This window comes from Schistocerca nitens, chromosome 2, assembly GCF_023898315.1.
Source record: "Schistocerca nitens isolate TAMUIC-IGC-003100 chromosome 2, iqSchNite1.1, whole genome shotgun sequence".
Taxonomy (NCBI): domain Eukaryota; kingdom Metazoa; phylum Arthropoda; class Insecta; order Orthoptera; family Acrididae; genus Schistocerca; species Schistocerca nitens.
In genome coordinates, this window is record NC_064615.1 from 39,033,240 (window position 1) to 39,294,701 (window position 261,462).

The 261,462-nt window shown below is 43.8% G+C and overlaps 1 protein-coding gene across 1 annotated transcript; it reads right to left on the bottom strand.

Moving 5' to 3' along the window:
- Nucleotides 1–78,110: 78,110 nt before the first annotated feature.
- LOC126234253 (protein yellow-like) lies at nucleotides 78,111–218,373 on the bottom strand. Its single transcript, XM_049942946.1, has 5 exons — nucleotides 218,292–218,373; nucleotides 120,870–121,153; nucleotides 94,390–94,803; nucleotides 90,330–90,691; nucleotides 78,111–80,358 (listed from the first exon to the last, which is right to left on the bottom strand). The coding sequence occupies exons 2-5, from the start codon at nucleotides 121,146–121,148 to the stop codon at nucleotides 80,142–80,144; spliced, it is 1,272 nt and encodes a 423-aa protein (XP_049798903.1). The 5' UTR covers nucleotides 121,149–121,153; nucleotides 218,292–218,373; the 3' UTR covers nucleotides 78,111–80,141.
- Between the last annotated feature and the right edge of the window lie 43,089 nt (nucleotides 218,374–261,462).

The following is a 261,462-nucleotide window of genomic DNA, read 5'->3' on the forward strand; positions in this document are numbered from 1 at the left end:
GCAGACATGAATGTCGGAAGGGCATTTGCCAAGAACGTTGTATGATTTCCTGTATAAACTAAATTTTTATTTAGTTCTTTAATTTAATTTTTATTTAATTCACCAGCAGTGATGAGAAAATGATTGTTAAATACTGTACATATATCCGATTTATCAGTAAAAGAAATGTTTTTACTGAGAACTGACTTTATATCGTCGACCTTGTGCTGCTGACCGACACTTCCTTCACAACTGGCCATATGGTTTTAATTTTATCCTGTGAATTAGCTATTCTATTTGCGTACCACATACTCTTTGCCTTCCTAATAACACTTTTAAGCACCTTACAGTACTGTTTGTAATGGGCTACTGTAGCTTGATTGTGACTACTAAAACCGCGCGGCCACTCCGCGAGGCGCACACTAACTGTTCCGTACAAACTTAATTACGTTTATAGATAGATCATCCACTCCAAGAATAGAGAATCACGATGTTTGTTTGCCTGTTACCGACACAGATACTGGCAAGATATCGGTCCCAGAGATTCCAAGACTTTCGAGAACGTCTTAATTTCAAGTTTGATGTCAGATAACAAATGAGAAAAGAATTTTGTCTGATGTAATTACAGATTAACAATTTACTAATTCTTTTCCTTTACTTGTTTTGTGAAACCTTTCTTCTTGCCAAATTTCATGGTTCTACCTCGAGAGGAAGTACGCTATAGGTTTCAATGAGTTACTTTGTGGGTATCAAAATATTTGACATAAATAGCCGTATATTTGAGTGAATTGACTTAAAAGCTGATATTTATTTTACCTCCAAGAGACCATAGACCTTAGTATGTGACGTAAATTTCAACCTGATACGTCTACCTGAACGAACAGACAGACAGTGTGGACCAAATGGCAACTTTTTTCTTCTTGTGAGATATTTATAAAGTAACAATTTTCGGACTTTTTCCTTTAGTTTTAGAATGACACCGTGCTTCTTGGCAAATTTCTTGATTCGAGCTCAGCAGGATGTATCTGGTAAGTTTTGATGAGTGAGTTTTCGAGTATCAAAATATGTGACAGAAATCGCCGTATATTTTGAATGCACTGACTTTGAAGTTTCACTTTTTTACATCGTCAAGGAACCGTAGATCTTAATATATGACATAAATTTCAACTCGATTTGTCTTCCCGTTCCTGACGATAAGGGTTTTTAACATTCGCACCGACCGATAGACAGACAGACGACAGTAAAGTTGATGCTGTAAGGGTTTCATTTTTATCGAGTAAGTAAGGAACTCTAAACAGAATATTCATAATACGAATAGGATATAGATTATGGCATTTAACAAGCAATTTTGAATTATAAACTGGAAATTGTCTGCATGAATTTAGAATTTCAAACAGCTCTATTACTTCACTGCACTGCTGTGAAACCTCCTCGTCATGGAATTTCATGAGATTAGTGGACCCAGCTATGCGTTACATCGTTACACTGTACTTCGCACTCATAAACTGAGGTTGACTGCTTCCATTTAAGTTTTTACACCCTTGAAGTTCTTAATAGGTGATTACACTGATATATTAACCAATATGTTGGGAAATTTTGTTATGTTGCAGTTTTGTCTTGCGTCTTGTCTCTTTACACATAAAGAAGGTTCGTATTAAAATTTGTTTGGTTCATGCAATCCCGCAGTTGTCATGGCTAATGCCCACAAAGATCTCAGTGCTTCTGGCCTTCAAAGATCTCTGCTGTGTATCGGTACATAATATTTGACAGCAGACTAAATCAATGTAAAGAAAAGCAATCGCTTCGCTATAGAACCATGCAGGAACCAATACACTTTTCTGAACAGCCAGAACATTATGACCACCGAGCTTCTATCGATATAAACCCATTCAGGTGATACCAGCGTCACCTTGCGAGGAATAACTGCTAGCCAGGCACACGCACATTGCGTGTAGTATCAGTGAGCGAGCTGTCCTTGGGGAAGACTATCTTAGTTTCACCGAGGGCCGGTTGTTATGGCCCGCAGGCTCAGCACGAGCATTTCGGAAACTGCACCACTTGTCGGGTATTCGAGGTGTGTCTTCAACACGTGGCGAAACCAAGGTGAAACCATGTCCAGAAGTCGTGGGTTTGGGCAGCTACTTATCATTAGAGATGTCGGACGTCGTAGGTTGAGCAGACAGGTAAAACAGGACAGACGGCGAACTGTAGAATGAAGCTCGTGCAAAGCACCACGACGGCCAAGAATAATCGTACACCGGCTGCAGACCACGTACACCCCTTCATGGCGATCATGTTTCCCGACAGCAATGGCATTTTTCAACAAGACAATCCGCCATGTCGCAAGGTCAGGAGCGTTGTTCAGTGATTCGAGGAACACAGTGGTAAGTTCCAGTAGAGGTGCTGCTCCCCCCCCCCCCTCCAGATCGCCAGATCTGAACCCGATTGAACACATCCCCAGAATTTACGGGACTTAGGTGACTTGTGTGTGCAGATGTGGTGGCAACTCCCTCCTGCGACCCACCGAGGCCTCGCTGCCTCCGAGCCACGACTTGTCACCGCTGTTATCCGTGCCAAAGGTGGACATACCGGCTCTTATGTGGCTGGTTACAGTGTTATGGCTGATCAGCGTAAGTAGACCAATGTAGGAAGAGAACAAGACAAATAAGGGATGAAGTGTAATTAAAACCCTCGTTGTGTTAGGGATCTCTAACTGAAAGATATAAATTGTGAGATGCAGGTGGAAAATTGCCGCACTGGGGAAAGAAGGAGTCAGGATACAAGTAACAAATCTGAGGTTTGTTATAAGGTTAGGTATTATTCGAGAAATTTAATGAAATGTCTTTATTGAAACAAGCAAGCTAAATTAATTTAAAGTACTTATTTATTAATGTAATGACATGCAGTATACATAAATTATCACACCATCTTGAAATATGATTACCAACATGAATTAGTAAGTGGATCAGAAGTTTTTGGGGTACAAACTGTTGATAGATAGAAATGTGAAATCTTTTCATGGCATTTTAAAATTGATAGATTCATCTAACCTTCCCATAATAATAATTGTCAACTACGTTGACTCTGGAGCAGTGTGTGAACATATTTTCGTTTACTAATATTCTGTGGCAAGACGTTTTTGGATGGTCAGTAAGGACAAGAGAGGTTCAACTGTTCATTGCACGCAAACAAATGATTTTCAATTATGTGAATTTTATTAAAGCGTGTCTTCTACCCATCTATTTAGAAAATGAGAAATTCTCTCACTGTATTTAATTTCATGTGAACTTGTTTGTTAGTGGTTAGTAGCGACATTCACAAACTCGGCACTAAAAAAAAAAAAAAAAAAAAAAAATAGGCCGGCCGGTGTGGCCGTGCGGTTAAAGGCGCTTCAGTCTGGAACCGCGTGACCGTTGCGGTCGCAGGTTCGAATCCTGCCTCGGGCATGGATGTGTGTGATGTCCTTAGGTTAGTTAGGTTTAATTAGTTCTAAGTTCTAGGCGACTGATGACCTCAGAAGTTAAGTCGCATAGTGCTCAGAGCCATTTGAACCATTTTGAAAAAAATATAGTATTTATAATACTAAGCTTTCTACTCCGTCTAACTGTGCGTGCGAGAATAAAGAAGCACACATTTTTAAAACTGTTTCTTGACCTAACCAAGAAAAAAGGGCAGAGGTTGAAAATGCCGCTTCAATTGTAAATTTATTTATTTTCACTCGACCGGTTTGGAGTGTTATAAGCCCATCTTCAGGTATCGTAGTCAGAGACTCCCTGTTCTGCGCTCGTAGGCAGCACACCACGCTTGGTACACGCGGCGCTCGGGGACCACAGCACAACTACGATACCTGAAGATGGGCTTATAACAGTCCGAAACCGGTCGTGTCAAAATAAAGAAATTTACAACTGAAGCGGTATTTTCAACCTCTCCTATAATGCTCAGTTGCGGATGTTCTTCCAACAGGATTGTTTGTAGCAAGAGAAAAGAAATTAGCACTTATTTCCTCTCGACAACGATCTCTGTATCATTGACATGTCGACTCTATAGTCAATTACAAGTATGCAAATAATCCCATACAGATTTTAAACCAGTGCCAGTAGTCTAGTACCTCCCGCCGCGGAAGTCGAACACGCGCCAGTACAAATGGACGTGGCCAGCCCATAGAGGGCTCCGCGTCCGCGGCGGCTCTTCCGCGCAGCGAGGGCGCCACCGCTACACCACGTGCAGACTGCGGCCAATAGCCGCTCCCTCCGGTTTCGTATATAGGGACCCGCTCTGCCCTAGTCCACAATCCTTGAACGCCATGCTCTCCGCCTTGCCTATCGCATCCGTCTCCCCTCCCCCACGCGGATCCTGTATGATCTTATCCCCTTCCCCCACCTCCTCCTCTTCCTCGAACGCATACGCATCCTCTACACCTCCCGTAAACTCGATCCTCCTCACCCGCTCGTCTCCCCGATCCTCTCCCACCCCCGCCCGCTGCCGCGCCTGTACTCCCATGTCCCACCCGGTCTCCATCTCTCCACCCTCCTTACCCTCTCCCAAGGTGGCTTCCGCCAGCTCCCCCTCCCTGATGATGTCCTCCTCCCCTCCATCTACCCCTCCTACCAACTTTGATCCTCCCACCCTCCTCCTGTGCATGCTCCTCAGGGCACCCTCCCTCCCTTCTCTCTCTTTTTCCCTCCCCCCTCCTTTTCTCTCCCCTCCTCCCCCGGGCCTCCCCTCCCCTGTCCCTCTCCCTCCTGCCCCCGTCTCCTCCGCCATTGGCGTCCTTTTCTCCCCTCTCCCCCACCTCCCCCCATTCCCCTCTTGGCAGGTCCCCGGACTCGCACACGCTACGTGGACTTTCACGCGCCGGAGATCGCCGCCATCAGTGTCTTCTGTGTGCCGTCGTGTTTAGTGTTCAGTGTTTCACCGTCACACTCCGTTGTTCACCAGTGCCATCGTCTTCTTCAGTGTTTGTGCGTCGTCTCAACAGTTTGCAGTGTGGTTTATCGTCGAGTGTGAACGGCTCCGTGTTTGTCTCTCTGTGTCTCCTGTTTTATCGCCCACCATTTTGTGACTTTTCTGTTTTTCTCCTGTTTTTTATGCTTATGTCTTCTTTGGCTGAAGAGCAGCGTAGTGTGCTGCTGCCAGCCTGCCTATTGTATAGGCTTTAAAATGACAATAAAGTAAAAAAAAAAACCCTAGTCCACTCGGCTGAAGAGCAGCGCATATGCTGCTGCCAGCCCGCCCCGATGGTGAATTGAAATACAATAAAGAAAAAAAAAACCTAGTCCACATTCCAGAGTTGGATTCCCTCACTTCTTCGTCGAAGACTTTCACTGCCTGGGCTACTCTCAGGGTGCATCTTCGACGTGGAAGATCCCCACCATTTCCTTGCCGTGGCGTCTGCTCGCCGTCACTACTGCTCGCCGTCCGGTCCTCCTCGCCGCCGCAGCCGCCGCCGCCTGGTCGCCGCCGCCGCCGCCGCCGCCGCCGCCGCCGCCGCCGCCTGGTCGCCGCCTGCCGGTGCTCGCCGCCGCCGCCGCCACCGCCCTTCTCGCGCGCCGCCACCATGTCCCAACCCACCACCACTATCATTTTTACCTCTCCCTTCGCTGCTCCAACCACCATCACATGGAGCTCATCCTCCACCCCACTTCCCGTCCTTCCTTCTCTCCCTGTCCACCCCACCCCTGCGCCACTTTCGGCTGTAACCACCCCCAACTCCTCCTTCCCTATCACTGTCGCCCCATCGACAGCTACTGACTTTCCGCCACTCCCTGCACCGCCTCCGACGGGCTCCAAGCCAGCACGGATTTCGGCTCGACGTTCCACAGTCTCTGTGACACCCACGCCCCCTCCGTCTGCGTCATCCGCTGCTCAGGGTGGTCCTGCCCTCCGCCATCTCCCCCTGCAACCCGTCCCCCTGCCCCCTCTACACTCGGTGGTGACCACGAAAACTTCAAAACGCCCGAATGTTGACCCTTGCCCCGAAGTCTCCTCCAAAAAAAAACCCCAATTCCTGTGACCCACCCACCCCCATGGACGTGGCCCCGACCTCCGACCCCGACCCTGCCCCCGCCACGCCTACCACCCACACCTTTGTCCTCTCCAGTCCTGACCCTCAATTCCTTTATGCCTGCTCCCTCACCCTCGCCATCCGGAAATACTACCCCAATGCCCCCATCTCCCTTCTGATTCCTCGCAAGGGCTCGGTCCTCATTAAATCCCCCAATGCTTCCTTCCACACCGATCTCCTGTCCCGCATCCCCCGTATCCAATTTGGCCAATGTGCAACCCTCACCCCCTACCACACCCCGTCCTCTCCCCTTCAGGCTCAACCTCCCCGACGTCTGCCAACCTTCACCGCTGTGATCATGAAGCTTAGCCCCATGATCACGGAGGCTGAGGTGTTGGTGGAACTCAACTCCCGGCCCGACATTGAAATCCGCTCGGCCCGTCGCATCTTCAATGATGCTGGGCCGACTTTTCTCATGCAGATATTCACCGAATCCTCCTCCTCCATTGACCGCCTCCTCACTGAAGGAGCCCTCATCTACAATCGCCGTCATAAGGTGGACCCCTCCCGTTCCCCAGTCCAGTCCTACCACTGCCAACGCTGTCTCACCTACAACGACCACGTTACCTCTGCCTGCAAGAACCCCCCTACTTGTCCCCACTGCAAAGCTTCACACTTCCTCAAGAATTGCCCCAACCTCACCTCTCCCCCCTCCTGCAACACTTGCAACGAACCACATCCTACCTACTCCTCGAAGTGTAAAGCGAAACCTCCACCAGTCACCCCTGAGCTCACCGTCCTATCCGTCCTGTTGATGACCCCATCCACTCCAACAACTCGCTCTGCCCTCCCCCTACTGCCGAGGACATCATCCGTTTCGCCACCATTGTGCTCCAAAACATCCACCCCTTCCAGCGCTCACACACTCTTTCCCAAATCACCCTCGCTGCCCATTCCATCTTCCATCTTACCACCTATGCCACACACTCCCACAACCAGGCCCACTTCACCTTCACCCCCCTCACCACCCTCGTCTAACTCTCCCCTCCCATGGTGCATGAACCCTACCGTCTCCTGTACCACAACATTCGCTCCCTGCCCACCCACAAACTCCTCTTCCTCCACACCCTCCATCAGCACCGCGTGGATGCCTTCGTCCTAAATGAAACCTTCCTTCAACCCCGTATCTTCGTCTCCACCCGGCTCCTTGCACCCTACACTGCACCAATAACCCGTACCTTCTGGCGCGCGGCAGAGTTGCTATAGGCCACCTCAAGCACCTCCCTGACCGGCCCCAACCTCTCCTTAACAATCCTGCTGAGCATCTCACCCTCAACCTCTTCTTCCCCACCCTTACCATCACCTGTGCCACCATTTACGTCCGCCCTCGCACCCCCATCCCGTTCGATTTCCTGGCCCACATTGACCGCACCTTCTCCACCTACGTGATTTCCGCCGACCTCAATACCCACAGCCGTGATCCTGCCGACCTCCAGCAGTGGCATCAGTTTCTCTCCACTCTCCAGGGAGACCTGGTTCCCCTGCCTCAGCACACCCGACCCGAATCCAACACCACTCCTGATGTGGTCCTTGCCTCTCCCAACCTCCTTGGGTGCATCACCGCAGAAGTCCTTGAACTCATTGGCAGTGACCATGCTCCTGTTCTCCTCACTATCTCTAATGGTCGCCATCCCCGCAACGCCCCTCGCCCTGACGTCCCTCCTAAACTTGTCCATGATTACTCCCATGCCAACTGGGATGCCTACCGGGACTCCATTCACACCCAGGTTGACGGCCACGCCCTTACCCTCCAATCTCCTGATGACATCTCTCGCACTGCTGCCTTCCTGCACCAGACCTTGTCTGACGCCGTCGCCACCCATATCCCCACCAAAGTCATCCACCCTCACCGCCCCGCCCTGCCTCCACAGGCCGTCCTTCTCCTTCAAGAGTCCCGCTGCCTCTACCGCTCTTTTCTCCGCACTCGTGACCGGGATACACTTACCCGCCACCGGCAATTACGACACATCCGCAACCTTACCTCCTCCGCCTCACTCATCTCCTCTCCCTCCAGCTTAACTCCTGTCGCTCCGCCATTTTTGTCTCCCTTGACCTCGAAAAGGCCTACGACTGTGTCTGGCATCCCGGTCTCCTGTTTAAACTCCAAACCTACGCCCTTCCTATCAACTACATCCGTCTGGTGGCCTCCTTCCTCTCCCACCGCCCCTCCTATGTTACCATCCATAATGCCAATTCCCACACCTTCTACCCCTCTGCAGGTGTGCCCCAGGGCTCTGTCCTCTCCCCTCTCCTCTACCTCCTGTACACGGCAGATGTGCCCCAACCCCCCCTCCAGTACACCTCTTGCAATATGCTGATGACACCGCATTCCTCGCCCTCACTCCTACCCTCCAACAGTCCCAACACCTTCTCCAGAATCACCTTGACCTTTTTGCTGCATGGTGTAACCAGTGGCTCCTGAAACTCAACCCTTCCAAGACCTAGGCAATCATCGTAGGTCATACCACTCGCTCCTTCCGGCTCCTGGATTTCTCCCTTACTGTCTGCGCCCGTCCTGTCTGCCTCACCCCCACCCTCACCTACCTTGGCCTCACCATTGACCGTCACCTCACCTGGATCCCTCATCTCCGCTCCTTCCAATCCAAAGCCCACAACCGCCTCCGACTCCTCAAACTCCTCTCTGGCCAGACATGGGGGTTGCACCCTTCTACCATCCTCCACACCTACAAATCCTTAATCCATCCCATCCTCTGTTATGCCAGTCCTGCCTGGATATCTGCCCCCCCCCTAAATTCTATAAGTCCCTCCAGATCCTTGAGCGTCATGCACTCCGCCTCGCCTTCCGTATACGCCTCCCGTCCCCCACGCGGATCCTCTATGATCTCATTCCTTTCCCCCATCTGCTCCTATTCCTCGAACATATCCGCAACCTCTACACCTCCCGCCGTCTTGAACCCCCTCACCCCCTGGTTGCTCCTCTCCTCTCCCATCCCCGCCCCCTGCCACGTCTTCACCGTTGTGTCCCCCCTACAATCCATCTCTACACCCTACATCTCCTTTCCCAAGGTGGCTTCCATCTTCTCCCCCTCCCAGATGATGCCCTCTCTCCCTCGATTTATCCCTCCTATCAACTCTGATCCTCACTCCCCCTCCTTTCCTCTGTCCTTTCCCTGGGCTCCCTCTTCCCCCCTTCCGTCCTGTTTTCTCCCCACTAAACCTCTCCCTACCTCCCTTCTCCCCCCCGAGTCCTTTTGTATTCCCCTCCTCTGCCTACCCCACTCCCTGTCGCGTCTGCCCAGCGCCCCCCACCCCTCTTATGGTTCCTCATCCTCCATCAGCTCCTTTCCCGGCTCCAACCCCCTTTTTTATTTTCCCGTCATCTGTCCAGTTTCCCCCCACCTGCTCTCGGCTGTGGTATGTCACATTTGCCAACTTTTTAGTGCAGTGTTCCAGTGACTGTTCAGTGTTGTTCGTCTTTCTCGTGTTGTGAACAGAAACCATGCTGTCGCTGGGTGTGAATTTTATGTCTTTTGCGAATAGAAACCAGACTGTCGCCGTGTTTTTTTTTTTAATTGTCTGTCTATTGTTTTACCTGTCTGCTTTGTATGTATTTTCTTAGCGTCATCGTCCCTCTGTTCTTTGTTTTAAGTTCCACGATTTCTTTTCGCCATGTTACTCTTTAAGTCTCCGATTTTATCGCCTGTTTTTATTATTTATTCTCTTCAACTTTCTAACAAAGTCTGTAGGCTGAAGAGCGGCATACTAAGCTGCTGCCAGCCCGCCCCCTTCAGGGGGAATGAAATTCAATAAAGGAAAAAAAAAAGAAACCCCTAGTCCAGTCAGTCTGATCGGCTCCTTTCTCTCCCATCGTCCTTCCCACGTCACCATCCATAACACGGATTCCTACACCTTTTTTCCCTCTGCCGGTGTGCCCCAAGCTCTGTCCTCTCACCCATTCTGTACCTTTTGTATACGGCGGACATGCCGCTGCCGTCACCCCCCAACCACCTTCTCCAGTTTGCCGATGACACCGCCTTCCTTGCCCTCGCCCCCACCCTGCAGCGTTCCCAACACCTTCTCCAATCCCATCTTGACCGGTTCACCGCTTGGTGCAACCAGTGGTTGCTCAAGGTTTAATCCCTCCAAAACCCAGGCGATTATTGTAGGCAAAACCACCCCTTCCTTCTGCCTCCTTGATTTCTGTCTCACCATCTATGGCCGTCCTATCGCCCTCACCCCAAGTACCTTGGCGTCACCCTCGACCGTCGCCTCTCCTCGACCCCCCATCTCCAGACAATCCAAGCTGAGGCACGCTTCTGACTCCGTCTCCTCAAGCTCCTTTCCGGCCGTACGTGGTTTCTGGACCCCTCCACCATACTCCACACCTATAAATCCCTCATCTGCCCTATCCTCTGTTACTCCCATCCTGCCTGGATCTCCGCCCCTCCTACCTTTTACCAATCCCTTCAGATCCTTGAACGCCATGCTCTCCGCCTCACCTATCGCATCCGTCTCCCCTCCCCCACGTGGATCCTGTACGACCTCATTCCGATCTCCCACCTCCTCCTTTTCCTTGAACGGATATGGATCCTGTACACCTCCCGAAAACTCGATCCTCCTCACCCACTTGTCTCCCCCATCCTCTCCCACCCCCGCCCGCTGCCGCACCTGTATTCCCACGTCCCACCTGGTCTCCATCTCTCCACCCTCCTTACCCTCTCCCAAGGTGGCTTCCGCCAGCTCCCTCTCCCTGATGATGCCCTCCTCCCCTCCATCTACCCCTCCTACCAACTCTGATCCTCCCTCGCCCCATCCTTTGGTCACACTCCCTCTCTTCTCTCCCTCTTCCCTCCCTCTTCCATTTCTCCTCACTCCTCCCCCGGGATTCCCCTCCCCTGTCCCTCTACTCCTCCCCCCATCTCCTTAGCCATTGGCATCTTTGTTTTCCCCTCTCCCCCCCCACCCTTCTTCCCCTCTTGGCAGGTCCCCAGACTCGCACACGCTAAGTGGACATTCGCACGCCAGAGATCATCGCCATCAGTGTCTCGTGTGTGCCGTCGTGTTTAGTGTTCAGTGTTCACCGTCGCACTCCATCGTTCACCTGTGCCATCGCCATCTTCAGTGTTTGTGCGTCGTGTCAACAGTTTGTAGTGTGGATTCTCGTCGAGTGTGAACGGCTCCCTTACTGGGCAAGCGAACATCCTCAAGTCATGGACTTACAGTATACCAAGTTGGTGTCAAACACATAGCTGCGTTTAGATGACGCAGGCTACATATTTTCATTAGACAATAGATGCGTGTGCATGTGACAGACGCTGTAGCTTAAAACAGTTATATTCGAGGCCTAGAAACCCATATTTAACTTCAAGTATGTAAATCAGTGACTTGAAGATGTTCGCTTGCCCGGAATTAGTTGTCTGTGAGTAAACATGCGTCACGATAGATTTTGGTGGTTTCACGATGCCGTTCTTTAAATACATCGAAGCTGTGGAATGCTGATTACAGAAAATAAAACATCAACGTTATTAGTTTGTGTGAACTCTCTCTTTTTGCGTATGGTGCAAAAGTAAAATGTCAAATTTTAAACAAAAAATTCAAATACCTGGGAATTTTTGTTTTTAAGTAAAATCATACAGAGATTCCTTATTACTAATTTCCTTACTTTAAAAGAATACGAGAATTGATACTATGTAAAACAATAAAAATTACACAATGATAAGATACAAAAAGGTGCTTCATTTATTATTTAAAATCATAAAACTGGGTTCTCCCATTCATATATAGAAATATCAATGCTTTGAGTCTTTCAACGTAAGTTAAACGGAAAGTAGTGTTCCGCCCTTTGTCCGGCGTATCCGACAGTCACCATGTACTCAGTACAGGAACAAGTCAGAGTAGAAATTAATCGTATTAAATCTAACCTGAAGTTTGGGGAATACAGCAAAATGTGGAGTAAATGATAGAGATCTAAACTAATGGCATCCAGGGGGACATATCGAGGATTAATTTAAGCTGTTGACGAGCCAATTCATAAATCTGTCATTAAAGCAGAGTATCGTAACTACTCGCGATCGTTTTACTGAGAAGAAACAGACACGTAGTCATAGCCTTTGAAAGTGAATCCAGCTCGTACTGTACGGATTACTGTGACATGCTCCAGCTTCTTTTGATATCTTTTAGTATTTTGTGAACTTAGGTGTGAGTACGAAATGAAGGCACAATAGAAAGCTTAGGTAAAGAAAAAAGTTTATCGATGGCCTTCACAAGAATCACGTAGAGGTTAGTAGGACATCTGCTATGGCATCCAGAAGTAGTTACTTTGGGCCGGAAGTAGTGGAATGGGGTAAAATAGTGGCAGGCAACGAAAGAGATTATAAAGAATGTTGTGTGAGAATGAAAAGATCGGCACATTACAGGAAAAGATGGAAGACGGCATCAAAACAGTCGAATGACTAAATACGTAAAAAGAAAAACTGTGAGAAAAATTATATTTTTTATTTTGTTCCGTCTGAAGTAAAATTAACATTTAGTCTATGCTTGTCGGCCAGTCATACTTACACATTTTGTTAATAAAACGGAGTTTGGGAACTGAGTACTTACAGGAGATGTCGTTCCCCAGACATGATTTTCCACCTCCAAACAATTTGAAAGATTCCTATTACCAATGGGACCTCACTGTATGAAAATCTGTATCATAGACGACATGATTTTTGATTAAGTACATGGCGCATTCGTCAGAGCATACAAGAACTTGGTAATGAACAATTAAGTCTTTGTATCCAAGACTCAAACGGGTAATTTTACATTAAAATCGAAAGGTTACACGTATGTGCACTTGTTCTCTCACAGGAAGCGTGAAACTTTGACTGCCTTACAGAGTACGCTACAAGCCTAGAAACAGCGGTTTACTCGAAACGTCGAAATTTGATAATATTATTTTATTAGCCCTATTCACAAGCGCAAGCCTGAAATGCCTAGCGTTTTGGGTTTGGAATATCAGCTGCAACATTTTCATCTGCTCTTTGGCCTCACAACCAGAGAGTTTTGAAATACACTGCCTAGTTAAAAACTTGACTGCCTTACAGAGTACGCTTCAAGCCTAGAAACAGCGGTTTACCCGAAACGTCGAAATTTGATAATATTATTTTATTAGCCCTATTCACAAGCGCAAGCCTGAAATACCTAGCGTTTTGGGTTTGGAATATCAGCGGCAACATTTTCATCTGCTCTTTGGCCTCACAACCAGAGAGTTTTGAAATACACTGCCTAGTTAAAAAAGTTAAGCACGGAGATCACATGATCAGATGTCAAAGTAACTTCGAACACGTACACACACGAGTATGTAAATGATTAAAGTTACAATTCTCTCTGTCTGGTAGGATGGCCAACTGACTGCGTTAGTGTTGTTCGTGTTTAGTGTTGTTAACAGGCCTGGTAGGATATACAAGGGGAGTAAACAGCATCAGATGTTGAGTGATCAGTGTGAAGTACACGGAGACGCCGCGTACTGGTGTGACAGAATTATCAACTCCTGACTGAGTTTGGAAGGAACCCCATTGTGAGTCTCCATTTGGCTAGTCGAATGAGGCGTATCTATATTTGTGGGACATTCGGACATGATGGCGGTGCGATGTCGGAACGTGAGGGCAGGCTCTGTATTCGTCGATGTTTTGGTCAACCACGCCAGACCACCACAAGGCAGGATCGTCGTATTTCGCACCAAACTCATCTGCATCTGCCATCCGAGACCAGTTAACAGACTCCCTACATCATTCTCTGCCATCCTACAGCACTGGTTGCAGGCTAGCAGCCGTGAACACCACAATTCAACTTCTGTAGTTTGAATGATGTCGTGACTATGAAGCGTGGGATGCTGATGAATGGTGTCGCATTGTGTTCAGCAATGATAGCATTTGATATTACTATTAGTTGTAATTGTGTATACCAAACTACGAGAAACTTTGACACACACACACACTTTGGTGCACAGCCCATGCACCTGCATTGCTAACGTAAAGAGAAAGTCTGCTGAAGCTATAATGCTTTTACTTACCAGCTGTAACTCTGGCCAAATGATATGATAAGTATTGAATTTAATTTGGCTCTATAAGTATTTACCATATTTTATCTTGAGCATCGGCTATTGAATAAACTGGTCCGTAATATTTGTTTTGCGTTCTGTTTCACAGTTTTGGAATGAAGATAATGTGTAATATCAGGAACTACGTAATGAAGTGAGTCGAGGTGTAACTTATCACTTTAGGGCAGGTAGAATACTTAATAATTAAGTTTGCCGTCTTTCACCAAGCACATAGTTAGGCGTCCACATGGAAGATACAAAGATTTCCGACAGGCACCATGGAAAACGGACATATTAATACAAATGAACTTTCTAAAGCATATCAATGAAAAATTTTAATGACTGAAAATATTACCTCAGTGACGCTGTTTCATTAAGTTGTTGATACACGAAAACATAATTTTTATGAATTCCATTTTTAGTGGCACTTCATTTAATGTATATACAGTAGCCATGTTATAGTAATGAGGAAACACACTGGCAGATCCATACGTCAAAGACAGAGGTTCACACATAAAATGCAGGTGCAGTTCTCAGGGAGCAGGAGGAGGATTTGGGGCGGGGATGGAGCGTGAAAAAATGGGGACAGGCAAAACAAATCTATCGATATTTTTTCAAACAGAATTTATGTTAACCGTATAACATTCACAATGAACAGATTTTGGTTTTCAGTACATATATATGAGTTAGAAAAACATTTGACAGTATTTAACAAGTATGTGGTTAAACTGCTAAACTATTTACCAAGTATCTAATTGCAAAATGATTCATCATTTTCAAAACATAAACTACAGAACCCAGACTTCAGGACCTTTCTAAGTAAAACCCATTAGTGCTTGATGCCAAACGCTGAAAACATTGTTGTTCGTATTTCTATAGCTGTCATTGTTATTGTAAAAAAAAATGGTTCAAATGGCTCTAAGCAATATGGGACTTAATATCTGAGGTCATCAGTCCCCTAGAACTTAGAACTACTTAAACCTAACTAACCTAAGGACATCACACACATCCATGCCCGAGGCAGGATTCGAACCTGCGACCGTAGCAGCAGCGCGGTTCCGGACTGACGCGCCTAGAACCGCTCGGCCACCGCGGCCTGCTGTTATTGTAATTAACTCTATGTAACTGCACATTGTAATGTTAATGGATTCGTAAATTTATTGTCTGGTGAAAAACTTTGAGTTACGCCGACGTTTGTTACACAACTAAACTGATAAACTAACGAATGTTTAACAGTAATTTGTCACGCAACAAGTATGTAACAATACTATAAAATACCTTAATTTTTTGTGTACATTTACACCGCAGTGTGCAGTGTGTAGCGTGGAGTAACGTGAGTTCGTTGTCTGCTGAAGCAACGTCATACCTAGTCTTGTACATAGTTGCAAAATGGGTTCAGAACATATGAGTTAATTTTTTACTTGAAAATTACCTATGTCGAACCAGATTTCAAGAGGAGATAAATATCTTGCAGCAGCATGGAGAATCTAAAGGCATCGTTACTGCAGCGAGAAGACTGATTTACACCCAAGCACACACGAGGTGAGACCCAGTCACAAAGTGGATTGTACTGATTTCGGTCGTGCTTATTCCGTGACCAGCAATACCCCAGGTCCGTCCCCAACAGAAAATGTGTGGGAGCAGTTCAGATGTCAAATACTTCCCAGGATCCGTGTCCAGGATACCAAGGACCAAATACAACAGCTGTGAACAATCTTACCTCAGGAGAGGATGCAAGGGCTTCATTACATCCTTCACAGTCGAATCAGTGCATGAATTCGTACCAGAAGGGATGCAGCGACACACTGATAAGTGGGTTCATACTGCTAAGTTCTCTTTAAGTCTGACTTAATATTGTAATCACCGAGACAGCATCACGTACCCTTTCAATGCCTGAAGTTTCGTTTTGTTTTCTCCTCCCTTTCTGGGCGTTTCAATTTTTTTATCGGGTAGTGTATATGAAAGTGGTATGAAAAAGTTACAGAGCTGACAAAAGTGCATGTGGTTTGTGATGTAAAATGCAGACTACCTTCAGTAACTGTCAAAAAGTAGGAATGGATGGGAAAGGGGCTTCATATTCTGAAACTGAAGTGAAGAGTAGATAACGTGGGTAGTAACTTTCGGCTCGTGATCATTTCAGGAATCAGTGTGTGTTGAGAACAAAGCTTCTCGCCACAACGTTATTGCACAAAGCACTCTCAGTATTTTCGACACGTCACAGTAGAAGAAACATCTGTACTGTAATTTTACCCAGCAAGAATACTGAGAGTGTTCTTTATAAGTGTATGCTGTCTGGATCTCTCCACAGTTCGTGGGCCACACTGAGGCTTCAAAGTGCATTACAGAAACAATCGATCTTGATAATAAATGATCTGGTCACTTTTTCATTGATAACAATAAACACGTAATCCACGTTTTAGTATTTGGCTGACTATAGTTCTAATTTATATTTTAGCAAACAAAGGACAATCCAAAACACAGTCAGTTTAGTCACCCAGCACTCATGTACAGTCTTGCTTTACACCTCGGGGCCCATTCCATATTATATGTATCCCGGAGCTCGTTCTGTAGTGTATAACTCAGGTGGTATGAAATCAGTATTCGAAGCCTTCAGTGTTTCATGTCTTGGTTTTCTGTATTCTCGTGTCATTGTCTCTTTAGTTTCAATTTTCTCTTTCTTTATCCTTTCCACTTCTTCTAATGTCAAAAAAGGCTTTAGAAGTGCTAAACTAATCAATATCATTCCTAATGCGATCGTTATTTTATTATTATTACTATTGTGTTACTATTATTATTATTCGCAATTGATGATGATGATGATGATGAGTCCCATACTCCTTTACAGAGCGTAGGGGAGCGACGCGGGACACCCGCGCCGCCTTACTAGGCAAGGTCCTAGTGGAGGTGGTTTGCCATTGCCTTCCTCCGACCGTAATGGGGATGAATGATGATGATGAAAACGACACAATGACACCCAGTCATCTCGTGGCAGGAGAAATCCCTGACCCCGCCGGGAATCGAACCCGGGACCCCGTGCTCGGGAAGCGAGAACGCTACTGCGAGATGACGAGTGGCGGACACACACACACACACTCACAGACATATATATATATATATATATATATATATATATATATATATATATATATATATATAAAATTGAGTTATGTGATAACTAATCAATATCATTTCTTAATTCCTCCCGTATTTTATCATCATTATTCATATTACTACTGTTATTACGTGAAATTATTATTTATTATTAATGAAGCAGTTTATTGTTACTGCGTTTTCTTAACATTCAGGGAGGTTTGGAAATGGTGGGCAAGAGTGCCCTGAAGCTAAGTGTTGTTAGGAGATGAATGAGACAAAGGGAATGCTGTAAAGGAGATGGATGTTAAATCTGGAAGGGTATGTCCTTTACTGGTTGAATTTCGTAGTTACGTATGGGGAGAAGGTAAAAGTTCGTTGGAATAGGATGGGGAGCGTGTTGATGGTGGGGAGGGGTTGGGTTGTTGTGGCATAAGCAAGCCAGAGTACCAGGAAATAACGTACGAGAAGATTGAGCGGTTGCTGTTAGGTCCGCCCGGAGTGCAGACACATCTAACGTGCTGAATGTATGTGGAAGTGCTAGAATAGCATGAAACTTCTTGTCAACAGGACAATTTTGTTGCATCAATCTACAGACTCTTCACGTGTACAAGGTGAGGTACGGATGATCGAGTGATCTCACTTCTCCGCCATCTGGCCCAGGATGACGAGGTAGGTGACGGCGGTGGCGAGCACGGAGACGAGCAGCCGCCTGTCCAGCGTGACGTAGCCGGCGGCGCTGAGGTGCGGTGCTGGGGCGGCCGCCGCCTGCCGCAGGAAGGCGCGCAGCTCCGGCGCGGCCGCGGCGGGCAGCAGCGCGGCGGCGCGGCCCAGCAGCAGGTGCGCGGCCCGGGCCTCGTCTGCCACGGCGGCGCTGGACAGCGCGAGGGCGCACAGGCGGCCCGCGTGCAGCGCCAGCCAGGCGGCCGACTGCAGCGCCGAGCCGCTGAGCAGCGCGCGCCGCCCGCCGCCCGGCGCCAGCAGCCCCAGCACCAGCAGCTCGTACGCGCTGTAGACGCCGCCGCAGAAGGCGCCGCCCACCTCCAGCAGCGCCGCGGCGCCCGCGTGCTCCTGGAGCAGCTCCGCGCCGCGCTGGAGCGCCGCGTGCGCCAGCCGCAGCCGGCGCGCCCGCGCCTCGCAGTCCCAGGCCGCGCGCCGCCACACCGTCCCCGCCTCCAGCCGCTCCAGCACCGCCTGCCGCAGCCTCGCGTTCAGCACCTGGAACCTCACCCACAACTCCAGCGCCAGGCACACCAGGTACACCGACACGAAACTTTCGAATATCGCGTAGACCGCGTGCAGAAAGCCGTTCAGCAGCTTCTCTTTCCCCGGATACCGGTGGAACATTTCCACTCCCAAGAAGTGTGCTGTCACCACGAACACTATCCCAGTCGTCGCCGCAATCACGCTTAACATTTTCTTCCCCTCTTTCTCCGTAATACACAAATAGCTATCGGCGAGATTAATTGCGGTCAGAAACTGGGCGAACCGTCTACAACCCCCGAAAGTCCCTTTTGCTTGTAAATGAACTACTTTGTACCATAAAATATTCTTCACTATTATGTCTGGAACGGCCGTTACTTTTGTTACGCCTAGACCGTTGATACGCACGTACATCCCCCGCAGTAAGGCTGTAGCTGACACGGCTAGCCATATCGGCGACATAGAAATCCTAATCTTCCTCTTCCCTATCGTAAAAAGGCTGGGAGAACCGTCCCCCACGTGTAGCGGTACGAGGCCCAACAACTGCAGTAACCTATAAACCGGCGCCACGATAACGTAGAATTTAACTTCTGGTGAATAATCTACACTTGTCGAAGATCCAAACAGAACGCTCTTCAGAGTAACTGCTTTCATCGTGCCGTTAATTGTATACTTGCGACTAGCTGCCTCACAGCTTGTAACAACAGAAACCGAGTGACGTAGCTGTCAGTGGCGTTTTAAAATATCGCACTCACTTGCGTACGATAAACTGCAGGTGAGCTGCTCGGAAATGCTTCCATAACTCTTGTTTCCCGTGGCAACCTGCTGTTTCCGTTTACTGACTTTTTTGCTCTCGAATTATTGACAGCATAGACAGATTGGCTGTAGGGTCGAATATTAAAGTTTCACGGCTTCAGAGGAAATTACGTCGTTATTTCAGTAATGAATTACCCTTCCTTAAACGAATCATATGTGTTACAGCGTCGGCGTTTTACCCTTCCAGACGACTGAACACGTACACTCTGTGATAAAAAATAACAACAAAAACCGACACACCACGAAGGAATTATCCGAACTGGACGGAAATCAATAGATGTGATGGGTATGTACAGACAAACAAAACGTTAAAATTTCAGAAAAATTGGATGGTTTATTTAAGAGAAAGAGCTTCACAAACTGACCACGTCAATAATGCGATGGCTCTTACACAAGCAGTTATTCGGCTTGATATCGACTGATAGAGTTCCTGGATGTTGTAACGCGTCCTCTTATATTATTATGTTCTCCTATTGTTATTGTTAGAAAAATCTTTATTCAGTCGGACGTCGAAATTTTGAAATAAAAGTTATTGTGGATGTCACGTAATAATTATTTCAAGCGAAGCGCTGTTGCGACACAGGCAAAGATCAATTGTGGAAACTAAGCCACTGAATATTACAAATAATATTATTAAAGAATACGGCCGACTGACTACATCAAATAAGAGGGCATGTACATTCGCGAATGAGTGGTCAAAGAAAAAAAGCGTTAATACTGTGTAGGAAATGAGTCTTAAATATAGTTCGCATGTACACACTCAAATGTATACCAACATACGAACAGGTTAGAGGCACGTACATTTTCAGTGCAATCATCCCCCGTGGCCTGGATAAAAGGAATTACAGTTAAATACATTTATTCATCTTAGAACATAAATGCGTGGACTACGAAATTAAATGAAAAGAAAGATTGCAGGTTGTGAATGTCGCGGAAATATATTGAAATTGACGGTAGGAGCCACGAAAGGAAAAAGATGAACACATCCACGTACCTCTATTGTTGAGCAGCGTCACCGTGAAGATCGTCGCCTCCATCTAAATTCTCTGCATAAAATTAGAATAATAGAAATAATTTTCCAGAATTTCAGGAGCTGGGACCCATGGTATAACAATAGACGAAATCGCTCTGCTTCAAAATCACTTTCATTATTTAACCCAATTTTATCAGTAAGAAATGGCACAACCCGTCTTAACACTAGGACAGGATAACAGCGAAAGTAACTTATTCTAAAACTAATAAACGAAGAGCGTAAAGCTTCTTTTGTTCAGCAATTGCTTTACGCGCTAATCTCTGGTAGGTGAACTAGTGTCTACATGTATATTAAAAAAAAATTATATAATTTCTTTACATTGCCCCCTTGGGCGAACTGTCCGAAGAAATGTCAAATTCCGGGAAATGAGCCCAACCACTTTACACACTGGTAGTTCTTGACTCCTCTACATACGTACTTAAATGGCAATGATCATTTCTTTACTGGAGTTCTCTTCATCACTCACTTTATATGGTTCTGGTGCTGGTACTGGTACTTAGCAAGGAAAACAAAACGTACACACTAGGGCACACAAAATACTTACATACTAGATACAAAAGTTACTACATCGTCCTTTACATTAAATAAATGGATATTATGTTACATCATCCTTTACATTACATTACATCTTCTTTTAGATCAAATACATGTATATTGCATTATATCGTCTTTTAGATCAAATTTATAGTTCAGTTCTTTACGACGATTCACAGTGTCATTGTTCCTACGTACAAAAAACATCTTCAATCGCACGTTGACAATAACATTACATTTCAGAAGTCTTTTCTATGATTCTGCAGTTACATTTTTGCTGAAAACAAGAAAGTTTTACAAGAACTTCGTATATTTTAGTGTATCTATCCAGGCTGTATGGCTGGAAGGGTATCTGGAATAGTAAGTGGGAGAAATTCTTCCTTATAGTTGCTTATGTTCTCCACTTCCTCCCTCTTTTATACCAGGATCTATTTGATAATGTCCTTTGTGGATTTCATAGTTGTCTCATCACGGCCAAGATAAACATGAAAAAATGAAATTCACAGAGATTAGTACTTATTCTAGCTTAACACTAACATATACACAAACATGGGTACTGTTCAGTAAACATGGGTGTCGTTTTCTATATTTTGTTTTGTAATGTGGGACGTAAATCATGAGCTGTAGTGGTAAGACTTAATTTAGTAGGTCAGGAAATCGAGTGTCTACGCCTTTTTGCACTATGGTGAGCCTGCATTTGAACGTAGACTTTTGCTTCCTATTCAAATTGCCCTCCAGCTTCACGCTGTGAGTCAATAATGTGTCATTTATAAGCAACCGCACGCGCAAATGAGTCTGGCAGCAAGCTACGCGCAGTTTGGACTCCAGTAGTCGTGCAAACACCACCGGATAGCGATGTCGCGCGCACCGATCAATACATTTCCGTGAAGTGTTATGTGCAGCGTTCGTAGCATTTACGAAACTACTGCATCTGCTTCCACTCGTCGTACACCTTGGCTGCGAGAAGGGGCCACAGGGCACCTCCTACGGTCACTGCACGAAGGGAAGTACTGCACTTAATTATTTAGCTTGCCAACGGCGAACTGTCCTATACTTTGCACAAACACTCGTGCCATAATAGGCTTTCTCGATTTACCAAGTCTTCTTTATTTCGAAGTAGAAAGCTTGTGGTATAATATTATTCTCACTGGTTCCTATGCGTATATCTCACATGTCACTGACACTGAATAACTCACTGTCGTTGGGTAACTATACACCGTCCTCATGAGACCACTGGCTGGTTTTTAGTAATTTATGCCCACGTTCGTTATTTGCTCCTGTATTCTCTTTCAAAAATTTATCGGGGTACATATTGCTCAAAATATTTCATTATAGAGGTTGGTAGGTGAATGTGTTCACAGAACATACGTGCGACTAGTACTAAAGTTCGCAATCGCGATACTATCTGACATAGTTGTCTCATCACGGCCAAGATAAACATGTAACAAATGAAATTCACAGAGAATAGTACTTATTCTAGCTTAACACTAACTCACAGGGCACAAGAGAACACATTTTCGTGAACAACAGCACTTCCCTAACCTAGGATCGTGCTATAGATACACTTACACATCGAAATGACACTACAGAAAATGAATGCACAAAAAGTGCTTATAGAAATTGTCTCCAAATGAGGTAAAATCTGTTCATTTACTACCCGCAAGTTACTGTGGGGGGAACAATTTCACCTTTACGTCACCCAAGATTGTAACAACGCATGGTACACATCAAGAACAAGTAGAAAGAAATAAAAATATATATAAATAAATAAATCACCATACTAAAATTCATACATAAATAGAAAAATTAAAATGTTAGGCAGTATGAACAAAAGGTTGATAATGAAGCTTGGCCGCTATACGCTATACTGCTTTCTGAGCCTGTGTGTGTGTTTGTTCATGTTTACTTGTGTGCATCATTGTATCACTGGCGCGTGTACATATGACCGAGCCAAATATCTCACGAAATAAGCGTCAAACGAAAAAACTACAAAGAACGAAACTCGTCTAGCTTGAGGGGGCAAACTAGATGGCGCTATGTTTGGCCCGCTAGATGGCGCTGCCATAGGTCAAACGGATATCATCTGCGTTTTCTTAAATAGGAACCCACATTTTAATTACATATTCGTGTAGTACATAATGAATGTTTTAGTTGGACCACTTTCTTCACTTTGTGGTAGGTGGCGCTGTAATAGTCATAAACGAATGGCTCACAATTTTAGACGAACAGTTGGTAACACGTAGGTTTTTTAAATTAAAATACAGAACTTAGGTACGTTTGAACATTTTATTTGGGTTGTTCCAATATGATACATGTACCTTTGTGAACTTATCATTTCTGAGAACGCATGCTGTTACAGCGTGATTACCTGTAAACACCACATTAATGCAATAAATGCTCAAAATGATGTCCGTCAACCCCAATACATTTGGCAATACGTGTAACGACGTTCCTCTCAACAGCGAGTAGTTCGCCTTCCCTAATGTTCGCACATGCATTGACAATGCGCTGACGCATGTTGTCAGGCGTTGTCGGTGGATCACAATAGGAAATATCCTTCAACTTTCCCCACAGACAGAAATCCGGGGACGTGAGATCGGTGAACGTGCGGGCCATGGTATGGTGCTTCGACGACCAATCCACCTGTTTTGAAATATGGTATTCAATACCGCTTCAACCGCCCGCGAGCTATGTACCGGACACCCATCATGGTGGAAGTACATCGTCATTCTGTCATGCAGAGAAACATCGTGTAGTAACATCGGTAGAACATTACGTAGGAAATCAGCGTACATTGCTCCATTTAGATTGCCATCGATAAAATGGGGGCCAATTAGTAGAACATTACGTAGGAAATCAGCATACATTGCTCCATTTAGATTGCCATCGATAAAATGGGGGCCAATTATACTTCCTGCCACAATGCCGCACCATACATTAACCCGCCAAGGTCGCTGATGTTCCGCTTGTCGCAGCCATCGTGGATTTTCCGCTGCCCAATACTGCATATTATGCCAGTTTACGTTACCGCTAAATAGAACGCGTGCACAAAATCTGTCATCATCCCGTAATTTCTCTTGTGCCCAGTGGCAGAACTGTACACGACGTTCAAAGTCGTCGCCATGCAATGCCCTGCCTGGTGCATAGAAATATGGTACGGGTGCAAACGATGGTGATGTAGCACTCTCAACACCGACGTTTTTGAGATTCCCGATTCCCGCGCAATTTGTCTGCTACTGATGTGCGGATTAGCCGCGACAGCAGCTAAAACACCTAATTGGACATCATCATTTGTTGCAGGTCGTGGTTGGCGTTTCACATGTGGCTGAACACTTCCTGTTTCCTTAAATAACGTAACAATCCGGCGAACGGTCCGGACATTTGGATGATGTCGTCCAGGATACCGAGCAGCATACATAGCATACGCCCGTTGGGCATTTTGATCACAATAGCCATACATCAACACGATATCGACGTTTTCCGCTATTGGTAAACGGTCCATTTTAACACGGGTAATGTAGCACGAAGCAAATACCGTCCGCACTGGCGGAATGTTACGTGATACCATGTACTTATACGTTTGTGACTATTACAGCGCCATCTATCACAAAGCGAAAAAAGTGGTCCAACTAAAACATTCATATTTCTTTACGTACTACACGAATATGTAATAAAAAATGGGGGTTCCTATTTTAAAAAACGCAGTTGATATCCGTTTGACCTATGGCAGCGCCATCTATCGGGCCAACCATAGCGCCATCTGGTTTCCCCCTTCAAGCTAGACGAGTTTCGTTCTTTGTAGTTTTTTCGTTTGACGCTTATTTCGTGAGATATTTGGGCCGGTCACTATCAAAGGACCACCCTGTATATATATATATATTATAGAACGTGACCTAAGTCCTTTCTTACTCTGATTCTTCACAAAACGTTTCCAACTCGGATTAGACAAAATATTGTAAACGTAAGAGAAAATCAGTGCATACGCTGCTCTGAAGTCAGCATAGATTCTTGTTACTCTCATGCCGAAGATAAGACCAATTATTAAAAGTTTCTGGTGTTACTGAGTGTCAAGTAGTGTACTTCTAAATGATCTTGTTAATATTCTGTAACGTAGATCGTAAGTCGTAGTGACGTAAGAGTAATATAGTTGCTTCCCTTCACCGATTGAAGTCTCGAAGCACCTCGATGAACGCCTCCTGTAAAGAATTAAGGTTGTTTCGGCATTGCCCAATTTCTCTGCCCGTCAGTTTCCTATAACTTACCTCGTAAATATTTCTTTTACTTTATTCTAGAAGAGACGGTACTAAGTACGCCTCATATCACGTTTACAAATCCTGCCTCAGCAGTGTACTTGCACTCAAACGTGTGTATAAAGTTGAAAAATTATTTTTATTTCAGTAAGATCACACTGGGCCCGCCCGGTTGGCCGTGCGGTCTAACGCACAGCTTTCCGGGCGGGAAGGAGCGCCTGGTCCCCTGTACGAATCCGCCCGGCGGATTTGTGTCGAGGTCCGGTGAACCGGCCAGTCTGTGGATGGTTTTTAGGCGGTTTTCCATCTGCCTCGGCGAATGCGGGCTGGTTCCCCTTATTCCGCCTCAGTTACACTATGTCGGCGATTGCTGCGCAAACAAGTTCTCCACGTACGCGTACACCACCATTACACTACCACGCAAACAAAGGGGATACACTCGTCTGGTGTGAGACGTTCCCTGGGGGGTCCACCGGGGGCCGAACCGCACAATAACCCTGGGTTCGGTGTGGGGCGGCGGAGGGGTGAAGTGGACTGCGGTAGTCGTCTTGGGGTTGTAGACCACTGCAGCTGCGGCGGGGACGGAGCCTCTCCGTCGTTTCTAGGTCCCCAGTTAACATACAATACAAGATCACACTAGTTCTTTTTTTTATTCCTAAACTCTATCTTTGGATGCACTTTACTTAGAACAGGTTGTCGTGCGTATCGTGTATAGCATGCTAAACTTTCATCAGCAGGCAGAAATCTTATCATCATTGGAGCAAAAAAAATTAATATCGTTTTGCTCGATATATTCTTAAACAAATCTCTCTGCAACATGGCATGTACTTGCGTGACCGTATACTTATGTACCTTAGGGAGTCCAATATTTTCTGCAACTTACCCTGTACCTTATAATCTTGAAACACAATGTGCAAAAAAAAAAAAAATAAATAAATAAATAAACTGACATCTACTTTGTTCCGAGGTCTGTGCTAATTGTTCGCTCCAGAATCCGTTGTACATAAACTTAAAACTAAATTACCACTGTGATCAGAAACTATTCAGTCAACCTTCCAAGTACATCCTATGTTAACATTGGTAGTCATCCATTGACGTGTATGTCCTAGCTTGCTTGTGTATTGAGTCCACAATCACTGACAAATGTAAACAGTAGTCGTGAAATGCTCTGATTCACGTAGCTGCATAGGAAGATATAACTACTTTACCCTAATCGTATTTCTTCTTTTTACCATAGTTTACTTATCTCACTCGTTTGCATAGATATATATAAAGTGTGATACTTAAACATGGTGGAATTTCCTCAAGTCCATGTGTGCCTAGAGTCCTTTGATTTTACCATTGAGAGGATACGCAAGTAAATTACATCCGTCATGCATAATTTGTACAGTAATATACGGAACAGTATATCTTATTTGCCACTTAGCGTTTTTCTTGGCTGACAGAGAAGATTTCACGTGGGTATTAAGTAATACTTTTTCTCTAACCACAAATCTGGTAACACCGTGTGGCTGTTTGTCAAAATGTTTCTTACGGCGTTGAGCTTGTTCAGTAATAGAGACCAATACGTGTCTTACCTTTTCATTTAAATCTCCAGGTTGTCTTGGAACAGATGGGATGGGGTTGACCCATTCATTGCTTTCTTTCCTATTGTATATTAATTCCGATGGTGTAACTGTTGTTTCGTAAATCGGAAGATTATTTACTACCTGTTTAAAAACGTTTAAGTATTCAATCCATTTAGACTGTTTGTTGGCTACACATGTCCTCATAAACCTGTTCAATTCACGAAAAACTTTTTCTATCGGATTTTATTGCGGGCTATATTTGAATATCAAAATTTGTTTCACCTGCTGCTCTTTTAGAAATTGTTTTCAAGCATGGCATGCAAAATTGGTTGCATTATCTGATAAGATCGCCTGCGGTTTCCAGACGGAAAGTAGTCATTTAGCATACGTCTAATAATAGGCTTAGTTGTGGTTGTTTTTGTGGCATACAGTTCCACACATTTCGAAAATACATCATGTACACCAATTATATATTTCACCCCTCCTCTTGCAGAGGGTAAAGGACCCATAGCATCTATGCATACCAACTCAAGAGGGTTTTTTGGTAAAACAGGATGTAACTCTGTCTCGCAGTTCAGATTGAGAGGCTTAGCCTTTTGACAAACAATACAAGTTTTCAAAAATTGTTGTGTGCATCGAAGCATACTGGGAAAATAGCAGTACACATTCAAATTTTTACAGCACTTGCGGGCACCTTAGTGTTCCCAAATGAAATGAGTATGCCAAATTAAACTTTTCTCACACGCTTCGGGTACACAAACGCACCACACGTCGCTGCTTAGGTTTCTCGTATAGAATAACACATCTTCATACAACTTATAATGCTGTCGTACAGGTGCAGATGGGTTACTGTGTAATTGAAATCTGACTTTCTTCCACCGCTCATCTTCTTCCTGCAATTTCACCATGTTGTTACACATATCCAAAAAATATTTTCTAACTTTAGTGTCTTTAATGATCATAACCTTAAATTCTGTGTTTTGTTTCATCAACTCTTCAAACTCGGGTAATCCTTGGGGTAACCGTGACAGTGCATCGGCGATTACGTTGTCTTTGCCCTCACATATATTATTTCAAAATCATAAGACTGCAAAGACAAAGTCCACCGCACAAGGCGATTATGTAATAACTTACATGTGAGTAAAAAGCTTAACACCTGGTGGTCACTGTAGACTCATATATGATTGCCAAATAGGTAATAATTAAATTTCTTGAATGCCCACACAATAGAAAGGGCTTCTAACTGTGTGGTGGAATATCTGTGTTCACATTCTGATAGTGTGAGGCTAGCAAAACCAATAACTTTAACATTGTCTGTGCCCCCACCTTCGTCCAGCTGAAACAGACTCCTAATCCCGAAAATGAAGCATCTGCCGCTATACAAAAATCTGTGCTCATGTCAGGATGCCCTAAAATATTGGAGTTTACCAAAGCATGTTTTATACTATCAAAATCAGCTTGGCACTGCTGCGTCCCGTTCCATTGTTTGTCCTTCTTCAATAATAGGTCTGATAATGCAGGGCTACTGAGCAATTGGTTCGGAACGAACCGGCGGAAAAATGAACACAAGCCTACGAATGCCTTTAGCTGTCGCTTTGTGCAAGGGGCTGGAAAATTTTTTATGGCTAATAGTTTATAAGGGTCAGGGTTTATCCCAGCGAGCGAAATTATGTGACCGAGAAATTTGATGTCTTTTCTTACAAATTTAGATTTCTTAACGTTCTCTGTAATACCAGCTGCTGAAAACCTCTGTAACATCCTGTCTAAAAGTTCTATATGTTCATCCCAAGTAGGTGTTGCTATTAAGATGTCGTCTATATATACTGTGAGTTTGTCTAAGAGGTCAGGTCCTAACACGGTGTCGAGTGCAGTGATGAAAACACCAGCACTCATGTTTAACCCGAAGAGCAAAACGCAGTACTGGTAGGACCTGCCTGCAAATATGAATGCTGTGTATTTCCTACTTTCATGTGATTGGAGAAATTTGCCAGTACGAACTACGGAGGTCGACTCTAGTTAAAAATTATACTCCGTGGAACCGCTGCAATTGTTCTTCTAGGTTTTCAGGTCGAGTGGTTACTGGAACAATAATCTTATTGATTTCCCTGGCATCGAGAACAAGTCTCACCGATTTATCCGCTTTCTTTATGGAAGCAATGGACTGCAATATGGCGATAAGGAGGTCTCTATAATATTCCATGCAAGCCTCCTTCGTATCTCCTGTGCCACTGGCTCTCTTTGTGACCACGGTATGGAATAGGTGTTTCTGCAGAACGTGTCGTGGGGCCGGACATCCATGCGATATTGTTACGTTTTAATAACTCAAGGTTTCTTGTCGAACACGCGTACATAACGTAACAATACACTTCTGAGGTCGTCCTTTTGTTGCTGAGACATTCCTGTGCATTCTGATATTTTATCCTCAAATTCGTGCTGCTCTACTTGCTGACACACATTTCGTTCGAGTCATGACGTCGATAGGTGTTGGCTTTAAAATTGTGATGCGTATAGCTTGACAAGGCTTGGCGGTGTTACTTTTGACTTTTATCATATCTACAGTACAGATTTTAAATTGTAAGACATTTCCAGGGGCAGATGTGGACTCTGACCACAATCTATTGGTTATGAACTGTAGATTAAAACTGAAGAAACTGCAAAAAGGTGGGAATTTAAGGAGATGGGACCTGGATAAACTAAAAGAACCAGAGATTGTACACAGTTTCAGGGAGAGCATAAGGGAACAATTGACAGGAATGGGGGAAAGAAATACAGTAGAAGAAGAATGGGTATCTTTGAGGGATGAAGTAGTGAAGGCAGCAGAGGATCAAGTAGGTAAAAAGACGAGGTCTAGTAGAAATCCTTGGGTAACAGAAGAAATATTGAATTTAATTGATGAAAGGAGAAAATATAAAAATGTAGTAAATGAAGCAGGCAAAAAGGAATACAAACGTCTCAAAAATGAGATCGACAGGAAGTGCAAAATGGCTAAGCAGGGATGGCTAGAGGACAAATGTAAGGATGTAGAGGCTTATCTCACTAGGGGTAAGATAGATACTGCCTACAGGAAAATTAAAGAGACCTTTGGAGAAAGGAGAACCACTTGCATGAATATCAAGAGCTTTGATGGAAACCCAGTTCCAAGCAAAGAAGGGAAAGCAGAAAGGTGGAAGGAGTATGTAGAGGGCCTATACAAGGGCGATATACTTGAGGACAATATTATGGAAATGGAAGAGGATGTAGATGAAGATGAAATGGGAGATATGATATTACGTGAAGAGTTTGACAGAGCACTGAAAGACCTGAGTCGAAACAAGGCCCCCGGAGTAGACAACATTCCATTAGAACTACTGACAACCTTGGGAGAGCCAGTCCTGACAAAACTCTACCATCTGGTCAGCAAGATGTATGAGACAGGCGAAATACCCTCAGACTTCAAGAAGAATATAATAATCCCAATCCAAAAGAAAGCAGGTGTTGACAGACGTGAAAATTACCGAACTATTAGTTTAATAAGTCACAGCTGCAAAATACTAACGCAAATTCTTTACAGACGAATGGAAAAACTGATAGAAGCCGACCTCGGGTAAGATCAGTTTGGATTCCGTAGAAATGTTGGAACACGTGAGGCAATACTGACCCTACGACTTATCTTAGAAGAAAGATTAAGGAAAGGCAAACCTACGTTTCTAGCATTTGTAGACTTAGAGAAAGCTTTTGACAATGTTGATTGGAATACTCTCTTTCAAATTCTAAAAGTGGCAGGGGTAAAATACAGAGAGCGAAAGGCTATTTACAATTTGTACAGAAAGCAGATGGCAGTTATAAGAGTCGAGGGGTATGAAAGGTAAGCAGTGGTTGGGAAGGGAGTGAGACAGGGTTGTAGCCTGTCCCCGATGTTATTCAATCTGCATATTGAGCAAGCAATAAAGGAAACAAAAGAAAAGTTCGGAGTAGGTATTAAAATCCATGGAGAAGAAATAAAAACTTTGAGATTCGCCTATGACATTGTAATTCTGTCAGAGACAGCAAAGGACTTGGAAGAGCAGTTGAACGGAATGGACAGTGTCTTGAAAGGAGGGTATAAGATGAACATCAACAAAAGCAAAATGAGGATAATGGAATGTAGTCGAATTAGGTCGGGTGATGCTGAGGGAGTTAGATTAGGAAATGACACACTTAAAGTAGTAAAGGAGTTTTGCTATTTGGGGAGAAAAATAACTGATGATGGTCGAAGTATAGAGGATATAAAAAGTAGACTGGCAATGGCAAGGAAAGCGTTTCTTAAGAAGATAAATTTGTTAACATCGAGTATTGATTTAAGTGTCAGGAAGTCGTTTCTGAAAGTATTTGTATGGAGTGTAGCCATGTATGGAAGTGAAACGTGGACGATAAATAGCTTAGACAAGAAGAGAATAGAAGCTTTCGAAATGTGGTGCTACAGAAGAATGCTGAAGATTAGATGGGTAGATCACATAACTAATTAGGAGGTACTGAATAGAATTGGGGAGAAGAGGAGCTTGTGGCACAACTTGACTAGAAGAAGGGATCGGTTGGTAGGACATGATCCCTCGGGATCACCAATTTAGTATTGGAGGGCAGCGTGGAGGGTAAAAATCGTAGAGGGAGACCAAGAGATGAATACACTAAACAGATTCAGAAGGATGTAGGTTGCAGTAGGTACTGGGAGATGAAGAAGCTTGCACAGGATAGAGTAGCATGGAGAGCTGCATCAAACCAGTCTCAGGACTGAAGACCACAACAACAACAACAGTACAGTTCAAATGGCTCTGAGCACTATGGGACTCAACTGCTGAGGTCATTAGTCCCCTAGAACTTAGAACTAGTTAAACCTAACTAACCTAAGGACATCACAAACATCCATGCCCGAAGCAGGATTCGAACCTGCGACCGTAGCGGTCTTGCGGTTCCAGACTGCAGCGCCTTTAACCGCACGGCCACTTCGGCCGGCCCAAAAGTACAGTTCTTCCCATTTATAAACAGATAACACTTCCCAGTTTTAGATCAATTTTTGCACATTATTCCCTTAAGAAATCCATGCCAAAAATACACCGTTCCGTCAGTGCTTCCACTACTAGAAAAAATGCCTGAAAAGTAATATCTTCAATTTGTATTTCGACCATGGTTTGTACCTTAATTAATTTAGATTTTCCACCTATGGCTCCTAACATCCTGCAGTTCTGCACTGGATAGGTCGGTAAAGCTTTATGGTTGTCAGTCTCTTTAAAAAATGCCTTCGACATAACACTAATTTTTGCGCCAGTATCCACAAGGATACGAGTGGGTATTTTTCCTTCTATAGCCTGTATGCTAGCTTGCACTATACCGTCCTCTTCATACAACTGTGGTTCTCCCTCATTGGTTAACAAATCACGCATGTCCGTTTCATCTTGATACCTTAGCAAGTTACTACCGTGATAGCATGGATCGCCCCCACGTCTATTCATGGCCAACATTGGGGAGCATAATGAGGCCACGTTTAGTTTAATACCCCATTATTACTGTTTGTAGGAGTTTCATTCGTCACTTCTATAATATTCACCACCGACGTGTTGTTACTCCATTGTACTTTGCGATCATGATTATGCTAAATTGAGGCTGAAGATCACTGTGAGCGTTACCCCACTGATTTCCGTTATCGTTCCTATTCCAGTTACGCTTCCGGTTATCGGAATAGCCAGAGTAGTTTCTGTCACAATTTTTTTCTTTTTCTTTTAAATCCTAGATTAAAATTTTGATTATAGTTGTTATTAAAATTGCCTCCCGAATTTGGGCCTGGCATGTGCGCTGCTGCGGCGGAATCGACAAAAGCCCGTCGTGACAGCCGCGCACGCTACATTGTAGACGCCGTACTGCGGCTGGTGCTGCAAAGGCTGGTTGTCACCGCTGCTACGGAAATTATTTTGATTGCTGTGGCTTTGTCTTGCTTCTTCATTAATTACAATAGAGTCCAAGACAGATAGAAAATACTCCAAATTGCTTTCGGGTACTTGTACCAGCTTTTCCCAAATATTTAGCGGTGGTTTAGCTTTCAGAATTCTAGGACGTCCGTGTGTGTCACTGGTTCATCCCAGAATCTTGTTTTATTTAAATATTTCTGAAAGTACTTTCGGAGTAGTCCAGATTTTGGATTATATTGTTCAGGGTTGAATAAGGCTTTTCTTAATCTGTCTTGCACGCCATGTGACCAATACTTTGAAAGAAACGCGTTTTCAAACTGTTCTTATGTCTGACAATTTTCTGACATTTCCATCGCCCATAACGCTCCATCGCCTTGGATATAACCCGTAAAATTTTGTATTTTTTTTCTGTTCCGTCCACGTTTTAGGCAATACATATTTGAATGGCTTTATAAAAATTACCGGATGCACGGATTTTTTTCCGGGATAAATACTTGAAATTGACGGTGTTTTATAAGACTCTTTTCTAACAAAACTGATGACAAAGTGGGTTCAGCTATCTGCTGTTCCCTTCTTTCGTCACGGTGTCGTTGGTTACCGTGCACCTCATTGTTTGGTGAATACACATGTACATTCGGAGTAGGATATTCACTGACCGCAATATCGCTCTTACCTGCGGTGGGTATGTTCTCAAGTTCTTCTGCTGCAAGTTGGTTTCGTTCTTTCATTGTACCAAGTTTCCTGTTTAGTTGTTCGACTATTTGACTCTGCCAACCTGGTAAGTCCTGTGTCAAAGTTTTCTGAATCTGGCCTATGTCAGTTTGGTGTTTAACTTAAGATGTGTTTTGTGTTACTTATTACTTTTTGTAGCTCTGTTTCTAGAGTACTGTTTATGTGTGTGTCTTTTTCTTCTAAAAAGCCCTCGAATTACTGTTTCTGCTGTTTTGTCAAGTTCTCAACTTGATTTACAGCTTCCTGCATTTTTGTATTGAGCTTGGTTTGCTGTACACCCATGGCAGTGAAAGTTTGCGTTACCTTACTTATCTGATTTGGCACATCCTTAACTGTGGTTTTCAAGTTATCCATATCCCGATTCATACAGTTTAGATCTTGACGCACCACTTCTATTACCTGATCCGCTACCTCTCTTTTTAGTTGTGTCAGTTGTGTCGTCAGGTTATTGTGCATTTCAGTAAGGGTTTTTACATCACTGTGTAGCTTGTTCATTTGGTCAGTTACATTCCCTATCTGTGCTGTGACATTTTCTATCTGTGGATTCATTTGGACTGTTACATTCCCTATCTGTGTTTTTATTATTCTGAACATCTGCATAATTCCTGGCTCTGCTGGACCTGGTACATCTGCGGAATCCGCAACAATTTCTAGGGTTGACATATTTTCGTCTGTCGCTTGCGACTGAGTACCACTAGTAGCTGTGTCTGAAATGTTTTCTATCTCTGTGCCAGGTATAGGTTGAGCAACTGATTTCTCATCTGATGAATTATCCATCTGTATGTAATCGTAAACCAGTGTGCAGCCGAACTTCACTACTATTGCGGCTCGTACTACATGCAAACAAATCACAGATGACGTCGCGCTCTTTCGCGTAATTCAATGTAGTAAAATATGTCTCTGGTAAACAGTAGACTGATAAATGACTTTTACGCACGCAATCAGTGAAAATGATCCGCCATCTTGTGACGCATTCATGTATATTTTACTAGCAGCAATCTGCAAATCATGTAAAAAAATGAAATTTTGAAAAAAACGCGTGCTACGCTGTGGGTGTGGAAAAATGCTATTCAGTCCCACATTTACGGTAAACTAAAAGCGTATTTTCTTTTTCCAGTCGTTTTATTGGTAGTCGGTTAAAAATTTGATGTTCCAGAAGTTCGTTCTCTTTTCAAAATTTTTATTTTATGGATATATGCGAATTTTATGGGCTGATTTCATTAGTAAATTTGGTGATCTTATACGCAGTTAGCGTAACATGTAACAGAAACAATTGGTTATAGTCGCAATAATGGATGGGAAAAATTACTTAAATCAGGGTGTATACGACCCGGGACAACCGGGAAATCCGGGAAAAACCTGGGAATTTTTTCATCCGGGAGAAAACCGGAAATAAACCTGGGAATTTCTCGGGATTCCGGTAATTTTTCATTCTTTTAGCTTTCAGTTAAATTTTTATAATTTTGACTGGTAAGAATTGACTCTCTAGCAAAGAATGTTACTGTATCCTGCTACTGGAGAATGATACTGCAACTATTACTGGAGAATGATACTGCAGCAATGAAATATAAACGAGAGGGGAAAAAAACTTTAGTGGCAAAGGAAATGTGCAATTTACAACAAAACACCATGCACGCGCAATTGTCTGCAAATAGCAAAAATATGTCAAAGGCCATAGGGTGAAGACTAGGTAATTCTTCGTAACAATGAACTGCTTGCTATGAGCATGATGTCACAACTGTTCACATTAGGTTCGTTTGACCATTTGCAAGCGGGCTGATGCGCATGCGCAGTTGACTCGCGTATGAGCAGTACCTTTTCCCGCTACTTGAAATGTGGCTGTTAGCTGTATCGGCAGTAGCAGCAAGCAGCCAGATGCAAACGAGAAAAATTTTGTCGCGCGCCCTAGCTGCCAAATTTGCGCATCGTAGAGTTGTCTGAGTTGTAGTGGGGAGGGGGTTAGTCTCCACGTGATCCGTGTTTAAGTTACCTGATTTGGCTGCTTCTCTTCGTTTACAGCTCCAACGTCAAATGAAAACAAAACGGATTTCTGTGGCCGGGAGCTATCGAGTGAATTAAAATGCATTCACATAATTACGGTGGGCAAAAATATATTATTAGTTTTAGTTTTCTGATTTTATTTCCACGTTAATAGCAGTCAAGCATTAATCGCCTTGCAGAACAGTGAAGCTATTTTTGCAAGTTTGCTAAAGAAATTTGGCTTTATTAATCTTTCTGCTGAGGCAATCATTTTATTTGAAACGAAGTGTTTCATTCCACGGTATTGGCTAGTTCCAACTGTTCGCTGAATTTCAAGTGCACGTCATCATCTTGTGCCATGTATGGCATTATGCCATAATAAAGAACCAAAAATGAGAGCGTAGAGTACTGGTACTCCAAGCAAATTTACGTCCCAAAAACCACACTGAAAAGCTTAATATCAGATGGGACATACTTCATTGTGAATCTGGAAAAAACAATGTGCACTTCAAGCCGAATTATGCATTTTAGTATGGTTTACGAAATTCCGATACTCTTGGGAGTTTCCTCTGATGCCCTGTTTCTTTTATGGTGTAATGTAAGCTCTCTTAGTGCTTTATAAATACGAACATGCGGGCTTCCTACACCACTGCAGTTGCGCACGTGCAATAATGCCTGTTTTCTGGCGCTCTCTGGCAACTGGTAAAGCGAACCTATTTCTAACAGTCTCCGGATAGTATTGCGAACGGTGGTTCGAAAAGCGTTTCTTTCAAAGTAAATTTGTTTTTATGCAAGATGAATTATGTTACGTGTGGGAAAGTGGGATGGATTTCTAAATCACAAAGCGTTTAAAACTGAACAGTTTGAGGACCAGCCACTTACAAGAATTTCGAGCCTAGACATTTATGTCATTATTTTAAAATTACCTGCACATTTACGTGATGCATCATAAAGTATAACACACGCAAAAAACGAGCAATACTACAGGTGAAAGCTTAGCTTCTGTTGTAGCTTGTTAATCTTAGAGACCAATATTATATGTGATAGCTTAACTTTTCTTGTAGCTATACTATGTACATTAATGTAACTTTTCCTCTTTGTTTGTTCTCGCTACGTAACCAGTGATCTAGCTATTGGCTGACTATAACACGTGTCCTATGCTCTGAATATCTGCTGTCATCGGCTCGCGAGATCACGTGGCGTACATATGATTGGCTTACAAAAGGACATCGCAACCTCGGTTTCAACGCTCCAGAAACTAACGCGCTGTGTTTGGTGCAATTCGAATTTATACTTTCGTAATACAATATTATGCAGCGTATATGTTGCTGCCAATCAAAAGTCTTCCCAAAACTTCTGTCCTGTTTTTCATTAAAAGTCTTTGCAAAGCTTATCTCCTTTTTTTCATTAAAAGTCCTTGCCAACTTCTCTCCCCCGTCTTTTCTTTATTTTTTTTATTTTTTTTTTTGGGGGGGGGGGGGGGGGAAGTTCTACGCGAGTGTATAAAACGTTAACCATTCAAAGTATTGATAAGTGTTACAGTTCCGAGGGAAAATCTACGGAAAACCTACTGTCACTTAGCACGGAAATAGTGTATTTTCGCCCGGGAAAAAGCATATTTTTTAAACGGGATAATCGGGAATTTTTTTCCTTGTCCCCGTTAACACCTTGTAAATATTTCCACTTGAAATATGTACTAAATTTTTCTGAAAATTAACAAACGTCATGGCACTCGGTCGTCATTTGTAACGCGTCCTCGTATATTATTATGTTTTGCTATTGTTATTGTTATAAAAATCTTTATTCAGTCGGTCGTCGAAATTTTGAAATAAAAGTTGCTGTGGATATCGCGTAATAAATATTTCGCGTGAAGCGCGGAAGCGCTGTTGCGACACAGGCAAAGATCAATTGTGGAAACTAAGCCACTGAATATTACAAATAATGTTATTAAAGAATACGGCCGACTGACTACATCAAATAAGAGGGCACGTACATTCGCGAATGAGTGGAAAAAATAGCGTTAATACTGTCTAGGAAATGAGTCTTAAATATAGTTAACGCTTGTACACACTCAAATGTATGCGAAGATACGAACGGGATAGAGGCACGTACATTTTGTGTGCAATCATCCCCCATGGCCTGGATAAAAGGAATCACAGTAAATGCATTTATTCATCTTAGAACCTAAATGCGTGGACTTCGAAATTAAATGAAAAGAAAGACTGCAGGTTCTGAATGGCGCTGTAAATATACTGAAATTGACGGTAGCGGCAACGAAAGGAAAAAGATGAACACATCCACGTACCTCTATTGTTGAGCAGCGTCACCGTGAAGATCGTCGCCTCCATCTAAATTCTCTGCATAAAATTAGAATAATAGAAATAATTTTCCAGAATTTCAGGAGCTGGGACCCATGGTATCACAAAAGACGAAATCGCTCTGCTTCCAATTCACTTCCATTATTTAACGCAATTTTATCAGTAAGAAATGACACAACACTTCTTAACACTAGGACAGGATAACAGCGAAAGGTAACTTATTTTAAAACTAATAAACGAAGAGAGTAAAGCTTCTTTTGTTCAGCAAATGCTTTACGCATTAATCTCTGGTAGTTGGACCAATGTCTATATATTCATAAAAAAAATTATAAGATTCATTTACAATGTCCGTTATCAGGAGAAAGAAAACTGGCATTCTACGGATCGGAGCGTGGAATGTCAGATCCCTTAATCGGGCAGGTAGGTTAGAAAATTTAAAAAGGGAAATGGATAGGTTAAAGTTAGATGTAGTGGGAATTAGTGAAGTTCGGTGGCAGGAGGAAGAAGACTTTTGTTCAGGTGATTACAGGGTTATAAATACAAAATCAAATAGGGGTAATGCAGGAGTAGGTTTAATAATGAATAAAAAAATAGGAGTGCGGGTTAGTTACTACAAACAGCATAGTGAACGCATTATTGTGGCCAAGATAGACACAAAGCCCATGCCTACTACAGTAGTACAAGTTTATATGCCAAATAGCTCTGCAGATGATGAAGAAATTGATGAAATGTATGATGAGATACAAGAAATTATTCAGGTAGTGAAGGGAGACGAAAATTTAATAGTCATGGGTGACTGGAATTCGTCAGTAGGAAAAGGGAGAGAAGGAAACATAGTAGGTGAATATGGATTGGGGGGAAGAAATGAAAGAGGAAGCCGCCTTGTAGAATTTTGCACAGAGCATAACTTAATCATAGCTAACACCTGGTTCAAGAATCATAAAAGAAGGTTGTATACCTGGAAGAATCCTGGAGATACTAAAAGGTATCAGATAGATTATATAATGGTAAGACAGAGATTTAGGAACCAGGTTTTAAATTGTAAGACATTTCCAGGGGCAGATGTGGATTCTGACCACAATCTGTTGGTTATGAACTGCAGATTGAAACTGAAGAAACTGCAAAAAGGTGGGAATTTAGGGAGATGGGACCTGGATAAACTGAAAGAACCACAGGTTGTAGAGAGTTTCAGGGAGAGCATAAGGGAACAATTGACAGGAATGGGGGAAAGAAATACAGTAGAAGAAGAATGGGTAGCTCTGAGGGATGAAGTAGTGAAGGCAGCAGAGGATCAAGTAGGTAAAAAGACGAGGGCTAATAGAAATCCTTGGGTAACAGAAGAAATATTGAATTTAATTGATGAAAGGAGAAAATATAAAAATGCAGTAAATGAAGCAGGCAAAAAGGAATACAAACGTCTCAAAAATGAGATCGACAGGAAGTGCAAAATGGCTAAGCAGGGATGGCTAGAGGAAAAATGTAAGGATGTAGAGGCTTGTCTCACTAGGGGTAAGATAGATACTGCCTACAGGAAAATTAAAGAGACCTTTGGAGAGAAGAGAACCACTTGTATGAATATCAAGAGCTCAGATGGCAACCCAGTTCTAAGCAAAGAAGGGAGGGCAGAAAGGTGGAAGGAGTATATAGAGGGTTTATACAAGGGCGATGTACTTTAGACAATATTATGGAAATGGAAGAGGATGTAGATGAAGATGAAATGGGAGATAAGATACTGCGTGAAGAGTTTGACAGAGCACTGAAACACCTGAGTCGAAACAAGGCCCCGGGGGTAGACAACATTCCATTAGAACTACTGACGGCCTTGGGAGAGCCAGTCATGACAAAACTCTACCATCTGGTGAGCAAGATGTATGAAACAGGCGAAATACCCACAGACTTCAAGAAGAATATAATAATTCCAATCCCAAAGAAAGCAGGTGTTGACAGATGTGAAAATTACCGAACTATCAGTTTAATAAGTCACAGCTGCAAAATACTAACGCGAATTCTTTACAGACGAATGGAAAAACTGGTAGAAGCGGACCTCGGGGAAGATCAGTTTGGATTCCGTAGAAATGTTGGAACACGTGAGGCAATACTAACCTTACGACTTATCTTAGAAGAAAGATTAAGAAAAGGCAAACCTACGTTTCTAGCATTTGTAGACTCAGAGAAAGCTTTTGACAACGTTAACTGGAATACTCTCTTTCAAATTCTGAAGGTAGCAGGGGTAAAATACAGGGAGCGAAAGGCTATTTACAATTTGTACAGAAACCAGATGGCAGTTATAAGAGTCGATGGGCATGAAAGGGAAGCAGTGGTTGGGAAGGGAGTGAGACAGGGTTGTAGCCTCTCCCCGATGTTATTCAATCTGTATATTGAGCAAGCAGTAAAGGAAACGAAAGAAAAGTTCGGAGTAGGTATTAAAATTCATGGAGAAGAAGTAAAAACTTTGAGGTTCGCCGATGACATTGTAATTCTGTCAGGGACAGCAAAGGACTTGGAAGAGCAGTTGAACGGAATGGACAGTGTCTTGAAAGGAAGGTATAAGATGAACATCAACAAAAGCAAAACGAGGATAATGGAATGTAGTCAAATTAAATCGGGTGATGCTGAGGGGATTAGATTAGGAAATGAGACACTTAAAGTAGTAAAGGAGTTTTGCTATTTGGGGAGCAAAATAACTGATGATGGCCGAAGTAGAGAGGATATAAAATGTAGACTGGCAATGGCAAGGAAGTCGTTTCTGAAAGTATTTGTATGGAGTGTAGCCATGTATGGAAGTGAAACATGGACGATAACCAGTTTGGACAAGAAGAGAATAGAAGCTTTTGAAATGTGGTGCTACAGAATAATGCTGAAGATAAGGTGGGTAGATCACGTAACTAATGAGGAGGTATTGAATAGGATTGGAGAGAAGAGAAGTTTGAGGCACAACTTGACTAGAAGAAGGGATCGGTTGGTAGGACATGTTCTGAGGCAGCAAGGGATCACCAATTTAGCATTGGAGGGCAGCGTGGAAGGTAAAAATCGTAGAGGGAGACCAAGAGATCAATACACCAAGCAGATTCAGAAGGATGTAGGCTGCAGTAGGTACTGGGAGATAAAGAAGCTTGCACAGGATAGAGTAGCATGGAGAGCTGCATCAAACCAGCCTCCGGACTGAAGACCACAACAACAACAACAACATGTCCACGTGAGGCATATAGCGCAAAATGCTGTCTAATTGACTCGTTAGATACTCAAAATCTCTGGAAGAGTGAGGACCCTGCTCACAATGCTCCGGATATTATCAACTGGGAAGAGATTCGACGACATTGCTGGCCAAGGTAGTGTGTACCAAGGTAGTGTCTGACAAGCACGGAGACAAGCAGTAGGAACGAGGGCAATGTGCGGGCGACCATTATCTTGCTGAAATATAAGCCCAAGGTGGCTTGCCATGAAGGGCAACAAAATGGAGTGTAGAATACCGTCGAGTACCAGTGGGCTGTAAGGGTACCGCGGATGGCAACCAAATGATTCCTGCCAAGAAGTGGAATGACACCCCAGACCACCACTCCTTGTTGTCGGACTGTATAGTGGGCGAAAGTCTAGCTGGTATCACACCGCCGTCTGGGGCGTATCCAGGCACGGCTTCGCTGGTCAGTGGGGCTCACATCGAAGCGGGAGTCACCACTGAAGATAAGGCGTGTGTGGAGACCCCCCGGACAGCTGTGGGAAACCAGCCTGACACGTACCTTACATCTACCGATTTCCCTACAACTCGGATAATTCCTTCGTGGTACGTAGGTTTTTTCCTTCTTTTGTGTATATATGTGTGTGTGTGTGTGTGTGTGTTTGTGTGTGTTCGTGCGTGTGTGTTGCAAATGGTTGTTCCACTGGCGATGAAACCTCCTACTTATTATCATTATTTACTTCTTACATAGTCTACAACCTATCGCGTCTATAACAATCTCTTCTTCACTATCTATGTTCTACATCCAGCGTCTCTATTAATGTTAGTTCAGATTTTACATTTTCTCCGAATGCAAACTAGCCACTACTCAAATTTGTTGAATTCTATAACGTCATAGACACAGTAGACGAAACAGAAGTGTCATGAACAGAGGAAGATTCACGTTTCACAAACCAAGGACTGATGTGTGGCGTCATGGTGTGCTGCATGAACTATTGCTTTTGCACCTCAGTGTGAAACCGAGTTTACGTAATGTCGCTGGTTTGTGACGCGGTATTTGTCCTGTTGGCCCACTGCTGCTGCCTGACTGTTCTGACACTGACACTTGTTGATGGCCCAGCATTGAAATCTGCAGCAGTTTGCGGAAGGGTTGCATTTCTGTCACGCTGGCCGATTCTCTTTAGTCGTCGTTGGTCCCGTTCTTGCAGGATCTTTCACCAGCCGCAGCCATGTCGGAGATTTCATGTTTTACCGGATTCCTGGTATTCGCGGTACTGTCGTGAAATGGTCGCACGGGAAAATCCCTGCTTCATCGCTATCTCGGAGATGTTATGTCCAATCCCTTGTGCGCCGACTTAAATCTTGATAACCTGCCATTGTACCAGCAGTAACCGATCAAAGAACTGAGCCAGACACTTGTTGCCTTATATAGGCGTTGCCGACCGCAGTGGCGTATTCTGCCTGTTTGCATGCCTCTGTATTAGAATAAGCATGCCTGTATCAGTTTCTCTGGCACTTCAGTATATGATCCCTTGTTCACTCGTCTTTTATTAAGACACATCCCACTTTATTCAGTACCCATCTCAGAATGACTCTCTCTATCAATTTTAGTTTGTTAATTAATTCCGCCCTTATAAGCGGAATAAATCTGCCATTGTAAAGAGATTAATAATATTTGAGTGTTAGATAATATCTTGATTTTGCACTAGTGAGGTTTCTCCTGTTGTTTTCTACCTATGAAGAATTCATCTTATTCAGATTGTGTCTTCTTATTTTTCATCTGCCCGATTTCTAACCATCCAAGAGCATCCTTCAGTTTGCTTCTTATTCTGAACAATTTGTCCTTTCTATGTAATTCGTCAAAGACCTATTTCAGTGTCTGTAATGTATTGAATTTTCTCGTATGGGATTTGCAAATTTCAGGTTCTAACGTTTTGCATGGGGAAGACAACTCTTTCCATGCCTTTCCTTTAAAATTAGCAATTTGTCTGTGCCCTCTATTCTTGAATCCCATTCGTGTCATCCTATCCGTATTTCGGGAATAACAGTTTCATCACGTTTTCGACAGCAGAGTCATAAACACCAAAGAAGTACGTTGCCCAGTTTGAGTTTCGTTTTGAAAATTTGACGTGCATATCGAGTCATTCATTAGATGTTTAATCAGCTATCTTCATGTTACATTTCTGCATTGTAACCTTTGTAACAAGTGGATAACGTAATTTGCAACATTTTTTTTTTCAAAAGTATACTGACTTTCATATATTCATTCCCACGCCAGGAAACCACACGAATTGGAGTAGTAACTTCCAAATCTCTGCTGCGAGAAAATGCGCTACAATAGCTGTTCATCGGAGGTTTCCATTACCAGGAAACAACTGTCTTACGTACCTCTCAAAGCTCAGGGCGTCTGTGGAAAAAATCACGGAAATTTAACTTAGATTTTACGTGTCAGCAATTGTAGACTTTAGAATTTAAGATATTCATTACAGCAATGTACTGTTGATAGTGGAAATGATAACACAACAAAAGAATCAAATAGATGATGTACACCTAAATTCAGTCAATGGCAAAGCACTGTACGACAAGTAATCGATTATAATTGGAAAATCTTAGCTAATTGAGTGGTACATTCTGAACGACTGTATTCATCGTCTAAGGAAATATCAGCAGACGTACTCTGGAATGTTGTCCGCCAGCGGTAAGTGTTGCATGATACGTGTCTACTCTTCCTCGAGGCGAAAGGATGTCGTATGACCAAGTTGCGGAGCTAAGTGATAAATGACCATTATTAAGTAAAGAGATATATCACAGGGTGGAACTGCTACCCTTGTGGGACGCAGTAGTATTGTAGCTGTTTACATCTGGGTGACCTGGGCCTAAGATTGTAGACAAAGTGTCAGAGGACGACAGAATGCGACATCAGGATAGGAGGACAAGATTCTTGTCTGATTAGCAGTAGTCCTACGTCGCAAGCTTTGTGAGTCAAGAAGTGATCTCGAGTATTTACAAAGAATAACAGCAATTAGTTACACGCATCTCCAACGCACGGAAAAATACGCTCTAAATCTGTGTTAGCCGAGGCACGAAGAACGTTGGCGTTAGACGCCAAAAAATCTGCTTACCAAGACTTCGGGAAATTGTTTTCGTAATTAAATGATTTTTATCCTTCCACGCAGTTCGTACTACTTGTTCCATTAGCAATGGTTAAAATAGAATAATTATAATTCTCAAAGAAATAAATAAAGTGCCCACTCATCGCATTTTGTGGATGACTTGCAGTACTGCAAGGCAACTGGACGAGACGACATGGAGTGCGGTCAGTACAAACGCTAATTGCATCTGTAGTGTCAGAGTCTAACGTTGTTTCAAGTATATTTTGATAAGACAACTGCGTGGGAAACAAATAAATGTCAACTGCAGTGTCACTTTCAAAACGTACTGTGAAATGGAAAAATAGTACAACATTGTAATTATGGGCATTGGAGCGGTGTAAAGAGGAGGTAAACATTTTAAGTGAAGTTCCCGTCACCGATTGCTCTTGTGTTAGAAAGACTCCATCATGCAATCATTTTAAACACAGAGAGATCTGTGGTGTCACCGCTAGACACCACACTTGCTAGGTGGTAACTTAAATCGGCCGCGGTCCTGTAGTACATGTCGGACCCGCGTGTCGCCACTGTGTAATCGCAAACCTAGCGCCACCACATGGCAGGTCACAAGACACGGACTAGACCTCGCCCCAGTTGTACGGACGACATAGCTTGCGACCAGACGTACGAAGCTTTCCTCTCATTTGCCGAGAGACAGATAGAATAGCCTTCAGCTTAGTCCATAGCTACGACCTAGCAAGGCGCCATTTGTATCAGTGCTTATAGCGTACTAATATTCAAGAGAGATGTATTCCAGCAAGAGAATAAAGTTAAGTATTATAAAACTACGTACTTTTCTTTAGTGCATTAATAAGTCTCCTGTTCCAGTACTTCAAGCCCGTCTGCGTTAGTTTAGCGTGCACCTAGCTACCTCATTGTGTCTATGCTGTATGAACTAGACACAACAAGATCAGTGTAACATTTATAAAGATTCATAAACTTCTTAGTAAAACATAATCATCCATGCGGCTGTTAAATGTAGTACAACTGTAGAAATTCTGTGAAAGATGATAATTGCTAAAAAACAAAAGAGATAAGATATTTTCTGCTCACTCGTGCCTTGTACCTATATTTACACCTCTGACATAAAATAGCTTCCCTCTAATGCAGCTCTCACGCTGTATTCCAGTAAAAAATGCAGTGTCAAGATTTTACTATAATTTATACCGACTTGCATAGTGCACGCCTCAGAGAATTATGCACAAGCTATGAAGACTGATTAGAACATACGAAGATTGTTATTTCGATAATAGTTTTAGGTACACACATATTGTTGTAAATACTCTTTCTTCACAATAAAGGGAATCATGTATTGGAAACCGTACAGATGTAGTGGAATGTGTGCTTTTGGAGAGACAAAAATATCTCATTTTTAAAAGTTCGGCCGCCTTCTCAGCATTGGTCAGCGTAATGGTTGTGTGTTTCCAGTGACTGTATTGCAAGAAACTCAGTTCATTTTGTGGTGAACGTGGAGGTTATTAGATGTTCGGAAAGGTTTTGATCTTTCAGCAAGTCGTCGTGGTAAGTTCCCAAGGGTCCAAACTGCTGATGTCATCGGCCCCTAGGCTTACACAATGCTTAATCCAACTTTAACTAATTTATGCTAAGGACAACACACACCCCCATGTGCGAGGGAGGACTCGAACCTTCGAAGGGGGAGCCGCGCGAACCATGGCAAGGCGTCCTACACCGCCCGGCTATCCCACGCGGCAGTAAAAATTTATTAGTGGGCATATCTGTAGTGGTATTTTTGACGTTTGCCCGATGTTTGGTAGAAACAGTACTCTTGTGGTTCAAACACTACCAGTCATCCCGACACGGAACTCCAGTAGTTACAATACCTGACTCAGAAGTCGATGCCGAAGTGTTATCTACTACTCAAATAGAGCCCTTCGTAATTAATCCCTGCTTGATGAAATACAACAGTTCCACTTTTAAGTCGTGGCTAGTGTAGCTCACCTTAAATGAATGGTTCATTCGAAATTTTAGAATGATGTGAGCTTTAATGAATGGACAAGGGTAGTTGTATTTACGTGGAAAGCTTCTGCGTAACTTAAATTGGCCAGTTATGGTGGGTACGGAGTACATTTTAAGCACAGTTCCCGCTTACTACCGTAGCATTACGAACTGGTCTTTATATAAATATCGCTCTTGAAAGGTATACTGTGCAGATTACACGAGAGTTCCTCCAAAACTACACGTTATAGGACGTGTGTGTATCAGTATATTTTCTTTATTCCTGAATAATGTTGTGAATCGTGACGCATTTCTACGCGTACTTAACGCGACAGTTGGAAAACTGTGTCATCTTACACCACAAAATTGTGGACTCCGCCATCAAAGTAATGGACACCTTTATCTAGCGTTTTGAATAAACATGCCAGTAAGTCGACTACCAGCAGCTGACATGAGCAGAACATCGGCACGTTGCATCAATTTGCTGCATATTTCTTTCTCAAAAATTTTCTGTACAGAAATATCTTTCCCCAGAGATGTAAACAACACTATGATGATCCATAAGATTTTGTGGTTGAGTTGTTGGATTTCAGAGGTCGACGAATTCTGTGGTCTTTTGATAGCGTTTTTGTGCAACAGGAAACATTCGACAGCAAGGAAACTTCCTCCCAGTGAATAATTGTGTAACAGCTTCCTGCACGTGTAACTCTGTCAAAACCAGTGGTTGCGGGAAGAGATTACAAGATATCCGAATATCACGCGCGTTGTCAGAGCAAAAGAGAGATGGATGCATCTCTCACGTTTGTTGTTTGATGTGGTTAGCTATATGCATGTCTAATGTTCTCAGAGCATTTATACACGAACTGTTTATATATTTAACTGTTAACATTCTTATATGTGAAGGGTAAATGTAGTTCATGCAGATAAAATCGTCCAATCTAGTTTTACACATTATATAACCATCATTTACAACCATAAATACTGTCTACCACAGGTAAGTGTGATCGATAAGCTATGAACATGGTGGAACTATACTACTGAAATATTACGAATTAGTGACATAGACACATATAAATTATATTTTTGCTTTAATTTATTAGTATTTTCTGATTTCTGTAGACTTTAGCACATCAAAGTGCAAAACTGAAGAACACACAGAGAAGATTATCGCCAACTGATGTTACGTCAGGAATCAGTTTACGGTGGTTCATCAGTGCAAGGTCACGTGGAAACGTTATAAAATATTAACCATAATTTAAAGCTTCATATCAATCTTGATAGTAATGGACGATCTGTAGGTACCTAAGAGTAAATTGTTAAATGTTCTTCTGAACATTCACAAACATGTAACAAACTCTTCAACATGATCACAAATATTCACTCTTGTTTCAATATCAGATTGTACGTGGACGATTTAAGTAACAGTTAATATAATACGTAGCTATAAAATTGTTGTCAAATCGATAGAGAAGCAGGCAAAACAGTCTTCCTTAGCAGACATCGACTTACTCTTCACGTCACAAAAAAATGGTTCAAATGGCTCTGAGCACTATGGGACTTAACATCTATGGTCATCAGTCCCCTAGGATTTAGAACTACTTAAACCTATCTAACCTAAGGACATCACACAACACCCAGTCATCACGAGGCAGAGAAAATCCCTGACCCCGCCGGGAATCGAACCCGGGAACCCGGGCGCGGGAAGGGAGAACGCTACCGAACGACCACGAGCTGCGGACTTTCATGTCTCAATAACCAACGATTTCACACTAGACTTTATCTAAAACTACAGTATGTAATGTACCAAAACAGAATAGTCCAGTATGTGAAAGTGACTTTAAACCTTACCATTACTTTTTCACTCAAAGTTAGTGTTGTGAGGCCGTTTCCAAAATTGGCACATTCCGGTCAACTTGTTGCGATGTATGATGTTAAGAAGAGCTCCTCCTACAGCTGGTAAAGTTGTTGTTTGTTAACACACACCTGGTTTCGCGGCTTCAGGCCGCATCATCAGATGCAGCCTAGAAGATAAAAAGCCGAGTACAGTGTCACCACATTTTGTCGATGTTAAAACTAATAAAGGAATGTCTAATATATACTCACAATGTTAACAGATCATAGGCATAACCGTTGTTCCTAGTCAAAATTTACTATTCAGAGAATGTCGGCAATACTGTGGCGAGCGAAAGGTAAAGAAGACTTGCTCCATTCCTTAAAATTTTCCTGTATCTAAAAAGAAAGAAGAAAATATTTTATAGTGAGAGGAGGCTTTAAAAAGGGGCCGGAGTGGCGATAAAAAATTGTCACTGCTAATATGATTAGTCGCGGAACTATGAAAATTACTATGTGGACAGTATCAGGTGGCAATGTCTTACCAGTGTGACAGCAGTGCAGGGCAGGGTGAAAGCGGCCCACACAAACGACGAAGAGAGACTAGCTGGCTGGCGGAAAGGATAATGTCCGTGTGGACAGTGTGACGTCATATACTCACGACAGGGAGAAGTCCTGGGTCGCTATCTTTACAAGTGAGAATAACACAGAATTTTATTTCATATTAACACATAATCATACAAACAATCTAAATTAGCCAGAATGCTATGGTGCTTTAATTCCAATTATTTATTCAACGTGAACTGTGCGTTTTCGTTTTTATGTCTAAAACTAAAAAAAAAGAAAAAGAAATTTAAAGAATGAAGCACCGAATAGTGCGTGGGAAGAATGATTGTGGGTAAACCTATGTAACTAAAAGATATCTGCGTAATTTTGTAGCTAGTTTGGATTAGCGGTGAAAACACAATAAAATGGCTCACGACAGGTCATCAGTTCATGTTTAGTAAAAATGCTATGTGCGTGTCTGGATACGAAAATATTGGTAGGGTTCACTGAAAGATCCATAATACTGATTTGCCTAGTTTCACTAAATTGATTCACTTTGTTCTCGAGAATTTATTTCAGTTGTGATACAGTCTCAAAACTGTAGTGAATAACACGGAACCGAAATACATCGGAAAAATTCTGCACACTAGAATTTTGTTAAAAAGCGCTTCAGTAAGCGAGAAAACTTTCTTAAATCACGTAGCCGATTACTCATAAGGCTGAAGCATCTCATAAAACAAGAACTTTCTCTTTCTCTGAACGCTCAATGTGTTTGAATGCTCCCCACAATCTCAGTGATCGTTTCCACACACCGCCTAAGATAATTCTTTATAGTAGAACGGGAATGGGCTGCACTCGTCCTCGTGAGGACAGCTGATGAGTTACTTGGAGGAGTAGCGGAATAGGACATTATAAGACGGTAGAGCTCTTTTATAACCAATTCCCTACCTTCCCCTTTCGTTCCTTCCTCCTCCCCCTCGTCAACTCTCTTCCTACACCCTCCCGACCACCGGCTTTACTTCCGTCCTAAGATGGATTCCCCAAGGGATAAAGCAGTCCTTGGCTGAGAGCACTGGAGCTGTTGTATTAATGCATCAATTTTTTTGCTGCAATAATATAATAAGAAATGTTTACAATTCTGCAAGAGAGCTCTTAATTCAGTAGTACTAATATGTTTATACTTACAATTATAGCAAGGTAGCAAACATTGTAATAATTTATAGTTGCATGTCTCTAGCTTTATTTTACCTCTAAGCATTATGGAATAGCTTTAGAGGGGCGTATATCTATCGTCCTTTTTAATTTTGGTGTATTCTGATCAATCTGACGTAGTTCGCTGTAGGCGTAACTTTTCGGTATAGAGCAACCTAACGCCTAGATCATCAAACACCCAGGAAACTTCCATGTATTGTCAGTTGCCTACGCATTCAGGGGCTCTCCTGTCTTGCTTCTCAATTTTCTGCAGCCGCCGACAGCTACATCGTATGATTCGAGGTTAGCACTAGTAGCTTGGAGAATAACCCCAAGAACGAAGAGAAATATATCTTCCAACGAAAACAATGCTGCCACTGCTAGTAAACGGTAGAGGGTAAGTAATAACTCCGATTTCGTGCAGCACCAAAAACTGAGTTAACGCAGAATGTCACTTTCATTGTGTGTTTCATTGCCTTAATTATAAATAAATTAAATATAATGTAGTACTTCTTAACTTCATTAATGATCAATATGTGTTTACTAAAATATTTATTTCTTGTCCCAGGAAAGAAAATATCTGCGAAAATTAGGCCTGAATTAAGAGTTTCTCTATACAAATGACGGGCTAGTTGTCTAATATCTGACTACAAATACAAACGTCTGAAGTACACTTTTCAGTTGATGCTACGATGTTTTTCTCAATCTTATCGCCGCTTATTTCACTTAAGGCACTTAACGTGAAAAATACAGATCTAGAAAAAGCGTTCGACGATTTAAAGGGGGATAAGACTACCGAAATTCTCAGAAAAATAAGTGTAAGCTATAGGAAGCCGCAGGTAATATACAGTATGTGCCTGAACCTAGAAGGTACAATAATAACGAAGTTCTCCGATTAAAAAGGATTGAGGAATGCCGGTCGGAGTGGCCGAGCGGTTCTAGACGCTTCAGTCTGGAACCGCGCGACCGTTACAGTCGCAGGTTTGAATCCTGCCTCGGACATGGATATGTGTGATGTCCTTGGGTTAGTTAAGTTTAAGTAGATGTTAAGTGCCATAGTGCTTAGAGCCATTTGAACCATTTTTTTTGATTGAGGAATACAGTCTTTCTATGTCACTCTATAATCTGTAACTGAAAGAAGTATCGCCAGAAGTAAAGGATTGAAATGAAGGATGACAGAACAGCAATAATAAGATTCGTTATTATTATTGTTATTATTTTTATTATTATTATTATTGTTATTCGAATTTTTCCAACTCAGGACCAGATGACAGCAGATTAATGACATCGTATTCTTTCCCTTTTGTTTGGCATTCCAAAATTTCTTCATCTGTACTCCCTTTTTCCTCTACCAATGACCCTTCTCTCTTCTTCTGAGCTTCATCTAGAAATCCGTGACATTTTATTCAGTTTCTTGAAATTCATGCCTGTTTTCTATGCCTTTATCTGCTACTCCCAACTGTCATATATGATTCTTACCTTCTATAAACAATGAAAGTTGGGTGTTTGTTTAGTCAAAACAGAATATTTTTTGTCAGCCTCTTCCTATCCATTGTTTTTAAGTGGCCATAAAATGTAATCCTCCCCTTTCCCATAGTATTTATTATTGTCTTAGTTTTTTCATACACCTCGTTGTTGCTTCTCAGTCCCGAAACACTACTTTCATTCTTTGGATCCAAAATTTGTCCATTTATTCTTATTTTTTTATTGTTCAAATTACTTAAGTCTTCGTGTGTGTTTATGACGGGCTATTATGAGACATAGAGACTCCAAGTTTTGATAACCACATTGTAAGATCTCAAATTTTTTATTAATGTACAGTGAGTGTCCAAAATGAATGTATGAGATGGGAGGGCTGGTACGGTAGGCCATATTAAGCAACTTTCACATAGCATCCATGTGCGCATCCCTTAGCATTTGGTGCTAAGCGGCGTTTAACAGCGTCGCACACTACCGGGAAGGAAGGCATACAATCCGCAGTCCGAGTCGAAATGGTAACAGGTACTCCGGGCGGGACAACACTATGGATTTTCTTCTGGCATTTGTTGGGACGCGAACGTCTCTGCTGAGCAGACAGCAAATGTAGTGCTTTTGTTGGTAGGAAATGACAGACATGCATATGGGGCGGCAGATGGAAATGCTCTCACTGCTCAACTGTTGTACGTCCAGTGGTTTCTGGATTTTCGAGTGCCAGGTCTACGCACGTTCACCGCAATCCTCAGATCTCTAAGAGAGAGAAAGAGAGGTACCTGAGGTGAGTTGTCCACTGGCAAGGTATCGTAAGAGCGCATTTGCCTTGAAGGCCTACGGTTGCACGCGTAAATTCAAACAGGAGGACGTAATTTCCATCAGTTTTTGTAACTGTTTGCAAATAAAGATCGTGAAATGTTAACACCACCTCACATTTACCTTGATCTCAAAACTAAATTGCATACGTTGCCGTAGAGATATGCTACCATGTCGACACGGATGACGGGCTGTATGCCTACATTCCTTCTGGCGCGCGATGCTGTTGAGTGACTCCTAGCGCCGGACGCTAGGAATGTGGACGTATGTCGATATGCGAAAGTTGCTAGTTATGACACACTCTACCAGTCCTCTCATTTTTTTACATTCATTTTACAAACAGCCTATAGAAGATTTTTTTATTGTACGATTTCTTTGTTTAGCGGAGCACAATTTCCATTTTTTCGCTCTATTTATGTTAGTTGCTTGGTCCTGAGCGCTCGAATGGTTTATTTCTCCAAAGTATTTAAATTCGGAGATTTTCTTTATTTTTATGTAGCATGATTCACACATTTTGCTGCTCCTCTAACACTGATAATGTATAAGGTTTTTTCAAACGAAATTTGTAATCCAGCTTTTTTCTGCTACCCCTTGGAGAATATTTATCTCCCGTGTTGTATCTTGTAGGTTCTCTGCTAATACTGCTAAATCATCAGGAAAAGCTAAGCACTCATTTCAACGTTCTCTCTTTCTTACAAGTTTTATTTTATTTATTATTTCTTCTTCTGTTCTTTTCCACGTCTCGTAATATTTTCTCCAAAACTTATTTGAATAAGAAGGAGTATTAATACCGAAAATATTCATAATCCTAAACGAGCCTACCCTCTCCCGACCGAGGTTCGAGCTCTCCCTCGGGCATGGGTGTCTGTGTTGTCCTTAGCATACGTTAGTTTAAGGTAGTTCAATTAATGTCTAAGTTTAGCGACCGATGATCTCAGGAGTTTGTCCCGTAGGAATTCACACACGTTTGAACAAGCCTACCCATGTTAGCGTTAATGATCTCCGTTTTCCGTCTTCTTGTTTCCTGGATTGTGCGCTGCATCCCAACTAACGGCATACAGCTGTTTACAGAAACAAATTACTCAGGCCGACGCCTACTTTTTATTCTCCCTCGCAAACGCCCGTGAGAGAGCTGGGGCATAGTTGTAGGAGTATGTCTCTTACAGAGCCATTTATGATGTATTGCAAACTTGCTCATGAGTTATAAACTTCCAAATTATAGTGTAAAGAAAGGACCCTTAGTACAGGGAACTTTTTGAGAGGAAAGCCCTATTATATTATCTAACACAGAGGTGTAATAAGTAGCAGATGATACTGAATTAACTTCATCGGCTTTAGGTTTTAATCTACATGGAAATCTTCAAGCACAGAAAGTTGATATTCATGTATGTGTGTCAGTGATATACTACATTCCCAGGCTGTTTACAATCAGGGGAGAAGAAATAAAAACTTTGAGGTTCGCCGATGACATTGTAATTCTGTCAAAGACAGCAAAGTACTTGGAAGAGCAGTTGAACGGAATGGACAGTGTCTTGAAAGAAGGGTATAAGATGAACATCAACAAAAGCAAAACTAGGATAATGGAATGTAGTCGAATTAAGTCGGGTGATGCTGAGGGAATTAGATTAGGAAATGAGACACTTAAAGTAGTAAAGGAGTTTTGCTATTTGGGTAGCAAAATAACTGATGATGGTCGAAGTAGAGAAGATATAAAATATAGACTGGCAATGGCAAGGGTCTGCAGCTCGTGGTCGTACGGTAGCGTTCTCGCTTCCCGCGCCCGGGATCCCGGGTTCGATTCCCGGCGGGGTCAGGGATTTTCTCTGTCTCGTGATGACTGGGTGTTGTGTGATGTCTTTAGGTTAGTTAGGTTTAAGTAGTTCTAAGTTCCAGGGGACTGATGACCATAGATGTTAAGTCTCATAGTGCTCAGAGCCATTTGAACCATTGCTGAAGATTAGATGGGTAGATCACATAACTAATGAGGAGGTATTGAATAGAATTGGGGAGAAGAGGAGTTTGTGGCACAACTTGACAAGTAGAAGGGATCGGTTGGTAGGACATGTTCTGAGGCATCAAGGGATCACAAATTTAGCATTGGAGGGCAGCGTGGAGGGTAAAAATCGTAGAGGGAGACCAAGAGATGAATACACTAAGCAGATTCAGAAGGATGCAGGTTGCAATAGGTACTGGGAGATGAAGAAGCTTGCACAGGATAGAGTAGCATGGAGAGCTGCATCAAACCAGTCTCAGGACTGACGACCACAACAACAATAACAACAAGCGTCCATATACGCAGCACGAATGTTACTGATTGTGCTGCACAAATCCAGTAGTACTATATATGTGGGCAGTACAGTTAGTAATATTATTGTTAAGTACGTGGAAATTATTAATGAATTTAAACCAGCAAGTAGCAATAATATACGACTGATAAATGAATATGATTTTCAGTTTTTTGCATCAAAAGATGGCCAAGTAGACGGAAACCAGCAATGAATAAAAGTGTTCAATTAAAGAGCTGCACATGTTAGAATGTGATTCTGGAGAGAAGCGGCGCCAATGCAACTAGCACACCTTTTTACGAAGTGGTGTCTGCGATGGCAGTGCTCGGAAGGAGAGCCAGCTGGGTTCTAAAATTTACTTTTTTAATTTTTTATTTATTAGTTTATTTTAACACTCTCTCTTCGGGAAACCTCTCATTTTAAGGGGCGATGAGACGTAGATCTATGCGTACGTTAAGTGCCAATATCATACAAATCAAAACCAGTCAAAATTTGGTACGTGATACTCTTTTCAAACAACGTGGACAGTTAACTATAAGAGCAGTGGTTACCTTTCTAAATTCCTAAAAATGTAGGTTATAATGACTAGAAGAGACTGAATCGCTAGGCACAAATTACCAACATTTTACTGAAAACTGGTCTTGAAGCATTGATCGACGAAAGAATCTCAGGCTCAGGCTTAGATTATGTATCAAGGAGACCGACGATTATGTAGAATACAGAAATTATGCTTAAAATGATAGCCGTCAAGAGACACAAACGCTGATGACGACCGAAACAGTAACTTGTATCATACATACTTTAAGTAGATAGGTAGTTACACGATCTACATACTTTAGATATTCCTCTATGCAAGTGTGAGCCATAGAGGAATTCCTGACACATTCCCAGACAAAAAGAGTCGCAGATGGCATTTGTTGCTGAAGATCAGTCGCATAGTTACCCTTCACTTTATGCAGATGTCTAAACCCAAAAGGTGCAGCTGATGGATTAAGGCACATTCATTCATTCATTCATTTATCCATTTATTTATTGAAGCTATCAGTTTACACAAACTGTTCTCTAGCTGCCTGCAACAGGTATTATAAATACCTGTTACAAGGTATTGTGCAGGGTGTTCGAAACTCAATGTCAGAACAGTAGCCGGCCGCTGTGGCAGAGCGGTTCTAGGCACTTCAGTCCGGAACCGCGCTGCTGCTACGGTCGCAGGTTCCAATCCTGCTTCGGGCATGGGTGTGAGTGATGTCCTTAGGTTAGTTAGGTTTAAGTAGTTCTAAGTCTAGGGGACTGATGACCTCAGATGTTAAGTCCCATAGTGCTCAGAGCCATTTGAACCATTTTTGTCAAAACAGTAAACATGAGAACTAAATTGGATGCCGCATGAGCTATGAGCACCTGTTCATATTCGATACTGCAAAACGTATCTCTTCTACTGCAAGCTCTTTGGTTTCCATATTTTGAGAGGAGATGGACCAAATCAAGAAAAAATGTCCAGTAAACATACGCTCTCAGATTCACATCTCGAAAGCCGTGGGCTCTTGTTCAACATAAGAGGTGTGTTTCACAGTTTCGATGGTCAACAAATGCTCATAGGTCTTAACGTGTCCTATTTTTACCGGATATATTTTCCTTGTTTTGATCTATGATACCCCCTCCAAAAATATGAAAAAAAGAGCTTGCAGTACAGGAGAGTTGTTTCACAGTATCGAAGATGAAGAGGTGCTCATAGTTCATAAGGTAGGCATTTTAGAGCCCATATTTATCAGACTTTCTTTCTTCTCTTTATATGACGAGTCCACTCTTGAAGTTTTGTTGAAACGATATGTAAAAGTAAATATGGTATTCTGATTACTAACTGGGATCCTTGCCGATGTCGGTAAAACTCGAGTTGCAGCACGCTTTGCACTGCTTGTTAATAGCTGCAGTTGCCCAGACAAAGCCCTATGTTTTTGTGGGGCCCGGTAGACCTCGAGTGGCTGTGTTTCACGTGGGTTGCCTGATTTTGAGTTAACTGGCCCACAGTATGAACGAAAATTATGAAATACAAGGGATAAGATCAAATTCAATCGGAAAAGAAGAATAACACTTATTCGTATGTAAAAAGGAAACCACTGAAATATCAGGTGCGGAAGAATATCTGAAAATACAAACAATTTCTTTTTATTTATTATTTTTGCAAACTAAACTACTCTTAGAAAACCAAACTGGTTATTTATTATGGAACTTTCATTGTGTGATGGCTACCTAGAAGACAAGCCACATACAGAAAAATATATTATATTACTGATAATAATAATAATAATAATAATGTCTATTCTTCTTCGAATGCCTCCGCCACCTTGTTCCATTTTAATCCATCTCGTCTTTCTGTCTCATTGTCAACAGTCCCTTAGGTTCCTTCATTAACAATTCTCAGCAAATCTGAAATTCAGAATAAAAATTTCCGCAAAGTGCTACACTTTGGTAGCAGAAAATGAATTACTTTCATTTCATCACAAGTTCCGTGAAGTGAGACGTCACAACGTTAGATCCTTTACGAAGTAATTTCTGTATGGCTGAAACATGCCGAAATATTAATGAAATAAATATATTCTGATCACTCAAAGAAGCCAAAAACTTCGAAGCTACGAGGTGAAGGCTGTGCTCTGGCGCTCTCATATTTTCTACTTTATATTTAGAACTACAGGAAAGAAGAAATTGTTTCGTCCAGTGATATAATACGGATACACGTTTTCCGCAGTCCTAGATAGGAAGTGAAAGTGTTTCATAGTATACACACGAGGATGTTGAAGGAAGCGGTGTTTGGTGTTTAACGTACGTCGATATCGAGGTCACTAGGGACGGAACACAAGATCTGATTAGGGAAGGATGGAGAAGGAAAGCGGTCATGCCCTTCCGAAGGAACCATCCTAGCATTTGCCTTAAATGATTTAGGGAAATCACGGAAAACCTATATCAAATTGGCCGGACGTGGGTTTGAACTGTCGTCCTGCCGTATGCGAGTCCAGCGTATTAATCACTGCTCTCTCCCGCTCTGTACGAGGATCTTGACGCAACAGGACGTTATTAAAAGTCCCCAGACCTTAGAGGGGTGTCTGAATAATTTAATTTTCCTGTCACGTCGTATCCGCGTTGGTTTTGTAATAAATTACTAGCTGGTGGTTTAGCAGAATCAACAGTTTCATTTAGGCGTAACACATGCCCAGTCTACCATCGTATCGTTCTCTCTTTGGTAGAATGGAGTATGACAAATCATATTCGACTGTTTACACCTCTTACCAATATATTTTGTCTTCCTTCTCACTCAGAGAAAAAAAGATTGCAGATTGTTATTCTTGTTGCCTCTGCGATGAGCAACAATGACTCATTTATTAGAACAGGAAGAAAATGAGTGCGTTGTGACAATGAAATTGTGCTTTTTCTCCGTTGGTACATAAAGTTAAAATTAAGGAGTCACATCTGGAGTCAACTTGAGGTGCAGGAGAGTTTTATTTACGCTTGCTGAAATAGTCGTCCTGTGTATGTTTAGCGTAAATGGATAAAATAGAATAGTGAACTGTCATATAATTTTCTGCGTTGGAGACATTACCGCCAATCGAAATTTCTTCAAACCTATGGTAGTTCGTAATGCAGTTTGGAAATGTGATGCTGAATACAAACGTAGCCATGTCCCTCTTGAATCTCTTGAAGAGAGTTGACGCAAGAGACATTGCAAAGCTGCAACCACAGGCGACAACTGATTAATGATTTAGAAAGTAACTAACGCTGCAGTAGTAACAAAAAAAGACAACAGTATATTTTTAATGAACAATTCCCTATGAGAAAGATTTGTGGGAGGTGCTTACACCGTCTGTTGAATACTGACTTAGATTAAATACGAAAAAAGTTACTCTTATATTTTCTATACTTCCAAATTAATTCAACTGATTATGTCCGTATATGTGGGTGAGACATCACGTTACAACCAAAACGATACACCAGTCAAAGCAGTGAGTGGAAGCAGGTAGGCTTTACGCTAAAAACAAACAGTAATCACCATTCTTTTCTGAGGTGTGAAAAGAATTCTTCTAAATCCTTACTTTGAAAAGGGTAAGACAATAACTGACAAATATTACAAAAGGATTCTGAACCAGCAAGATATAAATGGTGAGAGCACGACATGAATCTTGAACTGTATAAAGCGAAAGAAGAATGAAAAAGTAAAGGAAGAAACAAATATAAACCTTCGTCAGAACAATGTCCCTGATAACAAAGATGCTTAGGAAAGAGGAACCTAAGACTTAAATTTTGAGTATATATCATCATAAATGGCAGCCGAAGACTTCCGGCATAAAAAATCACCTTCGGTCTTCTAATTACCTTGACAAAGAGAACGAGGGAGCGGACACAGGTTCAGGGCACTTTCTTGCCCTTGGGGTGGGAAACCACTTTTAAAAGGTGGAAGATAAAGCAATGATCAACGGCATGAAGATGCAGAAGGCAGTGGAAACCACTACATTGCAGATACATAATGTGTTCCACAGGACATGTGGTCTGTAGCCGAAAAAATGTCATGATAAACTCTCCGCTGGCAAAAGATGTGGGACTACTTTGCCACCGCCATTCGGATCTGCGGAAGGGGACTGCCTAGGGAGAGGTGACTAATGAGAAAAACATTGAATAACCAACGAGAGGATAACATTCTACTAGTCGTGGCATGGTTGGTTCAACTGGCTCTAAGCACTAATGGACTTTACATCTGAGGTCATCAGTCCCCTAGACTTAGAACTACTTAAACCTAACTAACCTAAGGACATCACACACATCCATGCCCGAGGCAGGATTCGAACCTGCGACCGTAGCAGCAGCGCGGTTCCGGACTGAAGTACCTAAAACCGCTCAGCCGGCGGGGGGCATGGTATGTCGGAGGTTTAAACATAGTACGGAACCTAGATACTCTGAAAAGGAAAATGCAGAAGCTCAATATTGGTGTAATTGGAAGTCACTGAAGTGAAATGGAAAGAAGACAAGGATTTTTGGCGAGATTAGTATTGCATAACACAAACAGCAGCAGAAAATGGTATAACTGGAGTGGGTTTCGCTATGACTATGAAGGTAGAACAGAGAGTGCGTTACTGTAAACAGTTCAGTGATAGAGTTGTTCCCATCGGAATATATAGGAAACTGACACCGACAACAATGGCATACATGCCGACGTTGCTAGCAGTGGATGAAGAGATAGAAAAACTATAAGACGATGTCGAACAGGTAGTTTCAATGCAGAGAGGGAGATGAAAATCTAATACTCATGGGGAACTGTAGTGCGCTTGTAGGGTAGGGACTAGAAGAAATGGTTACGGGAGAATATGGGATCTAACGTAGGAATCATAGACGTCAAAGATTAATAGAGTTCTCTGTTCAAAAATCACAAAACGAAAAGGAATATTTGCAAAAGGCGGGAGATACGGGAAATTCCAGTTAGATTACATCATGGTCAGAGATTTCGAAATCAGATATTGGATTGTAAGGCATAACGAGCAGCAGACATAGACTCAGATCACATTTTAGTAATGATGAAGAGTAAGCTGAAGGTGAAGAGACTAGTCAGGAAGAATCAATGTGCAAAGAAAAGAGGTGCGGACGTACAAACGAAAGGAGAGATACGCTTGAAGTTCTCTGAGGCTGTAGATACTGGGATAATGAATAGATCATTAGCCACTTTAGTTGGAGAGGAATGGACATCTCTAGAAAGGTCCATCACACAAGTTGGGGAGAGAAACGTAAGTAAAAGAAAGGTAACTGCAAAGAAACCATGAGTAATAGAACAAATACTTCAGCTGATCGACGAAAGAAGGAAGTACAAAAATGTTTAGGGAAATCCAGGAATACAGAAAAATAAGTCACTTAGGAATGAAATAAACAGGAAGTGCGGGGAAGCTAAGGTGAAAAGGGAAATGTGAAGAAATAAAAAAAATGCTGTCGGAAAGACTGACTCAGCATATAGAAAAGTCAAAACAATCTTCGGTGAAATTAGAAGCAAGAGCGGGAACCTTAAGAATGCAATGGGATTTTCACTGTTGGAAAGGAGAGAGAGCGAATAGGTGAAGAGAGTGTGCGCTGAAGTCCTCTATGAGGGGGCGGACTTGGCTGATAACGTGATAGAGGAAGAAACGGAAGTCGACAGTGATGAGACAGGGGATTCAGCATTAGAATCATAATTTAAAATATATCTGGATGACTTAAGATCAAATAAGGTAGAAGCGGTTGGTAAACTTCTATCAGAATTTCTAAAATCATTGGGGAAAAAAGGCAACGAAAGGAATAATGACTTGGCTGTGTAGAGTGTATGAGTCTGGCGATACACCATCAGACTTTCCGAAAAGATATCATCCTCACAAACCCAGTATTGCAAGAGCCGTCAAGTGTGAGAATTATCCCACAATCAGTTTAATAGCTCATGCATCCGAGTTGCTGACAAGATTAATATACAGAAGAATGGAAAAGAAAATTGAGGATGTGTTAGATGACTATCAGTTTGGATTTAGGAAAGGTAAAGCAACCAAAGGGGCAGTTCTGACGTTGTGGCTGGTAAAGAAAGCAAGACTGAAGAAAAGTTAAGAGACGGTCATAGGATCTGCCGACCTGGAAAAATCCTTCGACAGCGTAAAATGGTGCAAGATTTTCGAAATTCTCAGAAAAATAGGAGTAAGTCACAGGGAAAGACGGGTAATATACAAAATGTACAAGAAGGAAGAGGGGATAATAAGATTGGAAGACGAAGAACCAAACTTTCGTATTTAAAAGGATGTCGGACTGGGACGTCGTCTTTCGCCACTATTGTTCAATTTGTACATCGAAGAAGCAATGACGGAAATGAAAGAAAGGTTGAAGGCTGGGATTAAAATTAAGAGTGAAAGGATGTCATGGATAAAATTCGCTGATGACAATGCTATTCGCAGTGAAAGCGAAGAAGAACTGTAGGCGCTGTTGAATGGAATGAACGACGTAATGAACACAGAATATGCTCTAAAAGCTAATCGGGGAAGACAAAAGTAATGAGAAGTAGCAGAAATGAGAACAACGAGAAACTTAATATCAAAATTTGGGATCACAGAGCAGACGAAGTTAAAGGATTCATCTATTTAGGCAGCAAAACAACCCATGACGGACGGAGCAGGCAGGCCATAAAACGCAGACTAGCACTGGCAAAAAAGGCATTCCTGGCCAGGAGCAGTCTACTAATATCAAACATAGCCTTAATTTGAGGAAGATATTTATAATAATATACGTTTGCACCGGAACACAAGAGAATCCAAGTATTTGAAATGTGTTGCTACAGAAGAATGTTGAAAACATGGGGGCCGATAAGGTAAAGAATGAGGAGTTTGTCCGCAGAATCGGCAAGAAAAGGAACGTATGGAAAACATTGACAAGACGAAGGTATAGGATGATAGGACATCTGTAAAGACAACGTGCTACTAGAGGGCGCTGTAGAGGGTAAAAACTGTACCGAAAGACAGCGATTCGAATAAATCCAGCAAATAATTGAGGACGTAGCCTGTAGTTGCTAGTCTGAGATGAAGAGGTTGGTGCAGGAGAGGAATTCGTGGTGGGCTGCATCAAACCAGTCATAAGACTGATGACTCAAAAGCATCGAAAATGCAATTTCGTAGATCATCTAACCAATTAATTAGATGAACTTTGGCCTATTCCTACACGAAAAGAAATTTCTGGGTGTAAAACGTTTTGAGTATAGTGAGGATGTTATTCAGCCATAGATGTGTTCTTACAGACTCGTACTTAGAGACGGAATGTACTCATTATAAAGATAAGATCTGAAAGGGTCATACGTCGAAACTTCACAAAGAAATTTTCACCGAATACACCCCACAAACCGATGCTAGAGTGACGTAACATGTAGAACATAAATTGCCTCTTCATTATTACCAGCAGTAGCAACAGTATTGATCATAATTTGTTTCTTCCTGAGGGAAACATGGCAGACAGGCAGCGGAATGTTTCCTCTCACAGCTGCGCTTTCCTACAAATGCATATGTGAGAGGGTACTTGACCAGTACCCAGTTTTCATGTAGGATGGCAGTGCCAAAAGCGTTGTCAACTACGTGCTACACGCTTCACAAAGTGTGTCTACCAGTGATGGATTCACAAGTAAACACCGATTTTGAGTTCTAATTCCTGAGCACTTGCAAATGTGGTCATGGCGCAAAATGTAGTCTGTCTGATAAAAGAAATCAAACACCCAGAAGTGGAGGAAAAAACGTAATGAAACTTCATGGATCGAGAGACAATGTGATGTTAATTCAATGACCGTAAAATCGAGTCAAATTTACCAAGAACTTGACAGTGCGAGCCCTCATATGAGTATGTCATTACACTCCATTTGATTTGGACGGATGCACTCTTCGGTTGGGAAAGGCGTCATCAAGCAGCAGGATACCCTAGGCAAGCTGGTTCACAACTGTTGGAACTCGTCCTTGATATCGCGGGTACTGACACGAGGGTGTGCTGGCCCGACATATGCTCTGTTGGAGACTGTCCTTGCCAGCTACGAAAGTACCTCAGCATCTCGCAGACAGTTCATAGGGTCACATACCATGGGGACAAGAGCATTGTCCTGCGGATACCACGATACTGTCGCATGAGAGGTAACATGTGAGAGCGCAAGATGTTCCTTACCGTACCGTTAGGTCGTCAGAGTTCCCTCAATCACTATCAGCCATGATCCTTAGTCATACATGCTGTGAGTAGTCCTAGCGCCTACAGTAGCAGCAACCACCAATACATCCGAGGTAGGCGGTCGCATAACTCGTAGGCGCCACCCTTCCTACTGATAGACGCAACTCGGGTGTGATGCGCCCAGCCATTTGAGCACAGCGTCAAGAAGGAAGCGGTCGACCTTTATTAACGACCGAACGTACTGTCCGAGCAATCGTCAGAGAAGGACTGAGAGCCATGGATTCATGATTATCATCAATCTGACGTGCATCTGATGCTCAGTGACCACAAAGATCATTAATAGGCGGCTCACGGAGAGGGATCTGAGCTCTTTGCACCGACTGCGACTGACCTCTGTACATCAACAAGCCCGTTTGCAGTGATGCCATACACATTCGGCCTGGAATCTTACTCACTGGAGTGGAATTGTCATCAGTGCTGAGTCCCACTTCGAACTGACGAGCGAAGACACTCTGGATAGCCGGGAGATACCAACCTAGCTACCGCCCGCCGTGCCGTCGGACAACTGGGTGTAATGGTCTGGACTGCCATTTCTTTTCATAGCAGGAGCCCTTTGGTTGTCATCTGCAGAACCCTAATACCACAGCGGTACATCTAGGATATTCCGCGCCCCGTTTTGTTGCCCTTCATAGCAAGCCATCCTGGGATTACATTTCAGCGACAGTTTTTATTGTTTGTCTTCGTGTGTAATATTAGTAATTTTCGCCTCACAAACATTAATATACGCACAATAGTAAACGCCTGATGGCCTAAAGTTATCGAACAATTGTAAAGTAAAAGAAATGAACCATCGCATAACAGCGACAGAATCTATTATTCTTTATCTTTGCCGTTCTTTCGCGGTGCCAGTAAATCTATGTACATGTATCGATTAATGGTATAAAAAAGAATTCTGTTGTTTCAAGACAAATGAGGCTTTTGGCGCCTCACCTTTTACTGTTTGTATTCTATGAAAGGCGGACGCGGACTTGATGCGTTCCGCAACAGTATTTTATTTTTTCTGTGAAAATATTGAGTGAATATGCTAATTGTTATTTTTTTCAATCAGAAAACATGTAGTCTTGTAACTGATAACGAACAGACAGCGTCAAGAGGACATTTTGACTGTTATGTATAAAGTATTGAACCACAATGGTCATCTATTGTAATTTAATATGAAAAGGTACGTAGCATTTAAAAAAAAAACGTGTGTTAAAGATAAGTGTGCTTATTTTCGTAAATTAACCTTGATGATTCCATCTCCTTTCTGAATGATAATTATTGTTTGTGTTACTTATTCACCAGAAATTACGATCACGCTGATGGGCCGAACGCAGCATGAGGCAGAAGGAACATTATCGTTTTCCTATTATTTCTGAACGAATTTTTTTTGTGTAGTGTTGCATTCCTTTTAAAGTCTATAAATCTTCTGGTCCCTTAGTGTTGATCCGGGTATGACTACATCGCGACTATAAAAATACACAGAAATGATAATGTTTCTTCCGAGCAATCTCAAATATACATATCAATATGCTGCTCTTATTCAGGTATTTAATGGTCAACGTATGTTATTATAATAGCGTAATAAATCCCTGATTCTGTTGCCAAGTGGCCCACCAAAAATATTTACTTTTTCGACATTAAAAAAAAAGTAACAATTCTTTTTATTTTCGTCCCCCAAGAGCAACGCTACACTTGGCGCCCGAACAGGGACTTGATCAAAAAATCATTTCATGTATGTGTTCAAAAATTTTTCAGTGCTTGTTCTAGTAATTGTTTCATTTTTTCATGTGGATGCAATTCGGCCGAGAAAGAGAAGTGGGAAAACCTTTTAATTAATTCAGAAGAACGATTGATGAAATTACCAAAAAAGAAACGCGAGTATTCATCCGTATCACCATCAAGACAGCCATAGTAAGTCAAATTTTTATACGCAGTAGCCAAGCTTTCGTAGTGACGTAGCGTCTTTCGAGTTGATCAGAACGTAAACCTGTCTTTCCTTGCCTTGAAACAGCTTTATTTCAATTTGTCCATAGTCCATTCTTATGTAGTTAAATTCAGTGAAAGTGTAACATTGTTGTCAGTGCATAAAAAATTACGATATGGTGGATAACTACGCTCAAAACGTAAAACGTGTGATATTTCATTTGTTTGTAATTAGTAGGAACCATCTTGACTTCTTGCCGTACATGAACGTCAGTTGTTACCCAGAGTTAAAATTTCATCTTAGGTCCCAGTAAGCCATAGCACTACGTCACAGACAAACGACTGACGGCAGTGACAAACAATATCTGTAGCATTTTGACGTTTGACAAATAATTAATGAACATGGCTGACAGTAAACAGCGGACACAAACAAAACCAGACGACAGCGGTGATGCGAATGGACCTCACTATCCATTACGATCACGCGCGATAGGTACACGAGCGGATGCAGAAACAGCCTCGGCCGAAGTTTTAGAAGCTGGTCCTAGAGTGCAAACTATTTCCGCTTTTGAAAAAAATGACTTGGCCGCAATGATCGAAGCAATAATGGAACGCAAGTTCGAAAGCCAAAAACAGGAAATATTAGATGAAAAGGCCCGCGAAGAAAAAGAGAAGGCCGAAAGACGGCATAATAAAAATCAGGTCCTTACAAATCTGTGCAACTCAGTAAAAGCAGACATAAATTCAGTAAAAACAGACATTAATTCAGTAAAAACAGATCTGCAAACGGAGATAAATGACCTAAATACACGGTTAAATTCGGTAAAGGCCGAACTAAAGGCAGACATAACAGCTGATTTAAATACCCTGTTGGGTAATGTCCAAAGCCAAATCAGTAGTCAGATCACGACCATGAGGCTAGAAATTGACACACAAGTAGAGTCAAAAATAGAGGATATTTCAAAACGGTTAGATGAAAAAATTGAAGCAGCCAAGGGAGAAATAAATTCAAAAGTGATGGAATATCAAAAACAAGCTGCGACCTTAAAAGAAGATTATACTGCAATCTCTGATGAGGTCAAAGGAGTTAAAACCGCAGTAGACACGATCGAGAATGTTGTTGATGATCTTTCCAAACAGATTGAGACTCTTAATGTAGAGGATCAAATAAAGAATACTGTTAAGGCACATGCTGAAGCATTGTCCGACCACTACCAAGAGTGGATTAAAAACAAAGACGGATTCATAGAAAACAAGGTCAAGAACGAACTCAGGGAAACTGTCAAAAACGTGACCTTTGAAATATTGGCAGCCCCTGGAAAAACAGGAGACACGGTCATCTCAGAATTGGGCCAGATAAGACGAACGTTAGCTCAAGATTTACCTGAATGGCGTCAACAGATAGTTGATGAAGTTCGTACACTAAAATTTCAAGTTGAAAATTCCCTACCTACCGTGTCAGGAGACTGGAATAATTCACCACGAAGTAATGAACAACAGCAGGTACATTACCGTTCACCATCTGATAACGCTCAAACTCATAGTTCTATAGAAGCACAAGTTAACCAGAGTACCAGCCCACCCACTTTTGTCAGTTTGATGCAGGAGGAAAGCGTGATCAAACATCGTATTTTTCCGACCTTTCACCCACAGAAAAGAGAAATTCATCCTATAGTGTTCCTCCGAAATTTTTCAGGAATTTTCCCGAGTAGCTGAAGTGACCGCCAGCGAATTCAATTCGTTAGTGGATTTATCGTAGGCGATGCTGCCTTATGGGGAACCGAAATGGTCGACTCTTGTAAGAGTTACAAAGAGTTTGAACAGATGTTTTTAGCTAAATTCTGGAGTTCTGGTGTGCAGCAGCGCATGAGAAAAGAGGTTTACAACGCCGAAGTGTTTAACAGTAAGCGCGGTAGTTTGAGAAGATATTTTGAAAAGTATTTAGCGAAAATCAAGTTCTGGGATTCGCCGATCACCGCCAAAGACGTTATTATGATTCTAAAAATTAAGCTACCGATTGCGATCAGAGAAAAGTTAGTAAACGTGTCTGAGGACGATACGGACACTTTCCTATCTGTGTTAGACTCGTTAGATCTGATTTACGAGGACGATAGAGTTGATGTTGGCAACGCCCACTTCAGTGCAGGCGGCCAGCACAATACAGAATACGCAGGCAACAATGGTGGCCGAGCGAAAGCGCGTCACAGCGACAGCCAGTACCAACCCCACAACGGTTTCAAAAATAAACACACTACGTATTCCAACAGCAAATACAAAAATAAGTACAATAACGGCCAGAGATACAATCCAATATATAATTCGTCACCACCTCAGTACGAAAATGCACATTATAACACACAGCCCCAGCAATATGGAAACACGCAACCGATCAACGGTAATCATCAAAACGATCAGTCTTACGATTCAAATCGTCAGTGGAAAAGAAATAAATGGCATAATCAAGGTGGAGACCAATGTACACCTTTCAGTAACGGTTACAATCAACACAAGCCACAGCAAAATACCTTTCAGCCACAAAATATACACTTCACGCAACAAGCGAACGGACCTTTGGGAAGTCTGAAGCCTAAACGCCCGCATAATACGCAAATTTATTATGCGCAAGCGAATACGCCAGGACAACAAGATCCATTTCCAACCGAGTTCGTACCACAAAACCAACACCAGTTCCAGACGGAAGAAACTTTAAGAAATATAAATCAGCAGGAAAGTAAGCGTCGAGCGGAAAATTAAAAGCAGCACCTTTGAGCCTCCTAGAGGATGCTGCAGGTTTGAATGCATAGACCCCCTTCCAAAGTTACAAGACAACGAATTGGACCTAGAAGCAAAAATCAGGCAAGCTCTTATATCATTGACAACGTATGCTAACCTCCGAAAAAAGGCATTTGATAAGAAGGTAAACAGAGTTATAGATTTCAAAGAAGGAGAAAAGGTATTAGTCAGGACTCACTTTAAACCATCCCTGTTGTTAAAGAAGAATCGTAAGTGGCAACACATTTATGAAGGTCCTTTTGTGATAATGAGGAAACCACACATTGGTTGCTATTTGTTATCTGACCCTGCCACGAATAAAATCAAAGGATTGTTCCACCATCATGATTTAAGAAAATTTTATAACGCCAGGAATTAAGTTAATTTAAGCTGTAAGAAAATTCTAAGGTATTGGAGATCAGGATTAACCAATGAGTAACAAGAACGGAAATGAACTGACTACGGACGTTAACCGGTGCTGAAAGGAAACCTTATGTATTAAAACAACGTGTCTGGAAAATAAAATACAGAATAAGTTGTAGACAAGTATTTACATGAATAATCTTTATGTAAACAGGAGGACATGTCCTAGAGGCGATTTTCAATTTTAGTTATAAGTTAGTATGTAAGAAAAATGATGTACTCGAGAGGTATTAATTAGCTCCGAGGTACTAAAATGAGGAAAGAGGAAGGAGCGAATAATGCACTTCTCTCGCTAAAAGTAATTTGAGAATGAACAGGAAGGAGCGAATAATGCACTTCTCTCACTAAATAGTAATATGAAAATGATGATTATATGTGCTTAGTATTAGTAAGTGAAATTTAATCGAGGACAAATTAATGACCTGTTTTAAAAGGAAATACTTAAACGTCCAGACAAAAGAGGAAAGTTGTGTGAAAAGATTCGATTCCATGAGGTTATTCCCTATTTTCAAATGTGACGTAAATAAGGCACCACCTGTTAGCGCAAAACTGTCGGTAGATTTAACTTGTAAGTTCCAGCACAATGCTGTGCCAGCGATGAAATAACATCTCTTTGAAGTAAACAGATATCTAGGATAAAGCATGAACAGATTGATAACGCAGTGCAATTGTTCTAAAAAGGCCTGACGTTAACCTAAAGTAAAAGCGTGATGGAATAAAAAGGAAGTTTATTATATAACGCAAAGTAAGATGAGTCCAGACTATAAACAAGCTGAGTAAAAGAACATATGAGTAACATGGTTTATTATGGCAACTTCACGGTACTATTGAGCATTAGCGATACTGCAAATTCACAAGCTAGCAGCAAATAGAATAAGGATCTCGCCCAAGCTTCACAGGTCGCGACAGCAGCAAACAACAACACTCTAGTGAGAGGCTTATATATACAAATGATAATTAATACCCAAGTGCGTAATGCATAAACTTGACTTAGTCTAAGAAATGAGCAAAGAGTAGTAAGCAAGCTGCAGCAAGATACATATTTGATATACATGCTTGAAGTGATAGATTTTATTTTAAGTGCGCACTGCAATATTTATTGTTTTCTCTGTGATTATGTGATTATTGAATCCCTTTCCTAAGTGCAAATCCTTTAAGATCCTTGATCCTATCCACTCCTCAGGGTCAACTTGTAAAGATGCACGTGTGCTTGGGAAGTGAGGCGCTACATATAAAAATGAGTAGGTTCGCGACGCGCATATTGCTTTTGTAATGCGCAATGTAAATTAAATTTTCGACCTGGTTGAGGAGTAATTAAAATTCTGTCGACGATCCGCGAGTAGGCCCGGTTTTCCCATTTTTTTTTCGACTGTTTGTATTTCTACACGAAATCCCGAAGCGGAATTGCTATTTTCAAATCTGTCCTCGAACTTTCTTTAAAGACAAGCACATAACGCGAAAAACTTTTGACATAAATGAAGCTCCCCTCACAAGTCACTAAATAAGACGAGCAAAAAAAAAATGTATTGGGCCTACAAAATGAATAAGGAAGCGTGATAAAGATTACTATGAATGAAATTAATTTGTAAAGGAGATTGGAATGGATTTGGTCAAAGAAAAATGACTTATAATAGCTTACCTGTGACCGTAGGCATAAATAAAAAAAAAAGACTAATTAAGAAACAATTATTTCGATTCAAAGTGGTCAATTAGATTATTTCTCGATTTAAATGAACTCTTGTAAATATTAGCATGTAAATCAACTTGTAAACACCGTGTGATGTTATGAAGCGAGAATTTCTTTTAATACACCGTTCACGCAGACGCTCACCACAGTGCAAGTGAAGTTTTAAAGTTCGACGATTTTCAGTGGCAGTATTCTACTGCACAGTATGTGTGAAAAATTCGTTGATGTGTGCAGTGTGTAATAATCAGTGTCATTCCACACATGCAGTTGCAGCGGTAGCTACCACTTACCTGTGAATCCGTAACTGGATAGTGGACAGGAAGTGATGTGAGGCAGTTTCGGTGGCAGAAGCTCCCTCCAGCAATCTAAAAAGCACAAAGCCACGATCCGCCGAACAAAAGCGACGCACGGCACCTCAAGCGCGAAATCAACGCTCTGCAAGAAAGCTACGGTCACGTGCGCGCGCACAGACTGAATTTCAAGATTGCTCGCAACAGCGGAGGCGGACAGCCACCACGTGACGAAATAATGTAAACGTTCAACCGCCAACAGTAGTTGCTGTGCGCTACATTCTGTAGCAAAAACATTCACACCCAGTACTGAAAACATTTTGTATGTATCATAAACCTTCCGAGAGACTCTAAGATAGAGAAGTTAACGTAATTATTATAATGACTGATTGTACACAGAGACAAGTCACAAGGTCACCTCTGAATAGTTGAAATGTAAACTTTAACGAGAGGTCACGATACGAATGAAAATAAGCACACGAAAATACGTCAAAGGATCCGATCCTTCCTATATCCCATCCCACATGTATAAAAAATTAGTTTTGTAAGCTATTCTAGTATAAGATATTTTATCTGTTTCATATGTGAAATAATTCGGAGAGCCACACTCGAGCCCTGAAAGTGAATGATATGGACTTCCTTGTCGAAGCCATCACCAGTGGCCGCTCTACAATCCAAGTCTATCATAAATAGTGTATGTGCGACGAAAATAAATGTATAATTAAGTGCGACAACGGACAAGGCAATCAATCGACAAGATGATGACAATATAATGAATACAGTCAAAACAGAAAGTTGTGTACCAGTTGTGATAGTCAAATTACTTTTGCAACGATGAAAAATGAAGTGTGACTCTATTTCCTCATAAATTTTGTAAATATGTGTACTTATAGCCTTAATTTTAAGAATCATCAAGAAAGACTGAATCCATACAAACACTGACAGAAACACAGAACAAATTCACAATGATCCACCGTCAGTAATTACAAATTGAAACGTTAATTCTTTTATTATGGAATGAATGTGAAATGAAATTTTTAATAACCTGTATGTTACACCCGAAAATTACAAATATTCCAATGGGCATGAGGATGAAAGTAATACCTTCGGTATTCCTTCCCTCCTCATGGGAGGCAGTGTAATATTAGTAATTTTCGCCTCACAAACATTAATATACGCACAATAATAAACGCCTGATGGCCTAAAGTTATCGAACAATTGTAAAGTAAAAGAAATGAACCATCGCATAACAGCGACAGAATCTATTATTCTTTATCTTTGCCGTTCTTTCGCGGTGCCAGTAAATCTATGTACATGTATCGATTAATGGTATAAAAAAGAATTCTGTTGTTTCAAGACAAATGAGGCTTTTGGCGCCTCACCTTTTACTGTTTGTATTCTATGAAAGGCGGACGCGGACTTGATGCGTTCCGCAACAGTATTTTATATTTTATGTGAAAATATTGAGTGAATATGCTAATTGTTATTTTTTTCAATCAGAAAACATGTAGTTTCTTGTAACTGATATCGAACAGACAGCGTCAAGAGGACATTTTGACTGTTATGTATAAAGTATTGAACCACAATGGTCATCTATTGTAATTTAATATGAAAAGGTACGTAGCATTAAAAAAAAAGTGTGTTAAAGATAAGTGTGCTTATTTTCGTAAATTAACCTTGATGATTCCATCTCCTTTCTGAATGATAATTATTGTTTGTGTTACTTATTCACCAGAAATTACGATCACGCTGATGGGCCGAACGCAGCATGAGGCAGAAGGAACATTATCGTTTTCCTATTATTTCTGAACAAATTTTTTTGTGTAGTGTTGCATTCCTTTTAAAGTCTATAAATCTTCTGGTCCCTTAGTGTTGATCTGGGTATGACTACATCGCGACTATAAAATTACACAGAAATGATAATGTTTCTTCCGTGCGATCTCAAATACACTCCTGGAAATGGAAAAAAGAACACATTGACACCGGTGTGTCAGACCCACCATACTTGCTCCGGACACTGCGAGAGGGCTGTACAAGCAATGATCACATGCACGGCACAGCGGACACACCAGGAACCGCGGTGTTGGCCGTCGAATGGCACTAGCTGCGCAGCATTTGTGCACCGCCGCCGTCAGTGTCAGCCAGTTTGCCGTGGCATACGGAGCTCCATCGCAGTCTTTAACACTGGTAGCATGCCGCGACAGCGTGGACGTGAACCGTATGTGCAGTTGACGGACTTTGAGCGAGGGCGTATAGTGGGCATGCGGGAGGCCGGGTGGACGTACCGCCGAATTGCTCAACACGTGGGGCGTGAGGTCTCCACAGTACATCGATGTTGTCGCCAGTGGTCGGCGGAAGGTGCACGTGCCCGTCGACCTGGGACCGGACCGCAGCGACGCACGGATGCACGCCAAGACCGTAGGATCCTACGCAGTGCCGTAGGGGACCGCACCGCCACTTCCCAGCAAATTAGGGACACTGTTGCTCCTGGGGTATCGGCGAGGACCATTCGCAACCGTCTCCATGAAGCTGGGCTACGGTCCCGCACACCGTTAGGCCGTCTTCCGCTCACGCCCCAACATCGTGCAGCCCGCCTCCAGTGGTGTCGCGACAGGCGTGAATGGAGGGACGAATGGAGACGTGTCGTCTTCAGCGATGAGAGTCGCTTCTGCCTTGGTGCCAATGATGGTCGTATGCGTGTTTGGCGCCGTGCAGGTGAGCGCCACAATCAGGACTGCATACGACCGAGGCACACAGGGCCAACACCCGGCATCATGGTGTGGGGAGCGATCTCCTACACTGGCCGTACACCACTGGTGATCGTCGAGGGGACACTGAATAGTGCACGGTACATCCAAACCGTGATCGAACCCATCGTTCTACCATTCCTAGACCGGCAAGGGAACTTGCTGTGCCAACAGGACAATGCACGTCCGCATGTATCCCGTGCCACCCAACGTGCTCTAGAAGGTGTAAGTCAACTACCCTGGCCAGCAAGATCTCCGGATCTGTCCCCCATTGAGCATGTTCGGGACTGGATGAAGCGTCGTCTCACGCGGTCTGCACGTCCAGCACGAACGCTGGTCCAACTGAGGCGCCAGGTGGAAATGGCATGGCAAGCCGTTCCACAGGACTACATCCAGCATCTCTACGATCGTCTCCATGGGAGAATAGCAGCCTGCATTGCTGCGAAAGGTGGATATACACTGTACTAGTGCCGACATTGTGCATGCTCTGTTGCCTGTGTCTATGTGCCTGTGGTTCTGTCAGTGTGATCATGTGATGTATCTGACCCCAGGAATGTGTCAATAAAGTTTCCCCTTCCTGGGACAATGAATTCACGGTGTTCTTATTTCAATTTCCAGGAGTGTATATATATCAATATGCTGCTCTTATTCAGGTATTTAATGGTCAACGTATGTTATTATAATAGCGTAATAAATCCCTGATTCTGTTGCCAAGTGGCCCACCAAAAATATTTACTTTTTCGACATTAAAAAAAAAGTAACAATTCTTTTTATTTTCGTCCCCCAAGAGCAACGCTACACGTGCTGGCGAAAATCTACCTTGGCCAGTAAGGTCGTTGGATTTCTTGCCAATTGACAACATTTGAGGCAGATCGTAAATTTCTAACACGCCAGTGGGATGGAATTGGGACTATATGCTTCACTAGGACATCCATTAACTTTATCAGTCAATGCCAATTCGAATAACTGCTTGCATAAGGGCCTGAGGTGGACCAACCAACGCGTTACTGACTTGCTCTCTTTGTAAAGTTCTTTCTCTTGAACAAATTATCCAGTTTTTTTGTGAAATTGTAATCATTTGCTTGTCTGTACATGTAGATCTACCTTTTTCCGTCCCATTCGCATCATTCCTTCATCATGCGTAGGGATCTTTTTTCCGGATATAATCTATTTAGTCAGCTCCTAGCCGGCCGAAGTGGCCGCGCGGTTCTGGCGCTGCAGTCTGGAACCGCGAGACCGCTACGGTCGCAGGTTCGAATCCTGCCTCGGGCATGGATGTATGTGATGTCCTTAGGTTAGTTAGGTTTAACTAGTTCTAAGTTCTAGGGGACTAATGACCTCAGCAGTTGAGTCCCATAGTGCTCAGAGCCATTTAGAGCCAGTCAGCTCCTGATACATTACACGCTACAAATTATAGTGGATACGACTCATTTTAGTAAAGGAAAGAGGTATTCAATCACACGCACACCCACCCATCCACCCACCCACACACACACACATGACCTGCATTCCAAGTATTTCCATACAATTCAACAAATGGATGTATATATGTTTCACATCTCCTCCAAAACAACAGAACCGAATTCGACCAGACTTGGTCCATATATCACTTAATGTCTGGGAAACATCACTGTGGATAGTAACCACCTACCTATCAAAGGGGTGGAGGAGTGAATGAAAAACCAGTGCAGCCCACAACGCTCGATGGCCATAGTCATCCAGTACTTGAGAATGAGAGCGCTTAGTGGCTTGAAATAAATTTTAAACACAATTTCAAATTCTTAGGAAACTTTTTCTTACTGACAGTCTCCAAAGAACGGTCGAGGGAAAAAAGTTTATCGCCTGCTACATTTTCGCTGTTCACGCCGTAAAACTGCCGCATGAATCAAGGCGTTTTAATTTATTACTTCATTACTACTAAATGCATTCATGACACATTTTTCAGAAGGTACTCACATATACCACTGAATGCACCAGAAAAATTATATCACTATGCGGCACACAGCTCATGAGATCCGTCGTCGCAAACATTGAGAGATGTGACAAACTGCCGCATCGTACATGATGTTTACATTTATTACTTCCTCCCTACTAACTCTAATCTCAACACGTTTGGCACACAAACTCCGCATATGTTGCTGAATGTACATACAAAAATATATTAGTGTATGCCACCTAGTCACAAGATACGACATCACAAACACTGAAATGTGTGAAAAACTGCTGCATAATGCGTTATGTTTTTATTTATTACTTTTTTACTATTATCTCTATACACTACGCATTTCGCAGACGGCAGACACATATACCACTGGATGTACTTGCAAAATTATATCATTGTTCGACATCAAGTTCAGAATATACGATGTCGTAAGCGTTGAGCTGCTTGAAAGCTAAACTGCAGGTGAAAAATGTGAACAAATATGTTTTAAACATGTTAAATATATGTGAAATATATTTGAGATGTGCATATACAGGCAATTAACATGCAAAAAATTCATCCTGAACCCGTGGAACTATTTCAGCCAAATTGGGTATACATATTAGCTACAATCTGGAAAGAAATACTGTGGGGTAAGGACCACTAGCCTCCTATTGGGGTCAGAATGATAACGTTGGTGAGGGGAGGAAGAAATGGACAGAGAGGGGGCATAGATTAGATCGACGTAGATAGGGCATATGAGGGGATGAACAGAGAGGGGGCACGGGAAGTGGACAGAGGGGGGAGAAGGAGAGAGAAAAGGAAAAGAGATAGAAAGAGACACAGGGGAGGAAGAGATGGGGAAAGAAAGGAGGGAGGAGGAGATGGACGAGAGGAGGAGGAAGAAAAGGACAAAGAAAGCATAGAGGAGGAAATTGACCAAGAGAGGGGAGAATAGGTGATGGACAGAGAAAGGAAAGAGAAGGAGATGAGCTGCGAGAGAGGGAAGGAGGGAAGCTTGGTAGTACAGGTGGACCCAGTTAGGTGCTACATGCGTACTTTGCTCCCATTCACGTGTGTGGGACACTAACAGGCGGTTGAAGGGAATCGGCACTCCGTTCCTTACGTTCCGGTCCAGAGGATGGATCTGCGGAGTTTTCTGAGAAGCAGTCAGACTGCTACAGAGCTCCAAATAGCGTATAACAACTCAACCATACAGTACTGGTACCTAAATATGAGGACACTAATTAAGATACCGGTTATCCATGACTTCGTAACTGGATGGCAGAGCGAACTCACAAATACCGCATTTTAAAAAGGGCAGAAGCGTTTCAGCTGGTTGAGATCAGGTGGTGGGACAGATTTCCACCTTTTCAATGGGAAGGAGAGATAGTGGCACCAATTTTCTGGTCACCAGACCTTGCACCAATGTTCTGGGTTAAATTCCAAACCTTGCACAGAGTACCACGTACTGGGGAAACGCGACACCCTTGAAAGTGATATGCTGGTCGCATGGGGACCTCAAACACGACGTCGCTCTTGGTGCTGTTCGATAGTAGACGTGTTGGGACCTTGGTTTAACGTCTCAATTCTCTCTCTCGTCGTCATCAACATAAACACGAATTACACTAAGGACGAACTCATCACTCAGCTAGACTAAACAGTCACGTTTCACGTAGGACAGTTGCCTAGTGGCTAGAATTAAAAAAATCATTGCATTTGATTTGGCTGAAGCCTTAGGAGAGATCACGGCCAAAAACGCCGTGCGGTATTTATGTTTGTTAATATCATGGTCGTAAAATATTGTAAGAGGATGATTCACATCAACACTACCAACACTTATTGTTGTACGTAAGACATAATACTACAATTACAGATATAGAATTTTTTAATAGTATCTTTAACTTATAATGCAACCATTTCTTCGCTTCGGAACTCCACCGGTAAATCGTGGAAGTAATTGTTTTCGTTGTAACCGTAGCCACTCGTGCGCCGTGGTTTTCAACTCTCCATCACCTCTGAAACACTTGGCTACCAACGCTTCCTTGACTCGTCCGAACAATGGATTCGGAGTTATGTGAGTAAAGTAGGAGTTCGAGACACTCGAATTCCATATCCTGTATTGTTGCTACGGTGGGACGGTTGCAGCGAAACATCTGCAGACAGAAGACCTCGTCGTTTACCCTGACGGCAGGGAGAATATGATTTAGTATCAGATTTGTATATGAGTTATTGGTCACTCATAATCCCATTTCGATGTAATCCTCCAGAATAACCCCTTTTGCATCCTGAAAGAAAGTAGATATGAGTCCCATGTCACGTCGAGTTGTTGCTCTATGCTGGGCATAAGCAGGATCAAAAGGACACGATATTAGGAGGAATCCCATGTCTTTGTCTACGTGTAAATTATTCGCACCATTCTTGAACTTACTCCAGGGACACACACGAATCACCGTTCAGTGCTTTAATCCTACGGTGAATTTTCACAGTTTTAACAGCTTCACTACTCAAAAACGTTATCACAAATTAGGACTGCAACACTGTGCAAGTCGCCTGTGCACTAAAATAGCTGCCTTTTCCCGTGATGCAACAACAACTGTTGGTAGTCTGTCAAAACTACTCCTTAAATAGATAAGTACATTTACTGTATAAAAGTGACCTTTTGCTTTGTTAGTACACGTTGCAATCATTAGTAACTGAATATCTATATTCAATTTGATGTATTTCAGACATCGCCCCTTTCCTAAAAGGATCATCGTCAGGTGACCAAATATGTAATAAAATGCAGCTCTTGGTGTTTGCAACACGTCATTTCAGAAGTATACACTGATTGCCAGGCATGATATTCAGTAAGACTTGATTTGTTGCTGCTTATATTTGTCTAAATGATGACATTTTCACCACCTTAGTCTTTCAAGCTTGAACGGGACTGACTTTTTAATGCAAAATTGCTACGAATACACTCTATTTGAAGGAGAACGTGAAATTGGCTGAAATGTGGATAATACGGTCACACTGTTCGAGGAAAAAATGTTTACTGGTTTAAGGATGGTGCACATAGATCGGTGAAAGTGAAATGTGATCAGCGCAGGTGGTCACTACAGTGAAAGCTGGGCGTGGCTAACAGTTCATCCTTGCAAACCGACGAGCACCACAGCATTAAAACGGCAGCATAGGTGAGCTCCACGTTTCTCAACACTGAGACATCTCCCCATCAGCGTGAATACTTTTTCAAAGTGTGTGCGTAGCCTTCTCAGTCGATTTTTAACCGAATGTGACTCTTTGCTGCAGATTTATTATCACGTGTATTGCGTTATTTTGATACTGAGGTTAGATAACACTGAATGACTGATGTGATAAAACGGCGAAAAATATTTAGTGCAATGTTCGATATCTTCCTCTGTTCTTTGACGTTTATGTATATTTATTTCAAGAATAATTTCATGATAGTTACTTTGTAAAAGTATAACTCGTAAAATTTTCGTTTGATTTGCGTCTAGAAAATTAACCCTTTACAGCTTAAATGACAGTGGCACTAATTTTGGTACTAGCTTTTAACAATCACAGTTTTTCACTACGTGTATAATTCGCATATTTTGTCCTCTTTGTATTTTTTCTTGTTTACTGCGATTGAGAGCTACAACAGTTTTGACTAGAGAGACCAATTTCATGACATGAATTACAATTTTGATTAAACAAAGTAAATTTATTAAAATTTTTATTTTACAGTTTATTGTTTAAAATATAATTGGATTTTGCATTAATTTATCACGATTTTTCATTAATAATAAAGCCACAAAACTGTAAAGTTATATCCTTATGGAAGACAAAGGAAAGCAAGGAACATTGCGTTTACAATTTAACAACGATACTTCCAAAATAAAATTTATTTTAAAAACAATTTCGTGTAACCGCAGAAACAAGAACATGAGAGTGCAAAAAGTTACAAAAAGATGGTAATTACAAAATTCTGTTGAGTATGTACAAAAATAAATAACAAACATATTAACAACATCATTAAATCCTTTACATGGACGGTGGTCTGTTTGGATGCAAACTCAGGAGAGATTTTCCATTTGTGTATTAGCTATTACTGTAGTACATATCTAACGTACTACTGTTCACTCCAAGTTAAATGTATTGGCGCATGGCAGCAAAACAAGTGACTGACGTAAGTTTATTTAAAATAGAATATTTTTCCACTTTCAATAATTAAACAACAATAACGCTTTACAAACGTACATTCTATTCTTTTGACGTGTGCTAAGGCCTATATGGTAAGCCTACCATAAAAATACACGGATCTCTTTGGCACAGGAAATAAGAGTGAAGTATGAAAAGATCGAACGAAATTTTTAATATGCTTTTCTGCCACTTTAGAAAGATGGTGCCAACATTATGGGTTGAAACGTCGCTAGAATCATGACAGTTAATGATGATTAATTCACAAGTTGCTCTCCGAATCGGTCAGCAGTGTTCTGAAAAAGAATAAAATGACGGTATAAAAATGCATTGGGCCACTGCAGAAATGACCAGTAAGAAGTTGTAGATATCGAGGAACAACTGCTACATTATGTTAAAGATACTTGTCCATTATTATTTTTATTTTGCGTTCTTGGATATAATTATCTCTAGATGACTAAGTGTAGGGAATTGTAACATTGTAGACACTGCAATGAAGTGTCAAGTAAGTAATATCTAAGTCTGAACTTCTGGAAGAAAGAGATACCGTGAGAGATTCGTTGGTTTAGCTTAAACAGGCAGTTGTGTGTTTCATTTAATGTGAGCACAGGGATTCGCAATTGTTTATACAAGTAAGAAGCACTTGTTGATATGTGCATATAAAGAAAATTCGAAGGAATACGGTTCGATGCCGTTAATCATTACGGCTAGTTTTCGAACTCTAATTCAAGAGATTTTGCCATCAAATTCGTAGCTACAGAATCCGATTTTGCAGTACAGAATTGTATATTGCACATAAACGTTATTTTCCTCTAGCAGACCGTACATGGTAAGGTAAAGTTATATGATAGCTATTGTCGTTTAAACTTGATATTGACATTTGTCTCTTCAGTGTCTGAGAAGGGAGGGAAGAAAAAAGTAACAAACTGTGACCATAGCTCGAATTATGTAAAAGTTTGTCTCGAAACAGAATCTAAAATACAGATTTCATTTAGTCGAAATATCTCATAATTTCACAATCATTTTGAATGTGAACCTCAGCTGCTGTTCCTATGGTGGGAGAAAACTTACTGGTCTGTGTGTATTATTCAGTAAGATTTAAGTTTAATGTGATAAAATATTGTGTACATAAGCTGTTATGACCAGTCATCAACTATCTGAAAACTGCAATGAAGTCAAGTAATGTCAGGAAGCAGGTCAGAGAGTAATACGACATCTATTTAATAGGGGACTTTCATTTTGTTGGTTGACAGACAACTGAAAAGTTCTGCATTTGCAGCTGACTGACGCTCGTAGGAACATGATTATGTGATAATATTGCTGCAGTACAGATATTACGTTACAGCTGAATTGAGTAAATAAGGACACAGGTAATTTTCCTGCTTGTTCGCGATACTTCTCAGACAAATTTTGCGGGAGGAGAGGTCAAAAGGCAAAAGTTTTGGAAAGCGGTAACGAGACGAGGCTGGAGTGGAGAACGACGCAACCGTCCGAGCAACAGGTGACCTTTGCGAGTGGTCCGGTGGCGCGCGCTCTAGAAGCCGTCGAAGACGAGGGTGTTGTTGAGCAGTCCGGGGCCGAAGTAGGGCCCGATGGTGGGCGCTAGGCGGATGCGCAGGATGCGCATGTTGATCTCGTGCGGGTTGTAGGTGCGCCGGAAGAACTTCTGGAAGCGGGAAGACAGCATCCACACGTTGTAGTCGTCGCGCGGCGCCAGGATCAGCTCCGACGAGAACTGGATCAGGTCAGGGCTGCAACAGCGAGAGCAGCGCACCCTCAGCACTCCACCCGTGCACACCACTGTATACAAAGAGTCTACACAAAGTTGCCTCCAAAAAATAAACATACCAGACACGAAACTTGTCACCGGCCAGACCGTGGAAAACAGTCCCTAGCTTTGGTAATCGCTTAGTTTCTAGAGGAAAAGACTCCATACATAGCCGAATATAGTTTTAGATAATTACACTACTGACCATTAAAACTGCTACACCAAGAAGAAATGAAGATGATACACGGGTATTCACTGGACAAAGATATGTACTAGACCTGACATGTGATTACATTTTCACTCAATTTGGGTGCATAGATCCTGAAGAAATTAGTACCCAGAACAACCACCTCTGGCCGTAATAACGGCCTCGATACGCCTGGGCATTGTGTCAAACAGAGCTTGGATGGCGTGTACAGGCACAGCTGCCCATGCAGCTTCAACACGATACCACAGTTAATCAAGAGTAGTTGCTGGCGTATTGTGACGAGCCAGTTGCTAAGCCACCATTGACCAGACGTTTTCAATTGGTGAGAGATCTGGAGAATGTGCTGGCCAGGGCAGCAGTCGAACAATTTCTGTACCCAGAAAGGCCCGTACAGGACCTGCAACATGCGGTCGTGCATTATCCTGCTGAAATGTAGGGTTTCCCAGGGATCGAATGAAGGGTAGAGCCACGGGTCGTAACACATCTGAAATTTAACGTCCACTGTTCAAAGTGTCGTCAATGCGAACAGGAGGTGACCGAGACGTGTAACCAATAACATCCCATACAATCACGCCGGATGATATGGCGGTGACGAATACACGCTTCCAATGTGCGTTCACCGCGATGTCGACAAACATGGATGCGAACATCACGATGCTGTAAACAGAACCTGGATTCATCCGAAAAATGACTTTTCGCCATTCGTGAACCCAGGTTCGTCATTGAGTACACCATCGCAGGCGCTCCTGTCTGTGATGCAGCGTCAAGGGTAACCGCAGCCATGGTCTCCGAGCTGATAGTCCATGCTGCTGCAAACGTCGTCGAACTGTTCGTACAGATGGTTGTCTTGCAAACGTCCCTATCTGTTGACTCATGTATCGAGACGTGGCTGCACGATCCGTTACAGCCATGCGGATAAGATGCCTGTCATCTTGACTGCTAGTGACACGAGGCCGTTGGGATCCAGAACGGCGTTCCGTATTACCCTCCTGAAACCACCGATTCCATATTCTGCTACCAGTCATTGGATCTCGACCAACGCGAGCAGCAATGTCGCGATACAATAAACCGCAATAGCGTTAGGCTACAATCCGAGCTTTATCAAAGTCGGAAACGTGATGGTACGCATTTCTCCTCCTTACACGAGGCATCACAACAGCGTTTCACCAGGAAACGCCGGCCAACTGATGTTTGTGTATGAGAAATCGGTTGGAAACTTTGCTCATGTCAGCACGTTGTAGGTGTCGCCACCGGCGCCAAGCTTGTGTGAATGTTTTGAAAAGCTAATCATTTGCATATCGCTGCATCTTCTTCCTGTCGGTTAAATTTCGTATCTGAACCACGTCATCTTCGTGGTGTAGCAATTTTTATGGCCAGTAGTGTATATCCTTTAGACCTAACACATTGCAAGGATGTTGATTCCTGTGTTACATCTTTGTTATTCACCTTCAGTATTACTGAGTGTATCAACAGGAGATCTCAAATTGATTCCACACTTCTAGATTTCCAGAAGGTTCTTGATACCGTTCCGCACAAGCGGCTTCGAATGAAATTGTGCGCCTATGTAGTGTTGTCATTGCTGTGCTGTCAGAAAGGCCACAGCTCGTAGTAACTGACGGCAAGTCATCGAGTAAAATAAAATTGATAGCTGGCGCTCCCCAGGAAATTATTACAGGCTCTTTGCTGTTCCTAATGTATGAAAACGATGTAGGAGACAATTTGAGCAGCCTTTTTAGATTGTTTGCAGATGATGCTGTTATTTGCCGTCTATCGAAGTCATCAGAGCACCAAAACTAATCACAAAACGATTTAGAGAAGATATCTGTAAGGTGGGAAAAGTGGCAATGGAATCTACGTAAATAATGAAAAGTGTGAGGTCATCCACAGGCGTACTTAAAGGAATCTGCTAAATTTCGGCTGCAGGGTAAATCACCACAGATTCAAAGACTTTTATTTCAACTAGGTACTTGTGGATTGCAGTTTCTATTAACTTAATTTGCAACGGTCACACGTTGTGCGGAAAGCGATCCAAAGAGTGTGTTTTATCGGGAGGACACCTACAAGATGCACTGAAGAGGCTGCCAACATTACGCTCGTTCGTCCTCTTCCGGAGTAGTGCAGTGCGATATGGGGTCCATATCTGATAGTATTAATGCAGGATATCAAAAAAGTTCAAAGAAGGGGAGCTCGTTTCGTACTAGCGTGAAATGGTGTTTAGTGCTATTGACGAGGAAATCCATATTTCTGGATTTCCGGAAGGCTTTTGACACTGTACCACACAAGCTGCTCGTAGTGAAATTGCGTGCTTACGGAATATCGTCTCAGTTATGTGACTGGATTTGTGATTTACTGTCAGAGAGGTCACAGTTCGTAGTAATTGACGGGAAGTCATGGAGTAAAACAGAAGTGATTTCTGGCGTTCCCCAAGGTAATGTTATAGGCCCTTTGTTGTTCCTTATCTATATAAACGATTTGGGAGACAATCAGAGCAGCCGTCTTACGTTGATTGCAGATGACACTGTCGTTTATCGACTTATAAAGTCATCAGAAGATCAAAACAAACTGCAAAACGATTTAGAAAAGATATCTGAATGGTGCGAAAAGTGGCAGTTGACCCTAAGTAACGAAAAGTGTGAGGTCATCCACATGAGTGCTACAAGGAATTCGTTAAACTTCGGTTACACGATATATCAGTCAATTATAAAGGCCGTAAATTCAAGTAAATACCTACTTACGAACAACTTAAATTGGAAGTAACACATAGAAAATGTTGTGGTGGAAGGCTAAACAAAGACTGTGTTTTATTGGCAGGACAGATAAAATGTAACAGAGCTACTAAGGAGACTGCCTATACTACGCTTGTCCGTCCTCTTTTAGAATACTGCTACGCGGTGTAGGATCCTTACCAGATAGGACTGACGGAGCACATCGGAAAAGTTCAAAGAAAGGCAGCACTTTTGTGTTATCGCGAAACATGGGAGAGAGTGTCACAGAAATGATACAGGATTTGGGCTGGACGTCATTAAAAGAAAGGCGTTTTTCGTTGCGACGGAATCTTATCACGTAGTTCCAATCACCAATTTTCTCCTCCGAATGCGAAAATATCTTGTTGACACCGACCTACATAGGATATAGGGAGGAACGATCACCACGATAATATAAGGAAAATCGGAGCTCGTACGGAAAGATATAGGTGTTCATTCTTTCCGCGCGCTATACGATATTGAAATAATAGAGAATTGTGAAGGTGGTTCGATGAACCCTCAGCCAGGTATTAAATGCGATTTGCAGAGTATCCATGTAGATGTAGATATGGATGCAGGGTGGAGAGTTTCACGGATATGAGACGAGAGTTGCAGCGGCAATCATTAAAACAAAAGAGTATTTGGTTGCATTTAGATCTTTCACAAAATTTCAGTCACAAACTGTCTGAATGCAAAAATATTATGTTGGCTCCTCTTCCAGGCGCTGAATTGTGAATTGCGAAGTATGGGTCTAGATGTAGGCAGTGCCAGATATTTTCAGTGGAATTAAAGTCGAGTAATTTAGCGGAACTGTCCATGTGCGATAGCGTGTCTGAATGTTCATCAAACCAGGAACGTATGAGTTCAGCCTCCTAAAAGACTCGCTCTAGTATCCTGCAACAAACACCACTGACATTCTAACTTACCATAATTTCAGTTAGTTAATGTCAACAGGCATAGACCCATTTAAATTAGTGTAAGTTTGAGCAAAAAATACCCTTTCTGAGTGTTATTATAATTTGTACATAGGCTAGCAGTACGAGCCCCTGACTACCATTTCATCCTGTGAGAACTGCACATCAATAGCACTTTCCATTTCCGCAACATCTGCGGTGCAAGTTTAAGGCGAGTGACTATATACCGTGTATTTATAATTAAATGTTTAGAGAGCTGTAGTGCGGGCTGTGTGAGTCGCAGGATGCTGTAACATCGCAGGTATGTTCTTTAAGCGGTGCCCTCGCGGAGTATGCTGACACAAATAATAGTTCCACTTTCTAAATATGGCACTGCAAGCAGTCAGAACTTAAAATGTTTCCTGTTTTGACGCTTGGCAATGTGTGTTATTTCTTTTGTTAAGTTCAAATGGCTCTGAGCACTATGGGACTTAACAGCTGAAGTCATCAGTCCCCTAGAACTTTAGAACTACTTGAACCTAACTAACCTAAGGACATCACACACATCCATGCCCGAGGCAGGATTCGAACCTGCGACCGTAGCGGTCGCGCGGTTCCAGACTGACGCGCCTAGAACCGCTCGGCCACTCCGGCCGGCTTTTGTTAAGTGAATGTTGGTGTAAAGAATTAAGAAGGTTAAAGTTTTCCGTAGAAAACACAATGGCTTCTGAGAAGAAAGACCGTACACTGCTGGTAAAGTTTTTTATCAGTACGGCAGCGATATTAGCTCTGCAGTGCAGGAATATCGATGACAGAAACAGCTGCGAAGAGCAGCCATGTCAGTAAAATGGGCTAAAGAAAGTGATCAAGAAATCTGAAGAAAGCCGACCGGGAAGCACTTGCCTCAAATCCTGCAGCCAATGCTCTGACTGTGTCGTGGAAATCAATACTGCAAAAGATTATGCGGCGCATTTTACACTGATATCTGTACAAGATTCAGAATTTGCACCAAATGAAGTCCCTAGACGGGCTTCAGAGCCGTGACTTAGCCGTTCGTTATCTGGTACGCATAGAAAAGGATGACATCTGGCCGAAGAATATTCTTTGCATGGACGAGGCACATTTTACTCTGCACACTGTCGTGAACGCAAAGAACTGCCGCATACGGGGTTCTTCTATGCAGCATGTTGTGGAGGAACAACCACTGCACTCAGCTTATTTGTCCGCGTGGTGTGGATTCACTCCTCCATTCTCGGTTCGTTTTCCTTCCAGGCGATGACACCTCAGGACCGTCTGAGTTGTGCGTTGACATCTGCGTGTTACAAGGACCGCCTAGTGTAACGTATGATTCAAGCTTTGCAGGAGCGCAACCATTATTATGATGGCAGATGGGACGAAACGACATGTCCCTTGCCAGATGAAAGATTCGTTCTGAGATACCTTTGTTAACGATTACATCATCACTATTCAATTTAAAGACGTGTGGCCATCCAGATCGACCGAACTAAATACATGTGACTTCTGGTTGTGGGGATACCTAAAGAATAGCGTACGTCGACATACCGCTCTGATTACACTGGCTGTGTTTCGAGCTAGTGTCGACCGTGCCATGCTACAGATGCAGCACGTTGCTGAGTACAGAGACCCATACAGACCATATGTTGTAACTTATGACCGTATCCTAATAAATTAAGAAAAGGCAAACCTACGTTTCTAGCATTTGGAAACTTAGAGAAAGTTTTTGACAATGTTAACTGGAATACTCTCTTTCAAATTCTGAAGGTGGCAGGGGTAAAATACAGGGAGCGAAAGGCTATTTACAATTTGTACAGAAACCAGATGGCAGTTATAAGAGACGAGGGGCATGAAAGGGAAGCAGTGGTTGCGTAAGGAGTGAAACAAGGTTGTAGCCTCTCCCCGATGTTATTCAATCTGTATATTGAGCAAGCAGTAAAGGAAACAAAAGAAAAATTCGGAGTAGGTATTAAAATTCATGGAGAAGAAGTAAAAACTTTGAGGTTCGCCGATGACATTGTAATTCTGTCAGAGACAGCAAAGGACTTGGAAGAGCAGTTGAACGGAATTGACAGTGTCTTGAAAGGAGGATATAAGATGAACATCAACAAAAGCAAAACGAGGATAATGGAATGTAGTCAAAATAAATCGAGTGATGCTGAGGGAATTAGATTAGGAAATGAGACACTTAAAGTAGTAAAGGAGTTTTGCTATTTAGGGAGTAAAATAACTGATGATGGTCGAAGTAGAGAGGATATAAAATGTAGACTGGCAATGGCAAGGAAATCCTTTCTGGAGAAGAGAAATTTGTTAACATCGAGTATAGATTTAAGTGTCAGGAAGTCGTTTCTGAAAGTATTTGTATGGAGTGTAGCCATGTATGGAAGTGACACATGGACGATAACTAGTTTGGACAAGAAGAGAATAGAAGCTTTCGAAATGTGGTGTTACAGAAGAATGCTGAAGATAAGGTGGGTAAATCACGTAACTAATGAGGACGTATTGAATAGGATTGCGGAGAAGAGAAGTTTGTGGCACAACTTGACTAGAAGAAGGGATCGGTTGGTAGGACATGTTTTGAGGCATCAAGGGATCACAAATTTAGCATTGGAGGGCAGCGTGGAGGGTAAAAATCGTAGAGGGAGACCGAGAGATGAATACACTAAGCAGATTCAGAAGGATGTAGGTTGCAGTAGGTACTGGGAGATGAAGAAGCTTGCACAGGATAGGGTAGCATGGAGAGCTGCATCAAACCAGTCTCAGGACTGAAGACCATAACAACAACAACAACATCCTAATAAAAGTGCCAGAACCGCTCGTATCATGTGTTTGATCGTTCCTCCCCTTGTCCTGTGCCCACACTACACTCTGAATTCCTATAGTACCATATTTTCACCTGGTGGCAGAAATTGGAACTACTACTTTTTCAGCATAATCCGCGAGCGCACCAGTTAAGTAACATACCTACGATGCTTCAGCGTACTGCGAAGTATACAGTCCGCATTCCAGCAATCGTAACACAGTAAGTTTACGAAAACGTTGGAAGCTGAAGAAGTGAATTAAAATTTGTACTGCAGCCGGGACTCGAACCGGGGTCTTCTTGCTTCCTTTTTTTTTGGTCCGCGTTTGTTCGTTGTATCTGCTCGGGGCGGAGGTCGTAAGACATCCGATTAAGTTCGTTGATGGTCGATTAACTCAGGTTTTTTATTATAGAGGGTACGTAACCTTCTGTCCGAACACGCTGAGCTACCATGCCGGCAATTCCTAGGTAGATATGCTGACCGTTACATCACCGCAGCACTATGGCCCACAGAGCTGCACGAACCACCCAAGTCACGTGCCCTCCCCAACACAAACTGCAATTCACATCTCCCCTTATATTGTCACTATTACAAGCGAAAACTTAATTTAAGATCTATAAGACCACATGTCGTACAGCACTTCCTCATGACGTACAATGCTGGGGTGTTATTCCAATGTCGGAGAGCCCTGGTAATAGTGACAATATAAGGGAAGGTGTGAATTGGAGTTTGTGTTGGTGCGGGTACTTGACTTGTATAGTTCGTGCAGCTCTGTTAACTACAGTGCTGCGCTGGTGTAATGGTCAGCATATCTGCCTAATAAACAACGAAACCCGGCCGCCGCACAAATTTTAATTCACATCTTCAGTTTCCAACGTTATCGTAGATAAGTTAGAGACTTAAATGTCTCAGGAAAAATTTAATTTAAGATTTATACAGTAAGTTTAATTATAACCACCCCGCACTTCTCTCATGCATCTCGTGCCCGCAACGACGTCGGGTGCCACTTAGATTGGTGGTAAGCGGCGGTCATAATATGTACTTACCTCAGTGTCCCCCCCCCCCCTATCCTGTCATGCTATTGATCATATTTTAGTTTACTCATTTTGAGCTGCTAGTGGCAATCTGTAACAACAGATTATAGAAGATAAACTTCTTTGCCAAGATAATAACCTTTATCTCGATAATAGGTTTCGGTAATCAATTTTCCCATCTTCAGATCTCGAGAGTCAGGTTTTGTATACTTCTCAAAATAGCCATACAAGAACTCTCCCTCGTAAACTGGCATGTACGTAGAAAATTATAAGACTAATGCATCGGCTTGTCAGAATTGTTGTTGTTGTTGTTGTGGTCTTCAGTCCAGAGACTGGTTTGATGCAGCTCTCCATGCTACTCTATCCTGTGCAAGCTTCTTCATCTCCGAGTGACTACTGCAACCTACATCCTTCTGAATCCGCTTACTGTATTCATCTCTTGGTGTCCCACTGCGATTTTTACCCTCCACGCTTCCCTCCATCACTAAGTTGGTGATCCTTCGATGCCGCAGGACGTGTCCTACTAATCGATCCCCTCTTTTAGCCAAGTTGTGCCACAAATTCGTCTTCTCCCCGATTCTGTTCAGTACTTCCTAATTAGTTACGCGATGTATACATCTAATCTTCAGCATTCTTCTGTAGCACCACATTTCGAAAGCTTCTATTCTCTTCTTGTCTAAACCATTTATCGTCCATGTTTCACATTCATACATGGCTACACTCCATACAAATACTTTTCGAAAAGACTTCGTGACAGTTAAATCTATACTCGATGTTAACATATTTCTCTTCTTCAGAAACGCTTTCCTTGCCATTGCCAGTCTACATTTTATATCCTCCCTACTTGGACCATCATTAGTTATTTTGCTCCCGAAACAGCACAACTCATCTACTACTTTTAAGTGCCTCATTTCCTAATGTAAATGCCTTAGCATCACCTGATTTAATTAGACTACATTGCATTATCCTAGTTTTGCTTTTGTTGATGTTCTTCTTATATCCGCCTTTCAAGACACTGCCCATTCCGTTCAAATGCTCTTTCAGGTCCTTTGCTGTCTCTGACAGAGTTACAATGTGTTGTGTACATAGTTCCGCGTAGTCAGCGCGTACACAACTTTCCCACTAAAGCGCGCCCCGCTAAGCACAACAGCGCAGGCGCAGCGCTCGTCCGTCTCCGCACTACGAGATGGCGCTGCCATAGAGACGGACCAAATTCTGCTTCCGCCGATCCGCGTATTAATATGTAATGCAGCCAATGAGATTGCTGCTAATGTAGAACCTTTTCTCCTCACGGATCACACTCGTGCAGTGGTACATGAACGCGCGAGGTATTATAACGAGTGTACAGACTTCCGATTAGTCAGTCTGCATTTGTCTGCACCAGTCTGTACGAGTTCTACATTTGTCTGTACCAGTCTATAGTCAAGTTTCAGTCTGCCCCCAATAAGATTACCATATTCCTGTACATAGCCATGAAGATAAATGTGTAGACTCTTTTGTCAAGTATCAGGGATATATGTGAGAATAAGATTAACGTACCAATACCCAAAGGACCTTCAGATTGTCAGTTGTAAATAGGATCCAGAACCAAGTTAAGTAATTTTTATGCTTTTTATTATTTTAATAAATGTGTGTGAAAATTAATCAAGTTCTGTTTAAAGTTGGTCACCGTCAATCTGCTACTCTAAGCGTGCAAGTGGAATTTCTATCGTCTGACCAAATGGCAGAAGATAAACATGCCACGATAAGACCACGAGGCATATTGCTGACACTCGCCTACTTCGTTAGAGCGACAAGTCAAATAATCTGATGGTGTGTGTACTGAAGGTCTTACAGTGCGCACACCACACAATGTCATCGGCAAACGTCAAAGTTTTTATTTCTTCTTCATGGATTTTAGTTCCTACTGAATTAAAACAACTATATGTACAGTTATTCAACACTTACATGTCTTATGCCACTTGTGAGTGGCATAAGACAGGTGTTTGTTCTAATTAGCTATGTAAATATTTGTTTTAATTCTGACATGCCGATGCATCAGCCTTCAGATTGTTATGTACCTGCGAATTGACGAGGAAGAGTACTAGACTTCTATTTTAAGAGATACGCAATAACCTGATGTCTAGATCTGAGGATGGTGGCGCTGATTACCGAAATCGGTTATCGAGAATAAAGGTTATTAATATCGATCTTGACAAAGCAGTTTATGTTCTGTAACCGGTTGTAGGTGTTGGACGCGAGATGCGAGGTGCTCCTCACCTGTAGGCGACGACGCTGGCGGTGTCGGTGGCGGGCTGCCAGGAGGCGACGGCGGCCTCTGTCACGGGGCTGATCCAGACGGCGCCGTCGCGCTGGTCCACGTGCAGCACGGCCGACTGCGACGACTTGTGTCCCACGACGGACACCGGCAGCTCCTCCAGCTCGCGCAGTGGGCCCCCGCGCAGCGCCGACGTCGGCACCGAGAAGAGGCGCGTCTCGGCCATGGGCTGGAAGTAGAGGAGACGCGAGCCCGAGGCGGGCTGCCCGTGGCCGGCCAGGGGGTGGGGGTGCAGCTGCGGCTGCGGCGGAGACAGCGCCAGCCCCAGCACGCCGTCCATCAGCGTGAACGACTCGCCAGCCACCTGCCACACAGCACCGGCTCTCAGCTCCCAATTACAGTCCCGCTCTACCAAATCTACTGTACTTTTGATAAAGTATATAAATGATACGGAGTTTATACCTTGACCAAGAAGCCACGGTGAGGACTATGTATGGAACAACGAAATGGATAAAGATTCAGAAAGGGGTCCGGCAAGGCTGCATACTGTCACCGTACTTATTCAATCTGTATGCAGAACATGTTATGAGGAATGCGAGGCTAGATGAAGGAGAAACAGGAATTAAAATAGCTGGAATAAATGTAAACAACCTCAGGTACGCGGATGATACGATCCTGTTGGCAGAAAGTGAAGAAGAATTGAGAACACTCTTACTGAAGGTGAAAGACGAAAGTGAAAAGGCCGGTCTTATGCTGAATGTGAAGAAAACGAAAATTATGGCAACTACACCTACCAATTCGTGGGATATAGCAGGAGAAACCATGGAGGTAGTAACCACATTCAGTTATCTCGGTTCCCAGATCTCTGCTGATGGCGACTGCAGCCATGAAATCCGGAGACGCCTGTTGCTCGGTAGACAGGCGATGTCAAACCTTGACAAGGCTATAAGGTCCCGAGATATAACACTAGCAACAAAGATCCGTATTGTGAGGGCTATGGTCTTTCCAGTTGTGATGTATGGATGTGAGACCTGGACCATTAGAAAGGCTGAACGGCGTAGAATTGACTCCTTCGAATTGTGGTGTTGGAGGAAACTTCTTAGAGTTCCATGGACTGCAAAGAGAACCAACAGATCAATATTGGAGCAAATTAAACCAGATTTCTCCCTGGAAGATCTAATGTTAAAACAAAAGCTGACCTACTTTGGACACACAATGCGAAGGCATGCCTCGCTGGAAAAACATTAATGCTGGGGAAGATTGAAGGAACTAGAAGAAGAGGACGTCAGAGGATGAGATGGATCGATAGCATCACAGAAGCAATATGTTCCAACCTCAAGGTCTACGGGAGAAAGTGCAAGACAGCGAAAAGTGGTGTGTTTTGGTTTATGGGGTCATGAAGAGTCGGAACCGACTAAACGAATAGAGAGAGATATATAAATGACGCAGTAAATAACAGGATTACCGGTGGTATTGGTGGCTTTGGTAGGGAAAAAAACATAAATGAATGCGTGAAAGGGAAACTGGGAGCCGACGACTTCCCTTTGGGATTTGTTTGTTTCGCAAATAACACTAGTCAACAATGAAAATCTTTCGGGCTCTAAAATTGTTAATTCTCACGCATTTTCATCTGCTGAATCAAAAAAATCGCCATAAAAGTGACATATTAGCTTTTGCTTTGGAGCCAAAGTGACATTTCATTTTTCCAGTCAACATTTTCAGTTTTGGTGGGAAATTTTGTTTTCGGAGTTGGCACACCTGGCCGATAACAAAACACAAATGTTCTTAACCTGTCTTTAAGTCATGAAAATAGACACTGTTGCTATGACGGTGAGTTTCATATAGTTTCGCTGTAATTAAAGTAGAATTTCTGGTTAGAGAGTGCTTTTGCAGTGTAAAATTCGTAAAAATGGTGTAAATAAGATGAATAACTTTTGTAACATTTGCGGTGAAATAACATTTTCCTCATACAAACTCAGTCAGAAGCCTCTTGTGAAAACTGCCTACCAACATTATTGCGGTATGAAAGGAGGTGACCAGGATAAGTCTTGGGCTCCACATACATGTTGTAAAGCGTGTTTTGTTACACTACGAGAATGGCTGAAAAATAAGAAACGATCTATGGCTTTTGCTGTGTCTTTGGTTGGGCAGGAGACTACAGACCATACAGATGACTGCTATTTCTGCTTGACTAGATATATAAGGGCAGGAATGCCTATGAAGAAAAGAAGAATAGGTCAGTACCCGAATCTTGGACCTGCTAATCGACCCCTTCCGCATTCCTTTAGTTTACCACTTTCTATTCCACCAGAAAATTGTGTCTTTGAATTAGAAAATGAAAGTGTGAAACAAGAAGAAGAACCAAACAAGCCTTCCACATCCTGTGACCCTGATTTTGAGGGATAAGATGATAAACAGCAGGGACTGAGTCAAGCCGAGTTGTGTGATCTGATTAAAGACCTTGACGTGTCGAAGGAGAAGGCAGAAATTCTTGGGTCTCGACTACAGCAATGGAATCTTCTCCAATGTGATGTCACTATCTGACAGTACAGAAAAAGTCACATGGAACTGCTTCCCTTGTTTGAGAAGAAAAACAATGTCGCTGTTTGCAGTGACATTAATGGCTTGATGAAATCTTTGAATTTGAACGATGATCAAACTGAATGGAGGCTACTCATAGACTCCTCCGAGCCTAGTCTGAAATCTGTGTTGTTTCACAATGGCATCCGTCTTCCTTCTATTCCTGTTGCTCATACACTTCATATGAAGGAGACATATGCAATTATGAGAGCCATCTTGGTCTCAATCAAATACCATGAACACAAACGTAAAATCCGTGGTGATCTAAATGTCATTGGCATACTCTTAAGAATGCAACGATGTCGCTGCAGGGTCTCTCGTGCACCCACAAGATGTTTTTCTTTCATCCCTGCGTATCACGCTGGGTTTGATGAAAAATATTGTCAAAGGTATGAACTAAGAAGGACGGGCGTTTAAGTACATAAGAGAGAAATTACCGAAATTAAGTGATGCAAAAGTTAAGGAAGGTATTTTTATCGGGCCATAAATTCGAGAACTCGTTCAATGAACTGTGGATGAAGCCCGACTAAAATGGAATTACATGCATTCAGCGAAAATAATAGTGCAGGAGAATGGCCAGCTTCTCGCCGAAATCTAGATCTGCACAATAAAATGTAAAAAGGACGACTGGTCACTGCAATCTATAATCTACAAATCAATATAACAGTCGGTGCATGCAACAGCTTTCTGAATGGAAGGTAATCTGAAAAACTAAATTAGTTACTTCAGGGAAAATTTTCGTCCGAATTTTCATAGCCAAATGAAGAGTGGGTAAACGATAAATGTCATATCAAATTGTTCAGTCTTAATGCTGTGTTATCCATGTCGCATCTTTTTAACTCCGTGGCTGTTGCTGATTGTTGGTGAATGACGCCACAAATATTTTGAAACGTTTAATTTTAGTGCCACAACCGGTTTCGGACTACCATGCCCATCTTCAGGTGGCCAACATTTTTCGTTACATAGGTGCTGTGATCAACCACATGTCGTCTGCTCCATACTGCACAAGAGTATTTGAGTATTTAGTGCCTCTTTGTCAGTTGTTTCGCTAGTAAAAATACGCCAGAGTGCCTGCATTTTTTAATATATATTTGAAGGTTGTATGTTTTTCATTGTGTGCCATTTTATTTGTGACGTACCGATGTTCCCTGCTACTTTTTATTACACTTTGACGCAAGATCACTATGTGACTTCCAGTGTTGTGAGAAGCACGTACATGTAATAATGTTACAGGATTCGAAGATGACAGCGCAGGTCTGTCGAAACCGGTAACAGTAATACCAACAATTACTAGCGAGCTTGGCAAACTTGATTCTTCAAGAATAACGTTCAATTGCCCGCAACGATTGGCACAGTGTCAAACATACTCGAAGAATTTTCCTCATTCTTGTTATTATGGAGTGATAATGCGAGTGGTTTGGTTACTGGAATGAGAGTAGGTGAAGGAAGAAGGGGAGGTGGTGAGGGTGGAGGGCGGCCTACCTGGAAGGCGCTGCGGTCGGGGTGCGGCCACATGTAGGACTGGCTGACCCTCCAGGCGGAGTCGCGGCCCGCGTCGTAGACGACGATCCCGGGCGCGGCGCTGTCGCTCATGTAGACGAAGACGTCGTCGCACGAGCGGGAGCCCTCGTCGTCGATGACGAGGTTGGTGAGCAGCGAGCTGGGCCGCAGCAGGTCCTGCGGGAAGGTGACGGAGCGCACGGGCGCGTCGGTGCGCAGGTCGAACACGACCAGCTTGGGCGGGCAGACGCGCGTGAAGGTGCCCAGCGAGTCCATGAGGCCGCTGTCCAGCACCCACAGCCGGTCGCAGCGGTCGGCGCGCGCCCGGTACACCGACACCAGCGTCGAGCAGTTGGGCCGCGACGCCGTCGAGTGCCACGCCCAGCTGGGGTACGCCTGCAAAGCCACACACCCACACTTGCAACAGCTTCTGTCATTAAATCACCACGTGCCGTGGTCGTGTAGGAAGAGAGGACAGCAGTTATATTTCTCCTTAAGTAGAAGCCGTTTTACAAATAAAACAGTTTACTGCGTCAACATTTATTTATTCTCCCACTACGCGTATCGATGGCTCACACTATCATCTTCAGGTGGAGAACTTGGTGCTTACAAGGTGAAAAAAAAAGAATTCGTGAGTAAACAGTAATGAATTACCTTGAAGAAAACGATCTATTTACACACAGTCGGTGAAACACAACTAGCTCTTTACTCGCACGAAGTGTTGAGTGCTATTGATAAGGGATTTCAAATTGATTCCATATTTCTGGATTTCCGGACACTGTACCACACAAGCGGCTCGTACTGAAATTTCGTGCTTACGGAATATCGTCTCAGTTATGTGACTTGTTACGGCGTAAAGTCAGCGCTGCCATTCCTGTCGGGTATCTCCAGAGAAGAGACGGCTGTGAGAACAGGTCAGCCAATCGCACGCAGACCGACCTCCCTCCATGAAATGATAATTAAATCAAGAGCCTAAGCTGTCGACAGGCGTTGATATACATCAACGGGGACAGTTGAAAACGTGTGCCCCGATCGGGATTCGAACCCGGGATCTCCTGCTTACATGGCAGACTCTCTATCCGTCTGATCCACTGAGGGCACAGAGGATAGTGCGGCTGCAGGGATTTATCCCTTGCACGCTACCTTTGAGACCACATTCCCAGCTTAATGTCCACACACTACAATCGTAGTGACCCTGCCCATTACACTCATTACTCGCGGCAGACAATCTTACCGAGTTCCGTAAGAGTTCGGGCAATGCGTGTGCATCCAGCGCAGAAGAAGTAGGTCAATGGCCGGTTAGCCTTAACTATATGAAGATGGTGTCTGTTCTTTCGGACATGCCCCAGGCGAGGCAGCTTAGGGTCTTCATTTAATTATCATTTCATTCTAATGCATTGGTACCTGTTCTTTCGGAGATGTTCAAAAGAACAGATACCATCTTCATATAGACCTCCCTCCAGCACGACAACGCCACACCAGCGGCGCCTAGGTGACGACGACGAGCCCAACTGGTGGCAGCCCACATCGAAAGCAGCTTCAACGTTAGCCACTTCATTAGCCGGCGCATGGTAGCCTCTTCATTAGCAATCTCTACGTAGCACAGTTAGAGATCAGTCGTCACTGCAGTTCAGTTGACAGACTTATGCTAGTACCTGACGCTAGGACCAGGAGTCTTACTTGTATTTCTCTGTTATGAAGAAGGCTGATTATTTTGTATGTCGCCCTTTGCTTGCGATACGTCTATGTAATCGCACTTGTGGATGATCATATATAGAGGAGTACAAGAATTCTCAGATCAAAGTTAAGTACTTGTACTTGTCTTATTGTACGAAAAACTCATTAATAAGAGTTGTTTGATTGTTTGTGTACCGAACAGAGTATGCACGATTCCTAGACACAACATGACTGGATTTGTGATTTCCTGTCAGAAGGGTCACAGTTCGTAGTAACTGGCGGAAAGTTATCGAGTACAACAGAAGTGATTTCTGGCGTTCCCCAAGCTAGTATTATAGACCCTTTGCTGCTCCTTACCTATATAAACGATTTGGGAGATAATCAGACCAGCCGTCTTACGTTGTTTGCGGCTAACGCTGTCGTTTATCGACTAGTAAAGTCATCAAAAGGTCAAACCAAATTGCAAAACGATTTAGAAAAGATATCTGTGTGGTGCGAAAATTTGAAACTGACCCTAAATAACGAGAAATGTGAGGTCATCCACATGAGTGCTAAAAGGAATCCTTTAAATTTCGATTACACGATAAATGAGTCAAATCTAAAGGCCGTAAATTCAACTAAATACCTATGGATTACAATTACGAACAACTTAAATTGGAAGGAACACGTAGAAAACGTCGTGGCGAAGGCTAACCAAAGACTGCGCCTTATTGTCAAGACACTTAGAAAATGTAACAGACCTACTAAGGAGACTGCCTACATTACGTTTGTCCGTCCTCCGCGGTATGGCATACTTACCATATAGCATTGATGGTGTACATCGAGAAAGTTCAGAGAAGGGCAGCACTTTTTTTATCATCGCGAAATAGGGTAGATAGTGTCGCTGATATGTTACAGGATTTGGGTTGGACACCATTAAAATAAACGCCTTTTTCGTTGCGACGGAATCTTCTCACGAAATTTCGATCACCAACTTTCTCTTCCGAATGCGAAAATATTTTGTTAATAGCGACCTACGTAGGGAAAAACGATCACCATAATAAAATAAGGGAAATCACAGCTCGCATGGGAAGATACAGGCGTTCGTTTTTTTCCGCGCGCTATACGAGATTGGAATAATAGAGAATTGTGAAGGTGCGATTCTTGAGTTTCTCACGGCGTATTTGATAATCAAAATATCCACGGGTGTACTGCCGGTCTACAGTGTCCAACGGGCACAATATTTCGGCGATCATACATGTCGCCATCATCAGGTGAACTGACGGACTGAGCTCCTGTGAACGTGCCGGCATGGAGATCCGTACACTATGGCTGCTCAGGGGGAACTGGGTTCGGTCGCGGCGGCGGCCGATTTAAATACCCTCCGCCCGCGGCGCGCTCACTCCGCCGTCCGCGCCCCGCGCCACGGTCGCGCGGTGAAACAGATTGCGACGGCGTCTGAGATGACGTCGGTGTGATGGCTATGTCCGCCGTGGTCGTCACAACTATACATTTGCTCGATTTACTCTTGATTAACCCAATCGCTGGTTCCCAAGCCTTGCTAAGATTATAGCCACAGTCACGGTTTATGAGGTCGTCATTGGTGCGAATTTCGATGGCCTCTCTAACAACGCTGTCCCAGTATCTCGACGTCTGCACCAGAATCCTCGTGCGTTCATACTCCATAGTGTGATTTTCCGACAAACAATGTTCAGCGACCGCCGACTTGCTCGGATACATCAGTCGAGTGTGCCTCTGGTGTTCACGGCATCGATCCTCGACGGTACGCATCGTCTGACCATCAAAGTAACTATTCAATTCTCCACCTGAAATCGACGGTGTGAACCGTCAAAACGCGTAGTTAAGAATTAATAGGTGACTGACGTAGTGAATTCTTTTATTTACTTTATCAGCAGTCGCACCCCACATGATACCATTCCTTATGGACGAAAGATTCAGAAGTCGTTTTGTACCGTGACCTATGATCTCTTGTATTTTACGTTTTGCGCACACATATCCTTGATTGTGACTATTGAAATTTTCCCGGCGTATCGAATATTCCACAAGATTTCGGGATTGCAGCCGGATCTCATCGACTTCTTTCCACGATATTTCGGCTGACAACCTTACAGCCATCTTCAGGCGAGTGTTTGACACTGGGAATGGGTGGATGGTGTAACATGGGCCTAATCAGACTGGGTCCGTCAGGAGTATTCTTTAAGACAATCATCGAAGTTCGACCGACTCTCAGCAACGTCACGACAAGAAGATGTTTTTCGACGCTCTGTGGTAAATTTCACGCATAAGGATTTAGATAACGTGACACTGTCGGTACTTGGGAAAGGTCTGAACTTCGCACCGACACCTAGGACCTTACCTTTAACAGATTTTATTAGTGCTGTTGAAGAAGCTTTCAGGCCTCTATCCAGTGAAGCAGCAGACGAAATCAGGCGGGAAACATGTCGCGCCCTTACGAGAACTCGGCCTCAGAAGTGCAACATTTCTTCAATGGAAAGGGCTGCGCTGCGCAAGTTACGGGAAGATCCTCAGACGGTGGTCCTTCCGGCGGATGAGGGGAATGCTACTGTGCTGTTGCCACGTGATACGTATGATCAGAAGATATATAGTTTGCTGAGTGACACAACGTACATGAAGCTTGATAAAGACCCTACTCGGAAAGTAGAAAGGAAAACGTCAGAGTTGCTAAACTCCTCTTCTCTGCCGCAAGAAGTTGTGAAAAGATTGAGACTTCACAGTTCTGTTCCGCCGAGGTTATATAGTCTTCCAAAGATCCATAAGGATAATGTGCCCTTACGCCCCATAGTGAGCAATGTCGGTGCTCCGACATATGATTTATCTAGTCATTTGGCTTCGCTACTGAGACCTTTTGTTGGCAAATGTACGCACCATATTCGCAACTCTGCGGACTTTATCAATAGACTGAGAACACTACAGCTGAAGGATTCGGACTTGTTAGTAAGTTTCGATGTCGTTTCACTCTTCACGAGGGTCCCTCCTTTGGATTCATTGTCACTTATCGGCAATAAGTTTACGGCCGATATAATGGCGTTGTTTCACCATGCCCTGTCCTCTACTTACTTTCTATTTAATAATGAATATTTTGAGCAACTTGACGGTGTTGCCATGGTCAGTCCTGTGTCCCCTCTGGTAGCAATCTTTTATATGGAAGACTTTGAGGAGAGGGCTCTCGATTCGGCGATGTTGAAACCAACAGTCTTCTGGCGGTACGTGGACGATACCTTTATAGTGTGGCCTCACGGTGAAGAAGAGCTTTCACGGTTTTTACAACATCTGAATTCCATCCACACAAACATTCAGTTTACGATGGAAGTTGAAAAGGATGGGTGCCTACCATTTCTGGACGTCACGGTTAAACGCAGGGTGGATGGGTCATTGGGGCATTCTGTCTATCGAAAACCCACGCATACGGATCTGTACCTGCAGGCGTCAAGTTGTCATCACCCGTCACAAACTATGGGCGTCCTTCGAACGTTGGTGCATAGGGCACATGTCGTGTCTGATAAAGACAGCCTTGCAGACGAATTAGAGCACTTGAAATCGGTATTTCAACATAATGGATATTCTGCACATCAGGTCAGTATTGCTTTAAGGTGGAAAAAACCGTGACCACCCACAAGATCAAGAGGATAAGGAGGTGTTTAAGTCCAGAGCATTTCTCCCATACGTCGGGAACATTTCATCGAAAGTAGGCAGAATTTTAAAGAAACATCGTGTGAAAGCAATCTTCCGGCCACCTACAAAGACTCGTGCTCTTCTGGGCTCAGCCAAGGATGATCTGGGATTACGGAAGGCTGGAATTTATAAAATACCTTGCGAGTGTGGGAAAGCCTACATTGGTCAAACCACACGCACAGTACACGACCGCTGCGTTGAACATGAGCGCCACACTCGTCTTTTACAGCCCAGTAAGTCGGCCATAGCCGAACATTGTATTTCCACAGGACATACTATGGATTATTCGGCCACGAAAATCTTGGCCCCATCGAGATCCTTCTGGGATTCAGTTGTGAAGGAATCCGTGGAAATACGTTTAGCGGAAAATCGCATTAACCGTGATGGCGGCTTTTTATTGAATAAGGCCTGGGACCCATTGATTTCTTTAATTTCAACCAAAAGAAAACTTTTTATAGCTTCTGACATGTCGAGCGATAAGTAATTTTAATTTTAATATTGAAATTTTGCATTTTATTGTTTTGGACACGTCTGCATGCATGTTTTACTTTTTTCACGCACTCGTTTGCGCTCCATAGATGCAGTAATATTGTAGAGGGCCTTGGAATCGACAGGTGGCGCGCATGCTACGGTAACTTGCGCATGCGCGCCTGCGGCACTTTTACGTATAAATACAGCGACTTGCACTAGCAATCTCCAGTGTCAAACACTCGCCTGAAGATGGCTGTAAGGTTGTCAGCCGAAATACCGTGGAAAGAAGTCGATGAGATCCGGCTGCAATCCCGAAATCTTGTGGAATATCCTTGATTAATTTACTGAATCAAACCGTTTTTCTTGTAAGACTGTTTTTATCCGAGGGGTTAATTTTTTATACTTGAGATCAGTTTCGACTTGTTTGTTCTATAAAGTGACCAAAACATAGTCACAAAATCAAAGGACCTGGCGTACCTGTTGCGACAATATGAGGACCGCCCTCTAAGAAGGCTGTATATCACTATGTAATAATTTTCAGGAAGTTCCTTTGGAACTATATACGTATTTAAGCATTGATTATGTATGATCAATGGGTACAGTATTTATTATACAACAGTGACTTGTATTTAGCATATTTTACAAAATTTAGAAAGTTATCTTTATTTTTATGTACCTTTCCGTGAAAGAATACTACGTGTGGTGTAAAAGTACACTGTGGAATACTATCGTATATCAAAAAAATAATGTTCTCTTACAGTGGCAAAAGTTATGTGAAATATTAACAGATTACATTATCTGATATACTGAATTAATACTTTGCATTTATTTAAACTTACCGAAGAAAGACTGATTCTACAGAGGATACGAAACAGTAACTAAGAAAAAGTGAAACAGAGAAAAATAAGCTGAACTGTTCACTCAGAAGTCAAGTTCACAGAAAATTTCCTGTATTCTATATCAAATTATCTATACATTCCAACAATAACCTCATTTTCTATGCCGAAGGAGGAATAAACTCTCTATACAACAAAGTCATTTAGGACTGTCAGAAGACATCAAAAAAGTTGAAAGTATTTTGTATTCTTGCGAAATAGTGGACAGAGTTTCACGAATGCGATACTGATCTGTAGTAACAATAATTAAAACTAAGGCGTTTTTGATTGCAACGTTATCCTCCGACTGCGAAAATATTTCGTTGGCAGCCATGTGCGTACGGAGAAATGATCATTGTAATAAAATAAGAGAAATTAGAGCTCGTGCGGAAAGATTTAAGTGTTCGTTTTTACCGCACGCTGTTAGAGAGTGGAAACGGCAGAGAAATAATGAGAAAGTGGTTCGATAAACCCTCTACTAGGCAGTTAACTGTTAATTGCAGAGTAGTAATGTAGATGTAGATATGGAAAACCTCATAATAGGAATACGGATGTTAACTTAGGGCTGACTTTCTCTTTTGTCTTTAGCAGACAGTGACGTACCCAAAGGTGAATGACATTATGACTAAAACGTAGATACACTGAATGTGGGTCATCTGCATTGATATTTACCCATGTAATTAGTAATTTTAAAGTTTGAGTCACACGTCACAATACTTTCAGGTATACTGACAGCAACAAAGTCAGTCTGGCTCATTTGCATTATAATGAAGGATGTGCTTAAAAAAGCAAATATCAAGGACTTCGATTCATAGGTAATCATGACGTCCATTACTCTTCTTTTTTTTCTGGTTAATGCAAAATTACCGTACCAGGGCAGAAACCTATGTCCCGAAATAATAAATTTTTGCTATGGTATTGTAACATGTTTTGTCAAAGCAAGACGTTGTGCAAAAGTGTCATTGTCGCATTGTTGTTTTGCCCAAACCAAAGGCCAGACCAAATATAATATTCTGGTGTACAACTTTTACGTTATAATGATATACAAGACTCTTGCACGTACCACATTTATTGTAGTTTTTTTTTCAGGTACGTCGTTACCAGCTGCGGAAGTATAAAATCTTCCATCGTTCCTCGTAGTTTTCTTGACGTTCTGCTTCCAGTCTGATTCGATATACAGAGTGTTACAAAAAGGTACGGCCAAACTTTCAGGAAACATTCCTCACACACAAATAAAGAAAAGATGTTATGTGGACATGTGTCCGGAAACGCTTAATTTCCATGTTAGAGCTCATTTTAGTTTCGTCAGTATGTATTGTACTTCCTCGATTCACCGCCAGTTGGCCCAATTGAAGGAAGGTAATGTTGACTTCGATGCTTGTGTTGACACGTGACTCATTGCTCTACAGTACTAGCATCAAGCACATCAGTACGTAGCATCAACAGGTTAGTGTTCATCACGAACGTGGTTTTGCAGTCAGTGCAATGTTTACAAATGCGGAGTTGGCAGATGCCCATTTGATGTATGGATTAGCACGGGGCAATAGCCATGGCGCGGTACGTTTTTATCGAGACAGATTTCCAGAACGAAGGTGTCCCGACAGGAAGACGTCCGAAGCAATTGATCGGCGTCTTAGGGAGCACGGAACATTCCAGCCTATGACTCGCGACTGGGGAAGACCTAGAACGACGAGGACACCTGCAATGGACGAGGCAATTCTTCGTGAAGTTGACGATAGCCATAATGTTAGCGTCAGAGAAGTTGCTGCTGTACAAGGTAACGTTGACCACGTCACTGTATGGAGAGTGCTACGGGAGAACCAGTTGTTTCCGTACCGTGTACAGCGTGTGCAGGCACTATCAGCAGCTGATTGGCCTCCACGGGTACACTTCTGCGAATGGTTCATCCAACAATGTGTCAATCCTCATTTCAATGCAAATGTTTTCTTTACGGATGAGGCTTCATTCCAACGTGATCAAATTGTAAATTTTCACAATCAACATGTGTGGGCTGACGAGAATCCGCACGCAATTGTGCAATCAAGTCATCAACACAGATTTTCTGTGAACGTTTGGGCGCGCATTGTTGGCGATGTCTTGATTGGGCCCCATGTTCTTCCACCTACGCTCAATGGAGCACGATATCACGATTTCATACGGGATACTCTACCTGTGCTGCTAGAACATGTGCCTTTACAAGTACGACACAACATGTGATTCATGCACGATGGAGCTCCTGCACATTTCAGTCGAAGTATTCGTACGCTTCTCAACAACAGTTTCGGTGACCGATGGATTGGTAGAGGCGGATCAATTCCATGGACTCCACGCTCTCCTGACCTCAACCCTCTTGACTATCGTTTATGGGGGCATTTGAAAGCTCTTGTCTACGCAACCCTGGTACCAAGTGTAGAGACTTTTCGTGCTCTTATTGTGGACGGCTGTGATACAATACGCCATTCTCCAGGGCTGCATCAGCGCATCAGGGATTCCACGCGACGGAGGTTGGATGCACGTATCCTCGCTAACGGAGGACATTTTGAACATTTCCTGCACCAAAGTGTTTGAAGTCACGCTGGTACGTTCTGTTGCTGTGTGTTTCCATTCCATGGTTAATGTGATTTGAAGAGAAGTAATAAAATGAGCTCTATCATGGAAAGTAAGCGTTTCCGGACACATGTCCACATAACATATTTTCTTTCTTTGTGTGTGAGGAATGTTTCCTGAAAGTTTGGCCGTACCTTTTTGTAACAACCTGTATTTCCTTTCTTTGCATGTGCCTAACGATACAGTATCCTATCTTTTTCACTGATACACAACGGTCTTCCAGGATGGTCAACTTTAGAACTGCAAACAGCTCAACTTTTAAACATAAAAAAGACATCCGTTGTTATGGTAGCAAGTCCCAGGTGATGCACTACTTTATTGCATCGAAAACTCCATATTGCGGGAACTGTGGTAGGCAACAGTCTTCGAGGGAGGCTTTCAAATTTAATAGTAAATGTTGTATGACTGTTGACTGGTATATCACACAGGGTAGGTTCTGCCACCTTGTCCGAAAAGTATTCACCCTTCGCGCAGGTTATCCTTTTTGCTTGTGGACATGTGGGAGTTCGGTGGTATATGAGTGTTGTGGAGTGTGTGAAGTGTGTATGGTATGGTTCAAATGGCTCTGAGCACTATGGGACTGAACATCTGAGGTCATTAGTCCCCTAGAACTTAGAACTACTTAAACCTAACTAACCTAAGGACCTCACACACATCCATGCCCGAGGCAGGATTCGAACCTGCGACCGTAGCGGTCGCGCGGTTCGTGTATGGTATAGTGTTGTGTTTGTGCTGGATGGATGGTGATGAGAGAAGGGACAGGGTGAAACCCGGTTCTGGCATATTGCATACTCCTCTCGAATAGTATCGAAGGCGTCACGAGGCTTAAGGTCCCCATCCGACGGACGGGTCAAAATCAACAGCGCTGCATGCCCTCACTCCAGGAGTCAATGCGGAGAGGTCTGGAATTTAACCCAGGACATTGGCGCAGAGATTGGTGATGGTGATCAGCAGCTTTACGCCAGCACGTCTCCTCCTCTTACTAGGTAAATAATAGCAGTGAAAATGTCATCCACCTTGGGGATGCGAACCTGCTGACCAATCAGTACAATGCCACAGCTCAGACGTACGTTAGCACTACGGAAGTGTGTATTTTATTCATGTTTTAACTTTAGTTTCGACTGCAATATCAAAGCACTTTTCCGCTGCCAGAGAAGACTTTTTATTTATTTAAATTGATACACTGAAGATCTTATTTTGAAAGCCACTGAAATCAAGAAGTTTGAATTTTTCGTGTTTTTATGCTACTGTATTTACTGCACTGTACATTCATGCACTTAACACTCTTCTGTTTAAGTGCATCCGCCAATCTGTCTCATGTCTTAAATTATAGAGGATCTGTAAACTTTTTTTATATTCAAGGCGTCTTATAGTGCTGTTGTATTTCTTTTTACTGTACCTTATATTCGCGTGGCCACTACATGAAACCAAAGAATGGATATGACTCACCGTAGCTGCTCCCACGTAAGTACATAGCATACTGGTTTCGTACTATTTATTTCTCTGTAAACGAAAAATTATTAGTTTTGAATGTGGGTCATTGGTTAGGAGAGATTTCTGACATCTACAGAATGAGGAAGAAAATATCAAGGTTCGTAAGTGTGCCAGTGATGGTTCTCAAGGGGAGCAGCTTGGTATGTGGATACTATAACGGACGTTATCAGCTATCTTTCCTTACTTCTATGACTAAAATCATTTTCATGTGATGTTTCTGTCAATATTAAGTAAAATGTTTATTGAATGAATTTTATGTAAAATTAAACGTAAATAATTCCTTGTCTCCAAAACATCTTCACTCAACATCACGTGCTTTTGTTCTTAACATTCACGAAGGTTACGTTATAATTATGTAGAGCGAAAACTGGCCATGTGCTTTCTAAACATCACAACACTGTAAGTTCCAACTGTATATTATTTCTGGGCTTCAGCACTTCACTAGATTTAAGACTCATTTTAAATAAACTCCTCAATTCTGTTTTTTCATTATGCCGTCTTGGTGTCTGTAGCGTGTCAGTTTCTGAATCGTTCTGTGAACTTTAGGTAAAATTGTGCGAATTTATAGTGAATATTCTCTCCCTCCCTCCACCCCCCACCTCCCTTCTCTCTCTCTCTCTCTCTCTCTCTCTCTCTCTCTCTCTCTCGTCTGTGCCACTCTTTTCAAGCAACGGGCCAGATCATCATATGCTAAACAGTGTTGGCGTATGGAGTTCTGGTTCCCATGCAAAGCCGGAGAAGCGCGTCCGTATCACGCGAAACACCATGCGCGCAGCAATATGTTGAATTTATGATCGCTAGAACAAAAGCCAACATTTTGGATAAGAGTCCGAGTGCAGTATACAATTTTAATTTGCCAGAAAGTTTCAGGTGGTGAGTATATTGAAAGTGAGAGTTACTGTAGGCTCCCACGAACAACTTTATTGAAAGTGCCAAAAACATGCACAGAAAACGTAGGGAATTAGGTAATGTCTCCTTGTCTCACTTTTTAATGTAAATATAGTCTAGTGAATAATTTATGAAAATCCTGGAGACCACGAAAGTATGACTCATGGCCATGACTTAAATAATCCAGTGCATTATATCACGGTGTTGCTAGTTTAGTATGATAATGAGATGAATTTTCGTCAAAATCGAGAGAAAAAAAGGTAACGTCCGAATATTCTAAATGATTATGAAAGAGATACAAAACATTCCCTTTGTAACATTCTTATTACGATTTCTCTTGCGAATGACATATATCGTACAGCATTACATCACAAAACCTAATGTAGTGTCATTCGCGGCCTCGTATATTAATTTACAAACTGTTTTGCCGCTACTTAAACTGAGGTTTCGAAAGTGGAAACTAGTAATCTGTGATTTGTTATGTCGACCTTGTTCAGGAATGAAATTGCAGCGCACGAGAGCAAAATTGTATACAATCTGAACAACGTAATTACATTCCGAGAGCCGAGAACTCGACCTTTTATGTCTTTGATATCCTATCCCGTGGAAATAATACGCTGCCTACATATTCATGGAGAGTCAGATGCTGGAATAAATTACTAAATCGATTTACGGTATTCTGCAGATAGCTTAAAAGCAGAATCACTTGATTCTTATCGTATGCATGGAAAATTAAAACTTTTAATTAAGTTTTTAAAGCTTATATCTGTGGCCGTAATGGTGATACTTCGGATTACGTATTTAAACATCATGCCTTTTAACTGACTGAAGTCGACACTTATCCTGACATCACTAAAACTGAGTAAAACACATTGAATAATGACAAAGTGCTGCTTTTTGAGAAATGTAAACTATTGTTTTTGTTCTCTGCTTAGATACGTGTATGACACACTCACCTTTACGTCAAGGCCCAAAAAACTGCGTAATAGAAGAGACACTGAACTCATATGCGGGTATAAAGGGTTTCAATCCTTTATTCATCTGTTCCCAGTTAAGCTTTACGAGGTTTGCCTAAATCACTTAAGATTAATATCGAGATAGTTCGTTAGAAGAGATGTCCTTCCTCATCCCATCTCAAACAAATTTCTGCGCCCTCCCCCCTGAGATGTTAGAGAGGAGATTTTAGCCTGTCTCAGAGAGATTCTGCCGCGCAGAGTGACCGCGCGGTTTGCGACGCCTTGTCACGGACTGCGCGGTCCCTCCCGCCGGAGGTTCGACTCCTCCCTCGGACATAGGTGTGTGTGTGTTATTATTAACGTAAGTTAGTTTAACTAGTGTGTAAGTGTAGGGACCGATGGCCCAGTTTGGTCCCTTAGGAATTCACAAACATTTTAACATTTGATAGTGACTGTCTCAGCTTATACACTACTGGCCATTAAAATCGCTACACCACGAAGATAACATGCTGCAGACGCGAAATTTAACCGACACGAAGAAGATGCTGTGACATGCAAGTGATTAGCTTTTCAGAGCATTCACACAAGGTTGGGGCTGGTGGCGACACCTACAACGTGCTGACATGAAGAAGGTTCCCAACCGAGGCAGGAGTGGCCGAGCGGTTCTAGGCGCTACAGTCTGGAACCGCGCGACCGCTACGGTTGCAGGTTCGAATCCGGCCTCGGGCATGGATGTGTGTGATGTCTTTAGGTTAGTTAGGTTTAAGTAGTTCTAAGTTCTAGGGGACTGATTACCTCAGATGTTAGGTCCCATAGTGCTCAGAGCCATTTGAACCATTTTTTTTTCCAACCGATTTCTCATACACATACAGCAGTTAACCGGTGTTGCCCGGTGAAACGTTGTTGTGATGCCTCGTGTAAGGAGGAGAAATGCGTACCATCACGTTTCCGACTTTGATAAAGTTCGGATTGTAGCCTATCGCGATTGCAGTTTATCGTATCGCGCCATTGCTGCTCGCGTTGGTCAACATCCAATGACTGTTAACAGCAATCGGTGGGTTCAGGAGGGTAATACGGAACGCCGTGCTGGATCCCAACGGCCTCGTATCACTAGCAGTCGAGATGACAGGCATCTTATCCGCATGGCTGTAACGGATCGTGCAGCCACGTCTCGATCCCTGAAACAATAGATGGGGACGTTTGCAAGACAACAACCAACTGCACAAACAGTTCGACGATGTTTGCAGCCGCATGGACTATCAGCTTGGAGACCATGGCTGCGGTTACCCTTGACGCTGCATCACAGACAGGACAGCCTGCGATGGTGTACTCGACGACGAACCTGGGTGCACGAATGGCAAAACGTCATTTTTTCGGATGAATCCAGGTTCTGTTTACAGCATCATGATGGTCGCATCCGTGTTTGGCGACATCGCGGTGAACGTACATTGGAAGCGGGTATTCGTGATACTGGCGTATCACCCGGCGTGATGGTATGGGGTGCCACTGGTTACACATCTCGGTCACCTCTTGTTCGCATTGACGGCACTTTGAACAGTGGACGTTACATGTCAGATGTGTTACGACCCGTGGCTCTAACATTCATTCGATCCCTGCGAAACCCTACATTTCAGCAGGAAAATGCACGACCGCATGTTGCAGGTCCTGTACGGGCCTTTCTGGATACAGAAAATGTTCGACTGCTGCCCTGGCCAGCACATTCTCCAGATCTCTCACCAACTGAAAACGTCTGGACAATGGTGGCCGAGCAACTGGCTCGTCACAATACACCAGTCGCTACTCTTGATGAACTGTGGTATCGTGTTGAAACTGCATGGGCAGCTGTATCTGTACACGTCATCCAAGCTCTGTTTGACTCAATGCCCAGGCGTACCAAGGCCATTATTACGGCCATAGGTGGTTGTTCTGGGTACTGATGTCTCAGGATGTATGCAACCAAATTGCGTGAAAATGTAATCAAAAAAATGGTTCAAAAGGCTCTGAGCACTATGGGACTTAACTTCTGAGGTCATCAGTCGCCTAGAACTTAGAACTAATTAAAGCTAACTAACCTAAGGACATCACACAGATCCATGCCCGAGGCAGGATTCGAATCTGCGACCGTAGTGGTCGCTCGGTTCCAGACTGTAGCGCCTAGAACCACCCTGCCACTCCGGCCGGCCAAAATGTAATCACATGTCAGTTCTAGTATATTATATTTGTCCAATGAATACCGTTTATCATCTGCATTTCTTCTTGCTGTAGCAATTTTAATGCCCAGTAGCCAATTTCGCGCGATGAACCGTCTATTAATGCTAACCATTCGCTGTTCAGTATTTACATAACTATTTAAACTCTGCTTTAAAATCTGCTAATTGGTAATGTAGTTATATCTTATATCTTTTTATATACTCTATTCTTCGTTATGGTTCAAATGGCTCTGAGCACTATGGGAGTTAACATCTGTGGTCATCAGTCCCCTAGAACGCAGAACTACTTAAACCTAACTAACCTAAGGACATCACACATATCCATGCCCGAGGCAGGATTCGAACCTGCGACCGTAGCGGTCGCACGGTTCCACACTGTAGCGCCTAGAACCGCTCGGCTACCGAGGCCGGCTCTTCGTTATGTATATGACATTCTCACATTTACGTCAAGAATCGGTGTGTTAACGTTTACCTGTGCTCCTTGCTCCACTTACCCTAGCTCTCATCATTGCTCTACAATTGTATCTTAAGTAAGGAATCACACACCATTCCGTTTTCATTTCATACTGAAGCATGTATCAAGTTTTAAGAACGACAATAGTAAGTATGTCAAATCTGACCTCAGAGGTAGTTTCTGAATGTATGCGAAAAACTATAACATACATTTGTTTTCCGATATAATCAAACACATAAAAGCAAGGAGTTGCAAGATTTAGATTAAAAGTAAGTGCAGTTAACTGCAAATTAAACCTGAATATACAACACGGGAAACGTGCTAGCTAAAACAATTTTTTTTATTGCACAGAACAGCTACTGCGCTCAAAGTGCACTCTACAGAAATGTGGCGTTGGTGAAGGTAGAAATACATTACGTCAATTGATGATGGATGAAAACCTGAAGACATATTAGTATAAATAAAGTTTTACATAAAGTAGCTTGTTGCTGTATTTCTTCAAGTATCGGGTGTATTTAGTTGTGGACTTTGGTTTTGTTTGGAATTGTCTGAGGAAGAAAGGACGCAGAATGGGGCTTAAGGCGTTGACGGCGTCGTTGTCGTTATGAAAATCACTGTTTCGGAATGGTGAAGAGAGTTGTCTGTGCGCTTCCCAAAGGGAACATCCCAGAACTGGTGTTAAGTGACTAAAGAAAATATCGGAAAACATAAATCTGAATTGCTTGTGGTGAATTCAACTGTACTCAGGTGTATCGCTCGGTTTGAAGTGTATTGTATTTAGAATGTGTTTGAAATATTAAGAAATGTGAGTACAAGTGACCGTAAGTTTGTGCGATTCTGTGTGTGTGTTTGTTAGTAGTAAGCCATTAAGTACACTACTGGCCATTAAAATTGCTACACGACGAAGATGACGTGCTACAGACGCGAGATTTAACCGACAGGAAGAAGATGCTGTGATATACAAATGATTAGCTTTTCAGAGCATTCACACCTACAACGTGCTGACATGAGGAAAGTTTCCAACCGATTTCTCATACACAAACAGCAGTTGACCGGCGTTGCCTGGTCAAACGTTGTTGTGATGCCTCGTGTAAAATGATAAAGGTCGGATTGTAGCCTATCACGATTGCGGTTTATCGAATCGCGACATTGCTACTCGCGTTGGTCGAGATCCAATAACTGTTAGCCGAATATGGAATGCGTAGGTTCAGGAGGGTAATACGGAACGCCGTGCTAAATCCCAGCGGCCTCGTATCACTAGCAGTCGAGATGACAGGCATCTTACCCGCATGGCTGTAATGGATCGTGCAGCCACGTCTCAATCCCTGAGTCAACAGACAGGGACGTTTGCAAGACAACAACCATCTGCACGAACAGTTCGACGACGTTTGCAGCAGCATGGACTATCAGCTCGGAGACCATGGCTGCGGTTACCCTTGACGCTGCATCACAGACAGGAGAGCCTGCGGTGGTGTACTCGACGACGAACCTGGGTGCACGAATGGCAAAACGTCATTTTTTCGCATGAGTCCAGGTTCTGTTTACAGCATTATGATGGTCGCATCCGTGTTTGGCGACATCGCGGTGAACACACATTGGAAGCTTGTATTCGTCATCGCCATACTGGCGTTATCACGTGGCGTGAAGGTATGGGGAGCCATTGGTTACACGTCTCGGTCACCTCTTGTTCGCATTGACGGCACTTTGAACAGTGGACGTTACATGTCAAATGTGTTACGACCCGTGGCTCTACCCTTCATTCGATCCCTGCGAAACCCTACATTTCAGCAGGATTATGCATGAAAGAATGTTGCAGGTCATGTACGGGCCTTTCTGGATACAGAAAATGTTCGACTGCTGCCCTGGCCAGCACATTCTACAGATCTATCACCAATTGAAAACTTCTGGTCAATGGTGGCCGAGCAACTAGCTCGTCACAATACGCCAGTCACTACTCTTGATGAACTGTGGTATCATGTTGAAGCTACATGGGCAGCTGTACATGTATACGCCATCCAAGCTCTGTTTGACTCAATGCCCAGGCGTATCAAGGCCGTTATTACGGCCAGAGGTGGTTGTTCTGGGTACTGATTTCTCAGGATCTATGCACCCAAATTGCGTGAAAATGTAATCACATGTCAGTTCCAGTATAATATATTTGTCCAATGAATACCTGTTTATCATCTGCATTTTTTCTTGGTGTAGCAATTTTAATGGCCAGTAGTGTGTTTATGACGTATTCGAGCCCCTGGTGCAAAAACTCTCTGTGTCTGAAATGGTGCGCGTCCTATATACAAGTGTTTTTAGTACCCCATTCCTCTGCGGATGGTGGTGGAAGTTCTCTGCAGGAAATTACAGGTCAGTGTGCGTTTTATTCCGCTACACCCCTTGGCCCAGGGTGGCATCGGCTCCTCTCTCGACCATGACGTCGATCTCCGTTACGAATCTCATGTTGGGACGTTTAGAGTTCAAATGTCCGTGGAAGTCAAGGAGTTCGTCCGTTCCATGGGGCCAAATGACGAGCGTGTCGACCACATAACGGAAAAAACACGAGGGTTTCCGTTTGGATGACACCAGGGCTCCTCTTCGAAGTACTCCATAAACAAATTCGCGACAAGATGCGAGAGAGGGGTGCCCATTACGACTAGTTCCGTTTGTTCGTAGTATTCTCTACAAAACAGAAAAGACGTGGAGATCAAGACATGCTTGTAAAGGTGGGTGGCCTTCTCGTCAAATTCCTGCCCAACAAGCTCTACTGACGCTCTTATAGGTACCTATTTTAACTATTTATACTCATTCCTTCTGCACTAATGAGGCATGAGCGCTGGCAGCTGGTCGGAACTACAACGTTGAACGAGACATCTGGCTACTCATTATTTCAGTACAAAAAGTAAATATCTGGTTCAAATGGCTCTGAGCACTATGGGACTTAACTGCAGAGGGCATCAGTCCCCTAGAACTTAGAACTACGTAAACCTAACGAACCTAAGGACGTCACACACATCCATGCCCGAGGCAGGATTCGAACCTGCGACCGTAGTGGTCTCGCGGTTCCAGACTGTAGCGCCTAGAACCGCTCAGCCACCCCGGCCGGCAGTAAATATTTCAGAATATTTTTGGAGACGGTAGTACAGTCTTATTCGAATAAAACGTTTCGTACATGTATCCAGTTTCTATTGGTTACATAGATACATGTTGTTGTGGACATGTCTTCATTTCACGTGTTGGTACTTCAGATACTGTGGGTTTATTTAACGAGTGTCATTTTTGATTTGAAGGTCAAGTTGTGAAGCTGTGCTTGGATGTTCATACTAGAAGTCCTCAACTGTAATTGTGAACTGTCGACAAATTATAAAGTTGCGATTAAGGATGCCGCACGTATTTATAGCTGTGGGGTGTGCCGATATAGTGTTTCTGTAAGAGTTATGTCGTGGCAACGCTGACGCTGCTTGCAGAGAATTCCATAAATGAGTTTCTAACAGCACAGTGAGAGTTTCAAGAGCATTTACTCGTGTTTTCACTAAACTGCGTGAGATTGGCGCATTGCGCAGCGGTAATAGCTGTTCTGTAGACGCAAATGAAGAGGGAAGTGGAAGCCATCATTCAGTTGCTAGAAAGTAGTCCTCTAGCAAACATGCGCAGAATTTATACATGCTTCGGTGTTGCATATTTAAGAACGTTGCGGACACTACATATGCACGATCTCTGTCTTTATGTTTACTGTAAATCTCCGAGAAGGAGGCAAAGGTAGACATTAACTGAAGTAGCCGCTTTCTCTCGTGACGGTATTAATAACATTTGCAACTCCCATCGGCTGTAAACTCAACCTACGAATTGATCGTTTGGATTTTGAATAGTGCTGCCCTCATAAAAGAAGGCCTGAACGACTTCAGAGGAGTTACACGTGATGTTGTCCAGAGAATTTGAAAGTATATTGTGAGCCGTGGCGTGGTCGACCTTGCTCCAGCTCTGATCGGGGTTCGATATCTCGCGTTAAATCGCAGCTCGGACATTAGAGAAACTCTAGCGTGGCTACTCTTAAACGACTCGGACGTTGGCGCTAGAGAGAAGACAGGCAGTCGAAGGAAGAAGACAGGGACGGACAAAGTGTGTGTGTGTGTGTGTGTGTGTGTGTGTGTGTGTATGTGTGTGTGTGTGTGTGTGTGGATGGGTGGGTGGGTGGGCGTATTTGAGACAGAGGGAGAGAGAGAGACCGCAGAGTGACTGCTTGCTTCCTCGCTTTGATAAGAAGTTGAGCCATAGTGCAACTTGCTGTGTTCTGCAGAGCAGCTGTGTGTAGTGTCGTGTGTGGACGGCCGTTGTATGTGCCAGTCGGCTCCTGCCAAACAGATGAGATTGCGTAGTCTCCCAGTGTCTGACAGTGGCGCTTGTTAGCTTACACCAGTTCCACGACTAGATGGCACATTCAGTAAAGCAGTTACTGTTTGCTTCCCATTGAAGACATCGTTCCGGAGATAGCTTGTGGAGAAACCTATTGGTCGCTGTGTGTGCAACACGTTCAGCGTTACGGGGGGTTTACAGTGTGGCCAACTTACACTGAAAAGCCAAAGAAACTGGTGCACCTGCCTAATATCGTTTAGGGCCCACACGCACGCAGAACACGACGTGGCATGCACAAGACTAGTGTCCTGAAATAGTGTTGGAATCGTCCAAGTCCGTCGGAATGCACAATGGACATGAATGGATGTATGCGAATTTGCGGAAGGGTTGCACTTCTGTCGCGTCGAACGAGTCTCTTCAATCGTCGTTGGTCCCGTTCCGTCAGGATCTTTTTGCGTCCGAAACGATGTCGGAGATTTGATGTTTTACAGGATTCCTCATGTTCATGGTACACTCGTGAAATAGTAGTACAGGAAAATCCCCACTTCATCGCTTCTTCGGAAATTCTGTGTACCATAGCTCGTGCGCCGACTATAATACCACCTTCAAGCTCACTTAAATCTTGACAGCCTACTATTGTAGCAGCATTAACCGAACTAACAACTCCACTGGACATTTGTGGTCTTATATAGGTGTTGCCGACCGCAGCGCCGAATTCTGACTGTTTACGTATCTCTGTATTTAAATACGCATGCGTATACCCGTTTCTTTGGCACTTGAGAATTGTGTTCCAGCACCATGGGTAGTTTAAATTCCTTGCACCAGGTAACTAGGTGCTGTGTTTGTTTTCAATGTTTAAATTTGTCGTTTGGTTGAGGACTTCACTTGTCTAGCTCCTTCTCTAGCAAAGTAACATCTTTGGTTAAAATACAAGCATTCTCTTTAAAACTACGCCAAACACCGATATTATTAAGGGCCAACATATTTCATTCACGTTGCTTGGTTATTGTAAGTGTTTAACAGTTGTTGTGCAGTAGGAGCTATTACTACTGTTTGTGGGTACTGTATCCATTGAAGGACAAACTAACAACCATAGAAGTCGCGTGTACGACCGGTATCAGCCGACCGCCCAAACTAAAGTGAATCTGCCATGTAAACGAAGTTCTTTTAGAAACGAGGCGCTTGATGTTCACGGATTGTTGGATAGACTGGCCTACTTGCCATTTCATTGCTTACACTTCGATCGATTTAATTTGTTCAAAATTGTAAATATGTGTTTTCTTAAAATTTATTGTAAGTTATACCCAAATCAGTTATAGAACTGATGATAAGAGATTTGAAAGATTTAAAGTTGATGTTTCAACCTATTGTAAAGTGAATTAAATTTGTCGAGATTGTTTTTGATGGTCTTGCGTAAATACAATTTCAGACTACCATGGTTTTTCAAGTAAAAGAAAACTTTGCCTAGTGCCCAATAGATGCCTTTAATTGTGTTTTGAAATTACTAGCTTTGGGTATTTAATAAAACAAATAGGTTTCTTTTAAACAGTGCTCAACATTTCTTGTCCCAGCACCTCTCCTACTCCGCAAGCTTGGAACGACCCGTTTGGCAAAAATTAGTATTTTTCTGATTCAGACTGTGTGGAATAATTTTAATGATAATACTTTTCTAAAGTAGTGTACCACATTGAAGGCGGAGCAGGAATTTATGAAAATCAAGATGGAATTTATTCATAACATGTAAGGTTTCACGGCCGGCGTCTTCATTAATTAAAACTTCCGGGCTGAATTGCCATGGTCCATATATAAAACTTCTTCTCCTTCCTGACGTGTTTCGTTGCCTACTGCAGGCAACATCTTCTGAGGTGAGTCAGCGATTGGCTGCTAGGCGCTGCAGTTCCCGCTTGTATAGAGCGCTTAGATGGCGCCACCACTCATCACGTGCTCTTGACTTTAAAACTATTAACGAATGATTAAAATTAGATAAGTATGGCGGGTCGTCTTTGCACCAACGTAGTGACAGTCGATTACCTGTAATCGAGAGAGATGGCACTAGCCAGAGATAGTTTTAAAGTCGAAAGCACGTGACGAGTGGTGGCGCCATCTAAGCGCTCTATATAAGCGAGAACTCCAGCGTCTAGCAGCCAGTCGCCGACTCACCTCGGAAGATGTTGCCCGTAATAGGCAACGAAACGTCAGGAAGGAGAAGAAGTTTCATATGTAGACCACGGCAGTTCAGCCCGGAAGTTTTAATTAATGGAAATAAATGTAAAAGTTGTGTGACTAGGGTCTCCCGTCGGCTAGACCGATCGCCAGGTGCAAGTCTTTCGATTTGACGCCACTTCGGCGACTTGCGCGTCGATGCGGATGAAATGACGATGATTAGGACAACACAACACCCAGCCCTGAGCGGAGAAAATCTCCGACCCGGCTGGGAATCGAACCCGGGCCCTTAGGATTGACATTCTGTCGCGCTGACCACTCAGCTACCGGGGGCGGACAATTAATGGAATTTAATCATTTGCCGTTTCTTAACATTTTCTATGAGTATTTGTTTGGCTCAAATTCTAACTGCTGTATCTCAGTGACCAATAAAAATTGAGGACATATTGTATGTAATGTTTTACTTGAATTACTCTAGCTTCCCACCTCCTAAAATATTTACTGTGTCTCTTCAAGATCTCTGCATATCATATCAATAGTCAACTTAGGCTCCACAGACTGAAGTCCTGCAACAGCAGAACATCAGCAGAGTTTCCTGGTATCGTTACACAGTGCTTTTGACAGTGATTCTGTAAGGAAATTTTGAAATAAATCTCCAAAATCTTCTTAAGAAAACATTGTAAAATTTTTTGGTTGAAAATGAATGAAAATTCTTCAGGAACCGCTTAATTATAAGACGTTCCATTATTAGGCAACACAAATGATTTGACACCGTTATAGATGCATCTTGTGAAAATAACTTTTCACTTCATTGGGATATAGAGAATGCACGTCGAAGCTGCAAATCGATAATTGCGTAACCTCTATAAAGGATGACCATCGAGTTGCTGAATTCGGAATACAATAACGTAGGACGAACGTCAAAAGTATTAAGAGCTCGGGTTGCGTTAAGAAAACCAAAGCTGCATTATTATTATAGAGTCAGGGTCTAACTCGTTATCAAACGTGGTTGTAAATTCCAGTTCCCATTAAAAGAGCCGGTCGCGGTGGCCGAGCGGTTGTAGGCGCTTCAGTCCGGAACCACGCAGTTGCTGCGGTCGCAGTTCGAATCCTGCCTCGGGAATGTATGTGTGTGATGTCCTTAGATTAGTTAGGTTTAAGTAGTTCTAAGTTCTAGGGGACTGATGACCTCAGATGTTAAGTCCTATAGTGCTTAGAGACATCTGAACCCATTAAAAGAGGAGTTCATTTAGCATATACAACGTCCCCGTCACGTGATCTGCATGAACTATGATTTTGTCCACCTGATGGAGACATTATCCCTGTTGACTGCACTCTTCTTTTATGGGAACTGCAATTTAGGATGACGTTTAATAAGGATTCAACGTTTTTACTCAGAGTGTAATATAAAACAGCATCGGGTTTTTTAACGCCGAATGAGTTTTGACGCTTTCGACGTCGACCTTAAGGAGTATAATTCCGAATTTAGCCATTAGATGATCAACCTATTAAGAGGTTAAGCAATTTTCGGTTTGCAACTTCAGCGTTGGGACTTCGTACATTTCCTCTAGCGTTATGATGTGAGATGTTATTATTACCTGAAGGTGCATTATAATGTGGGCAACGGCCTTGCCGCAGTGGTTATACCGGTTCCCGTGTGATCACCGAAGTTAAGCGCTGTCGGGAGTGGTCGGCAGTTGGATGGGTGACCATCCAGGCCGCATGCGCTGTTGCCATTTTTCGGGTTGCACTCGGCCTCGTGATGCCAATTGAGGAGCTACTCGACCGATTAGTAGCGGCTTCGGTCAAGAATACCATCATAACGCCCCTCCTTTCCGCATCCTCCACTGAGGATGACACGGCGGTCGGATGGTCCCGGTAGGCCACTCGTGGCCTGATGACGGAGTGCATTATAATGGCATGTAAATGGTTGTGTTGCCCAATAACAGATTATCTTTACAGCTAATGCGCTCCTGAAGATATATAAGGCGATACCACCATCGGCATCATTGATTCTCTTCAGTATGGATGCACAATAGGTTCGAACTCTTACGCGAGTAATGAAGATAATGGACAAGGGGTACTTCGTATAGCTCAGTGGCTGTCAGCAAGATAGGTCAGCGGGCTGGTTGCACGTCGTCAAAAAATAAATAAAATAAAATAATAAAAAAGTACTGAAATAAATATTCAACGATCAACTTGAACAATGTTAAAAAATTTATCGGCTCAACCACTTTAAAAGGTTTGAAAATGTTAGCCACTTTTTGCGAAATATCACCGAAATATGGTATTGTGACTCTCGTAATATTATTTGCGGTATTATTCCGTGCATTCGCGCGCTGCTTCTGTCGTATTAATTTATTGACAACGTTTTACCTTTCAAAGTTGATACCCCTTTTCAGACCAATAACACGCTGCGATTTAAACTAAGAAATGATTTACAGCATGAAAGCGATAAATATGAGCGAGCTGGGGTCTATAAAATTCAGCGTAACACTTGCAAGGCAAGCTATGTAGACCTAACTGGTAGGTCCTTTAAAGTACGTTACAAAGAACATAGCGATGCTTTCCGGTTTAATAATTTCGAAAAGTCAGCTGTAGCCACGCATATTTGGGAAACGGGACACCCCATATTGGGAATTGATCAGTATCTCGTTATTTTACATAGACAGGACAAAGGCAAAAAGCTGGATCTACTAGAACAGCTGGAAATTACGATAGATAGCGTGGATAACCAGAACACACTGAATGAACAGCTAACTGGTGATACAAATAATTTTCAAACATTTCACTGGTTTCCTTCAGTAACTACATTTTTAGCAATTGGCAGGATACCATCATTTCATGAGGTCCTTGGAACATGTATACGATATCTGTTTGTATAGACATGTCTGTGACTTCCTTGTTTACTTGCGCGTGAGCTCACTCGCGTTTTGAATGTCGTGTTTGGCTACGTGGTGTGTGGTATCAACGAAGACGCAGGGGCTGTTTACGACGATAGAGGAGAGAGCCATGTGGTTAGATGTTGAACACTATAGGCGACACTATTTTAGAGTTTTTATATTTTGACGACTATGTGGAGATGCACCTTGGAAGACACGGCTGCAACAAGGGAAGTAGCCACGATGTTTTAATTTTATTGTGCCTGGTGCATGTTCCATTTTAGCGAGCTTTAACAGATTCTTTTACTTTTTATTATTCTGATGATGGAAACTTGACTTCCGAAACGCGTCAGTCTTAGTGTTTTACACTATAAACAAGTGGTTAGCCGATAAATTTTTTTAACATTGGCATTCACAACCACGACCTCTCATCCAGTATGGATAAAATCAACTTGAACAAGTGTGATGTGTAATGTGAAGTCCGGCCAGACCTGATGCCAAGAACAAAAGCAAGAGACCCGGGTTCGAATCCCGATCCTGCAGAAATTTTTTCAACTTTCCCCATTGACTTCAATCAATGCCCGTTCGCAGCCAGTGTCTGTAATTTCTTTGTGTCATAAAATTTTTAAAAGTATTTTTAAGGTGATTTTGGAGAATTTTTGGAAATGTATCTGTAGTAACAATGTGTAATGTAAGTTTTGGTTGCCCTAACTATAAAACAGTACGTTGTCCTCGATGGTGAGTGTTCATCGGAGGTGAGGGTATCATCTGGAGTGCCCCAGAGATGTGTGGTAGGTCCGCTGATGTTTTCTATCTACATAAATGATCTTTTGGATAGGGTGGATAGCAATGTGCGGCTGTTTGCTGCTGATGCTGTGGTGTACGGGAAGGTGTCGCCGTTGAGTGACTGTAGGAGGATACAAGATGACTTGGACAGGATTTGTGCTTGGTGTAAAGAATGGCAGCTAACTCTAAATATAGATAAATGTAAATTAATGCAGATGAATAGGAAAAAGAATCCCGTAATGTTTGAATACTCCATTAGTAGTGTAGCACTTGACACAGTCACGTCGATTAAATATTTGGGCGTAACGTTGCAGAGCGATATGAGGTGGGACAAGCATGTAATGGCAGTTGTGAGGAAGGCGGATAGTCGTCTTCGGTTCGTTGGTAGAATTTTGGGAAGATGTGGTTCATCTGTAAAGGAGACCGCTTATAAAACACTTAATACGACCTATTCTTGAGTACTGCTCGAGCGTTTGGGATCCCTATCAGGTCGGATTGAGGGAGGACATAGAAGCAATTCAGAGGCGGCCTGCTAGATTTGTTACTGGTGGGTTTGATCATCACGCGAGTGTTACGAAAATGCTTCAGGAACTCGGGTGGGAATCTCTAGAGGAAAGGAGGCCTTCTTTTCGTGAATCGCGACTGAGGAAATTTAGAGAACCAGCATTTGAGGCTGACTGCAGTAAAATTTTATTGCCGCCACCTTATATTTCCCGGAAAGACCACAAAGATAAGATAAGAGAGATTAGGGCTCGTACAGAGGCATATAGGCAGTCATTTTTCCCTCGTTCTGTTTGGGAGTGGAACAGGGAGAGAAGATGCTAGTTGTGGTACGAGGTACTCTCCGCCACGCACCGTATGGTGGATTGCGGCGTATGTATGTAGATGTAGATGTAGAAACAGTGTTTCCACAGATGGCTACGGCTCACGGCGGCGGTGCGCAGGCGTACTCATGGTATACTTACGTCGAGCAGCGGCGCGGCGGGCCCGTGCGCGGGGTGCGTGACCTTGGGCAGGACGGCGAGCGTGGCGGCGACGCCGTTGCGCAGGCGCGGGATGGCGACGAAGACGCGGTTCCAGCCCACCTCGAGGCCCGTGAAGACGTTGTTCTCCGGCACGTAGCCGTCGCGCGGGAAGCCGTGCGGCAGCCGGAACGGCAGGAAGTTCCACTCGTACAGCTGCTCCAGGTCGGCCGCATACGTGGCCGCCAGCACGCCGAGCAAGAGCCAGGCCCACGTCATCATGTCTCCTGCACAGGCACAACCGGCAAACACTGACGCGCCACTTCCAAACAGAGGGACCAGTCGAGAAACAACAGCACAAAAGCTGCACACACTCAGACTTAATGCTCACACACTGAGATGACAAAAGTCATGGGGTATCGCGTCGGATCTCCTGCCTAGCATAGTGCATTAAACCGACGTGGCATAAACTCAAAAAGTCCTTGGAAGTTTCCTGTTGAAATATTGAACCGTGCTGCCGCTTTAGCTGTCCACAATTGCGGAACTTTTATCGGTGCAGGATGTTGTGCACGAACTGATCTCTCGGTTATCTCGTCTGAGTTTAAACAGTTTCGCTGGCTACCAAAGTCCCCAGACATGAGCGATAGTTAGTAGGGGAAGGCGGGGCAAGATGGGGAAGTTAACTTTAAACGCTTACAAAAGGGACGAAAACAAACAAATTCAAATAGGTTTGATTATCATTTGTTTATTTAACCATTGAATTACAATAGCATGCAAAGAAATCTGCAAACTTGTTACATTTAGTTAGAAATCTCTCGATTTGAAACATAAACTACCAAGCATGAATTCATCTCTAAAGCTTAAATAAGGACTGAAATAACGAAATCATGTGACGATAACGTTTCGAAACATGGTTCTGCGAATTGTAGAATCAAGAATTACGTTTTATTTAGGCCTCTTACTTTCACATAGTACACAAGTGTGGACAGCCTCGTCATCATCACTTTCTGTCCCTGCACAAGTGTCGTGGGTACCCCGACGCTGAAACACAGATTTCTGTGGCACTTTGAACTGTCGAGCAGCCCTGAAAGAACCCATATGACCTTCCGTAACAGCATTTACAGCGCCTTCCATTGGCTCCAATGACCAATCTTACCTAGACGTTTGTCGCCGATACTTGCGAACCATCTGAAATAAAACACGTGGAACGTACTATTGAGTCAGATCATTCCCGGTAATCTATATTATACAGTGAATACCATATTTCCAATAGTCAGTCGTTAAAGCATGGCAAGAATACTGACTTTGCACGTTTTGTGTGTTTTTATTCACCATATAGCCTAAGGCATACTTTGTAATTAATTAGGAAAGTGTTTGAATAACGAATACCATTCTATTTACAATTGTATTCAACGTATAATGTACGTGTTTAAAACCCGCAGCGAGGTAACCACATGAGACGATAAGAACGTAATGGTTGGACAAATAGTAGGGGCGAGACGGGGAAGCTCCCCATCTTGCCTCACCCCGTCTTGCCCCCTACCATTCTGTCAGGTTATATTACGCCTACATGAACACTATGCATTGAACATTGACTACTGACACAGCAGTTTACTTTTAATAAGACGTACTATTCAGTGTTATGTATACAGTCTGGACAAATGTTCAGGAAACACTTGTTTTAGGACCTCGAAAGGTGTAAAACATTGCAGATCAGTATAATAATTGTACGTACCTTGAAAAGCTCACAGAAACCGCCGCGAAACTAAGGTTCAGCAATGTCAACACACTGGGAGCTGTGTATTGATGATGTTAACGTAGCTGTCCACAGATGGCAATACTCTAACTGTAGCTTATAGCCCTTCCCCGTCTTACCCCACCTCCCCGTCTTGCTCCGCCTTCCCCTATATCTGGGATGCCTTGCAACGTGAAGTTCAGACGAGAATTCCACTCCCTCGTACTCCTACGGATGTATGGAGCGCCCTGCAGGATTCAAGGTGTCGGTTCCCTCCAGCACAACTTCAGACATCAGTCGAGTCCATGCCACGCGGTGTTGCGGCACTTCTGCGTGCTCGCGGGGGCTTTACACGATATTGGGCAGGTTCATCAGTTTCTCTGGCTCTTCAGTGTAGTTGGCAAGACGTCAATGTATATGGCCAGGTACGGAGACTCAAATCGAACAGATGAGTCCTCAATGTACAACTTGTGCGAAACATCAAACTGCTCCAATTCAATGTTATTTTGACTGGCCCACAGGCCCATGGCAGATATTGCTTTTACAGTTTTCTGGTCCTTTCTGGAACCCTAGATAGCTGCTTGTCGTGAATGCTTTCAACAGATTTCCGTTTGTAGGTGGTGGTGGTTAGTGTTTAACGTCCCGTCGACAACGAGGTCATTAGAGACGGAGCGCAAGCTCGGGTTAGGGAAGGATTGGGAAGGAAATCGGCCGTGCCCTTTCAAAGGAACCATCCCGGCATTTGCCTGAAACGATTTAGGGAAATCACGGAAAACCTAAATCAGGATGGCCGGAGACGGGATTGAACCGTCGTCCTCCCGAATGCGAGTCCAGTGTGCTAACCACTGCGCCACCTCGCTCGGTTTTCCGTTTGTAGTGAACTGCACATCAGCAAATCAGTGTCCGCCCTTCCTACTACATTCTGCATTGAAAGGTTTCCTGAAGTGACCGTTTCCGACAACGATCCACACTTAACCTCTTAGCAGTTTCGACAGTTTCGCAGTGACAGCGATATTCAGGCCGGCCGTGATGGCCGAGCGATTCTAGGCGCTACAATCTGGAACTGCGCGACCGCTACGGTCGCAGGTTCGAATCCTGCCTCGGGCATGGGTTTGTGTGATGTCCTTAGGTTAGTTAGGTTTAAGTAGCTCTACGTTCTAGGGGACTGATGACCTCAGAAGTTAAGTCCCATAGTGCTCAGAGCCATTTGAATTATTTTTTTTTCATTTTTTTTTTTTGCGGTATTCAGTGTTTGTCCTTATTAGTGATGTCAGTCCTACTGGCGGAAACCATAATAACCCCTACTCAGCCCTCCATACTCTTACGAATATTATCAGTCGTTAACAGTGCTTAGGCGTGCTATTTATCTCCCATAAACGTTCGATGCGATAAATGTCGGGCGATCCGGGTGGCTAAGCCATTCACTCGAATTGTCCAGTAAGTTCCTCAAACCAATCGCGAACAATTGTGGCCCGGTGTCATGGCCATTGTCATTCATAATAGTTACATCGTTGTCCGCGTACGTGTAGTCTATGAATGACTGCAGATGATCTCCAAATAACCGAACATAACCATTTACACCACAGGACCCAACTCATTCAATGTAGCAGACATGTTAAAATATGCCATTTTCAGGCCGCTCTACAAAAAGGGGGACACCACAGATGTGAATAATTATCGTCCAGTATCCTTACTTACAGCATTTTCAAAAATCTTCGAGAAAGTAATGTACTCAAGAGTGGTTAGCCATCTCAACAGTAATGGGGTACTTAGTAAATCACAGTTCGGATTTCAAAAATGCTGTTCCACTGAGAAAGCGATATACAATTTCACTCTCCACATAATACAGTCTTTAAATAGTAAAATGTCACCAATAGGAATTTTCTGTGACTTGTCCAAAGCATTTGATTGTGTGTACCATGACATTATGTTACAGAAATTGCAGTTCTATAGTATAAATGGAATAGCATATGAGTGGTTTAAGTCGTACCTAAAGGAAAAGGAAGCAAAAAGTTTCCTTATATGGGTCAAGTGATTTCAAAAAGTTTGCCACTTCATCTAACTGGGGTGAAATTATATTAGGTGTTCCACAGGGCTCAATCATGGGTCCCCTTCTGTTCTTGATGTGTGTGAATGACCTCCCTTCCTATCTGAAACAAGAAGCTGAACTAACATTGTTTGCTGATGATACAAACATACTTGTTAATCGAGTAAAATAAACTCCAACTGAAAATGATACAAATAAGGTCTTTGGAAAAGTCATTAATTGGTTTTCTGTAAATGGGCTTGCTTTAAACTTTGAAAAAACACCGTACATCCAATTTTCTGCCGCAAAAACTATAGTTCCTTCAATAAATATTAACACATCAACAGAAGTCAGTAGACAGGGTAGAGCTTACTAAGTTTTTGGGTGTACATATAGATGAGAATCTTAATTGGAAAATTCATATTTTGGATCTTCTAAAGTGACTAGGTTCAACAACTTTTGCAGTCAGAATAATTGGCAATTTTTGAGGATATAGAAATTAGTAAGCTAACGTACTTTGCATACTTTCACTCTCTGATGTCATATGGAATAATATTTTGGGGTAACTCAACATTCAGACAAAAAGTATTCACTGCTCAAAAGAAAGTGGTTAAGATAATGTGTGGGGTTCATAGTCGCACATCTTGTAGACATCTTTTTAAAAGATTGGGAATTCTTACAACAGCCGCACAGTACATTTACTCACTCATGAAATTTGTTCTCAATAACGCGGACCAGTTTAAAAACAATGGTGACATTAATGATTATAATACCAGAAAAAAGAAAGAATTATACTAACCTTTAGGCAACCTATCTTTAGCACAGAAAGGGGTAAAATATGCTGCTATAAAAATTTTCGACATAAATTACCAAATGAAGTAAAATGTCTCACAGACAGCAGTAATAGCTTCAAAAATTAATTGAAATCATATCTCCTTGACAACTCCTTCTATGCCATAGATGAATTCTTGAATAGGAACAAATAAATCTATAAATATAGTATATGCAATTTGTGCCATTTAAAGAAATGGGGTAAATAATAGAAATATTAAGCCTTAATATACGAGGGCTATCCACAAAGTACACTACGTTTTGGAATTAAAAATAAATAAAGTATTGGAAATTTTTTTATTATATACAGATGAAAGCCACACTTAAGTACTACTTTTCTACATAGTTGCCACTTAAATTAAGGCACTTATCGTAGCGATGGACGAGCTTGGAAATTCCTTCGTCGTAAAATTCGGCCGCCTGCGCCTTCAACCACGTAATGACTGTCTTTTGGGACAGAAAAGGTGTGATTTTTGTGGATTTCCTGGAAAGAGGCACTACAATAAACTCTCAAAGGTATTGCCAAACTCTGCACAACCTCAGAAGAGCAATACAAAACAAGCGCAGGGGAAAGTTGGGCTCAAAGATCTTGCTGATTCACGACAACGCCCGGGTCCACACGGCAAATGCCACTCGTGAAGTTCTCGAATCTTTTAAGTGGGAGTTGTTTCCTCATCCGCCGTACAGTTCCGACCTGGCACCGAGCGACTTCCACTTATTCCCAGCAATGAAGAAGTGGTTGGCTATGCAGCGTTTTGATGACGACGCACAGCTTCAAGAAGAGGTAACCACGTGGTTGAAGGCGCAGGCGGCCGAATTTTACGACGAAGGAATTTCCAAGCTCGTCCATCGCTACGATAAGTGCCTTAATTTAAATAGCAACTATGTAGAAAAGTAGTATTTAAATGTGGCTTTCATCTGTATATAATAAAAAAAATTCCAATACTTTATTTATTTTTAATTCCAAAACGTAATGTACTTTGTGGATAGCCCTCGTATATACAGGGCTATTACAAATGATTGAAGCGATTTCATAAATTCATTGTAGCTCCATTCATTGACATATGGTCACGACACACTACAGATACTTAGAAAAACTCATAAAGTATTGTTCAGCTGAAGCCGCACTTCAGGTTTCTGCCGCCAGAGCGCTCGAGAGCGCCGTGAGACAAATTGACGACAGGAGTTGAGATAGCGTATGTCGTGCTTGAAATGCACAAATCAACGGGTCGGCCTGCAGTGAGCGAAGAAACGGTTGAACGCGTGCGGGCAAGTTTCACGCGTAGCCCGCGGAAGTCGACGAATAAAGCAAGCAGCGAGCTAAACGTACCACAGTCGACGGTTTAGAAAATCTTACGGAAAAGGCTAAAGCAGAAGCCTTACCGTTTACAATTGCTACAAGCCCTGACACCCGATGACAAAGTCAAACGCTTTGAATATTCGGCGCGGTTGCAACAGCTCATGGAAGAGGATGCGTTCAGTGCGAAACTTGTTTTCAGTGATGAAGCAACATTTTTTCTTAATGGTGAAGTGAACAGACACAATGTGCGAATCTGGGCGGTAGAGAATCCTCACGCATTCGTGCAGCAAATTCGCAAATCACCAAAAGTTAACGTGTTTTGTGCAATCTCACGGTTTAAAGTTTACGGCCCCTTTTTCTTCTGCGAAAAAAACGTTACAGGACACGTGTATCTGGACATGCTGGAAAATTGGCTCATGCCACAACTGGAGACCGACAGCGCCGACTTTATCTTTCAACAGGATGGTGCTCCACCGCACTTCCATCATGATGTTCGGCATTTCTTAAACAGGAGATTGGAAAACCGATGGATCGGTCGTGGTGGAGATCATGATCAGCAATTCATGTCATGGCCTCCACGCTCTCCCGACTTAACCCCATGCGATTTCTTTCTGTGGGGTTATGTGAAAGATTCAGTGTTTAAACCTCCTCTACCAAGAAACGTGCCAGAACTGCGAGCTCGCATCAACGATGCTTTCGAACTCATTGATGGGGACATGCTGCGCCGAGTGTGGGAGGAAGTTGATTATCGGCTTGATGTCTGCCGAATCACTAAAGGGGCACATATCGAACATTTGTGAATGCCTAAAAAAACTTTTTGAGTTTTTGTACGTGTGTGCGAAGCATTGTGAAAATATCTCAAATAATAAAGTTATTGTAGAGCTGTGAAATCGCTCCAATCATTTGTAATAACCCTGTATATTAAAAAATCTTGTTTCATATGTGCATTTCTAGGCACTTGACACGTTCCACATCATAACGGCTACTGTACCATGCGATTCATCAATGGAACACGAAATAATAATAAAAAAAAGATATACACCCCATATATATTTCCAAATGCAAAACTTAATACCGTCCCAAAATCAGAAACGTTCTCTGCTCAAGCAAACAACTTCCTTTGTTGTTTCCTAGCAGTCATTGACCTCACCCGGTTAGTAACTACCGCGATTCTAATGGCAGCCTCTGTCACCAGATACCACAGCTTCCGTGTTGGCAAGCTGAGACCAGTTGCATTCGACGTTTTCCCTTCTGGCAGGTGTCCGGACGCTCTAGCCTAGATCTCTAGTCCCACCGACTGCTGGGCGGCTTGGCGAGTTACCAGGGAACACAACACACCTTCCAACAACCGGCAGCGAAAGTTGTTTCACCGGGCAGCTAAGCTGTCACCCACACTGAACGGAAAAGCCTTTTACATGCGCCCGCGTACCGCTCACTTTTCTGTGCGACCCTCTCACCAGCGAACATACTTGCACTAAGCAGTTTCACGTTAACACAGATCACGTCACATTTTAGGATTGCCAGACTTATTCTTTCAGATGTGGCGCTAGAGAAGGATACTGAAGATTAGGTTGGTAGAACACGTAACTAATGAAGATGAGGCTGGATATATATGGTACTGGGAGAAGAATTTGATACAGCACTGAAAGACCTAAGTCGAAACAAGGCTCCGGGATTAGACGACATTCCAACACAACTACTGATTGCCTCAGGAGAGCCAGTCCTGACAAAACTTTTCCACCTGGTGCGCAATGTGTATGAGAGAGGGGAAATACCCTCAAAGAATTCCAAAGAAATTAGTTAATGACAGACCTGAATATTACCGAACTATCAGTCTGATAAGTCATGCTTCCAAAATGATAACACGAACTCTTCAAGGAAGAATGGAAAAACTAGCAAAAGCCGAACTAGGGGAAAGTCAGTTTGGATTCCGTAGAAATGTCGTAACACATGAGGCAACATTGACCCTACGAGTTAGAAGATAGGTCTCTCTCAAGAAAGAACGGCTAAAATGCAGGGAGCAAAAAGGCTATTCACAACTTGTACAGTAACTAGACGGCAGTTATGAAGAGTCGATGGTATGAAATTGAAGCAGTGCTTCAGAAGGGAGTGAGGAAGTGAGACAGAGTTATACCCTAGAGTAGGAATTAAAGGTCAAGGAGAAGAAATAATAACTGTGAGGTTTGATGACGACATTGTAATTCTGTAAGACACGACAGAGGACTTGGAAAAACAGTTGAAAGGAATGGACAGTGTCTTGAAAGGAGGACATTAGATGAACATCAACAAAAGTAAACCGAAGATAATGGAAAATAGGCGAATAAGACACGTGATGCTGAGGGAATTAGATTAGGAAACGAGAAGGAGTAGATCAGTTTTGGTATTTGGGCAGCAGAATAACAGAAATGGCCGAACTTGAGAAGATATAAAATGTAGACTGACAATGGCAAGAAACTTTTCTGAAGAAAAGAAATTTGTTAATATCGAATATAGATTTAAGTGTTAGGAAGTCTTTGCTGAATGCATTTGCATGGAGCGTAGCCATGTGTGGAAGTGAGATGTGGAGGATAAATAGTTTAGACTAGAAGGGAAAACAAGGTTTCGAAATGTGAAGCTAGAGAAGAATGCTGAAGATTAGGTCAGTATATCACGCAACTAATGAAGAAGTACTGAATAGAATTGGGAAGAAGAGAAATTTATGGTACAGTATGATTACAAGAAGGGAACGGTGGATAGGACACTTCGAGCCATCAAGGGATTACCAGTTCAGTATTTGAGAGGACTGTGGGGAGTAAAAATCGTAGAGGGGGACCGAGACATGAATACACTAAGCAGATTCAGAATGATATAAGTTGCAGTAGCTATTCGAAGGCGAAGAAGCTTGCACAGCACAGAGTAGTATGGAGAGCCGGATCAAACCAGTTTTTGGACTGAAGACTACAAGAACATCAGATCCTCATATCCAAGATGCTGAAGTCCCATTCCAGTAAACATCGTATTGTGGCTGCTGAGCTGACCGTCCTGCTGGAAGGGATTTTGCATTTCGCACGAAGTGGTTTGTGTCTGTTCCTTCATGTCCCTGAAACGCCTCCTAATATCAAGTGCCTGCGCCCACCAAACATCATAAGGAAATTTGTTATGCTGTGCTTGCTAAACATATTTATGGCACCGTTCGATTGTTTGTTGATAACAGTCTTATTTCCTTTTTTACCTCTTTAAGGTGTTTAGTCTATTTTCATACATGGAAATAAAACCATTGTAATGCCAAGTATAGCCTGGTTATAAATGTTCTGACATTTCAGACTGAGTTAATATAATAATGGCATAACGTGTGTTCGACGTTCTCTAAATTATAAATAAATAAATCGCTGGAATATCCTAATACAAGACGGAACTAAATAAGATTACTTTCGCAGCAGTGATGGGTGAGTTTATGCGTAACAGTCATCCATATGGAAAAAATGTACATCGATGGTAATGCACGAAGAAATCGAATCAAATCCGTTTCTGGAACTCGGTAGTCCATTTCTGGTGATCTGTGTTCAATGATCACGTGTAATCGTATTTACAACCGGTCAGTGAAAGATCTGAATACATGATAATAGTAAACACATCTTGGATGAGTGGCTAGAGCGAACTGCAGAGCAAAATTCATACAAAAGTGGGTCAAGTGCTTTTTCAGCGCTTAAAGTTGTGCTGCTGAAACGACGTTGCCTTTCATTGCTGCTTTCAATCGTCTTATCCCATAATAGCTTCTACCATTATCCTTGACACAATGGAGTTCAGCTGATCGCAAAAGTACGTTGCACGATAGTACACCACCTCTACAATCGCCTTGTTAAGAAAGATTTTTACGACCTCCGAAGCGAAGAAAGTTCACACGTAATTAGTGGCTATGAGGTTGAGAAGGACAGCTAAGCTTCGCCAAGTAAAAGGACTTTCCCGTTCTCAACAATGGGGCCTTGGTTACACTATGCTTGATATTACCCTTGCATGAAAAATAATTTTAAAGTAGTGTGGTTCATACGAAGGTTAACGTCCAGTACACAGGGAATTGGTGCAATATGACTCATTCACATTACAAGCGTGGCTGTAAGATACCTTAGATCAAGTCCTCTCAAATTTGTGTCCAGCATCTGAATTACTGAACACCCTCTCTGAACTTTCCCGCTTTCACGTTCTCATTATAGACATCGTTAACACCGGTCTTTTTCATCATACATGGCAACAAAGACTCCACTGAATTTCCTGCGAAGGTCAGGCAACTGACAAATCTGTTCCTTTTGTATCGGAATTCCTTTTAAACTAACGCATAACAGCTTAGTACTAAGCAGATAATATTACAAGAGACAAGTAGAATATTTCCAGATGTGAAGGAAACGTGCCCAGGTGCATAACAAAACAAGAATAATAATGACGTTAACTAGAAGTGGCAAAACCATTTCTCCTACTGAAAATTTGGCTGCTCGCCCAGTATGGGGAATTGCGATGTGAAACCTAGAACTGAACAATTCGTCACATGCAGGCTGTGGTAAAGCAGATGTTGTAACTTTCCGCTGATCATCAGAAGTGTGTCCTAGTATTGTGTCAGAATCAGGAGTCTAATGGCAAGGATGCGACTGACGGAGGAATAGCGCGTTACAGTTCTTACCACCACGCCTGGGTTAGATACAAAATGTCTCTGCAGTGACTCTTGGGGACAGTGGTAGGGTGTTTGACATGGTTGTGGTGATTCATTAGCAGGATGAGGATGTTAAAAATCAGCTTGTGTTTTTGTCGCTATCCGGGTAGGCTACGGGCTAACGTAGAGTTCACTGGATATTCTTTTCTTTCACTTCGTCTCAAGTTTATGATTAACAAGAGAAATACACATTTCATGGCACCAACATATCACATGCATCCTAACATTCTGAAAAGGAGGTTACTTTTCATAACGTGCAGACAAAAAACAGTAGCAAACCATTTCCACAAAAATCGTATCAAGAACAGGATACTCAACGCACAGAGAAAGAAAACCTGTGAAGTAGCCCGACGTACCTGCAGGGAAGCAGCCCCTTGAGACACCTCCAAGATCAGCTGCCTGCCTGCAGGACCCTGGGAGTAATTCGCAGGTTTTCTCTCTAAACGCACATTTTTAAAACACTCAATAATTGTAGGCGAGTGCCACAGAGGTATCTGCTGAACTGGGCTGCCTTAGAGGCACCCTTTACCGTTTTATTCACGCATGTGTCAATGTTGCACCCCTCCCTGTACACGCCACAAGAGTGCGTGAAAAACTAGCACTGGAAAAGCATAAGGACAGTTTGCTGTGTCGGATCACGTTCAGATTTCGTCGAAGGATTTTGAACGGTTACTATTGGTTTCACACAGTACCCACAAAGGGGTGAGTTCACTTTCAATGTGGCTGCAACCCCGTGAAGTCCGTCGAAGAGGTCTGATTTACCCAGCAATTGTCAACAGTGCCTAAGATTGTCAATAACATCGTCCTTTTGCTCGTCGCACTGCCAACTGTCATTTTCGATAGCGAAATATGTGGAGTCCGCCTTCCGAAAGAAAGGGTTGGTTTCACTGTGTTCTTCCTGCCAACTACTGAGGCCCTATCGGTTTATCTCCGAGTGGCGGTGTGTCTGAAATGCTTTCTTCGGCCGGTCATACAAAAACAGTGTAGTTTCAAAGCTGGGCATCGCAGTTCTCACGCCGACCGGAGCGACCGAGCGGTTCTAGGAGCTTCAGTGTGGAACCGCGAGACCACTGCGGTCGCAGGTTCGAATCCTGCCTCGGGCATGGATGTGAGTGATGTCCTTAGGTTAGTTAGGTTTAAGTAGTTCTAAGTTCTAGTGGACTGATGACCTCAGAAGTTAAGTCCCATAGTGCTCAGAGCCATTTTGAGCAGTTCTCACCTCTGTCGCAGAGACGTCAAAATAAGGGGCTAAATGTGAGTAAGAGCGGCTATGATGACCTTCTTATAGTGTAATATGTGCACGGTGGCATTGGGTAGAAATTTAGTGCCAATGAGACATCACCAATCCATTTCACAAGTCGCGTGAAGTTCTGAGCTCTGGCCTTTTTCCCACATATGTCGACACCTTGCTCTTTCAAGTGCGCAGAGCCCAAGGGTGAAGTCACAGGGCCCCACAGTTTTGCACTGTTACAGAGGAACGTTGTTAAGCCTAATTTCAAACTTATGCGGTGGAGCCGGCCAGGGTGGCCGAGCGGTTCTAGGCGATACAGTCTGGAAACGCGTGACCGCTACGGTAGCATGTTCGAATCCTGCCTCGGGCATGGATGTGTGTGATGTCTTTAGGTTAGTTAGGTTTAAGTAGTTCTAAGTTCTAGGAGACTGATGACCTCAGAAGTTAAGTCCCATAGTGCTCAGAGCCATTTGAACTATTTTTTTATACGTTGGAATAAGAGACAAGTACGCACTTTCGTAAATGTAATCCTTTAATTCTGTTGCGCGGTGTGGTTTTAGAGTTAAGAGTAACGTTCGAAAATATTTAATGAAAACGGAAAAAAGTAAAGCATTGTTTTTTATGCGTGAATATTTTGAAATAATGATGAATGAAGTCTGTTGCCCTAAGATAAAGATGTGCCTTGCGGGGCTGCTGAAAGTTAGTTTATCGTCTAGCTATACACCATAAAAAGGTTGTAAAACGCAAAGTAAGCAATATATGTAAGAGCTGGTGTGGACTGCTGGTGCGCCGACAGCCGACGCCTCGCGGACCAGGATCTTGACGGGCGCCACCTTCACGTCAGTCTCTGCTTGTGATCTACTCGCCAAGGACTCAACTTCCGTGAGAATAAATCCCACTCCTTTGTGTGTAGCGCACGCACATGTATCTCGATACTCCACGACCTTGTCCGGACTGCCCCACGCGATGAGTATATCGTTAGACAGTAGAGCTGTCTGTTACTGAATACGCGCGACAGCAAAAATTTCATGTCTTAGGAGAATTAATTAAAGTTTATTTGAACAGTTAGTTCGTCGTTGTTTAAGCGACGGAACTTCAAATGGTTCAAATGGCTCTGAACACTATGGGATTTAACATCTGAGGTCATCAGTCCCCTAGAACTTACGACTACTTAAACCTAACTAACCTAAGGACAGCACACACATCCATGCCCGAGGCAGGATTCGAACCTGCGACCGTAGCAGTCACGCGGCTCCAGACTGAAGCGCCTAGAGCCGCTCGGCCACAGAGGCCGGCGCGACGAAACTACAATGTCTATTTCCGCATCTACATCCAACTATGTCTTTCCTGCAAATGGTCGCTGAAAAACTGAACCTAGACACAAGTATGCACAGTATTAACATGGTCTACGTCCTATCAAGGAATGCACCATTTTTTATGTTTGAATTGTTTGAGAATGGGTTCTGATATTCGAAAGCGGTCACAAATTAAATAAAAAGAACTGAATTTCGCAACATCAAAACAGTGTTGTAGGTACTTATACAGATCATTTTGTCGTATGGCCGAAACTGGAGATTGATAGAAATTCAATACGGCCCCAGAATAAGGAGGAAAGTGCTTTTGACTGTTTATTAGAACCTGTGAGCGTGGAGAATTGAGATACATGTCATGTATGTAATGTCAAATTGAAATGTGTACATCTGGTAAACGTCTGCCTGTTAGAACAGCAAGTGAACGATAAAACGAAATTGGAGGCATATAAAATTAGTAATCTATAATGAATATATCAGTATGAATGGTGAAGACCATTATGGATAAACTACCAAAGCAACACAAGAGGCGGTTCTTATCCGCGTCCGGCCATTTCCGGGCATTCTGATTTAGGTGTTCTGTGATTTCCTTAAATCGCTTTCGGCAAATGCCCGGATGGTTCCTTTGAAAGGGCACGGCTGATTTCCTTCCCCACCCTTCCCTAATCCGATGAGACCGATGATCTCGCTCTTTCGTCCCCTCTCCCCAACCAACCAACCAACACAAGAGGTATTAGTGTACGCCTACAAAGCACTTCATTAGCCATAATATATGCAGACACATTCTAAGGATAATAAAAGGGATTAAGTGCATAGCAAATGTTCGCATATGTTGTCCAAAAATTGCTTAACAGGAATGAAGATTAACGGTCGTGACTGATCTATTAATGTGGTGTTTCGTAGCAATACATAGGTCGATAATGAGCAAGTGTTTGCCACTTTGCGTTTATTACATGTCAGGTTTACTTGCAAAAACAGGTAAGAGTGGACGCTTATGTGACCAGTCTTTCGGCCGGCCGCTGCGGCCGAATGGTTCTAGGTCGCAGGTTCGAATCCTGCGTCAGGCATAGATGTATGTGATGTCCTTAGGTTAGTTAGATTTAGGTAGTTCTACGTTCTAGGGGACTGATGACCTCAGATGTTAAGTCCCATAGTGCTCAGAGCCATTTGAAGCATTTGAATTTTAAGTCTTTCGTGGAATAGGAACACGGGTACAACTACAGCTCGCGGGAAACAATTACGTGTCTGACAGCACGTCACAATGCAAATGTGGGCAAATATACGAGGGCAGTTCAATAAGTAATGCAACACATTTTTTCTGAAACAGGGGTTGTTTTATTCAGCATTGAAATACACCAGGTTATTCCCCAATCTTTTAGCTACACAACACTATTTTTCAACGTAATCTCCATTCAATGCTACGACCTTACGCCACCTTGAAATGAGGGCCTGTATGCCTGCACGGTACCATTCCACTGGTCGATGTCGGAGCCAACGTCGTACTGCATCAATAACTTCTTCATCATCCGCGTAGTGCGTCCCACGGATTGCGTCCTTCATTGGGCCAAACATATGGAAATCCGACGGTGCGAGATCGGGGCTGTAGGGTGCATGAGGAAGAACAGTCCACTGAAGTTTTGTGAGCTCCTCTCGGGTGCGAAGACTTGTGTGAGGTCTTGCGTTGTCATGAAGAAGGAGAAGTTCGTTCTGATTTTTGTGCCTACGAACACGCTGAAGTCGTTTCTTCAATTTCTGAAGAGTAGCACAATACACTTCAGAGTTGATCGTTTGACCATGGGGAAGGACATCGAACAGAACAACCCCTTCAGCGTCCCAGAAGACTGTAACCATGACTTTACCGGCTGAGGGTATGGCTTTAAACTTTTTCTTGGTAGGGGAGTGGGTGTGGCGCCACTCCATTGATTGCCGTTTTGTTTCAGGTTCGAAGTGATGAACCCATGTTTCATCGCCTGTAACAATCTTTGACAAGAAATTGTCACACTCAGCCACATGACGAGCAAGCAATTCCGCACAGATGGTTCTCCTTTGCTCTTTATGGTGTCCGGTTAGACAACGAGGGACCCAGCGGGAACAAACCTTTGAATATCCCAACTGGTGAACAATTGTGACAGTACTACCAACAGAGATGTCAAGTTGAGCACTGAGTTGTTTGGTGGTGATCCGTCGATCATCTCGAACGAGTGTGTTCGCACGCTCCGCCATTGCAGGAGTCACAGCTGTGCACGGCCGGCCCGCACACGGGAGATCAGACAGTCTTGCTTGACCTTGCGGCGATGATGACACACGCTTTGCCCAACGACTCACCGTGCTTTTGTCCACTGCCAGATCACCGTAGACACTCTGCAAGCGCCTATGAATATCTGAGATGCCCTGGTTTTCCACCAAAAGAAACTCGATCAGTGCCCGTTGTTTGCAACGCACATCCGTTACAGACGCCATTTTAACAGCTCCGTACAGCGCTGCCACCTGTCGGAAGTCAATGAAACTATACGAGACGAAGTGGGAATGTTTGAAAATATTCCACAAGAAATTTCCGGTTTTTTCAACCAAAATTGGCCGAGAAAAAAAAATGTGTTGCATTACTTATTGAACTGCCCTCGTAAAACATCACCTAATCATCCGAATTTCTCCATTTGGTCTAGTTAGTTTGGTTTTTGCGATAATGACGCTAGAAAACGTACCACTGGTCCTGGCAGTGAGAGTCGTGTGATTGCGTTGTCGTTGGCCTATGGCTTTGCTGATAACAGCACTGCACGACCGAACACGTACTTTCAGTCGGCATTCCTCGAGTTTACCGCGCTCACTTTCCGTTCTCTGGCCATAATAGTGGGAAAGTCCGCACATACCGTGACTACAGCCGTGAGACTGCTGATAACAATTAATCCAGAGTCACGAAAATGTGGCACGACATGCGAAACGCAGGGAACCGTGACGTACGCTTTACTCGTTTTTAGTTTTTACATACCATGGCTGTTCCATAAACACAACGGGATTTGGAACAGGCGTATATTCGTCTATTCGTAGAGGCAGCTTAGAAATAGATAGTGTATCAACAATATCTACAGTGGCCTCATAAACATAATTTCGCTTCTGATCAGAGAATAAGTTATTCGTTTCAGGTAACTCAGATCTCAAACAGGATGTACCAAAAATGAAAGAACTATAACCACTGTGGTGCGCCAGTTTCTTTGGCTCTTCAGTGTGTTAACACATGGAGTACTTAAAGCCGTATTTCCCAAAACAGAAGTTCCTACCCTGTCGTAACTTCTTCTCTTGTTACTGAAGTGCTAATGAATTTGGATGAAATAATTAAAACATTGTTGAACACAAAATTGTGCACGCTTGACAGGGGAAATCTTTGGATATGCTACATCATTTTCGGTGTTACCAGTACAAAACTCCACAGCGATCACATTATCCAGAACGTCGCCATGAACTGTTCCATTCCCTGTGTATTACCACTTGATTGAAGCAAAAAATTTGCGATTCCACACCCAACAAATAAAGCACATACAACATATGGACTTTAATTTTGGTAAATGTGAGGACTATTTTTTCAAGATCCGATCGACTGTAAAATGGGAGCCATAGTGAAAATCTCGGTCCGGCACACAGTTTTAATCTGCCAGGAAGTTTCATATCGGCACACACTCCGCTGCAGAGTGAAAATCTCATTCTGGAAACATCCCCCAGGCTGTGGCTAAACCATGTCTCCGCAATATCCTTTCTTTCAGGAGTGCTAGTCCTGCAAGGTTCGTAGGAGAGCTTCTGTGAAGTTTGGAAGGTAGGAGACGAGGTACTGGCAGAAGTAAAGCTGTGAGGACAGGGCGTGAGTAGTGCTTGGGTAGCTCAGTTGGTAGAACACTTGTCCGCGAGAGACAAAGGTCCCGGTTTCGAGTCTCGGTCCGGCACACAGTTTTAATCTGCCAGGAAGTTTCATATCAGCGCACACTCCGCTGCAGAGTGAAAATCTCATTCTAAAACGTTTAAATTACGACATTTAACTACAGCTTCCTGCTACTTCTCGCCGCTCCGACTTTGACATTTATCGTAGCCAGGTACCAACTTTCAGATACCCTCGTCACAGAAGGCAGCTGTGTTTTTCACCTGTTCTCTGCGCTGGTGTGCAGCTCGTTGTCTGTGCTATAATTATTTCCTCATAAGGCGGTTCGCCTGATGGAGCCAAGTCCGAGCTGTGTAGTGGACGATCGAACACTTTCCGCCCACAACGCTGCAGCAGCGTCATTGTTGAAAATGCAGTCTGCATCCGAACATTGTCATGAAGACGAACAATATCTGATGACAAGATAACTGTTCGCTTATTTTCAATTCCCCTTCATAGACGGTTTTCTCGAATCGCCTGAACCGGCCGTAGTGGCCGAGCGGTTCTAGGCGCTACAGTCTGTAGCAGCGCGACCGCTACGGCGCAGGTTCGAATCCTGCCTCGGGCATGGATGTGTGTGATGTCCTTAGGTTAGTTAGGTTTAAGTAAAATTCTAGGGGACTGATGACCTCAGGAGTTAAGTCCCATAGTGCTCAGAGCCATTTGAACCATTTTTGAATCGCCTGATCTATTCAGTGAACAAGACCACCGGTTGACACTCGCAAATCAGGCGTAATCCCTCAGAATGAAATGGAAATGCCGTGTGTCTAGGGCCTCCCGTCGGGCAGACCGTTAGCCTGATGCGAGTCTTTCGAGCTGACGCCACTTCGGCGACTTACGTGTCGATGGGGATGAAATAATGATGATAAGGACAACACAACACTCAGTCCCTGAGCGGAGAAAATCTCTGACGCAGCCGGGAATCGAACCCGGGCCGCTGGGTATGACATTCCGTCCCGCTGACCACTCAGCTACCAGGGGCGTGCCTCAGCATGAAGATATGGAATGACAGCACGTAGGTTGTGTTCCAAAAATGAACAGCATAGAGACAGACGTGATGACACTTTCTGCAGGACCTGACCATCATTTTGCAGGACAATGCTCAAGCACGTACAGTGTTACTGACTTGTTTGACTGATGGAGCTGCTAAGTGCTATACCACGTACTACACTCCCCTTACTTAAGCCCACGAGAGTTCAACTCGATTTCTAAACTCAAGGAAACACTTCACGGCATTCGCTTCAGAATTGCTAAAAATTCGTCGGGCAATAGACCGCGCCGCTCGAACTGTCAACACAACTGGCACAGCTAAGAGTATCCTACGACTTGCACATCACTGTCAACGGGTTATACGCAATGCTGATGACTACTTTGAAGGTCAGTAAAACTTTGAAACACCTATCTATTTTGTACGAGCTGTAAATAAATAGTTGCCACTATTAATGTTCCAACCCTCGTATTATTTCGAGCATATTCGTCTTGAGTCAGCTGCTTGCCGTTTGACAATTCAAGCACGCACTATCATGACTGTGAGTCAAATTGGTTTGGCCAGACCAGCGAACAGGTGCACCTCACACTGAAACCTGCCGGTATTTCAGGGCTCCGGTTGGGAAGTTTCCCACGTTCTGATCACCAGAATGCTAGACCGCGTAGTTTGCAAATTTTCGTGGACGTGTCAGAACATCAACAGCTGCTGCAGGCGTCGCTACTCGCCGACAGCTCGGCGTTTACTGCTGCCGCCTCAATCAAGGTAAAAGCGTAAAATACTGCTGCACTGGCGTAGGGTTGTTAAATGATATCCACAGCTCCCTGTTCACAGGTGAACCACGGTTTGTGGTATACTTGGTCGTAATTGATTCCATTTGAACAGAGTTGGGTCTCACAGTGGATTCCTGTAAACAAAGTCAGATTGCGTTGTAAAAGGGCTAACTTCATGCGAGAATTTGTATAGCTTCTACTCCAATGTATGCTTTGTCAATCAAACACCATCCCTTCTCTTACTTTTGTTTGATATTTTTTGCGTAAGATTTATCAGCCCATTGCAGTTAAAAATGAATCAATAAAACTTGCATTATTTTTTAAACTTAAATACGGCATTTTTTTCATTCAAATTCCCTCAACTTGTAACAACAACAACTGTATACATAATAAATTTTTCTTCTGATTTTCGATAAATTAGTGTAAGCAATGTTTTGATTTCATTTCTTTTTCTTTTCGTGTCATTATGTTAAAGAAACTGTAAGCAACTTTCGATGTGAATATTAATATTTATGTCAAATTTCAAGCAATGCTATAACAGAATTGAAGTGTAAGCCATGTTTGAAATTGTAATTGTGCGCCTGGTCCATACGTAGGCAATGTATTAGGATATGTGGAATGTAAAACCTTTGGTGAATACCCTGTCTGTAGGGGAGAGGTAAAAGGTGGATGGCAGGCGAGCGCGGGAAAATGCACACGGGCGCGGCACGGCATAACGGGCTTAGCAATATAGTCGGAGTTGGGCATCGGTCTCAGAAACACGTTTTGGGTCGAGGAGGCTCTCCTGGAAAACGTGATTTCATTGAGCCTCGGATGTGCCGTTTCCGACGACTATACAGCATGGCTATATTCTATAGGCACTAAATTGAAAAGGATTGCGACGCTAAGAAGAAGCAAAGTGCCGATACACCAAGAGCCATAGCTGTGATTGTATATGTGCTGTGCGCCTCGCCATCTCGCCGCCCGCCAACCGCCGCATCGACACGAACAGGTTGAATCTTTAGAATTGTATTCGTGTGGACCAGTGTTAATTTTGTTCCTGACTGTTCAATAACAACTTAACTTTTACCAGAATTGTCCTATCATTTAATTATCCTCATCACTAACCTACACAGGGTCCTTTCCACATGTGCAATCCGAGCGTCCCGAAATGAAGATTTAAAGTTTATGTTAATAAGAATTACCTGCAGACCTATCTATGATGTTTAAAGTACTTTGTTGTTAATGAAAATATAAGCAAAGAACAAAGGTCTGACAAAGTTGTAAGATAATTTTGAAAGTGGCTTAGTAATGAAGTTTAATTAATCTGAGACAAAATTAATGGTAGTTAAATGAGCAAGAAATAAGACAAAAAGAGTAGTGATTCATATATTAGAAATCTTGAGTGCTTAATGCTTTCAATAGTTACTATTTTCAACACAGTGATCATAACAGTTTCAGGGTCCCCCCTCCACTCTTTGCTTTTCTATTCATTTAAATTCTGAGGTGTACTGAACTGATTTGACCAGTAAAGTTAAAGTTAATATAAAACCTAAATTTATCAGTGTTTTACCCTTCTTAAAATTGACATTGTATGTGTGTTTCAAAAGTGCTATGTCTAGGGTAACCTATGCCCGATTTCAGTCGGATCAATAGACAAAACGCAGTTTGTAGTAATCATTGTAGTGTAATGTTGTGTATTTATAGCTTGTCCAAATTAGTACAGAAAGGGAAAATATTAGTTCAGTAGGTTTTTCTGGTTCTAAAATTTTCCATATAATGCAGTATTACTACTTGTTGTTATGCTTGTACGTACATCCACTTGTACAAGGAAAAAACTCACTTAATGCCTAATTAGGCTGGCGACCGTATTATTAACAGTTTGGTAGCATCTACGGTGTTGTTTCTTGTCCGTCCTAACGCGTAGTTGCACTTCAGACTTGCTTGAATTATCATTGTTGTTACTGAGTAGGCGTAAGTCTGATTTTGCCTCCATTCAGGTACACGCGGTCAACATATACACCAAAATCCTTTCTTATAAGGTGAAGCCCGTCAACTTACCATAGTACAGGCTTTAAAGAGTTAACGTACGCCCGAGCGTAGACGTTACAAACTACTGACTGTTTCTATTTTATTCTGTGGTACATGGGTAGACCGGCAATTTTAAGGTTCAATCTTATTAAATTAATTAATTTGATTATTACTTTGAATTCTGGATGTGACCGCAGGCAAAGGCAACAAAAGTTTCACGGGTTAATTCTTTAATTTTATATATAAAAATTAACGGTGTAGCTCACGACTTGAACGTTATTGAGAAGAAAATACTTTTCTTTTTATACATTTAGTATAACTGAGACATATATTTACGATTAAAGCAAGCGGCGACTTGCAAGTTCATATATATGACCATAGTCACGAGACGTCGAAAGTAATGAATGCTAATATCGCAATTTGATAAAGGATATTTGGAGAGCTATTGCCGAAGGGGTCTGAACCGTGCGTAATTTTGTTGTCAGCCTTATCACTTTTGTTTCCGTGTGCTGGTGAACAAAAAGAGAGTGTAAATAAAAATTGTATTCTTATTTAAAACTTAATGAAATACTTTGATCCTTCTCTCAAAACATTGCGTACTTCTGGAACCAAGAGGTAGATTCCTTGTGTGGTGTGAAAACGGTAGCGCCGCACTCCACACTTGCTGACATTCGTCCATGCTGTGGCAATAGCGTGGCCCCTAGTAATGACTTCTAGCCCGGAAATACACTCCTGGAAATGGAAAAAAGAACACATTGACACCGGTGTGTCGGACCCACCATACTTGCTCCGGACACTGCGAGAGGGCTGTACAAGCAATGATCACACGCACGGCACAGCGGACACACCAGGAACCGCGGTGTTGGCCGTCGAATGGCGCTAGCTGCGCAGCATTTGTGCACCGCCGCCGTCAGTGTCAGCCAGTTTGCCGTGGCATACGGAGCTCCATCGCAGTCTTTAACACTGGTAGCATGCCGCGACAGCGTGGACGTGAACCGTATGTGCAGTTGACGGACTTTGAGCGAGGGCGTATAGTGGGCATGCGGGAGGCCGGGTGGACGTACCGCCGAATTGCTCAACACGTGGGGCGTGAGGTCTCCACAGTACATCGATGTTGTCGCCAGTGGTCGGCGGAAGGTGCACGTGCCCGTCGACCTGGGACCGGACCGCAGCGACGCACGGATGCACGCCAAGACCGTAGGATCCTACGCAGTGCCGTAGGGGACCGCACCGCCACTTCCCAGCAAATTAGGGACACTGTTGCTCCTGGGGTATCGGCGAGGACCATTCGCAACCGTCTCCATGAAGCTGGGCTACGGTCCCGCACACCGTTAGGCCGTCTTCCGCTCACGCCCCAACATCGTGCAGCCCGCCTCCAGTGGTGTCGCGACAGGCGTGAATGGAGGGACGAATGGAGACGTGTCGTCTTCAGCGATGAGAGTCGCTTCTGCCTTGGTGCCAATGATGGTCGTATGCGTGTTTGGCGCCGTGCAGGTTAGCGCCACAATCAGGACTGCATACGACCGAGGCACACAGGGCCAACACCCGGCATCATGGTGTGGGGAGCGATCTCCTACACTGGCCGTACACCACTGGTGATCGTCGAGGGGACACTGAATAGTGCACGGTACATCCAAACCGTCATCGAACCCATCGTTCTACCATTCCTAGACCGGCAAGGGAACTTGCTGTTCCAACAGAACAATGCACGTCCGCATGTATCCCGTGCCACCCAACGTGCTCTAGAAGGTGTAAGTCAACTACCCTGGCCAGCAAGATGTCCGGATCTGTCCCCCATTGAGCATGTTTGGGACTGGATGTAGCGTCGTCTCACGCGGTCTGCACGTCCAGCACGAACGCTGGTCCAACTGAGGCGCCAGGTGGAAATGGCATGGCAAGCCGTTCCACAGGACTACATCCAGCATCTCTACGATCGTCTCCATGGGAGAATAGCAGCCTGCATTGCTGCGAAAGGTGGATATACACTGTACTAGTACCGACATTGTGCATGCTCTGTTGCCTGTGTCTATGTGCCTGTGGTTCTGTCAGTGTGATCATGTGATATATCTGACCCCAGGAATGTGTCAATAAAGTTTCCCCTTCCTGGGACAATGAATTCACGGTGTTCTTATTTCAATTTCCAGGAGTGTATATTGCTGTGAACACTGGCGAATAGTAGCGCCCATTAATGTTGTGGTGTAATGGCTGAAATTCGTGTGGCTGCAGTGTTGCCGGGCAACATTGTGGCGTTATATTGTCGGCAGTACGAAATATTATCACCATTTTACAAAACGCCATAGCAAATTTCTTGTCCCTTCCTTGTCAAATCTCACCTAGCGTTTCGTCTATTGTGACCTTGTTGTCGATGGAACGTTGAACCCTAGTCTTCATTTTCGTTCCTTACTCGTTTACGGTCGCACACTCAGGACTTTGCTATCTACCGAGTAAGCAAGATTCCCAGTGTTTTTAGTTCCAGTGGAATTTTATGTAAATTTATGTAGTGGTTCGGAAATGGCTCTAAGCACAATGGGACTTAAGATCTGAGTCACCAGTCCCCTGGACTTACAACTACTTAAACCTAATTAACCTAAGGACATCCCACACACCCATGCCCGAGTCAGGATTCGAACCTGCGACCGTAGCAGCAGCGCGGTTCCAAACTGAAGCGCCTAGAACCGCTCGGCCACAGCGGCCGGCTATGTTGTGGCATTTCGTCGTCTGAATCTGGAATCCTATGCTGTTTTTTTATGAAAGATAAGCATTTCCATGGCGGCCTATGTTGGCAGAGTTTAATTCCAAGCAAGTATCCGTCCAGTATCCTCAAAAATGAAACCGCTTTCATCTACACGAACGTCTTGTTGCGATGGCTTCGAAACAGCTTCCCGTACACAGCTTTGGCATTCTTCATGGGCGACAAATTATGATTGCTGTAAGCTTAAGCATCACGGCTTGTCTGCTATTATCCTTCTATAGTTGGGTTAATTGGCTGTTGCAAGGACTGTCATATCATGACATTAAATCGGAACACAATGCCTCGACTCAAAGCACGAACAACATTGCCTTTGTAGTTTAGCAGCAAGTCACTTTGTGCACGTATCGGCAACTGGATCTCGGACACGTCGCCCAAGGTCAGCGTAAAACAGTATTCACTCTCGGCGTGACGCCGGGCACAGCGCAGAAACACCGGAGTCGCTGCTAATCCGGCATTGACGGACGCAACCACTCGTGCTGCGTTTCTTCTCGGTGATTATACGCTCCCACAGTTACGCTGTAACGCTACTAAACTTGCCCACAATGTAAGCTACTGGGTACAACTATCTTAATGTAGTGCAGAAAAGAAATATTATGTTCCTGCGAAACGTAGAAGCTCCACAACTTTGAACTAATACTGGTTTCCCGAATAAGGCTTGGCACTCTGTGTTCTAATAACATTTTAATAAATCGACGTAGGAGTCTGAATATCTTTTTACTGTTTACGTACACTATAAATGTTAAATTTGCCGCGTTAGTTGGTTATCCATGCACAATTGTGACTGGAAATCGGCCAGTGGGAAATCAACGTGATATTTCTGGAAGGAAATCCGCAGTCTGTCATACGATTTGTCAAATTTCAGCTGTATATTCGGTTTTGTGCATATTTAGAGAGGCATTTGATAAAGCAGGACCAATGAACATTTTGAAAAACACACAACTTCGTAAATTTAGTGGACTCTATATAAGCTGGAAGAGTAAATCAATCGATACAACACGTACCAAACCAGATAATATCGAGTATATTCGGCAGTTTGCATTCGAGACTAAAATTCGTCTGTCAAACGCCATAGTTTTCAGTCTGATATTAGGAAATGAACTGCGGAAATGTTGCAAGAGAGAAGTTGAGATTATACGCAAACATTCAACCAGGCCACGAAATCAAAGAAACCGATCGTTCCAAACGAAATATAACGTATGGAAGATGGATGGCGACGAAGTCTTCGTAATACGTATGATTTTCATAGGTGACAAACTTGTTTCACGTCGCTGAATGAGTAATTCGGTAAAACTGCCGCATTTGAGGTTTGGATCACCAAAGAAAGTAACTACATTTGAACCTGATCTATGAACGGCACCTGTGTACCGTGTACTATTCACAAATATTGTACGTACCTTACTCTTCACAGAAAAAGAGGGTTAATACGTGATGCAATGAATATACGGCCAGGTTGCAGGCGCATCAGAGCAATTACGCTTGCAGCGCGGGGTAGCCGCGAGGTCTTGGGCGTCTTGTCACGGTCCGCGCGGCTCCCTCCGTCGGAGGTTCGAGTCCTCCCTCGGTCATGGGTGTGTGTGTGTGTGTCGTCCTTAAAGTAAGTTAGATTAGGTAGTGTGTAAGCTTAGGGACCGATGACCTCAGCAATTTGGTCCCATAAGACCTTACCACAAATTTCCAATTTCAGTTACATTTGGAAGACCGAAACGAATTCAGCGGACAGTTTCGGTAACGATGTGTTGGTAGAATTGCAAGTGCAGTTGCCTGAATGCTCTCCTAAAATCAAGTGAGGCTGTTAATATTTGTAAATTTTAAACTGAAGACGCTTACACGACAGGGTAATGGGATCTGTTTAACAAATACTAAACAGTTTGTATGCAGAGTAATTTATTGTTACATTGACAGATATCTTTTAGAAACTCTGTCATACACTCACCTTCCTGCCGTCTCCTAAAATATATCCATAATAAGCAAAACGCTTCAGGTTATAAAGTAATCCAACAGGTGGCACAATATGCATGTATTTGTTAGAGAATTCGACCTTTTTATATTCTAACAATATGACGGATATCGTTGTTATAGTGCCTTATGAGGGTTGGGAAGGCACGTTCGGAGAAAAACAAATTGGCTTACTCGTGTTTTTTTCCATTAAGAACGAATCGGCCGCCACCATTCAGCCACCCAATGCATCAACACAGAACGTATGTTATCATATACTCTACTATAGAGACTAATTAATTATATTAGTTTAGTTGTAAAAGAATGGAAAGAGTTGGCGATGGCCTAATCGAAGAAACCGTGTCAACATTCAGTTTGTGTAATTTAGGAAAAGAATGAAACGTAACTATTGATGCTGAGACGGATATTTCGAACGCTACCTCACATATGGCAAAAATTAGTAGAGTTATGAAGGAAGTTTCGAGTGGCATTAAACTAATTCTCCCTCGCAACAAAGACGTGAATGATGGACTTAAATACAATGTAGTTTCGCGCATTTAGTTGCATAAATATTTGATAAATAGGCGTTCTTGTCATGTACACTCCTCCCTGTTTAGCACTTCTTCCTGTAGACTATATTTATTTAACTGTCGTACTTAAAAGTCGGGGTGCCTGCCTTTGTCTAGGTTTCTAGAACTGAGCTAGTGGCGTACGCGAAGCTGTGAGGGCAGGTCACGAGGCGAGCTGGACAGGCCGTTGAACAAGATCAATCACTAAGTCGCACACATTTCGTCACTTTCGTTTACCTCATCGAGGGGTTATCGTTGTACACAGTTTCCACAAAATAATTTTTAATATGAAAAATAGTCTTGGACTGTTTCTTCGTATCTCTCATTTATTTTTATTAGAAGGGCGCCCTACATTCTTCCCACACAAGCAGATTTTTAAAAAATTGTAGGTTTTATGTTGTCAAATATGTTTCGCTTTATAATCGATACCGGCCGGAGTGGCCGTGCGGTTCTGGGCGCTACAGTCTGGAACCGAGCGACCCCTACGGTCGCAGGTTCGAATCCTGCCTCGGACATGGATGTGTGTGATGTCCTTAGGTTAGTTAGGTTTAATTAGTTCTAAGTTCTAGGCGACTGATGACCTCAGAAGTTAAGTCGCATAGTGCTCAGAACCATTTGAACCATTTATAATCGTCAAATAGTTGGGAACTTTTTTAGTTGCGAGAAGATCTTTCACTTTCATAAAACCTTCTTGACGATTTTAGCTTTACCGGGATTCGTATACATGAAACTTATTGTTGAAGATGACGTATTTATCGGGAAACGAAGTTTTCTGCACATGCTTGGCGAGAAGAGTTTCTGGTAGAGATCCGATCCGGCACACTGTTTTAGTCTACCAGGAAATCTGAAATGTCCATTTTTTCCGTGATTTACAGGGCACTTTCGTCCTCCACAGATGTTACCAAGCTGTTCTTACACTATCTTGCCACCTTTTCTCTTACCGTGGATGAAGGACACAAATAAACTGATTAGTGCGCTACGCTTCGTCTGCTGTTTTGCCCTTTTTTCTGGTACTCTGTTATTAAGATGCAGCTTGGACTTACTAGTTACCGATCATCACATTTTTTCCTTCTGCTTTCGTTATCTTCCACAACGCTGGACTGGAAGACGAGAACGAGTTTTCTGCTGTGACACGTCACCAGATAAGGCCATTGTTGTTATTCTTATACATTTATGATATACCGAATGATGATAGATGCTATTACATACTTTTCGTGTGTAAGCTACGAAGGGTAGCTGGACGTTTACTTCTTGGTATAACATCTTCCTTGTGCAAAGAATAGGAACAAAGCGTAAATAACAAAAATATAAATATGTGCATTTCGTGCAAAACAAATAGGCATTTGAGTACACGATTAATGTCATACCCGGGCTCAGCTTCATCGTAGAAATGCATGAGGTAAATATGAAGTTGAGCAGTTATGAATAAGGCAAATAAGACCATAGTGAGTACCTGTAGGTTAAAAACTATACAGACTTACTGGAATGCTAGTCAAATGCGAGGTATCAGGGTGGACTAATAGAAGAGAATAGCAGATAAAGATAAGGGTGGGACGAATGCTTACAGACTGATTTGACTTACGCTACACTCTACTGGAATGCTAGTCAAATGCGAGGGATCAACATGAGGACGGACTAATAGGAGAGAAAAGCAGATAAAGAGAAGGGTGGCGCGAATGGTTACAAACTGATTTGACTCATACTAGACTGCAACATAAAAACTGTAAAATCATAACTGGGAGCAGCTAGGACGAACGCGTCTCAAAAGAATCCAATCACATATTTTAGAGAAGCGAATATTCGTTAGTCGTTACATATTATTCCTGTACAGAAAACTGTGAAGAAACTGTACTTACATTTATTTGTCACATTTCGTCTTCGTGTTTTGGACGTTTTACTATACTTCGAAGTGATTCTGCAGGAAATGGTACAGATGTATGTGTATCAAGGTTTTAGGTATGCGTAGATTGCTCCACCATCTCGACCGTAGCAGCGTATAATACGAGGGGCGTTTGAAAAGGCCGTGCAAAAATAAAAACTACTTACGTGTTAGGAGTAAAACGTTTTTATTTTTCGACATAGTCTCCTTTTAGACTTATACACTTCGTCCAACGCTGTTCTAATTTGTTGATACCTTCCGAATAATAGGAATTGTCCAAGTCTGCAAAATGGCTATCTCCTCCTCGTTTGAATAAAATATTTGTCCTGCCAGCCATTTCTTCAAATTGGGGAACAAATAGTAATCCGAGGGAACCACGTCTGCAGAATAGGGGGGGGGGGGATGTGAAACGAGTTGGAATCCTATTTCCATTAATTTTGCGACCACAACTGCTGAGGTGTGTGCTGGTGCATTGTCATGATGAAACAGGACATTTTTGCGGTCCAGTCTCCGGCATTTTTCTTGCAGCTCGGTTTTCAAACGGTCCAATAACGATGAATAATATTCACCTGTTATAGTTTTACCTTTTACAGATAGTCGATGAGGATTATCCCTTGCGAATCCCAAAAGACAGTCGCCATAACCTTTCCGGCCGAAGGAATGGTCTTCGCTTTTTTTGGTGCAGATTCTCCCTTGACAACCCATTGTTTAGATGGTTGTTTGGTCTCAGGAGTATAGTAATGTATCCATGATTTATCCACAGTGACGAAACGACGCTTAAAGTCCTGCGGATTCTTCCTGAACAGGTGCAAACCATCCTTGCAACACTTCACACGATTCCGTTTTTGGTCAAGCGTGAGCAATAGCGGAACCCATCTTGCGAATAGCTTTCTCATGTCCAAATGGTTATGCAAAATATTACGTACCCGTTCATTCGAGATGTCCACTGCACTAGCAATCTCATGCACCTTAACTCTTCTGTCATCCATCACCATGTCGTGCATTTTATCAATGATTTCGGGAGTCGTAACCTCCACATGGCGTCAGAACGTTCAGCATCACTTGTGCCCAAATGGCCACTCCGAAAATTTTGAAACCACTTTAAACTGTTCTAATCGAAGGTGCAGAGTCACTGTAATGTTTATCAAGCTTCTCTGTAGTCTCCTGAGGCGTTTTGCCTTTCATAAAGTAATGTTTAATAACCACACGAAACTCTTTTTCGTCCATTTTTTGACAGTTACTCGACTTCCTTGATTCACACGAATGCCAAACCCAAAGAAATGGACCAATATGGCTGAAACTTGGTGTGCGTTCTTTCCAAAGATGCTACTAACTAAACATGACCTCGATACGCGCCGGTGGTGACATCTCTCGGACTTCGCACGGACTTTTCAAACGCTCCTTTTTTTTTTTTGGTGTGTGTGTGTGTGTGTGTGTGTGTGTGTGTGTGTGTGTGTGTGTGTGTGTGTAGTGTGGACTGAAGAGATCATCCTTGATGACTTATTCTTCTAGGATGGGATGCAAGGATAAAAGGAAAACACTTTATTTATTACACTTTCAATTAGGCTTGGGCACGCAATGGGTCCTTTAGCTTGATGTCTTTGGTGATGTCTATCTCCTGTGGAGGGTGAAATGTGTCGAGGCTGTTATGTGTGACTGCTTCGTCGTGTTATGACAGATTGCCTATGGGGATTGAAACGTTATTGACTTCGGTACTCGATACTTGTGCCATCTTTCAGGGTTTACCGTTCCTACCGATTCTAATTGTCGAACTTCGTCCCTAAGGGCATCGATTTTGTCAAAAACTCGTAGAGCCTTGTCATGGACCTTCTCTTGTATAGTGGTCTCGTGGAGTGCGGTGCGGATGTCGACGTTTCTTGTCCACCATGGAGCTCCTGTGATCCATCGATAGCAAATGTTTTGCAGCGATTGGAGTTTGTTGTAGTTAGAGACGCACGTAGTTCCCCACGAGGTGGAGCCATATAACATTGTGTGTTCCACCGTTGCCTTATACAATTGGAGTTAAGTTTTAGGGTTGAGATCCTTACTCTTCAGGAACGGAATCAATGACCTGGCCATCTTCTGGGGTGCCGTCTTCTTGTCGTCAATATGCTGCGTAAAGAGTAATTTTTTGTCAAGGTAGACACCGAGGTACTTCACTCCCGGCGACCATGGGATAATTTGATTAGCTATTTGGAACCTGTCGTTCAGAACTTGTTTCCTCCGTGTGAACAGAACAGCTGCCGTCTTCATCGGGTTGATCGTTATCTTATTTTGCAGCGCCCAGCGTTCTATTACAGCAAGTTGCCGTTGTATCCTAGCGATTAGCTGGTCCAAGTGTCGTCCAGTTGTCAGAAAGGCCGTATCGTCCGCATAAAAACTCGCCGTAACAAGGGGGACTGTTGGGATGTCATTTATATATATGTTGAAAAGCAGAGGCGAAATGACAGAGCCCTGCGGAATTCCTGCGGAGATCAGTTTCATTTCGGAGTTTTTATCGTCGACTCGAATATACAGTTTCCTGTCCTGCAGAAAGCTATCTATGAGTCCAATGTAACAATCCGCTATAGGGGTAGTGCGATGCAGTTTGGCGATAAGGTTGGGCCGCCACATCTTATCGTAAGCTTTTTCGATGTGAAGGAAGACACCAATCGTGAAGTGCTGCTTGTTGTATTCTTCTTGTATCCGTTCGGTGATCCGTAGAAGTTGAAGTTCGGCAGATAACTTGTCCTTGAAACCGAATTGTTCGGGTCGTATAACATCATGCGCTGTAAGCGTGTCATGGAGCCTATTCAACAGCACTTTCTCGAGCACCTTGCCAGTGATCGGCAAGAGGCTAATTGGCCGGTAACTGTTGGGTTCTGCTGGGTCTTTACCTGGCTTGGGTACTGGAACTACTCGAGCCGTCTTCCATGCCGTAGGAAAATATCCCTGCAGAAGACAGCTGTTGAGAATTCGGGTAAGGAGCACAGTTGGCTTCCTGGGCAACTTTTTCAAATCGGTGTTGCTTATGGAGTCGTTGCCCGGCGCGTTATTCCGAGTCTTCCGGATAATTTTACGGATCTCTGCTGGTGTGGTGAGTTGTGGGCGGCTCTGCACAGGCGGAGTACGAAAAGCAGTCCATTCTGCTGTAACGACGGCTTCCTGTTCTAGCAGGCGGACGTCGTTCCCCGGGGGTCGCTGGTGTAGACATCTGTTCTTGGTAAGTCGTAGCATACAGCTCCGCCTGGGCGAAACGCTCCTCGTAAGACTGTGACTTTTCCGTGTGTAAGACAATCGTCGCTGCACTCTCTACCACGTGCCTAGATGTGTGCCATTCCTTTCTTCTGCAAAGGCGAACCGTGGAGCAGTAAATAAACGCTGACAGAAAGCTAAAAACGGCGGAAGCGCAAGAGCCAGTTACGGAGAATGACAAGGAGACGAGACAGATAAGCCGTAATTGCGAGGCAGCCGGTGTAAGTGCCGGGGCAGGCGGCGGTTTACGCTGTCACCGGCGGCGAGCACGCGGGTGGTGTCGGCTCGCCTCTGGCACCGGTGAAAGGCCCCCTCGGCCTTCGCCTGGCCGCGTGCGGATACCACTACCATTAGCTCGTTACGACACCTGGCCGGCACCGCCGCGTTATCTGGGTGGCGCCCAATTCCTTCGATCGACATTTCACTCTCATTTGTCTTTCACACTTATTGTCCTGTCCGCTATGTCCTCCTACAGTAGACAAGAAATTAGTAGCTCTGCAGTCAACAACAGCTCTACAACAGGACCATAGTCCTTTGTCGGGAGGGACGGAGAGGGGGGGGGGGGTTGCTTGGCTGCCTCACTATGAAGCACTAAAATAACTATAAACTATACAGATGGTGTTCCGAACATCGTTGTAGCTGTCCTCTTCAGGGCGGCTAAACTTCAGGGTTCTAGAGGAGGAAGAGAAGTAGGAGATCAGTGTTGAACGTCCCAGCGACAACGAGGTCATTAGAGACGGAGCAAAAGTTCGGATTAGTGAACACGAAAACACTAAAAGTATGTAATAGCATCTATGATCATTCAGTATATCATAAATGGATAAGAAGAACAGCAATGGCCCTATCTGGCGACGTGGCACAGCAAAGAATTCATTCAAGTTTTCCAGTGCTCCTTTCTGGAGCTATAGATCTCAGATGCGTGCAGCAGTTGACACAACCGAACCGATTCTAAAACAGTATATTGCCATTGCCAACCAGCTGTCGCTCAACATTGTCAATCACCAAGCTTTGCATGGTTCGTGACTATTCAGATGAACAGCTGAGAAATATCTGTGGACACATCTACTAGAGCTTGTAGCCGTTTATTCAGTTCTAGAAAAGAATTTATAATTTCAGTTTGACAAACTGCCTATTGGCTTCTGTCTCGGGTTCTTCGGCCGACGTTCATCTAATGATTTTTCTGACGTTTCGCCAGCACGAGTGGCTGGCATTGTCAAAGCTTCACCCTCCATTGCCGGTGGTGGAGTTCACCACCGGCAATGGAGGGTGAAGCTTTGACAATGCCAGCCACTCGTGCTGGCGAAACGTCAGAAAAATCATTAGATGAACGTCGGCCGAAGAACCCGAGACAGAAGCCAATAGGCAGTTTGTCAACAAGTGGCCACGAAAGCCTTAACAATTTCAGTTTGGCTTTGTAGGGCGTTTCAGAGGATCACCTTGCATGCACAGATTTGCTGTGGAGGATAACGAAGGCATATGAAAAAGAATATGGGGCACGGTAACTAGTAAGTCCATGCTGCAACTTAAAAACAGAGTACCAGAGAAAAGTGCGAGACAGCGGACGAATCGTAGCGCACTAACCGATTTGTCTGTGTCCTCCATCGACGGTAAGGGGAAAGGTGGCAAGACAGTGAAAAAACAGTTTGTTACACCTGTGACGGACGAAAGTGCCCGGTACCTTACCTAAAAAATGGACATCACAGATATATATATATATATATATATATATATATATATATATATATATATATATACTCCTGGAAATTGAAATAAGAACACCGTGAATTTGTGGTGTCACCGCTAGACACCACACTTGCTAGGTGGTAACTTAAATCGGCCGCGGTCCTGTAGTACATGTCGGACCCGCGTGTCGCCACTGTGTAATCGCAAACCTAGCGCCACCACATGGCAGGTCAGAAGACACGGACTAGACCTCGCCCCAGTTGTACGGACGACATTGCTTGCGACCAGACCTACCAAGTCTTCCTCTCATTTGCCGAGAGACAGATCGAATAGCCTTCAGCTTAGTCCATAGCTACTACCTAGCAAGGCGCCATTTGTATCAGTGCTTATAGCGTACTAATATTCAAGAGAGATGTATTCCAACAAGAGAATAAAGTTAAGTATTATAAAACTACGTACTTTTCTTTAGTGCATTAATAAGTCTCCTGTTCCAGTACTTCAAGCCCGTCTGCGTTAGTTTAGCGTGCACCTAGCTACCTCATTGTGTCTATGCTGTATGAACTAGACACAACAGAATTCATTGTCCCAGGAAGGGGAAACTTTATTGACACATTCCTGGGGTCAGATACATCACATGATCACACTGACAGAACCACAGGCACATAGACACAGGCAACAGAGCATGCACAATGTCGGCACTAGTACAGTGTATATCCACCTTTCGCAGCAATGCAGGCTGCTATTCTCCCATGGAGACGATCGTAGAGATGCTGGATGTAGTCCTGTGGAACGGCTTGCCATGCCATTTCCACCTGGCGCCTCAGTTGGACCAGCGTTCGTGCTGGACGTGCAGACCGCGTGAGACGACGCTTCATCCAGTCCCAAACATGCTCAATGGGGGACAGATCCGGAGATCTTGCTGGCCAGGGTAGTTGACTTACACCTTCTAGAGCACGTTGGGTGGCACGGGATACATGCAGACGTGCATTGTCCTGTTGGAACAGCAAGTTCCCTTGCCGGTCTAGGAATGGTAGAACGATGGGTTCGATGACGGTTTGGATGTACCGTGCACTATTCAGTGTCCCCTCGACCATCACCAGTGGTGTACGGCCAGTGTAGGAGATCGCTCCCCACACCATGATGCCGGGTGTTGGCCCTGTGTGCCTCGGTCGTATGCAGTCCCGATTGTGGCGCTCACCTGCACGGCGCCAAACACGCATACGACCATCATTGGCATCAAGGCAGAAGCGACTCTCATCGCTGAAGACGACACGTCTCCATTCGTCCCTCCATTCACGCCTGTCGCGACACCACTGGAGGCGGGCTGCGCGATGTTGGGGCGTGAGCGGAAGACGGCCTAACGGTGTGCGGGACCGTAGCCCAGCTTCATGGAGACGGTTGCGAATGGTCCTCGCCGATACCCCAGGAGCAACAGTGTCCCTAATTTGCTGGGAAGTGGCGGTGCGGTCCCCTACGGCACTGCGTAGGATCCTACGGTCTTGGCGTGCAACCGTGCGTCGCTGCGGTCCGGTCCCAGGTCGACGGGCACGTGCACCTTCCGCCGACCACTGGCGACAACATCGATGTACTGTGGAGACCTCACGCCCCACGTGTTGAGCAATTCGGCGGTACGTCCACCCGGCCTCCCGCATGCCCACTATACGCCCTCGCTCAAAGTCCGTCAACTGCACATACGGTTCACGTCCACGCTGTCGCGGAATGCTACCAGTGTTAAAGACTGCGATGGAGCTCCGTATGCCACGGCAAACTGGCTGACACTGACGGCGGCGGTGCACAAATGCTGCGCAGCTAGTGCCATTCGACGGCCAACACCGCGGTTCCTGGTGTGTCCGCTGTGCCGTGCGTGTGATCATTGCTTGTACAGCCCTCTCGCAGTGTCCGGAGCAAGTATGGTGGGTCTGACACACCGGTGTCAATGTGTTCTTTTTTCCATTTCCAGGAGTATATATATATCGGCAGTGTCCTTGGAAAGGAACCATCCCGGCATCTGCCTGAAGCGATCTGGGGAAATCACGGAAAATCTGGATGACCCGACGCGGGTTTGAACCGTCGTCCTCCCGAGTCCGTGTCTGTTGGGTTCTGGGGATGGTCTTCCCCATATACACGGTGAACATTAATAAAACTGAGATACTGCAGGGACGGACTCCTGACTGGAGGAACTCGAGGAAATGGAGGAAAAGAGATCCTATGAACATGTGTCCGGAAATCCATCGTTGCCAGAGTCGACGGCGCTGACGAATGAAAGTTCCTCGACCATTTGCCGTGTGTTTCTTGCGTGTTTCAGGCCGTGTGATTGATTCAGCGTACTATAAGCTGGAGAACGGTCGGGTATTCATGTCGAGATCAAGCAGATGTGGTGTTTGTGTATGGCCAAGCAGATGGAAACGGGTGAGAGGTAGCACAGCCACACCAAAACAAGTACGCTGACAGACACCGACCACATCACACAACATTTCAAGCCCTTCCTGGCCGTTTGCGTGAGCATAGGTCTTTTCAGACACATTCATGTCGTGTAGGGAGGCGGCGGACTGTGCAGACCCGGGTTCCCGGGTTCGATTCCCGGCGGGGTCAGGGATTTTCTCTGCCTCGTGATAACTGGGTGTTGTTGTAAGTAGGCTGTTTAGGTTTTTTATTGGTAACGCCACCTCAGTATGAAAATCACCGGCTGTGCCGTGTGCAGTCTGTGGCTGCTTTGCATTGTTGTAATACTCAACCATTGTAGTGCTAGGCAGCTGGCTGTGAACAGCGCGTAACGTTGCGCAGTTGGAGGTGAGCCGCCAGCAGTGGTGGATGTGGGGAGAGAGATGGCGGAGTTTTGAAATTTGTCATGAACTGCTATATTTATAAATGATGATATCAAGGTAAATACATTCTTTGTTCTCTATTAATATCTTTCATTTGCTAACTATCCCTATCAGTAGTTAGTGCCTTCCCTAGTTTGAATCTTCTATTTAGCTGGCAGTAGTGGCTCTCGATGTATTGCAGTAGCTTGAGCAGCGAAGATTTTTGTGAGGTAAGTGATTTGTGAAAGGTATAGTTAAATGTTAGTCAGGGCCATTCTTTTGTAGGGAATTTTGAAAGTCAGATTGCGTTGCGCTATAAATATTGTGTGTCAGGTTAAGCACAGTCCTGTAAAATTGTTCAAAGGGGACGTTTCATTGTGTGATGTCCTTAGGTTAGTTAGGTTTAAGTAGTTCTAAGTTCTAGGGGACTGATGGCCTCAGAAGTTAAGTCCCATAGTGCTCGGAGCCATTTGAACCTTTTTTTTTTCTGTGCAGACACCAGATTTGGAGGACCGGGTTCTACAGGCTATAGAGACGAACCCTAGTACAAGCTCCAGGCAATTGGCCCAACAACATGGAGCAAGCCAAACTACGATTATGTGTATCCTACGTGACAACCGCTACTGTCACTATCACACGAAACGAGTGCAAGGATTATCAAGAGCCGATTTTCCTCTACGCGAAGGATTTCGTCGATGGTTTTTGCACCAGAACATCACAATTGCGGGATTTCTGTCATCAGTCCTCTTCACCGACGAAGCAACCTTTACCAGAACTGGCATCATCGATCTGCGTAATAGTCATCTATGGAGTACAGACAATCCTCGGGGAATGGGTTGAGGCTTGTCATCGGCATCGGCTGAGCATCAGTACGTGGGCCGGTGTTCTTGGCAACCACATGGTAGGACCGGTTATTGTTCCACGACACCTCGACGTAGAGACGTACCTGGACTTCCTGCGGAATACTCTGCTTGAGAAAGTGGTTTCGCCAACACGACAGTTACATGGTTCCTGCATGAGGGAGCATCACCCCACTTCCGCATTACAGTTCGCCGACGTCTCAGCAACATCTTCCCCAGACGTTGGACAGGAAGCACAGGCCCTGTAGCACGGGCTGCAAGGTCACCGGACTTAAAAGCCTCTGGATGTTTATCACTGCGGGCACCTGAAAAGCGCTGCGTATGCTGAACCAGTTCTCGGTGTGCAGACTCTTGAACAGCGTTTTCACGACGCCTGTGACGCTATTCGGAGAAAGACCGCAACGTGCGAAAGAGTGTGGCAATCCATCGTGTGACGTGTGAAAACCTGCATTACATGCCATAGAGATCAATATGAACATGTGATGTGCGTGCGCTCTAGCTCTGTATTGTGTTCCGGACCGATTTGTTGTCAAAAAAAAAAAAATGTTCAAATGTGTGTGAAGTCTTATGGGACTTAACTGCTAAGGTCATCAGTCCCTAAGCTTACACACTACTTAACCTAAATTATCCTAAGGACAAACACACACACCCATGCCCGAGGGAGGACTCGAACCTCCGCCGGGACCAGCCGCTCAGTCCATGACTGCAGCGCCTTAGATTTGTTGTCGTTCCACGTGCACCGTCCATTTCCGGACGCATGTTCGTAGGGCCATTTTTCCTTCGTTTAGAGTCAGGAGTCCATTCCTGCAGTTTGTCGGTTTTATTAGTGTTCGCCCTGTATAACGTACTATTTTGGTCATCGGGATGAAACCTGCCACTATTTTTTAACTTATAACCTGTGGTGTATTGTTGGTTCAAATGGCTCTGAGCACTATGGGACTTAACATCTGTGGTCATCAGTCCCCTAGAACTTAGAACTACTTAAACCTAACTAACCTAAGAACATCACACACATCCATGCCCGAGGCAGGATTCGAACCTGCGACCGTAGCAGTCGCGCGGTTCCGGACTGAGCGCCTAGAACCGCTAGACCATGGTGTATTGTAAGTTATGACTCAAACGTTAATGACCTCAAAATATTCCCCTTTGTATGAAAGTCGACACGTGAATAACAACGCAATCCGACTAGTTTTAGCAAAATTTGAGGAACTGAACCAACTTTTATACCGCAACGAAGCAATAAAGGCGCCTTTGATATAAATCAAATCAATACAAATTGTAAGCAAGATCTTCTGTTCTAATTGGCTCTGTCAGTGTAAGTGTAAACTTTTTTATAACAGAAATAAGTGCAATGCAGATGTTAACTCCACATGGTACATTCTAATGCCTAGCGACTGCAAAATAAGCTACTCGAAAGCAAACCGCTCGCAGTGGTCGAGCGGTTTTAGGCGCTTCAGTCTGGAACCGCGCTGTTGCTACGGTCGCAGGTTCGAATCCTGCCTCGGGCATGGATTTGCGTGATGTCCTTAGGTTAGTTAGGTTTAAGTAGTTCTAGGGGACTGATGACCTGAAATGTTAAGTCCCATAGAGCTCAAAGCCATTTGAACCATTTGAACTCTAAAGCAAAGCCTTGAAGAGTTCTCCGTTGCAGCACCTCTCTCGAGGATCACTGCGTACTGCACTTAGCTTAGCTGAAAATAACAGGAGAAATACGTTGCAAGTATATTGTACGTAAACATCTTTCCTTCATGAAGAAAGCTAAAATGAGCACATGTGCAAATAAGCTGTAAAGTTTGAAGGACTGAAAAATAATTTCGCGAGGAAAAATTTGACGAGAGATTCCAATTAAACCCAATTATTATTCAGAGAACAGACTCAAAAACCCATGAGTAACACAAGTGTCAAAAATTATGGACCACGTGGCTGTACCGAACCACATATTTAAAAAAGACAAAAAAAATAACCGCATATTCACGACAAGCCTGAAGTGTTATTCAAAGAAGTCAAAGTAATGTCGAATGCAAACGACGTGCTCGGTTGACTCCATATGAAAAAGAAATCGATCCTCGGGTGTTACAACAAAGATGTGAATGCAACAAAGCACTACTATCGCTCACGCGAACATGCTTTGCGATGTACGTCCCGTAAAAGAAGCTAAAAAGTCATGCAACCTAAAATCACGCCAGTGCAGCATGAGCAAGCAACGTTCTCACCAATAATACTAAATGATGTAACTTCAGAACGCCCATCTCAAAACCACAAGACAAATGTTACACTTTACAAGTCGGCAGCGGGTAGAACGATGTTCACAGCGTCATGCAGAAATTCAAAGTAGCGAAGAGAGTAATATGGGTGTCCGGCCGACCACAACGCTCAGACGAAGTCAAAGCCACGGCGCCAAGCAATATGATTTGCCAACTGGACTCCACTTCCAAATTATGACTAAAGACATGTCTTACGCTACTCAACCAAAGATAAGGTTAATCTAGCAAACGCAAAACATTGACTCTAGAGTATTCGGGTCATAGAAACGCTTTGCAACTCCCGTGCCGATAATTAGCTAGAAAGTTGCTTTTTAACAGACAGCTTTCAAGGTGACAACCGACGACACATTCTTGTAAGTCAATAGGTAGTCAAGACGCCTGTGTAATGGTGGATGTCCGGTACACCATTGCCTGTGCTACTCTAGAAGGTGACTTTTCCTAAAGCGAGACATCGATGCCACTTATCTTGTTGCCGCTTGTTCACGTCCATGAACCACAGCCAAGTGGAGTTGGTGGCGGGCGAACACAAACGGCCAATTGGACTAGAATCGCTGGGAGCCAAGCCGCCGGTAAAATCCTCCCTGCACATGCTGTTGGGGCGTTTAATTAGTGCTATAACTTCCATTATTTGTCATTGCTGTAGTCATTTCCGCAAAGTTTGGTCAAGGAAAAAAAAATGGTTCAAATGGCTCTGAGCACTATGGGACTTAACATCTATGGTCATCAGCCCCCTAGAACTTAGAACTACTTAAACCTAACTAACCTAAGGACATCACGCAACACCCAGTCATCAAGAGGTAGAGAAAATCCCTGACCCCGCCGGAAATCGAACCCGGGAACCAGGGCGCGGGAAGCGAAAACGCTACCGCACGACCACGAGCTGCGGACTTTGTCAAGAAAAGTGACTGCTGGTGTATCATCCGGTATTAGACAGGCGAATTAACCGTTTTACCCTGACACATAACTCACTCAGTGTACTGCGTGACTCCTGAGTCAAACTCCAGACGCCGTTTCTTCTCACCATTTCCCCCTCTATCCTGCCTTATCTAGTGGCAGATTAACTAGTGACAGATTAATTAGTTCTAGATCCCTCAGCAGATATCCAATCACGCCGTTAATTTTGTTTCTGGTAATCCACAGCCGGCCGGCGTGGTCTAGCGGTCATAGATGTTAAGTCCCATAGTGCTCAGAGCCATTTGAACCATTTTTTTGGTAATCCACAGATGTCTGGCTTATATACTCTACCTCTTCGCCATATACGCTATATAAAGCGTGGTCAGAAACAGTCTAAAGCCTATACGGGTGTTGCAGGGTTGTGCTGGCAAATAACTGTTAAGAAGAAAATGGGATTCGTTGCGCCGTTTCCAAGTAATTAGCACTGAAGGGCCAATCAGGCTTTTGCTCGCCAAATTCAAACGGGCCGACGGTTGCATTTAGCGTCAGTTGTTCTCATAGCGTAGATGATAGCGCACGAAACTGCTTCGCTCAGGGGCGGCTGGTGTGGCCGAGCGGTTCTAGGCACTACAGTCTGGAACCGCGCGCCCGCTACGGTCGCAGGTTCTAATCCTGCCTCGGCCATGGATGTGTGTCATGTCCTTAGGTTAGTTAGGTTTCAGTAGTTCTAAGTTCTAGGGGACTGATGACCTCCGAAGTTAAGTCCCATAGTGCTCAGAACCATTTGAACCATTTGCTTCGCTCAGGTTAGATTCTTAGTACGGTCATACGTCCAATTTTTTATCGCTCCATCGTTTGGTTTTAGTAAACCAAACAAGGAACACGTCTGGTGACACCATCTCTGAGGGGCTGTGAATTAGCTCGCACAACGACCTCATGAGCTAACTTCAGTGTTAATTAACTCAGTAACGGCGCAAATTATCGAAGTCTCTTCCCAACAATTATTTCTCAGCACAACCTCCCTGCGCATGCTGTTGGGGCGTTTAATTAGTGCTATAACTTCCATTATTTGTCATTGTTGTACTCATTGCCGCAAAGTTTGGTCAAGAAAAAAAAATGGTTCAAATGGCTCTGAGCACTATGGGACTTAACATCTATGGTCATGAGTCCCCTAGAACTTAGAACTACTTAAACCTAACTAACCTAAGGACATCACGCAACACCCAGTCACAAGAGGTAGAGAAAATCCCTGACCCCGCCGGAAATCGAACCCGGGAACGCGGGCGCGGGAAGCGAGAACGCTACCGCACGACCACGAGCTGCGGACTTGGTCAAGAAAAGTGACTGTTGGTGTATCATCCGGTATTAGACAGGCGAATTAACCGTTTTACAAGCTTTTCAGACTATTTCTGACCTAATGACACTACATTTCAGAGCATCCAGTTTCTCGTTTTCCAATTTCCTCAAAGCCTGTTTCTCATGTACTTGTGATTTCTCAAAGTAAATCTCTTTATGTGAACAATGCTCCCACGAATTTCATCTACATCTACATCTACATTATTACTCTGCATTCACATTTAAGTGCTTGGCAGAGGGTTCATCGAACCACAATCATACTATCTCTTTACCATTCCATTCCCGAACAGCGAGCGGGAAGAACGAACACCTAAACCTTTCTCTTCGAGCTCTGATTTCTCTTATTTTATTTTTATGATCATTCCTACCGATGTAGGTTGGGCTCAACAAAATATTTTCGCATTCCGAAGAGAAAGTTGGTCACTGAAATTTCGTAAGTAGATCTCGCCGCGACGAAAAAGTCTTTGCTTTAATGACTTCCATCCCAACTCGCATATCATATCTGCCACACTCTCTCCCCTATTACGTGATAATACAAAACGAGTTGCCCTTTTTTGTACGCTTTCGATGTCCTCCGTCAATCCCACCTGGTAAGGATCCCACACCGCGCAGAAATATTCTGAGGACGAACGAGTGTAGTGTAAGCTCTCTCTTTAGTGGACTTGTTGCATCTTCTAAGTGTCCTGCCAATGAAGCGCAACCTTTGGCTCGCCTTCCCCACAATATTATCTATGTGGTCGTTCCAACTGAAGTTGTTCGTAATTTTAACACCCAGGTACTTAGTTGAATTGACAGCCTTGAGAATTGTACTATTTATCGAGTAATCGAATTCCAACGGATTTCTTTTGGAACTCGTGTGGATCACCTCACACTTTTCGTTATTTAGCGTCAACTGCCACCTGCCACACCATACAGCAATCTTTTCTAAATCGCTTTGCAACTGATACTGGTCTTCGGATGACCTTACTACACGGTAAATTACAGCATCATCTGCGAACAACCTAAGAGAACTGCTCAGATTGTCACCCAGGTCATTTATATAGATCAGGAACAGCAGAGGTCCCAGGACGCTTCCCTGGGGAACACCTGATATCACTTCAGTTTTACTCGATGATTTGCCGTCTATTACTACGAACTCGGCCTTCCTGACAGTAAATCACGAATCCAGTCGCACAACTGGACGATACCCCATAGGCCCGCAGCTTGATTGGAAGTCGCTTGTGAGGAACTTCAGTACTACTTGCCGTTTGCATTCTGCACAGTTTCTGTTGTATTGGAAGTTGTCAATCAAATTAGTGCTGTATGTGTCACATATTACTAAACTCTCTACATTGTGCCACCCCGTATGACCTTTTCACACAGCTTAACGCGCAACTTGATAGCTTGCGGAATGGGGAGGTGAGACAGTCTTGAGTTTTGTTGGTAGTTTCTCCTTGTCCGGATGATGCTTTTGATACCACAAGTGTTGTTCAATTAATGAAACTCCGCTCCAGTTGATTTTTATAACTTACGTTCACACGACTGGTTTCGGCCTTTATATTAGGCCATAATATGGAAGTTATGCTGCAGAGAAGCAACGTCAAAATATCTTGGATCTAATATTCGTATTGACAACCATTGGTCCGGTGCAACGGGAGGCTGAATGTGCTTTGAGGCATTTCTTCAAAATCACATAGGTAAATGATGGGCTGGTCCCCGGTCTACACTTGAGAAAATACAGTACAGGCACAGAGCAAAGTTTACGTGATTCACTGACAAGTGGGTTATACGATTTCCCTTCCTTGAGTTACTTAAAGGCAGTGGTGAGAGAAGGGCTGCCGGCCAGTATGTTACAATAAATAGCACTGCCTCGAATCCGGTCTTCGTGACGTTGTCGGGGAGGAGAAGGACAGACCGTCGCAGGCCACTTTCGGTGCTGCTGCTCGCAGTGAGTAGGCAACCTGCTGCCTTCCTTTGTGCCGGCAGCGGGCGGTGAGGCCGCCTTTGGCCCTGTAATTTTGTCCTCAGCTGCGCTGGGAAACAGGGCACCGCTCTTTATGTAGCAGTCAGATTTGATTGCTGACCAGTTTTCGTGCAAGAGAGCCGTCGTATGAAATTACAGCTAATGTTACTCCACTGGTCTCAATATTTAAACACAGGTTATGAAACAATTGCCAGCGGCCTTGCCGCAGTGGTAACACCGGTTCCCGTAAGATCGGTTAATTTAAACGCTGTCGGGCTTGGCTACAACTTGGGTGGGTGACAAGTGCTGTTGGGAGGTGCACTTGCCCTTGTGAGGCCGTTGAGGAAATACTTGACTGAGAAGTAGCGGCTCCGGGCACGGAAGCTGACAATGGGCGGGAGATGTGGTATCGAATATATTGCTTCCCCCTACTTATACCTCCCGAGGAGATCACGAATGTAAAGTTAGAGAGATTCGAGGCCGCACGGAGGCTTTCCGGCATTCGTTCTTTCCGCGAACCATACGCGACAGGAACAGGAAAGGGAGGTAATGACAGTGGCACGTAAGGTGCCCTCCGCCACACACCGTTGGGTGGCTTGCGGAGTATAAATGTAGATGTAGATGTAGAGCGGCGTGCTGACCACATTCCTCTCCATACACGCATCCAGTGACGCCTGTCGGCTAAGGGTGACACGGCGACCGGTCGGCTCCGTTGCGCCTGTTCAGACGGAGTTTATAAAGCAATTACTAACTCTCCTTCTGGTAGGTAATTTATAACAGTTTCATTACAACTGAGTCGGGCTTCTTTCTCGTTTCTGCCACTACTTTTAAACCGTTTTAATACTAGCTCCACGTATAACTACCCGACTGACACAAAGCTCTCCGTAAGCGGTAATCCAATCCCGTGGGTGAAGACGATACAATATTTGGGAGTAACATACGATGAAGCCCGGAAGTACGTCTGCACGAGGCCACGGTTCACGGGCAATCCTCTATGGTAGCAACTATTGGGGCCTCGCCCGTGACAAGATACTGACAGTCTGACATAGAGTTCAACGTGAAACCTCCCCTTAGAAAAATTTATGAATGATTGTGCTGGTAAACCCCTTACGTTATTTCATTTTCAAACAGCTGAGCAAAACTGAACGTACTCAGACATTTCTCCCTTCACTTACTCTGATCATCACTAAACTGACACACAATATTTTTAGCACAACGCAATCTGACTTTCAATAATCCCTACAAAAGAATGGCCCTGACTAACAATAACCTATACCTTTCATGAATTCTTACCTCAGAAACATCTTCGTTACTCGAACTACTGCAATACAGCGAGCGCCAATACTGCCAGCTAAATAAAAGATTCTAACTACTTACGTCACTAACTACTGATAGGCATAGTTAGCAAATGAAAGATTTTGATAGAAAACAATCAATGTATTTACCTTAATAGTGTTCAAAAGTCCTAATATATATATATATATATATATATATATATATATATATATATACTCCTGGAAATTGAAATAAGAACACCGTGAATTCATTGTCCCAGGAAGGGGAAACTTTATTGACACATTCCTGGGGTCAGATACATCACATGATCACACTGACAGAACCACAGGCACATAGACACAGGCAACAGAGCATGCACAATGTCGGCACTAGTACAGTGTATATCCACCTTTCGCAGCAATGCAGGCTGCTATTCTCCCATGGAGACGATCGTAGAGATGCTGGATGTAGTCCTGTGGAACGGCTTGCCATGCCATTTCCACCTGGCGCCTCAGTTGGACCAGCGTTCGTGCTGGACGTGCAGACCGCGTGAGACGACGCTTCATCCAGTCCCAAACATGCTCAATGGGGGACAGATCCGGAGATCTTGCTGGCCAGGGTAGTTGACTTACACCTTCTAGAGCACGTTGGGTGGCACGGGATACATGCGGACGTGCATTGTCCTGTTGGAACAGCAAGTTCCCTTGCCGGTCTAGGAATGGTAGAACGATGGGTTCGATGACGGTTTGGATGTACCGTGCACTATTCAGTGTCCCCTCGACGATCACCAGTGGTTTATGGCCAGTGTAGGAGATCGCTCCCCACACCATGATGCCGGGTGTTGGCCCTGTGTGCCTCGGTCGTATGCAGTCCTGATTGTGGCGCTCACCTGCACGGCGCCAAACACGCATACGACCATCATTGGCACCAAGGCAGAAGCGACTCTCATCGCTGAAGACGACACGTCTCCATTCGTCCCTCCATTCACGCCTGTCGCGACACCACTGGAGGCGGGCTGCACGATGTTGGGGCGTGAGCGGAAGACGGCCTAACGGTGTGCAGGACCGTAGCCCAGCTTCATGGAGACGGTTGCGAATGGTCCTCGCCGATACCCCAGGAGCAACAGTGTCCCTAATTTGCTGGGAAGTGGCGGTGCGGTCCCCTACGGCACTGCGTAGGATCCTACGGTCTTGGCGTGCATCCGTGCGTCGCTGCGGTCCGGTCCCAGGTCGACGGGCACGTGCACCTTCCGCCGACCACTGGCGACAACATCGATGTACTGTGGAGACCTCACGCCCCACGTGTTGTGCAATTCGGCGGTACGTCCACCCGGCCTCCCGCATGCCCACTATACGCCCTCGCTCAAAGTCCGTCAACTGCACATACGGTTCACGTCCACGCTGTCGCGGCATGCTACCAGTGTTAAAGACTGCGATGGAGCTCCGTATGCCACGGCAAACTGGTTGACACTGACGGCGGCGGTGCACAAATGCTGCGCAGCTAGCGCTATTCGACGGCCAACACCGCGGTTCCTGGTGTGTCCGCTGTGCCGTGCGTGTGATCATTGCTTGTACAGCCCTCTCGCAGTGTCCGGAGCAAGTATGGTGGGTCTGACACACCGGTGTCAATGTGTTCTTTTTTCCATTTCCAGGAGTATATATATATATATATATATATATATATATATATATATATATATATATATATATATATATATCAGTTCATGACATCCAGTCTTACAAATTTACTGTCTCTGATGGACACACGTCCAAATCATCCGCTCTCAAAACTCTGCCGTCTCTCTCCCCGCATCCACCACTGCTGCAGGCTCACCTCCAACTGCGCAACGCTACGCGCTGTTTACATCGAATTGCCCAACACTACAATAGCGAATATTTCAACAATGCCAACCAGCCACAGACTGCACACAGCACAGCCAGTGATTTGTATACAGAGCGCTACGTGGCGTTACCAATATAAATACCTAAACAGCCTACTTACAAACAATTGTCTGTCGACGCACCCATGCACAAAAAATTCTTAAACAACTGAACACTAACACTTTAGATGGCCTTACCAGAGAACGGTCACGGAAATTACGTGACAAAATACGCAACATAAATTACATCGTAAGACAGTTCATAGATGTAGGCAAAACATTACCCCAAGCGAGAAAGCGCCCTTTAATCGGAATACAAAGCACTCAAGGGCACACCGAGAAAAAGTCATATAAGCAGCTGACAACAACTTACCACTGTCCTCAACGCAAAAGCGTTAACACTCACACATATTTACACTACACGCTTTTATGACAGTAGCAGAACTATACAAAAGATACCAGAGGACAAAATATTGGGAATACATGATGAGATTAGAAACTATAATGCGTTACGTTGTTGGCTTTTAGAACGAATTAAAAAAAGAACGACTATAAAGTAAGTGCACCTTGTAAGAGCATTTTATAAAGCTAGTTCACATTAAGCACGTAAATGTTTACGCTCAGAGGAAGTCACTCAACTTATCAGGACACAATTACGTACCAAATCAGCAGAGTACGTGCTTTCGGAATCATATCTCTTTACATAAAGTTCGTTATTAAATGTAGTATGTAGTTGTTGAACGTTGTAACAACAGTAAAATTTTAATGGTGTGTCCAGCAATGCACTGCACGCATGTGATCGACGAATTGCTCACAAGTTGATCGTTCACGTACCAAAATAAATATCTCGAACTGACTTACATTACGTAATCGCTTTCGAAATGATAGACTTCCAAATACTGACGTACTTAAAACACTGACATTTTGTCGAAATTTGGTTTCAGATCAAGGCAAAGGACTCACAGAAGTTTCGCAGTGACTTGTTTATCAAATAGTCATGGAAACAATGCAATTCCCTTACAATTTTGAAAGTTCAAAAAATGGCTCAAATGGCTCTGAGCACTATGGGACTCAACTGCTGTGGTTATCAGTCCCCTAGAACTTAGAACTACTTAAACCTAACTAACCTAAGGACATCACACACATCCATGCCCGAGGCAGGATTCGAACCTGCGACCGTAGCAGTGGCACGGTTCCGGACTGCGCACCTAGAACCGCGAGACCACCGCGGCCGGCTTTGAAAGTTCTCGATGAGTTATCAGTTGATTTACCCGTACACAATTCCAACGACAAAGCACGCAGTAAGTCAAACTTAGCACAATAGGACGCATCGCAGTTTGAGAAACGCAGTCACTGTCCGGGCAGTTTGTGATATTCAACAGTCTCTTCAAAGCCATGGGACTACGCTTCCGAATTGTAGACACTCAAGCCGAGCCAACCGTGAACGGCCAATAACTCCGTACAGCCATCTCTCTCTCCTTCCTAACTACAATGGCCTATGTTTGCTCAGTACATGTTATCGATTAGGCCCTTTCGACAGTCTCTTTGTAAATACTTTCATTAATTCCCACATAGTAGCAAACGTCACTTTTTGTTAAGAAGGTGTGTGAGATTGCTCTATTCAATACACTTGAATGCTGCAATACGATAAAAGGCAAAACAGAAAACATTGTAGCTTGTGTACTACACATTGTATCGTGGCAGATAACGTTTATTAAACAGTTGTACGAGCAGAATTAAAATACTATTAGTGTCAACGAAACGAGAAGCTGAAGGGAAGTGGACAGTATCAACGAAGAGTCGCGTTGAATGATCACATGCTTATTCGACGCCCCGTACACAATTGTAAGCCTGAAAAATGTCAGGTACTAGACACTTGAAGAAAGGCACCTAACGCCTCGTGAAAGAACAGGTAGAGTAATAGCAGCTAGAAAAGGGAGACACTAACCCACGTCTGGTTCCTGGCGCCCAACTAATGAGACTGGAATAACGTGTTAAGAAAATACTGTTGTAAAACAAATTTATTTTATTGTGGTGGCAGTTAATACGTGTTATTTTCTCATTTTTGGAACGGCGTATTCGCCAGCATTTTCTGTCAGTAGGTGAAAGTAGAATCTTTCATCTTGGAATTACATCGTTTTTCTACGTATTTTGGTCATAAAGGGTTTTCCTTTGTAAGAGGCTCAGTTACGTAAGGCTACCAGCACGGTTAAGAAATGCCACAGTGAAAACTGACAGTGCGTTAGCCTGGCTGAATGCAGGTCTTACATGCCGTGCATGAGAAACATTGTCGCTACGTTATCTCCAGACGGCGAGAAGTGGGCCACTGGCTAATGAGAATCAGCCGCACACACAAAACTGAGGAAGAAGTGACGTAATAGCGCCAGGATCTAGGCAGACCGGTCTGCTTTCGCGAAATAGCGGAGAGCCGTGTGCCTGTTACTGACTTTTTTTTTTTTTACTGTGCATTGTTAGCGATCCTGGCACACACTCAATAACGGCGAACGAAATATAGGACTACCATTGTAATTGGGAACACTTCTTAACTTAAAGAACTCAGGAAGTCACATATTATTCTTAATGTGAAAATACGCTACTGGCCATTAAAATTGCTACACAACGAAGAGGACGTGCTACAGGCGCGAAATTTAACCAAAAGGAAGAGGATGCTGTGATATGCAAATGATTAGCTTTTCGGAGCATTCACACAAGGTTGCCGCCGGTGGCGACACCTACAACGTGCTGACATGAGGAAAGTTTACAACCGATTTCTCATACACAAACAGCATTCGACCGGCGTTGCCTGGTGAAACGTTGTTGTGATGCCTCGTGTAAGGAGGAGAAATGCGTACCATCACGTTTCCGACTTTGATAAAGGTCGGGTTGTAGCCCATCGCGATTGTGATTTATCGTATCGCGACATTGCTGCTCGCGTTGGTCGAGATCCAATGATATGGAATCGGTGGGTTCAGGAGGGTAATAGTATATTTGTCCAATGAATACCCGTTTATCATCTGCATTTCTTCTTGGTGTAGCAATTTTAATGGCCAGTAGTGTAGTTTCGGGCGGATCACTAGGGTGTGGCGTAGCGTCTTTGGTGACAAGATGCTGTACAGCTATATTGCTGTTGTGTACAGAGATGTCGCAACTCCAAAAACTGATGGCAAACTACCGTGAAAACTACATAGGAACAACGCTTGGTGCAGTGTCTAACAAACGTAATATATTGCTGATAAGTAGACAGGAAGATCCGTTATTATTCAGTCAGACGATTGATAGTTAATCACCGTAAACAGTGAAGACCTTTAAATAAATAAAAACATGAGTGCGGAACAATCTAACTTCGAAGGAGGTAGGAAATGCGATGACGTAAGATCAGGGGAATTAGATCTAATATGAAATGAAATCAGTAGTCGTTCTTCCCGCGCAACGTGCTCGAACGGAACAGGAAGCAGCGAACTGTGGCAGCCGTATTATTCGCTAGCCACTGTTACTCGGACTGAGGAGTACAGACGTATATGTATGGGAATTACTTCCATCTAAAGGCCATTATTTGACATCAGCGTGAAAGATGCAACTTTGCGAGCTGTAAGCATTAAACTAGCTATTGTAAAATGGAAAATCAGCGAGATGCGGTGTAGCCATGTATGGAAGTGAAACATGGGCGACAAATAGTTTAGACAAGAAGGGAATAGAGGCATTCGAAATGAGATGCTACAGATGGATAGGTCATGTAACTAATGAGGAGGTACTGAACTGAATTGGGGAGAAGAGGAATTTGTGGCACAACTTGACTAGAAGAAGGGATCGGTTGGTAGGGCATGTTCTGAGGCATCAAGAAATCACCAACTTAGTACTGGAGGGTAGCACTAGTAGAGGGAGACGAAGAGATGAATACACTAAGCAGATTCACAAGGATGTAGGTTGCAGTAGGTACTGGGAGATGTAAAAGCTTGCGCAGGATAGGGTATCATGGAGAGCTGCATCAAACCAGTCTCTGGACTGTAGACAACAACAACAACAACAACAACAACAACACCAACTCCCCACGTATCCATTTTAGAACCCATGTTTATTGGACATCCTTTTCCTTTTTTTGGTCCATACTACCACCTCTGAAAGTTGCCTATCCTACAGACTTAGCAACAAGAACAAAAATGGCTCTAAGCACTATGGGACTTAACATCTGAGGTCGTCAGTCCCCTACACTAAGAACTACTTAAACCTAACTAACCTAAGGACATCACACACATCCATGCCCGAGGCAGGGTTCGAACCTGCGACCGTAGCGGTCGCGCGTTTCCAGACTGTAGCGCCTAGAACCGCTCGGCCACTGCGGCCGCCCCAGGGACTTAATTGTAAATTGTGGAGCAGTCGTGTAGATGTAGAAATATACGTCAGACACAAGAAACGCGTTGTGTTTTTGTGACGTCAGTGTTGTGGCGCCAGTCCAGCGGAACCGCGGCTGCGGACTGTTTAGGCCGAGCCACGCCTGCGGTTGGCCAACGACGCCGCGGGCTCCGGTGCGACCTTTAGCACGGCCTGGCGCACGCCAACCGTGAAACCCACAGCGCGGCCCTCCGGAGACGCCCACGAGGTAGCCGAGGTAACGCGGCAGCGCGCTCCACCCACACAGGCGGTACAGGGTGTTTCACACTTCATGTTACGCACTTCTAGAGGCTGTAGAAGAGACTTAGTAATCAAAATGCAAATTGAAGGGGGATCACAGCTATCAGCTGCAAGGGGGACATTTTTGCAGAGTCACCGGTGACGAGTGAAAATGTGTACCGGACCAGAATTAGACAACGGGATCTCCTGTTTTACTACGCAGATGCGGTAACCACTGCGCCATACGGGACACACAGCGTTATCGCAACAGCACGGACTATTCCGGTACGCCTCCACACTCACATCGAGCGCCACATATCCTCAGTCCCTGTCCGTTACACTCCTGTTCGCTACCTAGAGATTCCCACTGGACGTCGGACGTATTTGTGCATTCCCACTGAAGAAAGTGGACCAATTGCCCAGCCACGCTTGTCAGTTACTTGAATGCGCAGTGTCTCTTCCTTGGAGAGAACAGACATCACGCATATAGGTGGTGCTCGATGGGAGAGTGGATAGGCAGTGAGCCGTACCGAGATAGTCCGTGATGTTGCGAAAACGCTGTGTCCCGGGTGGCGCAGTGGTTACCACACCTGCCTAGTAAAGCAAAAGATCCCTGGTTCGAATCCCAGTCCGGTACACATTTCCGCTCATCGTTCTAGGGGACTGATGACCTCAGAAATTAAGTCCCATAGTGCTCAGAGCCATTAAGTCCCTGGCAGAGCAAAATGGCTCTGAGCACTATGGGACTCAACTGCTGAGGTCATTAGTCCCCTAGAACTTAGAACTAGTTAAACCTAACTAACCTAAGGACATCACAAACATCCATACCCGAGGCAGGATTCGAACCTGCGACCGTAGCGGTCTTGCGGTTCCAGACTGCAGCGCCTTTAACCGCACGGCCACTTCGGCCGGCCCTGGCAGAGCATTCATCGAACCACCTTCAAGATATTTCTCTATCGTTCCACTCTCCAACGGCGCAAATTACAACAACTTAAATCTTTCTGTGCGAGATCTGATTCCTCTTATCATGCTGATCGCTTCTCCGTATGTAGGTCGGCGCCAGCAGAACATTTTCGCAATCGGTGGAGAAAGTCGGTCATTGAAATTTCACGAGAAGATCTTGCCACACCGAAATAGGCCTTTAATGATTGCCACCCGAATTCAGGTGTCATGTCCGTAACACTCTCTCTCTTATTTCGCGATAATGCAATAAAAGCGGCCCTTCTTTGAACTTTTTCAGTGTCATCTCGTGTGGATCCCGCTTCGCATGGCAGTACTCCAGAAAAGGTCGGACAGGTGTTGTGTAAGCCCTCGCTTTAGCAGATCTGTTGCACTTTCTAAGTGTTCTACCAATAAATCGGAGTCTTTGGTTTGCTCTACCCACAACATTATCTATGTGATCGGAACAGTATAACTTATTTATAATTGCAATCCCCAAGTATTTAGTAGAATTTACAGCCTTCAGATTTGTAAGTCATTTAAGCTGTTTCGCTACACCGAGGACATCTACTCCTAAGTCATTCACGTCGGCAGCTGTTCTAGGTTCAGAGTCTGCAATATTTACTTTGTCTTCTTTGGTGAAAGAATGTCGGAAAACCGTGTTTAATGACTCTGCAGTAGTGGCACTGTCATACTGTCATCAGTGACATCATCATTGTTACCGTGCGGTGCAGGTATTGCTTGCGTCTTGCCGCAGGTTTACTTCACATACCGCCAGAATCATTTGGATTTTCTGCCAGATTTCGAGAGTTTTGTAAAATGATATTTGAACAACGTTTGTAATTTTATGTACATTATTATCAAACTGGGTCATGTCGATAGGGAAAGCCGCAAGTTTCTCATATTCTTCAAAGAGTAAACTGTGGTGATAGCAACGCTTCTGCGCGTTGTTGTGTTACGTCAGAGTGCGCGCGCTCGGTACCCCAGTATCAGCCACGATGGCTGTTCAAAACTCGAAGTTGGTCACTGTGAGGCGAAATCCCATTTTACGAGACGCAGTGGAAGCGCCGTATGTGGGCAAATGAATTAAGCTCCAGTCTGCCCTAAAATCGTCTGCGGCTATCAAGAGTGCTCCCGTAAAGACTGGAGTTAATGGAGCATTGTCCTAGACGTCGACACAGTCGTCTCAGCAATCTCGACAATCTGTAAGCCGTACCCGGTGTATTTGATTGCGAACTCAAAAAAATAGTTCAAATGGCTCTGAGCACTATGGGACTTAACATCTGTGGTCATCAGTCCCCTAGAACTTAGAACTACTTAAACCTAACTAACCTAAGGACATCACACACATCCATGCCCGAGGCAGGATTCGAACCTGCGACCGTAGCAGTCGCGCGGTTCCGGACTGAGCGCCGAGAACCGCTAGACCACCGCGGCCGGCGATTGAGAACTGAATAACGACTCTGGTCACGTATGGTTCTAACTGCTCGACCTTGTCGTTAACCTCAGTCATTACCACCTAGGCTAGGACCGTGCACCTGCCCTATTGTAACAGAACCATGTTTCGTTAATGAACATCCGTCAAAGAAAGCCTGAATTTCTAAGTATATACCAGTTTTGCTTGGTAGTAGAACGGCTCTATTAGTTTGTTTGTTCGACACAACAACCACATAGAGTAACAATCATTATAATTTGAATGGAAGTGCCACTGAAGTAATAGTAAAGTGATTTAAATGCAATGATGCTGTCAAACTGAGACTCTTTTTTTTAAAAAAAACTTTTCATGTTATGGTTGATTTTGTGAAAGATTTTTCTGTTGCTTGCTTAGTGTTTCATACTTCATCGTTGTAACTACAGAGAATTTTGTTTATATTTATCTAGTGTTAAGAGCTACAATTATTTAAAACAGTGAAATTCCATAATTTTTATTTGTCATATGATGAGCTTTGCTTGTGCAGGTAAGTGTTATTGGAAGATCACGTACTTTCGATTCTAATAGACAGAGCTCACAATTTAGCCAGTTCCGCAACGATTATTAGTACCTTTTTTAAAATTATTGTATTTAATTCCTTCAGAAATGTAAAACCGAGCTAAATATTTCTCTTTGTTGTTTATTAAAGTGATTCTGTTGTTTACGCGTGCGAACTGTTTTGTCAGCATACGTTCGTTCATTTAATTTATGTAGTAATTATTATCATGATAATCAACTGGTTAATGAACTGAATTTGTCTAGTTGAACTGGCGACGAATTTAGAAATAACTTAAATAACTCAAAATTTCGTAATATTTTTTGTTGTCTTTCTTGTGTGTGATTTACATTATTTCATAAAGATCACTCAAAGTTTACGTAAGAAGAAGGTGTGGTAAGTTATTTCTAAAAGTAAGTTTCTCCGCTAATTAGTTATTTCGGAAACTGATGTCTTGATTTTCTGAACCAATTAGGCTGACGCGTTAATGGTTATTTGCATACCCGATTAGAGAGTGAGAGGGTTACGACTTCCAAGAAGTTTCTTGCTTAACCTGCCTGAGTAAAGGGCAAGCTTTCATCTACACCTACCTTTATACTTGACTACTACACGGAATGCGGCGAAAGTCAAGGATTGCCGCAAAGATGCAGTCAGATGTATTTTCCAGACGATACAGGAAAGAAGTGGGAAGCAGTTTCACTGTTAGAGGCAAGAGCCTATCCAAAGGCGAGGCCATGAATAAAAACGAGAGATTCTTACTGTAGTTATTCCAGATAGTAAGCACAACAAAACTAAGAACACAGCGGAGCCTTAACGACCAGCCGGCCGGAGTGGCCGATCAGTTCTAGGCGCTGCAGTCTGGAACTGCGCGACCGCTGCGGCTGCAGGTTCGAATCCTGCCTCGGGCATGGATGTGTGTGATGTCCTTAGGTTAGTTAGGTTTAATTAGTTCTAAGTTCTAGGGGACTGATGACCTCAGAAGTTAAGTTCCATAGTGCTCAGAGCCATTTGAACCTTAACGATCAGACTGGTACGGTGCGTACCATACGACTTCACACAACCTGTCCGCCTCTGACAGGTTGTATTTCATCGAAATGTTTGCCGCGATACGCCTAAGTAGCCCGGGCAATAATTCCGTGAGGCTGCCCATTACCGCAATTTATGCCAGTCCAGCCGATATTGTCTCCCGACAGTAATACAAAATGTGGTGTCACTGCCAGACACCACACTTGCTAGGTGGTAGCTTAAATCGGCCGCGGTCCATAAGTACATGTCGGACCCGCGTGTCGCCACTGTGTGATCGCAGACCGACCGCCACCACACGGCAGGTCTCGAGAGACGTACGAGAACTCGCCCCAGTTGTACGACGACGTTGCTAGCGACTATACTGACGAAGCCTTTGCTCTCATTTGCCGAGAGACAGTTAGAATAGCCTTCAGCTAAGTTAATGGCTACGACTTAGCAAGGCGCCAATTGTCACAGTGCATGTATCTTACGAGTCTCATTTGTATAGTCAAGAGAGATGTACCAAAGGAAGCATTAAAAGTTAAGTATATTCCAAAGCTACGTATTTTCTTTATAGTATTCAATACGTATCCTGTTCCAGACTTCAAGCCATCCTGCTGTAGCTTAGCGCGTGCCTTTCGGCTTCCTTCTCAGTGTGGCGTAGCTCGCTTGTTACGCCACAACACAAAAGATACCCCACAAGCCTCCGCAAGCATTGTGGCAGGTACGTGGTGGTACCTCAGCCAGATGCATTTCCTCTCTACGCCTGGATGTACATTTATAACAGTTGTAGAACTTTTTGCTCAAGACCTGATACTGACAGTGTACGGGAGCATCTTGGTCCACATATGAGCCGATCTTATTATTAATTGGTAGCCTACATAATTTAGTATGTCATAAGTCTCCATCAGACTAGCTATAGCAAGGATGCGAGGAGTTGACCGCCAGCCGCTGAATAATGATCGCTAAAAGTCGACCGAGCGAGGTGGCGCAGTGGTTAGTACACTGGACTCGCATTCGGGAGGACGAAGGTTCAATCCCGTCTCCAGCCATCCTGATTTAGGTTTTCCGTGATTTCCCTAAATCGTTTCAGGCAAATGCCTGGATGGTTCCTTTGAAAGAGCACGGCCGATTTCCTTCCCCATCCTTCCGTAACCCGAGCTTGTGCTCCGTCTCTAATGACCTCGTTGTCGACGCGACGCTAAACAACACTAACCTAACCTAACCTAAAAGTCGGCACTATTCCGAACACTTGATATCGATTGTTATCTGTTTCAGATTGTTGCCAACCTCAGCGATCTAACAGTTCTAACACTGTAGTTGTGTAGTGAAGCGTTGCTTGTTGTACTTTGTGGGAGAATGACTTTGATTAATTACAGTACTGTTACTTATACTTAAATGCACTATTGAATATGAAACACCATCTCAGAAGTTTGATAAATGATTATTTCTACTGCCTGCCATGTATTACACCAGCCTTACGAGCAGTTAATATAATGTCCCTTGCTACCAATAAGTAGCGCACTTAAAGGTGCCCGTCTCTGTAATGCGCATTCACGAATCCATGTTATTTCCGTCTGAAGTACCATAGCAGCTCATCGATAGGAGTTGAGCACGCCCTTGAGTTGCCAGTACTGGAAGACAGTTAATAAAACATTCTCTATCTCACATCCTCTAACGCTGCACTGCCCGCACCACCTAAAGATCTGCCCCTGAGGTAAGTGGCCAACTGAAATTAGTACACGCACGAATCCAACAAAGTCAATTAAAATTAAGCACATCTTGAAATAGCACTGTCTCGGTAAGTATTATTGTTAGTTACTGAGCAGTGAGACTGCAGTCTTAAAAAGCTCTTAACGTTAGTGGACGTCTTTGGACCCGGATGTTAGTTGATACATGCATATTACACTCACGTTCAGAAAAAAAAGAAACATAACACCTTCAACGACTAGAGGTACGACGTTCATAATCACAGGACATGTACAATGGGTGTTCAAAAAGTTTTGCACAGTCGTCTCTAACTTCTTTATTCTTTGCAGGAGGAGAATGAAATTTTTGTGAACATTCTTGGAACATTTAGCCGCAAGTTGGTGAACAAAAGTATTTTCTTTTATTTACAGGTGAGCCATAATGGACCGTGAAGTAGATGTCAAGATGCGAGAGGCTCCTGAAGCCTATTTATCAGCTATTTTGACTGTAAATGGCGAATTTCGTTTTTGAAACGCGTCACTAGCGGACGTGAAAGCGAAACGCTATTCATATCGGCATCTGACAGCAGATAAAGATACGTGGTTAGGTAAGCAGTGATTGGTTTGTGACGTTCCTTTGAAAGCATCTCCTAAAGTCGTCAGTGTGCGTTGAGGAGAGGGAGTCGCGGTCAGCAGATGAAGGCGTGAGTTTCGAGTCTGAGCTAACAGCCACGTAGAGCGTAATTAGCGCTGTGAACACAGTGGCACTGGCGGTGCTGCTCCGTCATTTGTTCCGCCGGCGCCTGCGCGGCGCGTGCCAGCGCAGCTGGGCGGGGCAGTCCACGCGTGACGTCACAGCCCAGCGCCCGCGGCCGGTCCGTGCGGGAAAGTGACGCGGCCGGACTCCACAGGTAGCCCACGCCGGCCGCCGGTCTCCCGGTTTCCCCTGCAGTGCCGGCTTCTTCGCTTACGCAGTGTGGCCAGCTGTTCAAGTGCTACTTTCTTCCTACCCTCAGCGCTACTTACTTTCTTCGTATAGAGCGAGCATGCTACATCGTTCAGCGTTTGACAGTTTTTGAAGGTACTGCAGGTTCTTTTACATTGCCGTAAGCAATCTGACTTCAGTGAGATGACGCGTAATTTTAATAAGTAATGTAGGATAACTGATTCGCTGCAGCTATGTTTTACACGTTTCCATTCACTGTGACCACCGTCTATGTTCGACGTCGGCCCACAGACGGTAGGTAGCAGCACTAGCAGGGTATATAAAACATCTCGGCGGATGCGGAAAACACAAATATTATAGCACTTCCTTCGGCTACGCTTTAAAGGATAGCCGGTTTCACGATTAGTTCCACGAGCATTTGGTTGCCCTACCATCACATTCCGTCAGTTCTCATCACCCCGTAACACAAATATGATCCTATATGCAATCTTTAAGAGTGGATCCCTAGCTGAACATCCTGCACAGTTTGTAACTCCCAAGAAGTTCACTTTCGATCTTGATGGTGCGAATCCTTGTGATCACTGCGGGGCGCCATTTTTCACTGATGTTAATGGTGCAAGTTGATGGTTTGTTTTGAACATTTCTTCAATGTCGACGGTAGCCATTTTGTGAAATGTGTACATATATCCCACAGAAGAGTGATCTCTTTACCTCTCGGACACTCATTCCCTGTCACTCTCCTAACGTACTTTGTAATTACCTGCTAATGTTTTTCCTGTCATAATCGTTAACACAACACTTCCAAATGAACCTCACTAAAGGTTGAACCTGTACCTCGCTCTCAAGGTGATCCTTGTACGTTTGTAAACTGTTCGCTGCCGCCGTGGCTAAAGTACAACGAGGATGGCAAAACTGCGATACCAATGCAGCAGGATTTTACAACGTATATTGTGTTCCAGTATTATGAATTAGCTCCAAGAAAACGGTCTATTGACACACAGTAAAATGGTTCAAATGGCTCTCAGAATGAGATTTTCACTCTGCAGCGGAGTGTGCGCTGTTATGAAACTTCCTGGCAGATTAAAACTGTGTGCCGGACCGAGTCTCGAACTCGGGACCTTTGCCATTCGCGGGCAAGTGCTCTACCAACTGAGCTACCCAAGCACGACTCACGCTCTGTCCTCACAGCTTTACTTCTGCCCGTACCTCGTCTCCTACCTTCCAAACTTTACAGAAGCTCTCGTGCGAACGTTGCAGAAAGTTTGGTAGGTAGGAGACGAGATACTGGCAGAAGTAAAGCTGTGAGGTCGGGGCGTGAGTCGTGCTCTCAGTTGAGCCGGCACGGTAGTTCAGCGTGTTCGGTCAGAAGGATAGCTGCCTTCTGTAATAAAAAAACTGAGTTAATGGATCAACGACGAACTTAAACGGGTATCTTACGACGTCCGCCCCAAGCAGATAGAGCACTTGCCCGCGAAAGGCAAAGGTCCGGAGTTCGAGTCTCGGTCCGGCACACAGTTTTAATCTGCCAGGAAGTTTCAGTATACAATCGTTCACAGATACTTCCAGACCTTTTACATTTATTCAGTCAAAAATATCTAGAGGAATTAACATCTGTCTCTGATTTGTTCTATTACGGCTAAAGCAATTTATCGATTTACAATAACATTACTCCTAGAATGTGTATGAAACCAAGATAAAGGGATTAAACAACAGAAACAACGTAGTGCTACTCGATTACAACAAGAAACCAGGCTAAGTTAATTAACTAGTCTGATGTTCAGGAAGAATGAAGTTTAAATACTGAATCATTCTGTTTCTTCTGGATGTCGTTAATTAATTATGTTTCTTAAGAAAAGGTCGTGGTATACACACACACACACACACACTATGTAACAAAACGATACCGACAAACCTCGATGTATATTATCAAGGTTACGTTAAAAAACAATATGTAAGTAGTAAACCATTACAGTCAACATCATCTAAACGACGCAGAAGAGTCTTGATATTACAGGTGTTGCCGCTTCGGCACGCCTCCAGCAGCTAATGTGAGATTATACGCTGCCGGACCGAAAATGGGACTCCTCGCAAGAAGCCTAACAGTATCAAGTGTGTTAGATGTTGCCCATCGTCGGACTACCACTGTAGAGTGTACAAACCAAGAGTTGTTGCAGGAAGTGTCCTACCAGCACTTGATGGTCCCTACAACATTGACGACATGTAGTTGCCGCTGAATAGTTTTTCCTGACATGGATTCCATCATCATCATCATCATTTGAGACTGATTATGCCTCTCAGCGTTCAGTCTAGAGCATAGTCCCCCTTATAAAATTCCTCCATGATCCCCTATTCAGTGCTAACATTGGTGCCTCTTCTGATGTTAAGCCTATTACTTCAAAATCATTCTTAACCGAATCCAGGTACCTTCTCCTACCCCGACTCCTCCTACCCTCTACTGCTGAACCCATGAGTCTCTTGGGTAGCCTTGCTTCTCCCATGCGTGTAACATGACCCCACCATCTAAGCCTGTTCGCCCTGACTGCTATATCTATAGAGTTCATTCCCAGTTTTTCTTTGATTTCCTCATTGTAGACACCCTCCTGCCATTGTTCCCATCTACTAGTACCTGCAATCATCCTAGCTACTTTCATATCCGTAACCTCAACCTTATTGATAAGGTAACCTGAATCCACCCAGCTTTCGCTCCCATAAAACAAAGTAAGTCGAAAGATTGCCCTTTGCACAGATAACTTAGTCTTGGTACTGACTTCCTTCTTGCACAAGAGAGTAGATCGTAGCTGAGCGCTCACTGCACTAGTTTTGCTGCACCTCGCTTCCAGTTCTTTCACTATGTTGCCATTCTGTGAGAATATACATCCTAAGTACTTGAAACCGTCCACCTGATCTAACTTTCTTCCTCCTATTTGGCACTCAATCCGTTTATATCTCTTCCCACTGACATTACTTTCGTTTTGGAGATGCTAATCTTCATACCATAGTCCTTACATTTCTGATCTAGCTCTGAAATATTACTTTGCAAACTTTCAATCGAATCTGCCATCACAACTAAGTCATCCGTATTTGCGAGACTGCTTATTTTGTGTTCACATATCTTAATCTCACCCAGCCAGTCTATTGTTTTCAACATATGATCCATAAATAATATGAACAACAGTGGAGACAGGTTGCAGTCCTGTCTTACCCCTGAAACTCCTCTGAACGATGAACTCAATTTACCGTCAACTCTAACTGCTGCCTGACTATCTATGTAAATACCTTTAATTGCTTGCAAAAGTTTACCTCCTATTCCATAATCTCGTAGAACAGACAATAACTTCCTCCTAGGAACCCGGTCATATGCCTTTTCTAGATCTATAAAGCATAGATACAATTCCCTGTTCCACTCATAACACTTCTCCATTATTTGCCGTAAGCTAAAGATCTGGTCCTGACAACCTCTAAGAAATGAAATAGAAGAACCACACAGCTTTTGAAGTGCTGATGTAAGAAGTAGACCGCACTACGTTTCGTAAATTGTAGGAAACTACAGATTGTCCAGAAAAGACTGTTGATAAAGCTTGTCAGAATACTAATCGAGTGTGCTGGACCGAATTAACATGTGAGCACGATTATGTAGTGTTACGGTGTAAAGTCAAGCGCCGGCTTGGGCTGTGAAGACGACGTCAGCCAATAGCATGCTGACCGACCACTCTCCAGGACGACAACGCAACGGCAGCGGCCTCTATGCGAACAGGGCGCACGCGCCCCGCCGACTGCCCGCGATCCACTTCTACAGCAGAATCAAGATTAGGCACTCCAAGACCAGCTATAACGGTACTTTGCGGGCAGGCGTGTCAATTAGGATCATATTAATTAAAATTGGGGAAGAATTAAAAAGGGGAAAGTAATACGAAACTTTAATAACTGTTCAGTATTACTAAGAAGCAATATAATGAAAAGTAATAAAAAGCAAAGTAGCAAAGACCAAGCGGGACAGAAAGATATAGGGGTGCGTTTGTTTTTTAATACATATAAAAGAATGCCGGCCGCTGGTGGCCGAGCGGTTCTGGCGCTACAGTCCGGAACCGCGCGACCGTTACGGTCGCAAGTTCGAATCCTGCCTCGGGCATGGATGTGTGTGTTGTCCTTAGGTTAGTTAGGTTTAAGTAGTTCTAAGTTCTAGGGGACTTATGACCTCAGCAGTTGAGTCCCATAGTGCTCAGAGCCATTTGAACCATATAAAAGAACATGTAACACATTATTGAGCTCTCTACCTTCAGTTGTCGCGATCGGGCTAGTCGATGAAAAAGTGGTACGCGACTGCGAAATTCGTTAAGGAGATTGTTTAAAGACTCTTCAAGCACGTTTAAAATACATTGCGTGTGACGAAGTGATCAGAGACGTTTATTGTCGGGTGAAGTGAAAATGAATCCGACAACATAATTCGAACTTTGTGTTAGCTGGGAAAAACACTCTTGGGAAGCTATTATGATTGTGGAACCCACGAAAGTTGTGCGCAACGGAAAGCTATAGTTTACCTAATTCTGCATTTTATAAAATGGTGAAACGCATGTGCGCGGAACATTAATAGAATCTTATCCTTGGACGGTTGCGGGGGTAACTGATACAAACAACGCGCCAGCATCAAAAATAGTTCGCTTATTAACTACCAGATATTAATTAACGGGGACCTAAAATACTAAAAAAGAAGGATAGGATCATCACCTCCAATCGCGATTCATATTTCATATTTAATTAGTGAAAAGAGAAGTGTTAATAAACAAACTACATTTCAATTTTATCCACGATTTTGGCTTTATTACGTAGTCTTGACTACATGATAAATAATACCTGTGGAAGTTGAATGCAACGTATCGTCATAATATTTAGCCAACCAATATCGTGGGACACCAAAAATGTGAATGCATGAAATTGTTCTTACAGCGAATGTTATATTGAGAAACTGAACGTCCATTACGTACTTGCATGTTTATCTGCGAAAATGGTTCAAATGGCTCTGAGCACTATGGGACTTAACTTCTAAGGTCATCAGTCCCTAGAACTTAGAACTACTTAAACCTAACTAACCTAAGAACATCACACACATCCATGCCCGAGGCAGGATTCGAACCTGCGACCGTAGCGGTCACGCGGTTCCAGACTGTAGTGCCTAGAACCGCACGGCCACCCCGGCCGGCTGCGAAAATGGTCCTTGTCGGTACATCAGCATAGAGTTCGAATAGAATCGCTGGAACTTTGCAAACCATTCAGATTAATCGAAAGTCTAAATCCGCATAATGCTGGTACCAGCAGGATGTGTTCTTTCTCCTCACCCCCGTGGCAGTAATTGAATTAAGAGTCAGCCGGGAAATACATTTAAATCAATTGACGACCATTGAACTATCGTCACCAAATTTCAAGCGTCCACTGTCATGTATGAAGGCGAGTGACACCCGAGTGTTAACGTCGATCGAGGGGTGTCGTCGTGATCGTATTGAATGACATTGAGCGGTTACACGGCGACTTAAGAATTGTGTATACTGAAGAACATTGTTTACTTTGTCTGTTGCCCTTTGCTTGCGACACATCTGTTTAACAAAAAGTTACTATTGTAATAAAATTCTTTGATACGATTTGCTCGAATTGTTGTCTAGCGATGCGAGAAAGCAGGTTTCCTAGGCACCCCATATTTGACGAGTAGCCAGGATTCAACGTGGAGGAAAGCTTTAAATGCGAACATTTTTAGGTTAGGCTTTACCGTGACTGTTACTGACATTAAATGAAACAATAAGTTCACTGTTACCAGTCACCGTTTTATTCATTTCCACGACGCGTTTCGAAGGTTTAAACCTCCATCATCGGGTGGATTTACATTAGTAAGTATTACATTTGTGTGTGTGTTGTGTTACGATTTTTGGAGGAACTTGTGGCACTGCCTTCAGTGATCACAGGTTCCTTTTGCTGTCGTAACACATCACATGTATACTGCCACATTTGTAAACAATATTTGTTTACAAATGTGGCAGTATACATGTGATGTGTTACGACAGCAAAAGGAACCTGTGATCACTGAAGGCAGTGCCACAAGTTCCTCCAAAAATCGTAACACAACACACACACAAATGTAATACTTACTAATGTAAATCCACCCGATGATGGAGGTTTAAACCTTCGAAACGCGTCGTGGAAATGAATAAAACGGTGACTGGTAACAGTGAACTTATTGTTTCATTTAGTGGAGGAAAGCGCTTTGACAACAATGACAACGCAAAGAACTGAGTTCATCAGTTGACTATATTCACTGGCGGTATCTTTCTGTGGAGAGAGCATAGAAAAGTTGCTTTCCGCTGTGACAAAATCCTGAAAAATGGTGGCAGCTATGAAGAAAAATAGTTTCTGAAATGCATTTTCTTGTAAAAATAGATTTTGGTTTCGAAAAATATTTTAAGAGTTTTTTTTTTCGAAAACGGTACTTACTTTCCGGACATGTCTCTTACATCTAGTTGGTCACGCAGGAGCGTATACAAGAAAGGCAATGTGATTGGTGTCTGGTTTGCATCTCAATGAAAAATGTGTCGTACCAACCATACTGAAAAATTAGAACTACTAATTAGCGTAAGGATGACGTCTAATGTCTCTCTCGTATTTATTTTCAAAATTCCAAGAAAATGACTACCACCCTTAGCCGGAAACATCACTGAACGATTTGTTACAGTCTTCAAGAGATTTCTCGTATCTTGGAAGGGCAAGTTTTAACACACGTTTGGATAGCATGCCTTAGGTTCCCCATGGTGTCCCCCAAATGACTTCGAGCGAATTCCGGGGTGGTTCCAGGAGAGAAGAAGGAAAGAGGAAAGAAGAAAAGAAGTACAGAAGACTAAATGGACTTTTCGCCTTGATGTCGAGATGCCATTGTGATGAAACTCGAGCTCATGTGGACTTGCAAAGGGCGGGACTTCCTCCCGGGGCACGTAGAAGAACCATTCACGTGAAGTCATTTACAGGAACCACTGGAATCAGAATGAATATGGGTTTACTTCCAAATCTGAGTCCAGAAAATTAAGTTTTGTATCAACTGTCTCGCCTATTTTTCTTTCTTTTTCTTCTCCAAAGGGAATGGATTAACTGTGCATCACTAGCTCTGCTCTAGCGTATCGAATAAGATGTTCTACATCAGTTATGACTTTCAAATAATTGTAATAAAGAGACGCAGGAACATATTTACCTGAAGCACTTTCAAGAGAAAAGGTGATTTTTCAAACAATTTAAGTCTCATAAGATGTGATTTTGTACAGCAAGAAACGTTCGAGGGAGGTAACGCGCTGCTGATACCTAATATTGGTAGGGGGAATGAATAGCTGTTGTGATGTATATTAAACTGAAAGCGACTGACATACGAAGAGGAATGCCTAAAAAACTTCGTCTCAACCAGCATCACAGTATTTCGGTATTATTGACTTGATGTGAAAACAGGTCATTTTAAACCGGGTGAACTGCGGTTCTACGGCGACAAAGAGCGAACATTTAGAGACACCGTGAAATACTAGGAAGGTTTCAAATATTACATGCATTCAATTGAAATAACAAATGGATTCCTTTCTCCGTCTGCTTGGACACAGAGAGCTTCTATGGGCTAATGTCTTCGTTCGAAGAATCAGTCATGTTTTAAATTGGGGCTTTTCTCAGCCTGTAGAATGTAGGAGTGAAAAAGTTGACTTGGGACGTGCTAGAACTCAAATACATGATGTTGATGCTGAAATGTTTGCAACTAGCAATATGCAGTTGGCTACGTGAATTTTTTTCAGAATCACTCAAGCTGAAAAGTATTATTCTGTATTTGTAGTGGATATCCGAATTGTTTCTGTAGATAGAGTTGACAGTGAAAGGAAAGAAGGAAGGTCGATTTGAGTGTAGCGTTCCATGGGTAAGGGATGTAGAAGAAATTATCCTGAAATTTGTCTGAAGAGGTTTGTGAAATGCAGGGAGAACCTAATTTTGGATAAGTGACCCTAGATTTGAGGCTTGATCGCCCTAACATGAGTTTGTCGCCTTAATCAATGCGCAACTTTAGTGGGTGCCTTCGGGAAAAAAGGATGTTTAGTATCTAACGTCCCATCCACAACGAGATCGTTAGAGATGGAACACAGGCTCGAATTGTTTCAAGGGAGGGGAAGGAAATCTACTGGCCTTTTCAAAGGAAACATCGCGATAGTTGCTTGTAGGCATTTAGGGAAAAACCAAAATCTGGCAAGCTGGATGCTGATTTGAACCATTATCCTCCAGAATGCAAGTCCAGTGTGCTAAACACAGTGGAACCCCCACGCTCGCTCCTTCAAAAGCAGTTCAGTGGATATATGTAACCATTAGTTCCGCTGACCAAGAAGAGCGACCATAATCAGTGAGCAACTAAATATGAAGTGTGGTGTCACCGCCAGACACCACATTTGCTAGGTGGTCGCTTTTAAATCGGCCGCGGTCCATTAGTATACGTCGGACCCGCGTGTCGCCACTGTCAGTAATTGCAGACCGAGCGCCACCACACGGCAGGTCTAGAGAGACGTCCTGGCACTCGCCCCAGTTGTACAGCCGATTTTGCTAGCGATGCTACACTGACGAAGACTCTCTCATTTGCCGAGAAGATAGTTAGCATAGCCTTCAGCTAAGTCAATTGCTACGACCTAGCAAGGCGCCGTATTCAATTGATATTTATTATATGAAGCATGTATCATCAAGAGCGATGTTCTGCAATTATGGATTAAAGTTAAGTATTCCAGAAGCTACGTACTCTTCTTTATAGCATTCACTACGTATCCTGTTTCAGACCTCACGCCAGCCTGCGTGAGTTTAAGCGCGTCCCTTTCGACTTCCTCTCATTGTGTCTAGGCTGTCTTGTCTAGACACAACATTTTGGGCGACTCGGATACAAACGGTCGTATTGCTCTAATTTACTTGTGTCATGGCTTCGCCACAATCTCCAGATATACTGTCCGAATTTTATCGCTAGCAGAATCAGCAGACGCAGGCCTTATTGGATGCCCTTGGACAGCTCGTCCAGGGTCAACGTGCCATGCAAAACGATACGGTAGCCGCCGCTCCACCACTACCGCAGCTACAACATGCAGTTGCACCACCTTTTCGTCAGTTCGATGCGGCACTGGAAAGCTGGACAGAGTGGTCACGCCAATTTGGATTCCATCTCGCCGCCTACAGAATTCAAGGTAATGAGCGGCAGCCTCACTTATTATCGTGTGTTGGCGTCCAGACGTACAGAGTGATAGTGAAATTGTTTCCCCGACGCGACGTAGCAACTCTGTCCTACGAAGAAATTTTGTCTGCATTGGATGCCTATTTCAAAGAATCAGTCAATGTGGTTGCCAAAAGGTATACTTTCTTTCGTACAAAACGTACGGCCGGTCAGACTAATAGGGAGTGGGTTGCAACTTTGCAAGGCCTTACTAGGGATTGTGCTTTTGAGTGTGAATGTGGACTCCCTTATTCAGATACAATGGTACGTGATGCAATTGCACAGAACGTTTCTGATGTTCGTATAAGGGAACAGATTTTGAAACTAGTCAATCCCTCCCTTCAACAAGTGATGGACATATTGGATAGGCAAGACACACTTGACTATGCTCAGGAATCATTTGCAACTTCGCCAGCCGTGTGTCACGTTAACCGGCCCGCCGGGCGAGCTGCACGGAACAGTAAACAGCCCTCGCGCTTGTCCGCGCAGCCGCGTGTGCCGCGACAGCAAGCAAATGCAGTGCTAAAGTCATGCCCGTGGTGTGCTACTAGACATTCGCGTGAGAATTGGCCGTCACGCCAAGCTATTTGCTTTCACTGTAATAAAAAAGGACATGTTCAGAGCGTTTGCCAGAAAAAGCTCAGGTCGGACGCTAACAACCATTCCAGGCCCTTTGCTTCGCGCCGGAATCGGAATCGAACCAAAAATACTCAGGCTCGTGAACCTTCGCCCATGGAAATTCATGTAGTTACTTCCACTCCGCCCAGTGACACTCTCTTTAACAGCGACTGTGTTCGTCCCACATAAAGTGTGCGTCGACGTCGCCGGAAATCACGTCAATTAGCAAGTGATTCTGTACCAGTGTCTGTTCACGTTGCACGAGACAGTCGCTCTTGTCGTCAGCAGGACAATAAACTTTTTGTAGACTTGGACATTCTTGGCCACGTGATACCATTCCAGCTCGATACCGGAGCTGCAGTTTCATTGATCAATAAAGACACGTACAAACAACTGGGCACACCTCCCTTGCGTGCCGCAAATATTAAGCTAACTTGTTATTCAGGACAGCATATCCCAGTGTTAGGACAGTGCAGCCTTCTTGCAACATACAAGGGGCAAACAAAACTTGTGTCTTTTTACGTCCTTCGTTCTTCTTCTGCTGTGAACTTGTTTGGTTTAGATTTATTTCAGTTGTTTAACTTGTCTATAGTCAATCAGGTCCTATCAGTGAACCAGACTGTGCCTTCAGCCAGTGTTTCTCATCTATGTGACGAATTAGCAGACATTTTTGCACCGGGCCTTGGTTGCGCTAAGAACTATGAAGCACATTTGGACCTGAAAGTAAACGCGCAACCGAAATTTTTCAGAGCGCGCAATGTTCCCCACGCATTGCGTGATGAGGTCGCAAGAACATTACACGATTTGGAATCACAAGGTGTGATTGAACGTGTGCAGGCTTCTCTCTGGGCTTCACCCTTAGTAATTTTGCACAAACCTTCCGGAAAATTGAGACTTTGTGTGGACTTCAAGGCCACAGTGAATCCACAACTAGTGATTGCAACTTATCCTTTACCCCGCCCGGAAGATCTTTTTGACAAACTGTGCCCGGGTAAATATTTTTCGAAGTTGGACCTAGCAGATGCGTACTTGCAAATACCAGTGGACGACGAATCCCAGCGCGTCTTGGTGGTTAACACGCATCTTGGTTTGTACCGATTCAACAGACTGCCATTCGGGTGTGCATCCGCCCCTGCATTGTTTCAGCGATATCTGCAAACTGTTTGTGCCTCGGTCCCTACTGCAGCAAACTATCTGGACGATATTGTGATCTCCGGAAATACGGAAGAAGAGCATTTAGCCAACCTCCGAACATTATTTCAGGTCTTGCGACAAAATGGTCTTCGCTTGCGGAAGGACAAACGTGTGTTTTTTTGCTCGTGATTTACCATATCTGGGACATGTAATCAATGCCCAAGGCATACATCCTAGTCCAGAGCACCTCAGTGCCATACAAGACTTGCCTTCGCCGCAGAATTTGAAGCAGCTACAGAGTGTGCTGAGAAAAATTAATTATTATAAAAAAATTGTGCCGCGCGCTTCTTCCATTTCAGCTCCGCTTCATCGCTTACGCCGTAAAGGTGTTCCGTTCGTCTGGATGACGGACTGCGAACGCGCCTTTTGCCAGTTGAAATCGGCGTTGCTTTCAAATACTTGCCTTACGCCATTCGATCCCCAGAAACCCCTTTTGTTGATGGTAGATGCATCGGATTTCGGGATCGGTGCTGTGCTTGCGCACAAAGATGGCTCGCTTGATCGCCCTATTGCCTTTGCGTCGAAATTGCTCTCGTCTGCGCAAAGAAATTATTCACAGATTGAGAAAGAAGCTTTGGCTCTCGTATTTGGTGTTACAAAGTTTCATGATTTCTTGTATGGTCGTCACTTTACCATCATTACAGACCACAAACCTTTGACTTCGCTTTTTCATCCAAACAAGCCTGTACCTCCACGTACAGCGCAGAAATTAATTCTGCTGGTCTATTTTCCTCTCGCAGTACCGCTACGATATCTTGTATCGGTCCATTGCTAAGCACGGAAACGCCGATGCGTTGTCCCGTTTGCCTGTTGCTGAGGATAGAGCATTCGATTCCTCCGAACTTGCTTGCATGTTCATTGATGCGGAAACCGATGACGTGGTCGACTCGTTTCCGATTGATTTTCGTCGTGTAGCTACAGCCACAGCTGCTGACCCTGTCCTTGCTACCGTTTTGCGTTTTGTTGCTACGCAATGGCCCTTGTCGAAATCACGGATCGAGGATCCGTTGGTTCGCCGATATTTTGCACACAAGGAGAGACTTTTTGTTCGACGTGGTGTTTTGTTGTTGCGTTCTGATAATGATCAGTCCCGGGTCGTGGTCCCACGTTCGTTACAGTCCTCTGTTTTACGGCTTCTCCACCAAGGACATTGGGGTATAGTGCGAACGAAACAACTTGCTCGTCAGCACTGTACTTGGTTCGGAATCGATGCTGCGATTACGAATATGTGCTCTTCTTGCATGGCGTTTGCCGAACAACAATCCGCACCACCGCGGAAATTCTTTGCATGGCCGAAAGCCACTTCCCCTTGGCAACGCTTACACATAGATTTTGCTGGTCCATTCTGGAATGCTCGATGGTTGGTTGTTATCGATTCTTTCAGTAATTTTCCTTTTGTTGTCAGGATGTCTTCCACGACGTCATCTGCCACCATCCAAGCGTTATCCGCTATCTTTTGCATTGAAGGTCTTCCACAGACTATTGTTTCCGACATGGACCTCTTGCCCGCTCCGGACCAGATGTCGTCTTCGCCCGTCGGGTACCCCGACGCGATGGAGGTCGACCCTTCGGCCCCTTCTGTCTCATTACGGGCGCATACACCGCATGTTGGCGTGCACCCTGGACTAGGTTTTCAGGCGTTTCCTAGCTCCCCTCGGACCGAAAGGCCGGGTGCGGGTGGCATAGCCTCGCCTGTTGTTAGGCTCCCCACCTCGTCGCATACGTCAACATGGGGTCCTCCCCACGGCGGCGGAAACCTTATAGCACAACCGTTCGCCGATTTGCGGGGGAGGAATGTGGTGTCACCGCCAGACACCACACTTGCTAGGTGGTAGCTTTTAAATCGGCCGCGGTCCATTAGTATACGTCGGACCCGCGTGTCGCCACTGTCAGTAATTGCAGACCGAGCGCCACCACACGGCAGGTCTAGAGAGACGTCCTGGCACTCGCCCCAGTTGTACAGCCGATTTTGCTAGCGGTGCTACACTGACGAAGACTCTCTCATTTGCCGAGAAGATAGTTAGCATAGCCTTCAGCTAAGTCAATTGCTACGACCTAGCAAGGCGCCGTATTCAATTGATATTTATTATATGAAGCATGTATCATCAAGAGCGATATTCTACAATTATGGATTAAAGTTAAGTATTCCAGAAGCTACGTACTTTTCTTTATAGCATTCATTACGTATCCTGTTTTAGACCTCACGCCAGCCTGCGTGAGTTTAAGCGCGTCCCTTTCGGCTTCCTCTCATTGTGTCTAGGCTGTCTTGTCTAGAGACAACATGAAGGACGGCTGGGAACCATTCTTTTATTCATTTCCGGTATTATACAGTTACAGGCATCAGCATTACTCCTGTATGGGAACAGCAATGGAGAAAGTGGACAAGGACTGAGGAGTAAGACAGCAGTGGCATTGATAGATGGAAAAAATTACCTGTGTTCGTTGGAATTACTTATTTAATCTAAACAGATATAACAACAACGTGAGGAAACTGAAGATGGATATGTAGATGCAGAGAGAGAGAGAAAGATGGTGGTGGTGGTGGTGGTGGTAAGATCCTATGGGACCAAATTTCAGAGGTCATCGGTCCTTAGGCTTACACACTACTTAATGTAACTTAAACTAACTTACGCTAAGAACAACACACACACCCATGCCCAAGGGGTGGGGACTCTAACCTCCGACGGGGGCAGCCGCGCGAACCGTCGCAAGGCGCCTCAGACCGGGTGACTACCTCACGCGGGAGAGAGACCTGGGATGGGAAGAGGGAAAGAAGGGAAAAGTAATTCATAAGAGCGGTACTGTTATTTTTAATAGGTTAATTTCTTTGTTTCATTACGCCTAATACGATGTAAATTTTCTCTCATTATAACACTCTCCAAAGGAAATTTCTGACCATCAAGGAAGTTGAGGTATTGTGATTTAGTCGTAAAAGCATTGTTGCGCTTTGGTTAGATCGCTGCAAATGCTATATAAATACCGTTTGCCTAGTACCTGAGATAATCGGGGCATACATCACACTATGAGTGCACTAACAGTCTGCAGTAGAGAAAGGCGTTCTTGTTCGAAAATCGCTCGCTTCCGCGTATTTAGAAAGGAAAGTGCGCCAAGTGGCGGCTGAATTATTCGGGCTGGACGACGTAACGCCTTCCCGATGCAAATTGCACACTGCCCTCTAAGTCCGCACCACGCCGGTTGTAAAGAGAGAGGCGCAGTTTTAATCAACGTCCTGCAAAAGGGATGCAGCCGTTTCAAACACGCGTTCTGCATGTTTATGACGTCTACTCGTAAGTGCTGTTGTGAGAACAAACGACGATATGTACCAGCCTATGTAGTTATCAGACGCTCGTTTCAGTTAACGTTACACAAAACTGGCCATTCTCTCAATATTTCTGGCCGCATATCACCCTGCTAGAGCACTTTGGCGTGCCAGCATTTATCCTGCCATGCACCGATCACCGCGAGTTTAGGTTAGTGTACTCTTGTCCAAAAGAAGCAGTGGGGCTGGAGGGAATGGTAACCACAGGTAAGTTCTTCAATAAGGACAGAAGCTGATATAATGAATTAAAATTTGTGTCAAAGCCTGGACTCGAAACGAGGTCTGGTCTTTTATTTATTCAGGCATTTCACCACCCTATCACTGCAGATGACATAGCTGGACGGACTATCACAGTCAGTGCTCTTGCTAACCAAAACTTAAATCCACACGTCAGCACATATTGCTTTTCCCCGTCTTAAATCATCAGTATTGCCGAGGCTCTCCGATTTTGGACTAACCTGCGGCTTCGGACGTAATGGAGAAATCCTGCCTGTGCCTCAAGTGTAGGTGATCTATTGATCTGATGGAATTACATTTTCTTGGAGACATATTGAGTCTTAACGGTATCTTAGATAAGAATAGAAGCTCAAGTAATTAATTAAAATTTGTGTCAAAACCTCGACTTGGACCCGGGTCTCCCGCTTATTTAGCCAGCTGTGTTAGTCACGGTGCCACGGTGGTGTAGTGGATAAACACATCTGCCTACTAACAAGGGAACCTCCCCATCGCACCCCCCTCAGATTTCATCACAAGTTGGCACAGTGGATAGGCCTTGAAAAACTGAACACAGATCAATCGAGAAAACAGGAAGAAGTTGTGTGGAACTATGAAAAAAATAAGCAAAATATACTAACTGATTAGTCCATGTGTAAGATAGGCTGCATCAAGGGGACTGTAAGCTCGGAAGCGCCGTGGTCCCGTGGTTAGCGTGAGCAGCTGCGAAACGAAAGGTCTTTGGTTCAAGCCTCCCTCGTGTGAAAAATTTTTTATTTTCAGACTATTATCAAAGTTAAGGCACTCAAACATAATCAACTTCGCTCTCCAAAATTCCAGGACATGTTCAGATTTGCTTGGACACATGCAGGATTTGACGGTCTACACACGGAAAAATTTGAAAACGTTAGAAACATATGTTTTGACAGAGCACAGGGAAAACTGTGCGACTGTGAAACTGTTGCAGTCATTTTTTGCAGTTCATGTGACAAACTCTTATGTTTTCATCACTTTTTTGGGAGTGATTATCACATCCACAAGAAAACCTAAATCGGCAAGGTAGAAGAATCTTTTTACCCATTCGCCAAGTGTACAAGTTAGATGGGTCGACAAGATATTCCTGTCAGGTGACGCGCATGCCGTCACCAGTGTCGTATGGAATATATCAGACGTGTTGTCCTTTGGAGGAATCGGTTGACGTATGACCTTGCGAGCAAATGTTTTCGGTGCCCACTGGACAGGCACGTCATTTCGTCTACTAATCGCACGGTTTTGCGGTGCGGTGGCAAAACACAGACACTAAACTTATTACAGTGAACAGAGACGTCAATGAACGAACGGACGGATCATAACTTTGCGAGAATAAAGAAAGTAAAATTCTCACCCGATAGAAGACTTGAACCAAGGACCTCTACCTCCAGAGCCGCTCACGCTAACCACGGGACCACGGCGCTGCTGAGCTCACAATGTCCTTAATGTTGCTTATGTTGCATATGGACTACTCAGTTCGTATATTTTGCTTATTTTTTTCATAGTTCCACACAACTTCTTCTTGTTTTCTCGATTGATCTGTGTCCAGTTTTTCAAGGCCTATCCACTGTGCCAACTTATAACTAAATCTGAGGGGGGTGCGATGGGGAGGTTCCCTTGTAAGCAGGGCTCTAGCGCTGAGGTCCAACCCTTGACGCGCATTTGAATTCATTGCTTCAGCTTCTATCCTTATCGAAGATAAATCTGAGGCGCAAATATGTCTCCAAGAAAATGTAATCCCATCATGCTCATTTTTTTATCAAAAATGGTTCAAATGGCTCTAAGCACTATGGGACTTAACATCTGAGGTCATCAGTCCCCTAGACTTAGAACTACTTAAACCTAACTAACCTAAGTACATCACACACATCCATGCCCGACGGAGGATTTTAACCTGCGGCCGTAGCAGCAGCACGGTTCCGGACTGAAGCGCGTAGAACCGCTCAGCCACAGCGGACGGCCATTTTTTATTATTTCATTTTATACGCGCATCTGGATTTGTCACTCCCTTTATTTCTTTACCCGTTTCGAACTTAATTTTCGCAGATGCTCGTATGTTTGTAAATTATTCATATTGACACTTAAAGAAATTTTACTGGAGTGAGTATTTCGGCCACAGGTGGGGTATTTTTGAAAACAAAAACTATCTGAATTACATATGTTACACTATACATATCATTGTGTCGCACGTAGTTACATACATACTTACCTCAGTTTCAAAATTTTGTTGTTCACAAAAGTTCGTGAAAATTATAATGACGGAACGGCCCGATGAATCAAAGTAGAACGTAAAGGGTGAGTACAAGAACTAAGGTCTCCGATTGTTTTTATCAGGGCTCGAAGCAAATAGGAACACACCATTTAGCTTAAATTACGCCAAAACTCGCAGTGATATACACTCCTGGAAATGGAAAAAAGAACACATTGACACCGGTGTGTCAGACCAACCATACTTGCTCCGGACACTGCGAGAGGGCTGTACAAGCAATGATCACACGCACGGCACAGCGGACACACCAGGAACCACGGTGTTGGTCGTCGAATGGCGCTAGCTGCGCAGCATTTGTGCACCGCCGCCGTCAGTGTCAGCCAGTTTGCCGTGGCATACGGAGCTCCATCGCAGTCTTTAACACTGGTAGCATGCCGCGACAGCGTGGACGTGAACCGTATGTGCAGTTGACGGACTTTGAGCGAGGGCATATAGTGGGCATGCGGGAGGCCGGGTGGACGTACCGCCGAATTGCTCAACACGTGGGGCGTGAGGTCTCCACAGTACATCGATGTTGTCGCCAGTGGTCGGCGGAAGGTGCACGTGCCCGTCGACCTGGGACCGGACCGCAGCGACGCACGGATGCACGCCAAGACCGTAGGATCCTACGCAGTGCCGTAGGGGACCGCACCGCCACTTCCCAGCAAATTAGGGACACTGTTGCTCCTGGGGTATCGGCGAGGACCATTCGCAACCGTCTCCATGAAGCTGGGCTACGGTCCCGCACACCGTTAGGCCGTCTTCCGCTCACGCCCCAACATCGTGCAGCCCGCCTCCAGTGGTGTCGCGACAGGCGTGAATGGAGGGACGAATGGAGACGTGTCGTCTTCAGCGATGAGAGTCGCTTCTGCCTTGGTGCCAATGATGGTCGTATGCGTGTTTGGCGCCGTGCAGGTGAGCGCCACAATCAGGACTGCATACGACCGAGGCACACAGGGCCAACACCCGGCATCATGGTGTGGGGAGCGATCTCCTACACTGGCCGTACACCACTGGTGATCGTCGAGGGGACACTGAATAGTGCACGGTACATCCAAACCGTCATCGAACCCATCGTTCTACCATTCCTAGACCGGCAAGGGAACTTGCTGTTCCAACAGGACAATGCACGTCCGCATGTATCCCGTGCCACCCAACGTGCTCTAGAAGGTGTAAGTCAACTACCCTGGCCAGCAAGATCTCCGGATCTGTCCCCCATTGAGCATGTTTGGGACTGGATGAAGCGTCGTCTCACGCGGTCTGCACGTCCAGCACGAACGCTGGTCCAACTGAGGCGCCAGGTGGAAATGGCATGGCAAGCCGTTCCACAGGACTACATCCAGCATCTCTACGATCGTCTCCATGGGAGAATAGCAGCCTGCATTGCTGCGAAAGGTGGATATACACTGTACTAGTGCCGACATTGTGCATGCTCTGTTGCCTGTGTCTATGTGCCTGTGGTTCTGTCAGTGTGATCATGTGATGTATCTGAACCCAGGAATGTGTCAATAAAGTTTCCCCTTCCTGGGACAATGAATTCACGGTGTTCTTATTTCAATTTCCAGGAGTGTATAAGGAGCATCCAAAACGACATGGGCTGGAGGCTGTACAATGAAAACTACTGAAGGGAACGCAGTGCCATTGCCTGCGGAAGAAGGTGTGGTCCCCTACAAGGGCACCTGGGCTCCAGACTCACCACTAGAGGGTCACGGACACACCCACATGGTGCCGGGGCAAGCGTGAACACGCGTCGACTGTCCTTGAAAACAGATGAACAGAGGCCTCAAGAAAACAGCAAAGGGGTGTAGTGCGTTCGATTCCAGCGGTAGGACTGCGGGGAATTGGAATTTGACAAAGAATGGCACAAGTGTATGGTGAGCACTCCATGACCGTCGCAATTCCGGCGTTCGATACGCCCTCTTGAGCAGCGACTGCCAATGGAATTCGACTGTCTTCAGTTATGAGGCCATCCACCTGGTGGACAATGACACCGATAATGCGGTGTGGCATCACGGATGGAGGGTCATTTGCCTAGGACACCCGTCCATTCCTGAGTCGTTTGTGCCACGCCTTGGGCCTGCAATGAACATAGAATGCTCTTCGAACACTTATTCCATTTCATTATGTTCATCATGGCAGTGACAACAGCAACCGTTACGAAATTCATTGGAAGAATCCTAAGGAAATGCAGTCCGAAAACAAAGGAAGTAGGTTACAGTACACTTGTTCGCCCTCTGCTTGAATACTGCTCACCGGTGTGGGATCCGTACCAGATAGGGTTGATAAAACATTATCTTTGACCTCTGCTTAAGACAGTATTACTACTCAGGGCACATATTCGTTGAAAGCACATGTTAATCAGTTGAAATCAATTTGCAAACGTAAATAAAGAAAACATGTTTTTGCGACTGGTTGCTGCTTACTTGGTAATTTTATGGTTTACGGTCGCTGCAGAACTTTGGAACCACATGGAGCCCATTTATCACTTAATTATAAATTGCAGACTAACCATGTATACGCTAACGCCTATTCTTGAAATAGTTCTTAAATAAGTCTGTCCGCATGTCAGTTTTGTAAATATTAAATGTCTTCGGTCTGAGTTTGTTCAGCAACATCCCCTGAGAAATATCCATGAATATCAGCGACAGTGTCTGCGGCCACACATAGCACCGCAAGCTGACTTCGCATTCTATAAAATGTGTCACTTTCAAGGCGGAACGGTAACTGCTGCGATTCTTCCTGAAATCTCCGTGTTCCACCAGAGTAAGTAGACACTGGCGTACAATCTAAAATTAGATTCTCCTTTAGCTTGTGGAACATGGTGTCAACCGATGTTAGTGGAGAATATGAGAATTCACCTTCTTCGTTCTCAATATAAGGATAGCTATTACTTTAGATAGTTGAAACAACGTAGCAACTCTTTACGCGAAACTGGGTGCGTCGGTGCATCGCGCGGAGAATACCGAGCTCCCTAAACCGCAGCGGCGAGGCTGACAGCTGATGACTGAGTTCGGTGAAAGCCGGTGCGTTCAGTTCCCTGGTTAAGCAGTCGCCTTTAATTGATGGGCACGTTGTCTCAGTGAGGGGCTGCGAGCCATAAAAGGAGTTCAGCGAACGTCCTACATCCCCAGACAAGGCACGCGATTGGCCGTCGTTCGAAAGGGAGAAGGGGAAGGAAAATCTCATGTTTCCTTCGAACTGCAGTGTGGATTCTGTGTAACTGTGGATTCTGAGTCACTCTTTTATCTTGAACCATTTACACTGCTGGCCATTAAAATTGCTACACCACGAAGATGACGTCCTACATACGCAAAATTTAACCGACAGGAAGAAGATGCTGTGAAATGCAAATGATGAGCTTTCAGAGCATTCACACAAGGTTGGCGCCTGTGGCGACACCTACAACGTGCTGACATAAGGGAAGTTTCCAACCGATTTCTCATACACAAGCAGCGGTTGACCGGCGTTGCCTGCTGAAACGTTGTTGTGATGCCTCGTGTAAGGAGGAGAAATGCGTACCAGCACGTTTCCGACTTTAATAAATCTAAGTTCTAGGGGACTGATGACCTCAGATGTCAAGTCCCATAGTGCTCAGAGCCATCTGATTGCGGCTTATTGTATCGCGACATTGTTGCTCGCGTTGGTCGAGATCCAATGTCTGTTAGCAGAATATCGAATCAGTGGGTTCAGGAGGGTAATACGGAACGCCGTGCTGGATCCCAACGGCCTCGTATCACTAGCAGTCGAGATGACGGGCATCTTATCCGCATGGCTGTAACGGATCGTGCAGCTACATCTCGCAGCAGATGCGGAAGTTTGCAAGACAACAACCATCTGCACGAACAGTTCGACGACGTTTGCAGCAGCATGGACTATCAGCTCGGAGACTATGGCTGCGGTTACCCTTGACGCTGCATCACAGACAGGAGCGCCTGCGATGGTGTACTCAACGACGAACCTGGGTGCACGAATGGCAAAACGTCATTTTTTCGGATGAATCCAGGTTCTGTTTACAACATTATGATGGTCACATCCGTGTTTGGCGACATCGCGGTGAATGCACATTGGAAGCGTGTATTCGTCATCGCCATACTGGCGTAACACCCGGCGTGATGGTATGGCGTGCCATTGGCTACACGTCTCGGTCGCCTCTTGTTCGCATTAATGGCACTTTGAACAGTCGACCTTAAATTTTAGATGTGTCACGACCCGTGGCTCTACCCTTCATTCAATTCCTGCGAAACCCTACATTTCAGCAGGACAATGCACGACCGCATGTTGCAGGTCCTGTACGGGCCTTTCTGGATACAGAAAATGTTCGACTGCTGCCCAGCCCAGCACATTCTCCAGATCTCCCACCAACTGAAAACGTCTGGTCAATGGTGGCCGGGCAACTGGCTCGTCACAGTACGCCAGTCACTACTCTTGATGAACTGTGGTATCGTGTTGAAGCTGCATGGGCAGCTGTACCTGTACACGCCATCCAAGTTCTGTTTGACTCATTGCACAGGCGTATGCAGGCCGTTATTACGGCCAGAGGTGGTTGGTCTGGGTACTGATTTCTCAGGATTTATGCACCCAAATTGCGTGAAAATATAATCACATGTCAGTTCTAGTATAATATATTTGTCCAATGAATACCCGTTTATCATATGCATTTCTTCTTGGTGTAGCAATTTTAATGGCCAGTAGTGTATCTACTCGTACATAAACCAGAGATGCCCTGACGCGTCTCATGCGCCACGTATTGGAATATACTTATTTTCGATTCTTAATTTAATAATCCCACGTGAATATACAGCATACAGCGAATACATCTCTATCAGGAGGATCCATAGTGACTTCCTTGGCACTGAATCTGAATATATTAAAATTATGCTTAGTAACTGCAACATTGAGTTACAAGAAATTACAAAAGCCCATAAAATTAGGAAATAATAAATGGCGGCGTCAGTTAATAAATAACCAGGCACGAATTTTCTCCGAAAAATTTTCTCGTCAGTCGACTCCGGTTGACAAAGGTCCTGAGAGAGCTTCTGTAGATCCGACACGTTGGAGAGGGGGAAGGGTGGTAGTATTTATACAATATCTACTAGAGTTTTCAGTGCTTATAAGCAGGTTTCGCCTGTTAGTTGACATCTTACTTGTAACGAAAAGACAATAAGTCGATAGTGTTAAATTTTCTGGACTACATATGGATCACAACCAAACTTGAAAAACCTACACCCTAGAATTAGTGTAGCACCTTGGTTCGGTTACATTTCTGTACCCTCGATTACTGCCATATATCATTTAAACTTGAATAAACTAGTTTATACCGCCATATTTCTGTTTGCTAATTCCTTATTTTTCAGGGGAAAGTGAAGTTACCATGATAGCATTTTTCAGAATACTGCAGCATGTGTTACAAGTGTCTGCTATTAGTTCTTGATCACCAAGAGTTAGTCAGCTAGTTACACATTCCATAAGTAATTTGAACAATTTTCTGTCGAAATAATGTGAACCAACCCATTTGCGTGATATGTATACATGATTATTTTTAACATTAATGACTATATTATTTTTCACTCCTACACGTGCGACTGAACGTAAACGTAATTTTTGACAGGCTACCACTTCTTAAATAATTCGTCAACGGATTACACAGAGTTCTCTAGAAGAAATGATTTTACGTTAGATTTAGAAATTACTTTGCAATCTATCAGACTTTTAGGATGTAGGGCAAATAATCAAAAACTTTTGTTCATGCATATTGGACTCCTTTGTGAGGTACTGACAACTTAAATAATGTCTAATAAGGGTACTATTTTTCTTGTATTTTGTAGGCGTAGACACCACTATTCTTCTCAGATTGTGATTATATATGACCAGTTTCATCTTAAACCGACATTTCGACCGTATTACGACGGGTCTTGCTCTGAGGAAGACCGTTATAATACGGTCGAAACGTCGGTGTTATAAATTACAGTTAAAGTATTTTATACAATGACACGGTACAACACCAAGAAGAGCTTTACTCATTACGACACCAACCGGGGAAGCCTATTTAGATTCAGTAATAACTTAAGTTTAGAGGTATAAAGAGGGACTATCGATACTCTAAATGCTTACAAGACATCCTTCCAGCATGTCTGAATTCGGTGGTTGTTCATTACTTAGTGATGGGATTTCACCGCTTTCCATTCAATTCGTCATGTGGGTTGTACGTTTAAAGTATCGTTATTTTTGCAGTAAATAACACCAAATTTGTGAATTAGTAATGAGGAATTTTGTGCATATTAGCTCAGTATACATTCACTTACCAAATGTCATGGGTCACGTGCCTAATATCGCGTGGAGAGTCCTCTGGAGTGGAAGTGAGTCTACAAGTCACTGGTACCCATCTGGAACAGCTGAAATCAAGACCGGCAACCAATTCTGTTGTGTCCATGGGTCCATTCCCCATGGCACGGAGCCTACGTTCTGTGACATCTCAGATATGCTCGATGGTGTTCAAATCTAAGCTCCGGGGTGGCCATCTGAGTGTTTTGACTTCCCGTGCAGGTTCCTGGAACCATCTCCGGTCGACATGGGAGCAATGTGGCGGCGCGTTATCATGTTGAAACACCGCAGAATCACCAGGGTGCTGGAAGGCCGAAAATGGATGGAGGTGGTCCCCGAGCAGCTCATCATACCGCGGACCGTCCAAATCCCCTTCCAGAACAACTAGGGGATCCATTCCATGGCAGGAAATTGCATTTCAGAGCACAACACCAACGCCTCTTGCCGTTATAATCATGATTCATCAGAACATATCATGTTACGCTATTACCCCAGTGTCCATCCCTGGTGATTAGCAACAAACGCAGCCGTTGTGCCCAATGACTTTGGGTTAACATTGGTGTCCGTGTGCGGTGCCAGCTCCCATGCCACATGGAACCTACGTTCCTACGAACTGCCCACTGAAGGACGTGTCTAGCACTTCCTGTGTTGAATCCAGACGTAATTTTTTGCACTGTTGCCCTTCTGCCACTTTTGACAACCCGTCTCATATGACGCCAGGCATGCTCATCGGGGGATGCTGGACTGTTGGTAGTTTGTCTGTTGTGGAATGTAACGCCATTATTCAACCATTCACGACACACTCTAAATACGGTCGAGCGCGTGAAGCCGAATTCCCGCACCACTGTCGAAATCGAAATTCCCATCCGTCGAGCACTGACCTCCATAATTCACGCCGGCCGAAGTGGCCGCGCGGTTCTGGCGCTGCAGTCTGGAGCCGCGAGACCGCTACGGTCGCAGGTTCGAATCCTGCCTCGGGCATGGATGTGTGTGATGTCCTTAGGTTAGTTAGGTTTAACTAGTTCTAAGTTCTCGGGGACTAATGACCTCAGCAGTTGAGTCCCATAGTGCTCAGAGCCATTTGAACCAGTCATCCATAATTCACTCGAACGGCGTCAGCTCACGATAACGTTGCATGTTACACAAATCACTTGCAGAACCACTTCTCAGAACGTCTCCTGTGCAGCTGTAGCTGGCACAGGGGAAGTGTGGTTCACATACAACATACCTGCTCCATCTCTGCTCCGCTATGACATTTTGTAAGTCAGTGAATACTGAGCGTCAAGTGTAGAAACTCTGGAGGTTGGGTGTCGATGTAACAGCAATAAATAGACAAACGAATGTAAGCAGCTAAGCTGCCGAAGGCTATTTTGGCCACGTTCAACGTAATTTGTCAGCTTCGACGGAATAATGAGGTGAATCGGTCTCTCTTACAATCGGGTCGAAGGGTTTCGAACTCGAAAAGAGCTTAGAAAGTGGGAAAGGGGAAAAAACGTACGTGAGGTATCAGATCCAGAGCGAAACAAAAAGTAATAATAAATGCACGAGAAGGAAAGCAAAACCTTTCCTCGCGTGCTGAGGCGTATAAAACGAGCTAACCTGGAGTTTCTAGTCCGCTGCGGGGACAAGTTTTCTTGTTACCAGCACACAGTGTGACCACGGGACCCCGCCCAGCGGCTTTCCATGCCGCTAGCTGAAGGATATACTCAGTGACGTCATCGACACGCTGAGTTTACTTGCAAGATAGCTACTTGGTGTATCATATTTCTCTTCTTATAGCACGGTTGGGTGGAACGAAAACAAGGAACCTCCCACGTATCTAAATTTCTCTAGATTTTTCACTAAGATATCTAAGAGAAAAGAACTTATAAGATGGAAATAATTTATTTTTAATGAAGCTGGGGTCTCGAGTCTGAAGGGCGATGTTCGACGTGAACCACAGCGGCTTTCTTCAGACAGAATCCTTTAATCATAACCCAACACGTTTCGATTCTACATCTACACGGATACCTTGCAAATCACATTTAAGTGCCTGGCAGAGGGTTCATCGAACCATCTTCACAATTCTCTATTATTCCAATCTCGTATAGCGCGCGGAAAGAATGAACACCTATATCTATCCGCACGAGCTCTGATTTCCCTCATTTTATCGTGGTGATCGTTTCTCTCTTTGTAGGTCAGTGTCAACAAAATATTTTCGCATTTGGAGGAGAAAGTTGGTAATTGGAATTTCGTGAGAAGATTCCGCTGCAACGGATTAATGAGGTCTATATATGTATCTACGTCTGCACTCTGCAAGGCAGACTGAACGTAGCGCATTAGCATCAGCACCCCACCTGCTATTTCACTCGCAGACGGTACGTCAGAAGAAAAATTATCCGTGATCCTCTTTATAAAGCTCACCACCACTAATTTAAGTGTCGTGGTCATTATGCAAGATGTATTTTCGAAGAAATACTAACATTTTACTCGTATTTTAGATACTCGGAAATTTTTGAGTATGATGTCCGTAATGCACATATTCTTCTTCGAAACACCTCGTACTGCGGTCCGTTGGGAATTTCTATAACACTTTCATTGTACCTAAGGAAATTCATAAAGAATCTAGCATCTGTTCCGTGAGACTTTACTATCTCTTGACACGTTTCAAATAGGTAGTATTCCAGACCGACGCACGATACTCATGGATTGGCCGCAAAGGTTACTATCTAAGCGACCTATTCCATGCGTGAATTGCACATTCTTAGGACGCTTCCAATAAATCTAAGCTGGTCTTCCCCTTCGCTCGGCTTAAGCAGTTATTCCACCTAATATCGCTCCAATCATATACCCATCACAAGTAATGCAGATCTGTTGTGGATTTTTCTGTTCTTTTCAGACATTCAGTATGGTATGAGCTCAAACTGTGACGATGAAGTTTTAGAAGTCAGTACCGCTCTTTAACACGTTTTTGGTCAATGTGGAGGTTGCCGATGGAATCGTAATGGTGACATTTTATCAATCTTTGACCGTTTAGAATTAAATCCCAACCTCCCGGGCAGTATCTCATCTAGCCAGGTCGTGTGGTAGCACGGATGAACATGATTGGGACAATAAACGCAGAGGCCATCGTTGGTCTTACGCCACTGGAAGTGAGCCCCGGTTTGTATCCTTTCCCTTACTTCATTTTCATAGCTATCCGCAACAAATTCATTACTAATCTGCACATCACAAATCGTAATCATACACATAACACAGGTACACATTCGACAAGTACTTCTCTCAGCTTCTCATTGTGTTCCAGCAACTTCAACGACGAATAATTATTGCAGTTCCTGCTTTAAATCGACTCAATAGACATGCGAAAGTCCCTCTGACGTAATGGTACGGGAACACGGGTTCAGTGTGGTAATTAATCGCTCGTGGCTAACAGAATGCATAATGCATCGCACTGGCGCTCTCTTTAACTTCCGAAAAGCAACAAAAAATGTGTGTTAATTCCTAAGGGTGCAAACTGCTGAGGTCATCGGTTCCTAGACTTACACACTACTTAAACTAACTTATTCTAAGAACAACACACACACCCTTTCCCGAGGGAGAACTCGAACCTCCGGCGGGAGGGGCCGTGCAATCCGTGACATGGCGCCTCAAACCACGTGGCCACTCCGTGCGTCGAAAACAACAAAAAACGAAGTCTGAACACCTCTATCACTGATACTAGTTTCAGAGACGTTCTACAAAGAGTGTTTCGAACACTTAACCCGAAGTATTTCAATAGTGTCGGGTTAATTATCTTTAGAGAGACTGCACGTTATTGTGTACATCGTTGAAAAACGGTTAAGCATGACATAAGTCCCTGCTCCTAATAAATAGGACGTTAAATTGCAGCCCTTTATGGATAAACAAAAATGTCATACAATTCTACGCCATAAAATACCACGAACGTATCGGATTATAGCCCAAGACATTCACGTGCAATGTGGCGTTCAGGAATTGCATGGAACCATATCAGTTTCTCTTACTAAATGTATTCCGATAGCCGTCTTACTACTGCTATTCTATCTAACTATTTAAGGAAGGTTTGAGCTTATTGTTGTCAGTAGCTGAGTCATTAGAGGCCTAACACTAAACCATGACAAAGCAAACGCCACCATTCCGATATTCGCCGCGCGGGATTAGCCGAGCGGTCTGGGGCGCTCCAGTCATGGACGGTGCGGCTGGTCCCGGCGGAGGTTCGAGTCCTCCCTGGGGCATGGGTGTGTGTGTTTGTCCTTAGGATAATTTAGGTTAAGTAGTGTGTAAGCTTTGGGACTGATGACCTTAGCAGTTAAGTACCATAAGATTTCACAGACATTTGAACATTCCGATATTCCCCTAGATTGAGTTCGGGAAAGCACGGAAAACAAGTATGGAACGATGACTATTTGGTCTTCATTCACCAAATTTTACAACCGTTAAAAATGCAATAGCGCTGGTTGGTATTTTCTGCGACCCATTTAAGGCATTTGACTGTGTGAATCACATTATTCTCCTAGGAAAATTTAAGATTTGTGGAATTCATTGTATGGTGAACCAGTGGATAATGTCACATCCACCCAATAGAACGTAGAAAGCTGTACTTAGTAATTTAACCACTATAGTTTGAGGACGCAATTCTGACGGCAGAAATGATATATGGGGTTCCACAAGGCTCAATCTTAGGTCCACTATTGTTCCTCATATATGTAAACTATCTTCCGTCTAATATACAACAGGCAGAATTAGTTGTTGTTGCAGATGACGCTAGCATTCTCATCAGTCCAAGCACACATAAAGAGAAAGAAGAAATGGTAAACAAAGTTCTTCAAAGTATCATTGACTGGTTTGTCTGCGAATGGTCCAACTGTCTGTTTTAAAAAGATACAACATATTCGGTACTGTACATGTAGCGGTACTACACCAATGACAAGTGAACACGTGGTGAGGAAATAATAAATAAGATGGAAACTTCAAAATTCTGAGGTGTCCGTACTGATAAGAATGTAAACTAGAAAAAAACACATTTGCGCTTATTAGCAGGCGTGTGGTGCTGAGCTTACCTTGTAGACATCTGTTTAAGGAATTGGGCATTATGATTATTGCTTCACAGTTTATTTATTTTCTCGTGAAGTTTGTCGTAAATAATCCACTGCAGTTCAAAAAGAACAATGATGGACAGAATAACAATACCAGGAAGAAAGATGACATTCATTGCCGCATCTTATGTTTTCATTTATCAAAAAACGGATGCACAACACTGCAACTAAAATTTTTAATCATTTACCCAGTGATATTAAATGTCTGACGGATAGCACAGTAAAATTTGAAAACAAACTGTACAAGTTTTCCCTTGACAACTCCTTCTATTCCGTAAAAGAGTTTCTGTTATTGCATTGTGCAAACTAGTGGGTGGGAATTATTAACTCACACCTGTAGATTAAAAAATATAAATAAAACATAAAAACATTTTATAATTTTCCAGCATTTAGCTATATTAAAAAATTAATTTTCGATGTGAATGTAGACGATTTATCGTGCAAAATAATCCATGGACCATGAAATTAACTAAGTAACTAAAATGTGCACAGTTTCTTAACTACTGCGCGACGTCAGCGCTAGCCCAGATTTGGGTCGAGTTCCTTATTTTACGAACTAAGCGAACTCGGTCACGGAACGCTCATCTCTGAGTGATTCGAAGCAGAACATCTCACTAACTTTCATTACCGGTTTATTGCCGGCTTTCGGCGATGAGTCACTTGTATTTCCTCGTTTCTGTGCCATTATTGTTCGAAAGTTTTTAGAGAAGATTACTGTGACCTCTTTCATAAGAAACAGAAATAGCTACTAATGGTATACACAAGCTAACGCTGACTTAATTTGGCATATGAACGGCGCATCCACATTATACGTTAGGGCCATTGACGCGCCAGTAAAAGACGAACCCATTTGCTTCCGGTACGTTAACTTTCCAAACACTGTTAACGTCCGCTATCAGCGAGTGTAAATCTGCAACAAAAGCAATTTATAGGAACGCTATTGACTTGCAAGGTACGACCTGCTCCTTACTCACATGCTAATTATGATAACAGCAGGTTTTTCCCTGTGTCTCCTTTCCATGGGCGGCAACAACCGGGATGTGGCGTGCAGTTCCGGTTAGCACGGCACAAGGTCGGTGGCTTTTCACAAAGCGACTGCCGCCTGGGAAATATTTCAGCGCCTTTGCGGTGCTCGGTGACCGCAGAATGCCGAGAGTCCGTAGAACGACCAATGACTGTAGTTCGATAGAGTGGATCCAGTGTCTTGTTACATCAGTTTTAAGTTAGAGTTTTCATCACTTTTAGAGTGACATGTACCAGCTACAGAATCCTCATGACAAATGGCATCATAGCTCATATTCTCTTCACAGGGTTAGGACACAGGGCTCACATTCGGGAGAACGATGATTCAAATCCGTTTCCAGCCATCCAGATTTAGGTTTTTCGTGGTTATCCTAAATCAGTTCAAGCAAATGCCGGGATGGTTCCTTTGATAGCTCACGGGCGATTTCCTTCTTCATCCTCCTCTGCTCTGGACTTGTGCCACTTCTGTCATAACCTCGTTGTCGACAACACGTTAAATACTAATCTTACTTCCTTTTTTATCTCGTGAAAAAAGGTATTCACATTCAGCCGAAACTGGTTCTTCAAGAGGAGGTTATTATAGCGCTAGAATTTCACTGGAGCGGGAAACCTTAGTGAGGATAGTTTTTAGTATCCATGTCTCCATAGAACCACGTGAAGCGTTGATAACTAGGTTTCTGCTTCCAGAAAAGCTAATGGAAGCACTACAACCGGGAAAAGTCTGAAATTTAACTTAAAAGTTCTCTCAGTGTAACGCTGTGTCGTATTGTTAAACAAATATGAGCGAATGAAGCCAGGGATGAGGCCAAGTCTGCTGAATAGATTCTTCACAGTATGTCCTGAACCTTTAGGGTAAAATTGATCCATATGGTAAATGAGCCTGAACTCGACTCTGAGATAAGAAATTAATGGTCAGGAATGGATATTTAGTTTTTTATTGACATAAAAAACTTACATCTTACAGTAACAACTTAAGCTCAAAGCAGCTGTTCAAAGTGACGGTCACCCGTTTCAGTGTGTACCTAACAACATAATCCGTTGACACAACTGAACACCAGCTGCAAAATCATTTGGCCCCATAGCTCCTTTTTTGCCTTCCTTTCTATGTACTCCACAATACTTAATTCATCTCTAACCAAGATAGTATTTAATAGTTTGTATGTGTTCTTTGTGGTACGGCTGTGACTCTTGCTCTACCAAAACTCAATACACTTTATTCTTCGAAGCGTGCAATTCACGACCATGATGACAAGCTCTATACTGATGAATCATCTACCTCTATATTTCAAACCCTCTCCTCAAATTCAGCTGTGCGAACAAATCTTTGTTGTGAATCTTAGCAGCTCTCTGTGATTTCAGAGACCCGGTTTCTTGCAAGATTTTTGTGAATAGTGATAAATTTCCCCTAATAGACTGATTCCTGTTGCCAAATTACTCCTTATCCACTCGTTGGGCTTCCCTGGAACTATAATGTGTTACAGCACAATTAAACGCGTGTCTGCAGCTTCCTGTAACAGCACTTTCGACCGCCAGCTATGAACTATTAACGGTGGTTAGCTAACAATGGACACGTCACAGACAGTTGTGCGTGGTTTAGGAAGGTAGCGCCATCAAAGTCTATCCGGCGGGTAATTTTTTGTTCCTAAATCAAAAGTAGCTTGCAACCAAGGGCCTCCCACACATCGCTCCCGCAGCAGTCATATTACCCGATGTACTCATTTCCGACCATCTCTGAGTACTCAGGTTTGGATTTTCTGCAGTCTGTATAATTTTGACCGTAAAGATCTGATACACCTGTGTCTGGTACTTGATCTGTGCGGAGCACTTGCCCAGTGTGTTCTAAAACCTCATGCAAACGCTTCATACGTGCCGAAATTAAATTTATTGGAGTAGAAACATATGTCCCAAGACGAATACATGAACAAACATGTATACAGGCGTGTTCCGCTTTCCCATGCCGAGTGGAAACGAGCGATAGCTGTTTAGTGTCGGAGTGGTAATTTCTGCACTGGGAACCCAGTAACTAATTCGGAAACAATGTTCAGCATCAAGGTTGAGGTGAAACATACAGTATTCTCGTGAAGTATTTCAGACTGACTCTTCGTCCAAATACGTTCCGCTTTCCGTTCCACCGCTGCAGCTGGTGTTTGACCAAGTTAGTATACTAGCAAGTTAATTATGATAGTAAATTTGCTGTATTTATAACAAATCGCATTCACTGTTTCACCCAGTAGACATCGAAGAGTGGAACATTTTTGTTTTACATCCCAGTTAATGTTGCATGGAACCAGACAACAGACACTGCCCATCCCTCTCCCCCTCCCGTCATGCACTGAAGATAGGTTTGCGTAGTAGGCCTACACAGGATGGTCAGAAACAGTCTGAAAAGCTTGTAAGCATGTTGCAGGTTCAAATGGCTCTGAGCACTATGCGACTTAACATCTGTGGTCATCAGTCCCCTAGAACTTAGAACTACTTAAACCTAACTAACCTAAGGACACCACACACATCCATGCCCGAGGCAGTATTCGAACCTGCGACCGTAGCGGTCACGCGGTTCCAGATTGAAGCGCCTAGAACCGCACGGCAGCATGTTGCAGGTAAGTTGTGCTGAGAAATAATGGTTAAGAAAAAAATTCGATTCGTTACGCCGTACATTCATATTCAAATGGTGATCTACCCAGCGCCCTCGACACGTCCTAGGGATATGTAAGAGGAATTTAATAATATCCTACTTTTCTGTGGGCTTCATCGGCTGTAGCAGGTACGTTTTCCTGTATTTACATACTGCAATGTGATCTGACGGAAAACAAGCTTCTTTTCCGCTCAGGCGGGCTGTATTTGCGGTTAATTAAGCCAGAAGTTATCTCATTTTATTCGGAATTGAATGACTTCCAGAATCTAGTTAAAGGACGTGTCACTGAATATGTGGCATTTTTTTTAATGGGGCTATTGCGGCTAGTGGCCCCAAAATCACAAAAGGAAGAGAGACTATGTAAATCGATAATTTGAAGCTCTAATCGTTTCTGTGCAGTACTGTTAGCCACATATGACAAAAATTTCGCTTTTCTCTGATGATTTATTTGAATGCAGTACAAATTATCAAAAGCATCATTCGACTTTATGAAGAATGATAAGTCAGAGTCGAATATTAGTATAATTGGAGGCTCTTTCCTTCCTTCTAATATTTCGCATTTCTTAAATTTTTTCTTTTTGCTTTCAGAGAAACACACAAATCCAAAAAGAAACAAGCCACAGATGGAATCAGGCGCGAAATAAGACACTCGTAAATAATTCGTTCCTTAAACGGAATCAAACGGGAGTGTTTTTAGTGTTCTTCCGCAGATAACTTACATTGATTGTTCTTCAGATGTATCATTACTATTAGCATCCTAGCAATTAATATTTCTCAGCTTAACTTGTTACGGATGATCAGTTTATAAATTAAAGCAACCAAGCGGCAGAGCATCGTCTATTGTTCGCGAAGAAGCTTTTGAGCAGACGATTAATCGCCAGTAGCGCGCGAAACTTTGCTCGGTCTCCCATAAATCACGTCGCCATCCACCTGAACCAGCTGGCAGAATGACGGAAACTGCAACACTAATTGTAGTGTGAGGATAGCCACTAACCAAAAAATGAACGGAGTGACATGGAAGTTGGTTCAAATGGCTCTGAGCACTATGGGACTTAACTTCTGAGGTCATTAGTCCCCTAGAACTTAGAACTACTGACACATAACTGATCTAAGGACACCACACACATCCATGCCCGAGGCAGGATTCGAACCTGCGACCGTAGCGGGTGCGCGGTTCCCGACTGTAGCGCCTAGAACCGCTCGGTCATCCCGGCCAGCAGTGACATGGAAGATTAAAGATTGTCTCTTCGACAGTATTTATAACTCGAATCAGACGACGCGCAAAGGGTGAATGGTTAACACAGCAACTGGATGGCATACGTGGCTTTAAAGGAGAACCGACAGGTACAAAGAACAGTGTAAGACGGTCGCTTTAAAAACCGGCCCGCCTATTTGTATCGTACGCAGTCTTGACAATATCTCACTCGCCGTCTCGTTATGAAATACAGGTTTGAAGAGGCGGATCGCTAGCTTTGTTGGAGTAACATGGCGAATAGATGTGGAAAGCTACAGAATACCTGTGTAATGATGGTAATTTTGGGCCCACCCTTCGTAATAAGTGTCCACCGCGATGAAGCTTGCACCACCTCACACGGCCCATTGGGTAAACAGTACGTATAACTCGCGTAAATTTAGTATACGTGAACGCCAATCAAGAAGCGAGAGTCGTAGAAAGTTCGGAATGCTTAATGTGCAGTTTATATGCTCAGTATACAAAACAAATGCGGCCTAGACGATCGATCAACTATTTACTCTTCGTGTAGCGCATTTTTGCAGAAATGAATAACGGTTGTTGCGCCGAACGTTATTTGTATACTTAGGCAGCTTAATTCTAAAAACTTTCAGTCTCTTCCTGAATAATTTCGATCGATATCGGCACAATGTGTCATGTTAGAGCCCCCAAAAAAGCTATGTAAACACAAAAATATGCACACATGTTTGATTTGAAAACCCTCAGCACTTTGTCGGGACTGAAGTTTTATGACCACGTTTAAAAACAGTAAAAACGTTAAAGTTGAAAGAGTCAACATGCATTACAATCTATCATATTTCTGGTCATCTTATTTATCGATTATTCGAAGAGGTTTCTCGTCTACGCTGCTGTTCCTAGTTGAAGATGTCTAACGAACAAAAATAAAACTGAAAATGTACCCCACTAGTCGGTTGATATATCGAATAGCGTGTATATTTGATGGGCGACCGTCCAGATACGGCGTGCGCTGTTGACATGCGGGGTGCACAGAGCCCTTGTGAGGTCAGTAGGGGAGCTGCCTGGCCGAGAGGCAGCGCCTCCGGTCACGTGAGCTGACAACGGCCGCGAGAGGGCGTGCTGACCTCCACAGCCGTATCCAGTGATGCCTATCGACTGAGGATGACACGAGGTCGGTCTGCATCGTTGAGCATTCCAAGGTTTAAATTTTTATTTGTGGGAAATAACTGTTCTGAAACATGTTCAAGGTAAATAAATCCGCCACATTTGTAAAATACTTCACCAACGGGAGTCTTCCGCAACGGAAATCGAAGTGTGTAGCGACTTATGTCGTGCAAGACTTTGGTCAATAGCGTATTTTACAACTGTGGCGGATATGTTTATCATGAATATCTTCCAAGGTTTGTTCGGATGGAGTTTAGTTACAGCGGGTGTATTTGTGCCAGCGTGCGTATCTTTAAAGATGAGTAATGCTCGACATTGCCGTCGCTACAAAAAACGAATTATTTCACAGCCGTAGGTGGTACCAATCATATGTAATAATATGAAGCTTTTACACGATTTTTTCAAGGTTTCTCCCATCTTTTGGCTTCTCGTAATGAGTTTCAATTACAATGACTCGCCTGTACGGGCATGTATATAATGAGTGTACGACTACAGGCTGCATACACATGGCTGACGACATATGGAAGTTTGTGTGTGGCATTGATAGCCTAATGGTAAGGCGACCGCTCTCAGTAAGCGGGAAATCCGGGTTCGATTCCCGGTTCGGCACAAATTTTTATTTTCTTTCCATTATACAGCCGATGGCTGCCGATACTAGTAACTGCGAATACATTTCATGTAGAGCAAGAAGAAGGGACGGTGATGATGTTTGGTTTGTGGGGCGCTCAACTGCGCGGTCGTCAGCGTCCGTACAAAGTGACAATGTGTACACAGTCCTATTTATTTCACAATCCAATCCAGCCACAGACACGATGATGATGATGATGATGATGATAAGGACAACACAAACACCCAGCCCCCGGGCAGAGAAAATCCCGAAACCGGCCGAGAATCGAACACGGGACCCCGTGATCAAGAGACAGCAACGCTAGGCACTAGATCACGAGCTGCGGACGAAGAAAGGACGATGAAAGTACACCTGTTAACACATCAGGGTACTAGAGGGAGCTGTATAGAATAACATCTACATCCATACTCCGCAAGCCACCTGACGGTGTGTGGCGGAGGGTACCTTGAGTACCTCTATCGGTTCTCCCTTCTATTGTTCGTGGAAAGAAGGATTGTCGGCATGCCTCTGTGTGGGCTCTAATCTCTCTGAGTTTATCCTCATGGTCTCTTCGCGAGATATACGTAGGAGGGAGCAATATACTGCTTGACTCCTCGGTGAAGGTATGTTCTCGAAACTTCAACAAAAGCCCGTACCGAGCTACTGAGCGTCTCTCCTGAAGAGTCTTCCACTGGAGTTTATCTATCATCTCCGTAACGCTTTCGCGATTACTAAATGATCCTGTAACGAAGCGCGCTGCTCTCCGTTCGATCTTCTCTATCTCTTCTATCAATCCTGTCTGGTACGGATCCCATACCGGTGAGCAGTATTCAAGCAGTGGGCGAACAAGTGCACTGTAACCTACTTGCTTTATTTGCGGATTGCATTTCCTTAGGATTCTTCCAATGAATCTCAGTCTGGCATCTGCTTTACCGACGATCAACTTTATATGATCATTCCATTTTAAATGACCCCTAATGCGTACTCCCAGACAATTTATGGAATTAACTGCTCGCGATTGCTGACCTGCTATATTGTAGCTAAATGATAAGGGATCTATCTTCCTATGTATTCGCAGCACATTACACTTGTCTACATTGAGATTCAACTGCCATTTCCTGCACCATGCGTCAGTTCGCTGCAGATCCTCCTGCATTTCAGTACAATTTTCCAGTGTTACAACCTCTCGATATACCACAGCATCATCTGCAAAAAGCCTCAGTGGACTTCCGATGTCATCCACAAGGTCATTTACGTATATTGTGAATAGCAACGGTCCTACGACACTCCCCTGCGGCACACCTGAAATCACCCTTACTTCGGAAGACTTCTCGCCAGCACAGAGACTGGGGAACATCCAGAAAATAATTGAGGACCTAGGCCGCAAGTACTACGCCGAGATGAAATGGTTGGTACAGGAGAGAAATTCATAGCGAGCGGTCCATATCGAACCAATCAAAAGACTGGTGGGTCAAAAGAGCTAGAAAAAGATAGTAGCGGTTAGTTGCTCGCAGGACGCTTATGTAGATGCAGCTCCGAAGCAGTAGTAACAATTTTTTTATCGAGTCATTTAAACATGCATAGGGTGAGTGGAAATACGCTTTGAAAGAACCACGTTAGGTGAGGAGTTATACGTGAATAACTTCATTTACGAGACTGTTCTAATATATGAAGAGGGGCGCAGCATTAACCTAGCCCTTTCACTGCGCATTTACTCTCAGCGGCTCCCGCCCTGTGCGCGTTATTTTCACCCGGTGCGTGTATATACGACTGTAGCAGTCTACCGTTATTATTGAGATAAAAATGAGACGCAAAATCCAGTATTGTCGGTGTAAATCATTTCCTTTTTTTTTAAATCCTTGTTCAGATAGTCTTATTTTGTTCAAAAAAGGTACTTGATTAGGAGAAAAAAAAACATATTACATTAGTAATACTTCAAAGTGTGATACCTCTCGAAACAAAAATTCAAACATAAAGACACATTACACTTTACACAAATGTATCTTGTGTCACTTCGTTTATCATGTTTTGCACATACAATACACCTTCTCTGGGCGGCCTCCTTCTTTGAAGTTCCTGGGACTAGCGAGATAAAGTTGCGCTCGGTTAGTCGTAAGGGATTGTCACCATCAGCCGATCTCCTTCCACGACGTCCCTCTGTTTGCGGTTGGTGGTGAATCTCTAGGATCACCTTGATAAGTTTCTGTTGAAAATCAGATACTGAAATATTTCGTCGCATTTGAGTTTTATATAATGCATGCGCATTGAGCAGAGACAGAAACACCAAATGAAAAATACTTTTTTAATACCATTTTACAGTTTTTCGTACACATTCTACTGAACTTAGCATCATGTCGCTCCTGTCGACGGCCCCCATATTTTCAGTGTAGCTTACTATGCAACCTGGTTTTGTTTTTGGTTCATTCGTGATTCTGCCAATTTTGTCAGTCGCTGTAGTTTCGCTTGTATGAAGACTGGAAAGCATCCTCACTTCCCGCTTATCCTGCCACTTCAGAGCGAGAAGTTTATCTGTTGACATAAACTCGATCTTGCCCTTTCTAAGTTTTTTTTTATAAAGCAGGCATGCCTTTGCGGTTTGTTCTCACAGTTCCGCAGGCATTAGTCACTCTGTCATGCAAATAAGAAAATAACGTTGGGGTAGTGTACCAATTATCAACATATAATGTGTGACCTTTACCAAGGTAACGTTCAAGTAAAGTGAGAACAATGCTTCCAGGTATTCCATCATTTACACCAAAGTCAGTTTCTTTTTTTACGGCTGTTGCTGCTCCAACATAAATAATAAAGTCAAGAATATAACCAGTTTCACAACCACATAACACAAAACATTTTACACCAAATCTGTGGCGTTTGGAAGGAATGTACTGCTTGAAGAAGACACGACCTTTTAAGAGAACTAAACTTTCGTCAATGCACAAATTTTTAAAAGGATAGTAAGCAACTGCAAATACTTTTCTTAAGTGATCCGCAATTCGACGTAATTTCCAGATTTTGTCATCTCCAGGGTCCTTACTGTTATCAGCAAAATGTAACATTCCAAGTAACAGAAGATATCTATTATTTCGGCATGATTTGCGCAAACATTGGAGTAGACAGTAACTGATCATTGGTCCAATAACTGTTTATTTCATTTTTTCTCACTTGAGCCATCAGAAAATTTACAGCAAGGAAACAGTAAACTTCGTCACTGTTTGTGTTTTTCGAACGTCGCATTCTTGATTTTTCACTGGCATCATTACAAAGGTGTTCATAATATAAATTACCTTTCTCAGCTATGTATCTCACAATTTCGTGGCTAAAAGAAACTTGGAAGCAGTCGTATACAGTACCTAAATCATCTAAATTGACGATTTTGCAACCGGAACCACTGTTATCGAAATTATACACTTTAGGGTCCAAATCAGAGTCTTTCCATCTAAAATCAACTGTTTTGTGTCTCTTAGGAGATTTTTCAGGCATACGCTCAGGCTCTTCTTCGGAATCGGAGAAAGAATCGACGATAACATCAAAATCTAGATCTGCATTTACTGGTTCAACGTTTGTTGGTTCACAAATATTTTTTTTATATTTGTGGTGACAGATTTATCTGTCAGGTCGTCGCCGTCATAATCTGTCCACGCATAATCAGCTGGACTGGGCATGGTGGTGTCCTCGTCGCCACTATGTCTATGGTTTAGAGTACTCAGCAGCACATCGTCTGTAAACGAACGGTAACGTCGCGTCATTTTATTCGGTAACGCGGAAACGGCCGCACACAAACTAGGTAATATAGCGGTACGAATGAACTCAGCAGAAACAGAATTCAGCATTCAATAGTCGTTCAGGTATTTCCTAGTATTCCAACAATTAAACTGCATACTTGCGCAACGATTACCTCCGACTCGCTGGCCCGATTGTCGGAGTTAAGGTACGTTTACACTGGGATATATGTATCGCGACATGTATGAGCGACATGTCAATTTGACATGTCGCGATACATCACCTCATACAAAAATTCACGGAACTTGTATGCGGACCGTCCAGCTCATACATGTCGCGTATACATTTTGTATATCGCTTTTTGGCCATATACGCGACATGTATGAGCGACATTTGAAGAACTCGCGCTTGCGCAGTACTATCATTTCCTGTCGTCTTGTCGACTGCCGCTTATTTCGACGATTAGCGCATGCGTAGTACCAGGCTCTTTGGCGGCTGTTTGAGTTTTGAAGGTGCCGACTGTCGTTTCGACGTTAATGTATCTGCATAGAATATCAAGAAGTGGCATATGCAACATCATTCTTCGTGTTTGCGAGGCCATTGTGCAAGTTTTATCCCAAGAAGTGAAGATAAAAGTTTTATATATATATATATATCAGTGTATGTAATACATTATATAATTTTTTCATGCATCTGGCACGTATATCAATGTTTTGCTATTATTCCGGCTGCCTCGCGAGATAATGTTGACAACGGATGCCGACAATCGTGTGTGAGACGTTGGCATTAGCAATCGCGCGACAATGCAAATGTTTTGTCATGAAATCTTCGTTTTACGAGGAATCCCCAGTGGCTAAAAAACGAAGTGTTACTGCCAACTGATCCTCTGGTGGAAGCGCTTCCCGAAAGTTTGCGTTGGTTTTGGACACAAGAGGAGCCACAAGTGATAACAAACCGCGGAAATCCTCCATACTCATCCTAACATAATTTCTAAAATATGCGCCATCCTCCAGCGTTAATTCGCGAGAAACTCTCTGTGCCACCATCTACGCTTCCTCCGCCTTTTCTTCCTATCATCTTCCAAAAGAGCAAGTGTATCAGCACATAAAAATGTGAAATCTTCCAAATCGTCGTCGGAAGCTATCGCACAGTGATACATTTCAACCAGTGTAAACGCACGCTCATACATGTATGACGTTGATACTTGTCAACTCATACAAGTCGCGATACATGTCGCAAAGTCGCATATACATGTATCTCATACATGTGCCGATACAAATCGCAGTGTAAACGCACCTTACGTAACTATACTACTGTAGCAAGGAACCGCTGTTGAGTATTTTTTATAGCAAATAGTATGTATACGTCTGGAGCACTGAAACGATTAGCGTATATTTACGTCTGGAGCAGTGAAAGGGCTAGGATACGTGAATTAGTGCGTACAGAGGCGGCCTACACGACGTGCAGGTATCGCAGGACTGTTACTTCAGACCTCTCGTTACTGGCGGCGGCGGCGCCTACCTGCTGCAGTGCGGTGCTGGGTGCGTCGGCGGTCAGCGGGCGCTGCGCGGCTCTGAGGCGTCGGCGTCGGCGTCGGCGTCGGAGGCGCGACTGGCGCTGGGGAGGCCCGGCCGCCGCTTCTAAGCCTTCGCGGGCCGCACTTTCACCGCCGCGCCGCCCAGCCGCGTCCCAAGGTGGAGGTCACGCACCGGGGGACGCCCGGCGCCGGACACAGTCCGGGCACCAAACTCACGCTGCCGCCCCTGTCGCCAAACCTCGCGACGGTGGCCTCGAGGCGCACCTGACAGCGAGAAACCTATCACTACCGCAACACGTATCGCAGATCCCGTCTGTTTAGGGGTAACAAACAGTTTGCAGGACTTTACTGGAGACTATAGGAACCGCTGTAGACTTTTGATAGCGTTCGAAGAGGGGGGCTTAGCAAGTGCCATATTGGATTCAGTAGTCGACAGTTTTCGCGTCTTACTTGCGCGTTATGAAACTACGCTGTCTTAAGATAGCGGCACAATAAATACAGGGTTGTAGCCTATCCCCGATGTTATTCAACGAGGATAATGGAATGTAGTCGAATTAAGTCGGGTGATGCTGAGGGACTTAGATTAGGAAATGAGACTCTTAAAGTAGTAAAGGAGTTTTGCTATTTGGGGAGCAAAATAACTGATGATGGTCGAAGTAGAGAGGATATAAAATGTAGACTGGCAATGCCAAGGAAAGCGTTTCTGAAGAAGAGAAATTGGTTAACATCGAGTATAGATTTAAATGTCAGGAAGTCGTTTCTGAAAGTATTTGTATGGAGCGTAGCCATGTATGGAAGTGAAACGTGGACGGCAAATAGTTTAGACAAGAAGAGAATAGAAGCTTTTGAAATGTGGTGCTACAGAAGAATGCTGAAGATTAGATGGGTAGATCACATAACTAATGAGGAGGTATTGAATAGAATTGGGGAGAAGAGGAGTTTGTGGCACAACTTGACTAGAAGAAGGGATCGGTTGGTAGGACATGTTCTGAGACATCGAGGGATCATCAATTTAGTATTGGAGGGCAGTGTGGATGGTAAAAATCGTAGAGGCAGACCAAGAGATGAATACACTAAGCAGATTCAGAAGGATGTAGGTTGCAGTAGGTACTGGGAGATGAAGAAGCTTGCACAGGATAGAGTAGCATGGAGAGCTGCATCAAATCAGTCTCAGGACTGAAGACCACAACAGCAACAATAAATACAGTGTGGCGCACGAAATGTGTTACCATTTTGTTTTTGAATATAAATTTATTGTCAATACAATCTGAAAGGAACATATACTACAATGAAGAGCCGTCCATTGAGATTTGTTCTAACTCACCACATGCTCAATATGTCCACCATTTTGTTTCCTAACTTCCTTCAAACGAACACTGAAGTTAGTGATTACCCTACGGCACATGTCTTCCGTAATTTCACTGCAAGCTTGAAGAATAAGCCTTCTGAGCTCCATTACATCACGTGGACGTTTCGGGTAAAGTTTTTTCTTTAGGTACACCCAAAGAAAAAGTCACATGGATTGAGGTCTGGACTATTGGGGGGCCAATTTTGTCCGTCATTAAAGCGACCTGGAAACTGAGTGAAATGATCCGCATGTCGAAATACTCGTGTAAAAACTCCAACACAGAGTTTGCAGTACGTGGCCTTGCTCCATCTTGCATGAACCGCTGCGTGTTGAAGGGCAAGGCAGTAGCAAGAAGCTGTGGAATGGAGCTATTGCGAAGCATGCTCAAATAACGCCCGCTGTTCACAGTTTCTTCAAAGAACAAGGGTCCAATTGCTGCCCACGCTGTAATCCTCGGAGCATAATGTTGTCTTTCATGAAGCACTTGTGGGTTTTCAGTGGCCAAAAAGCGTACATATTGTTTGTTAACCACAACGTCTAAATGAAAATGCGCGTCGTCTGAAAACCTAACGTTGTTGAGAGTTTCTTCCCTATCCTCCGCCCACTGACCAAACAGTAGTCTGTGCTGCTTGTGTTCTTCAGTGAGCTTCTGTGCACAGGTCATCTTGTATGGGTACATAGGGAGGTCACTTTTAAGGATGCGTTGAACGGAGCGTCTGGATATTCCCAGTTGCACTGCTGCCTTTCTACAAGATTTCCCGGGACTTCTCTGTAGAGCAACTCGTACCGCTTCAATATTCTCCGGCGAACAAACAGGCTTAGGCCGAGGTCGCTTCGCTTCCAATACTGTTCCTTCCTGTACAAATTTATCGTACAACCAGTGGATGGTCTTCTTGCAAGGGACCCATCGTATGTTAAACTGTTGTCGAAAACGCCTCTGAGTCACAACAAGGCTTTTCGTTTCATGAAAAAGTAACAGAATTGCCGATCGTTGCCGTGTCGTCAGTCTTCCATTGTTAGCCATTGCTGCTTAGTAGTCTCCTAGCGGCAGTATCGTGAATTATACGTCATTTCGTAACTCATTTGTTTTCCCAAGTTCTGCTGATACTACTATAGAGATCCCAGCGGGATATATAATGTGCGTCGTAAATTGTGAAAGAAACAGTTGGTAACACATTTCGTGCGCCACCCTGTAGGTATGAAACACGTCGTTCTTGATAGGATTTGTTTTAATTATCCGTCATCTAATGACATAACGGCGGTTAAAATCTTTATGAGATCGAAGTCATACCACAAAGGTTAAAGTTTCGGTAGTTCATCGTGGTGAAGTGGTTTTAATCGTAGAGTTACGTATTGTTCACCAGCTGGTTCAGTTCCTGATATGTCCGATTTTTTTTTCGCCTTCGTTGTTTCTAAAATGTCCTGGGACCTCCTTCAGGTACGCATGCGACAGAATACTTACCAACGTGTTCCAAAACGCCGCGCATGAAAACGGTATACTGCGATGCTCATACTTTCGATTCTATTAGTGATTAAAATGTGGAGTCAAGTGTTTTCGATCGACCTTGGTCTGGGAACCATTCATCTATCCACCAGATGGATCGTCTTAACGTCAATGGGGTCAAAGTCCAGCTCAGGCAAATGGAACAAAGCGGTTGGTTCTTTGTGCATTTGACGTGATCGGCTCTGGCCATGATGGGACTTACGAAAGTACTATTAGTTCATGGATGATTCCTCGAAAAACTGCACAAAGAGGATTTTTTTACTATGTTTTTGCCGTCACCAGCGAACCAAACATAGTCGACGACTCAGAGAAGGGTTGGCACTGCAATTGGCTGAAATTTTTACCATATATTTCTAACATATCGATCCAGAACGAACTTGAAAATTTTCTCGTATCCTGATCCGTTCCAAAGATGCAGATTTTCAAAGTTACTCTATTCCTACGCGTAAAATTCGCTATTAGGCGAAATCTGAATAATAAATAACTACAGCGAATAGCTCAAATTTCGACGGTATATTCTCAGGCATTTATCTGGAAGGGTCATTCACCGTTTTCCCAAAAATCATTATCCGTTAACGAGAAACACCCCAAAAACTTGCATTTTGGTTGCCAAAACCCATCCGTGGGTTCCGAGACAGCTAAGTTCAGAAAAGTCTGTAATTTTGACAATGAAACTTTCCTGGCAGATTAAAACTGTGTGTCGGATCGAGACTCGAACTCGGGCCCCTTTGCCTTGCGGGGGCAAGTGCAAGGACGGGGCGTGAGTCGTGCTTAGGTAGCTCAGTTGGTAGAGCATTTGCCCGCGAAAGGCAAAGGTCTCGAGTTGAAGTCTCTCTCCGACATACAGTTTTAATCTGCCAGGATAGTTTCATATCAGCGCACACTCTGCTGCAGAGCGAAAATCTCATTCTGGAAACATTCCTTAGGCTGTGGCTAAACCATGTTTCCGCAATGTCCTTTCTTTCAGGAGTCCTAGTTCTGCAAGGTTCGCAGGAAAGCTTGTGTATAGTTGGGAAGGTAGGAGACGAGGTACTGGCAGAAGTAAAGCTGTGAGGACGGGGCGTGAGTCGTGCTTGGATACATCAGCTGGTAGAGCACTAGCCCGCGAAAGGCAAAGGTCCCGAGTTCGAGTCTCGGTCAAGCACACAGTTTTAATCTGCCATGAAAGTTTCATATCAGTGCACACTCCGCTGCAGAGTGAAAATCTCATTCTGGAATTTTGACGACGTATTCCTAAGATCCCGATCTCGAACAAGCTTCAAAATTTTCTTCATATCTTTAATAGTTTCGGAGATACAGAGGTTGAAAGTTACATATTTGTACACGTAGAATACCCATGTGAAATCAGTCTGAGGCGAAAGCTTGGTTTGTGAAGTGACGTATCAGCGAGAAATGTCCTGTAAAAGTCTCCGTAATCATATGAAACCCGCTTGTAGTACCACTGGAGCACAACGAAAATTTTTTTGTACGTAAACTCCGGTCTGAGGTATAAAATTAGTTTTGCGTTATTTCAGTTTCACGTAAGTTAATTATCTAAGTTGTACTAACGAAAACTTTTTTTTTTAAATTGAGTTACGTGCCGTGCAGCAGGGAACAGAAGGGAACCAGTGGAAAAATGCTCCCATCGGAGAACAAAAAATGCTAATACGTTCCCGTTTATTTAAAAGACTCTGAAATGTCGGTACCAGATGCTTCATTCCACCTTCCTCAGAAACCTCAAAAATTTTTCAAAAGCATTTTGCCATTTAATTTAACAGAAGTATGTTCTGTAATATTCGACGTAAGGTACATAAAAGAGTGCCCTCTCTCTCTCTCTCTCTCTCTCTCGCTCTCTCTCTCTCTCTCTCTCAGGAGAAGGCTGAATTAAAACGCAACTTTACAAAGTGTAAAAGAAAATTTAGGATCTAGTTTCTTTAGGACACTTCTTTTGCAAACAAGAACATCTCAAAGTAAGTACCTCTTTAACCACCAACATGACGTTCTTCGTCATTTTATTATAGCAAATTTTATTAATACCGACGCTTTTTGGAGAGATGTGCAGCGTTCTGGTATTCTGAAACTGCATTTAGACTATTTTTAGGACATAAGATAAATGAGATGTTTGATTTCCACTGCTAAAATAGCTAGCCGTCCTTTCTGATTACAGACCAATTCCTGAAATTACTTTGGAGAGTGCGTAAAAATAAATTTACTTTGTTGATAAAAGTTAATGAACATTGCTGAATATATATATTATTGCACTGGATTCAAAGGTGGCCGGCTTCAGCTCGTTTTTTGCTCGTAAATCAGCAAGTCGTCTCAATTTCGCGGTTGACGAAGACATATTAGCAGAAGCAGTACAACTTTTTCAGTAAGTTTCAGAATTAATTCTTGCAAACAATTCAATCTCTTCCTTGTCCACTGACTAACTCACATGAATGAAGAACGTTACATTTTTGTAAACGACGTAACTTCGAGGTCGACGTACGCTGAAGTAAATGAAATGCGTAATCTGCGCTTCTGCCTACCTGAGTTGAATACTATTGTTTAGAAAGTCATGTTCGCCTGACGTGATCTGTACCAGTCTTATTCTCTTAAACGACGCGTTTCAAGAGATTACGCCAGGGCTTAACAACTTGTTGATTTTTGGCGTGAGCACTCGCGTCTGCTCGCGAGCAGAGCAGAGCAGTGGTGGGGAGCCAGGGAGCATCGTGCACACAGTGTGGTCGTGACGACGCAGCGAGAGCGCCAAACGTGAAGTGGGATAGGGGCAGTTTCAACAGCGGTGCTGCCTGATAACAGCAATGGCGACTCAACGTTGTCATCTGCAATGTCTTCGCATTTCAGTCCGCAGTACGAGAAAACTTATCATTTTACATAAAAAGGTCTTCCACAAAATGTTTAGTGATAGTGATTACGTTGTGGAAATTCAAACTGGAAAGGCACCACATCTCAAGACCACGTCAAAGAACACGGAATCGGACACCGTAAAAGATCTGAGTGTGTACAAGATGTTTTAGAATTTAAAAGTAAGGTCTGTGAAGGGTTAGGGGGAGGTGTTGGGCGCAGGGGGGGGGGGAGGGGGGATGGGGCAAAAAGGAGAAAAGTCAAGGGCATCTGTCGTCCGGACGAGCTACAAGTGCACTGCTTTTAGCAAGTCTCTCACGGACGTTGATTTAATAAAACAGTACTCGGTAGGTACAGTTGAACATTTATGTCCACGTCATGTCCAACAGTTTCCTGTAGTGCCGTTACCAAACATAACAACCATAGGTCCCAGTCAAGTTATGACAGACGACGTTGAAAACCAGCTTACAAAATCTTTTTAAATGGTTTATTGCCTATTCTTTAGGTCTCTATCGATGTGCACACAGCCGGATGCGACATTCTTACCAGCGTTGAAAAATGTGTGGAAAATACAGGTTTGTCGTGGAATTTATTAGTTTATATGTCTATAGACGGAACGCCAGTCATGTTGCAAAATAAAGAGGGATTCGTATGTAGCTGAATGGTAAAACGGAAAATATGATCTGCAGTTGAAGTAACTGGCTCTGAGCACTATGGGACTCAACTGCTGAGGTCATTAGACCCCTAGAACTTAGAACTAGTTTAACCTAACCAACCTAAGGACATCACAAACATCCATGCCCGAGGCAGGATTCGAACCTGCGACCGTAGTGGTCTTGCAGTTGAAGTAACTGATTTGGAATGTGACAAGGAATGTAAAGACATACTAGATTTCTCCAAGAATTTCGCACATGATCAGTTTCCTCGTGTACACAGTTTACACAAGTCTGCACACGTCTCCTCTCCCCGTACCCCGCGACGATGGAAGGGGCACAGTCCTTGCTGCTCGCAGGCCTGCGCTCACCATATGCTCACAGAGCACGGTTGCTATTTTCCGTCTAACCACCGTGACTCTCACGCCAGTCGCTAAGCGACTGCCGGCGAGATGAAGTCCACAGTCAGTATAAGGAAAAGTATTCGTAATAATAACGACAGGCGCACCTGACACAGACACACGGAGGCGGAGTGAGCTCTCAGACGCCCGCCCCACCGCTCAGCGGCCCACCACGGGCCGTGCCCCACCGCAGTTTCGGAGCCGTTAGAACCACGAGCACCGAACGAATCGGCACCACTCCTCTCCAAAGCCTTTTGTGACGCTGAAGAATACAGTGGAGGCTTTGACGATCGGATGTCATAGTCGCTAATCAGTCTTCCGGGCTGCATGGTAGTATTCGAAGAAACTTTTCGGTTCCTGACGTATCGTCCAAAGCTGAGCTGGACATCTTCGGTGGTGCTCCTGGCAGCTCTCTAAGACTTAGTGTCGTTGATTTTTAGAGCGTTGCCAGGAGCACCACCGAAGATGTCTTGCTCAGCTCTGGACGATACGTCAGGAACCGAAAAGTTCCTTCGAATACTGCCATGCAGCCCGGAAGACTCATCAGCAATGTTTGAAGCAATAGATATTTTGTCTATAGACGAAGATAACAAAATAATATTAATTTATGGCAAGCCTGCAAGAAATTTGGACGCTGCTCTTGCTTTTTATGTGGAACGTTTTGCAGATAGGTTACGATCTCGCAGGACTATTTATCGTATTGTAAAGCAATTAGCTTCCGAAGGAAGCGATATGCCTAAACAACGAACTCGTAGATCAACTGTAACTGGGAAAAGTAGTATTGAAATTGCAGCATACGTGCTGCAGTGGCTCATAATCCACATGCGACAACCCGAGAAACATCTGACTAGTCAGGAATTGCTCGTACACGTGCGTAGTTGATTCTTAAACGTCACAAGCATCGTCCCTGTGATGTCGCATGCATCACGATCGAAACGAGTATACTGGGGCACACGTCTGTGTGGCACCCGAAAATGATATGAATATTAATGCAAACTACACTCCTGGAAATTGAAATAAGAACACCGTGAATTCATTGTCCCAGGAAGGGGAAACTTTATTGACACATTCCTGGGGTCAGATACATCACATGATCACACTGACAGAACCACAGGCACATAGACACAGGCAACAGAGCATGCACAATGTCGGCACTAGTACAGTGTATATCCACCTTTCGCAGCAATGCAGGCTGCTATTCTCCCATGGAGACGATCGTAGAGATGCTGGATGTAGTCCTGTGGAACGGCTTGCCATGCCATTTCCACCTGGCGCCTCAGTTGGACCAGCGTTCGTGCTGGACGTGCAGACCGCGTGAGACGACGCTTCATCCAGTCCCAAACATGCTCAATGGGGGACAGATCCGGAGATCTTGCTGGCCAGGGTAGTTGACTTACACCTTCTAGAGCACGTTGGGTGGCACGGGATACATGCGGACGTGCATTGTCCTGTTGGAACAGCAAGTTCCCTTGCCGGTCTAGGAATGGTAGAACGATGGGTTCGATGACGGTTTGGATGTACCGTGCACTATTCAGTGTCCCCTCGACGATCACCAGTGGTGTACGGCCAGTGTAGGAGATCGCTCCCCACACCATGATGCCGGGTGTTGGCCCTGTGTGCCTCGGTCGTATGCAGTCCTGATTGTGGCGCTCACCTGCACGGCGCCAAACACGCATACGACCATCATTGGCACCAAGGCAGAAGCGACTCTCATCGCTGAAGACGACACGTCTCCATTCGTCCCTCCATTCACGCCTGTCGCGACACCACTGGAGGCGGGCTGCACGATGTTGGGGCGTGAGCGGAAGACGGCCTAACGGTGTGCGGGACCGTAGCCCAGCTTCATGGAGACGGTTGTGAATGGTCCTCGCCGATACCCCAGGAGCAACAGTGTCCCTAATTTGCTGGGAAGTGGCGGTGCGGTCCCCTACGGCACTGCGTAGGATCTTACGGTCTTGGCGTGCATCCGTGCGTCGCTGCGGTCCGGTCCCAGGTCAACGGGCACGTGCACCTTCCGCCGACCACTGGCGACAACATCGATGTACTGTGGAGACCTCACGCCCCACGTGTTGAGCAATTCGGCGGTACGTCCACCCGGCCTCCCGCATGCCCACTATACGCCCTCGCTCAAAGTCCGTCAACTGCACATACGATTCACGTCCACGCTGTCGCGGCATGCTACCAGTGTTAAAGTTGCGATGGAGCTCCGTATGCCACGGCAAACTGGCTGACACTGACGGCGGCGGTGCACAAATGCTGCGCAGCTAGCGCCATTCGACGGCCAACACCGCGGTTCCTGGTGTGTCCGCTGTGCCGTGCGTGTGATCATTGCTTGTACAGCCCTCTCGCAGTGTCCGGAGCAAGTATGGTGGGTCTGACACACCGGTGTCAATGTGTTCTTTTTTCCATTTCCAGGAGTGTAAAATGAAACTAGTACACTATAAACGATGTATGTCTGTGGTAGGCTCCATTATGCGGATCGCTGACTGTGGACGACCACAGAGCCAAAGATACTGTCGGGTCTCAGTTTTGTCGGAATAAGAGAGCGCTTGGCGCACAGTTGCAGGTAGCTGTCTGTGGGCGAAAGACTGTGGATTAGGCTGTCTTTGGGGTGTTCTGTGTGAACCCACCAAGTGTTAGATTAATGTAGGTATCTCAATATTGTTGAACATGGAAGCAGATGTCTTCATGCAACCAAAGTAAAGTCGTTAAATAATTATGATGTCTGTTTTTGCCAGCATGTTAGGATAGGTGAGTTGACTGATAATTTGTAATTGTTGAGTAACACCAGAATGTACGTAAACCGTTTCGATAAAAAGGCTAGTTAGATATTTCAGTTTGTAATGTTCCTAAGACTAACAGAGCTATATTTAATTTGATGATTTCAATTATGTTGGATTAATGAAGTTAGATAATACTTGCTGTTTAAATCTCATTGTTTGTGAATCAATTGAGAGCAGTGTAGCTTCAGTTCTCAGATGTTTCTGAAAAGAAAAGCCTAACTAGCGATATAGTTTTGCCAGAAAATTGATTGTTAGTAATTCACGGTAATCAGTATCATCCAGGTCATATATTTTTTCAAAGCAGCTGCATTTTCATAAATGTTTTCATTCATCAGCCAAAACGATTTCATGTGCATTTCAAAGTATTACAGCCAGCATTACACATCGCTCAGCCTGTAGCTAGCATATTTGAATTTCTTGTATGAGACCAGAATATATCACGTTGTACCGTTGTTGTTCTAGAGGTAAGACAATTTAATTTATTTATTATTTGCACAGGGACCAAAGTAATTAGTTTAGAACAGGGCCATAGGATTCAGTGCCTAAGGTGGTGAATGTATTTTTCAGTGACTGTATTTCTTTATTGGTATTGTTTATTATTTCATCTTTTGAAAGAACGTTACAAGGTTTTAACGGGAATGATTTTCAGAATCGAATCGGCTTTTGCAATTGGGCACTCATGCAATTTTTTTGTCGAGAAATCTTCTACGATGAGTCAACTTTTACGTACGATGGCGAAGTTAATCGCTTTAACAAGCAGTACTGGACTGTGCAAAACCCGCACTGGTTACGTGAACCTCATCATCAGTGTGCTTACCCTATTAACACTTGTGCGATATCTTAGGCGACAAACTAATCGACCCCTTATTTTTGGAAGACACGTTGAAGAAAAAAATGGTTCAAATGGCTCTGAGCACTATGGGACTCAACTGCTGAGGTCATTAGTCCCCTAGAACTTACAACTAGTTAAACCTAACTAACCTAAGGACATCACAAACATCCATGCCCGAGGCAGGATTCGAACCTGCGACCGTAGCGGTCTCGCGGTTCCAGACTGCAGCGCCTTTAACCGCACGGCCACTTCGGCCGGCACACGTTGAAGACAGAAAGACATCGCACCATACTGCAAGATGAGCTGCCAATTCTGTACCCGTGTTAGTGCGACAGAACATGTGGTCACAACACGATAGTTGTCTGGTACGTTACTCCGCTACAGCCCAAAAAAAAGCATTAAATCGCTATTTCAAAGGTCGCTGGGTCGGCAGAGGTGCTCCGGAAAAATGGCGTGCCAGATCACCCGACTTTATGTCATATAATTTTTTTCTTATGGTTTACCTTAGCGACAAAGTGTTTGCAGAAGTACCAACTCCTCGAAAGAACATGATAGAACATATCAGAAACAAATAACAACAACAGCACTCAACACTCAACAACCAGCGTTGATGATTTGTCGACCAGGAACCCCTCGTCTCGATTGAGTAGATTGTTTGCTGATATTATTTCCACAACTTCCTTATCATAAAAGATGCAACAATTGAAAAGTCAAGAATGATGAGGTGTTTCTAAAAGCCGCTTAGCTGTATGAAAGTGCTTTATTCATAACTAACGTCAGTAAAGTCGCATATTCAGGTTAATCTGCGATGAATGACTAACAACAGGAGTGTCTCATTCACAATACTGTCCCATTCATTAATAGTATTTTCCTCCGCTTTTTTCTAGGCCTGGCTCATTCAGCAGTCACGCTGTGTACACTTTTACAAGCGTCTTTTGTGTGTACTCAATTTTATTATGGCAACCCTCCATTGCTGTTCGTGGATCACTTCACGAAAGCTGGGACTCCGTAATTGTCCACCTTCGTTATAGAAATACACCCATTCTGAGTACACGTCTTTTTTTTTTTAATGTCAACAGTGTCGTTATGTACTTCCACCATTTCAAAAATTTCACGGAATGATTTGTATTTTTGGCGGAGTAAGATGAAAATGCGACTTTACAACCGGTAGTTGCGAACAAAGCACCTCCGTACAAATGGAAATGATCGTATGGCGTCAGTGCCTGGCAGTTCCCAGGCGGGAAGTTCGGCCGCTAAGTGCAAGTCTTACTGAGTGCGACGCCACATTGGGCGACGACAATGGGGATGAAATGATGGTGAGGACAGCACAACACCCAGTCCCGGAGGGGAGAAAATCTCCCACCCCAGCCGGGAATAGAACCCGGGCCCCAGTGCGTGGCATTCCAACGCTGTAACCATTCCACTACTGTGGCGGACACCTCCACACAACTAAGAGTCTTTTGGAAACACCTCATCATTCTATCTTTATGATAATTTGAAAGGTTATTGAGTGTTGAGCTTTGTTATGGTTATTCATAACGTCTCTCAGCTGTGGTTGCCCTCCCTGTAAAGCTGTGTGTATCAGAAATGCTTGCGCACAAATTACGCCAGACGTTCTTTTATTCCGCGTCCGGCCATCCTGATTTAGGTTTTCCGTGATTTCCCTAAATCGCTCCGGGCAAATGCCGGGATGGTTCGCATGAAAGGGCACGGCCGACTTCCTTCCCCGTCCTTCCCTAATCAGATGAGACAGATGACCTCGCTGTCTGGTCTCCTCCCCCAAAAAACCCAACCCACCTTCTTTCAAGTCGCGTACATGAACTGCAGACACTAATTAATATGTGAATCGAAACGGAAGATCGTCATTTTGAGCACTTGTTGTGAATTACAGTAATTGTGAGAGGCAAGGGAACTGACCGAAATCATGCACGCTGATGTTGAGAGGCCACGAGGCTCAGCGAGATTAAGCATCCTGATGGCAACAGAAAACAAATACGTCCACAGCTTTCATCGTGGATCACGCTACAAGCAGATTATTAACCAGTCGTTTGAGTGTCTAGCAGTACAAGTTTTACTACACAACCAAATTTGCAAAGCTAAATTAAATTTTTTACAAAAATATCAACTGTTCCGAACAAAAAAGTTTACATTTTATCACAAATGTAATGTAGAATGAAATGAGTCGTTGCTTTACTGCAAAAAAACCGGAAAAATTGACTTTTCTGGGTTACAGCGCCATCCACCATGAATGGAAAAATGTGTCGGGCACACCTTAGGTAGTTTTTTGATGTAGTAGCCGAATCTCAAATGCAAAATGAAGGTTCCTATTTGAACACAAAAAGTGGGCCCAACCATGGTGAAGTGGGGTGAGAGGCTGGGGGGTGGGAAGTGGTGAGTCTCAGTACAGACAGATGACCACTTCAAAAATAAATATTAAGCTTTCAACTGGAACTACTTTTTCTTAAGGTAAATATTTTAAGAGATATTTAGTTGTGCCAACTTAAACGCACAGCAGAAAAATTCATGCGTCTAAGAATGAAACATAACGAGCGCCGAGTCAGAAAATTCACACTGCTTGCGAATTATGTAGTTGTATTAAAACGGATGGCGTGTGTTGTAATGTCGGACAACGAAGACTCAGAACAATAATTCCTCTGAGGGCATAGATGATTTGTCGACCAGGAAACCCTCGTCTCGATAGAGTAGATGCTTTGTTAATAGTATTTCCATAGCTTCCATGACGACTGTATCCCAGTGAGGTGAGGGTATGGCCAGCACCTTGATTTTGCGGTAGTACAAAGTACAGCCACTGTTGGGCTGTGGGAAGCAGGTATTCGGTACGCCGTTCTTGTACAGTATCTATTGTTTTTCGTATGTATCTTTTAGCGAACTGAAATCGAATTTCATGCACGACTGAAGCCCAATGAGGTGAGGGAATGGCCAGTATCTTGATTTTCCGGTCGTACAAAATTCAGCCCATGCAGCTTCGTTGCGCTGTAGGAAGCGGGTATTCGGTACACCGTTCTTGTACAGTGTGTATTGTTTTTTCTATGTACCTTTTAGCAAACTGACATCGAATTTCATAAATATTCCCTTCCCTAAAGTTAGATAATCTTTCACAAGTTCCTTAAGAGCTGCTCTGTTGATCAGTGGGCGGAAGGTGGCATCAACTTTATGATTCTTCATTTTTCCAGCCGTTTCTGAGCAAATATTTGCCAGTAATCGTAGAAAGACCGTAGACCTTAACATCTCTTTTATTTTGTGGTTCCTTTGGTTGGTCTGACGTTTTCGCTTGGATAGCTCACTCAATTCGGTGTTTTGTGCACCCATTTCTACTGAATAACTCTTCCAAGCAGCTCAGTTAATACTTTAGGCTGTCAGCGTCGGTCACTGCGTGGGCCATATGAATTAAAAATTTAAGTACGCTCATAGCTTGCGAAGGACGGCGGCAGCTGGACGCCTAAAAGTTAAAACCAGTATGTGTAAGATTACGGTGTAAGAAATGCCCTAAGAACCCATTTCCTAATACATTCAGTAATCGTAGACAGCAAATGATTTCGTTTTCCATGGTGTTCTTCTCCTTCTTCTTCTTCTCCACTCCATGAATAATGCATTCTTGCCAGATCCGGCTTGACAGTTATCACCAGAGTGTCCAAGGTTGTATTTTATCTTTTCTTCCCAGCGGCATGTTATCCAATGCTGCCCTGTACCGCTGTAGGGTCTACTTCTGGAATTTTGTTTCGATCTAAGCTCAAGTTCAAAATCTCTTCAAAAGAAGAAATCAGAAAAATTGTGAAAATTGTGGAGGATTTATTCTCACGAACACAGGCTGTAGAATCTTTACTAAAATAATAAATATGTGATTAAAAGCAATTGTCTGCTAGGCGGCGTGGACGTAGTGAATGTAGTGCACCGTCCACGCACATTTACGTGACCATCGCCTATGTTCGATGTCAAAGTGCAACACTAACAGCTCACAGGCGCCAGTTGGGAACACTATGCAGGGCATATAAAGTTTGTCGGGGGCGAGAAGGGGTGGGGTGGAGGGGCTGACTGTTGGCGATAAAGCCAAGGATGGAAGCATTTCTGAAATGTCTAAGTCTGTAAACTGCTCGCGTACCGCCGTCGTAAAAGTATACTGTGCGTGGCAAAACCGGCGCAGAGGCAACTATGGTACATCATGGGCCATAGATGATAAGAGTGAACCACGGCTGCGGAGATGTGTACGGGCGAGTAGACGTGCAACGGTTGAGCAACTGACCGCCCAGGTGAACCAAGGGACCGTCAACAGTGCGTCCTCAACGACAGCTCAGCCTACGTTAATGTTAAAAAATATATCGGCTCAACCACTTGTTTATAGTGTAAAACACTAAGATTGACGCGTTTCGGAAGTCAAGCTTCCATCACCAGAATAATAAGAAGTAAAAGAACCCGTTAAAACTCGCTAAAATGGAACATGCACCAGGCACAATAAAATTAAAACATCGTGGCTACTTCCCTTGTTGCAGCCGTGTCTTCCAAGGTGCATCTCCACATAGTCGTCAAAATTTAAAAACTCTAAAATGGTGTCGCCTATAGTGTTCAACATCTAACCACATGGCTCTCTCCTCTATCGTCGTAAACAGCCCGTGCGTCTTCGTTGATACCACACACCACGTAGCCAAACACGACACTGAAACGCGAATGAGCTCACGCGCAAGTAAACAAGGAAGTCACAGAGATGTCTATACAGACAGATAACGTATACATGTTCCAAGGACCTCATGAAATGATGGTATCCAGGCAATTGCTAAAAATGTAGTTACTAAAAGAAACCAGTGAAATGTTTGAAAAAGTTATTTGTATCGCCAGTTAGCTGTTCATTCAGTGTGTTCTGATTATTCATGCTGTGTATCGTAATTTCCAGCTGTTCTAGTAGATCCAGCTTTTTGCCTTTATCCTGTCTATGTAAAATAACTAGATCCTGATCTATTTCCAACATGGGGTGTCCCGTTTCCCAAATATGCGTGGCTACAGCTGACTTTTCGAAATTATTAAGTCGGAAAGAAACGCTATGTTGTTTGTAACGTACTTTAAAGGACCTACCAGTTTGGCCTTCATAGCTTGCCTTGCACGTGTTACACTGAATTTTATAGACCCCAGCTCTCTCATATTTATCGCTTTCCTGCTGTAAATTATTTCTTAGTTTAAATCGCAGCGTATTATTGGCATGAAAAGCGGTATCAACTTTAAAAGGTTTGAAAATGTTAGCCACTTTTTGCGAAATATCACCGAAGTATGGTATTGTGACTCTCGTAATATTATTTGCGGTATTATTCTTTGCATTCGCGCGCTGTTTCTGTCGTATTAATTTATTGACAACGTTTTGGTAATATTCGTTAGCTCTGGCTAGTTGTTTCACGATGTTCAGCTCATTCATTCTGGCTTCTTCATTCATAGGGACTCTAAAGGCTCTACCTATCAACGATCTAAAAGCAGAAAGTTTCTGGCTTTTAGGATGGCAGGAATTATTTTGTATCAACACATCAGTTGTGGTTGGTTTCTTAAATATTTTAAAAACATGCCTACCATTTTATTTCCTAATACTTAAAAAATGGTTCAAATGGCTCTGAGCACTATGGGACTAAACATCTATGGTCATCAGTCCCCTAGAACTTAGAACTACTTAAACCTAACTAACCTAAGGACATCACACAACACCCAGCCATCACGAGGCAGAGAAAATCCCTGACCCCGCCGGGAATCGAACCCGGGAATCCTAATACTTAGGTCGAGAAATTGCAGATCACCATTTTTCTCATCTTTCACAGTGAATTCAATTTTACCGTGTAACTCGTTAAATTTATTTACTATTTCTGCAACTTCTTTCTCTTGTCCATCAATAAGAAGCAGCGTATCATCTACATAGCGTTTGCAACACGTGCAAGGCAAGCTATGTAGGCCAAAATGGTAGGTCCTTTAAAGTACGTTACAAAAAACATAGCGATGCTTTCCGGCTTAATAATTTCGAATAGTCAGCTGTAGCCACGCATATTTAGGAAACGGGACACCCCATGTTGGGAATAGATCAGGATCTCGTTATTTTACATAGACAGGACAAAGGCAAAAAGCAGGATCTACTAGAACAGCTGGAAATTACGATACATAGCATGAATAATCAGAACACACTAAATGAACAGCTAACTGGTGATACAAATAACTTTTTCAAACATTTCACTGGTTTCTTTTAGTAACTACATTTTTAGCAATTGGCTGGATACCATCATTTCATGAGGTCCTTGGAACATGTATACGTTATCTGTCTGTATAGACATCTCTGTGACTTCCTTGTTTACTTGCGCGTGAGCTCATTCGCGTTTCAGTGTCGTGTTTCGCTACGTGGTGTGTGGTATCAACGAAGACTCACGGGCTGTTTACGACGGTAGAGGAGAGAGCCATGTGGTTAGATGTTGAACACTATAGGCGACACCATTTTAGAGTTTTTATATTTTGACGACTATGTGGAGATGCACCTTGGAAGACACGGCTGCAACAAGGGAAGTAGCCACGATGTTTTAATTTTATTGTGCCTGGTGCATGTTCCATTTTAACGAGTTTTAACAGGTTCTTTTACTTTTTATTATTCTGATGATGGAAGCTTGACTTCCGAAACGCGTCAATCTTAGTGTTTTACACAATAAACAAGTGGTTGAGCAGATATATTTTTTACCATTGACACTCACAACCACGACCTCTCATCCAGTATGGATAAAATCAAAGCTCAGCTAACGTTGCTGCGTATGGGCTTCCGCAATAGGCGCCTGTTTCATGCTCACGTACTGGTTGCTGTTCATTGGCGATGCAGGCTGGAATTTTCACGCCAGTACCGCAATTGGGCGTCCACTGAGTTTTCTTTTCAAATGGATCACGTTTTGTGCTCCATCTGACAGATGGAAGTTGCCGTGCAAGGCGAGAAACGCCCGAAAGCGAATACCTTGCAAAAATCGTCAAAAGCGTCCAGCTGGAGGACGGAGCATTATGTTCTGGGGAATATTTTCGTGGCATTCGCTGGGCGGTCTAATCATACTGGAGGACAATCGCTAACCAAAGTATGCATCTACCCTCGAGGACCATGTGCGTTCTTACATGCAGTTTGTTCTTCCTCGGCACGATGGCGTCTGCCAGCAGGACAATCCAACGTGTCACACAGCTCACAGTGCACGTGCGTGATTTGAGGAGCATCATGATGAGTTGAACGTACCCTCCTGGTCACGGAACTACCCGGATTTAACTCCAATCGTGAATCGGTGGCACCTCCTATATCGCACGGCCGATCCTCAACCGGGAAACTTAGAGTCGACGTGGCTGCACATCCATCTCTGTATCTTGCAGAACCTCACTGACTCTATTTCTACACGTCTCGCAGCCGTCCGTGCTCCAAAATCTGATTATCCAGGCTTTTGAAGATCATTTCATGATAAGATTTCTAAGTAGTGAAAATGTGGCAACTTGTCTGAAATATACAAAAATGTAAGGTTGTGCTCTCTACAGAACACTGGAAAATAGTAACCCATGACGACGTCATCAGTGGCATTGAATACGAATTGGAATAATCACATAGTCTCAATCGTAGGTACGGCATGTGGCGGACTGCCGTTCGTTGGCAGGATAATAAAGAAATCCAATCACTTTGCAAAGCAAACTGCTTACAAATCTCTTGTGTGGGAGCCATGCCAATTAGGCCAAGTGGGGATACTCGAAGTACACAAAGAAGGACAACACAAATGGTTACATGTTTGTTTCACTCACGGGAGAGCGTCCCGGAAATGCTGAAAAAAGTGAATTAGCAGACGTTTCAAGACAGACGGTAGTTAACCCTTTAATGTCTTCTTTAAAATATTCAAGGATCAGTACTAAGTGAAATATCTAGAGGTATTCTCCGCTCTCACCCCCACCCCCCACCCCTCGTAATACTCCCGCAAGAAGACAAGGTCAGACCAATCACAATAAGCACAGAGGTATTTAAGAAGTCGTGACTTCAACAAGAATATATCCGAAAGCGTGATAGCATGGTAAATGCCTTCTACCGCCTAGAGTGCATATCACTGTCTTCGGCCCATTATGTATGCAGATACATACTTTAGCCCTGGGAACCACATATGTCACTGCATTTATATAAACTTCAAACTACGTTCAACTTAACACAAGCACACATGTCCTAAACTACATAGTATGTCGCCGGGTTATGTAAAAGTATGTCATTGTTTTAAGAAATTATGCTTTATGGTACTATATATGCTTTTATTTAGGAACGTGCCATACGCATTTGACTTTGATAACACTTAGCACTGAGTATGTTGTAGAGATCTAATGTCTGCATAAAAAAATTTATATATCTTTTAGAAGTAAAAGCCATCGTTCTCACTAGTTTTGACTATTTCAAGTCTGTAGTTAAGATAACGTAACACATTACTGTAGAACATGTTTAAATTGTGTCACTGGCGTTAGAGATACAATCTTCCTCTGGTATTTCCCCTTACGTACACAGATCTTTTTAAAGGCTAAAAGTCCAGGCGGAACATGCTGGCGATTCTGAAATACTGTAGAACTATGAGAACAAGTAAAAAGAAAATGAAGTTATTTGCATTGGTGCTTGACTATGTATAAAGGAGTAAAGGATTTGTAACGTTACCTACGTAGAACTCCCTAGCACTGAGTTAACGGAATACTAGCGCAACCACTATCTGCCGCAGAAATTAATGGGCAAGGAAGCACGATGCCGTAAGAAAAGAAAGTGATTGCCCCGACACACGTATTCCTATTTCATTTTCTTCGAAGTGAGTTCCAAATTAAAATGGTTAAAGTGTGTCCTTCAGACTCGGGGACGATGACTATTTGTTCGCAGAGAACATGACGAATCCTTGCACATTCCAATATGTCGTCGGTCACTGGCATTCTACAATAGTCTTTCCTATTTTATAAACGAAGCAGAGTTTGTGGAAATGTGTAGTACGGCTACTTACCCAATACTTCTGCAGATGATGGCAGGCGAAGTACAAGGATGTGCTGAAAAGTAGTGCCTGAGAATTTTTTATGTGAAAGCTCTTTAAGCTTTTCAAATAAAACAAACGTTCTTAGCATTCTACGTCTCTATTCTTCATATCTACAAATTTATTTCATTCATAGTCACCCTCGCTATGAACACATCTCTCCCAACGAGAAAACAAATTGTTGATACCGTCACTGTAAAACGTTTGAATTTGTAGACAGAGCTACAACCTCACTTCTGCGTCGACCACTAAATCACTATCAGAGTGAAGTTTCCGAACGTTTTCTTTAACTTTTGGTGGCAGATGGACATCGGAAGGGTCAAGGTGCCAGGCCAGAATTTTGGCATAGACCCAACTCATCCCAGACAACATAACAGACCGAAGGGACCGCAGTGGCCGCAGCTGCAGCTGTGGGGACAGCAAAGGCAGTTTGTCTGTGGACAGCCAACAACTGGAATCCTTCTCCAAAGCTGATGCACCCAGGAGCGAACTTCGGGACTAACAATCAGCGTGGAATGTGGCACTGTATGGACACAAGCAACCCAGTGCGGCTATTGGTGACTTTCCCTGGGCGAGAGGTTGGCGGTTCCAGTGGAGACGCATACACTGGCTTTCACAAAACAAGAGGAAATTTAATATAGTGCCTTACTGACCGACTGCAGTATTTTGATCAGCTACAACGTAATGTACAGTTAAGAGTGCAGGCTGTGCATTCTCTAAGACAAATTATCATTAATATTGCATGTGGAAGGTCTGTGTGTTCAGCCCGTCATGTTGACATTATTCTGTGCGCACTCTAGGCATGTGGTGTTTTCTCTAAGCAACAGCAGCAGTGATATTAATTTTAGTCTGTGAGTGTGACTGATTTTGTATTTGTCATTGTACAGAAAATTATGTTGTTATTACGCCGCGAGCGTGGTTGATTTACATGTGCTATCTGCAGATAATTGTAAATGTGACATTTGCGAAGGGCGTATCAGTTGACAGTATCATTGCTTTGGTGAGTCGCTGATGATGGGAGTGCTCTTAGATCTAGATTCAATTGAGCACTAATGTGAATAGGCCCTAATTAAGTCAAAGAGTTGTCTTCTGATTTTTTTTCTTGTTCTAAGTGGTTATCTGAGGTAGCTATTTCCATTGGCCGTTTTGGTGTTTGTGGCCAACGATCATACGAGGGGCGTTCAGAAAGTAAGCTCCGATCGGTCGCGAAATGGAAACGACTATGAAAATCCGATAAAGCTTTGCACAGATGTGTTGGGTAGTGTCTCTAGTATAACCCCAGTTAGCATCACGTCGCTCTTCTCATTTCTGAGCTCGCAGTGAGTGCGTAAAGATGTCTAGAAAATAGTGTCTGCCGCCAAGTACGAGGGCCTGGTGAGAAATTTCGCCTGAAGCTATGCAGCTAACATTACATAACTGTCGTGCTGTTTCTTCTTCAAGACAATTCTCAGCCGCATTCTGCAGGGGCAATGAAGATGCTCCTGCATCGTTTTCAAATGGAAATGTGAGATTACCCACAATACAGTCCGCAATTGTCTCCCCCTGAGTTTCATCTCTGGTCACATGAACCGCTCTCTTTGAAGACAACATTTTGACACAGACAACGAGGTGTAGGCCAGCGTGGAGAATTGGCGGAAAGCACTGGCGGCTGCCTTCTATGATGAGGCTATTGAAAAGTTGGTACAACGCTATGACAAAAGTCTAAGTCAGAACGGCGACTACGTAGAGAAGTAGCTGAAAGGTGTAGCTAATTGTTACAAGTAAAACATTTCTGATGTTCAATGTGGTTTCAATTTGGCAATCAATCGGAGCTTACTTTCTGAACAGGCCTCGTATATTGTGAACTACTGTTGTTTTTGACCCATTTTTCTTACTAGGGACCGAGCGAGATATCGAAATGGTTAGCACACTGGACTCGCATTCGGAGGACGATGGATCAATCCCGCGTCCGGCCATCCTGATTTAGGTTTTCCGTGATTTCCCTAAATCGCTCCAGGCACATGCCGGGATGGTTCCTTTGAAAGGGCACGGCCGACTTCCTTCCCCGTCCTTTCCTAATCCATTGAGACCGATGACCTAGGTGTTAGGTCTCTTCCCCTAACCAAACCCCTAACCCTTATTAGGATGGAGTGTAATTTAACTTTTGTCGTATTGTCCTGAAGCAATTTTGTATTCCTATCCTTCGATTTCATGTCCTGCCTCCAAGAACTGTAATTGGACCTCAGATTAAGTTCAGTTGTATTACTTACTGTCAAGGAGAATCTGTTGTGTTTAATAAATTCGAGAATGAAATATTACCTATAAAACTGAGCTACCACCTGCACAACCCTCAGCTCGCGCCCCACTCTACCAAACTTCTACACTACAGCGTGGTCTCTCTGAATAATCGAGGTTGAAGAAGAACATGGCTCTTGCCAACACGGTCTCGTGATCGAAGAAACCAAGTTCGGCTTCAGCCGATGGCAGTGTTATTGGGCCATTACTGTTCTTTATAAACATACGTGTTCTGGTGAATACCGCCAGACGATCGTAGAGGATTCGTGGAGAGGATGTACTTAGGGAAGTCGTAATGGTAGAAATTGTAGCGAAGGCCTACAGAGAATTAAGACTTATTGCTGAGATTGGCAGCTGACTTTCAGCATAAGAAATCTAAAAAAATGGCAGAAGGATGGAATGGGAACGGATGGACCAATTTCTTAATTTCAACGTTCTTCGAACGTAAATCCACTAGATCTTAATTTGTGAGAGCGGTGGAAAACTCTTGTGTATCCAATTTCGGTGCAATAGGAAAAGTGTCTCTGCGCAAATGTCATAACAAGCTACAAAACCACAAGCAGTACTCCAGGGATAAAGGGATTCGCTACAATGACGGGATCATGCACGTATGAATCTTAGCGGAGGGCATTTTGAAACTTTAATATAAGAAATGCCGCGTGGGATTAGCCTAGCGGTCTAAGGCGCTGCAGTCATGGACTGTGCGGCTGATCCCGGTGGAGGTTCGAGTCCTTCCTCGGGCATGGGTGTGTGTGTTTGTCCTTAGGATAATTTAAGTTAAGTAGTGTGTAAGCTTAGGGACTGTTGACCTTAACAGTTAAGTCCCATAAGATTTCACACACACACATACGAGGTGTGGCTAGAAAAAAACCGGACTAGTACTGGTGAAACAATAAAACGAATGCAATAAGGCTGAAAGTCGCGTGGCCTGTCACGTGACTCTCGCTCCGCCTACTGCTCGAGTTTCATCTGCCTCCTGCACTCAGTCTGCCCGTGGCGTCTGTTTTAAGTAGTTGACGTTTTGTCTGTGCGTCGGAAAATGTTGAGTGTACAGAAAGAACAGCGTGTTAACATCAAATTTTGTTTCCAACTAGGAAAATCTGCAAGTGAAACGTTTGTAATGTTACAACAAGTGTACGGCGATGATTGTTTATCGCGAACACAAGTGTTTGAGTGGTTTAAACGATTTAAAGATGGCCGCGAAGACACCAGTGATGACACTCGCACTGGCAGACCATTGTCAGCAAAAACTGATGCAAACATTGAAAAAATCGGTAAACTTGTTCGACAAGATCGCCGTTTAACAATCAGAGCAGTGTCTGAGTTAACAGGAGTTGACAAGGAAAGTGTCGAACAAGTTTACCGATTTTTTCAATGTTTGCATCAGTTTTTGCTGACAATGGTCTGCCAGTGCGAGTGTCATCACTGGTGTCTTCGCGGCCATCTTTAAATCGTTTAAACCACTCAAACACTTGTGTTCGCGATAAACAATCATCGCCGTACACTTGTTGTAACATTACAAACGTTTCACTTGCAGATTTTCCTAGTTGGAAACAAAATTTGATGTTAACACGCTGTTCTTTCTGTACACTCAACATTTTCCGACGCACAGACAAAACGTCAACTACTTAAAACAGACGCCACGGGCAGACTGAGTGCAGGAGGCAGATGAAACTCGAGCAGTAGGCGGAGCGAGAGTCACGTGACAGGCCACGCGACTTTCAGCCTTATTGCATTCGTTTCATTGTTTCACCAGTACTAGTCCGGTTTTTTTCCAGCCACACCTCGTATAAGAAATAATTTCATGTGATATGCTGGTACATTCTGTTCCTATGAGATTCCCGTTAGTAACGTACTCTCAAGAGTTTTAGAAAGTAGAGCATTTCTGAACCCGTACTTACTTCTATGTTTGAACAATGTGTTCCGAATATTTCGCAGTACCTGTTTCAAATGTAGACCAATTAATCCTCAGTTGACAGAAATACAGGGAAGCGCCGAAGAACCTGGTATACACATGCGGATATAGCGATTTGTAAACAGGCAGAATACGGCCCTGCGGTCACCAACGCCTATGTAAGGCAACAAGTGTCTGGCGCAGTTGTTAGATCGGTTACTGCTTCTACAGTGGCAGGTTATCAAGATTTAAATGAGTTTGAACGTGGTGCTATCGTCAGCGCACGAGCGATGAGACACAGCATCTCCGTGGTAGCGATGAGATGGAGATTTTCCCATACGACTATTTCACGAGTGTACCGTGAATATCATAAATCTGGAAAAACATCCCAAGTCTCCGACATCGCTGCTGGCGGAAAAAGATACTGCAAGAACGGGACCAACAACGACTGAAGAGAATAGTTCAAGGTGACACGCGTGCAACCCTTCCGCAAATTGCACCAGATGTTAGTGCTGGGCCATCAAAAAGTGTCAGCGTGTGAACTTTTCAACGAATCATCATCGATATGGGCTTTCGGAGCCGAAAGCCCATTCATATACCCTTGAAGACTGCACAACACAAAGCTTTATGCCTCACCCAGGCCAGTCAACACCGACATTGGACTGTTGATGACTGGAAACACGTTGCCTGTTCAGATGAGGTTTCAGATTGTATGGAGGGAATGGATGTGTACGGGTATGGAGACAACCTCATGAATCCAAGGAACCTGCATGTCAGCAGGGGACTGTTGAAGCTGGTGGAAGCCCTGTAATGGTGTGGGGCGTGTGCATTTGGAGTGATATGCGACACCTGATACGTCTAGATACGACTTTGACACGTGACACGTACATAAGCATCCTGTCTGAACACCTGCATCCATTCATGTCCATTGTGCATTCCGACGGACTTGGGCAATCCCATCAGGACAATCCGACACCTCACACGTCCAGAATTGCTGCAGAATGTCTCCAGGGACACTCATCTGAGTTTAAACACTTCCGCTGCCCACCAGATTCTCCAGACATGAACATTATTGAGCATATCTGAGATGCCTTGCAACGTGCTGTTCGGAAGAGATCTCCACCTCCTCGTACTCTTTTGGCTTTATGGACAGCTCTGAAGGATTCATGGTGTTATTTGCCTGCAGCACTACTTCAGACATTAGTCGAGTCCATGCCACGTCTTGTTGCGGCACTCCTGCGTGCTTGCGGGGGTCCTACACGGTATTAGGCCGGTGAACCAGTTTCTGTGGCTCTTCAATTTATTATATTAATGCTTTTGATGCTGCGTCTGTGTGAAACTGAAAAAAATTCAATTTATTTTTCGCATACGCGTTTGCCGCAATTTATATCAAGCATTTTCAATGAGCATAAATATGCACAAGTTTTCACTACATGCAGCCCTTTTAACATACAGGCTATATTCTATCACTGTACCTTTAGTTAAAAAGTATCTAGCGTCCAAATGAAATGAGTTTTTTTTTAATTTGCGAAAAAACTTTGGTTGCTAATCTGTGCAGTCGTACACCGCGTACTATATTCTAAGAGATAATAAATGCGTACAGAACATCAAAGGCGAATTATCAAAAGCAAACATCGAACACCAGCCTATCCTCAGACTGGTACGGTGGCACACGTACAGCAACTACTGACGAAATCGAGGCTTTGCTCCTGTAGCAACAAGGCACAGGTTTTGTCACGCTCTGGGAAACATCTGATCAAGACAGTGGGTAGCAGTGCGTTTCGAGTACTGGCCCCTGGGAACAGGAAATAGCTACACTCTCCTAAACTGGCAACGTGTTGCAATTCCTTCTGCAGTATCGGCTCAGTAAAGACGTTGGTACATGATACTACGTGTAACTACGAATAAAGAGGTTGCCTGACCGACGGCCGTGTAGACTGGCCAACGTAGACAAAGACTGAGATGAAATAGTTCATCTGAGTGTGGTATTAATGGCTTCTTCTTTGAAGCACGATATTATTTATTACAAACTGCTGTCAGAGATCCTCATCTTCATCAGTAGTTTTTCAGTTCTGAGAATATAGGGTAATACAGTGACGTCATCGTATTTTCCATCCTGACACGTTCCCCTACATTTCGTTCACGAATATCGAAAACAGCTGTGCATTTTTTTTAAATATCTAATGTGAGGACTTTTGTCAGTGTGATCTGTTTGCCTAAGTTAGCCTGAAAGTAACATTTCTATGCTATGACAACAATGGAAGGCAATTTAACTAAAATTTAGTTTACTGAATGTCACACGACAAGATTGGTTATTGTGTAATGAAACACGTCACGTAACAATTTGGTGATACTGAGAATAGAACAATAAATAGTATTCAAAGGTTGGAGTTTATAATCGCTAGCAAACTTAATAGAGAGTATATTTCAAAGTTTTTTTCTTCTTTTTTGAATTTACTATCTTTGCAGAATTAAAAATATTTCTATGGCGAATCCTCGCTGACAGAAGTGCAAGAAATGAAGTATTCTGCATCAAGGTGGATCCATGAACCATATGTTTTTCTGTGGACACGGACGTTGACCAAGTGTACCATACCAGGTCACCCAAAATACACAATGTTCCTTGCATTTGTGCGTATATGATACAAAAGTCTAAAATTTACAAAACTTTATTCGAGATCTGTTAGAATTCTGCGATATCAAATGACCCAAAGAGACGAGGAGCTTAAAATGTTTAGGTATAACAAGCTCAATTTTACAGCTATTGAAGACGCGGGACGGCGTACGATAAATCAGGCGTTTGTAAGATTTTCGATTAAAAATTAATTATGGTAGTTAAAAACATGTGTCTTGATATTTGGCAACAGACAAATGAAATGAAATTAATTTGACTGATGGCCAAGACTTTCTGTAATCATGAACAAAACCACCAGACGAAAGAATATAATTAAAGGAAATAGCCGTGATCTCCAAAAGCAAGCTTTCTTCTTGAGCTGAAGCTGGAGTAACTAATTATTACGTGAAAATATAAGATCAGAAACCACGAGGCGAGAAAGAATCTTAATTTGAAGCGAAATAACGGGACAGTGTACAAACACGGAACTCGTTAGCTAACGTGCTCTGGCTTCCAGTGCAGAGAGGTTTACCTAGATTATTTTGCACGATAAATCGTAATGACATGGAACGAGTCACTTTACATTCACATATAAAATTGATTTGTACGTGTGGTTACATGCTGAACATTTCTAAGCTTTTCTTTGTTATTTTAAAGAAAAAAGATTTCCAGATATGACTTGTAATTCCTACCTACTACGTTCGACACGTTAAAATAATAGAAATTTTCTACAGAATAGGAGATGACGAGGAAATATTTTCTCGGTTCGTTTTCGAATTTTTCTTTACTGTCAGACATTTTATGTTACTTGGTAAGTGATCAAAATTTTTGTAGCTGCGTTGTGCACCTCCTTTTATGCTAAAGACAGCCTTAAAGTGGAGTAATGAATGTCATTTTTCCTTCTGGTATTAAAATTACTTACGTCATTGTTCCCTTTGAGCTGTGGTGGATTATTTACAACATATTTCTTGTGGGAATAAATACACAAATACACTGTGAAGCAGTAGTCAGAATACCAAACTCCTTAAACAGATGCCTACAATGTGATCGCGAGTGAGCAACGCATATTATTCTTATAGCATGTTTTTGAGCGATGAAGACTTTCTTTCTTAAAGATGAGTTACCCTATAACATTATTCCATATGACATTGAATGAAAATATGCAAAATATGTAACCTACTGATTTGTCTCTCTCAAAGATTTGCAATACTTCTAAGTGTAAACGTGCCTGAAATAAATTGTATTAGGAGTTCCAAACTGTGATTTTTTTCAGTCTAAAGTCTCATCGATATGGACACTTAATGTGAAATACTAATCATTGATGTGGTACCCCTAGATGCGCAGAACTGAATAAGTTGTATCTTTTCAAAACTGACGGTGAGACCATTCGCAAAATACCAGTCAATGATACTTTTAAGAAGTTTGTTTACTATTCCTTCTGTTTCTTTATATATGCTTGGACTGATTACAATACTAGTGTCATCTGCAAAAGAAAATAATTCTGCTTGTTGTATATTAGATGGAAAATCGTTTTTGTATATGACGATCAATAGTGGACATAATACTGAGCGTTGCGGAGGTCCATATGCGATTTCTCCCCAGCCAGAATTATGTTCCCGGACTATATTGTTTGAATTACTAAATACAATCTTCTGCATTCCTTTTGTTAGATATGACATTATCCGTTGGTTGATTATACCATCAATTCCACAACACTTCTGTTTATCTAGGAGACTACTGTGTTTCACACAGTCAAAGGCCTTAGATAGGTCACAGAAAATACCAAGCGACACTAGTTTATTATTTAATGCTTGTAAAATCTGTTGAATGATCATGCAAATGGCATTCTCCATAGAATTATGATTTACTGAGGATGAGATACTACACTCCTGGAAATGGAAAAAAGAACACATTGACACCGGTGTGTCAGACCCACCATACTTGCTCCGGACACTGCGAGAGGGCTGTACAAGCAATGATCACACGCACGGCACAGCGGACACACCAGGAACCGCGGTGTTGGCCGTCGAATGGCGCTAGCTGCGCAGCATTTGTGCACCGCCGCCGTCAGTGTCAGCCAGTTTGCCGTGGCATACGGAGCTCCATCGCAGTCTTCAACACTGGTAGCATGCCGCGACAGCGTGGACGTGAACCGTATGTGCAGTTGACGGACTTTGAGCGAGGGCGTATAGTGGGCATGCGGGAGGCCGGGTGGACGTACCGCCGAATTGCTCAACACGTGGGGCGTGAGGTCTCCACAGTACATCGATGTTGTCGCCAGTGGTCGGCGGAAGGTGCACGTGCCCGTCGACCTGGGACCGGACCGCAGCGACGCACGGATGCACGCCAAGACCGTAGGATCCTACGCAGTGCCGTAGGGGACCGCACCGCCACTTCCCAGCAAATTAGGGACACTGTTGCTCCTGGGGTACCGGCGAGAACCATTCGCAACCGTCTCCATGAAGCTGGGCTACGGTCCCGCACACCGTTAGGCCGTCTTCCGCTCACGCCCCAACATCGTGCAGCCCGCCTCCAGTGGTGTCGCGACAGGCGTGAATGGAGGGACGAATGGAGACGTGTCGTCTTCAGCGATGAGAGTTGCTTCTGCCTTGGTGCCAATGATGGTCGTATGCGTGTTTGGCGCCGTGCAGGTGAGCGCCACAATCAGGACTGCATACGACCGAGGCACACAGGGCCAACACCCGGCATCATGGTGTGGGGAGCGATCTCCTACACTGGCCGTACACCACTGGTGATCGTCGAGGGGACACTGAACAGTGCACGGTACATCCAAACCGTCATCGAACCCATCGTTCTACCATTCCTAGACCGGCAAGGGAACTTGCTGTTCCAACAGGACAATGCACGTCCGCATGTATCCCGTGCCACCCAACGTGCTCTAGATCTCCGGATCTGTCCCCCATTGAGCATGTTTGGGACTGGATGAAGCGTCGTCTCACGCGGTCTGCACGTCCAGCACGAACGCTGGTCCAACTGAGGCGCCAGGTGGAAATGGCATGGCAAGCCGTTCCACAGGACTACATCCAGCATCTCTACGATCGTCTCCATGGGAGAATAGCAGCCTGCATTGCTGCGAAAGGTGGATATACACTGTACTAGTGCCGACATTGTGCATGCTCTGTTGCCTGTGTCTATGTGCCTGTGGTTCTGTCAGTGTGATCATGTGATTTATCTGACCCCAGGAATGTGTCAATAAAGTTTCCCCTTCCTGGGACAATGAATTCACGGTGTTCTTATTTCAATTTCCAGGAGTGTATTTTAGGATACATCACCTTCTCAAAAATTTTTGAAAACGATGTCAGCAGTGAAACAGGTCGGTTGTTACTGACATCTGTCTTATGACATTTGTTTAAAAATATGGCTCTGAGCACTATGGGACTTAACTTGTGAGGTCCTCAGTCCCCTAGAACTTAGAACTACTTAAACCTAACTAACCTAAGGACATCACACACACCCATGCCCGATGCAGGATTCGAACCTGCGACTGTAGCGCCTAGAACCGCTCGGCCACCTCGGCCGGCACATTTGTTTAAGAGGGGTTTAAAAATGACATACTTCAGTCTCTCTGGAAAGTGCTTTGAGTTGCTGATTTCATATAAGAGTCGGCTTCTATGTGGGAACAAATCTTTAGTACGCTATTGGAAACACCATCAAAGCCGATGAGCTTTTATTTTTGAGAGAATGTATAATTTTCTTAATTTCGGAAGGAGAAGTTGTGATACGTTCGTGTAACTGAATTTTATGGGAGTTACCTTTTCAACATAAAGTTGTGATTTTTCTATTGAAGTGTTTGTCACTATGCTTCCTATTAATACTAAATTTATTTGCTACCTGTGGCTCATCATTTATAGCCCTCCCATTCAGTTCATCAGTGATAAATCGTGTTCTGTGGGTGGTTGACCTGGCTTTCGTTTCACTACATTCCATACAGCCTGCAGTCTACTGTCGGAATTACAGATTTCTGACATGATGTGCGTCTTCCTTTATTTTTTAATAAACTTTCTTAGTAATTATTAGTACTTTGGGTAATGTGCATCCACTGCAGGGTTCTTACTTGTTCTTGTAAAAAGGTGCATTTCCCATTTCCTTTGACAAGATACTTTAATCCCTCTAGTGAGCCATGGTTTTTTACGTGGCTGTTTATTATCTTTTCTGATTAACTTACGAGGGAAAGCTATGTTCAAATAATGATATTTCATCCCAGATCATCTCTTGTAAACGGTTCTTAAAAACATTTTTCCTGGCATGATTAATTATTCTAACTGATTTCCAGTAAAGATTATCCATACCGTAAGGCACTACGTTATTTATCCTAACTAAATGTGCATCATGATGAGAGCGAGCATTTATTTCTAGGTAAACAGTTATTTTCTTGCTTCGAGCTTCACCAAAGGAAACGTTGTCATTAACGGTCCTACTGTCTTCATCCAACTGTGTTGGAAAGTTAACTACGAAATCAAAGTGTAGGATCCAAAAAAGGTTCCAGATCATTTTTCCTATGAGAATCACAAAACCCACATTGAAGTCACCACAGACTGTTAAATGGTTGCTGCTGTCTTACAGATTGCACAGTAAGGAATCCAGATTCCTCATAAACAGTTAAAAATTTCCTGGTGGTGATCAATATACAGTTACAATTAAAAGTGAACTATTTTTCAGTATTAATTCACATGCACACACTTCTGTGTGTTGATCACTACAAGATCTACTTGTCTCAATATTTTTGAACTGTGTTCTATCTGTAACAACTCCTCCTTTTCTCGTGTTGTTAGTTCTGCATGAGTAATCTCATAGAATATAATCTTTTATATACAACTTACCTAACCCTGTAGTTATGTGGTGCTTAGATTGGCAGAAACTACCTTTCAGAACTCTTTAAATTTTCCATAAGACAAGAAGCTCTCTTATCTTATTATTCTATTGTCTAATTTTTGCTGAAATACCCTAACACGTGAGGCAATACTAACCTTACGACTTATCTTAGAAGAAAGATTAAGAAAAGGCAAATCTACGTTTCTAGCATTTGTAGACTTAGACAAAGCTTTTGACAATGTTAACTGGAACACTCTCTTTCAAATTCTGAAGGTGGCAGGGGTAAAATACAAGGAGCGAAAGGCTATTTACAATTTGTACAGAAACCAGATGGCAGTTATAAGAGTCGAGAGGCATGAAAGGGAAGCAGTGGTTGGGAAAGGAGTGAGACAGGGTTGTAGCCTCTCCCTGATGTTATTCAATCTGTATATTGAGCAAGCAGTAAAGGAAACAAAAGAAAAATTCGGAGTAGGTATTAAAATTCATGGAGAAGAAGTAAAAACTTTGAGGTTCGCCGATGACATTGTAATTCTGTCAGAGACAGCAAAGGACTTGGAAGAGCAGTTGAATGGAATGGACAGCGTCTTGAAAGGAGGATATAAGATGAACATCAACAAAAGCAAAACGAGGATAATGGAATGTAGTCAAATTAAATCGGCTGATGCTGAGGGGATTAGTTTAGGAAATGAGACACTTAAAGTAGTAAAGGAGTTTTGCTATTTAGGGAGTAAAATAACTGATGATGGTCGAAGTAGAGAGGATATAAAATGTAGACTGGCAATGGCAAGGAAATCGTTTCTGAAGAAGAGAAATTTGTTAACATCGAGTATAGATTTAAGTGTCAGGAAGTCATTTCTGAAAGTATTTGTATGGAGTGTAGCCATGTATGGAAGTGAAACATGGACGATAAATAGTTTGGACAAGAAGAGAATAGAAGCTTTCGAATTGTGGTGCTACAGAACAATGCTGAAGATAAGGTGGGTAGATCACGTAACTAATGAGGAGGTATTGAATAGGATTGGGGAGAAGAGAAGTTTGTGGCACAGCTTGACTAGAAGAAGGGATCGGTTGGTAGGACATGTTTTGAGGCATCAAGGGATCACAAATTTAGCATTGGAGGGCAGCGTGGAGGGTAAAAATCGTAGAGGGAGACCAAGAGATGAATACACTAAACAGATTCAGAAGGATGTAGGTTGCAGTAGGTACTGGGAGATGAAGAAGCTTGCACAGGATAGAGTAGCATGGAGAGCTGCATCAAACCAGTCTCAGGACTGAAGACCACAACAACAACAACAACCCTAACCTTTCTTTTCTGTGCATACTTAAGCATTTTGTGGATCTCTTGTGTTACCTTGGCTTCCTTCAAAACAGGGTGGCTGAATCCCGATTCCAACCTAAGCAAGGTACCCCTCTGACACCAGTAACCACAGGGATCTTGCTTTGTGTGATGGCGGCCTCCTGTATATTATCTACAAGAAGCTCAGACAGCCCATCTTTCCCGCTCCTATTCAGGTGTAGGCCATGTCTGCCAACTGTAGCAATAGGAACTGCGTTCATATGAGATTTTTCATTTCAGTCAGCAGCATCCTTCTCAACTCGGGGCTGACTAGGCTCACAGCAATGTTAGCCAGGAGTTGGTCATGACGCTGCAGGACAGCCACAAGACTCACTTTTGTGTGTGTAGCTGCTACTCCTATTTCATACAGGTAACTCCCAATACTGTAATTGTCCTCCTCATCCAGGCTCTTCCCTGCTCTACCTACTACAACAACCTGATCCTCATTGCCGAAACCTTTGCATAAATTTCCAGTGTTCTCTGTCACCTGGCCAAGGCTAGCACTTGGTTCAAATCTTTAAGATGTCGTACTTCTTGTTCCCTTTGATGGTAAATGAGTAGCATTAATGGAACTCAATTACAGCGACTACTTCAACTGACTGGATGCCCTTATTGCTAAGAGACCACAGACATGACTTCACACCAATGTAATACGTAGAACGTGAATTATTGTTCGACATCTCGAACTCAGGTACACGGTTTTTTTTTTCTTTCATTCACTTATTCGATTGTTCACAAGTGTCAGCATAAAATCCCTTCCTAACACTGATCACACACTTCATATTTTACTGAAGGAAGTACTGTAAAAAATTTAAACAATAGTTGAAGGCCACGCACGACGAAACGTAGCCGAAGAATATTACAAATACTGTCTCTTGTCCGTAGCCTTTGGTTAAAAATGGTTCAAATGGCTCTGAGCACTATGGGACTTAACCTCTAAGGTCATCAGTCCCCTAGAACTTACAACTACTTAAACCTAACTAACCTAAGGACATCACACACATCCATGCCCGATGCAGGATTCAAACCTGCGACCGTAGCGGTCGCGCGGTTCCAGAATGTAGCGCTTAGAACCGCTCGGCCACCGCGGCTGGCTGTCCGTAGCCTTTATCCTGTCCAGTATGGGGTCCGCTTTTTCAGGATTTTACAAAGGTACGGGCCGGCAGTCGTGTGTGCTTCCTGTCTGTTAATCGTGTGAACTTTGCACTGTGTGGTATCACATTTAACTCTTTGTGTATCTTGGTCTCTCTGAGGCATAATTTGGGGGCCAGCCCAGTATTTGCCTAAATGAGCGTGAGAAGCCTCCCGAAAACCAGAGGCTGGTCGGTGGGCCAGCCCACGGTCGTTAATCAACTCCGCGGATTGAATCCGGGTCTGGCTCCCTCCCTTGCTGGCAAGCTGATACACTGAGCCTTATACTGTACGAACGGGTCAGTCGTATTACTAGAACTATATTGTTTTGTATTGTATTGTATGTTAACCGGGCACCTAGAAATGACGGAGAGGCTACGTCCCCACCGCAGCTGCAGTGGTCTACAACCCCACGACGACTACCGCAGTCCACTTCTCCCCCCGCCGCCCCACACCGAACCCAGGGTTAGTGTGTGATTCGACCCACGGTGGACCCCCCCCCCCTCCAGGGAACGTCTCACACCAGACGAGTGTAACCCCTATGTTTGCGTGGTAGAGTAATGGTGGTGAACGCGTACGTGGAGAACTTGTTTGTGCAGCAATCGCCGACACAGTGTAACTGAGGCGGAATAAGGGAAACCACGCCGCATTCGCCGAGGCAGATGGAAAACCGCCTAAAAACCATCCACAGACTGGCCGGTTCACCGGACCTCGACACAAATCCGCCGGGCGGATTCGTGCCGGGGACCAGGCGCTCCTTCCTGCCCGGAAAGCCGTAGAACTACACTCCTGGAAATGGAAAAAAGAACACATTGACACCGGTGTGTCAGACCCACCATACTTGCTCCGGACACTGCGAGAGGGCTGTACAAGCAATGATCACACGCACGGCACAGCGGACACACCAGGAACCGCGGTGTTGGCCGTCGAATGGCGCTAGCTGCGCAGCATTTGTGCACCGCCGCCGTCAGTGTCAGCCAGTTTTCCGTGGCATACGGAGCTCCATCGCAGTCTTTAACACTGGTAGCATGCCGCGACAGCGTGGACGTGAACCGTATGTGCAGTTGACGGACTTTGAGCGAGGGCGTATAGTGGGCATGCGGGAGGCCGGGTGGACGTACCGCCGAATTGCTCAACACGTGGGGCGTGAGGTCTCCACAGTACATCGATGTTGTCGCCAGTGGTCGGCGGAAGGTGCACGTGCCCGTCGACCTGGGACCGGACCGCAGCGACGCACTGATGCACGCCAAGACCGTAGGATCCTACGCAGTGCCGTAGGGGACCGCACCGCCATTTCCCAGCAAATTAGGGACACTGTTGCTCCTGGGGTATCGGCGAGGACCATTCGCAACCGTCTCCATGAAGCTGGGCTACGGTCCCGCACACCGTTAGGCCGTCTTCCGCTCACGCCCCAACATCGTGCAGCCCGCCTCCAGTGGTGTCGCGACAGGCGTGAATGGAGGGACGAATGAAGACGTGTCGTCTTCAGCGATGAGAGTCGCTTCTGCCTTGGTGCCAATGATGGTCGTATGCGTGTTTGGCGCCGTGCAGGTGAGCGCCACAATCAGGACTGCATACGACCGAGGCACACAGGGCCAACACCCGGCATCATGGTGTGGGGAGCGATCTCCTACACTGGCCGTACACCACTGGTGATCGTCGAGGGGACACTGAATAGTGCACGGTACATCCAAACCGTCATCGAACTCATCGTTCTACCATTCCTAGACCGGCAAGGGAACTTGCTGTTCCAACAGGACAATGCGCGTCCGCATGTATCCCGTGCCACCCAACGTGCTCTAGAAGGTGTAAGTCAACTACCCTGGCCAGCAAGATCTCCGGATCTGTCCCCCATTGAGCATGTTTGGGACTGGATGAAGCGTCGTCTCACGCGGTCTGCACGTCCAGCACGAACGCTGGTCCAACTGAGGCGCCAGGTGAAAATGGCATGGGAAGCCGTTCCACGGGACTACATCCAGCATCTCTACGATCGTCTCCATGGGAGAATAGCAGCCTGCATTGCTGCGAAAGGTGGATATAAGGCCGTTGTAGCATCCCTGAATATGGAAGTTAATAGGAATATAAAAAAAGGGAGGAAGGTTTATCTGTTTAGCAAGAGTAATAGAAGGCAGATTTCAGACCACCTAACAGATCAAAACGAAAATTTCTGTTCCGACACTGACAATGTTGAGTGTTTATGGAAAAAGTTCAAGGCAATCGTAAAATGCGTTTTAGACAGGTACGTGCCGAGTAAAACTGTGAGGGACGGGAAAAACCCACCGTGGTACAACAACAAAGTTAGGAAACTACTGCGAAAGCAAAGAGAGCTTCACTCCAAGTTTAAACGCAGCCAAAACCTCTCAAACAGAAGCTAAGCGATGTCAAAGTTAGCGTAAGGAGGGCTATGCGAGAAGCGTTCAGTGAATTCGAAAGTAAAATTCTATGTAAAGACTTGACAGAAAATCCTAGGAAGTTCTGGTCTTACGTTAAATCAGTAAGTGGCTCGAAACAGCATATCCAGACACTCCGGGATGATGATGGCATTGAAACAGAGGATGACACGCGTAAAGCTGAAATACTAAACACCTTTTTCCAAAGCTGTTTCACAGAGGAAGACCGCACTGCAGTTCCTTCTCTAAATCCTCGCACAAACGAAAAAATGGCTGACATCGAAATAAGTGTCCAAGGAATAGAAAAGCAACTGGAATCACTCAACAGAGGAAAGTCCACTGGACCTGACGGGATACCAATTCGATTCTACACAGAGTACGCGAAAGAACTTGTCCCCCTTCTAACAGCCGTGTACCGCAAGTCTCTAGAGGAACGGAGGGTTCCAAATGATTGGAAAAGAGCACAGGTAGTCCCAGTCTTCAAGAAGGGTCGTCGAGCAGATGCGCAAAACTATAGACCTATATCTCTGACGTCGATCTGTTGTAGAATTTTAGAACATGTTTTTTGCTCGAGTATCATGTCGTTTTTGGAAACCCAGAATCTACTATGTAGGAATCAACATGGATTCCGGAAACAGCGATCGTGTGAGACCCAACTCGCGTTATTTGTTCATGAGACCCAGAAAATATTAGATACAGGCTCCCAGGTAGATGCTATTTTTCTTGACTTCCGGAAGGCGTTCGATACAGTTCCGCACTGTCGCCTGATAAACAAAGTAAGAGCCTACGGAATATCAGACCAGCTGTGTGGCTGGATTGAAGATTTTTTAGCAAACAGAACACAGCATGTTGTTATCAATGGAGAGACGTCTACAGACGTTAAGGTAACCTCTGGCGTGCCACAGGGGAGTGTTATGGGACCATTGCTTTTCACAATATATATAAATGACCTAGTAGATAGTGTCGGAAGTTCCATGCGGCTTTTCGCGGATGATGCTGTAGTATACAGAGAAGTTGCAGCATTAGAAAATTGTAGCGAAGTGCAGGAAGATCTGCAGCGGATAGGCACTTGGTGCAGGGAGTGGCAACTGTCCCTTAACATAGACAAATGTAATGTATTGCGAATACATAGAAAGAAGGATCCTTTATTGTATGATTATATGATAGCGGAACAAACACTGGTAGCAGTTACTTCTGTAAAATATCTGGGAGTATGCGTGCGGAACGATTTGAAGTGGAATGATCATATAAAATTAATTGTTGGTAAGGCGGGTACCAGGTTGAGATTCATTGGGAGAGTGCTTAGAAAATGTAGTCCAGCAACAAAGGAGGTGGCTTACAAAACACTCGTTCGACCTATACTTGAGTATTGCTCATCAGTGTGGGATCCGTACCAGATCGGGTTGACGGAGGAGATAGAGAAGATCCAAAGAAGAGCGGCGCGTTTCGTCACAGGGTTATTTGGTAACCGTGATAGCGTTACGGAGATGTTTAATAAACTCAAGTGGCAGACTCTGCAAGAGAGGCGCTCTGCATCGCGGTGTAGCTTGCTCGCCAGGTTTCGAGAGGATGCGTTTCTGGATGAGGTATCGAGTATATTGCTTCCCCCTACTTATACCTCCCGAGGAGATCACGAATGTAAAATTAGAGAGATTAGAGCGCGCACGGAGGCTTTCAGACAGTCGTTCTTCCCGCGAACCAAACGCGACTGGAACAGGAAAGGGAGGTAATGACAGTGGCACGTAAAGTGCCCCCCGCCACACACCGTTGGGTGGCTTGCGGAGTATGAATGTAGATGTAGATGTAGATGTACTAGTGCCGACATTGTGCATGCTCTGTTGCCTGTGTCTATGTGCCTGTGGTTCTGTCAGTGTGATCATGTGATGTATCTGACCCCAGGAATGTGTCAATAAAGTTTCCCCTTCCTGGGACAATGAATTCACGGTGTTCTTATTTCAATTTCCAGGAGTGTATATTACTCATTATAAAGATAAAACAGACAGAAACTTACGGTGAGAAGAAAAGAAGAACAGAAAAAGAAAGGAAAATCTGGAAAAGAAGAACGAACTTATTTGTCTCTAAGACATTGGACGATGGTAATTTATAAAGCCTCAGTCAGAAGTAAAGGAAGAGCTGCTATTGATTTAGGAGATCGTATGTTGGCTCATTTTTGAAACTGGAGAAGTGTGATACTTTTCTGATGCTATTCCACAATGTCTTACTTTTACGCGGAAGACATTTTGACAGCACTTGTAATACAGGAGGCGTCACCACAACGCGTTTCTCGATTGTGTTGCTGATGTTATATTTGACAACACGTATTAGGGTGTTTTATTTCTGAGCTTCTACAACTCCTGTCTTCGGACATTTAGTGTAAAATGGTAATGTGATGATTACCTGTGTTGACTTATACAGGGTGGAAAAACTCTAGGAACTGTTCGATGATAGGATACGGAACAAAAAAGGTCTAATGAACTTATGTCAGCAAACGCATGGTGACACATATGGCATGTGTGTGTGTGTTCTTGTGACTGATGACTGGCGTGTCGTTCCACGTCGCCACATATATTCCCACTGTATTAAAAACTTGCTTGCCCCTCGTGTAAAGCGAAAAGTTTCATTGCGTTTTACGGTTTATACATAAATTTTATGTCACCAGCTTCCACTCAGTTTTATTACAGTTCCGTACTTCCCTGTTCACATGTTCCTTTACGACGCATAATGCGTATTTGACGTTTTTTATGTAACTTTTTATATAACGTTTCTTTCATTTCTCATTTTAAATGTAAATCACTAGTTCGAACTGTGAACGGCCGGGCCAGTGGTCCCGCGTTGTTCTTCCCGTCAACAGATGGCATTACTTCTGCCACTCTGGCTTACCAGTTTGCTTCCTCCTTCGCGTACGCTACTCAAGGCACTGCGCTCGCTGGTAGCACACCGCGTCTTGTAGTCGTCCACCGCGGCGCTCGGGTCGCAGCACCAAGTGAAAGTGTCTTGGTATTCTTTGCATATTTCTTTAGCCAGGCAGTCGTCTGTAGTACTGTCTGGTGTCACTTTGGCATTGACTCGCGTTTTACAGCATCCAGCCCGACCGGCGGTTTTTAAATTTTTTTTATGGAATTCATCGTTTATGTCTATTGTTAAAAAAAAGCACTCCGTCTTCAGGCCACGAGTGGCCTACCGGGACCATCCGACCGCCGTGTCATCCTCAATGGAGGATGCGGATAGGAGGGGCGTGGCGTCAGCACACCCCTCTCCCGGTCGTTATGATGGTATTCTTGACCGAAGCCGCTACTATTCGGTCGAGTAGCTCCTCAATTGGCATCACGAGGCTGAGTGCACCCCGAAAAATGGCAAAAGCACATGGCGGCCTGGATGGTCACCGATCCAAGTGCCGACCACGCCCGACAGCGCTTAACTTCGGTGATCGCGCGGGAACCGGTGTAGCCACTGCGGCAAGGCCTTTGCCTTATGTGTATTGTTGCGTGTAAAAATTATCATCTCCCGTCTCCTGCTGTTTCCAGTACAACACCTGGAGATGGGCGTATAACAGCCCGAAACCTGTCGTGTTCTAAATAAAAGAACCTTACAAGTGTATCGGTATCTTCAACCTCTGGTAATCATAAATGGTTCAAATGGCTCTGAGCACTATGGGACTTAACATCTATGGTCATCAGTCCCCTAGAACTTAGAACTACGTAAACCTAACTAACCTAAGGACAGCACATAACACCCAGTCATCACGAGGCAGAGAAAATCCCTGACCCCGCCGGGAATCGAACCCGGGAACCCGGGCGTGGGAAGCGAGAACGCTACCGCACGACCACGAGATGCGGACTCTGGTAATCATACTTTGTTATAGACACTGCCGTCTAATACGCCCTGTACCATGCTGCCACAGTTACAGTATGAGTTGAAAATGGTTTCCACCTGCCGCAGCACATGCGTGTACGAGCCGTAGCATGTTCTGTCTCACACGTTCACAATGGCCAGACTGCATCCGAATAGCGTCAAAGGCATCTTGGATACGCTGCTCTCGTGTCTCCACGTCTGGAATGCGCTCTGCACACAGGAGACCTTTGAGATGGCCCCGTAACCAGAAATCACATGTTTTAAGACCTGGTGAACTGTAACTGGACCTCTCGTCCAGCCCATCGGGCAGGGAAGACATGATTGAGATGCTCCGGACGTTGACGGTGAAGTGGGCTGGAGCACCATCATGTAGCAGCCAGAAAACTCTTCGCACTATCAATGGTACTTCTTCCAGCGTGGGAAGCAAAGTCACTTGAAAATTCGCTGTCACCATACCATGGGGGTTCTGCATACCATACCACATGTGACACATCCCGGAATCGTGATTGCCTGGTGAAGAAACCAGTGACAAAACTGCTCCCTATGTGGAAAGTCTGTCGCCAGTAAGCGCTGTACACGCTGCAAGTCATAAGGCTAGTAACAATTGTCATGTAGAATGCTCCACACGGTCGCCTGGCTTTCCCTGTACTGGTGGCCCAACTGCCTGGTACTGACACGGCGGTCGCCTTCCACAGTGTTAATCACTTTTTCCTTCAAGTCTATTGTCCGAATATTTCGGGTACGTCCCTCATGATTTCCTGCCTCCGACAAACGTTCGAGTCCGCAGCTCGTGGTCGTGCGGTAGCGTTCTCGCTTCCCACGCCCGGGGTCCCGGGTTAGATTCCCGGCGGGGTGAGGGATTTTCTCTGCTTCGTGATGACTGGGTGTTGTGTGATGTCCTTAGGTTAGTTAGGTTTAAGTAGTTCTAAGTTCTAGGCGACTGATGACCATAGATGTTAAGTCCCATAGTGCTCAGAGCCATTCACAAACGTTCGAACCCTGTTGCAAACAATGAATGCTGTGGCTGCGGCGATAGGTCTCTTGCCCGTCGCCCGTTGCCATTTGCCTTCCCGTAAGTAAACACCATGTCGGCAAGCTCTCAATTCGAATACGGAATCATTGTGTACAACGCTGTATCACATCCACTAGAAGGTGAGTCAGCAAGAGATGTGAATCGGACACAACATTACCAATTATCATGGCAGGAGAGGGCGCTGGGGCGTGACGTATGAGGAACAGTACCACCCTGTAGGAGTAAACCATGCCTCCTGTAACTGTGGATGAGTGGTACAGCGCGTATTACATCGCAGTCTCTGTAACAAAGTATGATTCAATAAAGCACGGAAACCATGGATTACCGAACATAAATTCATTGTGCCCATTTTATTCCGTATCCTCTCATCGATCAATCCCTAGAGTTTGTACACGGTGGAAAAAATCACCCCGTGTTCAAGGGAAACAGGGAATAAAACAATAACGCTTAAGAAAACTAAATAATAGATTTACGATGAAATAAAAGCAAAACATAACCAGAAGAGGCGGTTTGTTCGTAAGTGCATATCTATGAACTCAAAATCAGCTGATGGGTCACATTCAGTACTCTTTTGCTCCGATGTAACATCCTTGTAACTATCTTGAGATGTTGCGCTCGAGGTGGTCAGACGTTCCTGTCCCACAACTCAACAGCGACTCTTCTGACTCTCAACCACGTGTGAGGAGGGTTGCTGCGTTTATTCACTGGAAGGTTGAGCAGATCCCTAGCACATTCATAATGATTCATGTCACCTTATATTGCCGGCCATTCCAATCGGTTTATTGCCTCCTCCTGAGAGAACGTGTCGACAAGGTGGCTGCAGCGTGCCCAGGCAGCCGCGCAGGATTAGCCGAACGGTCTTAGGCGCTGCAGTCATGGACCGTGCGGCTGAGCCCGGCGCAGGTTCGAGTCCTCCCTCGGGCATGGGTGTGCGTGTTTGTCCTTAGGATAATTTAGGTTCAGTAGTGTGTAACCTTAGGGACTGATGACTTCAGCAGTTAAGTCCCATAAGATTTCACACACATTTGAACATTTTCTTGTGCCCAGGCATTGTCGTCTTGAAAGACGACCTACCGCCGAAATATTGGCTGTAATGTTGGACATTGGGTTTGAGGATCCTGTCCCGATGTTGTACAGGCCTCAGATGTACTTCGAGATGGCGATGAGAGACACCCGACTTCTGTACACTGTTCCGGCTCAAAACATGAGTAACCCTTCTCTGATTAAACAGTGGGAGTAAATGTCCAAGACTTGCAAAATTCACCCCCGCCTCCATACTCTTCTGCGACGATCATCAGACGTCTGGCGAAACTTGCAGCCGTTGATGAAGAAAACAAGATACCATTAATCCCCGGTCCATTTCATGTGTTGAGCTGACCACTTTCTTCGTGCACCACGGTTCTGAAGGTTGGGAGAGGGGGCAAGGGGTTGTTCCGTTCATCCTAACTTACGCCTTGAGGCCAAACTGATCGTGTAGAGACAATTCTGTGCTGCGTGGGTCGACACAGCCCACCCAGTTTCCTCCAAAAGGCAATTCTGAAGTCTACTGCACACTGATGGTTTAGCTGAAACACGTAATTCGTAGGTAGCAGTCGACAGCGAGTGACCATTGCGAAGGAGATTTTCAGCTTTTGTGTCTCAAGATAGATGCTGAATGCTTCATTGGTGTCGCTATGATGTAAGTAAACTTAGCGGTTTTTAGGATGAAATTACGCTGAATACAACTGTTGCCCTTTAAACTAAACTGAACTCCGTCCGGACACGCCTTGGAAGGCCCAACGGTACCTGCGTTACCCTCAACTTACAGGCGCCACTGGATGCAGATATGGAGGGGCATGTGGTCAGCACACCGCTCTCCCGGCCATATGTCAGTTTACGAGACCGGAGCCGATACTTCTCAGTCAAGTAGCTCCTCAGGTTTCATCACATGTGCTGAGTGCACACCGCTTGCCAACAGCGCTCGACAGACCGAATGGTCACCCATCCAAGTGCTAGCCCAGCCCGACAGCGCTTAACTTCGGTCATCTGACGGGAATCGGTGTTACCACTGCGGCAAGGCCGTCGCACTGTTACCCTTTACTAATTGTGTTAACCCTGTCAGAGGTAAACTTAATATTTTCTCGGTGTCAGGCTATAGAAATTTGGAATCTGAGGAGCCTTGCTACTTATTTCATCAGTGAAGTCAGTGTTACACGTTTGGCACTAAATTGTGGACGAACACGAATTACATTAAACTTAGAGACCAACTTTTCTATACTCGCCTTTGCGAGATGGCCGACAATTATGTTTGTACAAGAAACGTGAGCGCAAAGCTCACAAGTTGATAAAATCAACTGCAGTATAACTAAATCTGCTAACCCTTAAACAATTTTTATATAGAACCTCAAACTCTGAAATTGAAAAACTATAAATGCGACTGCCG

Coding starts and splice junctions, on each gene's coding strand:
- LOC126234253 (XM_049942946.1), bottom strand. CDS start 121,148: ATGATGACGTGGGCCTGGCTCTTGCTCGGCGTGCTGGCGGCCACGTAT. Junction 90,692..94,389: donor CCGACCGCAGCGCCTTCCAG/GTAGGCCGCCCT, acceptor GCTGTGTGGCAG/GTGGCTGGCGAGTCGTTCAC. Junction 80,359..90,329: donor GCCAGCGTCGTCGCCTACAG/GTGAGGAGCACC, acceptor TCGCTGTTGCAG/CCCTGACCTGATCCAGTTCT.